Source organism: Hemicordylus capensis, chromosome 2, assembly GCF_027244095.1.
Source record: "Hemicordylus capensis ecotype Gifberg chromosome 2, rHemCap1.1.pri, whole genome shotgun sequence".
Lineage (NCBI taxonomy): Eukaryota > Metazoa > Chordata > Lepidosauria > Squamata > Cordylidae > Hemicordylus > Hemicordylus capensis.
In genome coordinates, this window is record NC_069658.1 from 403412403 (window position 1) to 403700760 (window position 288358).

The 288358-nt window shown below is 45.6% G+C and overlaps 1 protein-coding gene and 2 long non-coding RNA genes across 26 annotated transcripts; 1 reads left to right on the forward strand and 2 right to left on the reverse strand.

Moving 5' to 3' along the window:
* Positions 1-1384: 1384 nt before the first annotated feature.
* On the reverse strand, positions 1385-139195 carry BAHCC1 (BAH domain and coiled-coil containing 1). Of its 19 annotated transcripts, none has more exons than XM_053295477.1 (30): positions 138553-139195; positions 137691-138431; positions 116618-116982; positions 90854-90901; positions 50852-51031; positions 46089-46211; positions 43919-45601; positions 43086-43191; positions 42471-42679; positions 40321-40479; positions 39925-40139; positions 38196-38511; positions 36806-37501; positions 32739-32938; positions 29577-29713; positions 29154-29276; positions 20077-20191; positions 18750-19017; positions 15525-15710; positions 14816-15123; positions 14439-14540; positions 13832-13964; positions 12676-12790; positions 11851-11926; positions 10591-10699; positions 10308-10430; positions 7814-7987; positions 5087-6168; positions 3165-3401; positions 1385-2314 (listed from the first exon to the last, which is right to left on the reverse strand). In XM_053295477.1, the coding sequence occupies exons 3-30, from the start codon at positions 116781-116783 to the stop codon at positions 2108-2110; spliced, it is 7596 nt and encodes a 2531-aa protein (XP_053151452.1). In that variant the 5' UTR covers positions 116784-116982; positions 137691-138431; positions 138553-139195; the 3' UTR covers positions 1385-2107. The 19 variants fall into 19 exon arrangements, with proteins under 19 accessions (XP_053151452.1, XP_053151459.1, XP_053151451.1 ...); XM_053295484.1 differs by lacking the exons at positions 137691-138431; positions 138553-139195 and adding exons at positions 104558-104764; positions 108245-108369 and having other exon boundaries at positions 116618-116756; XM_053295476.1 differs by lacking the exon at positions 137691-138431.
* A 27270-nt stretch (positions 139196-166465) lies between these two features.
* On the reverse strand, positions 166466-224717 carry LOC128346810 (uncharacterized). 6 transcript variants are annotated; one of them, XR_008317217.1, is made up of 7 exons: positions 224606-224658; positions 194881-195019; positions 193110-193266; positions 182927-183069; positions 177457-177696; positions 176837-176956; positions 166466-167043 (listed from the first exon to the last, which is right to left on the reverse strand). It is a non-coding gene; the product is annotated as an uncharacterized LOC128346810 (long non-coding RNA). The 6 variants fall into 6 exon arrangements; XR_008317216.1 differs by lacking the exon at positions 182927-183069; XR_008317218.1 differs by lacking the exons at positions 193110-193266; positions 194881-195019 and having other exon boundaries at positions 224606-224717.
* On the forward strand, positions 215772-217893 carry LOC128346811 (uncharacterized). The gene is made up of 2 exons (XR_008317222.1): positions 215772-216183; positions 216307-217893. It is a non-coding gene; the product is annotated as an uncharacterized LOC128346811 (long non-coding RNA).
* Positions 224718-288358: the final 63641 nt, after the last annotated feature.

The window sequence follows — 288358 nt, forward strand, 5'->3', positions numbered from 1 at the left end:
TATCTTCTCCCCTTCAAGGGTTGCTCTAAAGCTCAAGGAAACATTTGGAGAGCCAGTCATGTCTCCCATGTCATGTTTCTTCCCCCATGAGCCCCTCTTTTGTTGCAGCCATTGCCTAGAGCCATGTCTTCCAGGAATCTTCTCAGATGCAAGTAACACAACTATAATTCTGTTCCTTCTGTTAAGAGTGACCATGTACAGCTGTGCAATACTAGTATTAAGGCTCTTCTGCAGTGCCTGCTATGGAAGCCTTCCAAAAGCTCTAGAAGGTTGGCCTTGATTGGGTCTTTCCAAGCCTGAGAATACCACTTGGGGAAAGGCTCAAAAATTTAAATTTTGAACTAAGTGTGTCAAGTCCTCCTCTGAATCCAGTAAAGTGGCTAGCATGCCATATGAGAGGCAAGTCAGACCCACGCAGCATGCAGTTGGAAAATGGTGAAGCTTCTGGCATAACCAGAACTATCCAAGTGGGAGTGGGGAGCACTCTTCTGTACTGCTTGAAAGGCAGAATAGTTCTTGAGATGGTTGGATAACTCCTTACCTTATCCCAAAATTCATTAAAATGGGTATGAAGAAGCCCTGCTCCAGCAAACCTCATAGGTACTCTCTGGTGTGAACTTTCTCTTTCATATGCAGGGTTTGTCCAAAGGCTCCAGGACTTGCTGAGGGCTGAATATGCAGCCCCTGTGAGGATGACGGCACGGACTGTTTGCAGAACTGAATACTTAAAGTGGAAATTGCAATGGCAACTGCATGCAAGGACTACTTCCTGCCGCTCACATTCTGCTTCCAGCAATTGCATGTTTAGGGATCTCTAAGGGAGGGATGTGGCCCAGCAAACTGAATGCAAGTCATCAGCTGTGTATGGTGGGCCCACCAGGAGCTCAATAAGCTTTCCTGGGGCAGCGTCATACATTTAGGAGGTCCCAGCACAAGGTTGCCTTCTCCTGGTGGATTGCATTCATCTTGGTGAATCACAAGTTCTGTCCAGCCTACGTCATGCTGCAAGCCCTCAAGCACATTTTTTCCCTACATAAACAGCTTTGTGTATCTTAATTGTGAAATTCATCTACTGTTCTGTTTCCCAGCTACCTTGGTTGGGGAAGTTATTGCAGATTCTTTGTGTCAGGTAAATGCTTTGTTGGTGCATAGTGAGCACAAGCCACTAGAAACATCTCCTGTAAAAGTTCCATAGCAATGGATTTAAATTTGCCCACAAGTGGATGGAAATGATCTTGCACATGTCTCCTTCAATCATTCCAACAGGACTTGCACAGAAAAAGCTCATATATGAAACTGCCTTGTATGACTGCTCAGGTACTTTCTGTCCATGGAGGTCAAAATGAAGGTTATTCCTGCCCACAAGGGAGACCAGAACACAAAATCCTGATTTTATAATAATATATATAATCTTCTCTTTAACAGGAGCATATTAACATCCGCAGACATTGTCAGAATAATTATCATTAGAATAACAACAATAATAATAATTAATAATAATAATAATAATAATAATTAATAATAATAATAAAAAAGGGTAGGAGGGGACGGGTGAGGCGAGTCTATAGTACACACAGTTTTGTGAGGAAGTCAGCGTAGCCTTTGGGAATCTGCGCTGCCACATTGTTCAAGTGCCCCCTTCTGTATTTACACGCTTGCCTGGCGTCTGCACCCCCAGCTAAGCTGGGGGGAAAACAGTGCATCGAACACAAAATAAAACCCATCAAATAACCCTACCCTCCCACCCCCTAAAACCTGCCTTTTTTGTTGTGTTTGCTTCTTCTCCATAAAACTTCCCATCAGAAATACATTATTTACACACGAAATAAATAGAGCGGTAACCTGATTTGTGTTTGGCCTGCGGCAAACAGTCAGAGGTACTAGGGAAAGTATGGCTTGGATTCAAATCTGTACAGAGCCGTGTGGGGAGCCGGGATCAGCCTGCAACCCCGGGCATGGCAAAGCCGGGCACCTTGCATATTTCAGGGCCTTACAACCAATTGCCAAGAAGCCAGGAAGAGGAGACTGGCCCCTTCCACTGTCCCTTGGCCCTCCTGCCTCCCCCAGCCACTTTCTGGCCCTGGAGCAGTGGTTGTGCCTTGCAGCCTCAGCACAGGATGGGCACGCCATCTGCAGTCACAAGTCGGCCTGTGGTGGGATCATAACTCCCTGCCAGGTAGTAGAGGTCTTGCCGGTCCTGGTATTTCTTGCTGCGAGTCAGCTGCTCATAGTGTTCACGTTCAACCACCTGGCATTTGTGCGAGATGGTCTGGACATCATTCTCGTCTTCGTGGCATGACTGGTACAGCGCATTCTGAAAGGAGGTAAGTGGTCAGAGTGGCAGCCTGGCATTGTGGCAAGGAGCAGAAGTGTCAAGATAATGCCTGGACTCCAGTACTAGAGGGGAAAACCTTTTGCATAGGCCGACACAAGCTTAAAAGTGTCCAGCATTGGAGAAGTTCACAACATTTTAGTTCAGAGCAACAAAGGGAGCTTGTTCAGACAATATTTCCCTCCCGCCCCCTACCAACCAGACCAAGCCATTAAAATAAAAATATGCAAGGAGCACAGATATCCTTATGTTCTCCTGGCATGTCCTGACATTTTCCTGGCACTTCCTAAATCGTGCAATGAGACTGTTTGTCCAAACCACTCCTCTATAGGTGCTACAAATACTAGTTTAAAGTAATATTTGTAGCACATACATTGGGGCACTTCATCCAAACTGTCCGCCATCCAATGCAGTTAAGGAATACACTAAAAGGATGTCAGGATGAACTGGAAAGATGCAAGGATGTAAACGCTCATAGCACATCCCTGTCTTAATTGCATGGCCACTTGACGGTGCAGGGCAGGTAGAATCTGATCTGACCCAGAGAGCAAGCCCTCCAGTCCTGGCTGACACATTTCCTTATGACACATGGCACAGCAGGTGGAGGAAATGGCAATGTAAGAAAGGGAGAGGCAGCACTGAAGGAATTCAGCAGCTTTTACATGGCTTCTGAGTCAGCTATTGAGGAAGACAGTGTTATCGGCTCATTCCCAGATCACAGACGGAGGGTACCATTATCTCCTATCACTCCACCCGTCTGCCTCACCCCTCACTCTCTTCCCCCTAACTCTAGCTTTGCTTGCCCCACCCACTTTCTGACCTCCTTGCTTACCTTGCCATCGCTATGTCGCTTGCCCAGCTTGGTCTCCTCAGGATGGTAGAACCATTTTACTTTGACGACCATGTTGCTGCCCCAGGATTCCCACATGCTCTCAATGCGGCCAATGTATGGCAGGTGGGGCCGCCCAGCTGACAGGAAGACTGCACAGTCACCGATGCGCAGGGTCTCCTTGCCCCGTACAATCGCCTTGTAGAACAATTTCCGAGCTTTCCCCTTCATGCCACGACGCTGTAGGGAGGGGACACAGCAGACTAAGGCACAGTGACAATGACCTGCATGAAGCACAGAATCCCCCTTCCTCCTTGGGAACTACCCAAAGGATTTGATGGTTGCCATGGAAACAAAGTGTCAACAGCAGAATAGGCACGCCCAAGCCTATAGCAACTGGGCTTAACCGGGGGCCACTCTGTAGCAAAAGCAAGCTCTGCTCCAGAGAGAATCCCTGGTGTTTTTGCTTGGGGTTACCAAATGCCTTTGCAAGGTATTCATGTCTACAAGGACTTATTGGCATGAACTAAAGTCTAGGAATAAGCCATACAGAATATTGTCCGGTACCTGGCTGGTAGTAAAAATGAAACAGACCGTGCCACAAAGTAGGTGCTGGTTCCACCATATCCATCAAAGCTAGCTATAGCCTCTGCCCTACTGCCCCCACCACAGGAACACAGTGGCTGGTTAGGGGAATCTGCTGGTTAGATCCTCACCTGCTAGGATCCCACAGTGTTTCCACGATCCTGCCACTGCTGCAGAATTCTTGTTTGAAATGTCTGGGCCAGCTGAATGCTACTGAGGATATCCTAGGCCCTGCTAGCCTGGAGGCATAGGCTTTTGGAAACATGGGCCTGATCCTACCAGGTGCCAAGGAGCTTGAGCAGTTAGGTAATGAGCTATAAGCAAAGGAGTGAGGTGTGGGGACTATCAAAGTTTGGACTGAAAGTTGCTGCCACTTAAGGGCTAAAGTAGGCGAGAGATTAAACATGTCAGTGGCTGACGGGATGAGGAAAATTACTCAGAGTAGTCCCAGATAAATTAAAAGGATGTTAGGCAATGCCTAACATATCCTTCTAATTTCAATGGAACTGGGACTACTTTGAGTAATCTTCTCCATCTGGTCATCCAGGGTCTCAGCTAATTGCTCTCAAAGGTGTCATTTTCTGCAACATCCCCCTTTGTGGCAAATATCTACTTTGGCAGGGGAGAATTTTGGTGGGAAAACAGCTCAGGCAAAAAGGTTAAAGCCCCCTCACCCGCACCATGGACCTGATCTGGATTCCTGCCTCCTTCTGCAGCTGCTGTTTTAAAGTGGAAAACCCACATGTGAGAGACAATGATGTGTTTAATGTCTCATCAACTTGGCCCTTAGGTGATCACTAGTGCATGGCAGACAACTTCAATTCAAACTTTGCAAGTCTCCGTGACTGTTTAGAAGCCTGATCATGAGCATGTTTACTTGGAAGTAAATGCCATTGCTTTCAGTGGAGCACACTTCTGAGCAAGGGTGCATAAAGTAGTGACATCAGCATCTAATTAGTTAACATGGAAATAGTGTGAAAACAGGAATTCGATGTTCTTTTGTCACAAACTAGCAAAAGGGAAATGTGGTCTTTCCGCACTGATCAGGGACAGGAAGGCAGTCTGAAGAGAGTAGGAAACTTCCCAACTTTAACCTGTCCTCCTGTCAAAAGTCACAGAGAGACAGGGATCAATAACCACACTCATGAATCACTTCCTTCCAGTTGCGTCACAATAAATAGCTCATGCCAAAAAACTTCCGAAGCTGCTCTCAGCACAAGGAAAATTTAAAAGGTCCCCTTAATTTGCATTATAAAATAGAAGCTTATCACATCATCTGAAAACTTCATTGAATTTAGAGTAGAATGCAAAAGGCTCTGGTGGACTTCCCTTTCTCATACCTGAGTGGGATTCCCAGACCACTTCCAGAGCTGACGTGCGGGCAGGAACGCAGAGATCTTTGGCCGGTTTTCCACCGAGGGCAGCCGCTGCCGGCGGGAGAACTCTTTGGCTTTAGAGAAGCTCAGGACCTCCTTGCGCCTGAGCTTGCCCTTGGCACCAGTGCCAAAGCACCTCTGCAGGGTGCTGCCCTTGGAACGCAGGGCTTCGGACTGAGCCAGCAGGGCTGGAACAGGATGCGTGAGACAGGTCTGCAGAAGCAACGTGGAGTCTTCGTCGTCAGAACTATAGGAGGAGTCCTCGTTGTCAGATGAGCAGAGGCTAGAAGTGGAGCCGGAGCCGGAGCTGGAGGAGGTGGACGATCCAGAAGAGGATGAAGAGACAGAAAGGCGCGTCAGGAAACGAGATGGGACGCTGCCCCTCAGATCATCCACCTCGTCTTCATCCATGTCTGAGTAGGAGCTGTGACAGTCACTGTCGCAGTGCAGTCCATACTCTGTTTGACCCGTGTACTTGCGTAATGCCAGTCCCATGGGCAATGCACTCTTCTTCTCCTTGATCCCCAGGGCAGGGTGGGCGTAGCCATGGCCAGACAAGGACCCAAAGTCCTTGTCGCTCATCAGCAATGCCTTGCAGTTTTTGTTCTTGGGCGACGTCACTCCCTCGTGATCCAGTTTGACTAGATACTCACCCCCCACTTTCCGGCGTCCTCCCTTGCCTAGCTCAGCATCCAACCGCTCAGCCTTCTTGGCACGCAAAAGCTTCTGGGCACCAGGCAGAACCAGGCCAGCACTTCCAAAAGCTGAGTAAGAGTTGGCAATGCGGCTGAATGAGTCTGAGCCAAAGCCGTTGCCAAAGATGGGGGTAGCCATGCTGTGTACGGGGAAGAGCACCTCTTTGGTCCGCAGCTTCTTGCTGCTGCCATTGAGCTGGAAAAGGTTCTGCCGCATAGCTGTGCTCTTGCTGGATGCCTTTCGCTTGGTCTGGGCCACAGCAGACCAACTCAACAAGGGGCTGGCACGACGGCCCAGGAAGTGATCTCCAGGCAGGGCTTTTGAACTTGAGTGCAGCAAGTCAGATTTACCTGTTGGAACAGAAGAGAGTCAGAGACATACTGGAGGGGACTGTCAGCAATGCCAAGGAACAGAATCTAATCTGCTGTGTCCTTTCTCATGCAACTATATTTTCATTGTTTGCAATCAGAAACATTTTTTTCTGTTTGAGTCCTGCACTTCTCCCAACTTTCCATCTCAGTTTTGAAGTTAAGGATGCTACATGTTTTAAGAAAAGATTGGGTGGAAGGTGCTTCAGTTGATTTACATATGCTAATCAACTCAAATATGTGCAGATTAGAAATTCTCTTATTGAGTGCCATCTCGGATATGCTAAAAATACAGCCACCCAGAATGGGGTGGGGGGTGGGAATGATAAAATTGCAGGCATAACAAAGGAGAAGAACAGGTATTAAAATTTGGTGGCATTCCTAATTAAGCAACCACTATGGATTCTGCAAGTCAAGACACTCAGACATTGTCAAAGAATTTCTGCAGAATTCTGCCAATAACACAGAATGACAAAGAAAGAGGAAGCAGCTGTCACTTGTTAAGACAGAGTACTGCTTACTTACATCTTGCCCAAGCTACTATGACAAAGCTCACCAGCATCCCAAGATTTGCAAACAATTCCTACCCTCAGGACATGGAAAAATATTTGCAAGCAATTCCTATTCTTATGACAATATAGCTAAGCAGAAAGGAAGGCTCCTGCTTGCTTATGAAAATCTTCATCAGAATCAAAAGAGACTCCTTCTTCTGGCAATTTTTCATGGATCATTGCAGAAGGGATATGGAAGTGTTTGTTTTATTAAAGTGATCCTTAATTGGCTAGGATTGCCCCTACAATCAGCCTAGGAAGCATAGTTTTCACTCTAAATAGGCTTCATTTATTCTTGATGACACTGGGAAGTTGCCAGATCTGATTGGTTACATAGTGTCATGACACCATCACATTCATTATGTGATCCTTGACTGCCTGGGATCACCTGAGAGGATTGAAAGAAAATAAAAAATAGCCACCAAAGCTGCAGCAAGAAGGAGGAAAGTAGCTATGAACAACAGCAAACAAGCATGAAGAAATATAGGACTAAGGGGTGCTTCAGAGAGTGGGGAATCCACCCCCAATCATTACTTTTGACCTGAAAAGTCAACCTGGAGAACATTTGGCTCAGTCCTACAATAAAATAAATTCTGCTTATATATTGCACTTGCAGTCTATGGAACATCTGGTGCAGAATTCACCAGAGCTTGTTTACAACCCCCCTCTATCTTAGACCCAAGTCTATAACCCTATTTTACTATTGCCTCTTAAGCCTGACCCAGGCCTCCTGTTGTTCTAACCCCAATGTCTATCCTCAAGGCTTTGTCAGTGCTCATGAATCATGGCCCACCTTCCATGTTTCTTTTCATCTTGAGGAGTTCAGCCCTGATGGCTTGTTAGCCCTGAACCAGAGGACACCTGAATTCAAAGTCTCATTAGCCATAAAGCTCACTGCTGGTCTTGGGTAAATCATACTTTCACAGCCTATGAATCTATCAGAGTTATTGTGAGGATAAAATGGGATGACCTTTGTGCACCTTCAGGTAGGTAGGTAGGTAGGGGTGTGTGTGTGTGTGTGTGTGTGTGGTGGGTTGTATTGTCTGTCTGCCTGTCTGTGGGCAAGGGAACCTTACCAGCTTTTTCTTTACTGGCAGCCTTCTTGCCAGTGCTTTTGGTTGGCTCTGGACCCTCCTGACCCTCAGCACACAGGGTTGGTGCTGATTCACTGGAATGGGGAACATCACTGGAAGACCTCTTGTTACGACGGCAGGAGGTAGAGACCAGGAGTGCAGGAGAAGGCTCTGTGCCTATAAGCAGCAGAGAGGAGTCAGGATGAGTTAGAAGTTCCAAGCTGTAAATCGCCCAGAGACGTAAGTTCTGGGTAGGGATGTGCAAAACATTTTGGATACAAAACACTGTGTACCCGAAAATGGCCGTTACGGGTGTTTTGTAGCTGAGATGAAACACCTGTTTTCAAAATCCGAAAGTTTTGTATACAAAACTTTGTCCCTCTCAGGTACAAAATGTTTTGTTGTTTCAGAACTCCATTTTGTGGCGATCTCTGAGAGTCAGTCTCCATTTGTCTTTGACGTCTATTTGAATTTCCCGCTTTTCCAGCAATTCCCTCCTTGTTCCCCATTGACTCTTTTGCCTCTTGCCACTCTTTCCTGACCCCACATTGGGCAGGACAAAGGTCGAAGAAGGGGCAAGGGGGGGGGGAGTTCAAGGAGGGGTTTTCAGTTTCAAGGGGCTGCTGTGGAAAAGGTAAGGCAGGGAAGTTTGCACGTATTACCTTCCTTCTGCCCATAAGAGCTCCGTCACAACCTAAAAGAATTTACAATACCCATGCTAGCTAAGGGGTAGCTAAAAAAAATCCCTTTCTCATGATAACATGAATGACTTTTCCTGCCCCTGGATCTGCACTGCAGAGATGACATAATAGGCAATCACACAATAGGCAGCAATTTCTGTGATGGTGATGTTGTTGATGTGTGATGTTGATGTTATTTGGGGCAGATTTGGGGCAAAAAGGGGGCTTCAGGGATGGAAGAGTGGGTCAGGTGGTAGTGCCCCAACCACCACCCAGATTCCAAAGGAATTGGGCAAAGGGCTGATTTTTTGTGAATTAATGAAGTTTACGCATCTTTGAGATTCCCCCCCATAGGGAATAATGGAGGTTTCAGCAAAAATATAGCTTCATGTCGGGGGGAAAGGGGTGGTAGTGCCCAATGGGGACAAGGAAGCTACCAGAATTATTTCAAAGGAAATGGGCATTAATGGAGTTTATGCATCTTTAAGATTTCCCCCCTTAGGGAATAATGGAGATTTCAGCAGCCCCATATCTCCACTTGGGGGGCACCGGGGTGGCCCAGAATGAGTGTTGGTGTAGTGCACATAGGGTGCCAACCACCTCCATGGGCTGCTAACCCATGAGGTGCTGGGTTCTGTTGTTTCTGAGGTGTTCTGAGTGTAATTTCTCTGGTAGCATATGAGAGTGGATTCTTGTTTTCCACTGAAAATCTCATATGCTGCCAGAGAATCTACACTGAACACCTCAGAAACAGCAAAACCCAGTACCCAACAGACTTGTGGGTATGGGGGTGGTTGGCACCCTATGTGCACTACACCACCACTCACTCTGGGCCACCCCAGTGCCCCCCAAGTGGAGTTATGGGGCTGCTGAAACCTCCATTATTCCCTATGGGAGAAATCTTAAAGGCGTGTAAACTCCATTAATTCACAAAAAATCAGCCTTTTCCCCAATTCCTTTGAAATAATTCTGATAGCTTCCTTGACCCCATTAGGCACTACACCCACCACACTCTGCTCTGGGCCACCCCTTTCCCCCCGACATGAAGCGATACATTTGTTGGAATTCCCATTATTCCCTATGGGAAATTTCTTAGAGGCATAAACTTCAGAAATTCACAAAAAAGCAGCCCTTTGCCCAATTCCTTTGAAATTTAGGTGGTAGCTTCCACCCATTGGGCACTACCCCCCACAACACTCTTTTTGCCCTGGGACCCTTTTTTATCCAAATCGATTCAGATTCGGATTTAGAAAATTCGGCTACAAAATGAAATGGGTGATTCAGATTCAGAAAATTCGATCTGAATCGAAACAAGAAAATTCCAAAATGCATGCCCCTAGTTTTGGGCAGTATAAAAATATGTTAAATAATAAAACAAACAAACAATAAATCCAGAATAATGCTTATTAAGGATTATCTGCTGAAACATAGTTTGGAGGTCCACCTGTCTGTTTTTAACATGCTTTCTCTTCTGCCAGTATGTGTGCCCCCACACACAGTCAATCAGATGCACAGGCCGGTGCAGTTCTCTCACACAGCAATACAGAAAACATGGCATTCTTTTGTGACAAAGGAATGGCCACCATTATCTGAGTGGCAGGGAATCTTACAAGAATTCCAGCACAAAGCCCCTTGCAGATGCACCTGAGATATGGATTGCCTCAAGATAATTGCTCCATAGCAGAGGCCCCAGCATGAATGAGGCTCCACATGACAATAAACAATACAATAGTAAATTTGGACTTGCCAAGCCAAAATGGAAAAGGACACACATCAGGTACAAATACTGCCACATTAATTCTAAGCAAGACACTTACACTGGATTTTGAAGTCTGGTGGCAACATGCGAATATTGGACACTGCAATGTGACCTGCGTCCCCATCATCGAATTCAACAAGCACGGAGTCTGTATCCTCCTCCTCCTCGTCACTCGAGGAACCTGTGGGGCAGAGGCTGCATTAACCTTGGGGACAAAGAGGAACATTTTAGGCCAGCTCCATTGTATTAGCATGGGAGAAATTCTGGCCTAGAGAGTCGGTGGCTTCATCCACGCTCGATTTCTCCCCATCTCAGGCTCACTCTGGGCCAGTTCCTCTCACCTCGAATGACATTCCCTGGGTAGAGGCAGCGGGACTTCTGGCTCCAATAAGCACAGACCCTGGTGCCAGGTGGGAGGCTGTGACTTGACTGGGGCCGAACATCCAGTACCTGGAAAGAAACAGAGGGCCCTGGTTGGCAGATGGCCCACCACGCTCTTAGCCATGCACAGGACACACTGCTGACAATATTACCTAGCCAAGGGTGAATTTTTATAAGTCACACGTAATACAAAGATAGTCAAAGTTAAGTATTAAAACAAGTACACAGAAAGAGGCCTCTAGGATTCAGAGAGCGGCATTATTGCACCTTGCATGGCTACCTGCCCTTCTCTCATGGTCTCAAGAGACATTCTTCTGCCCTTATGCCTAGACATTCACTGAATGGTCCCTTTTCCTCCAGCTACCAGGCTCCTTACCCCCAAACTGCAAAGTTTTGGTTTAGAATAAAGCAAAGTTGATACCAGCAATTTCACCTCAAAATCCACACCTCTGCATTTATCATACATTGTATTTATTTGATCTGTGCGATTTCTTCTGAGCAAAACGTTGATGCTTCCTTTGTGCAGGGACATCTGGCTCTCTGAACTTGTGTGCCATGGTGAATACATCTGACTTAAGCACTGACATTAGCTAAGGCTGCCACTCAAAGGTTTCGGCTGAATTTGGAAAGTGGAAGCACTCCACTGCCAAAATATACAGCAGTTGCCCACACACCAAAGTGGGCACTACAATGTACAGGTGGGCTTAGGGAAGTCTCTCTGGGAAAGGCAGGAGTCTTTTAGCTTTGGACACAGAAAGCAAAAAGCCAGCTAGAACTACAAACCCACCCAGGTCCCACTATGACTTCCATCCGCTGTGTGGAGGACCGGTGCTGAAGGCTGGATTGGCAATCAGATGCTCTGTGCAAGTGTGGTTGATCCCCCAAATGAACAAATGCTGGAGTACTGTTATCTGAATTTGCCTTGCCCCCTTTTGTCCAGGAGGCCTTCTATCCCAAACCTCTATGTCCACGAAGACACAGGCCTCCTTAGTGTATCTTGCTTGTCTCAGCAAAACAGGGAGGGGGAGCTTCTCTCCAGTGTCCTGTGCCAGCTTGTGATTACACATTTGCATAGCGGAGCTGCATTTCTTGCTGCCTGCCCCACAGGTAAGTCCCAAATACACCACTTGCTATTGTTTTTTATTGAAAGCCCAGCTTCTCCACCCCCAATTGCCTAAGCTGGCCTGATTAAGCCCAGGCCGTGATCCACAGGGACTCACCGCCTCCTGCAGAAGCTGCTCCTGGGAATAGATCCTCTGCCGGTTCCCTCTCTCTCCCTCAATGACGATGCTGTAGCTACAGGAGGGACAAATCAATAAGAGGATTTACACAGCTGAAGATGCAAAAGGCCAGTGGAGCACTCTGCTAGGCTCATTTGGACAGAAGTGAAACGGAACGTTCATCCCTTGATTTGGGGTAGAGGGAGCAGGACACGGGCCTTCTAGCCCAGCTCAGTGCAAGGCAAAGGTGTCAGGTGCTTCCTGCTTAGTCTGCCAACCCAGAGGAATATGGGGCCAAGAGCACCTGGTGCCCCATTTGGAGTAGAATGGATTTTCAGGGCTTGTCAGGGGCTGTAGAAAAGATGCTACCATGAGTCCTACTTCTCCTTTAGTGAGGGCTTCTGGTAAATATTTCAAAATGCTTTATTTTATTGCCAGGTGGCTTACGATTTCTCACATTTTACAGCTGGCTTGGTCAAGTCCATACAAGAAACTCAGGGTGGAAGGAGACGTTGGAAAGCACACAGAAAGTCTCAGACTCCATTCCTGCCATCCCCATGTAGGGCTGGGAACTCCCCTTTCTGAAACGCTGGAGAGCCATTGCCAGGCAGTAGGGGCAATACTGAGCTTGAGGTACCCAATGGTCTGACTCATATAAGGCACTTTTCTTGTTCAAAGGTAAGACCTGGTGTGCAGGGGAAATGAATTATCTACCATCCTAAACAATGAAGTTATCCTGGCAACAGCAGAGTTCCCATCTGAGCAACCTCCCTCATTCACTAACTCCCCTTGCCCATCTTTGTGCTTGGAAAACAAGGTCCTTACATGTCAGGTGGCTGTAGACTTTTCACACTTCCAGCATAGAGCAGGCTGTCCTCTTTGGGGATAAGCACACGAAGTCCATCCTGGAGATCCTCCTTGTGGATGGCGCATGACTGGGCTGCAAGTGCAAAGCAAGTCATAAACCCACAGTTCATTCTGTTCCCCACTTCTTTACTCTGGCACATTTCTCAAAAATATAATGAGGCTGTTCTCACGAGCAGCCAAGCCCAGCCTTTGGCAGAGCCAAAGCCTGGCTCTTAGCCAAGGTTAAGCATACAAACATGCCCTTAACCCGGCTCCCAGGATCGTGTGTCAATACAGGCTACTTGTAGCTACTTGACGCTGACACAGAAATGGGCATCTAGTGTGCCCGTCCCCTGGGGGAATCGCCCAGTGCAACGTGTTTGGTGCACAGCACACTGTGGGATACCTGGAGGCCGGGATAACAAGTCCCGGCCTCAGAGCAATCCGCCCTGCTCCACACTGCATGGAGCAGTGGGGATCATGTGGGAGTACAGAATGCACTCCCACCAAGCTCAGGAGCCTCATCTGTGGGGGAGGAAGGCAAGTTTTGCAAAGCCTTCCCCCGGCATGCCCGCCAGATTTTGTGAATGGCTCCATTGTTTGGAACTTGCCTCCAAATGTATGATACACGCTCATAAAGAGCATCATCTTTTGGCTTACAAGTCTAGACTTGCACCACCTTCAGTGACAGAATAAGGTATTGCTGGTTGGTTAACAGACTTCATTTTTGCTCTTTAGCACCTCAGGGGAAGGTTTCTTTAGCTTTATCCACATGTCGAGATTGGAGCCGATTCAGCCCAGGAATATGGGCTTTACTACACTGTGGCATCCCAAAATTGATCAGAACAATCCTTTTCACTCATCTGAGCTGTGCATTACATCATTCCTGTCCTGACCACCATCTAAGATTTAGCTTCAGTAGTACACATATCACTATGTTTTATTCACAAAGGAGAAGAATAATGGAACACAGTGGTACAACGTCTGCAACTACCATCCTCATTTCCCTTTGTGCCAACTGTCATTGCTCTTGACCACCATGCCCTGTGGTTAGTGGCACTATTTGTCTCCCTCAGCCTTACTAGCCTCAGCTCCCCCATTAAACACTCACCAGCGGGTGTGTGGCAAGACTCACCAGGGGTCATTTCTTGCTCCGTACCAGTGGATGGCATCTCTTCTTCTTCAGAGAAGCTGCTATTGTCATCAAACTCAAAGTGATCCTCCATGGCAAAGCTCTGCATCAGCCGGCTGACTGCTCGGCCTTTGCACTGCAGGGAGAAGAAAGGAAATGGTGCCTCCTGCTGCATATCAGGATGCCCCACAAGCACTCACCAAAGTGTGACCTAACCAAGGGGAAAAGGGATTGAACAAGGGTCTCTTGCATCCTGAATTCAACATGCAATCCATATCAACACACTGCCCCTTGCTGGATGGGGCCATAGCCCATAAAAGGGTCTCAACACAATCAAAGGAGCATGGCCTGGAATGAGCAGGCGGTGGGCTCATCTGCCTGACTCCTTTATTTCTGGAATCTCAGCAACTTCAGTCTGCAACCAGCAAAGCTGATACCCTGGCCATAGCAAAAGCCGATACCCTAGCCCTGGAGCTTTTGGTTCTTCCCAAATTTTCATTTTTAAAACCTCTTGCTGTTGAAGGTTCATATGCCTTTGCTTTTTTGAGGGTGGCATGTGGGCCTGACCTGCCCAAGCCCTGCATTGTAGGAAATAGTTCTAGTTTCCTACCTGCTTGCTAACCACCTTGTTCTTGACCTTGGCCAGCTTCTTGCCCTTGCTAAGGATTGCCTTGGCATTGCGGGGGGAAAGTGCCAGTGCCCCATTCTTTCTCTGCCAAGAGGGTAGAGGGAAAAGTCAGCCAATACAATTCACCCTGGAGAAAGGAGTAAGGTACTAGATAGCTCCTGGCCCTTACGGTGGGGTTGGCCCACCCCTTCCCAATGCTCAGCATCCAGAAGGGCCAAGCTGCTTGGCAGTAACACTGTTCTGCTGGAGCAGCCCTGCTCCGACACATCCCATCCCCCCTTCAGTCCAAGAAGGGTGCTCCTGATATCCCACCTCACTGAGGAGCAACCTCAGCTCTGACTCCTGCTGCCACTGCTTACCCTGAGGGCTGACTGCAGCACTTTGCTCTTGCGTGTGGCTTTCTTGAGGCGTTCACTGCTGAGCTTCCCTGCATCATCCCGGGCTGCAAATGACCGGGCCTGGCTGCCAGAGAAAAGCCCCTCGCTAGTTGTTGATGTCCCCAGGCCACATTGCAGCTCTTTGGCCTTGTTCTTCAACTTCTTCTTGCTGGAACCTTCACCAGATCCTGCTCGACACACTGGCACCTTCTCCAAGCTCCCCACACCTGGCTTCACTGGGCGCCGCTTGATTTTGACTTGGCCCTCGGGACTGGGGATTCGGCAGGGTCCTGTGCAGATACAGAAGAGTACATTGGTGAAGAAAGGAGCCACATGGCACTTTCAAACCATGTCATGGCCAGTGCCTCTCTCTGCCTGCACAAACTGGCTCTCAAACAGAATAGGAATACGCCTATGCAAATCTATATTTGGGGCAGCCCCTCACCCATTAGCAGGTTGTGAGCCTGTCTGATAGCCTCCCCTGTTTTGGGACTATGGCATAGTATGTCATAGTCACAGCTGAATCTTGCAGTTACCCCGTATCTTATAGATTGGGTCCTGATGGATCCTTTGCTGCCGCCTTGAACTTATCCTCAGAAGGAGCACCAGGTTACACCATTTCCCACCAGGCTTCAGTGTCCTGGCTCTCCACCAGCTGGGATGGATTCAGCATCTTTTTATTTGCCATTACCTAGCAATCCCTGCCTCTCCTTTTTCTTCTTTGCCTTCTGATTGGCTTCCATTTTCACCACCGAGGAAGGAGAGGGACCAATCACAGAAGGGTTTACAGTCACATGAAGGGTGGAACTGGTGTCACTGGTCAAGTCCTCACCACCACCATCATCATCACTTTCGTAGTCTCTGTGGCGATTGTCATCTGCAGATGGGGAGGAGAAATTCAACAGTGGAAGGCAAGGGCCATCCCAATATGGGAAAGGGAAGCAGGCATGCTTCCTGATCCGCAGCTGCCTGATGCCCAGGCTTCTTCTACCATCAAGGCACAGACAGGACAATCGCCACATCATTTCGGAGGACCATACCTCCACCAAGGCTGTAGGCAGAGGTTCACAAAACATGTTACTATGCTGTCCTAGCAATCTTTTGTGGGGGCATAAGCGGAACTGGTGTGGGGCAGGCAGGGCACGTGCCCTAGGCACCACTGAGGAGGGGGCACCATGCCAGTTCCTGCCACCCCACCCCACTGCCCACCTGCCCAGCCCCAGGGCTCCTCAGCCACTTGCCCCCAGCTCCGGCCTAGGATCGGCAACGAGGCCTAGGATGAAAGCGGCCTGCAAACTGCAGAGCTTTCTCTCCCGGCTTCTCTGCTGATCAGCGGGCGGGTAGGGCTTCCAGAGAGGCCTCCGAGTAGGCCTCCCTGAAGCCTGAACTCGGCAGGCCAAGCAAGCCAGAAAGGAGGAGCCAGGCAGAGTTCTGCAGCAGACCCTCTGCCCAGACCAGCCAGCACAGCTTTTGCCAGGTAGGCTGTGAACTCCTTTTTGTGGTTGCACTCCCCCACCATATATAGGGATCTGCTTGCCATAGGGCTTTGATATGGGTGGGGGGAGACTGAGAAGTCTCTGAATATTTAATTTAAAACAGACTGAAAAAATTGCTGTCTTTAAAAACAAAAACTATCTTAAAAGGCCTATAAGTGGCTTGTTTCATGGCAGAAAATTACAAAAACTTCTGGAACAAGTATATTTTATTTATTTATTTATTTATTTTCATTCATTCATTAATGCACTTATGTTCAAGTTGTTTTGAAACCCAGAAGGTATGAGTGAGAACTGTGAAGCATGTGTTGTGCTTTTATTTTATTTTATTCTATTTTTCTTGTGTGTGAACTGCTCTCCAATAACTTGCAGGGACTTCAGGGTGCATCTGGCCAACAAGTGAATGCAGCACCTCCATTCCAGAGGAGATGTGTGTTAAAGGGCTTTAAAAGCCTCTTGTGAAAAACCTCCCGGAATCAAACTTTACTGAATTTGTTCAGAATTCTGAAAAACCAAACATAGGCTCACCCTGCATGGTTGAAAGTCTCCTCTGCTAATCTGCAGCGAGGGGGCCATTTTAATAATTAGCGTTGCTACACTGTGTTCTAGGCATTAAAAGTAGCACAAATATATAGTACTCAATGTATATCACTATATACTGTAAAGTGTGTGTGTGTGTGTGTATTCAGTGAAATGTATTTCCAGGCAGCATACTTATTTTGAAATATCAGACATAAATCCTTGGGGGCCTGGGGTGTGTGGAGGCCCTGGACTTTTAGGGGTTGGGGGCCCATTTTAAAATCTCATCTTGGCCCATTCCAACCTTGCTATGCCCCTGGCGGTCACTACACATGGGTTTCTGCACAACACCTGCACAGAAGAAACTTCCATGTAGAAAATGTGTCTCTTGTAAATTGACCCTGAATTTTCCATCCATGACTGGGATATCTGAGAGTTAGAGTCAATAATAAAAGAACAGCACACTGCTTGTGACAGGAAGGGGCAAATTACGATTTCTTCGTCTGGCAGGGGCTGATTTTGGCCCTGGCAGAACTTGGCTGTCTGCTACTGTTGCAAATTCCTCTGTCTAGTGTGGCAAACTAATGTATCCTCCTCCCTCTTGGTGTCAAAGTAAGCACTAGTGTGTTGAATGCACATATACCCCATCATAAGCCAACAGTCATCATAAGACAAAGGCTGGCAGGAATCATTCACTGGTTTATAGACACACACACACACACCACCACCACCTTCTTCTTCCCCTATTTTGCTAGTGGCTATTTGGGCAGGTGATCCTCTAGGACAAAGTCATGTTTTTTAAGAAGAATGAGATGAGACAGAGAAAATGACACTTGGAATCCTCGCATCACTCCTGACTGTTGTTCTAAGTCTTTTACAGAGATGGCTCATGTTTTCAGGTTTTAATCAACAACCATGTCTAGATGGTACAGTGTTCCTTTTAACAAGGATTTCCAAATATTGTTGACTACAAGTCCCATTATTCCTGTCAGGACAGGGGCGCAATTTCAGTGCTTGCCCTAGGCGCTATTTTCCCTAGTTACGCCTCTGTGTGGGGGATCTTGGATCACATTACCTCTTTTCCATTCATTACTGACAGCATGACCTCTGACTAATGAACCACCTTTGGGGATCATCATCAGCGTTGTGTCTGCCGAATGAGTGCCTGCCAAAGCTACCCTAGTGATGGGTAGAAGACTGGTAAATGTGTTTAAATTAAAACAAAGTACTTGTAATCTGTCCTGGCTGAGAAGCTACCTTCTTCGGTCTCACTGAAGGGCTGGCTGAGCATCCCCCTTCCAACCTTAATTCCTACATCCTGGCTCTTGCCCCTTTGACAATGTGTCTTTGTTCTGTTGGCTTTGGGGAGTGGAAGCAGGATTCCTGTCTCAGTCTTGGCTTCCTGATAAGATGCCCCAGGAGCTTCAGGGGAAACCCATAAGATTGCAGTCAAAGGGGAGCGGACACTGGCCCCAGCAGAGGCTGTCACGTGCAGCTATTTTTACATTCTGCAGCTTCCTCTGCTTGCCAGCAGGAAACATGCAGTGCAGCAAGCGCCTAGCCAGAGCTGAAGAGAACAGTTTTGCTGGAGGGTAGACTTGCCCCTGAATGCTTTGGGAGAAACTAGTTGCACTTACCTTCCTCAGTGAACAGTAAGGTGAAAAGGAGGGAGTAAGGTGGGGAGGGAGTCAGTTATCATAAAAATAATCCTCATCCTCATGGGAGCCCAGCAAACAGCCCGTAGGAGACACACTCCCTCTCCACAGTGGAGGAGGTCAGCAATGGTCCCAGAGCTCAAGTATTCCCTTAGCAGCAACAGCAGAACAAGAGAACTGCTGCAACTACTAGCATATTCCCCCACCTGCTCACCTCTGCTTCCAAAGTCCCTTCCACCCAGACAGTACCTGCGTCAGCGTTCCCTGTACTTGGCTTGGCCTCCAAGGTAGCCAGGTCCTGCTGTGGATATTTGGCTGGAGGTGTCGCTTTGGAGGTCTTAGGCCGAGAGAGTTTCTTTTGGATCCGAGTGGCAGGGCTCGGCTCTTTTCGGCGGAATGGGACAATGCTTGTGGGCAAGCCTTTGCTCTTGACCTTCGGCTTGAGATGGGAGACTTTGTGTACCACGTTGGAAGCCAGTTTGCTTTGGGAGCTGCTCTTCTTGCAACGCACCTTTTCCTGCAGACCAGGCACAGGACAAAGCAAAACACATTAGTACTGGCAACCTTTGGTGTTTCCCTCTCCCTGCTGCTGAACTATGAGCCACATGTTAGAATCAGGAAGTGTGAAAAGACTGAAAAAATTTATCTTATCTGGCTTCACCACCACCAGTGCTGAGGCTGGATTCAATATATCCAAACCAACAACCAGATGCCAAATTTCCAAGGAAAGAGATTCTGCTAGGATGTCTCTTCCTCCACCCCACCCCCACCCCAGTGTCTTATCTATACATACTTTCTTGCCATTTAAATCTAGAAACTCCCATTTCTGTGCTATCCAATGCAACTATCCATTTTCTTGTACAGCAGTATTTTATACATGTGAAGATGATGGCCAAGAACACCCTGCTCCCTTAAGTGTCTTAAGAAGATTAAGTGTTATTTTTATTTATTGTTGGTATAACATTTGGGCTCCACATCCAGTGGTTCACATACTGTACAATGCTTCGTCTAGCAATGAAGTGTTTGTGTGGTTGTGCAAAACATTAGGATTGCGCAAACACAATAGCGGGTCATTATTTCCAATGGCCCCTCTACCATGCAACTATATTAGTGCAATGTGAGCATCTTGTACAAGAGTGCTCTTGAGCAACTGCTAGGCAGACAGGGTATTGTGCAGTATATGAACCTCTGTCTTTAAACAAAAATCATTAATATTCTGAACCAAGGGAACCCAAATGCAGTGATCTGTAAAAGCATTCAAATTATACAAATGTGCATGTATTTGCTCATTTTACATAACTTATTCTGTGAGTTACTGCAGTGGGGGGCGGCGGTTTATTCTGGGAGGCAGCAGATGTGAATCCCCATCTCCTATTTGCTGAAACTGCTCTCACTGATCCTGTTGGCTTTGTCCTTGGAGCCTGAAGCACCATGGCTGATGCACTGAATGCCACTCTCATATTGGCTCTCAGGTCCAGCTTGTCCACACCGCTGGTGGCTACCTCCTCTTCAATGGCAAAGGAGGGAAGAGGGAAAAGAGAGTGACAGGGCTGGACAAACTCTGTGTTTGACTCACCTGGGAGTTCTTGATAGCACTGTAAGTTGTCTCTGATATTTTCCTTTTCTTCTTCTTGGGCTCCCCCTCAGCCCGCAGTTCTGCACACAGCAGAGATAAACTGGCCTTTACTGATCTGTGAATGGGAAATAGGTGCTTACTTTGGAGAAAGCCCAGTGGCAAAGTATGCAGTTCACTGCTTCTTCTCTAAGGGAGTGGAGGCCACAGACTAATGAGATATAGGGCTGGACTCAGAACAGGGTTTCCTCTGAAACCCAGAAATTCTTACGTAAGGAAGCTCTTCTCACAATCGGTGAGAAGAGCTTCCTCGAGGTCTGCAGGGAGAGCGGGTTTGCCCGACCCTCCCTGCAGATGATCACTTACTCTTCCCTAGGCGGGTGCAGGGAAGCACCACAGTGTAGTGCCCTGCGCCCTGAGCCCCAATAATGCACTGCGCGAGTGCGTGGTATATTACTGGATCCACCTCTCGAGAGTGCCTGCCACGGCTGTTAGCAGCCATAGCAGACACATGATCAAGAAAATGAGGTCAAGGGAGCACTTGCTCCCTTAACCTCATTTAAGCAGGAGGCTACTTAGGCGGGTTTGCCATTGTATGGCCACCGGGATCACCTGTGATCCTGGCGGTTCGCATAAGCGTGCAAAACTGGGCTGGGCTCTTTTAGCCTGTTTTTGCATGCTTGTGTGAATAGGCTCAAATATTCAGCATAGACTAGAATATGTGTGCACATGTATTTGTGCATACACACACAGAATGTAGAATCAGTTCTCACTATTTTCTGCAATTCTATGCAGCATCATTTAGCACAAAGTGTCATTCACAAAACTGTGCCTAGACATCATGGCTATAGAAATGTATTTGAAAAGATGCTGGCCAGAAGGTTGGTTTTTCAGGGGTGGGAATTTTTGCCCTGCAGGCCTTCTGAGCCCAACTTGCTTTCTTCTATATTCAAATTCTCCAATGACTTCCCACTTCTCCAAAGCTCTCCCTTATTCCCCTATAATAAAGGTCCAAATACCTCTGGTCAGAACACATCCATTTTAAATGTATAATGTAAACCCATTTGCATGAACAATTTACTCTGAGCACAATATTTGTATATTTGTATTGCCTTGATGCCAGATCAGGGAGCAATGGCATCTGCAGGCATATTTTTTGGTGGGGGGCAAAGCCAGCAATCCTATACTCCCCCTCCCTGGGAATATGACCTATTGAATTCAATGCGAACTGGCTCAATCCAGGTGGGGGGCACTACACCCTCTTCCCCCCCAGCACACCCATGCCGAGGAGTTTGGTTTTGGATAAAGAGTGTGAACAGGCCTCATTACAACTACCCAGTTCTCTGCACCAGAGGTTGCAATATATAGATGGAAGGGGGTGGTGGAATGTTGCTTGTAAGTGATTGGTCTCTCTCCTGGTCTTGGATATTCACTAAGATTCTGGATATTCACTATGATTCCTAAGCAGCTCTTAAGTGCTGGATATTCACTACGATTCTTAAGTAGCTCTGAACATTCTCTCTGCCTTCAGACAGCAGAATCGGAGAGCTTCCCCTCCCATCTCTCCAGACTAGGGAGGGCATAGCAGGAACTAGGTGCCAAGACATCTGGGTTCTATTGAACTCCACTACTTCCTCAGGAAGCAGCTTGGACCAAGACTGAATTGTAGTAGCTGTGTAAAATAGGAGAGACCAAATTTCTCCTGACACACTTGCGGGCTAGTTATTATTACTAGAAAAATGCTGGTGACTATGACAAGCAGGGAAATGAAGAGTGGGTGGGGAGAGATCTTATATACCAAAATGTCCCCAGTGCATGCCTGTGTGTGAGAGATTCACACAGACACACACTTATGATCTGCTTGATCAAGATTCCACTCTTCTTAGCTTACACTCCCATTTTCGTGGAAAGTATTTTGTAAAACCAGAATACAACCTTTAAGACATAAGCAAAGTACAGAAACCAGATATTCAATGTTTTTGATACTGAATCAATGTTCTTTAAGTTTTCAAATACTTATGAAAGAGAAAAGCTTTACACCCCTTCCTAAGGGGCAAAGGGACTTGGTCTGAGGCAGCACTTTTAAATATTAGTTGCCTCAAGAGTCTTGAACTGAAAGGTGAGATAGAAGAAATGTGTTAATTAATTGCTAGAGATTGTGACTGAAAAGTCCCTGTTCTAGACCTGGACAAATCTCAACACTTTGAATTTGAAGCAAGGCCTCTTCTATAGACCCTTAAGGACATCAAGGCACATATGGGGAGTCCCATAGGGGAAGGAGGGCCTTCGGGGTTTAGCCAAACATGACATGGTGAAGCAGCTGCAGCGTCTTGTATGGAAGAGGCTGAGCTGACACCATAGATTTGGATGTGCACTCTTGTGGATTTGGGGGGGGGGCGGGGGGGAGGTGGCATACTGTGTCCCTCCCACGTGTCCTGCGGCTGCTCTAGGAAAGGGAGGAGACATTCCTGGACTTTTCATGCCTTCCAGCACATTCCGGAGCGGCTGCCACTTCTGCTGCAGCTCATTAATTCACCAGCTATGGTGGGGGCTTTGGGACAATTGCCTCTTTCAGTTGAGCTTGTCAGAAGGGTTTATGTGCAGGGAGATTGCCAGAAGAACTACAGTATAATGCTTGCCCAGACATATTAACTCCTTCAATTCCAGAAGGATGGCAACTGGGTGGCAACATGAGTTGTTCAAGCAGTGTCAGCACCAACTTTGTGGTATGCTCTGAGGGTATAGGATTTGATTAATCAAAAATTGTGGGTGGGTATTCCATTGGTCTTGAAGAAGCTAGGAGGGACATCATAAGCAAGACACACTTCTGATGTGCAGTGATAACAAAGTCTCATGTGCAGTGATAACATGGTCTGGAATGCTGGATTAAATTATCACCAAGTCCAAAGTGTTGAAACTCAAATTATGCTATGGATTATGCCATTTCAAGTTTCTTCTCTACTACTGAATGTTTTGTTTTCCTAAGGTAGAGAGAGGTAATTGCTGGGAAAGAATTGTAGGGAATCATAGAAAAATATGGGAAGCAGGAAAGGTTTTTAAATGAAGAAGAACAAGGACTGGGGACCATAAAGAATGCCTGAGAATGATACTGAGTTAAGTTGTATTACTCTTTTGATCAAAGGAAGTCCTGTCTTAGCCCTTTTCTAAAGGATGCAGTAGAACTCTCATAGAAATCATAACAGCTGATGTGTGATGTTCATGCAAGCTGCATGTGCATGTAACAAGAAGCTTGGATTGGCCACAGCTTCCCAGTACATATATACTAAGTATACATGCAGTGGCAAATCCAAATGTATGATTATCACATTAATTCCTACACAAGGTGCCTTCCATGTAGGACCTTGGTAAAGGATGATGTGGCTCTAGCAGAAACTGCCAGCATAGTTTTCGGCTCTCTCTCTATAACCAATATGGAGATAAAATTTGGCAAAAGACAAAAGAAGAAAAGTGAACTTTTCAGGGATTCTACCCAAGTCATGGGATTTCATGCTGGTGTCCATTCTGCTCTCTTCAGTACCATTGTAAGCTTAGTACTACAGGCAATAATTATGGTGTGTCTTGGTATAGTATTCTGTACGAAGAAAAATTTAAAAAAATTGTGCCCAGGCAACCCACATTTGGTGACCTGTATAATCTGGGGAAATTGAGCACATTTGTATGATTTTTTCATTTTTTGCATAATTTATTCTGGAATGTCTACTATTTCTAGTAGTCATGGGGAGGGGGCAGAAGATAGATGGGACACTAAAACTCCATCTCTGACTACTGGGAATCCTATTCAGCAAAACAATAATTCAGCAATTCTTCTGGCTTCTGAGACTTCAGCAGGCATTGGCCATGCACTTCCAAGCATATTTTCATAGCCATAAGGACTAGCCACTTGCTCTTTAAAAAAAAGAACAGAAAAGCTGATATTCTCAGAAACCTGGATTGTATGCCTAACATCATATCCTGCACTCCTGTGGAACTGCAGCGTACACAAAACCCTGTTCATAACAACATAAACTTAAACTGAGTCAGAGCATTGGTCCATCTAGCTCAGGATGGTCTACTACTACACTGACTGGCAGTGCTCTCCAGAGTTCCCGCAGGAGTCTTTCCCAGCCTGGCTTGGAGATGGCAGGGACTGGACCTGGGACTCCCCGCATGCAAAAGCAGGTGCCTTACCCATAAGCGACAAGGCCTCTGTCTTTTCCCTGAGAATCCCACTTAGCTTTGTCCAGAGATTCTCCATTCACTATCAAGCCTTTCTTCACAACTATTAGGGGTAAAAAATTGTTTTTAAAATAAAAAAAGGATGATCTTGGGCTGCAGAATTATGTGCCTGAAACTAAATTCTATGGCTGACATCCAAACTGAGTTACTCAGTAGTACTAATCGGGAGTTATTCTAAAAGACTACGTAATTCCAATAGAACTTCCACCAAGTAATCTAGTCTGCATGTCAGGCTTCCCCCACCCCACCATCTCCCTGTAGTTGTGCAGGGTCATAGAACAGGCTATAGCTCCTCCCCCATGGGCCCATAGGCTCCCACCCCTGCCCTTCCATGGGAAAGGCCATGCATTGCCCAGTAAAATCTGGAGGAGGAGGAGGAGAGTTCCACTGTTTCCTCTGCCAGCCTGCATGGACTGCTCCCCTCCAAACTCTTCCTGTCCCCTTAGGGCCAGTATGCAGCCAGCTTAGATTGGCATAGTAGAGAGGATGGGAGGAGAATTGATCCCTTCTGGCACATTAAGGGAGCAATGCAGGGAAGGGAAAGGAAAGAAGCGGCAAAGGCAGCATTGTACTATGTCTCAAGCAGCCCTAATCAAAAACAGTAAACAGGTTACACACACACACACACACACACACACACACACACACACACACACCCTGACAAAAACAACAACTGGGTCCAGCCTTATCTAGGGTGGGTTACCTTTTGATACACTGGCTCCGCTCTGGCAATGCTCTTATAGCTTGTACTCCTAGCATAGTAAATATGAAACGAATTAGCTCCCAGAAGGCTCAGTCCCATCCCCCACTTTTGGCTGGCTGCCCACTCTGATCTCCAGTGCTCATTAGTTCTAATTGCTCCACTCCAGCACCCAGGCTCCAAAGAAGCTGTCTCTGTTTGCTCCACCCTGGGAATCCAGCCCAGGGTTTGAGGCCGCACAAACCCCTTCTTCCCAAGACGGCTTCTGTTCACACTCCTCTCTGGAGCCCTGCCCCTGTACCTCAACCTTCTGACCCAGTGCCGACCCTGGCGCTGGTGCCAAATCCATGCTGGCGGCTGCGGCAGGAGAGGAAGGAGGGAATTCCCTGGCTATGTGGAGGGAGAGGAAGGGAGCAGAGCACCCTGAGGCAGGCAAAGGGCCATAGATGGAAGGAAGAAGGAACAGGCTGACTCAGGAACCGCGAGCAGCTCCAGCCTCCAGATAAGGCCGAGCCCCAACCTTTGCACCTCAACCTACTCAAGCGGGGAATTACCATGGCTCAAGGCCACAGCTCAGTTCCGGGGAGTGGCTGGAGGGAGGCAGGCAGGCTTGGCAGGAATCTCTGCTCAGCGTGGGAAGCTCAAGGAACAGGAATGTTCCCGATAGGAAGAAGGCCAAGGGGCTGGGCCTGCAGCTGCCATAGGAGCATGTGTTGCTTCAGTGAGGCCAAAAGCCTCTGCCTAATACACAGCGAAGGGATGCCACGATGGCTGGGAGCCTTGGCCTGGCACATAAGAAGGGAATCCTATGCCACGGTTGTTTGTTGGGGCAGGTTTACAAGGCAGGCGCATATGTGAGCATGCCAGTGAACAAAGCAGGGAGCAGCACACGCCACCATTCAGGTGCTTATTCAGGTTTCGGAGACGTGGAAGCCAATCTGCCTCTGGAAGACTGTACAGCCTGGAGCCTGGTCCTGACAGCTTGATCTGTGGGAAGCAAACATGCCTGGCTTTCCCCTGAATGCAGATTTGCATGCCAGTGACACAAGCACAGTATGTCTGCCTGAGCAAAAGCTGGTGGAGGCACATGGCAGCACATGTGGTTGGCCTTTGCTGTGTTGAGGGTGGTGTGGGCACAGCAGCACGCATACGGAGCCCATTTTGTGACTTCATAGACAAGCATCAGACACCACCAGCTCGGAGCCCATCCAATGAAGAGAGCAGCTTGCCATTCTCACCGCTACGATTTAACTTGCCGCTCATGAATGCCTTAATACTGTCATAAGTACATGGATTAGAAGTTGGGGGAGAAGAAGTAATGCCCCAAATACACACTCAAAACCCCTTACAGGTTACTAGGTCACGCAGGCAGTGTCATTAGCAGTGATATCACTGGTGGGATGGGCTGGCACTCTCAGGGTCAGCTCTAGGTTTCAGGGGGCCCTCAGCAAAATGCCGTCTATGGGCCCACTCAGGTTTGTGGTGGAACTGACTTTGGTGGATGGGGTGTGAGAGAAGATGGAACAACTCTCTTGGTTGGGAGACTCCCTCCCTCCTCCACCATGGCACAAAGGCTATGGACAAAGCACTCCTCTCAGGGATTGGCAGTTGGCCCTTCTGAGGGACCTAGGCCCTCAGCAGTTACCCAACGATGTTGACCCTGATGTCTGCTCTAGACACTAACCATTTTTGTTTGTTTATTTATATCTATGTAAACCGCTTTGGGAACTTTTGTGGAAAAGCGGTATATAAATATTCATCATATTTGTATTTGTACAGATGGCAGGCTTTTGGGAGACAGGCCTCTATGTTACACATATTTTGCAGGGTTTTATATTGCTGCAATAACCAGCAAAACCATAACAATGTCTATGTCATGGGCAATAATAGCTCTTATCATACACCTTTCAAGTCTTGGAAATACCAACACCTATAAATAGCCTAGGTGTACCACTGTAGTTGACAACTGTCATCATCATATATATTAATTTATCTCTCTAAGTGGAAGGGTGCTGTGTCCCAGTAGTGCTCCTTTCTAAACAAGAAAGATCCTTGAATGCCACTGAAGTAACAGAACGATCCTTGAATGCCATCTTGGAAGTCACGAAACCCGAAGGATGGAGACTTGCATTTGGGGCGGCAGACAAATATGTTAAATAAATACATAAACTAAACTAAAATAAAATAAACCCATAATTCAAAAGGAAAAGACGTAGCAGTGAATATTTGCTAGTGAGCACATACTGGTGAAGCAATTTCTGGGAGCATCTAAATGTAGTCTTCAAATGCAATGTGGGGGGGGAAGTCTGGCATTTGGGGTTCTATTTGCAGCTCCCATCTAAATTCCCTCCCACCGTTCTTCTGATGTCACAGGGTAGTTTAATGGTGCCAAAACATGCGCTCTCTTCCAAGTCAGTCAAGAAGAGGTTCCTGCTTGAATTTGGTTTTGCATTAACCCACACTACTCTGCCAGGGTTGAGGAGAGAACAGAAATTCTGCTTTCCTCTAGGATAAACTCACCTAAAGGGCTGGTGGAGGGTATGTGTAGAGAGGAACAGGAGAAGGCAAGCAAGTTTTCCAGTGAGCCCTGGAAGGTTTCCATGAGCCATATGGCGGAGCCATGTTGCAACCCAAAGCCAACACTAACTGCTTTTTTTCCCCCTGTAACCTTCACTACATTTGCTAATGTTTTGTGACATAAAACCTAGAGATTAATTTTTTTTCTTCTGTCTTAATTGAAGGAACCATTTAGTACAGATTTAACTATTATTACCAAATCATCAGGATTGATGCAGCGCACACACGCGTGCTCCAATCATGTTTGGACTAGCTCAGAGGATTTATGCAAATGGGCCTGCCGGGAGAGGCAATTTGTAGCAGAGAAGGACAATTATACAGGGCCCGTGAGTGCGGGAATGACTGTGCCGGGCGGCTAATGGATAATCATAAAGCGCCAGCAGCAATGAACACCACTGCAGCGTGACCAATGACTTTATACAGCACAGATAAAGAAGCTTTTATGCAACACTGCCTTCCTCTTCAAAGAGGGGCAATTCTTCCCCCAGAGCAGTGCAGGAAGCAAAGCAGAATGAGGTGGGGTAACCCAGAGAAACAGGCATCTCTCCAGCCCGCTTAATCTCCCTGATCCTGATGTCCACTACTACATGCAAAGGAGTCATTGCACTGAGGGCTAAAAGGCAAACACTGCTGGGGTGGAGGTAACAACCATGAACAACAGGAAGATATTTTGACCTCAAAATACTCAATGAACACCAACCACTACTCACATAAGCACACACACATTCACTTACTCACTCTGCTGTATAATAATTATACTGGAAAAACACAAGGATTGGGAGGGGCAGATAGGGTGCTTCTCTCGCTCTCTCTCTCATCCTTGGCAACTGGCTATTGCAGGATGGAAAGACACAATAGCACAAGAGAGAACAAGTATGTATGGCCCACTTGCTATATTCTTTTTGCTGTGGAAAATCATACTGCTTCCAGGACTAAACAAAAAGAAAAACCCTCATGTCTGAAATGCTGTTATGCTGACACACACACACATTCCCCCAAGATGCAATCATACACCCTCAGTGACACGTTAATGCAATCACAGATAAAAAGTTTCTCTCTTTCTCTATCGTTTGCACACACATATTTTGTTTCATTCACAACACCCACTCTAGGAACCATGAGCATGCTTTTTAAAGGCATGAACTACCCATGAAAGCAGCAAGCCCATGTCTCCAAACACAGATTGCTACCCAGCACTCGGAAAGCGGGTAGTGGGGCATTTACAAGCGGAAAATGCCGTGGGAAGGAAAGGTGTGCTGAGTCCTTCCTCCACTTCCTCTGCAACCCCTCCCACCCAACTTGTCTCTCTGCTGGCTCTCAGACGGGAAATAAACTCAGGTGGAAGAAAAACAACTCAGGGGAGGGGCTACATCTGAACACATGGGTGTGCTGGTGTCACATCTATAGTTCTGCCTAAGCACCGCTTGGACTCCCTGTAATACACATGCAGTTATGGGCACAAAGACATATGCATACGCTCCCTCACACTTCTGGAAGGATATGCCATGTTGCACACACGGTGCTAGGACGCCCTTTCCCACTCTACAAGTCACAGCCGATCACTCACTTGACCTTCCTGTCACTCTTGCTGATTGAGCCCTGTCTCAGAGAGCCGAGTGTGCTGGAGTGCTTGCGTTTTCTGGGTCGCCCTGGTCCCCGTCGAGCTGGACTCCGGGAGCTCTCGTCTCGCCTACAGGCAACAACCACAGTGAGCACAGAGCAAAAGGGCGAGAACTTCCCAGCTCCCAGATGGCGAGGTCTGTGCAGGCTTTCCTTGGGTGTAGGTGCAAGTTTCTCTCACAAAACGGAAAAGGCCTTTGAATGGTGGGTGCAAGTGAGCGGCTTGCTTGTTTGGCCTGCAGACGACGTAGACAGACCTACACAAAGACCTGTCACACCCTTGCCCTTCTCTTGCTCTCAGTGCCACGGGTCTTACAGGCCCCTCTTACTGGGAGCCTGCTCAGAAAGGCGGAGGGGTGGAGATACTCACTCGTGGTCATGCCGCCTTTGCAGCTTGGCCAACTCCCGCTGCTTCTCCTTGTAGCGGCGTTGCAAGTCTGCTAGCCGCATACGCATCTCTACCTCCTGGGTGTCCAAGTTCTCAATGGCGGCTTTCAGAGGGCAAACCTATGTGGAAAGGGAGGAGGCTTCTCAGTCAAGGTTGAAAGCTCAATGAGACAAGTTAGTCAGGACTAACTTCAATGGGATTTCTTCTTAGTCAGGACTAACTTTCTCTGGATACAAGCCACCATTCCCTGCTTTGCCCATTCTTTCATTCCTGGCTTTGGCATGGCCTCTCCTTTCCTTTCTGCAGCAGATCTAAGAACAAGGGGCACTTTTGATCTGAGCAAGTGGTACTGAAGGCAAACTGGCTCAACTTACATGCTAGAAAGCTGTCCACCAGGTGCCAACAAGCCAGGGTCTGCCCCATAAAAGTCAAGTTCCATTGCCTCAACTCACTTTCGTCCTGAAAAGCTATGGCCCCAAAATGAGGGGAAAGCAATCAACAACCTATTGTCACTGGATTCTGAGAAGGGTAAGGTCTCAGTTACTCACTCCTGCAGCAGGGAGGGATCCCATCAGATAGAAGCTTAAAGGAGCAGAGCTCGTGGTTCAGGTATGACTGGCACAAGAGATAGACCTGAAGGCCTGGATGGTGGAAGGCTCCTCTCTAGCAACTCTGGCTCACCAGCTCATTTAACGATACAGGGAAAACTCTGCTGAACCAGACCAAGGGTCCATCATATCCAGTATCCTGTGTCCCATAGTGGCCAACTAGATGTCTCAGGGAAGGCTACACACAGGTCACAAAGACATTAGATAGCCCTCTCCTGCAGTAGCACCCCTCACCACCTGCTCTTCAGTTATATACTGCCTCTGAATCTGGAGGTTCCATGATGACAAGAAGCCATTGACAGACTTGTTCTCTACAAATGTATCTAAGCTAGTGATCACAATCAAACCTTGTGACAGTGAATTCTATAAATTAATTATGCACTGTGTGAAGAAATGCTTTGTTTTGTCTGTTCTGCCACTCAGTTTCACTGGATGGATGACTCAATGTCTAGTATTCTTAGAGAAAGAAAAATGTTTTTCTATCCACTTTCCCCACACCAAGCATGATTTTACAAACCTCTATCATGTCCCTCTGCTGAGTTGCCTTTTTAAAATTAAAAAGCCCCAAGCTTTAGCCTTCCCTCATACAGAAGGTGGGGAAATGATTGACCTTTTCCTCTGTCTGGCCCCCTAATTTTTTTGTTTGTTTTTGTTTTTGTTTTCTCTCTTCTGCAATTTCCCCAGCTGCACTATATCTTTTTGGGATGAGGAAACCAGAACTTTACACACTATTCTAAGTATGGCCACACACTGCACCACAGATTGGTAGAAGGGCATTACAGTATATTACAGTATTTTCAGCCTCTTTCTTAATAACCCCTAGCATAGAATTCACCTTTTTTCCACAGCTGTCACATTGTGTTCACTGAGCTATCTACCACAACCTCAACATCTTTTTGCTAGTTAGTCACCAGTTCAGGTCCTATCAGTGTACATGTGGAGTTAATAGTGTTTTGCATCACTTTACACTTACTTTCACTGAGCCTCATTTGCCAGAGAGCCAGTGTGGTGTAAGAGTTAGAGTGCTGGCCTAAGACTGGGGAGACCTGAGTCAAAGTTGAGCCAGTCACTTCTCTCTCAGCCTAACCTACCTCACAGGGTTGTTGTGAGGAGAAACATAACCATGTACACTGCTCTGAGCTCCATGGAGGAAGAGTGGGATATAAATGTAATAAATAAATAAATTCTGTTGCCTATTGGAGAACTCCTTTTGGAGCTCTTCACAATCTGCTTAGGTTTTTACCATCCTAAATAATTTGGTGTTACCTGCAAATGTGGCCTCCTCACTGCTCATTCCTTGCTTCAGATCATTTATGAACCATTAAAAAAGAAGTAGTCCCAATACAGATCCTTGGCTGACCTGACTTCCCTTCATTGTGAGAACAGCTTTTTCCTACTCTCTGTGTCATGTACTTTAACCAGTTTCCAAATTCATAAGGGGACCCATCATCCTATTCAATCACTGCAAAGTTTATTCACAGGCCTTTGGGTAAGAGACTTTGTTAAACTTATTTTGAAAGACCAAACACTGTATGTATCATGGACCAAAACTGGATCCCCCTATCCTCATGCTTGTTCACACTCTCAAAGAACTGCAAAAGGTTAGTGAGGCAGGACTTCCCTTTGCAGAAGCCATGCTTGCTGCTGCTTCAGCAAGGCTTCTTATTCTTCTATATCCTTGATAATGTTATCTTTAATCATGCTTTCGACCAATTTACCTAGAACAGAGGTTAAGCTAAATGGCTTGTAACTTCCCTCCTTGATCCTTAAAAAAAAAATCAGTGGCGGACATGCCACATGGCATATTGTGGGCAGATCTGTGCCACCTGTGTTGCTATAGGTATATAAAACAAGACTGTGTTGTTGCATGAGACAATTCTTGTACTCTTATGTAAAATTGTGGAACTGCAGTTGTACAACACTATGGCCATTATTTCCAATGGCCATAGAGCCACGCTAGTATGACTGCACCATTTTTACATATTAGCACAAAAGCACTCTTGTGCACCAACATCGTCTGAGACACCCACAGCAGTGTGGATGGTGCAGAACTGACCTCAGAACCCTGAGCAGCATGTCGGCCAGTGTTATGTTGGCTATTTTCTAATCCTCTGATACGGAGGCTGATTTAAGGGGAAAGTTACATATTTTGCTGAATCTGCTGAAAGATCAGTAATTTCACATCTGTTCTTAGAGAGTTCTTAAAGAACTCTTAGGTCAGTGTCATCTGGACCTGGTGATTTGTTAATTTTAAATTTGTCGATAAGTCCTAAAATGCCATCTCATCTCTTCTACTTGACTCAATTCTTCAAATTCCTTCCCAGTCTGTGCAGGCACAGGGTACCTGTCCTATATTTTCTCCAGTGAAGACGGACACAAAGCTTCTTTGCAAGCTCCTATCTTCCTTAAGCAATGCTTGTACTCCCTTGTCAGCTCATGGTCTCACCACTTTTCTGGCCAGTTTCCCGCTTCTAATATATAGCTAAATAAATTGTTACTGCTGATAGGCGAAGTGCCATGGATACAAGGCACTTACAGGTTTGGTTTTGGGAGTCCAGATGTATGTGCGGCGGGAGACCCGCACGCGAGGGCGCAGGTCCATACATGGTGCAGCATCTGCCAAGTTGCGGAGGTCAGGTGGGCTACTCTCTAGGCCAGTAGCCTCAACAAGGGCCCAGGCTGCAGCAAGGGTGGCCAGATTTTGCAGATTGAATGCTGCCAGGTCTTCGTCCAGCACTGCAAAAAGCAGAAAGGTTAGTATTCAGAGAGGATTTGCCCACAGGGCAATGATACACATCCTAACACAACCATAAAGCCTTTCTCACAGGCCACTTCAGTACACTTAATTCTTGGTGGGTACACTCGAGCACAAAAGAGAGCTAGCCACACTCACAGTGCTGTGTGTTTTGAATTGTATAACCTCTTTGACTCAAGAGTAACCTCTGCGGGTGGGGAAGAGTAGGTTTGTGGCTTGGGCCTCTTTGTACTAGTGGCTGTGTCCTATAGACAGGCTTCTAAGAAAAGTCCACCTAGTATCTGCTCCTTTCCCAGCCACATCAGGCCTCCCTAGCCACTGAGAATGGTTGGAGATAGGGGTGTGTGAGCCAGTTCAGTTCAAGCTGGGCTCAACATCAAACTGGCCTAGTTCAACAGATTCAGGGTTGAACTGGACTGACCTCGGCCGGTGAGTTCTAACGAGCCAGCTCAGAGCTCTACTGGTAAAGGGGAATCCGGTGAGGATGCCACTTTAACAGTAAAGGGGCAGGGCAGGGGGGCTTCCCTAAACCTAGAAGAGGTGGGAGGGAAGTAATTTATTACTTACAATGCAAGCCATGGCTGCAGAGGTCCCCCCCCCCCCGCTGGTCTCTCTCAGAGTAGCCTGGACAGCTGGCGGCCCGGTTCAGGCCTCTGCATACATGCGGGGACCATTTTAGTGACCTCTGGTCCCCGCATGTGCACAGAGACCCGAAGGCTACTCTGGGGGACTCCGGTGGGGATGGGAGCCACTGCCGCCCTGCCGCCCCTGCAGCCACCATGGCTTGCACTGTAAGTAATAGATTACTTCCCTACCACCCCCTCCTGGTTTAGGGAAGCCCCCATCCTGCCCCTTTATCGGTAAAGGGGAATCCTCACTAGATTCCTCTTTACCAATACAGCTCCGAGCTGGTTTGTTTCTACTGGTGCCAAAACCGAGCCGGGCCAAGTCGAATCTGGCCTGGATTTGAACCGAACCGGCCTGGCAGGTTTTGTGTACATCCGTAGTTGGAAAGTGTGGGAGAAGTGGTTGGCCTGGACCCTCTCCTCATTAGAAGAGCAAGCCATAGAGCTAGATTGTTTGCAAGCAGGAACTTGTTCCACTTTGCTTCTACCCATCCTGATCTCCATGGATCACTGCTTGAGACCTCAGGCACATGGCCATATTTATCTCAGGCACATACCGCACATCGATCTGAGCTGAGAGGAAGTTATTGGGATGTCACATACCTCAGCAGTGGGGCAAAGGCCACTTAAGACAGCAACCAGGAGTCAGCATGGGCTGATCTTAAGGAAAAGAAGGGCCTCATAAGAAAGTATCAAAGTGGGGGGATTTAGGGAAAAGCCATACCCTGAGTGTGGGGAGTTAAGGGCAATGCTGTTGCCTAGCTATGAGTGGATCAAAGAGTTTCTGGAGATCATATGTAGATGGAGAAAGGGGAAGACACAAGCACATGTAACATTTTCTGTGTGCATCTCTCCTGAGTGTATAGTGGATCTGTGAGAGTATGTCTGTGTACAAGGATGTCAGTCTGTGAGTGTGTCTGCACACATGTGTGAGAAGGCATGCAGGGGAGTCCTTGTATGTGGTTTCCTTTCCACTGTGGGCAACAAACGGTTCCAGTGTGTGAGCAGTAACCGTTTGTGTACAGATGAAAAGCACAGACTTGGCTTAGCCACAGGGGGTGATAACCATCTGCACGTGTGGGTTGGTGTAGCCCCCTCCACAGGGCTGGCAGGAGATGGGAGGCTCAAAGAGGCAATGGGAAGGCGTAGGGGCTAAAAAGGAGGGTCGTTATCATTTTATTTTACTGAATCATTCATGTGACCTTAGGACATGCAAGCCGTGTGAAATATTTTCTTCTTCAGGGCGAAGAGATTCTGAAACAGGATACTTCATAATCATATTGGAAGCCTAGCCACCTTTTCTGAATGGAGGGTGTTCACATTTGTTAACCCTCCCTGGGTAACACACCTGAATACAACAAATATTTCCCAAGCCTGCAGGGCTACAAGACACTCTAACAACAGGCCCGTTCTGAATCTCTTTTCTGTCCCATTTCAGATCACAGATTCCCCCTCCACAGCTGAACACACACCTCATTGCTTTCCGCATACAGAACAGAAGAGCTGTCTCAAAGGTTCTTGTCTTCCAGAGACAGAAGGGTTGATCTCTTCCTAGAGCCAAGATTAAGGTTTATGCTGCTCCTGCCCAACAGCAGTGAGTGGGCAAGCCCCCTAAAGCATAGTATGACCCCCAATTTCACTTGCAATGATCCAGACTCTAGGTCTCGCTAAAGGAAAAGGGATTTTCACTGGATCTCCAGGGCTAGGAATAAGCAGCCTTATGGGTAGCTCTCTCTCCTTACTAGTGACAATTCTGAAAGGCAGAATTTTCCATGGCTAACACCAGGTTCTTGGAGAATGTACAGCTTACACAGTATAGGAAAGGGTCCAAACACCATAACATAGTCCATCTAGAGTAGGGGGTCTCAAACTGCGGCCCTGGTTACTGGCCATTGTGATGGGGGATGGGAGTTGTAGTCTGGAAGTCTGTAGTTTGAGACTGCTGACCTAGAGTAATGAAAGACCCAGGTGGGAAACCTAGCAACTCGGATGTCATTCTCCAAGAGATCATTTTCAACTTCCACATGCCCATAGCTACAGTATGGCTTGGGTAATTGCATTCCACCTTTCCCCACCTGACTCTGTGGCACATTACATCCACAAGTACATGGCATCATAAGAGTAAGGCCTGCAAGCAATGGACTTCAGAAACAAACAGGCTGCTTCTCCTACTGATGATCTGTGGGAGTGCAGACCTTGCTCTGTGAGCCCAGACAGGATCTTACTGTCAGAGTGGTCAGGCCTACAGGGTTGTTAGGAAAAGAGCATCTGAAGTTGAAGGGAAAGCAAGGGGTGGGGGTGGGGGGAGAGGCTCCTGACTTAAGAGATCCCAGCAGTTCTTTTCTCCTCCTATGCCATTCCAGTCAAGGGCATATCTGGATTTTCCAGGTGTGTGTTTTGGAGGTGAGGGTGGGGACTTCCAACAGATCAATCTGGACAGCAGGCAATCTCAGGTGTGGTTTTTATCAGCTGACAGAGGAGCAGCTGATGACAGAGCAGAATACCTCCAACCAGCTGTCTATCAGGTGAGGAAGCAGGGGCCAGCTGGGTGGGCTTGCTGGTGACCTGTGACCTTCAGTTGCCTTGTGGAGCTCTTTGGAGGCTGTGATTGTGGGCAGGGCTGTTTTGAGCAGTGACCTTGGCAGGGGCAAGGAAGTGTTACACCAGCCTTTGAGTCCCAGCTGCTCAATGGAACCATGAAAGCCTCCTGGAAGAGACAGTCAGCAAATACATCCATTGTGCCTCCTACCCCCAAAGCTACACATTTGACACACTTTCCTAAGAGATGTGGAAAAACGATTGCAGGACTTCTGGCTCCACTCCCACGACCATCTTCCCATTGGGGCCAACTTTCAGTCTCTACTTGATCACCACTTCTTTGTACCTCAGCCCCTGTGATACAGGCAGGAGCTGTGATCAACGTTTTGCTGGCCTGCCAGGAGGCAGGACTGGATACAGGAAAGAGGGCATTCTGCATTCCTCTGTTAACACTGGAAATTTGGCCCTGCCTAATTCAGATGAGAGGGGCAGCCCTCGACAGACTGCCCTCCGTGACTAAAGAAGTAAACAGGCCTTAGCAAACACTCAGCAACAAGATGTATGACACAGCACTTAAGAGACATTCCGAGTCACATGGTTCTCTCAACTTCTCTGCCTTTGCTATTTACTGCCTCAGTGCATGGGAAGGGACAAGACCGTGACAGTAGTCCTTAGCTTTCTTACCTTGGGTGGCCATGTCACAGGGCTGCCGCCGGAGTTCCAGTTCAGCCAGCTCACTGAGCAGGGCAATGCCAGGAATCCCTGAGCTGCACGGAGAGGGCAAGGGAAGGAGAGCAGCAGGAGATGACGGCTCCAAGGCTGGGAGTTCACCCAGGTTGATGCTGGCAGCAATGAGAGCATCCAGGCCACACGGTGCCACCTGCGCATCAGGATGTGTTGATGGGACATCTAGCGAGGCAGTGTCACTGTCCTCCTCCTGGCAGTCCTCTTCCAGTGCTGCCACTGGACTATCCTCCACAGCCATCACCTCTGGGGAAGGCCCTGGGATGGCAGCATCTGGCCTGGGCTCTTCCTGGCGTTCTTGGGGGGGAGAGTTCAAGTCACCTGGGCTGTCCCCAACCAGTAGAGGGCAGCACGGGGGAGATTCCTTGGCCAGCTCTGTGGAGCTTGGCCTTTGGGGATGCACGAGGAGATGGGGAGGGTGAGGATGGGGAAGTCCCACTTCAGTGTTCCCAGCCCCACTGGGAGGACTGGCTTCTGTCTCGCAGCGTGGCTCCTGCTCTGGTGGGAAGGTGCGTGACTGTTCAGGCTCCGCTGCCGTGGAAACAGTTTGCATAGTGTCAGGATCAGCTGGGTCCAGAGGTAAAGGTGATGCATAGCCCAGACCAGCCACAGGGTAGGAATAACCAGGAGGGAGGTCTAGAGAGAGAAGGAACAGCAGAATAAGCAGTCGCAGAAGAAGTCCCCAGACCACACAACCTATCAGGATAGTCTTGGACTCTCCAAACCATACAGAATATGTATTAAAGCTCAGAGGCAGGGTGACCTCCTGAACCTTCAGTCTTCCCTACAGACAATATGGGAATGTCTCAAAAACCTGTGTTCATAATAAAGTTAGGCAAATTCAAATAGATGTGCTCTCTTGCCAATTTGTTCTTGCAAACAATTTGTTGTTTGAGAATGATACGGAGTACTAGGGTAAAATGGCTAAGAGTGGAGGAAGTCGAAAGGGATCAAGAGATGCTCATGTTATCCTGAACAGCACAAGCCATATAGATACTCTAGAAGCTCTTTAGAAGACACTTCCCACGCACATTTTTTCTCTACTGCCATGAGGACTAGAAACCTGAACTGTTGTTTTCATAAACCATATTCTGTGCTATACAGCTAGGCTAAGCACTCCCTGGTGGCATCAAAACTTTGTAGATATTTTTAGACCCTTGCTTACCACAGGGCGCATATTACAACAGTTACTAGGAAGATGAAGTCTATGTCAGGTCCTATATTAATAGTGGATTGCCAACATAAGACCCACAGATTGAGTTCTTGCACAAAGACACTTTGCCTTAACCATCACCCCTCCCCTCATTCCTGGCCTGCCATGGGTCTCTACCTGGTTCTAGCGATTTGGGATAGTCCTGGGCTGGCCGCCCCTCAGGCTGCTTGTTCTCAGCCTCCGGACCAGTGGAGCTCTGCGAGGGCACTGGACTTACAGCTGGCGAGCGTGGCACCACAGCAGGGCAGACAGGTAAAGTGCAGGGGGCAGGGCATTTGGGCGGGTGGCAGCAGGGAGAGAGCTTGGCTGAGCAGGCGACTGCTGGCGACAGGCCCTTCGGAGGAACATTTAAGGCAACAGCTTTGTGGGATGGTTTCAACGGCTTCTCAGGGCCTGGCATCTCCAGCTCAGGGAGAGGCTCTTCTGGCTTCCGCTTCAAAGGGGAAAAAGATGGATGGTCAGTGAGTGCTTGAAGCCTAGACACCACTCTCACCAAAGGTTAATAAGCCCAGTGAAAATACTGACTGTCACTTAAGTGTGTCTCGCATTTCTGTGTACTGTGACGCCCTGCAGAAGGAGCTGATGGTTAATGTCTCTCTCTCTCTTCCACATCCTTCCCTTATCAGGGCCCCCGCCCACACATATCCCTGATTCTGGGCTCAGACAGAATCAGTGGACATTTACTTTAGTTGCATCCCTTTAAAAATCACATGGAAACACAAACCTCACTGGGTTCAAGTAACTGTTGAATGCACTAGAGACAAAGGATTGCCTGCTTTTCATATAACTGGGCTGCAAGTGCTGTCCTTAACTTTTTTTAAACAGAATTCCGAAACCAGGTAACCCAAGATCTGCACTAAGAAAAGCTGGATTCTGCAACCTCTGTACATTATACTGTTTTCTTTTGTGTCATATTTTCAGGTTCTGCTGGTCACAGGAAGGGCCAATTCGCTATGCAGAACTCAGACTCCATTGCCTCACAATGATCCAGACACCACCCCTCTGGCTTTGCTAGACATAATCATCACTTTTTCAAGCACATCTTTGCAGCCGTAAGGAACAGGAACCTGCCTTTTGGGGAAACTGAACTTCAACCTAATATAGTAACCTGTGCTTCCTTCTAAGCTTGCACAGAAACACAACACAGACACACAAAATCCCAACTGTGACCCTTTGGAGTCAGGAAGACTGTTCTCCTTCCACAGAGGATATCAGTTTCCTTCACTACCTTCATTTCTCCAGGATACTAAAACAACTAGAGGCAGGATGTTGACTACCAGAGACCTGAAGCCAATACAACTTCCTTTGAGATGACTCGGTAGCAAGCTTTTGCCCTCTCTCGGAGTCTGGCCAAACATCATACTTTGAGCCTGGAAAGCATTTCTCATCAGGTCAGATTGGCTAGGGAAACTATGGAAGAGCTTGGGGATGTTGGGTATTTTTGCTTTGCCTTCTCTTGCAGCATGTGGTTTGGCTTACTTGGGTGAGTCATCTGGAGCTGTGCAGTCACCTTTCTGCAATGCACTTGCTGAGTGAGTGAGTGAGTGAGTGAGAGTGAGTGAGAGAGAGAGAGAGAGAGAGAGAGTGAGTGAGAGAGAGAGAGAGAGAGAGAACACACGAACACCCTGTGGGTTGATTTGTGTTTGGGCAGCTGTAAGGCTCTCTAGTAAGGGGCAAGATTAGATTATAATTTGATCTCATCCACTCTGATTATCCATGCTCTCTAAAGAGACAAGATGGCTTTCCCAGCAAGATATTTTCCATTTTTCTGGTTCCCCCAACAAGGTAGCCTGGTGGATATTGTGAGGGGCTCGAAGGGTGATGATGCCATCTCTCTCACACTTACCTGGCTGTGTGTGTGCCTGTGCTGCACTTCGAGTGCCTGTGCTGCACGCTGTTGCTGCTGCTGCTGTTGCTGCTGCAGAGCATAGAGTTCTTGCTGACGCAGGAACTGGGAGCGGGAGTAGACAGGGAGTTGCCCCGTGTGCTGCAGGTGAGAGCCAGGCCCTCGGCTAGGATACATGGGTGGCCAAATAGATGCCTGGTCCATCACCTCAGCTGCTGAGAGACAGGAAGGTTAATCAGAGATGTGAACAAAATCAACAGATCTGAGGGAGCTTCCCTCATCCTTGGGAAAAAAGCACCACCTTTACCTCCTCATTGGAGACACTGCTGCCCCATCCTTGTCAGTATGCAACAGAGACAGGGAATTTCAGTCAGTCCCTTACTGGCTGCTACTTACCCAGGGTGTGGGGGGCACCATGGGCTGGAGGCTCAGAGGGCAGGATGACTAGCTGAGCAGGCGGCTCCTGTGACAGAGGGAAAACTGGTTGCATGGCACTGGGCATAGAGGCTGGGAAGCCAGGTGGCAGGTTCTGATGGAGAGCGGGGTGTCCGATGCCTGGAGCAGTGGGGAGCAAACACACTGGATGTAGAAAGAAAGCCCAGTCTACACACACACACACACACACACACACACACACACACACACACACACACAATTCTGGTAAGAACTAATCTACCGATTTTCCTTTCACTATCCCTGCAACTGGACTAAATTTGGTCCAAATCAGTTAGGCAGTTCATAAGTTAGCCCACTTGCGCCTCAGACATTAATGCACCCACCAAATTGGGGTGGATTACATCACAACAAACTACACCTTTTAGGTGTCCCTACAACTGTACCAAATTTTATCCAAATTGGTTCCCACTTGTGCCTCAAATGTTCATGGATCTGCCATATTGAATCAGGGTGGATGACATCATCACAAACCACATGCTTTAGCTGTCCCTATGTGTCCCTATGGTTGTAGCAAATTTGGTTCAAATCGGTTAGGCGGTTCATAAGTTAGCTCAGTTATGCCTTAAACGTTCAGGTGTCCGGCATCTTGAATTGGGGTGGATGACATCATCACAAAACTACGCCATTGAGGTGTCCCTATGTGTCCCTACAACTGTTACAAATTTGGTTCAAATCAGTTAAGTGGTTCATGTTAGCCCACTTGCGCCTCAAATGTTCATGCATCCGTCATCTTGAATTGGGGTGGATGACATCATCACAAACTACATAGTCCCTATGTGTCACTCACCACAACTGTACTCAGTTTGGTTCAGGCATTGCAAAGTTGATGAGACACACACACACACACACACACACACACACACACAATGCTGGGTGATCTCATAAACTTACTTTCCTTAAGGAAAATAGGCTAACAGTCCCATATTCTTCAAGAAATGGAGAAAGCATTACAGGGTGACATATTGCCTTTTCTGTTTACCTCCAGATAGGCTTGTAAGGTGCTCCTTCACTATCACCCAACTGTGGCTACCTATTACTTGTGGCTACCTGAGGCCAGACAGGTAGCCAACTGTGGCTACCTGAGGCCACCTTCAGCCTTAGGGGCAAGATGCCCCTAAATACCAGTCACAGGGGAGTAGCAGTAGGAGAGAGGGCATGCCCTCAGCAATTGCCTATGGGATTCCCAGAGGCATCTGGTAGGCCACTGTTTGAAACAGGATGCTGGACTAGATGGGCCTTGGGCCTGATCCAGTAGGGCTGTTCTTATGTACTTGTACATGTGGCAAAACAGAAAAGTGTGCATTCATCAAACAAAAATATATACATTTCATGTGTGCCCTTTAACTACACAGAGGCCATGCCCACATAGGAAAAATCATCACATGCAAAGTTGTCTGTAGAGATCAAGGAAGTGGTACTGAATGGGACCATCTATCCGTACCTGGCAATCAGTAGTGGCCCCAGAAGAACAGTCTGCAATGCCTGCGAGGACCAAACCATAGGGCATCCAAGAATCCAGTGATGCTGGGATTGAGGGTCCCTTCTCACTTTACAAAATTTCAGGATATAATGTGCATGTGTGGAAATTTTTGCCCCATTGGGAAGTGGTGACTGAAAAGATCCACATGTTGTTTTCACATTATCTTTTACAAGGAAGGCTTTCCATGCAGGAATGTTGTAGTATGTGAAGCGGCCCTGAGTGTCAGTCACTCGGGGTAGCAGGGTTGCTTCGGCCTTAACAACCCTTAAAGCTGGAGGTTAAGGTGAGCCTGGCATTTCTCATAATTCCCAATCTAAAGAATGTGCAGGATGCAGAAAGGCTGCAAAGTGAGACTGATGGAGCAACAACAGGTGAGGGCTAAAAATACATAGGTTGGATTGAGACAGCAAAGAAGAATGGAAGGAAACTAAAATTGCTGGGGGGATCAGGGCTAGAAAGCTGTAGATCATGTGTGACGTACACCAAGAGCAAAACAGGAGCAAAGAGAGCAGCTGCTTGTGGCCTGGACGCAGCCGAGGGTTCAGTTTTCGTTACAGGCTGTAAAGCACACTTTAATTCCAGTTGCACTTCCATTACAAATGCTACTGACCGTATGAGTGTCCACCCATCCAAAGTGAAGGGCTGCGAGTCCGGGGCAACCAGTGTGTATGGGCTGGATGCGTGTGAGCTGCTGGGTCTCCTCCCAGCTGGCTAGCCTGCAGCGAGGAACTCCCTGCAATCATCAGGTGTGGGGTAAGGTCTCCAGGGCAGCTGCTTGATGGGTGGATGCGGGCAAACTCCACTAGGTCCTTGTTATCTCTGTCAGACCAAAGATCAGATGAACAGAGACAGGTCAGATGGAACAGAGTGATCCTGCAGTGGCTGACAAAATAAATTACCACAACATGGGCCATCACAAGGGGATGATCTTGTGGCCTTCAGTCCTCACAATCAGGAAATGGCAATCAATCATGAAAGCTGGATCTCACAAGAAGAGGCCGTGCTGGGGCCAATGCTAGACCACTGGAGGAGGAACTTCTACCACTCCCTGAAGCCATTTGAAGAGGTGCAGCACTGAGGTAGCGAATGAAAATTGCCCTTCCATGGTACAGGCGGGCCTTGCTCAGGGCCTTATAGAGTCTTACCCCAACTAGCCATAATCTTCTATTACCAACCCATTTTCCTCTATACACCCCTCATCCCTGTGGCTGGGGTGTGCCCTTACTGGAGTAGGAGGTCTCTCCCTCCAAGTCCCAGACGTTCCTCACACAGCCGGCTTCGTTCCTCCTCCGCATCCAGGTCGATGACATGCACAGGCCGTGCCACACCAGCTGAGAGAAAGAAAACGGGAGAGGCAAAGTTAGGAAGACCCTCTGACAGCCACATACAGGAGAACTTCCCCAAGCACTGGCCTTCTTTCCTGGGGAGATGAGTGGGAGCAGAGAGCCAAGGAGATGGCATTAGAAAACCAATCACAGTAACAAAACTTTAATATACATCTCTCACTACATGCATCTAGGGGGCTGGCACCTAAAGAAGAGAAAGGGGCTTAGACAAATTCATAGAGGACAGATCTATCAATGGCTATTAGTCTTGATGGCCGTAGGCCACCTCCAGGCTCAGAGACAGGATGCCTCTGAATACCAGTTGCAGGAGAGCAATAGGAGGAGAGGAGGCACACACTTCATCGCCTGCTTGGAGGCTTCCCAGAGACATATAGTGGGCCACTGTGAGAAACAGGATGTTGGACTAGAGAAGCCTTGGTCCTGATCCAGCAGGGCTCTTCTTATGTTCTTCTAAGGGGCACTGGTCCTGCCTGAGAGGCTTTAGTTGAGTGAGGTTTAAGAGTGAGGTTGTGACTTGGGTGTCAAGGGTTGGAAGTCTGAAATAAGAGGTCCTTTGCATTTTGTGAGTAGGGTTTGGTTAGAAGACTGACAGTGGAGAAAGGGGCATCTGTGGACACAATTCTTAGAGGAGAAAGGAGAAAATGCTGGCTTGAGACCTTATGGGAGTATGGCCTTGCCACTGCCTACCACCCCACACCTTCTGGCTCATTACCTTTGAGGCCCATGGCAGCCCGGCCCTGCCGACTGGAGCTGGATCCATAGGCTGGTTCAGGCCGACTCAGTGTATCCTTCTGACGGGCCACGGCCACAGCAATGCCCACAGGAGGCTGACGCACCTCGCCATCCCCATGGCCCAGCTCATGGTCCCTACTGCGGGCACAGTCTGGACGTTCCAGCTCCTGTTGTCCCTTGGCCCCCAAGAACTTGCTCCCATCCTGGTGGGCACAGCTGCCCTTGAGGCTGCCCAGCCCCACAAAAGGAGCTTTCTGGCCCACAATAAGTGCTTGGTTACTGTACTTCAGCAGGTTTTTCATGGCTGACACTTCATCCGGAGGGGTCTGCATTTCCTGGGTCAGCACTGAACCCTGTGTCATGAGGGCCGCCTGCTGGAGACTGCTGCTGAAAGGGTCCAGGTAGGAGCCTTTCCTTTCCTCTGCTATTGACAAGGGGGGGCCTTGGCCCTGCACTGGCCACGGGGGCAAGTGTGGTCCATTATAGCCCAGAGAGCTGAGCTCCATGGACTTGCGCTTGGACTCTGCATGGGTGCCTGCCTGCTCCATCTCTGTCTGCAAGTGCTGCTGGTGGCGGATACGAGCCACTTTCTGGGTGCTAGGGGGAGGCGGCTCCTTAGGGGCCTTGTCTAAAGTGCAGCAGGACTGGCTGAGTTTACACAGTGTCTCCTGAGGGCTGGGCCGGGCACAGTCCTGGGGTGGCACCATCTCAAAGTGCCCACTCTTAGGTTGGTGAGGCAAACTGCCAAAATGGCTATCAGAGCCAGTGCTGTTCAGGTACTCCAGGCCTTTGAGGCGGGCATTGGAATTCTGTGGCCAATCTAGCCGCCGCTCAGCTTTGCCCTCCGCTTTGAGGTGAGAGAAAGGGTGGTTTCCATAGGTGGGTGGATGATCTGGGCCCACGTCATGGGGGCGCTCCTTGCCCTCACAGGGCTCAGATGGCACCTGGAAGGAGCGGCTCTTGTCAGTCAAGTGGCCTACAGAAGGCACAAAAGTGGCCCCACTGATCCGTAATTCCCGGCTGGCCTTATCCTGCAGAGGACACATCCCGTCTGGGCTGGAATGAAGCTGCAGGCAAGGGAAGCTGCCAGTTGTTGTGCTCAGAGCTGGAGGCCCAGTGGGCAGACTAGATGGGACAGTGTAGGAGACCGAGTGGTGTAGCATCTGTCGTCGCTCCAGGCACTCGCTGTAGGACTGCGGGGGCTCATGGTGGCTGAGTTCCTTGGCACAACGGCTCTGGGCACCAGCGTGGCGTGGCAGGATGCCACCACCACAGCTGGGAAGTACAGCTTTGCCCGAGTCGCCATTCAAGACCTTGGAGCTCAGCAGGCACGAGGGCAAGTGTTTGGGCCTGTTGTCACAAGAAGTCCGCTGGGGAGGCCCCTCCTTGCAGTTCCCCTCAGGTGTCATGGGCATCACCAGCTTGTGCCGCTCCTTGGCCTCGTCATCAATAGCTCGTTCCTTGCCCTCACCCTTGGCCCCCTTGTCCTTTGACAACACAAAGCGCTCGTAGTCCTTGTGGCACTTTTGTCCATGGCCAGCCTCTCGGTCCCGGCTGCAGGAGCCAATCGGGTGACCAGGAGCTGCCCGGGCAATGCTGGGGAAGTTGTGATTGGCTGATAGCAGGGTAGGCTGAGCCGGCAGGTTCCGCAGATAGAAATTATCTAGAGAAAGAGGCAAATAGTTAGAATGGGAGCTATTTTCTTTGAGACATAGGGCCCAGACAACATCCCATGCTGCCTCCCTGTTGCAGCTCAAATAGTATCTCATCTGATTTCTCTGTCCATATCCTGTGGCCAGAACAGTTTTGTCAGCAGACTCTCCTCTGCCCGAGTGCTACAACAGCCCACTTTATAGGACTGTACCACTTGGCAAGCAGAAGCTTTAATATGTCAGGGACCCACCTGGGACTGTCAGGGACCCACCTGGAGGATGTCATGGGAAGATAGAATTGGCATCAGGACAGATACTGAAGCATAAGCATACTTTAATCACAGAGAGATCAGTTATTTCTTTCCCTGCCCCCACTCAACCCCACAACTGCCCACTGAATGTATGCCCTTGATAAGATGCTGATTCCACAGTGCTCTTCCTAACCCTTGGGGGCACAGCTGCATACTCCCCACATTCTGATCAAGACCCAACACTTGCCTTTCTGGCTCTCATAGAAACGGTGCTGACCATACAGGACATTGCTGTTTCCATGGTGATCCAAGTGGCTCATGGGAAGAAAAGTGGATGCTAAGCTCCCAGAGAACCTCGGGTAACCTGGAGCTAAAACAAGAGGCAGTGAGGAATGAAATGCCAGTGTCACAACATAGTGGTCATGAAGCAAAGTCATTGGCTGGGCCCTGAGTCTGATCTGTCTCTATGCATATGTCGAAACAAGATTGTCAGGAAGGGATTCAGTAAGACATTTGCTGTGGCTCTACTCATAATCACCTAATGCCCACTGCAGGAGAATTACTGGCAGTTGGTTGCGGGGCAGGAAGATACAAAAATTTGAGTGCCATGGTTTTAAAAAGCTTATCTGATGCTAACTTGGTAGAAGGAACTTTCAGAGGGTACCTTGCAAAGGAAGATGGCAAGAGACAAAAGGCAAGGGGGGACATCGGGTGGAACAAAACATTCTATGGCATGAGCACAAGAGAATTCTGAAGTACACAGATCACTGGATTCTTCATGAAACAATATTCATAGATTTTGTATTCCCACACTGAATAGTTCCACCGTTTGATGATAAAAGTAAGATCTCTGCCTGCTAACTTAACAGGAACCTGCCCCCAAAAGAAATAGTAAGACTTAACAAGACTTGTGCCTAAATACATAAATAAAATGAATATCAATAAATTGGCATTCTGCACCCAAATTCTGCAGTCATAATCAAGCATATGCACATAATTTGTGTGCTTTGCAATATTTTTTTCTGCTTTAAAACTTATTTTGGCAAGGGCTGAGGGAATAGGTCCTGAGAAGAATAATTGGGAGTGGGGAGAGGAATGAAAAGTATCATGAAGAAAGGACAAGGAGCAGTAAAGGGAACTGAAGATCCGACTCTTGACCATTGCAAGTCTTTCTCTTAGCCCGACTCTGCTGTATGTTTTGGCAGGCATATAGGCTGGAAACCTGGCTTCTTTAAAATATTAACATGAAAGCTGAGATTCTGAATAACTTGGAGCTACCATATACCTGATTCCGTTTCTGTACAACACTACCACCTAGCCATGAAATATACACAGCCGCTGACTTGACAATCTTGACTGGGATTGTATCCTCCTGGCTTCCTGCCAGCAGCCTGTGTCTGGGTCAAGTGTCAAATGCCGCCACTAAGGGTTTTACTAGGAGAAAGGCAGGGGAGAGTCAAGCATTTTGATGGGGTGCCAAGGTGAGCATTACTGAAACTGCCAAATGTGGTCTCAAGTGCTAGCTCTGGGTTTGGGATGCAAAGGCTCTGGGGACCTGGGTCAAATTCCCAGCTCTTCCATAGACTTCCTGTGTGACTTCAAATAAATATCTCATCCATATGGGTGGCACTTGTGCAACCCAACCCCAGCTCCCACAGTTGTAAAATGAGATAAATTAGTGACCTTGCTAACAAAAAGATATAAAGCTTGTAAAGACTATAAAAGCAATATGTATTTTAAAAAAGGAAAGTAGAGCTGCAGATATGAAACTGCTTGTAAAGCCAGTTAAAAAACTGAAATCGCCTCTTATTGGAGCGTGAAGGAAGATATCAAGCCACAGGTCTTGGTATAATGGTATGATTATTGGCATTACATGAATATTTGGTATCAAATATAATTAAAACATGGGGGTGGGGGAGGAAGACAACAATACAGTTTCCCCAAGAAAACTATATTTGTTTTCTTAATTTTGGAAATAACATATACGTGCATTTAGAGAGAGTGGATAGTGGGGTTTTTTCCTTGGGTTTTTTTCCTCTTCAGGATTTGCAGCTATATTAGTACTTATATGCTGGCCTCCTAATAAAGTGCAAAACTTAAATATAGAAAAGGAAAATACTTGGCATAAGAAAAAACACACACCCAGATATCTATTGGTACTATATAGATGACTAATAATAGTTAGACATAGCCCCAATAATCCTGACAGACACTTGCTCAGACATAGTACATTGCTAAATCCACAGGGAAAGTTTTCCACAGACATATCATTTGTGACTCACAGCCTCCCAGATCAGAACCCCAGCGGAGGCAAGAAGCACAGCTTGTGTCACGGCAAGCTACTACACTTCTCCGCAGGCCTCTGAGTTGCCCCATTGTCCATCTGACTATGGTTCCTTGCAGGAGAAGGAAGCCAGCCCTCCTCCCTTGTCTGCCCAACTAATCTCCCCAGTCAGCTGCACACCAGCACTTTCAGCCTCACTGCCCCACCCCCACCGCCCGGACAGGCCGCCCGTCAGCATGATGCCGGCAGCATCGCCTGCACCCCGCCCCCAGCAGCCCCGGCATGCCGGAAGCCAGCTGGCAGCCGTTCAAACTAGCAGTCGGGCTGGTTGCCAGGGCACGGTGCCAGCAGCACCTTGCCACTCACACTTTAACTTTCTGCATCTCGCATGGAGGGGAGATGTCGGGGGAAGGGCACAGCAAGAGCCAGTCACAGAGAGAGCGCGCACACTAGAATCTCGTTGGAAGAGGAAATGCTGCACAGCCAGCAGCACAGCACAGCTGGGAAGGCCAGGAATGGAGAGCAGAGGGTCAGAAAGATCTCTAGGTCAGGAACCCACGGGCTGCGGGGGGCGAGGACAGGCTCTCTTGGGACGGTGGGTTATAGCTGAAACACATTGAGAATGATACGCTGACTGCATGGTGGGAGACGGAGGGACATCAGCTGAACTATGTGGGAGGGAAGTGCAGAGTCGGAAGGAGAACAGAAGGCTCAGGGATGAGCCTGAGGGGCAGTGACAGTCCTGTGAGGCACCCAGCCTTCTAGTATTGGTCTGAACGGTGGCAAGTTCAGCCCCCAAACACTTGACCAAGTTGATGGAAACCAGGGATTCTTTGGGACATCTATGAGGAATTCCTGAAGCTAACAGGAAGAGAAAGGATACCTCGATAGTGAGGAGACCATGCGAACAACTCCATTTGTCCTTTGTGCTTACAAATCGCCCCCTCTCTCAAACATCCTGCCAGCATGGATCTGAAAACACTCCCCACCGTGCACACACCTACCTACCTACCTCTAGGGATGTGCCCAGACCGGTCCGGAGGCCATTCTAAGGACCTGGGTGGTTCAGTTCGGGGGGTTGCTTTAAGAGCGGCGGGAGGGTTTACTTACCCCTCCCGCCGCTTTCCTGCTCTGGCGCCCGTAATTCTAGTAGTAATTGGGGCGGCAGGATACCTCCCTGCTGCCCCTTCCCCGCTTTCACTGTGAAAAGCTCTTAGGAGTCCTCTGCGCGCACGTCACAGAGACGTGAAGTGCGCGCACACTGTGCGCGCGCGCAGAGGACTCCTGGGAGCTTTTCATAGCGAAAGCGGGGAAGGGGTGGCAGGGAGGTATCCTGCCGCCCCAATTACTACTAGAATTACGGGCGCCAGAGCAGGAAAGCGGCGGGAGGGGTAAATAAACCCTCCCCCTGCTCTTAAAGCAACCCCCCACCCCAGTGCCGGACCGCAGTTTGGCGGTTCTGTGCATACCCCTACCTACTTCTGTGTTACATGAAGTAAAGGGTAACGTGTGCCTTCGAGTCAGTGTCGACTCCTGGTGACCACAGAGCCCTGTGGTTGTCTTTGGTGGACTATAAGATGGGTTTACCATTGCCATTTCCAGCACAGCATGAGATGATGCCTTTCAGTATCTTCCTATATCACTGCTGCCTGATATTGGTGTTGCCCATAGTCTGGGAAACATGCCAGCAGGGATTCAAACCGGCAACCTCTGGCTTGCTAGTCAAGTCATTTCCCTGCTGCGGCCTTAAGTGGCTGTTACATGAAGTAAATCAGTTTAAATAGAGCAACTTCATGTTTTGTGGTTACATAGTGATGATGGCAAAGGAACAGCCATCAGTGTCTAAATGATATGGGGGTAGGGAGGAAATTATTTTTACTTCTGTTCTGTGGTCTCTACCCCCATTCACTGGAATTACTCTCTTTGATCCCCATTGGGGGCAATCAGAGTTTTAAGCAACTGGGGCATTATATCTGTTCCCCTGTATGCTAGAATGTTCCTTTATGATATCTTGCTCCCCCTTTCCTGGGTGTGGGGGTGGAGTGATCTGAAACGAAGCTTGGAACACTAAGTTTTGTACGTTTTGTTTCACCTACAAGTACTGGGATCTTCTTAAAAAAGGATTATTTCTCTTCTGTAATTCTGCTTGTATATAATATTATATGGAACCACCTGGTACCTGTGTGGAATAATGGGGATTTCAGGTTATTTTTTAAAATGAGTTTTCTAGTCCTCACTGTTGTGATGATGAGTATGAAAAGGGTCAGGCAACATGTGCAAAAGGGCCCAAGAAGCGGAGCCTATGGATACATGCATGTATACTCATCCCTCTTCTTAATATCTTCCAATTATGCTCTCCCTACTCATAAGCCCCTACTGACCTTCATTATCTATACATCTCCTGCAATTATCACATTTGTATTTCTGCAAATTCCACACACTCACAAACGCTGATCAAATTTATGCAAATTAAACCCATCTGAATTTATTTCTTCATTTGCAGAATTCATTTTGATGTAGCAGAATATGTGTGGTGCAAGCACAGAATTTCAGGTCCTTTGGTGTATAATTTGGATTTATAATTTATTTTATTCTTTGGTGGTGAGAAGGTAGAAAAATATCAACAAACCCAATAAGTTCACAGTACATCTAGAGCACTGGACCCTCTTTCCAGGGATTATCCTGTATACCTGGCAGTCTGAATGCCTCCCACCATGTCTCTTTACCTTCATGGGAGTGTGAGAACCAGATCTGGGAGGTGCCGGAGTGGGGGCCACGGAAGGCCGGTTCTGATGGGGATGATGCAGGGCCAGTAGGATGTGGGGGTGCTGCTGAGCCCAAGCTGCTGCTTAGGAAGCTGCCCATAAAGGATGAGGCAGGTGAGTTTCCCATCAACCCGCTTCCTGCTGGTTGCACAAAAGAGAGAGAGAGAGAAAGAAATATAAGATTGTCAGCATATAGATGGACAGCACGAAGCACAGCACCCTCCACACAATGATGAAGATTTTATTCATTCATTCATTTATTTGCATTTATATACCCCTGCTAACTTAGCAAAGAGGCACTTTTTAACGTGGTGATTCTCTTTATTTAGCAGGGGTAGATTAACTGGCTCCATCCACCACCAGCACAGTACCTCCAGAGACTGTTGCTGGTGTCTATCTTATGTTTCTTTTTAGATTGCGAGTCCTTTGAGGACAGGGAGCCATCTTATTTATTTTTTATTTCTCTGTGTCAACCGCCCTGAGCCATTTTTGGAAGGGCGGTATAGAAATCGAATTAATAATAATAATAATATACTGCCTCATCCAAATGGCTCTGGGTGGTGCACAACAATAAAAATACAAATAAAATACAAATAAAACCCACAAATCAATCCTTTTTAAAAACAATCATTACAGAACAATCTAAAAACAGCATAAAACTATTAGCAATTAAAACATTTAAAACAGTTTGTTTGATTTTGTATTAGTGAGTTTTGTATATGATTTTGTATTAGTGAGTAGATTACTGAATTGCATCCATCCATATCTTATGATTTAGATTTGTCATTGCCCATAGGCTCAGGGTACATTGCACCACTTTGCAAATAACATATACTGTAATAAAAATTAATCAAGAAGCAATAGTTGTATTACCGCAACATTTACAATCACACACACACACACCTCGCTAATCCCCCTTTACTACAAAATCTACTTAATTGGAACGTTTGTCCCAGGCACCAGGCTTGCATAGAGAAGAAAGCACTTTTAGCAGATGTGTGGGCCCACATACGTTCATTTACACACAGTGTCTGAATGCATAAACACAGCTTCCCACTCAATCTGGCAGCCCTGATGGGCACATATTATCTCTCTGCTGTCTACATTGGAGAAGAAGTTGGTATTAATGTCAGCCCTACCGAAGATCTCTGAAAGTCACAAACTGGATGTGCAGCACTTACTTGCAAGCAAGGACTGGGAGTACCCTGTGCTACCAGTAATTGTGCATATACAGGCATATCAGAAAGCAAGTGACTGTGCATATATGAGTAACTAGGCCTTGACACCTAGGTGGTAGGGGATACATGCAGAACCCTTTTGTACATGTCTGCAATCTTGGCAGTAACTCAGGCATCAGCTCAATACCAGCAGCTTCAACACCCATGTACCAGTCCTGAAGGGTAAACAAATGAAAACAACCCACAACATATTAGACTACTGTATTTCCATTTCCAACATGTTTTCAATAGGAAAGACTTTATAGGAAAATAAATAGGATTAAAGTAAGTTTCGCGTAAAGAACACCCAGAAATTACAAGCACGGTGTAAATGTAAACAGAGTCACTATATTGCTCATAAGCATTTTTTAAAAATCAGTGGGTGCCCTCCTCTGATTTTGTATTAGTGAGTAGACTACTGAACTGCATCCCTCCATCTCTTATGATGCAGCTTCTTGCTTGGCTCACAGAGAACTGAACCGTCATATTCTTGGCAAGTAACCCCTGCCCGATTTGGCAGTACCATGTGTCTTCCTGTTGTAGCCACCTACACATCCTGAACGTATTTCTCCAGTGCAGCAAAACTTAATGCAGCTCCCGTGTTTAGATGTTGGAGAGTTGGTTCTGACATGAGAGTAGATGCTGATCTGTACACAAATACTGCTCATGTAAGTGGACTACTCATGGGAGCAGTGAACTCATGCGAGAATGCCTATGCCTTTCTGTGAAAAGAATGCAGTTCACAAAGGAAAACAGGTGATTTCATGTGCTCCCATGAAATACAGGTGTTCGTACAAGTAGACCACACACATGGACATTGTTTTTGGTCAAGTCAGACTATAAGTTATTGTTGGAACAGACTCTAAGTTAGTACGGAAGCCAGCATTAGAGGCCTGCTTTTGGATGGTGCTTTAGTTACTTTTAGTCCAGTCCTGGAGTAGAGGCGGGGCTAACAAATAACCAGCAGCAAGAGCACTTGCCTCTCTGTAAATAATATCTATTTCATTAAATCTATCTATTTCATTAAACCATTAATATTCCTAATTTTACTCCACTGCCTTGTCCTTGCATCCACAATTCTTGACTTTGGATTCTACACCTTTAACAACTGCATGACAGATATTCAACACTATCTCCATGTTGGGGGAAAGCTTTACTGGCTGAAGTTCTGCCTTTTACACAGTTGATCCAGGACTCTGTCAGGAAATAAGAGATGGCAATTCTATGTGTGAGTGAGAGCTGTGGCTGGGCCTGCAGATTGTGCTATGTGCTATCTATGGGCAATGGGCCTGGGCCTTTTAGTCATTACCCCTAGGTATTTGACGTGGGCGAGTGCCTGGTGAGGCATCCAGCCAAGAAGCAGGAAGTCGTCCTCACTTTAAGTCAGCCCACGCTCCCTGGCTAATCCCATTGGGATGCCTCAGCAATGAGTGTGGGGATGTGGTTACAAGGGCAGGGCCAAGACCTCTCCCTACAGCTGGAACGGGGGTGGAAGCTAGGGCACTAGCTAGGGAAGTCCCTTTCTGGACATTGTGAAGGAGCTAGGTCAGATCCAGAGGGAGACTATCCAGGCTGAGGCTCTGAGAACCCATCACCTCAGGCTCTCCCACAGGCTGAGCACAGACTAGTGAGGAGATCCCTGCGGAGTTGCTGAATCTCTTACCATAACCAGCTGCCAAGCAGGTCTACAGGCATCCTTCCTCAAGGGATGTCTACTGTGAGGCCTTTCTAATGCCCGGAAGGAAGCAATCCTAACTACCTCCTCCCTAGGACACTTGTTTCACTCATTCCCAGAATCCCTCACTTTCGTCAGAGCCCAGGCTACAAATTCCATTCCCCACCCTCTGACTGACATGCCAATAATAAATTGCTTTATATAGCCTTTTTTGTTTTTTCCCCTTTTTCTCAGTTAGTTATGTTACTGCTTTGTTATGTTACTGCTAGTTATGTTGCTTTGCTTGTTTCTATACCAGATAGATGGGGGGCAGGGGATCTATCATGCTCCTCAAAACGTCACAAACACATGTGTGCGTGAACAAAACACCCATGCTCACAAACATATGCACACACAGAGACAGTTTAGGCCAGGCCTGCTCAACTTAGGCCCCCCAGCTGTTTTTGGACTACAACTCCCATAATCCCCAGTCACAGTGGACAATAGCCAGGAATTATGGGAGTTGTAGGCCAACATCTGCAGGAGGGCCGAAGTTGAGCAGCCCTGGTTTAGGCCCTTCTAGATGCATTGCCTGCCCCTTCTTTTACAAAGTCATAAGGATTGGACTAGAAGACCTTCATTCCAGCTCTAAAATTCTATGATAAAGTCTTGCAAATGCTCCATGGGGTTTGACTTACGTGCAAACAGATTGTAATTAAGAAAACTGAGGCAAAAAACACACACACACACACAAAAGAATTGTAGACTTTAATCTGGCAATCTCTGGTTCAAGGCCTAGTGCTGCCATTTATTTCACTGAATAGGCTTGGGACAGTCCCTTAAAACTTCTCAAGCTGTAAAATGGGATAGTATAATTTGAACATATCTCCTGTCTTGTATCTATCACTTGGAGAGAAATAATTAAGTGACTGATATTTTTTTAAAGTATGACATTTCAAGTCTACCAACCACCCCCAAATAATGAAAAGTTGTACACGATCTACCTGGACCACCATTCCTCCCAGATATGAAGTTAAATGAACTTTTGTAGAGGGCCCTGCTGGGTGATATGATCAGTATGTGGGAAGGACCCCTTAAGGAAAGAAGATACTCACTGTCCAGCATGTGAGAAGACAGAAAGTTAGGAAAGAGGAACACTAGTGAGTGGTACTTCTTCTGACCTTGGGGAAGATACATGTGTTGCATCCTCATCAGGAGCACTCACCCTTCCCATTTCTACAGGTTTGACTTCAAATGTTCAGGCTTCAACTTCAAACTAGCCTGGGAAGAGGAATCACAACTCACTTGAGGTTCTTCCCCAATTATCTATCTATCTATCTATCTATCTAATTCTCTGGCATACCTCATGGCTAACCCCATGCATGGCAGCTCTCTGGAGAGTTTGCAAGCAGCAGCACTGTGGTGATTGGGCAGTGGAGATTCCATATGCAGACAGGGAGGAGGAGCCTGTGAGAGCAGAAGCACCACAGTGATTGGGCAGTGGGGATTCCATATGCAGATAGGGAGGGGGAGGAGCCTGTGATGGTTAAGGTGAGTTGGAATGCAACTGTTACTGGTTGGAAGATGTTCTTGATTGGAGAGGAAAGGAATCTCTCTCTCTCTCTCTCTCTCTCTCTCTCTCTCTAAAAGGATAGTGGGCAGGGGTCTGAGAAGAGAGGGTTCGTGAGGGAGGAAAGAGCCCCTTCAGGAGAAGGAGGCTGATGCTGTGTGAATTAGATGAGGAAACAAGATGAACAAGATCTGTTAACTCAGGAAAAGAGAGAGAGAGAGAGAGAAGGAGGAGGAGGGAGGAGAAGAAAGAGGGGAAGAGCGAGTGAAGGAGAGAGAAAGAGAGGAAAAGAAGGGAAGGGAAGAGAGAAAGAAAGAAGGAAGGGCAGGAGACGGGCCCGAGCCTGTCAGCTGCCTGAAGAGAATAAGCGGCCATGGCAGTGCCTGTTGGCAGCAAGAAAAGGCCTAGTCAACCACTGTGGCTGTTTGGAGGTACCAAGACCATTGGTGGAGGGAAGCAGGCAGGCAAGGGACGGGCCTGGGCCTGTCAGTGGCCTGAGGGGAATGAGTGGCCATGGAGGTGGCAGCAGCGAGGAAGGGCCCGGTCAACCACTGCTGCTGCTGCTCCTGTGGGGAGCAGCGGGGCTCGGGTGAGGGTGGGGAGGTCTCTGGGGATAGGGGGCTGCAGCTTGGCCAACAGGCACCATAATGCTGCAGCCGCGAACAAGAGGGGTGAGGTAACCTCTGCGCAGGTTAAGCTAGTTGTTATTAAAACACCTGAAACTGCTTAAACTCTGCTAGTCACTGTGCTGACGAAAAGACCCTCATACCTTGCCCTATCACAAGAACATAAGAACAGCCCTGCTGGATCAGGCTCAAGGCCCATCTAGTCCAGCAGCCTGTTTCCCACAGTGGCCCACCCACTGAAGCTCAGAGAAGCTCAGAGACCGGGAGTGAGGGCTTGCCCCCTCTCCTGCCGTTGCTCCCCTGCAACTGGTATTTAGCGACATCTTGCCTCTGAGGCTGGAGGTGGCATATAGCCGCCACAATAGTAGCCATTGATAGACCTGTCCTCCATGACTTTATCTAATCCCCTTTTAAAGCCATCCAAGCTGGTGGCTATCACCACATCCTGTGGCAGAGAGTTCCATAATTTAATTATGCACTGTGTGAATAAGTACTTCCTTTTGTCAGTCCTAAATTGCCTGACCTTCAATTTCATGGGATGACCCCCCTGGTTCTAGTGTTGTGACAGAAAAATCGATCTCTGTCCACTCTTTCTACTACCTGCATAATTTTATACATCTCTATCATGTCTCCCTGTAGTTGCCTGTTTTCCCAACATCCTTGTCTGCATTCAAAGGATATTATCTTCTAGTCATTGGAATAATCCAGTGCCAGCCGAACATTTTTTGCTACCCCAAATGAATTAAAATTTTGCTCTCCACCTTGTATCTTCTTACTGTATGCTCAGCAACATAACAATACCACATCAAAAAAGAAGAGGAGGAGGAGGAGGAATGGACCAGACTCATTTCTTATTTTAGTTTGTAATACCTACTGTTTCTTTACTCCTTCCCTTTTTATCTGGGTATAGATGCCACAGATAGTCAGTGAAGTTCTAAAAGTTATCATTAGCATGCCCTGAAATACATGGGAATATCAACCCAACCAATGAACTGATTTACATCATTGAAGGAATGCCCCTGGAATTTTGGCATCCAAGGTGGCTGACCAGTTTACCTCTATGGTTGGGCCAGCTGTAAAACAACCCATAAATAAAGTTATCAGTGCAGACTTACTTCTCTAAACCTTGGGGCTCACAGAATGGTCAGGGCCTAATGCCAGCAGGCACACGAACATATACAAACCTTCTTTGTATGGTTAGAAGAGCAACAGCCAAAGAGCTTGCATGTATAAGATCCTATATCTGACCCAGGTCCTCCTCCCTTGCTGTCCCATCTTGATACAACAAACAGTCAACCGCCAGGCACACATCACCCTGGCCCCAGTGTATAGTATTGCACTCCCCTCCCCACCCATCTGATTTCATTGTCTCAAGCTGCCCTATCTGCATTCACAATTTCAAATCAGGCAGCTGATAGCCATGAAGCTCTAGCAGCAACAGCCACTTGGCTCCACAGTCTTAGCCCACACACCACGCCATGTCCTGCAGCTCCCCATTTGACTGGCCAGTGCAGTTTCAGACAGCTGCGGCGGCTGCTACTTTTTCCTCCACTCCTTTCCGCCCCCAGTTCCAGCTGTTTGGTGGATTGGGCCTCAAGCAGCCCAGGTTGCTTTACAGAAAACAAATCTCCTCCTTGCCTCAGGCCCCACAAATCCTGATGCCATATCTGGGCAAAACAGTTGCCCTTTCAGGCTGAGCTCCAAGGAGACGGAATAAATGGGAAGGCGAGGAACAGTTGGGCCTGCCATAGGGGCAGTTGCTGCTGTTTCTAGACCAAGCCTGTTTGAGTAGCTGTGGTGCAGCCTCCTGGCTTGCATCTCCCTGAGAACAGAGCCCCCTGCCTCAGCTCTCACACGCTTGCCAGCATTTCCCAGCCTGTGAGTCACAAACTGCTGGCAGCTTCTGCTCCCCTGACTCTGCAGCTGATCAGCCCCTCGCCAGCTTCCCACCCGCTCCTCAAGCAGCATCCTCAGCCAAACCTCTCACTCTCTGCTTGGAGGAGCCCATGGCTCCCATGAACTGGAAATTCAGCTCAGAGCAGCTCCCAGCCCGCAATCAGTTTGAGCAACAACAAAATGTGTGCCCCCCCCCCGCTTTTTTGTTTCTATATTTAAAAAGAGCAAAACGGGACTTGTCTGTGAATGAGGGAGAAGACAACCCACAGCCCTGGATGTGAGAGAATGGGGATTGAATTGGGGAGCAAACAGAGAGACGGAGAGCATGCATGGGAGTCACCAGAAAGATGTAATAGTATAAATGGGAGGAAAGGGCTGGATGCAAATGGGTGTTGCCAACTGACTAGGAAAAGAATGGTGTGGCCATTTCCCCGCACTTTCAGGATGTGTTGTTGAGGGTCAAGAGAAGAGGAAAGCCAGTTTCCACGCACCCTGCTGATCCCCTCTCAGACCTTGTTTATTTTATATTTATTATTCCCTATTATAGCAATAGCAATAGCACTTACATTTATATACCGCTCTATAGTCGGAGCTCTCTAAGCGGTTTACAATGATTTAGCATATTGCCCCCAACATTCTGGGTACTCATTTTACCGACCTCGGAAGGATGGAAGGCTGAGTCAACCTTGAGCCCCTGGTCAGGATCGAACTTGTAACCTTCTGGTTACAGGGCAGCAGTTTTACCACTGCGCCACCAGGGGCTCCTCTGTGGGGGAGCATTATATGCTGTGGGGAGGCGGTTGCAGAGAAATTACTTATCCTCTATAATTAGTTGTACAGGTATCAAATTTAACTGAGAAAGAAGAGTTTGATATTTATTACTAACTTAAACATATTATTATTATTACATTTATATCCCGCTCTTTCTCCAAGGAGCCCAGAGTGGTGTACTACATACTGAGCATATATAAAGGATGTTGCCTTTTCCTTTGTGAAGGGAACCTGCTTCAGTTTTTAAAAAAACACCTAAGGACACAGTGCCTCTGCGTATATGCAGAATCTGTATGGACATGGGGGACAAATGCCTCTGCACAAAAGCATAGATTGCATGGTGTGGGAAAAGTGCCCCCAGCCATGGGCTGTGGGGGAAATGGAGAACTTAACCTTTTGTTTTTTGTTCTAGCCTTTTGTTTTTGTTCTAGCCAGGGGAGTAGCAAGGTTGGAATGGGCCCTGGGACAAAAAGTTGAGATGGGCCCTTGCTTCACCACTGCCTTCTTCAGAGGGGGCCAGCAAAAAGCAAGGTGTCACCCAGCTGGTGGCCCCCCCACCCTCAGGGGCCCAGGGACATGTATTCAGCTGTGGCCACACCCATCGTTCTAGCCCTCAAGGAGGATGGTCTAAAATGGAGACTCTAGCAATGTGCCCCAAAAGCTTAACATGTAAGAGAGAGAGAGAGAGAGAGAGAGAGAGAGAGAGAGAGAGAGAGAGAGAGAGAGAGATTAAATTCTTGTTTATTATTATTATTCTATGTTTATTATTTTCTCATTTATATCCCGCTCTTCCTCCAAGGCACCCAGAGCAGTATACTACATACTTGAGTTTCTCTTTCCCAACAACCCTGTGAAGTAGGCTAAGCTGAGAGAGAAGTGACTGGCCCAGAGTCACCCAGCTAGTTTCATGGCTGAATGGGGATTTGAACTCGGGTCTCCCGGTCCTAGTCCAGCACTCTAACCACCAGCGTGGTGTAGTAGTTAGAGTGCTGGACTAGGACCGGGGAGACCCGTGTTCAAACCCCCATTCAGCCATGAGACTAGCTGGGTGACTCTGGGCCAGTCACGTCTCTCTCAGCCTAACCTACTTCACAGGGTTGTTGTGAGGAGAAACTCAAGTATGTAATACACCACTCTGGGCTCCTAGGAGGAAAAGCGAGATATAAATGTAATAATAATAAGTAGTAGTAGTAGTAGTAGTAGTAATAATAATAATAATAATAATAATAATAATAATAATAATAGGCTAAGAAACAACAAAAAGACTAGCGGTCTCTTGTGCAAAGAGAGGGAGAACCTCTCAGTTTGAATTAAGGACAGCAAGTAGAGCAGACAAAATGTGACTCCATCCTCAAGCCAGTACATAGACACATTCAAAAAAAAGACAAGCATGCCCCATATAAAGAACTCAGACAATGTCCATGGAAAAATCCCAACAGAGGCTAGGCTCAGTAGAAGCTGCTTTATGCATTATAGGCTTCAAATTTTAGAACTGACTCATCAGTAAAGTAGGAAGGCCTCCTCTGATTTACATGCTAGCTGGCTCAATCCTGCCCACTAGTGGTGAGGAGAAGCCACAAGGAAAAGGTGGCAGCTTGGGTGGCAGGCAGTAACTGCCAGAGGTGCATCATTGCAGGCAGAGCATATAGGGAAACTTCAATGTTTCCCCATAATCCCTTCAGGCCAGGCCAGTTCAGTACCAGCCTGCCCACAAGACAGGCCCACTAATGCCAGTCTGAGGTGAGTTCCTACCAGCAGCCCAGAGCTCACCTGTCTGCTTGAGGCATCCACTCAGATGAAAGAAGTGTGGTGGGGAAAGCTATTCAGCCAGCAAGAGCTTGCAGTCAGTGGCAACTGCTCCAGGTCAGAGCTGGCAGGATGCTCCTCTATACAAAAAATCCCCTGCATGCAGAAAATAAGCACATCAGGGAAGAGGTTAGACTAGAACCATTTCCTGGGCTTACTAGTTTTCTGAGTGCAAGGATTTTTTTTGTATCTGTAAGAACACGCAGTCATATGGACCTCCACCCATGGTTTGAAGTGGCACTGCCTAGGCTTACCAGTAAGAACTAGGCCTAGGAGAGAGAGAGTATAAACATGAAAGCTGAGAGTTAGTGTCTATGTTCCCTGCATGCCTAATTTCTTGAGAAGAAAGTGTTTGTGTACTTCCTAAAGGTAAAGTGTGCCATTGAGTCGGTGTCGACTCCGGACAATCACAGAGCTGTGTGGTTGTCTTTGGTAGGAGGGGTTTACCATTGCCATCTCCCGTGCAGTATGAGATGATGCCTTTCAGCATCTTCCTATATTGCTGCTGCCTGATATAAGAGTTTCCCATAGTCTGGGGAACATACCAGCGGGGATTTGAACCGGCAACCTCTGGCTTGCTAGTCAAGTCATTTCCCCGCAGCACCATTAGGTGGCACTACATAATGTTTAATTTCTTAGCCAAATAATGTGTTCTGTGCCTTGATGAATAGAAGTTTGTGTCTTGGCTCACTTCCTTGAGTTAACTATTCTTCATGTGGGCTACTTTCTGCTCTGAGGTTGTGGCACAGATGCAGCTTGGACTGGGTGGTGACCTGGTTGTGGGTGAGGTGGGGGGTTTGTTCTGCTTGGTGGCAAGCTATTTGAATGTACATACAATAACATTATCGTTTTGTGGGGGCTCTGCCCCAGGGTGTATCAGCCCATACCCTGGACCATGTTAAGGTACCCAAAAAAGTGTGCTTTAAGAGTTGGCCACTATAATGCAGGAAAAGGAGAGCTGGACTGGTTAGGGATGTGCACTGAACTGCGGAGGCGCGGTCTGGCGCCGGGGGTGGTATCTCACTTTGAGGGGGAGGGGTTGTACTTACCCCTCCCGCCGCTTTCCCCCCTCCGGCGCTCCATTTTTGTGCAAAGTTTTGGGGGCGACAGCGTTCCTCCCTACCGCCCCTGCCCCTGTTGTTGGCTGGAAAAAGAGGAAGTAGCTGTCGTGCATGTGCCTGCCATGGACCGCTGGACCCCCAGACGCCGGACAGCCGGACCAGGCCACGTCCGAACTGGTTCGGAGGCCTCTATAATGGCCTCTGGACCAGTTCGTGCACATCACTAGGACTGGTAGACTAGAATGCTGAATAGTGGCTCGAATAGACCATTTCTAACTTAATGGGGGGGGGAGGATTATTTGCAAAAAAAGAGAGAGTAAAAGTAAAGCTGTGAATTATAGCTATACTCGCTGAGAAATCTGACATATAAGCATCTTTCAATGACTTCATCATACTTGACTCATTCAAACCAGTGATTTGCAATGGATGATGTATAGTTATTATGATAGGAAAAGCCACAACTGATAAATTTTTCCCCTTCTATGTGACTTTTAAAGGTATAGAAGCTCTCTCAAGTCTAGAGGAACATGGCAACACTAACATACAAAGGGTCTCCCCGGTTTTTTACTGGGCCTCCTGTTCCTGTACCTTTAATAACAGCTTACTCTGCAGATATTCACAAATTATAAAAGTTCATCTCCTTGCTGTAAAAACATTCACCTGCTGTTTCTGCAGATCGAGTTGCTGTTAAAGGCACAAGAGCAAGCCAGGTGGGTTTCTTCTTCTTCTGGTGAACTGGCAATCTTTATGGTAACACTATGTCGGGGAGGGAGGAGACCCTCTCCCAAGTCTTCATTACTGTGTTAGAGGTAGCTTGGTATTTCAGAGGTAGCTTGGTATTTCAAGGGTGTGTGTGTGGAATTTTGTTTAGTGGGTTTGATGAGCTTGAGGCCCAGATGTAGTTGTTCCCACATTTCCCTCACCCCTACACATACACCATTGATCAGGTCTGGTCCCCAAGTCTAAAATCGTGCTCTGGAATTCCATACTCTGACCAGAGGTGCAACTAGGCAATTATGGAGCATGGACCTAGTGGGTCACTAGGGCCCCACTTGCAAAATAAGCATCCTGTACACACACACGTACACACACCATGGGTGCAGGCAGGCAAGAACAGGAAGGTAGGCACAGACTGAGGCAGCAGATCACAGAGCGCTCAGCCAGCTCCTCCCACTCACTAAACAGCTGAAGAATCCACACACCTTCTTGATCATTCATCACAAACCCACAGATGTAGGCTAGAGTGCATTGAGGGTAGGAAAACTATGCAACCCCCCAAATAATCCACTCAGCTTCTTGATCATTCACCACAAATACACAATTCTGGGCCAGAGTACATTCATTAAAAAAGAGAACACAATCCCCAACAGATTCTTGACCATTCACAAACCAGCTGGGACACAACACCAGCAGGTAGTAGCTGCAGGGCAGAGCAGGACAGAGGGTGTGCACAGTGCTCTGGTGGGCAGCCAGCACTAGCCACTCTGCCTCCTGTCTTCACTGCTGCCTGCAGGCAGCCTGCCAGCCTGCACTGGCAGGGAGGGAGCTTCAGGGAGGCTGACAGAGGCCTCCGGAAGCCCCGCCTACCCACCAAACAGCTGAGAGTCAGGTGGTGGAAGCTGGGCAGCAAGTCTCTTGATCATAGCCAGCCCCATGCTGCCAGTGAGCAGGGTACAGAGGCGGCATCGCTGAGCCTGCACCAGCTGTAGGGCAAGCAGGCAGATACACTGGGGCCCTCCAAGAAAGAGTGGCTGCCAGAATGGACCAGCGCATCTGCCTCTGCCAACTGCACCCTCAGTTAACTGACAAAGTAGATCATTTCATATGCAGCAGTGGTTCTCAGGACCCAGGTTTGAGATAATGTTGGACTACAATTCCCATCATCCCCAATAACAACAGCCCTTTGGCCATTGTGGCTGGGGGTTATGGAAGTTGTAGCCCAACAGCCAATTCACACAACTGTAAATTCTTACCCAGCTTTGGGACATTCCCAATTTTTGGTTGTGTCACTAAAAACTTAGGTAGGAGGAGGGGAGAATCACCATCTGGAGCTGGGTAGGATGGTGCCATCCTACCCAGCATTTTATGGAGGGAGCACAAAAAGCCATCCTACACAGCTCCTGGCTTGCAGACCATCACTCTCTTCTCCGCATACCTAGGTTTTTGCTAATAGGCACAATCAAAAATTGGAAGTGCGCACAGCTCCCGAAGCTGGGTAGGACACTTGTCCTACCCAATTAACAATAATCTAAACTGACTGCTAGTCTTCAGTTGCAGTATCAAACAGAACTCCAAGCCCAATCCAAAAGGTTTATAAAATTCAGTTGCTTTACAAAACTTTCAAGATGTGGACAGGAGAGGTAGTAGGTTGTCTAAGAGAGAAACATGAAACTAATGACAGAATGAGAGCTGAGAACAACCATTTCCCACATTTTTCCATTGCTTCAAACTTTCTTGTGGTTTCAATAAACCAAAACTCTCTGGGTTCTCCGCCACAGGGAGTTTTACCCCTTTCTCTGGCTACTGGAAATCCCCCCCCCAACAAATAAATAATCTGAATCCTAATAAAATCTTCGCAGAACCAGACAGGATCCAAACATCTTAGCAAGCAAACTGTTAAGACTGGGAAGAATGCCATCCAATGTTGTCTGTGGAAAAACTGGGCTATGTTGTATTCCCGGTCATTCGGTGATGGCAGGGAATGGGACTTTCCACTTTAGGGAGAGAGAGAAAACTTTCCCCTTTTGCCACTGGGCAGGAGTTACCATAAATTCATTCATGATGTGGGAGCAAGAAGACGAAGGGGGAAGGGGGAGCTCGCGCCCTCCTCCCTAGACAGCATACATGTAGGCTGTCATGAGCACAGCAGAGTTCTTGGCCAATAGCCTCACAGAATGAAGGGCAACCTCTTTCTTTGCACTACCCTGGCTTGTAGCTTCTGTGTATCACTCCCAATATACAGCGTTTGGTTTTAGAAACCAAGAGTTGCTGATGCTCAAGCTGGATTGGAACCTATATTCCAGTCCCAGCAGGGTGCTTCTGGCTGCGGTTATTTAGTAATGAAGAAATCACTTTGCAAATTATTGTTATACAGATAAAGATATATATTGCATGTACTCTGCTATTTCATGGGGCTTCCGGTGGTCTCCCATCCAGACTGGGGATCAGGTTTACACCTGCACAGCTTCAGAAATGCAATAGTAGCTGTTGTTCCCAAACCACTGCATGGGCTCTATCAATGGCCTTCTCTTTTCTACTTCATTTGTTCTAGAGCTCACTGAAAGTAGGTAAAATACTAAACCGTGGTTCTGTCCCAGCCCAAATGAAAGCAGAAGGGAACTGGGCACAACAAAATGTGGGTTATCAAGGGCAACTATCAGCAATAATTTAGCCCAAAACCAATTTTCAGATAGCCAAAACTACTTGGATAACCGGCCATTCTGTATCTCCTTGCTCACATTTCTGACTGGGTGTTTCCTGAGTGGTAGTGGCAAGGCAGTGCTGTGAGGCCCTCAGAATACATAATGTGGGCAGGATGTGCTGCTGAACACTGGCTAAATGACAGTGGATGTGGCATTCCGACAGTGGATGTGGGAGGGAGGGGAAGTTCAACATTTGCTAGGAAAGCTCAGAAAAGGCTCAGTGCAGCTGCCTGATTTTGACATGCATATGGACATGTTTACTTGTGACTTGCAAGCATCAAACGGCCCTATATTTTTTGATATAGTTCTTAATTCCCATGTGGAATTAAGTTCACAGAACTGTGTTGGTGGTTTTGGCCCGAGGGCAGGCAATGCTTTACCAACCGCAGATTGTTGCAAAGCCTTTTGATCATGGAGGCTCTCTGCATTACTGTTGAAGAAAGTGTATTGCAGAGGAGGGGAAAGGTGTGTAGCCAATGGAGCAGCACCAAGTGCCAGCATCTGTCCACTGGCCAAGCTGTGAGCAACCCAGTGGAATTAGGCTGCCAACAACTGCCAGCTTGGAAGGTATTGGTTAGAAGCCGAGACCTGTCAATCTCATCCAAGTGAGGGAGCAACATTCTCTGTTACCTAAGCAGAAGATGTGAGAAGGTGCTTCAGGCAACCAGCCCTGCTCCATAGCTAGACCATGGAAGGAAGCTTCCCCTGAGCTAGGAATAGCATTTGGAAAAGCCTTGTTTGCAAGGTCCCACAAGGCCTATGCTAGGCCTGTTCAACTGGCTTGTAATGGATACATCACTCTAACTACACCTAAGACTCTCCTAATGTAGATCACTGAAGCCACCAGTGAATAATATTTAAGCCAAAGCCTCAAACTGGGCACTACTAGGATGTCAAGCCAAGGCTAGTGCCCTTTATTCCTAGTTTTGCAGATGTTCTTCAGTCTGACCCAGTCTTGGCCAGTCTTGGCCCTGGGCAGAGGTACACTTAGGTAATTTTGGAGCCTGGACCTAAAGGCTCTTGGAGGGCTCCCTCCCCCCACCCACTGGAGGCCCCCCTCCCACTACAAGTTAAGCATCATACACACACACACACACTGACAATCATAGTGTTTTTAACACATGGGGCATATTTATGCAAATATGCAGTAGCAGAAACACACTCAACTTAACATATTCCCATTGCACATATTTCTTTCCCCTCTCTCCCCTCTGTCTCTAAAGCACCTGGCACAGGTCATAATCACACTTGGCCGCCCGGCATAGTGCAGGTCAGCGGCGACCACACCACCCGGGACAGTCTAAAGAGGATTTGGAGGGTCCCAGGGGGTGTAGAGGCCCTGGACTTCAGCCCCAAAATCCAGGGGTAAGAGAGCCACTGGCCTTGGGTTCCTTCCCATAATTCACAGTTATGCTAATGCTCTTCAGCTTTGACCTCAAAGGTGGCTGCTGCTTCTAGCCCTGGATATCATCCCATTGTCACCTTCCACTTAAAGCCTTCCAGATGTCACTAGACCCCAACTTCAACAGCAGCTTCTGGCTGATAGCCTTTTCATGGCAGGGCCTCAACCCTTCTACCATATCCTGTTTTCTAAGTGAGAAAAATATGGGGGTTGGTGAGAGAAGATTACAAAATAGGTAGGAGGTTTCCATGACTTTGGTGTGAGGAAATAATGTTAGAACAGCCTGGCCTTGAGTTCTACCACACTGCTCCCAAAAGGGCTCTTCTTCCACATTGTGTATGAAAGGACAGAGGCCAAAATGTCTACCAAGGCTCAAATTTACAGAATTGGCCATAAGCGGTTGAGTCCTGTGTTTGCCAAGTGTCCCTTATTTCAGAGGCAATATTCCATAAATCATCCCCCACACAAATAAATAGATGTCCATAATTTCAAACATAATTGCTTCAGAGCAATCTTTTATTTTGAAACTCTGATCTGGCAGCCCTATTGTCAAAAAGGAAAGGGACACCACCATCACTGTGGCCAGATCATTAGTGAATGGAGGACTAAGCCCAGGTTGGCCTCATTTGTTCCAGGTTACCGAGGCAACTCTATCAAATCCAAGAAGCATCACTTCAAACAGCACATGACACACACATTCTCCATGGAGTTGGCCCTGGCTTAGATAGGCAGCTGCCTTTATTATCATTGTTGCAGCAACATCAGCTATTCAGTCCTGCCCCTGTTGCTGTGGTTATCAGCAAGGTATTGACTGGTGCTCCAGACCCATCAGTCTGGGCTCTTCTGCCTGCCAGCCCTCCTGTGACTCAGCCAGCCCACATCTGCCTTCTGTGGGTCTCCTTAGTTCAAGGTGCCTCTCTTTCATTGCTCTAAAAGGATGGAGAGAGAGAACCCTCTGCCCAGCCATGCTTAAGTATTTGGCATCTGTGACTCACACACTTGGTGTGCATATTTGGGGAGTGAGGAGAGAAGTAGGATTTTGAAGGAATTTATTAAAGAACAGCTTGATCCTGAACCAACCCCTCCCATCCCACCCCCCACCCCCAATAGGGAATTGGTCCTACAGTTTCAGGGTCTGAGCTGAAGGTTTCTGTCCCTACCGAGTCAGACTTTCGGTCTGATGCTAACCACGGTAGCAGAGGGTACACTGCTGCCCTGCACCAGTGATTTTTGGCACAGTGATGGCGGGGGAAACGTGGCAGTTGCTGGGTTAAGAGCACCCTCCCTCCAGCTTAAAGGTAAACTCCCCACCACCACAGCTGAACCGGCCATCTGCCGGTTTGTGCATATCCCTAGCCCAAGCTTCTGAGTCACAAGACAACAATTCTGGCAGAAGGAGGAATGAAAAAAAGGAAAGATTCTGCCTCTTAGGATGTACTGGGAGCAAAGAGGGTTATCAACAACATTTGAGTCACTTGAAATAGCAGCTCATCCACAAAGATGTTAAGTATTCACACCACTGTACAGAGCATACACACATGCAACTCATATTTATTTAGCATATTTTTCTACCACCTTTCAAACTAAACTTTCACATGGCAGCAAACAGAAAAAGAAAAGTGGTTAAAGTACAGGTGGTAATAAAAGTCACAATAAAAACAATAGACAAACAGAAAGATGTAGTAGGACAATAAAATAAACCAGCATTAAAATCCATGGGATTAAGATCCTCATAAAACAAATTAGTTTTAAGTGCTCTCTTAAGAGCAGGAAGAGGCCACCTAATGGCGCAGCTGGGAAATGACTTGCCTAGCAAGCATGAAGTTGCTGGTTCGAATCCCCGCTGGTACCTATATTGGGCAGCAGCGATATAGGAAGATGCTGAAAGGCATCATCTCATACTGCACGGGAGATGACAATGGTAAACCCCTCCTGTATTCTACCAAAGAAAAACCACAGGGCTCTGCGGTTGCCAGGAGTCGGCACCAACTCAACGGCACACTTTACCTTTATGAGCAGGAAGAGTGGAGGTTTAGACCATTTCCTGGGACAACAAATTCCACAACTGAGGTATCACCACTGAGAAGGCCTTGTCCCTGCTACTCACAAACAGAATCTGAATTGGTTGCAGGTCAGAGAGCAGGGGCCGAGAAGCACATCTTAGAGGCCCATATGGGCAAAGGAACCTTAAGGTGTTGTTGTATTTGAATAAATGTATACTCTCTTTTCATCATCAACAACAACATGCTTAAAATAATTTACATAGCAGAGGGAGTTAGAAGACGGTTCCCTGTCCCACAGGAGATCACAGTCTAAGAAGCAATACAAGGAGACACCAGTAACAGCCATAAAGAGGGACACTATGTTGTGCTGAACAGGAACTGCCAAAAAGCAGAGACCCATGACTTCAAAAGGTGCTTCTTTTGTCCAGTTAACATGGAACAACATGGTTCCAGACTGTTTAAAGCCCTGAAGGATCAGTAGTGGCACTTTAAGCTGAGCCTGAAGTTCTGAACACATGGTAACCAGTATCAAACAGGCATAATATGAGCCAACCAGCTGGTCCTGGACAGCATCCCCACGATCACATTTTGAACCATTTCTTGTTTCCAGACTGTCCAAAGGCAACTCATGTAGGGCACCTTGCAGTAGCCAACTTTGGATATAACCTGTGAATGCATGGCCGGAGCCAAATCTGCTTTCTCCAGGTAGGGGCTACTGCTGATAAAGCCGCTAAAGCTGGTCAACTCATATGTCTCAAACCCATTTTTTGCATAACTGGAAAATATGTGGTGTATACTTCTGTTGTCAAAGACAATACTTAGCATTTTACCACACTTTCAAGTATTCAAGGCGCTTCACATTAATCATCTTGTTATAATCCTTATCACAACCTTGTAAGGTAAGTAAATATTATTATCCTCATATTGCAGCTGGGGAGCTGATGTTGAAAGAAAGTGGTTTACTTCAGTCAGTTCATGGCAATACCATAGGCAAGACTCAAAGAGAGAAGCCCTAATTAATAACTCAGTATCTTAGCCGCTGTGCTACACCAGCTCTGGGTATAGGTGGTGGGAAGACCAGTAAATGCAAAAAAAGAACAGCAGGTAATAGCAGAGGTACCTGAGTTCCAGCAATATCTGAAAGTATTAACTAAGTACTAATGTTAATTATTGTTCAGCTTCATTTCAAAAAACCACTTGAGCTTACATGCAACAAGCAAGGAATCTACAGGTTGGCCTTGAGGGATATGACAACACTGTACGAGGCTTGGATAACAAATGGACCAACTCTCCAGGAATCTGCATCCATCTCCAGGTGACTACAGAAAGCAAATATTGGAGATTCTGATGGCTTGTTGCTGTGAAAAATATTGGTGGGGGGAGGGAACAGGGGAGAAAGAATCTCAAGGAATAGCTTTTGGTCGGAGTTAGAAACACTAGCCTGAAAAAGATCAGAGATGGGGGAAGTCAGCAGCAAGGTGGGTTGCATGTGAGGATTAAGATGTGAGTAGAACTGAGAACATGGAGAAGATGGGTACTATTAGAACTGGTGAAGTCCAAGTCTAAAATAATGGGTGTGTATGTCTAACGGGAAATGGGAGAGCTATGTTCCGCAGCTACCTGGGTTTTTCCTATTCCCATTCAGGTTCATGCTCCAGTACTGTGGAAGGAACAGGCTATTCTGGTGGTTGGAAAGTTGTAGCTGAGCCCAGGACACAGATCACAGGCTGAGCTCGACTTCCCCAGAACAGCCACGTGGGGGAGGCCCCACCCACCCTGTCCTCTGGGGGCCGTGCGGGAAATGAAGAAACATCTGTGCAGCTTCTAGTCAGGTCACAGTGGCTGGAAAAGGAAGCCAGTTTCTGTGGGAGAGGCCTGGCCCAAACCATCTTTGCTGGGAAAAGGTTCAGCAGCTAGAACTGGCTCAGAAACAACCCTCTGTTCTGGACTCCATTGCAACTGCAACATCCAGAGACTAAACTGGAGCTGTTGCAGTCTTCAGACATTTTCGAGTTAGACCCCAAGACTAGAGCTGCAACAGACTCACGGATATCTTTGTAAATAAAGCACAGACGGGAAACATTCACACCCTTTCCCCATACCTAAAAGAGATGATAGGCACTCTGCGCATGTCAGATGCACTATTCATATTTCCATGCTGAGCCTTGGCTTTGAAAATAGGTTCTGGGGCTAAATCTTAGCATATGCTGGTTCAAAATAACTTCTTCATCAACTGTTCAGCACACATATTTACTTTCTCAAAGAAGTGATGCCTCCATGCACATTTCCTGCTGTATATCCCCAACAGGCTACCAACCAACCCACCCACCCACTCACCCACTCCAAAAGCATGTCAGTGAACGCAAAACCGGCAGCACAGCCAGCTATAATCACACCTGTGCAACATTTATACTCAGCACTGGCGAGGAGTAAGCGAGACTACACTCAAATGCACACTTCAAAGCAACAACCAAGATGCAATGCGAAGTACCAAATATAGCCACACAGAAGTAGAACAAAACCAGAACAAAAATACACACACCACCAACTCCGGCCCATAGAGTCATGTTTAGGCACACGTAAGCATCCTCACAGATCCTGACCACAACTGTGTAAGCACAGTGCAATGATTCACTGGCTGTGTTAAATATTTTGCTGACCCATTTACACAAAGGAGGTGACTGAGAAACTGATCAACCCCCTACTATTACTTCTACTACTACCACCACTGGCCACCTAACCTCCAGCAGAAGAAGGAAATACCTCCATGTGGGAGTTTCTCCACTTTAGCGAGTATTTCTTTTCCACCTTGTAAAAGGAACAAAAAGGAGTCAGGCTCAGAACAAGGAAACGCCTGGCCCAAGGGAGCCTTTCCAAGTTGGTAGCAGAGGCAAGGCAGCTCAGTGACTGCTGGGCCTCTCTCAATGCCCAGTTCATTTAATCTGCTTGCCTCTCTCACAGAAACCTCTATGGTCCCTGAGATAGACCACAACATGAAACAGGGACTGGCTACAGCAAGCTCTGCCAGTGGGGGCATAAGGAAGGCAACATCCTGGCTCTAGGGGCAGAAGAGTGACTCAGCTATTTTGGTTTGGGAGATTTCTGAGAAGGAGAGAGGCCTGTGGGAATTCTTGGACCATCCTGGTACTAATCAGGATCTGGGGAAAGTTTGCAAAAAACCCTACAAGTCAACATATCCAAGGCACTGCATAGCCAAATGCCAGTGTTTTCTTATGGCATACAAGAGTGCAACACACATACCGGCTGGGGCTAGCCCAACCAGGGCCACTGGGAGATAACCCAGGGCCTCAGGTAAAACATAGTCTTGGGGCCCACTTCCTGCACGCACACATACACACACACACACACCCCACAACAAAACCTTTAGTAAATAACAACAGTAACAGTATGTTGAGGGCCATCGGTCTTTTGGGGCTCTGGAGCAGTTTCCCCCTTCCTCTGCATCCCTGATAATACTGCAGACTGGATGCATCTCTGAGCATATATAAAGGATGTTGCCTTTTCCTTTGTGAAGGGAACCTGCTTCAGTTTTTAAAAAAACACCTAAGGACACAGTGCCTCTGTGTATATGCAGAATCTGTATGGACATGGGGGACAGGATGAGACTAGAACACAAATACCTCTGCACAAAAGCATAGATTGCATGGTGTGGGAAAAGTGCCCCCAGCCATGGGCTGTGGGGGAAATGGAGAACTTAACCTTTTGTTTTTTGTTCTAGCCTTTTGTTTTTGTTCTAGCCAGGGGAGTAGCAAGGTTGGAATGGGCCCTGGGACAAAAAGTTGAGATGGGCCCTTGCTTCACCACTGCCTTCTTCAGAGGGGGCCAGCAAAAAGCAAGGTGTCACCCAGCTGGTGGGCCCCCCACCCTCAGGGGCCCAGGGACATGTATTCAGCTGTGGCCACACCCATCGTTCTAGCCCTCAAGGAGGATGGTCTAAAATGGAGACTCTAGCAATGTGCCCCAAAAGCTTAACATGTAAGAGAGAGAGAGAGAGAGAGAGATTAACTTCTTGTTTATTATTATTATTCTATGTTTATTATTTTCTCATTTATATCCCGCTCTTCCTCCAAGGCACCCAGAGCAGTATACTACATACTTGAGTTTCTCTTTCCCAACAACCCTGTGAAGTAGGCTAAGCGGAGAGAGAAGTGACTGGCCCAGAGTCACCCAGCTAGTCTCATGGCTGAATGGGGATTTGAACTCGGGTCTCCCCGGTCCTAGTCCAGCACTCTAACCACTACACCACACTGGCTTGTTTAAATCTCATCACTTTTAACCACTTGTGATTTTAGGTGCCTCACTTGTGAATCTTAATATTCTGGGGATAATTATCTGGATTGGCTGGGACCAAGGGACAACTTTCTTATACAGCCAAGCTACTCTCTCTATTTTCAGTATAGTGATTTATTTACTAATTTATTATATGTCACATTTATATGCCGCCCTATATCGAACCTCAGGGCAGTTTACAATCCAATTAAAACCTAAAAATCATATAAACAGATTAAAATTTCCATAAATAAAACTTTAAAACATCACAAACTAAAAGCTTGATAAAACAGGTGTGTTCTCAAAAGTTGTTTAAAAACAACCAGAGATGAGAAGACAAGTCCTTCAACTATCACATGACAAAGTGGGTGACCCCGAGACATTTGAGGCCTCATCTGTGGTTCCATAGATACAGTTCAAATATTCACAAATGGAGGGCCACAGATGGGTTGCTGGTGGCTTTATGGATACGTTGTCTAACTCACTGGGAGCTGGCTAGCGAATGCTAGTGACAATATGGCACCAAGAACTAAGAGTGGGTTATGTCTAGGCTAGGGTTAGGGTGGTATGAAGTGTACAGTGGTATGAAGTGTGGCATGCCCGATGGGCCTGGTCCACTTGTTAGCAGCTCACCTAGCAATGTATATTAGATACCTCTGGCAGAGTGCACAATGTTGCCAAAGCTTGCCACCCAGATGCACAACCAGCTGTGTCATGCCCAGCTCCAAATTATGCAGCCAGCCCCTTGTGTTCAAGGGCATGCAGGAAGTCTTCTAAATAAACAAGCCATAAAGATTCCCTGGGCACCATCCTGCCCTCTCAATTCAGACAGTTCCCACTAGGACCTCTGTGTGTGCATACATGTGTGGTGAAAGACTGCACCTGAATGCAATATAAACACACACTGTTCAATTATATCTGCTTTTCTTCTCCCACTTGGGGCTCTCCTCAGCACTGAAACTCCCATTCCCCACCTCCCCTGCCTGTGAATCCCATCAGAGAGAGCATCTAAGTGAGGTCCATAATCAATGCCCAGCCTTAATAGTGGCAAACATAGGAGAAAAATAGCCTCAAACTGGCCTGGATTACAGATAATTAACTGTAATCAGATACAAGGCCTCAGTGGTTCTTTTTAGACTGTACATAGGTTGGTACTGCGATGGTACATTGCAACATTCTTCTGGCCACATCAAGGGATGCGAAGGCAGCCTTAAAGCTCGATAGTGTGGCCTTCTGGGCCGGTCCCAGAAGCTCCTTCCTAACAGCAGGGATCTCCAGTCTTGCGCCAAATCAGAGGCAGCACTGGGATGTGCTTCTGTTCTGAGTGACTGGCATGGGGATATTGTTTGACAACATTGCTTCTCTCCTCCCCTTTGTCCCTACTCAAGAATTCATAGGAACATAGGAAGCTGCCATATACTGAGTCAGACCATTGGTCCCTTTCGCTCAGTATTGCCTACACAGACTGGCAGCGGCTTCTCCAAGGTTGCAGGCAGGAATCTCTCTCAGCCCTATCTTGGAGAAGCCAGGGAGGGAACTTGAACCCTTCTGCTCTTCCCAGAGCGGCTCCATCCCCTGAGGGGAATATCTTGCAGTGCTCACACTTCTAGTCTCCCATTCATATGCAACCAAGGCAGACCCTGCTTAGCTATGGGGACAAGTCATGCTTGCTACCACAAGACCAGCTCTCCTCTCCGAGAATTCATTCTAGCTATCTATTTTGTGCCCAGCCCAGGACAGAGTTCTACAGTAAGTCTACTACATTCTGCAGCCTGAGTAACCACAATGTTCGCTTTAATACTTGCTAGTCAATTATGTTCCAAAGTTAATGTTTCTAAAGAATATGGAATTAAAGCAAGAAATAGGGCGAGCAAAGGAAAGAAGGAAAGGATGTAGGGACCGGGGCCAGGTAGTCAGTGGGATCAGGGAGCAATAGTAACTTTGGGAATCCACCACGTGAAGCCACAAAACCCCTCCTCTTACATTCTTAAAATCCCTGCTCAGCAGTAGGGATGCGCACGAATCCTAGTTTGTGCACTGGTTTGAATACGAACTGGTTCGTAGTTCGAATACAAACCAGTTCAGTTAACCCACAAACTGGTTCAGCACTTTGAGTGCGGCACCAGGGGAGGGGGAGGAGATGGTGAGCAGCACCTTTAGTGCAGGTCCTTACCTGTGTGCCTGCTACTCCATGCAGCTTCCTGCTCCTGCTGCGCTCTCCCCAGCAACCTGCACACAGTACTGGCACACACATGGCCTCCACACATGCACAGAAGCCCTTTCCATGGTCATCAACACCATGCTGACCACTCAAATAGCTTCTGTGCATGTGCAGAGGCCATGTGCATGCCAATCCCGCCGCAGCAGGAAACTTCATGGAGCGGTGGACACACAGGTAAGGACCTGCACTGCTAATGTATAAAGGTGCTGCTCGCTGCTCCCCTCCGGTGCTGCACTCGAATCACCGAACCAGTTCATGGGTCAGCCGAACCAGAACATACCGGTTCACCGAACCACAAACCAGTTCCTATTCAAAACAGTGCACAAACTACGGTTTGTGCACATCCCTATTCAGCTGCTCCTTTGGTTTTTCTACTAGCAAGTCTCAGTAACAAGCCCCAGAATTTTATTTAAAAGAAATCTAAGGTTGCAATCCTGAACACCCTTTCCTGGTACATAGCATGTTGAACATAGCAGAACTTATTTCTGAGTCAATATGCATAGGACTGCACTGTGAGATTCTTAAGATGTCAAATACAATATTCCATATTAGGATAGCAGAGCCCTCCAGCACCCAAAATGCACACATACTGACTAGAAATCCTTTCTTTGTAGGAGGCAACAACCCTTCTGGAAACATTAGAAGGATCTTAGGATTGCCACATTCTTTTCTGGCTGGGCTCCTGTGCCTTTAATAGTTAGGTGGCAGGCAGAAATTCAGCAGGTGAAGCACTTCCTACCATGGAGACATCGTGATGATGGGAAAGTCACATGTTGAATTTCCAGTTGCTGCAATTCCCTAGAAGACATTTCCCCCAAAAGTAAACACCATTCTCTTCCTTCACACTTGGACAAGAAAGAGTTCAGCTCCATTTCTGAACTAGTTGGATAAGGAAGCCTGCAATCGAGGAGAATTGTGGAGTATGAGCTTTAGAGCACTGGATATCTCTGTCTGCCAGATGCAAGCACACACTTTCCCCAGTGAATCAATCAATATGCTTTAATGACTGTCCAAGGTAGATCTCCCTCAAGTACCATGAGCACCACATAGGGTTCCTTCCCACCTCTTTTCCTCAGAAGAGCGCCTGTGCCTTATAGTCATAGTCACACAAAAGGCAAAAAGCCATCAGCTGAACTCCACTCCCTCCCCCACACCCCTTGTATGAAGGTACAGCGATAGGAGGAAAACTTCACCTCCTGAACTTCTGCCTGTTAGTCAGATGTTGAAGGCACAGCATCTCTGCCAGGAAAAAAAATCTAGGCAAGCCTCGCACCAAAGCAGCTTCTTCCACAGGTCTGGAAAGTAGGCTGGGCCTTTCCCCCTTCCACCTTTCTGCCTCCCCTTCTAGCCACAGCAGACCGGCCTGACCTGTCCCAGGCTACAAACACATCCAAGCTCCTCTGCTTCCACTTCCTGGTCTAGCCAGCAGCTTCCCGTTTCTTTAATAGGTGTGAACTCCAGCCTTTCTCCGTCCTCAGAGAATGTTGGCACCAAGCACAAAAATGCACCTCTGTGGCAGCCTCCACCCTAATGCCACCCTGGCTGCTCCCCAATCTCCACTGACTGACTCCCATATTCAGGCAGCCAGAAAAGACTGCTCCCGGCCAGTCCAGTGATCCCTAGAGCAGGTTCCTCCCTCACAAACACTATGTTCCCTGGATGAGTAATTCTGTTCGGGGGGTGGGGGAATGGATGGGTAACAAACTGTGGGGGAGAGGTGACAAACTTGGGGGGAGAAAAGGCAGAAAGAACATTGTGCAAGCTCAGTACAAGGGTGGGGCAGGGGAGCAACTGCAGAAGACTGAGCCTTTGGCTGGGGTCTCTCTCCCTTTTTTCCAGATTTCATCATGGATGCAAGGCTGAAGCCAGCAACAAGATGCTTAGCTGGCTCACATGGGGAGTTGCTATCTGGGTAAAGGTTTGATGCATACAGTACAGATGTTCTGCTTTAGATACAACATTTCTGTAATTAAAAGCTTGATGTCTCTTGGCTTTGCCTATAGTGGGCTGAGCTGTGCTAGATACCTAACCATCTCACTTGGCAATGGTGGCGGAGGCAAGGATATGAGTAGCTTGCTGCAAAATAAATGATATTTGCAGAAATCTGAGACATGCTATAGGGGGCCAGTGCAGTTCATAGCCGTGGATAAAGAGGTGCCTGGGAGAAAATCCAGGTTCAAATCCCAGCTTGGCTATAAAGCTCATTATGCAATTTTGGGCAAGTCACTAACTTGGTTACCTTGAAGACGGAGGCTGTTTCACATGTTCTCATGTCAACACAGAAAGCACAGATCTTCCTTTGTATGCCTCCTAAAACCTTAAGGTCGGAAATGTATACACATCTTTCTCAAACTATGCATGCACTGCCAAACACTCCGCAGGAAGCTGCATATGGCTCCGACTCCTGCTGCTGTGGTGCGCATGAAGTTAAAAAAAGATGCGCATGCACTTCAAACATGATGGTTTTAGCAAGTACACAATGTGAGCCTCTAACACGTACCCGTTATAATTGCAGCATGTAAAGTAGCCCAACGCAAGATAAAATTTGCAGAGCATTTTGTGAAGTGAAAAGTATTATGGAAAGGACAGAAAATAACCTTGGATGCAATCCACTGGGAAATTCTCCTGCACATGTCTTGCAGAAATGAATGAGAGCTGTGCAAGGACATACTTGTGACCTTGCACAACTTGCATTCATTTCAATGGGACTTGTACAGGAATAACCTGTGACACAGAAGCCCCTTGAGTCACCTTTCTCTCTGCTCAGTGCATGGGACTACATGCAGTTTTGCAGGGAACACTTATCAGCAAAGAATTGTTTTATAAAAATAATAACGAAATGTATTTATAAAAAATAATAATGAAAATGTATGTACAACTCCACATTAAAAAAACCCAAACTAACATTATGCACCAAGAAAACCTGAATTCTGCAACCTGGGTATACATTATGCAAATAGAACAAAATAGTACAAATTCAATTTCTAAATAATTTATACTACAATTGCTGCTCATGTTTGCATTCTCTACTTTGATTTTATTATTAATGGAGGGGCAAGGGCAGCAGCTGACATACCACGCAAGGGTACATCAGCCCTGTAACACTGAGTGCATACAAGCTGTGCAATTTACACAAATTGTGCAAATGCAAAAATTGTGCAAATGATGTTACACAAGAAATAAGTTCCACATTGGAAATAAGCACACTTGTGTAGCCACTAAGGGTTAGAAACTTGCAGAGAGAGAGAGAGAGAGAGAGAGAGAGAGAGATATTCAAGAAACTTAATTCTGTACCCACCACCACTTACTCCATTTGTTCTGTGCTCCCACAGAATTGTACCATATGAATACTGTAGCTTCAGAATGTCAATATTATATGCTTTCTGCAGGCTCAAGCAGATGCTTAATATTGACAAGATTTTCTTTGTTACCACAGGAACCTGAGACTTTAAAAAAAAAAAGAAGATATGTACTTCAGTGCTTTCCCGGGATTCATGGACTTCTGGCCATTTCAGCTAGAGGCCAAGCAGCTGCATTTAAGAGACAGCTGCCATCAGAGGAAAGTGTCCTGATTTTTAATGTTTATTTTCCAGGTTGTTAAAAAGGTTAAGGATATTTTTCAATATTGTTTCACCCCCCTGCCTCCCTGGAAAGAACCACAGAAATCTCATTTCATGGAACCGCCTGGTTAAAATTTATCCAGAGAAGCATCAGGCTCCACCCTGAGAACATGAATATACACATACCTTCCAGGCTTTGGGCTACAATATATGGGGCAAAATGGCAGCAATTAATTCTATAGGAAACTCAAGAAGCTGCATAATCCCTACCCTTAGAGCAAGTGACTCTGGCCTACTGAAGTGGGAAGTCTGGGCCTGTGGACTCAGCTCACGTGATGAAATGCTCCTCCATACAGAATCCACACACATAGACTTCAGTCTAGTGCTTCACTGCAGCCACTCTACATATTAAGCCAGCCAATAAGAGGAAATGCCCACCATATTGGTTGGGAGAAGAATATTTGCTGTCTGCAACAACAAATGAAGTCCTCCTTGAGACTCTTAATACACCTTCATTTTTCCATCTTCTGTCTCTATATCTGTCTTGGTTATTTTTCTCCCAAGGTATGTAGTAGTACCATCCATATACACAGCATTTTACAAAGAATGAGAGGATAGGTCTCTGCTGTGAGGGACTTACAATCTAAATCTTGATAGAAGGGAGGCAACAGAGGAAGCAGGTGGGGGTGGAATTTTAATTGACTCTGCAGGGGTAAACAGGGGAAGAATATGTCATTGTTTCAGTCACACGTACTTCAGTACGTCAGTTCAGTTCCATGAGGACTAAGATGCTGTGCCAAAGGCGTCTCAGAAAAGGTGAGTTTTGAGGAGGGACCTGGAGGTACTAAGAAAAGAGGAATTACACACAGATGTTCTGGAAGGCAGTTCCAACCAGCAGGGGCAGCTGGCAAGGGAGAAAGGGTGGAGCCATTTGAGGGCATAGGAGAAGACCTTCAGATGGCTGAGGGCAATCGAGCTGGAGGAGTGAAGGTCACGGGCAGGAATGCATTTCATACAACACTTTCCTAGAATTTGCTTCATTTTGCTATAGCCAAGGCTATATATGCCTCCGAAGTGTGTGGGCCCTGGGGAAGGCTTTCTAAAATTTTCAAAGCTGGAAATGTTAGGCGTATATAAATAGAAGTAGTAGTAGTAATAATACGGTAGTAGGGAGAGAACAGAATTTCAGTGACCAGAGTAAGGCTTCATGTCCTACTAGTCTTTGTCCTACCCACCCAACACCTAGCACAGTGGCAGGCAACCAGCTGTTGTTGAACTACAACTCCCATCACCCCCTTCAGAAAACATTAAAGATGTGAATCTATGCGAATCTGCTTGATTTGCAAAGTCTAACTAAATTTGAGGGACACAGCCCTGAGCACAGCTGCTGAGTTTACTACAGCGGGAAATAGGCAATACATATTGAAACTGGCAAGTACAAAACAGCAAACCAAAGATCTATGTCACAGGTCAGTTATCTTCCATGTATTATACCCAGCTTGTTCAAAATCTGCATGGCAGAAATTATGCTTGGCAACACAACACCAGTTTGTCTGGTGTGGAACCCAAGTGGTGGATGCAGAATACTTCAGGACTTTTAAAAAAGTGAAAGGTTTCTTGTTCTCATGAATGAGAAGGAAGAAAAATGAAAGTGGGTCTACTAAATGTGCAGAAAGACACCCAGTGTTCATACAAGTCTGTGCATTCTATTTCTTCCCATAATCGCCCCTACACTAACCAAAACTTATATATTTCTCAACAGTGGCATGTGCATCTTTTCCTTTTCTATGCATCTCAGTTATTCACAAAGGACTCCAAAACTCCAGATTTTGCTACTGGACTAGAAAATATCTAAAAACAAGTGAAAATTTACAGTTTGGGTTAGTGTATTCTGATTGTATAGTGTTGGGAGGAATATTGCAGAATTTAACAACCCACTAGGCTACACCAGGCTATGATGGTTCAGAACTTTGAATGCTAGCTTGGGAATATAGAACTAGTTTAGCATCCACGCCCTCCTTCTTGCACAGGTTTTCTGTACGGCTTCAGGCAAGTCATTTAGGTCTGCATCTCATGACAATCTATAAATTTAATTCTCTTAGCAGGCATGCATGCCCAGGATTTGGTGGCGGAACTCCCGCGAGTGTTCCTGGCATTGGGCGAGAGTTCAGGGCAAAAAAAAAATGGCGGAAGATGGTGGTGGTGGGCTGCAAAAAAAGCCTGAGGAGGCGGCCTCAGCTGGCCAGGGGACAGCCAGTGAGACAAGAAAGTGGCGGGGAAGCAGCGGAGAGACTGGAAAGGGGGTGAGTGAGAAAGAGAGAGTGGGGCAAGAGAGTGGGGCAGGAGGGAGGGAGGGAGGGAGGGAGGGGAAGGGAAAGCAGGGTAGGAGGGAGGGGGGAACGCCAGCCTCAAATAGCACACAGATGCTCTGTGTGAGTAGGCTAGTGTAATATGAAATCTCCAAGCATCCCATATCTGGGAAAAGGCATACAAGTATCTTATCAAAATGGGTAAAATATGTGCCCGGCTCCCTATACCTTTGAATTGCCACATACCTTCCCAGAATTATGTCAAGATATTTGCACATCTCCTCAAAGACACGGAAGACTTCCATGTATTTAAACTGTAATGTGAGAAGTGACCCTCGTCTCTGTTCCTCAATTTCCCATCTGTAAAATCACATTAAATGTGCCCTAGGGATGTGCTTAGCTGAAAAGTAATTTCATTTCTCAGGCACACAAGCTCAAGGGATGGAGAGCTTGAGATCTATGGATACAACTGGCATTGTTTCACTCAGAGTGGGTTGTTGTACACAGATGGTGTTGTTGTTTTTAAGCATTTGTAGGTTCTGGGCAGGCAGTGGAGTTTCCTGGTCTCGGCTATCCTCATCACTGCCTTGTGACATTGGTCTCCATTATTCCAACTGTACAGACAGAAAAACGGAGACTTGCTCTAAGCCAACTGAGTCTGTCCACAACTCAAGCTGGATTTGAATCTAGAACTTCCCAGATCAAACTCTAAATTGTGTCAAATTATTAGTATTAGATTATGTTGACTCATCATTGATTAGTATTGAACTTGTTTCTGTTTATAGAATAGATGCTCACAAGCAGGGCCAGCTGGCCGGCCTGCTAGGTGAACCTAGGTGGCCACCTGAGGCGGAAGCCTGTGGGGAGCAGTGTTTTGGCCACCAGGTGCCTGCCACTGCACCCCCTGCCACCCCTGTGCCCACACACCCACCACCTCTTCCTCTTCTGTCTGCCAGCTGCTTCTGCTGCCAGAGAGGCTTCTAACTGTCACAGTGCATTGTAATAATGGGATCACAATGCACTGTAGGGATTCGAGGCTTTGCCAACTGTAGCAAAAGTGGCCAGCAGGCAGAAGAGGAGGCAGTGATGAGGGCAGGTGTAGTGGGTGTGGCAGGAGGGGCAGAGGTGGCAGTGGCCCGACCGCCGGTGGCAGGGGTGGGGCAAAGCCAGGCTTTGCCTGGAGTGCCAAATATCCTTGAGCCAGCCCTACACACAAGTCCTGTGCCCCCAGACTCCCAGATCACATAAGTCCTGTGTGTTGCTTTATGGTCATGGGGTGTGAAGGGTGTGTGTGTGTGTGTGTGTGTGTGTGTGTGTGTGTGTGTGTGTGTGATTGAGGGTGGGGGGGAACATACATAAGAAGTAAATGAATCTGCCAGTGACTCAATTTACTGTTAATACAAGTGATCTAATCCAGAGATATATCGCTGCAAATAAAATGGCGGGTAGATTACATTGGAAATAAAAAAAATTATACATAATTAACTGCTGTTTGGCTGAGGGGCGGGGGACCACCACCACAGCCCCAATGTTAGGGAAAGCAGCTCATTTCCACACCATTCAGAGACGATAACGTTATATTTTATTGAGACAATCTCTTTAAAGTTTTGGCCCTAAAAGTGTGAAATGGCCTGCGGCGGAACCAGCAATCTGGCAGCTCCCTTTGCAAACAGTTTAGCGGGTGCCGTAATAGGAAGGGAAAAGCCAACGGTTACAAATTAGCACCCAAGTAGCATTGCAAGACAAGCTAAGGATGCCTCCCTCTCTCCCTCCTTAGTTGGGTCTTCAAAAGTATTCCCCTACAAGCATTGCCTTCGCCCAATGTAATTTTAGCCTGTCTTGCTCATCAATCAATCTGCCCCATAAAGCCCTCTGACACACTGGAATATCAGAGAAACATCCACTCCATCAGTTTATGCAAATAGAACAAATCTCACCAGGCTTCTCCAAATATTGATTATGCTTCCTAATTTATAGCAAAATAATAATGATGATGATTACAATTATAATAAAAATAAAGTTGGGAGCAGTGGGGGGTGGCATGGGAGGAGCAAGGAGGATGTGTGTGTGAAAGAAAATGAGATTGGGAAAGCAGCTGGCAACTGAAAAATAAATTGCAACCAACATGGAAAATGTGGTGAATGTTTTGTGGTAAATGAGGGATGACAGGCTTGAGACAGGGAAGGATCAGAGAATGGGGGGTGGAATCTCTTACAAAGATCTTTAGTCATCCCCACCCAACCTGGCAAGACTGATGCCCTCTGGAAGAGGAAGGCTCCTCTCTTGATAGCAGGCTACCATGATAAAAGGCTGTTTTGCACATGACACTGCAACAGACCCAGGTTAGCAATCACATGTACACTTGACGGGGAGCTGCAGCCACTCAGATGCAAGCAAATAAATACATAAAGCTGCATTTGACCATCTATTTAGGTATGTATGATATTAGGATACCCCCTTTTCTTGTGGTAATGACCATGAATTGTCCCCTTTGCTAAGCAAGGTCCACTTTGGTTTGCATTTGGATGGGAGGCTACATTTGAGCACAGTCCGCTGTAAGATATTCCCCTTAAGGAATGGAGCCATTGCTCAGCGGAAGAGCATCTGAATGCTTGCACACAGAAGATCCCAGGTTCACTCCCTAGCATCTCCAGGTAGGGCTGGGAGAAACTCCTGCCTGTAATCTTGGAGAACTGCTGCCAGTCAATGTAGATAATACTGAGCTAGATGGACCAATAGTCTGACTTTGTAGAAGGCAGTTTCCTGTTTTCCTAAAGAAGAGTAGGAGTAGGGATGTTTATAGACAAGTGTACCTGTAAAGCGCATGTGTTTGTGACAGCCACATCTTACATGTTTAGGGTCTCTTTAAAAGTCTTTGATGTACACCTAAAAATACATCTCCATGTATGAAGAGTCAGAACTCGTAATAGTCAATCCCCATGGCTACACATGTTATTTATTTATTAGATTTATTTATTAGATTATTAGTTAGTATTAGATTTATTACATGTTGATGATAGGGTTGACAAATCTGTCTAAAGCTGTTCTTGGAGATGGTTTTCTTCCAGTATTTTTCACAATATCAAACCACTAAGATCTCCAGGATTGCTTTCTAATGTTACCTGGGTGTTTTTCACACAAGGCTTTTAGCTCGCATCTCCTCTGGAATGGAGGGTGTGCATTCACATATTGGCCAGATTTACCCTGAAGTCCCTGCGAGCTATGAGGGAGCACTTCACACATGATTCGGGTTTTTCATTGTGCATTAGAGTGCATCACAATGTGCACAGCTACATAAAATACCTCTGTCTGGGATATAGGGCTGTACTTGGGAACAGGAGTAGAAGACACTAACCCTCCCTGTTTATCCTGAAGTACCCTAACAATACCGTACCTTGCTCAGAATATAACCAGAGAACACTCTAGAGCTGCATCAAAGGCCAGTTTGGACAGTCTCTCCATTTTGCCCCAGCTGCCACCTGAGTTCCAGAGTGGACTGGCATGCTCATATCCTACCACAAGCTGAGTGACTGCCCATGTCAAGATGGTGGGAGTGACTACCAGAAGATTAGCTCCCATTGTGTCAGCATCGCAATGCCTCACTGAACTCACTAGTGACCCCACATGGCAGGGCAAAGAGTTGCATGGAGCTTGTCATTGGAAAGAAAGCAAGGTCAAAGCAAGGTCAAGAAAATCCCTGCTGCAAGGACCCAGAGCTGGCACTGCCAGGATGTTGCCAATCTTAAAACGTTGAGAGCAAGCACCAGACTTCCAAGCACCAGTCCTGCACAAGCACTAAACCTGAGTGACCAAGCAATTCCAATTCTGTATACTGCAGCTTGAGGAGCAACAACTACTCTGTGCTCTCGCTATGGAAAGATAGACTTTACTTGGAGTCAGATTCAGACCCTATGTCGGAAAGAAGGATATTCTCTTCAGTCTTGTGAAATGAGCCTGGAGTACAAGCTCTTGGATCTTTGGTTACAATATCTGGAGGCTTGTTAAAGCAACTCACTATAATTATTTATTAGTTAATTAAGTCATTGTAGAAGCTTTGTTAGATGAAACCAGTAGTACCTTAGTCCTACTCAGCAGTACCTCAGTCAGATGAAATCAGTAGTACCTCAGAGAAAAGGCAACCTTGGACTTAATCCTGAGTGGCACCCAGGACCTGGTGTGTGATGTCAGTGTCATCGACCCTTTAGGGAACAGTGACCATAATGCAATCAAATTCAGCATACATGCAGGGAGAGAATCACCAAGGAAGTCTAAAACAGACACTTTGAATTTCAGAAGAGGAAACTTCTCCAAAATGAGGAGTATGGTGAAAAGAAAACTGAAAGGGAAAATCAGGAGAGTCACTTCACTCCAGAGTGCATGGAATTTACTCAAAACCACAATACTAGAAGTCCAGTTAGAATGTATACCTAAAAGGAGGAAATGTATCACTAAGTCCAGGAGGATGCCAGCATGGCTAACAGGTAATGTCAAGGGAGCCATAAAGGAGAAGACTTCTTTGAGAAATTGGAAGGCCTGCCTAAATGAAGAGAACAGAAAAGAACACAAACTCTAGCAAAAGAAATGCAAGGAGACAACAAGGGAGGCGAAAAGAGAGTCTGAGGAACATTTAGCTAAAAGAATCAAGGGGAATAACAAAAACTTCTTTAAATACATCAGATGCAGGAAACCTGCCGGGGAGGTGGTTGGACAATTAGACAACGAGGGAGTAAAAGGGATGATTAAGGAGGATGTGGAGGTTGCAGAGAAGCTAAATGAGTTCTTTGCATCTGTCTTCACGGCAGAGGATACTGAGGATATCCCTGTTCCTGAACCATGCTTTTCGGGAATGGAGGCTAAAGAACTGAGTTAGATAGAAGTAACAAGATATGATGTTCTAAACAATCTGGAAAAATTAAAAACTAGCAAATTGCCAGGGCCAGACGGTATCCATCCAAGACTCCTTAAAGGACTCAAATGTGAAATTTCTGACCTCCTTGCAAAAATATAGAATTTATCCTTACAATCAGTCTCTGTACTAGAAGACTAGAAAGTAGCCAATGTAACACCCGTTTTCAAAAAGGGATCCAGGGGCGATCCAGGAAATTACAGGCCAGTTAGCTTAATGTCTGTTCCAGGCAAATTGATGGAAAGCATTCTCAAGTAGGATGTGCAAATCAATTCGGGTACAAATTGATTTGTACCCGCATCTAACTGATTTGGGAGATATGGAAACAGAATAAATCACTTCTGTGGTTCATCGGCTAGCTTCGGGTCCAAATCGAGTCATGTCAGATTTGATTTGAATTGCTTCAAGATTCAGAGTCCTCCTGTTATTTCCCCAGATTCTCAGCTTTCAAAAAAAAAAAAAAAAAAAAGCTAAGCTCTAGCCCTTGTAGAAGTGGAGCTATGGAGCAAAATGTGCACTATTTTTCAAGTGTTTGGATTCTTTGGTGTATAATAACTTTTCCTCAATGAATCCCTATGAGGATTCATTACACACCTTCATTTCTTCAATTCATTTTAACTGTCTTTGGACAGTGCCAACTGTCAACTGCCATGTGCCAACTATACCCCTCCTCCCACTCGCAAGGCAGTGGGGTACTACTCAGTTTATGTTCTAGGAATTTTTTTGTTTAGACTCTTCGGTGTCTAATAATCTTTCCTCATAATGAATCCCTATGAGGATTTATTACATACCAAAGAATCTAAACACCTAAAAAATTCCTAAAATATAAACCGAGTACCCAGTGGCTTGTGGATTGTGGGGTAGCTGGCATATGTAGATGCCACTAATTCCCCACTCCTACAGCAGTGGGGTCAAAATAAACAGAAGAAATGAAGGTGTGTAATGAAGAAACCAAAGAATCTAAACACTACAAAAATTCCTTTAAAAATAAACTGAATTCCCCAGTGTATGTGCATGGGGGGGGGGGGTGCGTATAGTTGACACATGGCAGTTGATAGTTGGCACTGTAAAATGAAAGTCAAAATGAACAGAAGAAATGAAGGTGTATAATGAATCTTCATAGGGATTCATTATGAGGAAAGGTTATTAGACACCAAAGAATCTAAACACTTCAATATTCCTAAAAAGTAAACTGATTACCCCATTGCCTTGTAGGTAAGTGGGGGTGTAGTTGGCACATGGTAGTTGACAGATGGCAATGTCCAGTCAAAATGAACAGAAGAAATGAAAGTGTGCAATTAAACCTTATAGGGATTCATAATGGAGGAAAAGTTATTATACACCAAAGAATCCAAACACTTGAAACATATGCTCTATAACTCCATTTCTACAAGAGCTAGAGCTAGAGCTAGAGCTTAGCTTTCTTTCTTTAATGAAAGCTGGGGATCCATGTTAGAGTTAGAATAGGGTGACTTCAAATCTCCATTATTTCCTATGGAAGAAATATTCAAAATAAGTAAAAACTAAAGAAAATCATTAAAAACCAATCAAGTGCTCCACTACCTTGAAATATGGGTGGTAGGTGGCACCAAATTTTGTGCCCCTAGGACCTTTATAAAGTGGTCTGAATCGATCTGAATCCAAATCAAATCTGGGTGATTTGGGGGGACAGATTGGGATACAAACCAAATCAGGGGTGATTCAATTTGGGCACAAATTGAATTAAACAAATTGTTTCGTGCACATCCCTATTCTCAAAGATAAAATTGTTAAGCACATAGAAGAACAGGCCCTGCTGGGGGAGAATCAGCATGGCTTCTGCAAAAGTAAATCTTGACCAGGAGAGCTGGTCTTGTGGTAGAAAGCATGACTTGTCCCCTTAGCTAAGCAGGGTCTGCCCTGGTTGCATGTGAATGGGAGACTAGAAGTGTGAGCACTGCAAGATATTCTCCTCAGGGGGTGGAGCTGCTCTGGGAAGAGCAGAAGGTTTCAAGTTCCCTCCCTGGCTTCTCCAAGATAGGGCTGAGAGAGATTCCTAACTGCAACCTTGGAGATGCGGCTGCCAGTCTTTGAACACAATACTGAGCTAGTTAGACCAATGGTCTGACTCAGTATATGGCAGCTTACTATGTTCCTATGTTCCTCATGAACCTTTTGGAGTTCTCTGAGAGTGTCAACAAGTGTGTGGATAAAGGTGATCCAGTTGACATAGTATACCTGGACTTCCAAAAAGCTTTTGACAAAGTTCCTCATCAAAGACCCTTGAAAAAACTTAGCAGTCATGGGATAAGGGGACAAGTACATGTGTGGATTGGTAACTGGTTGAAGGACAGGAAATAACGGGTAGGTATAAATGGAGAGTTTTCACAATGGAGGAAAGTAAGAAGTGGGGTCCCCCATGGATCTGTCCTCGGAATAGTGCTTTTTAATTTATTCATAAATTATCTAGAAGTTGGGATAAGCTGCGAGGTGGCCAGATTTGCAGACGATACCAAACTCTTTTGAGTAGTTAAATCCAAAACAGGTTGTGAGGAGCTCCAAAAGGATCTCTCCAAACTGGGTGAGTGGGCGACAAAATGAAAAATGCGATTCAGTGTTGGCAAGTGTAAAGTGATGCACATTGGGACAAAAAACCCTAACTTCACGTATACGCTGATGAGATCTGAGCTGTTGGTGAATGACCAGGAGGGATCTTGAGGTCATGGTGGACAGCTCATTGAAAGTGTCGACTCAATGTGCGGCAGCTGTGAAAAAGGCAATTTCCATGCTGGGGATCATTAGGAAGGGGACTGAAAATAAAACTGCTAATATTATAATGTCCTTATACAAAACTATGGTGTGGCCACACTTGGAGTACTGCATACAATTCTGGACACCACATCTTAAAATAGGACATTGTAGAACTGGAAAAGGTGCAGAAGAGGGCAACCAAGATGATCAGGGGCCTAGAGCACCTACCTTATGAGGCAAGGCTACAAAACCTGGGGCTTTTTAGTTTAGAGAAAAGACGACTGCGGGGAGACATGACAGAGGTCTATTAAATCATGCATGGTATGGAGAAAGTGGATAGGGAGAAATTATTCTCCCTCTCACATAACACTAGAATTAGGTGTTTGCCCATGAAATTGATTGATTGCCAAGAAATTAAGGACCAACAAACGGAGGTAGTTTTTCACACAACACATAATCAACTTGTGGAATTATCTGCCACAAGATGTGGTGACAGCCAACAACCTGGATGGCTTTAAGAGGGGCTTAGATAACTTCATGGAGGAGAGGTCTATCAATGGCTACTAGTCGGAGGGCTGTAGGCCACCTCCAGCCTCAAAGGCAGGATGCCTCTGAGTACCAGTTGCAAGGGAGTAACAGCAGGAGATCGGGCATGCCCTCAGCTTCTGCCTGTAGGCTTCCAGTGGCATCTGATGGGTCACTGTGTGAAACAGGATGCTGGACTAGACGGGCCATGGGCCTGATCCAGCAGGACTGTTCTTATGTTCTCCTAGGCCTGCATCACATTTCCAGCTGTGGCAACACTCCATACCTTCACGAAAGGTGGTAGACATACCACTAGGAGGCAGCCAAAGAATATATACCCCAGAGGAAGGTCTTTTACCAGTGTGTAGGTGATTTAATTCTCTAGGCCTTAGAATATTCTTGTTCTATCTTTTTTTTTTTTAGATCTCACTAGAAGTTGGGGCCTAGACCTTTATCCTGTGGCAGAGAGCTCTAAAGGCTAAAATGAGGAGGGGAGGGCCAAACCTTTCTCTTGATCATTCACAAAATTGCTGCTTTCCCGTTTCAATGAACATCTCCTTTGCCTTGTGCCAGGCCACAGTTCCTTCCCATTTTTCCTGAAGGAAATAGATCTGCTCTTCCACCTTCTGCACACCGTTAAGCCCTTCTTCCTCTTGCTCCCTCTCTTTATCCTTTCAGTTTCCCTGGAAATTTCTCTCCTTCCTTTGAAGGGAGGAAAGCCTGGGAGATGAGTTGGAAGAGGAAGGCAAGGATAGATTGGAGGAAACTGCAACTGTAGACATCCAGTTTCTGTACATTAACACAAACTTGTCTGGGGAAAGTATGCAAGTCATCCGAGGGAGAGCTCTTGAACAAATCCTGGCTTGATGAACAGAGTGCACTGCAGGATATACATTGCAAGGATTCACACCCACAGATAGCACATGAATACATGACTGACACCCTATGTGCCAGTTTCTAAACTGAGGTGTGCTGGGGCTCAAGGCTGTCTAGAAGGCATGGTCTCCATCATGCAAACCCTGATCCCTAATGCCTAATGTGTGGCTGCTGGCTGTGGTATTGCACACATGAGAAGAAACACTGCACACGCTCAAAGGCTCTCTCCTATTTCTTTGCATGTTCCACAGAGCCCTGGTACTGAAATGAACCCTAGACTGAGCCCTGGTTATGTTTAGGCCCTTACATGGCCTAGGTGTGGTCTGAAGCTCTGAAGGAAGGTTTAGCAAGAACACCCTTCCCCCCGCCACAAGAAAACTCCAAAATAGCAGCAGCTAGGAATGTTAGCAGTAAACAAAAGGCGAAGGGTAGAGCTCCTGAATAAAGCTACTTTTAACTTACAGAGCCGGCAGCCCATACAGGTAGCAACAGTACACAGAAATCCCTACTTGCCACAGGATGAAGAGAGGAAGCTTTTGGCTGGCCATGAAACCCAGCACTGCATTTTCAGTGCAGGGACCAATTTATCATGCCCGCCAGGGATATGTTTACAAAATTGTCCCCAACACAGCCGCATCTCCCTCAGAGGAACGCACTCACCGGCCCTTTAACACAAGGGCTGCTACAAGTAGGAGCGAATTGAGGTTGTGATTGTTCCAGCAACCCATTTGTAAGACACATGGCTAGCTCCCACTCCCACACCCCACGCTCCCAATCTTTCCCTGATTCCTGCCATTAAGAATATCAGGATTTGTTAAGACACTGAGACTACATATGGACTACAGCCTCCTCAAAGGACAGCTTCTGCCATTCCAGGCTCCGGAGAAGGCTGTAACCACTCCAGGTAGGGGGTGCTTGTGACCCTCTTTGCCGCAGCCTTTCTGCACTCTGCAGAGATTGGAAGATGTAGGCCCCTGAGACATGTTTGGAGTTTTACTATAATTACATGGGGTCCGCCTGGCTGCTTGCCAACAGAGTGTCCCCAACCAATGTGCCTCACTTCCTAAAATAAACTCCCAGAGAAGAATTGGGAGACAAGGAAATGCAGTTGCACTCACCCACACCCCTGCTCTCCTCTGGTGCCATGCTGCCAGTCCTTTGGAGCCCTAGGGGAAGAAAGCCAAAGAGAGAACACCAGCTTGTGTCACTGGTTGGGATATTTCCCTTCAGATATGTATTAATGCAAGAGACTATAAGATACCCAGAACATCCTTTCTCACCACGGCAAGGGTTCAAAGATCGCTATATTACATTTACATCCCATCCTTCCTCCAAGGAGTTTAGGAAAACAGACATCGTTCTTCTCCCCACTCCCTTCTATTCTCGCAAAAACTCTGTGAGGTAAGTTAGGCTGAGAGATAGTGGCTGGCCTAAGGTTGCCCAGTGAGCTTCCTCCAAATGGGGGCTTGAACCCAAGTCTCCCCAGTCTTCGACACTCTGACCACTGGTGCTGTTGGAACCAAGAAAAGCAAAGTGAAACTTTTCAAACCCTGAAGGCTCAGCAAATGAAATATCCTAGAAAACGTCTCTCTCAGCTTCTGGCCATAATGTCTTAAGTCGTTTTTGTTCAGAGAGCTGGCAAAGTCTTTAATTAAGACAACAAAGTACAGACTCCTAGAAAGACATCAAGGTACAGATTCCTAGAGAGGCATCTTCTCCAACCAGTGGCGCTCTTACCCCTGGACTTCAGGGCTAAAGTCCAGGGCCTCCACAGCCCCTGGGGCCCCCAAAATCCTCTTTAGTCTGTCCCAGGTGGTGTGGTCACCCAGCCAAGCATGACAATGCTTAATTTGCAGTGGCCAGGTGGGGGATGGGGTCCAAAGACCTTTAGGTCCAGACTCCACAATTACCTAGGTGCACCTCTGTCTCCAACCCTAAAGCAGCATTGTGGAGGCCAGATCCGTCTCAGCAGACAAATTACTTATTAGCAAGTGACACAATTAGGCTTTTGTTATACACAAGGGGTAGCTCCTTACATAAGAGATTGGCTTGTGGAACTCATTGCTACCAGATTTTACAAAAGCCAACAGCACAAGTAAAGGGGTGACAAACAAGCAAATTTGCATTGATTGGCACTAAACCTCTGACTGTTAAAGGATGAGAGCAATGAAACACAATGTATAAAGCTTGTCCATGCAAGCATTAACTGGGTAGGACAAGAGTCCTACCCAATTTTAGGAGCTGTGCATGATCCCGATTTGTTATAATCTATGAGGGGTATAACAAAAGTCCTACCCGGTTTTGGGAGTTGTGTGCACTCCCAATTTTTTAGCATTTGCAAAGGAAAAACAAGGTAGGAGGCACTAACAGTAATATTCAGCCAGCCTCCTGCTGAGTAGAAGGTATTTTCTTCCTATCTCATTCAGCAGCTGCTGGGGAGGGCGGAGCCATCCTACGCAGTGGGAGGCTAGCTGACTATCACTGTTTTTGCCTCCTACCTTGTTTTCCCCACACAAACTAAAAAGTTAGGAGTGTGCAAAGCTCCCAAAGCTGGGAAGGACTTTTGTGGTATCCAGTTAATGCTTGTGTGAACAAGCCAAATATCTTTGCAGCTTCTAGTACCTTGTTCTCTCTCACAACACTGGTCACACTTGGGGGGAAAAGATCCTGTACTATCTATACCACTAATCAAATACAACATGGCTATGTTGTAAACCACTTTGGTACCTTATTGGCTGAAAGGTGTTATAATTAATTAATTGGCGCCCTCAGCTTCAGCATAAATCATGAATATTATCTGTAATGCTTGGATAAATGGCGTATTTTAAAAACAGGATTATATATTTAGACGCTGAACACAGTGAACGATATTTTGACGATAACAAGATAAGTTGATTGACTGGGAGATTCAGCAGTACAGGCAAAATATGCAATTCTCAGGACCAGTTCACACTTTATTTTCAATCCACACAGGTCTGATAATCTTTGGGAATGTTGGAGCAATATAATGTGTGAACCTGATGATCATGGCTCTAGGTCCACAGCAATTCTTTGATTGTGACAGCTTTTTCCCAGCTGTGACAATCACAGGAATTGTTGTAGACCTTTATAGATGATTGCTTGGTTCATATATTAATTTTCTGTTTGTGTGTGTGTGTGTGTGTGTGTGTGTGTGTGTGTGTGTGTGTAGTTTGGCACACATACCATGTGTGTGCCAAACTACTTGCTCAGACAGAAAATTCACTGCATGAACCAGCCCTTAATTTCACTGTAAACTGAAACCTGCCATTGTACAATCTGGATAGCAGCCTGTCATTGCCTTGCTCTGTACTTGAAATTTTAAAAAGCAGCCCAAGAAAGCAAAAAGACATTAGGAAAACTTACAGTTATTTTATTTACTTTCTATTTCCTAATCAAAAGTTTTGCCTGTCTTGCAAGTTGCTCTCTCTTGCTCTTTGCAATTCCATCTGTGCTTTTACGTATTGGTTGGGAAAGGGTTTTTGTTTTCTGTCAGGACCCCCTTTTAAAATATTTGTCAAATGGGAAATGCATGTAACAGAACTCTCCCTTGTATTATAATTTAAGATTAATCCATATTGTTATGGTCCTAAATAAATGCTGTAATATTGAAATGCAGTTCAAATTAGCTTGACAGAGTGCCAGAAGCACAATTAAAATGTTATCCAATGGGTAATCACAACCTAGTCTCTACGTTATAAGTGCCACTTGCAATCTGTCGTCTTTTGACACAGAGAGAGAGAGAGAGAGAGAGAGAGAGAGAGAGAGAGAGAGAGAGAGAGAGAGAGAATGCAGAATAGATGTCCTGATCAATGCCAGTGGTTAAAAGCCCAAAGTAGATACTGAACTCCTCTGGCAACCAACCTATAAAACATTCTTGGGAGACTTTGGCGGGGCGGGGGGGATTAAAAGCAGGATGTACAGACTCTGGATATTGATGAGCTTTCTGCTAAGGCTGGAGTCAAATGATAGTACGTGGAGAGTCCTGAAGGAGCTATGAGGGAGCATCATTGCCCCATAGTATGTACCCTTAACCCACTATTGCCTCTGGTGATGGCAAACAGAGTTTAAAGCATTTTGGAATCCCATCTATCAAGAGGCTGCAGTGGGATAAAAGAAATGTGTATTCTGAGTAAAACTTTCATCTGCTTTCAGTCTAAGAGGCCTGATCTACTTGGTCCATTGTCTAGGAATCAAATTTAGTAGAACTCTTCCTGTCTTAATTCAGATTCGTGTACAAAGGGCTGGTTCTCATGATCCCTGCAATGGTGGGGAATTAGGAGATTTGCTTAGGGCAGATGCTCCCAATTACCAATCATAAGAACCTGGAAATGTTCAGAAATGTCAGGTTAGCACTGCATGAACCCAACATTTAATTGGGATCGGCAACTGTAGACCAAATCCTAGATTATAGTTCCCAGTTAGATGTTAGGCTGGCACAGTGCCAACCTGACATTGCTGAAAATGTCTGGGTTCTTACAATTGGAAATAGGGAGCACACACATTTTCCAGTTCCCGGTATGGCATACTTGAACTAACAATGTGAGATCTGAACCCACAACCTTTAGTTATGTAGTCAGGTATACCAAACAGTTGACTATTATACATTTTGCATGGATATTACCAATCCATCCCCAATGCGTGTGTGTGTGTGTGTGTGTGTAAATAAGTTAATTAAATCTTTCACATTTTCAAGAAGTTATCCATATGATTTATTTATTTATTTTTAAAATTTGATTTTTATACCACCCTTCCAAAATGGCTCAGGGTGGTTTACAATTAAAACAAAACCATTAAAACCAATAACAGTTAAAACAGAAATATAAACAATGTAAAACATCAATTAACAGTCAAAACATCATTAAAAACAATTAGACAATCAGAATAATTAAAACCCTGAAAACCAGGTTACAGCATTAAAACAATTAAAACTAATTAAAAACCCTGGAAGGCCAGGCCAAACAGATAGGTCTTAAGAGAACTACCTTCTCTTTACTAGTAGAAGGGAAGCCATAAAAGCCTGAATACCACCACCTCTGATAAGTCATTTCCCCATCATTAAACTGGATGTTTTCTTGATATACATGTTCACACGACTGCCAGTAGGGTAGGGCACAGGAGAGCCAGGCATGCTCCCAGTTTTCAGTCAAGTGCTTACGAACATTAAAGTAGGAGGCAAGGAAAATGATGGTATTGTGAGGAGGCAGCTGAGTAGGATGGCTTCTCCTCCTACCTTGGTAAAAAGCTGGGGACAGAATCTGGATAAGGTGTGCTTGCCCTACCTTAATCTTCACTAGCATGCAAATAAACATCAGGAGTGTGCCTGACAATCCTACCCAGACTGGGTGCTTCTCCTACCCTGCCAGTGGTGGTGTGAACACAACTACGTATTCCTTGCAATGTTTACATGGCATGGTTAAAGGAGCACAGGCCTTGTTTACAGCAGGTTTTTAGCAGTTGGTGCAATGAGAGGATATTGCCAAAGCCATAGAAAACCCCTTCTTTGTATTAAGTTTCATGCCCAGAGTTTGTATTGCTGAATGTGACTGAGTGGCATTTTGAGAGAATGAAAGTAAAACAAAGAAAACAGAAGTATGTTTCTTCTTCTGTTTATCTCCATCTGGTCTGATTAGAGGGGAGGATAGATAGCTTCGAATCCATACGGCTCATACCCCAGCAAAACAAGAAAGGCTGCTAGAAACTTTGTAACCTCCAAGAGTAGGGGGTTTAGGCTTGCTGTAGGCTAGTTGCAGAAGATGTGCAAAGAATTCTTATGCTGGTGGAGTGATATCTTACTGCCCCAGAGGCTTGTCAGAGTAAGAAAAACAGGATCCCATTCTTGTCTCAAACACCACCTCCATCTGAGAAGTCAAACTAATTGCCAAACTAATCATCTAAACATGTATTTAAGAGTGAAGACAACTGAGTGGAAAAGAAAGCATTCAAGAGATATTGCAAGTATGCAGATTTCAAAATGTTAAGCCTTAGGAGAGTCATATGCAAGGCCTACCAGGGGTTTTGCAAGGCCTTGGGCTATATTTCCAGCCTTCCTGTAGTTGATGTTCTCAAATGTGCCACAAAGAAATAAGGCTGGTGACTTCTTGATCAATGGCTGGCACTAAGAAGTGAATTTTCAACAAATACAGACATTCATTAGTGGCTCTCTGTGACAGAAAGCTTGGGAACTGCTGCTGTAGAAAGCCAGGGAATGCAGAGTTAAACTTGCATATGAAAAAGAACCTCAGTTTCCTCAATGCACTCTGAAAAATGCACTAGTTTGAAGTCAGAGATTTCCAGTCCAGGAGGGGGTTACTAAAACGTAATCTGGTCTCCTGAGTGGCAGAAGCCAACTGAGCAACTTCCAGTATTTAAACCCATTCAGTTTTGGTCCAGGTTTTTGAAAAAGCATCCACTCTTTATAAAAACAATGTGAGAAACAATTACTGTGTATAGCCTCATCCCTTGGTTAGTCACCATCACATCAGCTTTTGACATTCAGTTCTGTTTACTAGTGTTCTGCATCAGTCTGCTACATCTTGCTTTCTCACATGCAGCCAACACAACTTACATGGGATATGAATGTTTTGCACCCCACCTGTGGTCATTGGGCATATTCTGTGGCCTCACCTGCTAATGATCAGTTGAAGAGCCACTGCACTAGGCTAAAGATAACTAAATCATTCAGATTTTCTGGGCGCTCATAAACATCTTCACATACTATAGTCATCAACTATTTCACTGAAATGTAAAGCCCTGGCTCCCTAGAGGCTTCTCAGCAAGGCCTGTCTTCCAGACTTTAGATGAGTCTTGCCACACTGCTTCGTAATCACACACACTTTTATCCAACATTTTAATTTCCAAATGTAGATTCCAGCCAGAGATGTGGGTTTCCCCAAAAAAATTCAAATTGATTTTTTTCTGGAAAAAATTATCATGTGGTTTTTCACATAAAACATTTTGCATAAGATTTACATGTCTTTTATCCTCTGGCGAGAAAAAAATTCAAGCTTTCCTGATGCCCAAAATAAATTGTTATCTGACTGGGCATTTTATTTGACCTGTACATTTAGTTTTTAAAACCCACTTATTAATTTCCCACACCATTCCTCAAAGTTTTTCACGTAGCTAAACTGAAATATTTGATTGAGGGTTAAAAATCAATAGAGACACTGAATGTGGTTTAAATGTTATACTGAAACACATTCAAAGCTTTATGTGGAAAGAAACTATTTTTATTGGAATACTCAATAAATCAATAAAACATATATGTACTTCCTAGGCATAATCACCTGAAAATCATTAATTTCAACTTTGAAATTGCCAAGCTTTCCCAATATTGCTTTGGCAACCATTCATTGTTACTAACAAATATTGTCAAACTATGGATTTTTAGAAATGGAAAATTTCCCATACTTTCCCCATAAAGTATAGAAAAATTTTCCGCAGGATTCCAGGAGCAGTCCTATGTATGCCATGAACAGAGACTGTCCTCCAATCGTCCATAGGTAGTCTGTTTTTCTCAACTTAGGGTTACATTAGCCTTTTATGCCATTTAATATTATTAAGAATGGCAGTGCTGACATGAAACTAATTATCCTTAACTCTGCCTTGCAACAGATTTCCATACCTGATGGAATCAGGGGAAGAAGGGAAAAAAGAGAGTGTTCCTACTACATCTATGTAGTTCCTTATACCAGCATAGCTTGTGATAGTTCCCTCTTCACCCTGGGTGGTGTAATTCACACTCTAGAGTGTAAAATCACTGTTACTGTGATACTGGTAAGTTTCACACCTCCTTAGCAGCAGTATGAAAGTGAATAAAGGCCCAAGATCCAAAATCTTCATGTCCCTGTATCCCCATTCTCTTTGTGAGCCTCTTCAGGCAACAGCAGCAAGAAATGTCACGTGAGAATCAAGGAGTTATAACTTCACTTCAGAACTAGATATTAGGGCCTTGGTGCAGAGCAGTATCTGAGGACAGGGGTGCGAGGCTGTGTTGCCCCTTGGAGTGAAGGAGATAATGAAGACAATAAGGAGGGGTGGAGTTGGGGAGCCCTCAGGAGCTGGAGGGCTGGGTTCTTGGAACGTATTTGCTCAGTTTTAGCTATATCTCTGTCTGGGGAGGGGAAGAGCTCCTAACTCCTCCTGCACCTGCCAATTCTCCCCTAAAAAAACCCACAGCTTTCCCTACAGTCAGATGATTTATAGTTTTGCATCCTGGTTGGGGTGGGGGACCCCTTGGCAGGGGGAAAGTGATGGGCAGAAGAAGGGTTAAGCATCCTTCTTCCTTCTGATTCTTTCCTGAAAGTGCCTTTGGCCCTCATGATAACATTATGTGGGAAATATAAAGTTGTGGAGCCCGAGTTTTTCTTGTAAAGTCTATATTAACCATCAGTAAGAGGGGTGCACATGCTTGTCTGATGTCTTCTGTTATCCCTCAGTTACTGGATGAGTCCCTAACTCTAAACCTCTTGTCCTACCCAAGTACTTGATATAGAAGAAGTCCATAATGGGCCTCAGGTTTAAATCCAATGTCCTGTGATGTTTCTCATTAAATGCACTTGTATGAACTACATGATGAAAAATGGGGAGGCAGACAGACCTAAGAGACAGATTTACACAAAGGCCTGCATGGACCTTGTGAGTTAGTTGATTGACTGCAGGTTTGACTCAGGCTCTCTATCCCAAATTGGCTCTTAGCCCACACTGGACCCCTACTCATCTGCACTAGAGACTCAGGACAAGTGCAGGGCAAGTTTAGCAAGAGGAGTGTGAAAAAAGGACAAAAGCCATGTTTGCCCATATTTCTATGGGGAGGGCCCATGCAGACAGCCAGTATCAGACTAGGACTGGGGAGACCTGGACAAATGCCTCTCAGCCATGAACCTCACTGGAGGACCTTGGATCAGAAACTATCTTGCAACCTAACTTACCTCCCAGGAATTGTGAGAACAACATGGGAACAGGGACACATCGTGCACGATCTTGAGTTCCTTGGCAGAAGGGAAGTATAACAATGTAGTGGTTAGAGTGTTGGACTAGGACCAGGAACACCAAAGTTTAAATCCTCATTCCACCAGGAACCTCACCAAACGACTCTGGGCCGGTCAATTCTCTCTCTCAGCATAACCTACATCACAGGGTTGTTGAGAGGATAAACATAACCATGGACACTACTTTGGGCTCCTTGGAGGAAGAGCAGGATATAAATAATAAATTAACTATACCAAGACATTGTTGCTCTCTCATCTGCCATTAACAGGAATTCAGCTGGCTTGTTTCTAGAGACAAGACTGTTTTGGTGGCGGCACCACACCTAAGGAACTCCCTGCCAAGGGAGTTTCAACTAGCTTCCTCTCCATTTTTAAACAGGAACTGAAGATTTCTTTTCGAAATCAGAACTTGTGTTATACTGGTTCCCATCCATTCTGTTGCTGCTGATTTGCTTTTACTGTATTGTTAAATTGTTTTAACTGTGTGTTTTTTATAACCCCCTTTGCTATTTTTAAATGAAATGTGAGATATACATATATAGAAAATAAATTGTTACTGCTCTTACACCAGGCCTGCACAATTTGTGACTCATCAGGCCAAATGCAGCCTACCAGGCACTCAATAAAGCTACTGGTTTTGATACTTTCCTGGGATTGCAAAAATAAAAGCAACAATACTTGATTGATGGGTTCTGTTCAGTTTGGCGGGCCACTAGTTGTGCAAGGCAGTTCTAAAGGGATGAAATGTCTGTCCATGCTCTCTCCTCTAGTGCTAGAAGCCAAAGGAGAGTTGCAAGAATCCTTCTCTGCAGCTGTCAAGGAGACAGATCCAGAAAAATAGAGAGTACCAAGACAGGGAGAAGGGTTGAGTTCTATGAGAGGAAGCAGAGGAAGAGAGAAACAGATGCATACTCTCACAACCAAAGTGGAACTAATTACATCAGAATTATACCTGGGCTGTGGAATTTAGAATTCGAGACCATCAGCATTCATTCCTTTCTAGAAAAGCAAAGGCACAATCCAACATAGACTTGGGCACCCTTAATTCCAATAAAATCAATGGGCTTAAGTGTGCTGCCTTAACACAGTGTTGGACTGTGGCCCAAGATTCTAACCCTTCTATCTATGAAGAAAATCTTGAAAGGTCTGAGAAATGGCCTCATTAAACTAGAAATGCTGTGGGGCTGGGTAGAGGGCAGGGCCTCAAGGCTGATTTCTATGCCCTTCCCAACACTGGCAGAAACAGAATAAAGTATGCAAAGTATGCCAATCTCTATGCAAATTTTATACAAATTGTAGAAGTCAGTTTCCTATGCATTCCCCCCTCCCTGCCCCATTGAAGCACAGAGCTATGATCAAACCACTTAGGCACCTGCATCTTCTCACCTGATTGTAGTTGTCACCAGCCACCAGGGGTGTATCTAGGGTAGGGCAGGCAGGGCACGTGCTCTGGGCGCCACTTGAAGGGGGGCGCAAATTCTTAAAATTAAATTTTAAAAAAATGGCCACCAAAAACAAAATGGCCACTGGACATGCTCAAATGGCCTCTGTGAGGCCCTAGGCCATGCCAGGCCCCACAGAGGCCATTTGAGCATGCACGGTGGCCATTTTGTTTTCAGCAGCCATTTCTTTTAAAAATCACAATTATTTTTTAAAATGGCCACAGCACATGCTCAAATGGTCTCTGCGAGGCCCTAGAGGCCAGCGGTGGGAGGGGTAACCTTTGCAGATGCTCCCCTCCCACGGCCTATAGGAAGCGCCCCGAAGGGGCTACAGATTTTAAAAAAATATTTTAATATAATATAAGTCACTGTACACATATTCAGTTTGGCACTATGTACAGATAATCAGGGCTTGTGAATACAGAGCTGAAGCTCTGTAGGATTGTATTCATTTGCTCTTACTTTGCTTCTTGTGATAAGTGAGTTAAATGTGATGTCTTAATAATATGGCTATTGATGGAGAGTTTGTCTTTGAATCAGTGTGAAATCCTTAGTATTAAGGCCCACTGGGAGTTTCTTGCTCTCTTTCTCTCATTTTAACTGTCTTTCTGAAATATTAGAATATATTCCAAGCAGTGACACAGTTTACTCTGCATATCCTTTAATTATTTTCAGAGTATATGCGAAAAGTCAAGTTCTCCATTTATTTTTAAAACTTATGTAATAGTGATGCTACAATGCATAGTAGAGAATTAGATAGGCACTTCTGTTTAGTTTTCCAAGTACACTTCCACATAGTATTTGGGTATTTCATGAGCCCCAGCATACTGAAATTTGTAGTTTTCCAGCATTTTTTGGTCTGGCTACATCCACTGCTAAATAGTTTTTGAAATTTTAAAAGATTAGCGAGCTTGACTTGTATTTTTCAGCTGATATTATGGTAAAGTTATCTGAAAGATGGGTGTCAGATGCTTGGACAGGGGGCGCAATTTCAGTGCTTGCCCTAGGCGCTATTTTCCCTAGATACGCCTCTGCCAGCCACCCCTGGTTTATACCAATGGTGTAAACCAGGGTGGCCAACTGGTAACCTAAAATAAAAGTATTTGTGCTTTGTGACCCTATCAAATTAGAATCAAGGCATGATAAGCAGTTTCTTCACAACTTTATTGTGAAGCCTATAATCTGTAAGGCATTCAGCTTGTTACTGCCATGTAGCGTTTAGAGCAGGGAGAAACAACCTTGGCTCTCTAGCTGTTGTTGAACTACAACTCCCATCATCCCCAGCCACAAAACTGTGATTGGGGATGATGGGAGTTGTAGTTCAACAACAGGGGATAGCCAAGATTGCCTACCCTTTGTTTAGAGGGTCAAACTTGGGGAGACCTAGGTTCAAATCCCTACTCAGCCATGAAGCACACTGAGCTAGTCACGATCTCTAGCTTAACTAGTCCTCACAGGCCAGGGTTGTTGTGAGGATCAAATCAGTGGCAGGGTGGGTGGGGGAGAAACCCTAACCCAAAGATGATTGTCTGGAGAACAAAATAGCCTTCACAAATACAGAAGTTGGCTGAACGTTGGCCATTCGTGGTGTTCACGGAACCAGTGCCTGCCAGTTTGAAGGAAGAGGGGATAACCTTAAGGACTGGGGAGGGAGCACTTCCCCCCACCCCGTTTCCCCTGCCAGCACTCTCTTTAAAAATGGTCTGGCAGGGCAGTAGTGTACCTCCCTGCAGCCCAGTTGCCTTCTTGGACCAGAAGTGACCAGAAGTACCCGACGTGCATGCGCAAGTCACGCATGCAAGTGGGCGCAACAGGAGCATGCACACCGGGTACTTCCAGTCCGAGGAGGCAATGAGGTGGCAGGGAGGTACACAGCTGCCCTGCCAGACTGTTTTAAAGAGAGTACCGGCAATGGAAATGCGATGTGTGTGCCTGGAGGGGGGGTGAGTGTACCCTCCCCAGTTCTTAAAGTTACCCCCCCAAACCTTCAAACTGGCTAAACTGCTGGTCTTTCTGACCTGTTTGGAGGCCAGTAAAAGGGCCTCCGAACAGGTTCATGCACATCCCTATTGGCCATTCCTAGCATAGGCTATGATTACAGTGTATGCTCATTGTTATTGAATTGTGCACAGGACTACCAGAGAGAGTGTGTCAATGGCAAACTGCCATCATGATGTTTTTGTGATTTGTTTAGCTGCAGAAAAGAAAAAGAGAAAAGGGAAGGAAACCCTTAGGATTCTTATGTACATTCCTTGCTGATGACCAGACTTGGGATCACAATCCACATTCTGAGAAGCATGGGGCAAGGACTAAAAGTGTTCAGTCTCAGAGCATCCTGTATTTAAACAAGCTGCAAAACTTTTTAAGGGCTTAAGAAACACTTGGTTGAAGGCTTGCAACCTGCCTTTAACCCCTGCCCCCCATCCTGAAATAAATGAGGGCACCTGAAAGCCAGAATTACAGTTCTTCTGATGACTAAAATTTAACTTCTGTGAAAAGGTTTCAAATGAATAAAGCCCTGTAAAGAGCTACTTAAGCCTACCAGGGTATTTTTGGTGTGTGTGTGTGTGTGTGTGTGTGTGTGTGTGTGTGTGTGTGTGTGTGTTTTAAAATCATAGCTTCACATGAGGGGGAAAAGAGGAGGGCAAAAAGAAATTACCAAAACAGGCTGCATGCAATAAAGCAAAATTTATAGGTGTGTGCCTTCCAACCGCCAGTAAGATAAATATTGGTTTTATTCTGTGAATCCCACTTCAGCTTTAAGAGGAGGGCTTCTTCGTTGCTCTGTTATTTGATTACATCCAGGTAGATGAGTGAAAAGCAAAATATTATTGAATACGATGTCACTAGATTTGGAACCGTGTGGTTTAATTGGGAATGGATGCAGAGGCAAATGGCTCAGAAGTGAACACTGCTTATATAGAAAGCAGAGCCAATGAATAGGAAGCTAGGAGCTTCCATCTATGAGGCCATGTAACCCTGGACTTTAACCATTTTTCCACCCTGAATCATTCTGAAAAGGTACAAGACCATGTTAAAAAGTTAGAAACCTGATGCTGTTCCTCCTAAACATGCCTCAACCTTTCTTTAGATATCCTCCACATCTGGTGGAAATAACACTTCCCAGCCTAGCTAATTTTGTCAGTATGGACCAGCCTCTTGGGTTGAGTAAATTCAACCCTACTCAGATGCAGTGAGTTCCACACATTAACTGTTTTGCAAATAGGAAGTTTTTTGAGAGTATTTGTGATCTATTTAGACTTTGCTGCTTGAGCTAAGGAGCACAGCCATAACCTTTAGATTTTTTGTTGTTGTTAATGTGCCTTTGCATAGACAGTTGCCTTTGTGTTAGGGGCAGGACATTTCACAGTTTCCTCTGGAGCTATACACAAAGTAAATATTATATTTGAGAACTCCTCTGTTTCTTTAAAGAAGAGGTGTGCCTACAGGCAGGAAGGGGTGGTCTGAAGAGGACATGGTTAAAGGAGAAAGGGGTGGAGCCTCAAGCTGAGCAGTATAGTACCTGAGAGAGAGAGATTTGGAGAACTAGCCCTTTTGCTTTTCAAAGGCTCAGTACTGCTTCCAACCCTTCTCTTCATTACTCATGTCTTGAAGATACATTATAGGGAATGTAGTGGGCGGGGGGGCTTGTCTGTTCCTGACACACACATCCTGGTAATGTCCATGAGGTCTGAACAAATGTATCCTGTTGACCATGCACAGCTGCTTGGCAGGATGCAGGACTTCGACCCTGCACAGACCCTTTGGACATGCTACAGTATATGCCGGGGCAATTTCCTCTCACCCCTGCAATCTCTACATGCATCTTTAAGACACACATTTTAGAACAGCAATATTAGACAACAAGAATCCACATTATCTTTCTTCTAGAGAGAAAGAGGGAAAGGATTCTGAACAGAGGACATTGGCATTGTAACCTGTCGTGTTTTATTAGCTGGAAATTGGCTTGAGCCTGGTGCAGGTGGGATATAAATCTTTTAGAGTCAAAAAGAAAACAACTGCCCTTCAAAAGACAAGGACAACAGTTTGTTCCTTCTGGGCAAGACATGGGAAAATAATGCTGGTGTCCAGAATTCAACACATGAGCAACAAACCTACTAAGCTTGTAGCTCCGCATGGTGACTTGCCTGTCTCTTCTTATTTCCTTTTATTTCACAGAATGAACAAAAAGCAAGCAGCCAATCCTTAAAAGCCATCCTGCAATTGTCCACAAAAGTTACTAGCCAACCTATCAAGTACCAGGTAAAGTTATTGTTGATGCATCAACTTGGGGGTGGGGGCGTTGCACTTACTATTTAAATTTACAAAAAATGTCCATCTGCTTACTAAGATGCAATCCTTAACTCACCTCAGCAAGTGATTATTTACAAGCCTGCATTAAAATACTCCTGGGTGGGGGAAGATCCTGCAACTGTCTCTATTAAATCCGGCATAGCATCCTTCCAGTGGATATTGCTGGTATCTGTTGTGTTTCTTCTTGAGTCTGGGAGCCCCTTTGGGACAGGGAACCTCTTTCTCGTTCCTTTTGCTATGTAAACCGCTTGTGAACTTTTTGCTGAAAATAATAAAAATACTATTTAAATGTATTTACTTATTTGCTTACTTTCAAGAGGACAAAAATCTCTTTAGAAGTCACTTTAGATCTTGGAAATTAAGAGAGAGAGAGATGCAGCCACTACACATTTAAATCCTGCTGGCATTTCCTGCCATAATCACCAAATCTGCTGTAATTTATCACTGCTACTTTTTTACCAAGGCTGCTTAGCTTCCAGCACATTGTGTAGAAACGAAGTCCCAACATGAGTGGCAAACCATAGGGTTGACAGGCATCCTATGCCCTTAGTTCTATATTTAGGCAGAGTACATTTCAGTCACTGGATCTCAGTTTACCCATGTGTCTTAGCTATGGGAACATCCCCTCTTTTCACCCTTGTTACCCATTACTACAAGGGTGTAGAGATTAAGGAGTAAGAGGAGATATGCTTGCATGCATTCCTTTTGTGGAAGTTCTTGGATCTTTTCACTGGCTCCCCCAGCAGCACACAAGTAAAACATTCACAAACTTGAGCTGCAGCTAACAGCCAGCCATTCCCACTGCCTATTAGAGTCATTCTCAAACAGCGTGTTTTGCATGTGAATCTCTCATTCTCTGCTGTGCAGAAAGAGAGGCAGCTCATCCATCCAGAGACTCTGGCAGTATATTTCGGGGACCTGTTCTCCCCTTCCACCTCTCTCCTCTAAACAGAGGAAGGGATTGAGGGAGATCTGCTTGCCAAAGATGAATTCACCCCTTTCCGGGAGACAGCTGAGTCAGCCCTGACAGAGATGAGCTGTCATAAATATGCTTCTGAAAAGTACATTTAAAAAATGCTGTAATACCAGAGTGTTTTAATATTTAATTAGGCTACCACCACACTGCACATGGCTCTCTCCCCCCCCTTTCTGTCTCTCACACACAAGAGAAAAACATACAGTATTAACCCAAACCCTAGCAATACACTCCTGAAGTCTGCGTGAGGCTGTATGCAGACATTCCCAGCAAGTGTGCGGAACAGATGTTTCTCTGCCAGCGCCGCTGTCCATCCTAGGCCCCTCTGGATTTTGGAGTCCTGAGGCAGCCCTGCAGGAGTGAGTCTCCAATCCCCTACCCTCTTCTCTCTGCATCCAAGCACACCCCTGGGATGCTGTGCTTGTCAGGATGAAGGGATCATTTTCACAGAAAGCTTTTGTTACGGTGTGAGGAGCAGTGATAAATGACTTCTGGGAAAGAGTCTTCCTTTTACTAGTCCTGCCATTCACATGGCCAAGTCTGCAACCACTCAGGACCCAAGCATCACTAAGGAGCCACCTCCAAATCACAAGATTCGCTTAAGAATTCATGAGATGTCTTTCCAAGCTCTTGTATTCCTTTGAATATTACTTGACATCTGTGTCTTTTAAGACTGCAGTCCATTCCAATGGACCTGCTGTGGTATAAGTGGCTTATAAACTGTAGCTGGCCAATCCTGTTCATAAGATAAGAACTGCCTTGTTGGATTAGACCAAAGACTCATCTGGCCCAGCATCATGTTCCCAGCAATGGTCAGTTTGATGCTGCTGGGAAGCCCACAACAAGGCAACATGGAGAAAGCCATTCCCTGCTTGTCTCTATTACCCAATGCTCAGAGGTATACTGTCTCTGAAAGTGGAAGCTCCAATAACTGCTATCATGAACAGAAGCCATAAATCCCCAGAGTCTCTTCCTGAAACATTGCAGTGCCAGCAGACTGTGATTTGTGACTTTGTGCTTACTCAGCAGTTGATTAATTTCATCCTAAGCACTTAGGATTGAACCATCAGTCACATTTCCAAGTTTTCTAGTCTGGTCACACAGCTTCTGTTAATTTCTTTAGCCCCTGCAAAAAACAAAACAAAACCCCAACCACAACCATGCCTGTCCGCCCCACTTAAAGGAATGGAGTGTGCACAGCTGCAGTGACTAGTGGTCTGCACCCATAATCTTGAGTAGAGCTGAACAGCTGGCCCTCCCCTTCCAACCACCATAGAAGATTTAAGTGCTACCAGGCTATCTTCCTACATTGATAAATGAAGTCTATCTAACTGGGAAATAACTACTGTGAGAAAACAGGCTGGACAAATATGCAAATATTTACTAGTATTAACCGAACAGTCACTTACCATAAAACCCCCAAGTCCTAATCATGTGTTGCCTGTTCTACTTCAAACTCTCTCACCCACAGATCCACACTTTGCTTCACATCATATGCAACCGTTTGAGTTAACACCTCCAACTTTCACTGCAATGACTCACAATTTTACAAAACCTCATTACACCTAAGAGCTGTCTGTTGCTAAACCAGAGCCCCTGTACTGCCAATTATAATACTCAGCATTTGTGTAGTGCTTTTTGAGTGTCCAAAAGGCTGTATGTGCATTATCCGGATGCAATCCTTACAACAACCCTGTCAGGTAGTATTGTATCCCCACATTGCAGCCGAGGCAGAGAGGGAATGCCTTCCCTAAGCCCACCTAGAAAGTCCATGGCAGAGGTGAGATCAATCAGGTTTTCAGCTCAGCCTCTTAGCCACTATACCACACCTGCCTTGCTCTCTATTTTACAGCCAATTTGGGGAAGAAATTATGGTACATACAGAGCCCCATAGCATCCACAGATGTCTACCTTGCATGCCTCCCTCCAATGATGCCAACCCTAATCCACCAGTCTCTCCTGCAAGCAACTGCAACTTTGGGGAGAGCCAAATAACAAAACTTAAGAACAGATGAAACCACTCAGCTGTAATTCTGCAAGATTTTGGCTTCTCAGGATTCTGCTTTCTTTCTGCCTGACACATGTGTCTTTACCCCCCTCCACCCTCCCAACCCACTCCGTAATCTTCAGAAGGAGTGCCACTAATAAGGAGTAGACAAGTTAATCTCAAAATCTGTTTTAACTTTGACACACACTTTTATTTCTCTCTCTCTCTCTCTCTTTAAATACACAATTCATGTTCCAGGGAGACTGCTGAGGCAATGGGGAAAAGGGGAGGGGGAAGTAGAAGCAAGAGAAAGAATGGAAAGATACGACTGGTGGAAGGGGCTCTTCTCCTGCCAGGATGATAAATAGCTAAATGAAACTTGGGGAAATCTTCAAGCTTGCTCCATAAAAGATGATGGGTTATCATTTTGCACTGCAACTGGCTGACTGTAGCTGGGGGTGTGTGTGTATTCTCGACCCATGCTTCTCTAATGACTAAGATGAAATCTTAAAGTAATTAAAAAAAAGTTTCCAGATAGCTTGCCTCAAGATCTATTCACTCCCACCCGGGGCTGCTTTTGTTCCTCTTTGCCATGCTCAATGGACTTGCATTGGAGACACAGCTGCATATCAGTGTGTGAGGGAGATCAAGGGATCCTGCCTCTCTGAGCCACCAGCCTCCGGTGACGTGGGCTCGGCTGCTTTTCAAGGTCTTAGAAAATTAAAAGCAACAACTCCTCTTTCTTTTTCTTTTTAATTTGAAGCAATACACAGCCCCACCTGTTTAAGCCTCATCACTTTCCCAGTAAGGCCAATTTTTCTTTCTTTCTTTCTTTCTTTCTTTCTTTCTTTTTTAGAGAGAAACAGCTTCTGATCCCAGTTTGGAATTTAATCCATTGAGACAGCTGTAAGGAAGGAAGGAGAGACAATTGCAACTTTGGCATTGACTACAACCATCTGATAGGCAAAAGAAACAAACAATTCACCAGGAAAACTTAGCCCAAAGAGGGCTGACACTATCTCCTTCTCATTCAGCCATTTGCTTACCCCCAAGACACTGTCTGCACAGAGCTTCCACTGTTTCTTATGCAAACCCACATCCCAGCAAAGCAATTTGCTGCACCATCCAGAAGTGTTTAGTGTCCTGTGCTAAGCCTTGCTGCACACAGAGAATAACCATACCCGGTATGTGTGTGCACGCTATATACACTAGAACTTCATTTATCTGCATTGTCTGGAGGACGATATCCAAGTTGTATGGATAATCAACAACGTGGATAAATGGGTGTGCGCTATTTACATAGAAGGCTGTGCTAACATGGAGCTGCATGGAAGATCCACGGCAACTTCTGATTTCAAGAGATTCCACTTGCTTAGGTTTGGGGAAATGCAGTTTCTACTGTATTGCACTATTAAAAATATCCAAGAGGGAGAAAACCAATTCAGGCCCACTGTACGTTATTAAGTTTGCAGGACTCCTCAGTCTCAAGTGCTCCACCCTTGTCTTGTTCTCTTTACTTTTATGTATTTATTCAGAGTACTAAAAAGACATCCTCGAGTAAACATAAAGGGACAGACTACACTAGTAACAGGACCAGAGGAAATTTTTACTAATTCACCACGCCTAAAATTCAGCACCCCCAAGACTTTTCCCTTTATGATATCCTTACAGCTAGAAGGCTTTCTATTACAGCCCTTCTCGTCACTAGAGAGAACTGTAATTGTTTAAGGACTTTAGTACCATTTTATGTTATTAATTAGACATTCTAATGAGACTTTTCAGCTACTTCAGCAGTTTTAGGAGAAGGATCCTGACTTGGCCCTATAGGTGCAGATGCATAGTTTGTGCCTTTTTTGGCGCAAATTTCTAATGTTTGGGGGGGGGAGTTAAGCTTGGCGGGGGGAAGATAGATATATCAGTAATAAAGTTCTCAGGAGTACTGGTGCTATATCAAGGAAGCATGATTTCTCAGCATATTTAACATTCGAATACAAACATTTGAAGCAAGCCTTGAATTTCACATATTCCAAACTCTGCACATCTAAGGTGTGCAAAGAAATATTTTCCTCCCCTCAGTTTCTTATAAGAATGCAAGAATTATCCGATGTTTAATCCAGACTATCAGTGTTCAGCTTGATGAACCTTTTGTATCAACTGCATGTATTCTCTGGCACAGTCTGGCCTGAGCACACCAATATTAGTGGATATTATTTTCCCTGAAATTACACAAATCAGTAAACAGAAAATTATGAAGCCATCAGTTACCATTTTGTAAATTAAGCAATTATGAATCCTTTGATCCATTCAACTTCAGCAATTTTATTCAGAATTGCACACACTTTCCCTCTTATGTTCACAAGGCATTAAGAATACATGTGAACACTTATCTATAAGGGCACAACTATGTATTGAGTGTTTGTTTGTTACCAACCCTTGTTAACTTTATCACAGCTTTGATTAGAGAGTCAGAACACTGGACAGAAACAGGTTAAGTCTTGCATTCTTTCTTTTTCAAAACTTGGATAGAAAAAAATCATAATTACAATTCTGACGTCCAAATCCTGCACTTCTTATCCCAATGATGCCTTATATATTCATGTTTATTACTCTGGGACAAAACTCTATAGAGTTTGTGATCATCACCAAGCTATGCACAGTGAACTTTTAACAAAGCCAAAAGCAAAGGGGATTTTCTGCATTCTCCAAGTAGTTTGGGTGGCTTAGAGCTTTCTGTTCAAAATCAAAGCTACAGTAGGCCCCTGCTTGCGAGAGAGATGTGCAGTGGCAAGAAGAAAGGGAAGAAGGCAGACTTGTTTCAATAAAGACAAAAGTCTTAAGTATTTCTTTTCATGGACACTCCTGACCTAAAGACAAAAGCAGACCAATAGCCTCAATCTTGAAGTCAGAGAAATATTGTGGATTTATGCAGGCTTATCATGTCAAAGGACCAGGCCCAAGGCAGATGAGTTTCAGTATCCTCTCCCATAACCATCACTAAGTGATGTGTACACACCTTAACTAGCCTATGAATTACCACAAAAGTCCTTTCCATCCTTGTCCAATATTCACCCGTAAGTCAAAACCACCGGGTGTTTTTATTTTATTATTTATTGGGAATGACTGGTGTTAATTAGGTTGGTCTAATTAATTATTACATGCCATATTCTAGATGCCAGTTCCCCCCTACACATTACACATACCATACTCCTCCCCTCAGCTTTACACTCCATAGGCGAAAGAGTGAAAAGAATGCCATAGGGCTACAAGGTAAAACTGAAACTATGATAGAGATGATATGAAAGTAGATTTTGTAGCTAAAAGGGACTCTCTCCCTGTCTGTCTGTCTGTCTGTCTGTCTGTCTGTCTCTCTCACACACACACACACACACACACACACACACACACACACACACACGGAGCAGCAACTAGTTGTAGCAGCTCCGCATGTTCATTATTCTTAATATGTTTCTGTTATAAAAGCACTCAGCTAGAAAAGTCTGTCCTTAAGGAGGAGGAAGAGAGGGGAGCCAGAAAGATTGGGAATTTTGGCTCTGAAGACCCCTGGTTTAATGGGTAAAGGGCTCTTTTGTGAGTGGGTATCACATGGAGAATTGAAGGGGAGAGAGGAGCTGTGCTTTCACATTATTTATGCGTGCAGTCTGCACTAATGGCATATGCAAGTTGACAGCATACATCCTATCAACTTGCTGAAGTGTATCTTGATTGTTCAAACACACTCTTAAAGGTGCCCGATCATTTATCAAATTAAAATAACTGTGCTGTGTTTCAAAGGGCTCTGAATATCTAAATTGTGTTCTGGCATTCCTAATACCCCTTGCATTTCTACATCCCCTGAAGTCTCCTCCCACCTTTCTAAGCACTCAAGATGCCCCTGGGGCGGGAGTTAGGGGAGAAGAAGAGCCAACAGTGAAGGAGCAAATCAGTCCCCCCACTCCCCACTTCATGGCTCCATTGCCCAGAAATATGCTAGTTCATGATTCTGTCTTTTTTCCTTCTCTGCTGTGTCACAAACTCCAATACAAATCCACTAATCCAGCAGGAAATGATGGACTCCAGAAGCCTGACCAATTAAATTTAGACTCATGAAAAGCTTGGTGGCTAGTAAATTATAATTTTTATTAGCTTGAACAATGTTCCTGTTAAGAGAAAGTGGAGTCTCTCCCATGAATGGTTCTTGTATAATTTATTTAACTTCATAAGCCTTGCCAAAGCCTTGAATATTTTTAGATCTTTCTGTTCTAGGATTTGGCATTTTTCTCTCCTCCCCCCTTCTTTTTTTATAAAGAAAGTGTGAGTTTCTGAAAAGGATATTTTTAGGCTTCTGCCTGTTATTTTAAACAACCTTCTTTGCATTTGGACTCCCATATGTTGAACAGCCTCTGCTCCAGGGCTAGGCCTGGTTTGAAGAAGCAATGGTGTACATTTTGCACTGGGAAAGTTGCTCTGCACATGGAATTACTGACTTGCCTCCAAATTAGCATCATAGTCACATACACAGCCCAGTTGCTCCTGAGGAAAAAAAATCCACCTCTTATAGGAATAATTAAACATGATGGTGGAGCAATTCCCAGTGGGATAATGTACATTTCAAAATTGAACTTTAATTTCTGTGTGTGTGTGTGTGTGTTCGTGTACAACCACAACCGCCTTGCATAACCATGTGTGCCTTGCAGTTCTTGTGCAAAAGATCAGCGCTGGCAGTTCCTAGCTGTTATCTCTGCATTGCCTTTGATGTCTCATGCTACTTGTCATTTATAAGTAAAGATGGTTAGAGCCTTTAGAACATGCCTTTGAACAGTAACTCCTTTAGCACCTATTTAATGCTAGTAACTGTGTTGCAAAAACAGCCACTGGTGTCATATAGTTAATGAGGTATTTACTAAAATGTATTTTCTTTAAAGGGGGAGGGGACACCAAAGGAGGAGATGATGGTGGTGGGGATCCTGTACAGAGTTTCTCTCTCCAGGAATTTATTATTTCTCCCTCTCATTGGATTTAATGATAGTTAAATCTACATTAAACTCCATTACTACCAAGAAGATTTCAAGGCTAGGACTCTTGCAGTAATTTCCATTGATAAGAAATGCCTGTCCTTTGCTATTCCTAATGGAAGCCATTCCTGATAGCTTTCTTCTTCCTCCTTCTCCTTCCTCTTACTTATGCATTGTTTATAAACGTATATCTTTAAATGAGTTATTCCAAAGCAGTATTTTCACCCAACATTTAAAGGGGAGGAGGAGGAGGGAAACCCATGCAACTAGCTTGCCCAGGTGTGGGAGCAGGGATAGTATTGGGGTCTCCCTTCCACCATGCCTCATGCTAAGACTCTAGCTGGCATACTAAGTAAGAGTCAATAGCAATGTGAAAATCCAAACAGCTCCAGGCAGGAGTAATGATGAATAATGCGGCGAATATCCTTTTCCTTTCTTTCCTTTCTCCTCTTCTTCTTCTAAAATTTTCACAGTTTTGACTTTAGACCATCTGCATTAGCGATGTGCGTGCACACACGCACACACAAATCTAATGCTACACAAAAAATAATGAGACAAAACATTTTAATTGCACCTTATGTGGCAAGGTTACTACAACAGTGCTTTACCATAAAATTTCTACAGTGGGATTATAAAACTATCAGCACTCTTCTTTAAGGAAAGCAATTTGCTAAACGTTAAAAGCTAACTTCAAAAATTCAAGGTCTTGGTGGCCAGCTTTTTAAAAAGGAACTGTCTGAGAGGAGGAATAGGGAGGGTTCAGCGTATCTCCATGGGGGAAAGAATTCCAGGGAGGAGGGAGTGTTAGAATACATGCTTGATCAATGAATGTATGTCTTGTGGAATTTTGTCCGAGTGGACATAAAAATTAAGGCCTCTCTTGTAAAGCACTTCTTGTTCCAGTCTATTCCCGGTGGATTTGCTTTGCATCTGGCCTTTTGGAATTTAGCATTTAATTTTGGTTTGGACATTGGCTACCTATAGGATCCAAAGTGCTTGGGATGCAGGCTACACACTGAGCAAGACTTTCCTTGTTTTTTCCACTCTTTAAATTGGTTGGCTTCAAATCTTTTAATACACCAAGGATGTGGTGTACGACAACTTCTCTTGCGCATCTTCTTGAAATGAATGGGAGTTACACGAGAACATAAATGTCTTGCTTGTTCACAATTTATGGGTAGGAGAAGATGTTAGGCAGATTGGAGTAATTTAATTAATTAATTAATTAATTAATTAATTAAAGATCCACTACAGCCTAGACTGTACAGTCACATATTATGATCTCTGGTTCTGGTGAGGTCTTTCCCTGTATTATAATTGTGCATCAGTGTCAAGATGCCATCAATAATTTATTCTACAGGAATTGTCAGTTAGCTTCTTGAAAGGAGGCAAGGAAATCCACCATGCACACTACCAAAAATTTAACATACAACTCTTAAAGACTGTGGGAGCAGGATTCCTTCCCAATTAGTTCTCGAATAGCAAAAATCCCATTAAAAACATAAATGAGGAAAAGAAAAAAAGATCAACAGACAGATTTCATATGGCTCAGAATCAGGACAAGGAATACTGAATCCAGCCGATGGAAGAAAAGAGTAATGATTGACACAAATCAAACTCCTCATCCAATTTGCCTGGGTTTGCATTTTAAAATGTCTTCCCGGTGCTGCTGTAACAAAACTGTTTCTGAAGGATTTCACTCCAATGAAAATCTTCTGTTTGGAAGGAAGGAAGATAAACAAGTCTGGGGGAAAACCTGCACACCGTGATTCAATTATTTCAAATAAAGCACATTTAGAAGTAAATGTGTCGCTTGTTGCATTTGTTAGCACTTTTTAAAATCTCATCATGCTAAAAGCCCATTAGTAATTCTGCATTTGCGTATCTCTTTTTTAAAAAGAAATGTCTAATTGAACTCCAAATTGACAATTTTTTACACATTCTGGTCCACCTCATGCCATCCTTTTTAATCCATGTACTAATTGTAATTCCATTAAAGCAGATATAATTTTATTAGTATTCACAGTTCATCAAGCTAGCAATAATGGCTGTTATTGTTGAGTTTAGAGAAAAATAAAAACTGCAAAACAATGTGTTTACTCCGATGTTTAACACAACTTGTAAACAAAACTTCCATGGCTAAATGTGGGTTTGTAAATCTAAGATTAAATACATGCTTCCATCAATATGTATACACACCATACACAACATGAAGGTGCACACCACAGATTGAGAGACTACCACAGGATTTAAAAACCAACCATATAACATCATCCTTGAAGACAGAAATACATATCTCCATTTTGGGGTTAAATATATAGAGGCTATTTAGAATTCACCAAAAACAAATTCAAGCATTCACAGAGGAAATAAAATATTTCTAACTCAGAACCATATATTCCTTAGGACCGTTAAAAAAAATTCCCCATAAACATATATACAGCAAGCCTAGATCAATCTCTTTGGAACATAAGGCATCCATAACATTCAGAAACAAAGACAAAATATAAAAAGCCAGATCCCCTTACTCAGCATTTCTTGATTCCTTTCTCCGGCAAAATTCTCATCATTCCAACTGCTGTGGGGTTTGTTTGTGGGTTTTTTGGTCCCTTCCTCTCAACATGCAAAGATATTAACAAAAACTGCCCACACAGTCCTTACCTCCAGAAAGATCTTCAGTTTTGAAGCTGGGCTACTAGGAATCTTGAGTTGCTTGTCTATATAATGGGCAATGTTTAATGTTTGTGTGTTCCTTGGAGCATCCAGAAATCTAACTAGTTGATGCCTGAGACATTGTGCCCCCTCCCCCTCCCCAACAATTAACTGAGGAAAAAGTATGCCAGCAGAGACAATCTCCAAAGATCCTGGCATATAACCCCCTCCCCCATTTTTCTTGCCAAACTTGGTGTCTTTAGCAGGATACCACAGGCACTTGTTAAAGCTAACACATGCACTGCAACTCATTCTCACCCTGACACTTCAGGGCTTTATATAGAAACAGGATTTTCTAGTCTTACACCACCCGCTCTATTAACGCTAACCCTACACATACAACTACCCCTAATCTGAAAGAGCACAGCCGGCTCCTGGGTGCTCACCCTTCCCTGGCAAATAACAGCCTTTTTGTTCAGACAGAGAGTGCCTTCTTGTTCATGCAATAGAATTTCTTAAGGATGTTAATGCAGAAAAAGAGTTTCTCCCTCCCTCCCACTCCCTCTTCTGTGGGATTTATTTTCCTCCAGTTCCAGCAGCTGAGGGAGGTGGGATGGGGCGGGGGTGCGACAGCCCTGATTCCAACCACCTCTGCCCTGCCACTATAGATATAAAACAAATAAAGGTGCTACCATGAGGAATATTGGATGGAGGGGCAAGGCGTGTATGTCTTTGGCCACCTTCTCAATCTGGTACATCCAGATTTGTTGGAAAATATATGGCTTCTTCCTCTCCCATATACACAAAGCCAAGCTGCACGTGTGCCCACATCATTAGGAATTATTAGCCCAGAGCAAAAAGGCCCTCTCCCCCTCACTTTGGAGAACCCCATTCCACGGAGCCCACATAAAAGATGTTGCAAAAATTGTGCTTCCAACAACCCATTCGCTCCTATTGAATTATGATGATGATGATAATTTCGCTCGCTAACGCGCCTCTCTCTCTCTGGACTCCGTGCTGTGTGCTCCCCGCAACCGAAGGCGAGGGGAAGGTTATTGTTTCCCTCTCCTCTTTCTAAAACCGCATTACAAAGAATCAAACACCACAAAATTTCAAATCTTGATAGAGAGAGAAAATAAAAGAAAAAATTAAAAAGAGAGAGGGCGTGCATTTGCGAAGCTCAGTAGCCTTCCTTACAGTTAACCTATCACTTGCAATGTATCGTTTTTTGCAGCTCCTGAAGTCAGCTGTCGGATAATTCTGCACACGGTTGCAACCGAAGCAGGGATCAATCAGCCGCAAGATCACGTTGCGATGTAAAAATAAATAAATAAAGGGTCCTCGTGCAACTGTGAGCCCCCCCCCCCGCCCGCGGGCGATCACGACCCCTTCCTTGGCCTCCCTCGAGGAGAAGCCGTCCGAACCCCGAGCCCCACCTCTCCAAGCCCGATCCTCTCCTCTCCTCTCACCCCGAAGCCCCCCACTGACCTGTGTGCGTAGCCATGGAGATGGGCGAGGGGAAGTATTTCCCAGGCTGGAAGTGTCCTCCGTGCTGCACCGAGTTGTGCCCGGCGGAAGCGAGGCGGCTGGAGCTGCTGCGGTGGCCCCTCTCGGCCAGGAGGTGAGGCGGAGGCGCAAACTCCCGGCCATCCATACCGGGGCAGCGCTCCTGCAACCGAAGCCCCGGCAAGGAAGGGGGCCAGGAGCGGGGTGGGCTTGGAGGCGGCGAGGATCCCCCTCGGGGAGAGGCACCGGGCGTGGGGAGGAGGGAAGGGCTTCTCTCAGCACGAGGCTAGTAATCGTCCTCCAAGGCTCCTCCGCTTCTCTTGGCACCGGGGATCCAGCCTCATGCTCTGCAAGGGAGGGCGAGAGAAGGGGAAGGAAAGAGGGAGAGAGGCCGTGAGAAAGCGGTCGGGGCCTCCTAGGCTGGGTAAGCGCGAGGAAAGCCGCCGAGGAAGCGCGGACCAGCCGAGGACGCGGCAGAACCAGCAGCAGCCGCGTCCCAGAAAAGCCCCCTCGGTGTTTTTCTAAGCCGAAATCCGACGAAACCAGCCGCCCCCCACCCCCACCCCCACCCCCACCCCCTCCATTTCCGCCGCCTTCCCCTCCTACAATTAAGCAAGTCATTCTTATCGATTGCCAGGCGAGAGCCAGGTTTAAAACAAAAACAACATCAAACCCTTTTACATTTTATTTCGAAAAAGACAAGATCCATCGATTGGGCGCTTGTAGACCCTTTACAGCTTGGCCCGCCACGGTTTCCCGGGCAGGGAGACGGGTAAAAGGTGCGAGATCCGCAGGATGAATACTTTAAAAAGCAAAAACAACGCGCTCAACAACTGGGGGGTGGGGGGATGGGAAGAAAGCCAAAATAACGCCTCGACGTTTGAGAATTGCTACGCTTTCATTTGCCCTGTTTTTTAAACTTGCGAAGGGGGTTTCTCTATTGCTGGCCAGTCATATTCTCGCAACCTTTTCCCCGTTCTAATATATGGGCGAGACGAAACCTCTTTATTTTCAAGGTGGGGGGAGGGAGGCATTTCCAGGCCCCTGATTTATTAAGATTCGATTGCTTGCCTTTGAATTTATTTTGGGTAGGCTAGGAGAAAAGCGTGAGATTTTCTCCCCTCCCAGAATATGGACCTTGATTAGAAACGAGTTGCCTTGATGCGAGCCAAACGAAGCCTTCAGCAGACCCCAGCCTAGGGAAAGGAGCTTGCTGCGTTTCAATCACTCAAGCCCAGAAAGGAGTATGTCACTGTAGACACCTTAGAGGCAAAGTCCTGCCTTCCTTCTCCAAGGACGGGGGTTTAAATCCTACAACTGTATTCTCAGACAAAACAGTTATGTAAGGTCCTTCCTGTGCATTCATTCCATTTACACATAGGGGGGGCTTTGGCTTCGGCCCAGTGCCTGTAACATTAAGCCAAGAGGAAGAGAAGGGGGGGAGACATTCCTCCCCCTTTTTTCAGATTTACTCAGCAAGAATGGGTTGCACTTCTGACGACAAAAATATGCATTTCTCCTATAAACAAAATAACTGAAATATCGACGGGGAAAGCCCAATGATTCTGCAAGGAGAGAAAAACCTGCATTATTTATACCCTCGCTCTCAGCCCCCCAATATGTCCCAACAGTCAATTCTACACATCTAATCTTTTCTGGAACTCTGAATTTTCTGAAGGATTCATCTCACCTCCATACAAAGAAGATGAGCTAAGACTATACTGAATATATGTAATGATTACAGGAGATATAATTAAAGCAAAACAAGAACAAAAAACCTTAAGTGTGCCCAGATCCAAACAAAGCAATTAAGATTATTTTCTTTTATTAAAAACCACTTTAAATTGCTAAATTCAATGTTTCTAGTTGAACAGCGCTGGACCCTTTGGAGTTTGATTTAATCTATAACCGAAAACATAATGCATTGTGACTACATATTTGCACAGCTGATAAGAAATATATGTGTGTGTGTATATATATATATCTTTTACATTGTAAATAAATTGAATTGCATACAATGAAGTCTCTGACTTGCAACTACAAAAGGGCAGGGTTTCTCTCTCTGCTCCCCTCATTGAAGCTCATAATCTCTCCCGAGTCTAACGAATATTTTCTACAAACGAAGAGTTGTCTTCTACAATGAGGCCAGCACAATCAAAAAACATCTAAAAACCAACAGTTTATATACAGGAAAGGTCCCCTTTCAAAGAGTTAGAAGGAAAAATGGGTCGGGGGCTGGGGGCGTTTTGTCTCCCGGGCTTTGAAGCCCGGGAGACAATAGCTAATTTAGCAGCTTCAGCAAGTTTGAGGTTCGATACACTACCGTGAAAGGAAACGTCGTAAGTTGGGTGTCCCTTCTCCTCCCATGAAAAAGAGAAGTGGGGCACAGACAAGAAAAACTGATGTGCCATGCTCAAATACTGATGTGCCCAACTAACTGATTGGCAATCACGGTTGCAGGCCGATGGAAAGTTTCAGTATTAGTGTTCCAGGAAGGAGCTCTCACCACCACGTACCGCAGAGAGGTTTGATTCAAGATCGTGTCCATCTTGGCAAGCGAAGGAGTCGAAGGGAAAGGATGAAATCAAGCTTCCTCTATCCTGGTAAACAGGGTCTTATCTGCAACACGGGGGCCTCCGGATCCATTCATTTTTAAAAAATCAAAAAACTAAAGGGGGTGGGAGGCTTGCAGCACCTTTCGATCTTTCTGGGTTTTTCTGCCCCGTCGCCAAAATGGAGAAAATTCTTTAGAAGAATAAACTGACGATGGGACCCAGAGACTCGATCAGAGAATTAGGACGTTGAGAAGGGACAAAAGGATGTTGCAAATCTACATGGTTCGGTTCCAGTATAACGCCCCCTCCCTTATTTTTTAGATGGGGGAGGGAGAGAGATCAAGGGTGGAAATGAATGATCTAATTCTATGGAGTCTTCGGGTTTGGGGTATACTTTAGTAAAAACACCATTTTTTTCCAAATTATTATCGATTTTAGCAAAAATATGTCTTCCTCCCGGACAGTTCAATGCAGAAAGAACTGAAGATCTGGCGGATTTTCAGACTTGGACACATCTTTTACAGGCCTTGCCCGAACAAGAAGGGAAAAAGCCTCGGCGCTACTAACTGCTTCTACAAGCCGACGAAGAGGACTCTCTAGCGGCAGCGATCGAGAGGAGATCGATGCTGCGAATCTAGAAAGCTTCTGCCAACCAGATCGGCGCGCGAAGAAATCGGAGGGATTCTGTTGTTCCAGTCGGAATCCACCCCCACCCTCGCCCTCAGATATCTTCCTGTTTCGTTTATCTTCAAATCCTCATTTTGCTTTTTGCCAAAAAAGTCTTTAGCAAGAAAGGGGACAAAGGACGAGAGCCAGGCAGAAGAAGCGAGCTTCCTTCGCCGATCTATTTAACTTACCAACTCCAGCACCCAACGCCTTCGGTGTTTTTTAAAAATACAACTATTACTAATAAGATCCGAGACGGATATATGAGGAGACACTCCGAGAAAATCTAAGAGCGAGAACAACACAAAGCACATCTTCCAACCACTTCATTTCAATAAAAAGAGCTCCAGGTCCGCCTTTCCGCTTCCACGGAAGAGAACAAAGTAATCGTAGACTAAACCAAAAACAGTGAAGGAGAATCTTTATCTAAAATCCTAAGGCGTTTTTTCTTGCAATATTGTCCTCACCATTGCAAAAATTAAAGGCTTTATTGCAAGTAAAATCGGTATACATACACTTGAACGTAACACCGATTAAAACCCATCTTTTCGAAGTCTTTTAATTTTCTTTGGAATTCAAAAACCCTAATGAATGGAGCATTTTCGGTAATAGATTTTTCACGTTTACCAGAAACCCCTAAACCTCGCCTCAACCACCTATTGTGATTTAATTTTTAAACAGGGAGGCTGAAAATTTACATACATTCCTTCCTTTAAAAAAAAAAATCCTACAATGCCTGTTTGTTTTCCTTGCAAAGCACCCATTCACGACTCTATTTAAAAAAAAACACCCCAGAATTGCAGTAAAAAAAAATATGAACAATAGTGGGTTTTGTTAGTACTATCCGGAGAAGGGTACAAAATTTCCAGGGAACACTAACCATTTTTTAAAAAGAAAGAAACACACGTACCTATATCCACAAGTTTTTTTTTTTTTCGTCGCTAGAAATAATATGCACCTCCTTTCCCCCAAAGATGTCCTCTTTTTAAAAAAAAAATAAATAATCAATTTAATTGGGGAATGGAATAACATTGCAAGAAAGATACAATTCTTACAAATCTCAATCACGCAGGTTTTTGAATTGCCTTTAAAATGGAAAAAAAAAATCAAAACAATTTCTGCCAGTAATGATTTTTGCGACGCAAAAAGAAGAGTATATTTCAGTACTGTTCACCTTGAGGGAATACTTTATTTTGATTTTTCCTTTAAAAAAGAACAAATAATGCACTTTTTAAAAATACTAAAATAAATTGCTGTTACTTACTGGAGGGAGGGGTGTTCCTTTGCACACAGGGAATTCAATACAATTAAATCAATGAGTGGGACTTTGTTGTATTCCTATTGGTATTTGCACTGTGCTGACTGTTGCACTGTAAATGCACTGGCTGCTGCTCCTTGCAGAAAGGAAAAAAGACCCTGTCGCGGGCTCCAGCTTCCCCAACCTCGCAGCTCAGTCCTGCAAGCAACTCTCCCTGCATACTAATAAGCTCGTGCCACTCACTCAGGGTGAGCACGCTCGCTGATTGGACGCCTGGTCCTCTACGGTAATAAGCTCGTGCCACTCTCCCTGCGTAAACAGGCTTCCCAATAGGCTGGCGTGGGGCCAGGGAGCTGCCAATCAGAGAGCAGCAGGGCTACTACTCAGCCCAATGGCGCCTAATTCAAGTCCCTACAGTTGCGCAGCATCCCTGGCGCAACTTCCTTCGCTTTGCTGAATGGGGAATACGCAGCAATATTACGAGGGAGGGAGAGACGGGAGAAGCTTCGCGGGATGGGGAGGTAGAGTTTTGCCAGGGAGCTGCTCCAGCCCACACGCGCGCGCGCGTCAGCTGAGTAGTGAAAGGTTGTTGGTTTTTTTGTTTGTTTCTTTCGCTTTGCTAAACCGGACAGTGCATTGTAGTAGAGCAGAGTTATCGCAGCGGAGTAGTTGTATAGATCAGAGCGTGAACAGTAGTGTTTGCCTCATGCAGCTGTTTTCAGGCAAGGCAGGCCTTTACAAACTGGAGATTTATGGTCGCATCGGTCCCAAGCCCTGCCTTATACTTCACTGAGTCTTCAGCACTTGAAGGTGTCTCTTTTTAAAACTCAAGGAAACGACTTCTAGGGGTGGGAGTGTGGGGAGCGTCGCCTTGCGAGCACGTTAAACGTGTGCTCTGCCATTCAGGAAAGTCCCTTTTCTATGTTCTTTCTCACTAGCACTTCTGCACTAAGGCACGTGCAAAATCCCTGGTGGGTTAGCATAAATCGAGATCTATTTATTTATACAGTCATTCTTTCCCCTTCTCTTTCTCTCTCCCTCACAATGCATCACCATTAAACCCATCCTCCACCCAACTTCAAATAAAAGCTCCTTCCAACGCATATCTTTGCGGGGGTGGCGGTTGAGGGACGTTATCATGATTCTTCTTTAGATTATTCTTATAACAATATAAGCTTCTTTCGGTTGGTTGCCGTTCTACCGCTAAAAGGGCTACATAGTTTTATCCTACCTTTTCTGCTATGTAGTTTTCTCATACATTTCTTGAAATCTATTTTTAATAAGTAGATGGTGCGCGCGCAGGCATACACACACTCCACATACAGTCTCCAACTGATTTTGCGCTGGCATCGTAGAGGTTAACCGCATAGCCTTGAGTTTCTTCTCTATCTCCCCCCTTTCCTTTCACCCTCCCTTCCCCACTTCCAGGCCTCGCCTTGATTGGTTGGCAGCTCTCCAGCCCGCTGTCCATCACCCAGTGTAAACAAGGCGCTGATTGGCTGCTCGCCAGTCCGCACTGGGCTGCCTGAAAAAAGCAATTACTGGCCCCGCGGTTTGCAGGGGGCCCGGGGCTGGTTTGATGAAAGGAGATAAGCTGGGGACTGTTTCCAGCACACACCCCCAAATACACCCCCACCCCGGAGGCAGAGTCTACTGTCCCTTGAGCCAAAAGAAGGTCAAAGAGTGGAGAGGATCAAAAGGAGCAAAGAAAGGGGGAAACGGACTGAGTCACTATTAGCGATTCTGAAAGCAAAGCCACTCATTCAAGGCAGGTTTGGTGCATCGGGCACCAGGGAGCGGGGGCTGATGTTCAGCCTGTCCTCCGTATGCAGAATCGGGGACGAGGGATCCTGCGGCAGCCGAGTGTGTGGGAAACAGCCGGGAAATTTACAGCATTTAAAATTTGGGGGTGGGGGCGGAATGGGAACATACGGTGTTCCAACGCAAGGAGGTAAGAGAGACCGGGTGGGAAGAACAGAGGCGGAAGGAGCTCCTGGTGGCGCTGGAAGGGGCGTGATGCCCCAGGAAAGCGGGTCTAGTCTGCGAATGAAAGGGTTTGCAGGCAGGGTCTGGATTCTGCCTCGTTCGATTTGCAGCCTGCTTCACGATCTTCCCAGCTTTCAGGAAAGCGCATCACGTGCGTCCATCTTTAGTGTGCAAAACTGCGTGCCTCCGGATATTTCCGGGGAGAATGTCCCGCTTTGGCAAATACGGAATATGTATTGAAGCCAACCGGGAAGAATGTCTCCGCTTCGCTAGTGCGGCTCGAGTGAGGCTCGGAAAGAAGCGGGGCGCGCGCGTGCGTCTGTGTAGTGCGGTGGCCGCGGCGGCGATTGGGAGGCCCAGCGATCCTGTCCTCCAGATACAGCTGATTACAATACTTTAAAAAGACATTAAAAGGAACCTAATTGATTTGAAAATGCAGAATAAATCAAAATAACCCGTAAGAGATATTAGATTACAATGGAGCTATTCATTAACAGGAGGAACAAATTGAATTAAGAGAGCCAAGAAAGTACCGAGTGTAAGTGTGTGTGTGTGCGCGCACACACACACAAACATGCCCCCCACACACACTTGTGTGTGTGTGTTTGCCTTTATTAGTCTGGAGTGTCTTGAAGTCACCTCTCCATTCACACCCAGAGAACGGCACAATTTGAAAGAAATTTACCAGCCCAAGAGACGCTGGCAAGACGACAGTTTGGGTCTGTCCCTTCCAAGTTTTTGTTTCAGTTAGTAATGCTGTGTTTACATTAAAGTGTTAAAGGGTCAAATATTGCAAGGAAATGTAGACACAATACAGACACACACGCACACAAAATGAGAGAGAATCTCTAAGACTGGGAAGTTTTTAACCCACGAGGCCCTGATTACTTCCCGGGAGAAATGACACCTAAGGTTTTGCTGGTTATTTATTTATTTATTTATTTAATATGGCAGAGGATAAGAAAGACAGATCTACTGCGAATTTTAAAAACAAAAAACAAAGACAAGAAGAAACTATAAATGTTCTAGCAAGGAATAATAGCACAAGTTAGAGAGGGAATGAGATTCTGAAAATAAGCCTATTGTGGGCAAGAGGGAGAGAAGGAGAGCTTCCAAGAAACGCAAGTCAAAGCTCTTGAATTGCTTTTCTAAAAAATGGCAGGGAAGGAAGAACTGAAAGCAAATACACTTTCAGTTAGTCCCTTCACTTGAGAGACCAGGAGAATAGAAGACACGATCAGAAGACACAGATTTAAGCCGAGGGTGGTGCCATGGAAATGGGAAAGCCAGCAGATTCTCCACTACAAAACTACACGGGTAAACACTATACAGGCACGTATACAGATGTGGATATGTATGTAGCTGTGTGTTTGTGTGTGTCCCTTCTTTCTGCCCATCCATCACTCCAGGCCCATGGCCAGGAGGTGGAGAGGGAGCAGTCTGTGTCACAAGGGGTGCAATTGTACTTGCCTTCTAGTGTCTGCACTCTGAGACTGTATACAAAAAGACACCTTTTGAATTTTGTCCTATACATACATACATACTCTTACTCTTACTCTTACACTCTCTCTCTCTCTCTCTCTCTCTCTCTCTCTCTCTCTCTCTCTCACACACACACACACACACACACACACACACACACACACACACAATCACACATTTCATCTCAAGGTAGAAACTGATAAATATTTATTTCTCAACACTTTTAAATTAATCCTTCTGTAACATTTTACCCCCCAATTTATTAGAGGTAAATCTCTCTAATATAGATGGGACATCTTACCTAATACGTTTGGAGTCAGGGTAAGTACCTGTGCGGAAACTTGTCTATTAGGCTTTTCCCTACAAATGGACAAAGACAATGTCTGTCTGTCTGTCTATACTTTTTGGACCACCTGTTCTGAAATACAAAGGAAAGGGAGGCATCTCCAAGTTTTATCTCTCTGCCTCATTTTGGTCCCCTTTTCTTCCTTCTGCTCCGATCATTGGGATTGTAGTCCCAATGCATCTGAATTCTAGCTCAATGTAATGCGCCCCACCCCTATCTCTGTTGGCGTGAATGAGCAATTCAACAATAATTTACTACTGGGTCATCGCTATCCCAGCGGTAGGGTATATTGGGCACCCTTCGCCTTCCAGTGTTCGAGTCTTTGTCCGAAAAGTCCAAAGGAAAGCCTTCTCAACTCCGCTTCAATAAGAAGAGGAGAGACGGGAAATGCAGTCCCAAGACATGCTCTCTGTATTCTGTTATTGCCTCTTCAGATGTCAGTGGGTAGAGGAAAAGACCTCCGTCCAAACGTTACAGAGCTACCACTAAACCGTGTATACATTTAAATCCCGACCTTTCCTCGTAAACACATGTATTGGAAGTAAAGCTTCGCTGGAACTATTCTTCCGAGTTAAGCATATTTAGAATGGCAACCAGGCATCCCGATCCTAAATACGTTTACTTGAACATAGATTCGATTCACATCGGGAGAATCCCTTGCTAATTACCGTGTTTAGGAACGCAGAGGAACAGACACAGGTCCTTGGAGGTGAAATCTATATGGTTTATTTTCAAGCAGCGGCGATTCAGCTGGGGAGTGTTAATCGCGCAAAACTTTCAGACACCGCTGGATGGGCAGTCGGTGGGCTCCATGTTTCCTCGGGAGTAAATCCCACTTCTTTCCTGGTAGCTATGCATAGGATTCCGTTCTTACTGAAGGAACTTTTGGCGGGAAGCCTTAGCAAAGCTGATTGTCAGTGGGAACGAAAACAAAGACAAACAAAGTCCTTCCATGATTCGAAGGCTCTGGGGTTTTAGAAGGAGAAAATGGTTAACACTTCGAAGTGCGGGATGTGAAGTAGTTCTAAGGTCTCTTTTCCTTGCAGAAGTCTGGGAGGGGGGAGCTGGGGGGGTTACGGGGAGGAGGCGGGTTGCCATCCATTCTTTCAGGTGGTGTTTTCTAATGAATGCGCCAGGTCTCCGAGAAAGCAGCAGTTGCCCTGCAGTGGGGAATGGATGGAAGGGTAATTAATGCAAAGTGACTGATTGCTCTTGAAGAAGGCCAGTCCAGCAAAGGGGATTGTCCCTGGTCATTGAAGCGTCGCTTGATTGACACTTTCCTTTCCATCTCCAAGCTGAAGGCAACTGCCCGAGCGCTGCATTGTGTCGCCGGCTTAGGCCAAGGGTGGGAGGCAAAAATCGCAAACGAGCGCAGTGGTGATGCGGTGGCGGTGGTTGTTGTTTTAAAGGTGAACATCTTTCATGAACCCACAATATACAACGGATGACGCCTTTTTTTAAGGGTTTAATTTGGCGGGGGTGGGGGGAAGGAATGGAAGGGAAGGGGCAGATTTATCAAGCAGTACAGGGATGGCCTACAGAAACTTTCAGCGAAGCTGAAATCGAACTGACAAAATCCGTCCTGGTTTCTTTAAAATATTTGATTCCGAACCTTCTCGATGTATTTGTTACCCTTCTAACGATTCTAACTTCTCGATCAGGAGAATCTTCTTACTGTTTGCCCTTTTTGTTCTGCATTTAAACAAAACAGTTCTGCCTTCTCAATCGTTTGTTAACGTTTGTAAAAAATAGTAATGTAAAGGTGATGTTAAAAGTCCTTCTTTTTCTACTTCTCTGTCTGCAAAGCACATTTCGTTCCCCTTTACCCCTTCACCTCCTTTCCTCTTGTTCACTTCTTACATAGGGGTGGGATTTTATTTTTTCTTTTGGCCTTTATTGTTTCAAAACAGTTGTTACAGCAAATAACTTTAGACAGGACTGGTGTATAAACCAGAGGTCTGTTGGCAAATTACCAGTACACTCGTACACTGCCTGCTCACTTACACACTTTTGGGGTTGGGGGAGAAGAGAGGCTTTTTTTTTTTTTTTAAAAAAGGATCATTTTGTATTCTTCCTGAAGGGAATGGTGCTACCGGGAGTCTTGAGCAGTGGGGAGGAGAAGGAGGGGAGGGAAACTCCATCGAGCTTTTAGATGGGCCGCAGCACTCTGTCAACAGAAGTTACAGCTTCTCCCTATCCCCCCATTTTTAAAAGTCTGTACAGAGCTAACAAATGTTTCTAATTTAACAGGAAAGAGCATCGGTATCTCTCAGACTTCCTCTATACCAGAGAGAAGATAATGCACCTAGAAATAAATATTTAGAGTGGGCTTCAGAAAGATGGCCTCAGCCAACCCTGACCTCCTCTCTATATGTTTGCTAATGAGTGCAAAAGACCCTTTTAAAATTATGCTCACCTTGGGTTTTGCTCTATTTTTTTCCTAAAGGGGGTGCTTAGAATCGTTTTCCTTAGAAGGGGGTGCTTAGAAGGAGAATTTGAGTGGGGATGGTGTGCAGGGGCGAGAATAGATACATCCATCCTCGACAGGCAAGGATGGATCGATCTAGGTGCCTTGGAGATCATCACTGCACCCCCTTCCTCCGGAGGAAATAGAATTGGGCTAAGTGGGTGCTTACTCGTGAGTAAATCTCGTGGGGGCTTGAGCTGCAATTAAGCCATGTTTGGGACTCAGTTAATATAGCTAGTCTCTTGCAGAGAATTAAGCTCGTTTATCTCGGGACACATTAAGGAGATTTGGTTCATCTTGCACGGCCAGATTTAAAAGCCAAACTGCCCCCACCCCGCACTTTGAAGGCAGTTGCTAGAAACGTTTGGTCAGCAAATCCTGGACATTTTTTTTAAGCTCTCAAGGAATCGCGTTTAAAGCAAAACATGTTAAAAGCCTTGTGGGTCTTGGTGGAAAAGGTTATGCTTTTTTAGCCAATGCATGGTCTGAGTCTGGCGGTCAGCGAGGTCGACATCCTTCGAAATGTTAAAGCAGGTCTGGACAACGGTGCGTGGTGAAGCCGGCTTCCTTGAAAGAGAAATCAGCCGCATTTCCTCTCCTCACCCCCGCCAATGACCTGTTAGTAGTCGTAGTAGTAGTAGACTGTCGTACTAGGCACTAGGCATGCAGCCCAACTTGGTTTCAGTTCCGTTGAAATCAATGAGACGGACTTGCTTGCCAGTCAATATCTACGTTAGGGATCGGTGCACCAAGCACACTCCGATCCTTAACTAACAACTTGAGGGAAAACGAAGTCTGTTTTCGACTTCTGTTCCCACCTCTTTCGCGAAGCCTTTGGGTCTTTGATATACGACTTACCCCCACTCCCGAAATGAAAGCCTAAGTCGAAGAAATGCAATCATCTCCTGTGATCCTCCTTAGTCTGTTCCCTCCTTTGTTTTCTTCTCGCTGTGGAAATGTATATTGTAATCGCCTCGGGGCGGAAGACTGTCTCCGTTTGCTAATTTTACTTTCCAAGGCGCCAAGTAGAAATAATAATAATGCTAATAATGATGATAATAATAATTAATAATAATAATTAATAAATTCAAATCCTTCTACATATCTGATTTGTGCTGAGGTCATAGTATCCTTCCTAATTGTTGGTAGATATTTATCGTGCCGGGTCAGTTTGACTCACTTCGCTTTTATAAACGGCTGAGAAAGCAATCTTCACCTTAAATGCAGCACCTAAGCACGCTGGAGTCGGAGGAAAGGGTAGAAGTGGGGGAAATTCCCTTCCCCCTTTTGCTCAAGGTACCCAACATGAAAACATCTCCTTTTCATGTCCAAATGAATATGCAATCATTTTAAATTCTCAGACCTCAGCTAACCTTCACACTCTGGGGAAATGTGTTAAAATATTGCAATTTAATATCTCTCCATCTGGAAAAGAAAGAAGGAAGGACGGGGGACCCCCCAGTATGTTAAATAAAATTATGGATTAACCCAGCACGCTAAATAATTGCCTAATAAGGGCTGGGAGACGCAAATCTTTGCATTTGAGTAATTGTATGTTGGGTGCCTCGCCTAATGCAATTGTTTGGACCCGGCTCATTGTTCCATGTGCTGTTTGGTCAACGAGCAAATTAGAAACAATTTCTTGGCTAGGAAGAATTACGTTTAATTCTTCTAGCACAAAAAGGCTTATTGGAAATCAGGGAGAAGTGGCGTGGGGTGAGAAATGTGTCCAGTCAGTACATTTAACTTTAAGAAGTGTTTCCAGTTTGCCGGATTGCCTGGGGTGAGTGGGTTGGAAAGAGAGGCCCCGATCCTAGACTTACACACGGGTAAATCCAATGGAACGGAAAGAGATCTCTAGGTTGAAAAATGAAAAGTAAAACGGAGGAAGGGAGCCCAGTTATTCAGCTGGTCCCCGGGTCCAACAGCAAAAGTAAATCAGCCCCGTGGGCTCCAAGTCTTTATTTCTTCAAGCCCGCAACGCAGACCTTGTTAAAGCCACGAGCCACCTCGCGATCCCTCGCACGCCCCCCCCATCCTCCCCGAGATGGGGGAAGGGGACCCAGCACGTGCTGCGTCTTTGCTGCCAATAGTCCCGCGAACATGCCCTGTTTTATATTACTTGTTAAAAAACAGACTACTAGCGGATTAAGAAAGAAAGAAAGAAGGAAGGAAAAATAAACCACACGCGAAACCAGACCCTTTGGGGGACGAGACGCCCCGATTTTTCTAGTTCTTTGCCTTATGCGAGTGGGGGGAGTGAGAGAGAAAGCAGGGAAACCAATCATTTATCCGCTCGCCCTGTTTGTTGTACCTACAGATCTTCTGGGAGCCATAGCCAGGGCAAGGAAGCAGCTTTCTAGGCTCCTACAGTCCGACCCCCGAGTTGGTGGAGACGGAGTGGAAACGCCTGGAGTGCAACCGAGTTTAGTTCAAGGACTTCGCCTTATCGTGCTTGTGGATTAGTATTTGTGAGGGACGAGCCTCTGCGTGTTTACTCAGGCAGACCGATGGGGTTGACTCCCAGGAAAAACTCCATAGGATCGGGGCTGCAGGCTATGCTTTCTCTGACCAACGTTTGATGGCCCAGATTCTTTGCCAAGCTCCTGCCTTTTAGTCGAGTCCCTTGTCCCACTGAACTGATTATTTAAAACCTGGCCTCTTTCCTTATCTAACAAGGACAAAGGGGAGACGGGAGAATTCCAATTCATGGGGCATTGCTCTCTCTCTCTCAACCTAGTCTTTAGGATGGAGGCGGAGAGCAGTTAAAAAACAACCACACACACACACACACACCACAAACAAACCCTTTAGCTTTGTACACGAATCTCTTATTGACCCAGCTCAGGGAATTTATTTTCCTCTGGGTCTGCTAAGTGTAGGCCCATCACATCTTCTAGAGAAGAAGATGACCCCCGTGAGGCAAAAGGGCAATTCTGATTTTCGGTGAGTATTCGGACATGAGGCTTCCAGGGGATATATTCAGCTTTGCCTATGCATTGGAAAGCATTTGGGGAAAGAGCAGAGTTGCTAGCTTTTCTTTTGAAGGAATCCCCTCTCTTTGGAAGGTTGCTCCTTATTTCAACACAGCACACTTGACATGGAATATCTCGTGGTGGACATCTTGTATCTCCGCCATTTTACAAGCGGGTTTTTATCTATTAGCATTAATTAATTAATATCATCATCATCATCATCTACTATGCTGATGTGGTGGTGCACATCAGAAGAGTGGCCTCAATGAGAACTAGCATCAAGTTTCCTGCCTGTCCATTCTGCCGACCATAACCTCTAGCGGTAGAATCCTGAGTCATAAGGGAGGTGGTTCCATAGTTGGTCATGGGGTCTTTTGAAGCATCCTCCCTGACCCGGCTAAACCACCCTCATCCAGCTCCACTTTGTTCAAAAGGCTGGCTTGCAAAGGAGTGCTGCAATTTGTAGTCCACTCTCCACAGCCTTATTTTTTCAACGAGGAGGTTTTTCTTTCAAACCGACTACTTTGCCCAATGTGGGAAATCAACAGACTGGATGCTTTGGGCTGAGTCAATTTATCTAATTTCCCATCCCCCACCCCAGTACAACGACGAATTGTCCTCTCAGAGTGGACCAGCCAGGGGCCAGGAAAGGAGAGATATCAAACCAATTCTTCCCCGAAGAATTACTGTCTTCCAGGTTTTCTGAATCCAGCGGTGTAACACTGGAAACTTTGGAAGCTTTTAAAACTCCCCCACCACCCTGCAATCAAGCACAGTTACACACACACTTTTTAAAGTGGGGTGAGAGAGATAGCCTGGAGAATTTAGGTTGTTGCATTATTTATGGGGGCTGCTAAGAGTGCTCTTGTTGCCACTGAGAAAGAGGAGGGTGGAACAAAGGTGTATGTAGTGTGCGTGCGCGTGTGTATGTGATAAAGACCGAAGCAAAATCTACATGGATGCGAGCAGAAGTACCACCAGTGATCTGAACGGTCCAAACAGCTGTGAGATAAAAGAAATCTGGGATCCGGGTAAATATTAACGTTGGATTTTAATGGAGATTTAATTGGCCAAATTCTTCTGCCCGCCCCTCCCCTCAAAAAAGCAGATCTGTATTATTTCTCTCTGCGGAAATTCCCAGGCAAAAGGGAAGATGTTTTCTGCACCAGGCAAGGAACCTCGCCGGTTCTTTATGCATATACAAAGGGAAACTGACAAATTTGTTAATCAAATAAATCTATGTAGATAAAGTTTATAGTGGCAGACAGGCCGATATTGCACGGAGCTTACAACACATTTTTAATCTCAAAAGAGACGTCTCTGCTGCTTCCAAGGAACTTTTTTTTTTTTTTGCGCACAGCAAGGAGTGATTTCTAACAAATAAGGGGTCGTTCTTTGCTCAGAGGTAATGAGCATTTATAACCCACCGAGAATTTTAGTGCACATGTATTACCCATACGATATTTACACACACCCAGACTATACCAGGAGATAACTTCATCCCTGCCTCCCTCTGAAATAGACACCAACTACAGAAATGTATAAACGCAAAAATAAATATAAATTAAAAACAACAGAAACAAAAAACAAAAACGATGTTGCTGGTGGTGAGATCGAATTGATCGACCGTGTGGATTCATCTGCCTCCTCACTTTTTACATGAATAGCAAAGTCAGGATTTTTTTTTTTTAAAGTGATCAGAGTTTCCTTCTCTGTCCCCAAATCTATACTTAATGCCCTGTTAAATGCAGAGTTGCAATTTGTAGCTAAATATATCCAAGTGTGTTCACACACTGAAAGTATAATTCAATGTGTTTGTTGTGTGAGGTTATCAAGGAACCAGCCCATCTGGGTTAAATTACAGCGAGTTTAATAAACGATACCAGGCATAGCCAAATCTCTCTTTCCTTTCTGTAGACAGACAGACAGACAGACAGATAGATAAAGACAGACAAAAATGTAATCTAAAACAGAGGAAAGGATAGAATGTTCTTTGGAGATTGCAAGAAGACCAAATTTGGGGCAAACATTTTCAGGGGTGATGTGGGTAGATGACTTATCCTAACTACTAAAATAAATAGCCACAGAAGATGCGACCTTCCTGCCTGCTCTCTAGAGCAGTTGAGAGTCCATGCACTTTGGCACTCGATCAGGAGCACACACACCCTATCCCCACTTGCAGATATAGAAATGATATTGCAGAGATCAGGCCTGTCATCCACCGTCCCTCTTTATGGCCAAGACAACATAATCCAAGCAAGATTTGGGAAAGGGTATGGGGGGGGAGGGGTGCGAGTTGGAGGGGGGGGAGAGACCATTTTCCCGCAAACATGTTGTGACATGTCAAAAGGGTGCCTGTTTTGATAAACACATAATTAGTGCCAGGATGTGTGTGCAGCTGGGTAGAAAGGCATAACTTAGATAATAGCCACTGCGGCACACACCCAATCGGAGCGGATTTGCAAAACGGAACTTTTAAAGCGATCATTAAGGGCCCCTTTGGTTGAATGGGGGCGAGTCGGCTGGGTGGGCGAGTGGGAGCATTGAGGGAGATGAGCCGGGACACACACACACACACACACACACACACACACACACACACGGAGAGGTGGTGGAAATGCTCACCCCCCAGCCCCAGCGAGGGAGAGGGAGATCCTTACTTCCTAAGGTAGTGTTGGCCGGCAGAGAAGATGCACTGCCGGGAGGAGAAAACAGCCTTTTCTCTCTCTGCCTTCTACCCTTTGGGGTTAAATGGGGAGGAGAGGGGAGAATGTGGCTGCTGACGCTTAACTACTTTTATTGTTGTGTAAAGTTAAGGCCCTAAGGGGTGCGTGTGGGAAGGGGAGGCGGGAGGGGAGAGATCTTCACTTTTTTCATCCACACCTTAAAGCAGACTTGTAAAGATCCGGCAGACCCCTTCAAATCTTATTTAGAGCATCGAGAAACCCCTTCAGAAGGAGTCCCTAAGGGAGGGGTTGTTGTCTCCATTTGTTTAGCTGCCCACTCCAGCCAAGAATTGCCTTCTGTAACCAAGCTTTTTTCCACCTCAAAGAAAAGAGTCAGATCAGATTGAGGGGTGGGGGGTGGGATTCCGGCGAAGCCCCCCCCCATCCCACCCGAGACCGAGATCGATTCAACCTTCTACCTCTTATGCTACTCTGCACTGTAGGCTCGTCAAGAATCGATGCAAACTAACTGGACCCTCATCCAACTGGGTGATGATGAATTTCAACCGCGGGGGGAGGGGCGAGGGGCAACAGAGCCTTTCTCCCTCCTCTACCCTCCCCAGTCCAGCTTCAAACTCTCTTGGAGCCGAAGCCCTAACGCTCTTTTACCTGGAAATAAACTTCCCCTCGCATTGATCCCAGTAGGACTTACTTCCAAGCAAACGTGGTAGGATGGGGCTGGGCAACCCATAAGGGGGGAATTGGGAACACGATGCCCGGAGTAAGTAGAAGGAAGCCAGCCAAGAGCTCGAACCAAGACTGCTGACATCACATCCCTGTTTGTATTCCCCAGTCTTGTTTTGTTTCTCCCCCCCTCCACCACCACACCCCGCTCTCCACCCCAAGCAACTTTTAACACTCTTAACTTCATGGCTCTCTAATAAAAAACAGCGGCCAGGGTTTGCACCGGATTGCTGGTGAAAGACTAAAAGCCACTGGAACACCGTGTGTGTATACGCTCGTCCCTGTGCGCGCGCCCTGTCACAGACACGCACGTAACAGAGCTGCCAAAGCTCTGTGCATTCTTAGTATGATTTCTTTTAAAGATCAATACATGCTAACAGGAAAAAAGCAGGACGTTTTTAAAATGTTCTTTTTCGCTTTGATTGTGTCTCTCATTTCAATGAGCTCCCATTCCGCATCTGCGGATGAAACGTTTGACCAGCCCTCCCACCCGCAATGAATACAACCATTGTTATGATGTTGTTAAACTGTATAACGCAAATCTCAGTTGGGGGGATTTTATATTTTATATTTCATGTTTCTTCTGTTTCAAAGTTGGAGGCATTCTGTTAAAACCTAACTCTTGTATCTGCAGATGGCTTCTCTCCTTCTATAACGTTCCCTCTCTTTCCACCACCGCCCCAAAGGGAGGGAAAGGGGTGGCCATAATCTTGGTCCCCCCTTTAGACACCCAGGTAATCAATGAATGAAATATGTCTTGCAATCATGCCAGTGGAACTAGATTCTATTCAGTATTCCGGTCAGAGAATTACTAAAAAGAAAAAAAGAAAAGAAGTCTATCCTCAATCCAGGACATAAAACAGTTAGTTTACAGACACCCCTTTAAAAAATTTTCTGCTTTTAAGCGGGAGGAAGAGGTAATACTGGTCACCGGAGGCACAAAATTGGGTGGAAAAGTGCTCTCTAAGCCACAGCAAGATTTTTTTTTAATCAGGGAGGGGCTATAGGGGAACAATACGATTCCTCCTTAAGGGATCGAGGGTGCCCCCCTTTTAATTTCTCAATTTGCCCGAACGTCCTCCCCTTGGTCCCCAAATGGAGCTTCCAGTTTCCTGTTGCAAAGAGGAGGAAAGGGGAGAGAGGGGAGGGAAAGGGGGGGGGAAACAGAGAGAGTCCTCCATTCGCCTAACCTAGAAGCCGGAGAGAGAAAAGGCAGAGAGACTCGTCAGCTCCCGGCTGGCTTTTGTGCTCCCTCCGAGTCCAGCAAGCTAAACCACGTCCTGCCACCCCATCTCCGTCGCCGTCTTTTCTGGACTGGCAAGAGCCAGAGTGACGAAAAGATGGCGAAGGCAGCTGCCCACCGGCCTCAGACTTCTGCTCCTCCAAAGGTGAGAAGGAACCGGAGAAATCGCGCCGCCGGCCCCAGCGAAGAGCTGAGAGCGGGGACTCGGCCCGGAGCTCTCCGGGACTTCACGTCAGCCCTAAGCTAAGCCTCCCTTTTTTTCGACAGCCCTCGCGAGGGACCACATCCTTGCATCCGGCGGCAAGGCGGGAAATCCACCGACTCGAGCGCCAAGCGGCCGCAAGAGGACTAAGTTCCGCTGAGCCGGAACAGCCGTGCTTACCGCGGCAGATGGAGCCGCGTGTGGCCGGCTTGGAGCGCGCTCTCCGCCGGCCATCTTCCCTGCCTCCTTCCCGCGCTGACCCACGCCCTCCTTTATCCTGCTAATCCTCGGGTTGTTTGGGGAGGGGAAGCCGCCTTCTGTTCGGTTTCCTGGGCTCTGTTCACGCACGGAGCAGGAGATCTGGCTCTAGGTTGGGGAGGAAGGAGAGTCAGGAGTGGGGAGGCCTTTCCAACCGCCCTCGCTCCCCCCGGCGCCCCAGAATGCGGACCGTCGGTGAGATGTGTGCACCCAAACACAACATTCCCCTTCCTGGCCCGCAAAGAAGCCCCTTCTGAGCACCGCTTCTCCCCTGCCCCGAAATATGCTTGGGGAAGGGATGGTTCTCAATCAACTGAAGGAAGAAGAAGGGAAAACCCGACACACAAACACAACACCCCCCCCCCCACGCCCATGCTTCCTCTACAGGTTCCTACGTGTGTGTGTAGGGAGCTGAAAGGGAGAGGGGAGGCCGTCGGGTCGCTTGGTCTCCGACTGAAACCAGAGAAGCCAACCCTCTCGAATCTCGCTACGTTTCCCGCGGCAGCGGAGGAGTTCCCTCGACCAAGGCAAACGTGGGGGTCTGCATGCGGCGCGCGCCAGAGACAGAGAGCAAAGAAAAGCACCTTTAATGTCAGACAAAAGCCACGGCGGCGGCGCACCAAACCCAAGGCTCTAGGAGCACGGCGGAGGCCTGAGCGGTGCCCCCCATCTTGGGGACGCGAAGGCGGGCTTGAGTGAGCCTTTGCAAGGAACTGCCTGGCGAGGCCTGCAGCAGCACCTCGAGCTCCGCTCTTGCCAGCCCGTCCTTTCACTACCTCTTTTGTTAACAGAAAAGTCAATCCCTTTAATTAAAAATCGTTAAATAAATCTATCTCTTTACTAGCACAAATATACTTTCTATACGGAATTTGCAAAGACATCGATAGAAACTGGAGCGTCAGGGTCCTGAGATAATTTGATTTCAAAGAAGAAAAATGATAAGAAACAAAAGAGACTTTTAAATATAAATACATGCATACTACGGCTCTAAAGGAGAATATTAATATTTGAAACGCACACACAAACATTTTTTAAATTAATTTTGTCAGATGGATAGATCTTTTACATCTATTTTTAATCACTTTCCAGAGTAGCGAGGTCTAAACAAAGCAGATCGGGGGAGCCGAGTTTTGAAACAAACTTGAAAAGAATAGTCGTTCTCAGATTGTAGCGACTGGGAAGCAGTGTTTGAAGAAAAGTAGACTTGCAGGCAGCTTTAAGAGATGGGGATTTTGATAGTGCAGAGAAAGAGGCGACGGTGGACGATTTGCGTTTCAATTCAAAGGCAATCTTTAAATACCATCTTTTGTGCGAGTCGTGGCAAACCCCCCTTAACTTGGACGGCTATTCTACTCTTATTTCTTCAGATAACATGGAGGCACCGGTCATTCTCTTCTGGGCATTTATTGTTTAGAGTGATACTATTGGAAGTGTGAAGGCAAACGATTTAAATCTTTAATGGGCAAGTCTAAAATAATATTTCTATGTAGGACAATACATTTTTTTTTAAAAAATTAACAGCTAGGAAAACACACACACGAGAAAAATGTATTTTGAACGCAGCCTGCAAAATCGTGTGGGCGAGCCCACAGCAGCCCGAGTTCAAATATATTTAGAGATAAACGAGGTGATATCGCAGTGGGGAACCAGTTTGGCTTTTTGAAAACAGGATCTGTGAGGCCCCATTTCTTCTCCCTTTTTAAGGGGGGGGGACGTTTAAACCGAGAGCCTTCTCTTCGTCCTATCTAAGCACAGTATGTAACTTGGAGTAAATAAATTGACTCTTCCTCAGTGAATAAAGTTCCCGTCGTGTACCGTTAAAATAGAGCAAATATATTGCGTTACGCGGGGTGGGGTAGGGGAATTACAGGATTTTTAATTTTTTTAAAAAACCAGACCTTTATTATTTCCATTGGGAGAGAGGGGTTTGCCTGGGGGTGGGGGTTTCAGTGAGAATTTGCAAGAAGCTTCTTGAGTTACAAGATGGGGAGAGAGATGTAAAAGTGGCCTGGGGATGGGCGAAATGGAATGCTATGTTGAATGGTTATGGGGTAGAAAGAGAAGACTACATTTTCTCGCCTTAGAATTAAATCTCCATTATTGTGGCAATTAATGGGAAGGGATAAAGGAGACAATGCATTTAAAAAAGAGAGAGAGATTTCACAAATACAAACAATGAGGCAAATCGAGACAAAACAATTACTTACAGATCGCTGCTTTCCCGGGTCAAAGTTCTGTTTAACAAACCACAGAAACAAAAAAACCCACTTGCGGGGCGGGGGGAAGTGGGCCAGTGGAAACAGCCAAATCCAGGTCGAGGGATGGAAAACGCCTACATTGGAATACAGGTGAGCTTCTCCCCCCCCCCAAGTCTCTCTCTCTCTCTCTTTCCCTGGAGCTCTCTTTCTTTCTCTCTAGAAAGCGGAAACGGGAGATGGTTTTTGCATGTGCGCGGTTAAGATCCCATATATGTGTTTTTTCCACCGCTGCTGCGTTTGAGGATTCGTTTTTACGACGACGACGACACAGTCCTTGTTGCTGTTATTATGAATTTAGTATTTAGTCGGTAGTATTTTGCTCCAGCTCCAAGGTCCCCCTACCTGCCCGTGTGGAGTAAATCCATTCAATTAGGGCACCAAGACGGAACTGGAGGCTCTATAATCTCAAATTTATGGCCGGATGACGTGCCTCTCTCTCCCACAATGGAGAGCAGTGACATTAAACAGAAAATTGATGAGAGAGAAGCGAAATCTAATCTCTTTTTCCCCCCTTCTTCCACGCCATTGCTGCTGCTCGCTTGCCTTTTTCCCCGTGGTTTGTGGAGAGAAGGTGGGGGTCGGCGAGAAAGGTTTTTCTTGTTGCGATGGGTGCGAGAAGGGGAGCTCTTCGATTTAGTCTCCTGAGGCAAATATGATCCGAACCATTTATTCATTACCTTCTCGCGATCCCTGTGCAATTGAGGCATGTGTTAGGGGAGCGGGGGGGGGGTGTTACCCTAGTTTTTATCTTCGTCTCCCCACCCCCACTCCGCCCCTCTCCGAATCTGTGCCTTGGGCTTTAGTGGCTTACCTGATTGGGCTTGTGCTTTTTAGTGCAGAGTTGCATTTTCTTCTCGGCCCAAGAGATACAGTCGGAACCGCCTGGTTTCGTAAAGCGCAAAGCAATGGCTCCACAGCTGCACCACGCTTTGGAAAAGAAAATCTTCATGTGCAAAATGAGAAGTTTGAGTTCTGCATTTTCCAGCCGGCTACATTCCGCTCTGTTAGAAGATAGAAGCGATCTCATGCCACACACACACACCACGGCGGGGTGGGGGGGAGATGAAGCGGGGGAAGGGAAAAAAGCCCTCGCAGGATCTATTCTATTGGAATAAAGACAAAGTAACGTCCCTGTATGCAGCTGCAAACGCCAGCACGGGGGAGGGGGGAGGGGGAGAAAGCAGAGGAAATCCCAGCATCGCAACGTTCCAAACAAGAAGAGGAAGCGGAGATTTGCAGCTTTCTGGCTACTTCTGCAAAGTGTGTGTGTGTGTTGTGTGTGTGTGTGTGCCCTGGTCCGTCTGTCTCCTACACGGTCTTCCAACACAGAGAATCTGACATTGACCATCCAGGCCGCAAGCTCCTCTCAATTAAATCCCCGCCCCGCGCAATTTAAACACGCTGCAAGAGTGGGGAGGCGCTCGCGGGGGGTGGGGGAGTTGTACATTGTCCAGAGCTTCACAGTTTACTTTCAAGTTTTTCTTTCTTTCTTTCTCTCCCTCCCTCCCTCATTCCCGCCCCCAGCCCTCCTTTTCTGAGATGAGGGTACAAGCGGGCTGCTGTTACTGTGCCTCAGACATAACAGTGACCTGATGGATCTGGATCCTGCCTTCTAGCCGAATTCCCACTTTCTCCAAGGGGCACCGGGAGCTCCTTCATGCCTCCCGGGTCTCTTTTGTCTGTTTACGCCTGGAAGGTCACTGACATCACAAGGGCCGGTGAAGCAACCGCCACAGGAGCCAGCCCAGTCTCACAAGCCCCCTCGTACTTGAAATAAGACCGCCTTCCATCTCCCCGCTCCCCCCCCCCATGCAGAGGAAACATTTCTGTTTTGTTGGAAGGAGAACCGCCACTAGAGCATATTTTGCTCTAGTTCTAGTTTTTTATGACACAGAGGCAGATGGTTCGTTCTCTACTGCTAGGCCGTCGGTGACAATAACGTAGATGCTGCCCTAGATGGAACTTCCCAAGGGGGCGGGGCTTTGGAGGAGGCATATGTGGGGGCCCACGCCACGAGCCCTCCCTCCCGGGCACTGCTTCTACAAAGAGACAGTCACGGAGTGAGAGATGCACAGGGGCCACACAAAATGCAGGGTCATTCTGTGCCATTTCTCCACGAATGACCACAGAGCCCCTTCTCGGCTGTGAGGAAGACAACACCACACCCATTATGTTGCAAGTAAACGGGTTCAACATGGAGAACAGGATATGCACACTCCCAACACAGAGGCACCTCCCACAACATTCCTCTGCATTTGGAGCTCCAGTTGGGTGAAGATTTTGCTCTTCCATATTGGTAAAAACCAGCATGTCTCGGTTATGATCCACAGGCCCAGTCTGGCTGCTAACCCACCAAACATGCTACCCCAATCACATGCTTAAAATCAGGCCTAATTTGACTCTTAGATTATGTGAGAATGCCTGAGTCCTTCTCTCCTCCACCACACCATTCATCAGCAGCAAACAATACTCCGGCTGCTACCAAAAAGCAGATGTTGAAGAAAGAATGGAAATATGCACCCAGACAGATCTATCCTAATCAGGCTTGGAAGTTTTGTGGCCCAAATCTGGCAGGTTAAAAGCCAAAATCAGAGGTGCACCTAGGTTATTTTGGAGCCTGGACCTAAAGGCCTTTGGAGGCTGCCCCCCCCCCAGTATTTTTAACATGACCACACCACCCAGGACAGACTAAAAAGGATTTGGAGGCCCCCAGGGGTATGGAGGCCCTGGACTTTGGCCCAGAACTCCAGGGGTAAGAGCGCCTCTGGCCACAATAACTTAGGCTATCAATGTAATTCTCCAGTCACCTTTTTGAGTGGATAAATATATTGAAATTATTCTTGGCAACAACCCAATCTTGTGGCAAGGAGTACCACTGGAAGCTGCCATATACCGAGTCAGACCATTGATCTATCTAGCTCCGTATTGTCTTCACAGACTGGCAGCAGCTTCTCCAAGGTTGCAGGAAGGAATCTCTCTCAGCCCTATCTTGGCGAAGCCAGGGAGGGAACTTGGAACATTCTGCTCTTCCCAGAGGGGCTCAATCTCTGAGGGGAATATCTTACAGTGCTCACACTTCTAGTCTCCCATTCATATGCAACCAGGGTGGACCCTGCTTACCTAATGGGACACAACATGCTTGCTACCACAAGACCAGCTCTCCTCTCCCAGTCCAGCTCTCCTCTCCTCTCCTCTCCTAGGAGAGGCAACAGACAAACATCTAGTAAGGGGGGGGGGATTTTTATTTGCTTGGTTTTAAATTTGCCACTTTTTAATGAAAATGGACTAATGGTCTAGTACTGAGCTGAAATTCTATAAAAGTCAACCCATAATGCCCAGAATTTCAAGTCTGCTTGCCTTGAAATAGTGCTGCCAAATTCCAGTCAAACTGCTCTGGAATAAGTGAGTTTTCAAGACTGCAGGCAGCTGGTTGCTGGAGAAGGAAATAATTTAGAACCAATTGTCAAGGGTGTGTGTGTGTGTGTGTGTGTGTGTGTGTGTGTGTGTGTGTGAAAGAAAGAGAGAGAGAGAGAGAGAGAGAGAGAGAGAGAGAGAGAATGAATGTAAATGTAGAGATCCTCAGCATCAAGATAATCCCCTGCAGTGTATGACTTGTTACTATGGAGTATAACCTAGTCTTATGACTGTGCAAAAAATAAAATAAAACTATTTTAAAAAGGGGGGGGATTGCCAGACCCAGCCTCTAAATACTTCCTGTGAATAATGTCTATGCAAATGACTCTTCAGTTTGGCATCAGCCTTCTCTCTTCTTTGTACTCGTGCAGAGCAATCCTAAGCATGTTTACTCAGAACTGTCCCACTGAGTTCAATGGGACTTATTCCCTAGTGCATAGGATTGCAGCCCAATAGTCTGATGTTTTTGTCTTTCTGGCAGTGCCTTTTGCTTCCTGCTCCTTGCTTTACCCATGTAACCCTATGCCTACCCTGAGACAATCCAGTTCTTCTACTTATGCCTATTCTATACCAGAGCTGCAAGAACTAAGATGGCATTTCTGGATGACTCATGACCTGTACTTTAACAGCTTGAATTCCTCTGTGACTTGGATGAGACTAGGCTATATCAGTACCTGCTCATGCAGGGACTCTGTCTCATGCTGTCTTGGAGCTTGTCACCTGAGCAGAACTGACAGTGTGACTACACTGCCCACTGGGCAGCATGGGTCTTCACATACAGGAGGGGCTTCACACAGGCCTTGAGAGGAGCTGGGATCAAGCCTGGCTAGAACTCACTTTCCATGACCTGGAATTCCTCCCCGATACTGAACTCACCTATATCAGACAGCAGTGATATAGGAAGATGCTGAAAGGCATCATCATACTGAACACCAGGAGTTGACACCAACTCAGTGGCACAACTTTACCTGTACTGAAGTCACTCATTTGGACTGTAGGATAGTTTCCATATGGACAGAAGCACCCTCTCCATATATTCCCAGGCTTCATATATTCCCATGGCATTTCAACTAGGTTCTGAATCGGGGGCCTAGAGAACCATGACTGACTCTGTATCTGGGTCTTTCACTGGTCTGTAAAATCTATCACCCACCAGTAGGCTGAAGACATCACCAAACTTGAGATTCAAGAGACAGGGCCCGGTGACCTCACATCACATGTGTATTTATTTAATAGATTTTATACCATCCCATCTAAGTAGCTCTAGGCAATTAACAATACATTAATCAATAACATGTTGCCAGCTATTGCTTGACCAGGGGCGTAGCTATAATTGAGCGAAAGAATTCAAAGAACACAGGCCCCCAGCTCCTGAGGGCCCTCTAGCTCCACTCCTCCCTATTTTCTCTATTATCTCTCTCACTCTGGGGGGGGGCACCAGAGAGAGGGATGAATACGGGCCCCCTCTCCCCTAGCTATGCCCCTGTGCTTGACCATGAGAAACTCATGGTCAACTCATTCCAGGTCAACTGGAGGTAGCAGAAGAGCACACCAGCAGTATGCCTTTTGAATAAAGAGGCAGCAGAAAATGGAGAGTGAAGAGAGGCCTCTGACCTGGAGGGCCAATGCAACTCAGGCCAAAAGCCATCGATCTAGCAAGCAACCCTACCCACCATGATGGCCCACCACATGCCTTTGTTGCCTTTCTGGAGGTGGTTGTTCTTTTGTGGAGACAGCCAGAGATAACTGGCCAGTGATGAGACACAGACAAAGGATGACTTTCAGCCTGACAGATCACAAGTCAAGCAGACTTGACAGAAGCAGAGCCAAATTCTATGATTTTTCTAAAATGTTTTTTAAAAACAAGACCCCACCCTTGCACCAGTAAAATGTCTGTCTGTGGTATATTTATTAGTTTTCCCTTTCCTGCTGTGATGCCAAAGCACCTTGCAAGTCCCCTCTTCAGGGAGAGCTGGAATGTGCAGATCAGATGAGTAGCTGGGGCCCAGAGAGGCTGTCCTCCAAATACTGCAGAGTACTCCACTGAGGGAAAGGGAAATGCCCCAGAGTACACTACTTGGGATCTGCAACTTGGATATCATATCCACTTAAAGAAGAATGTGGGCATTTAATTGGATTCAGGATGCCCCTTTGAACTATGGTTAGTAACCTGCGGCAAGGAAGGTGAAAAGGGTGGGGGTAATATTCTCTTGCCTGGCTTCGTATGGATTATGCCAGTATGCTTTTTTGTTCTGCAAATGCTACTTTCCTTTGGAACCTGTTTGCATTAGGTAGGGCAAGGGGTGATTGCAAATATTTCTTAAATGTCTCATTGCCCAGGACATCTGCTTTGCCTACTCCCTCTCTCCCTCTCCCTCCCTCCCTCCCACCCCATGCGCTCTCTCTCTCTCTCTCTCTCTCTCTCTCTCTCTCTCTCTCTCTCTCTCTCTCTCTCTCTCACACACACACACACACACACACACACACACACACACACACACACACACACCCTTTTCTAAATGCTTAAGACTCACATGCCCTCCAGATGCTTCTGGGCAGTTTGATTTGACCTCTTTGGATTGCTCTTTTTGAAGGTCCATTTTAGACCCTGGATGGCCCACACCCTTTGAACCTCAAGTGTAAGGGTTTCCATCTTCAGTTTAAGCAAGACCAAGCTCCCGCTGTACAACTGCCAAGTTACTTGTACAACTTTTCAACCTCCCACTTATTTTATTTTATTGCTTTAATCTAGGCATGCCCTAAAATTACTAGCCTAAGGTTGCTTCAGGAACCTCCCAGAATAAATCAATGAACCTGGGTCAGCCATCTGAAGTCACAGGAAGCCACCTTTGTTTGCGAGTTTATTTTTGGCATAGTTTTACAGCAAAACATCTGAGAAGATAGATTGACCTAGGAGTATTAGAAGAACTCAAGAAGTGTGGGATGGGGTGGGTGTAGAGAAGCTAGAAACTTTATAAATAGTTTGTGGATTGTCTGTCTGTCTGCCTAGCATTTAGCTATAAAAGCTGTGGACCATGGCCCGTTGCTTCCAATGTTTCTGATGCTCATCCAGTGTGGTGCAGTGTTTAGTGTGTTGGACTTCGTCCAGGGGGAGCCAGGTTCCAATATGTAGCCAGCTACCATGTTTACCAGGTGACTCTGGGCCAGTCATTCTCTCCTAATCTGTCCCACGGGGTTGTGGAACTAAAGGCAAGGGGTAACCTGCCCCTTGCTAATTGGGCAAAGAAGCACCTTTCCAAATGGTGACTCTCTTTGTATTTAGAGGAGGAGAGTAACTTTCTCTATTCAACCCCAGCACAGCATCCCTCCAGTGACTGTTCTTGGTGTCTACCTTGTGTTTCTTTTTAGATTGTGAGTCCTTTTGAGGACAGCGAAACATTTCTTATTCTTTTTCTATACAAACCACTGAGAATGTTTTCATTGAAAAGTGGTATATAAACAGCCACCACTATCACCATCACCACCACCACCACCATCATCACCACCACCACCACCACCATCACCACCATGCTCTGGACTCTTGGGAAGATGGGTGAATAAAAATAAAATAAAATTCTGGAGTAACTTTTCAAATTGTTCCTGAATATATCCAAAGATCCTATGCATCCCAACACAATAATTCTACAGGTCACCCTACACTTATACAAAAAACTTGGAATGGTTATGTCACAGGGATATCTACTGCCATTGGGTCTGGGACCAGGAAAGAATCCCAACATCCCCTTTCTCTTGTCTTATTTTAACTAGGCTTGCCACTTACCCCAGGTTCCTGTACTTTTGGAGAATGACAGGGAACCCTATATGTATTTAGGACACATACTACTGATGGCCGGCAGCTCGATCGAATCCATCTGGTTTGTCAGTCAGAAGAAAAAAACAACAACTTTGGATGCTTTTAAGCCTTTCCCACAAACATGGCTAGAAACTTGAATTGGAATCAATAGTCATATTATGAAACATATGTCACATGTAGATTAATTTTTAAGGCCAGCTTTTGTGCTGGACAAAAGTCATTGTTAAGAAAGGGAATACATTTAAAGAAATTAACATGTGCAAATGTACCCTGTCTCTTCCCTTTCTAAAGCAGGTGCCAACACTAAGAATGCAAGGAACTGGAGCTTTTAGGAAACTCGGCTTTTAAAATAGATTGTTGTGTTGGATTTGTGTGTATGTTGAGGGTGGTGGTTTCTGGGCTCATTATGGGCCTATTTTTGAAATAATTAGTTGAAATGGGACCCCAAATAAGGTCCCAAAGTGTACAAATGGTACTAGAGGCTTCTAGACTTCAAGCATGCCAATGCTATGTCTGAGTGCCTTCATGCCTACTGCATCCCTCCTGGTATGTTCATGTCCCCCTTTCCAGATCAGGTGAGCGCTTGGACATCAAGGCTTTCATGCCCAGTGTGCATGCCCAGTGTGCATCACTCTTCACATAAGTTGTGGACAGTTGGAGTGGCATGAGTGGGTGTCTGATTAATGCTGCAAGAAACACCGCAGCCTTGGAGCCCTCTAAGCCCTGGTATGTGCTGAATGACAGCTTTAGGGATGTACTGGGGTCTAAAGCTATGTGATCCAGGTTAATTTTCAAGAATCCAGGTAATGCATTTGGTTTTCCTGGGTTTATTCTAGAATAGATTGAGAGGAACTCTCCCATCCCTGCAAAGAACCAAGGTGAAAGGATTTGTCACTGCAAGTTTGGAGTATTCTCATCTGTGTCTGATTTACAGAGCAGATGAGATGCCTAAGTCAGACTCATGCTCTTTAGTGCAAACCATTCAGAAGTCCCCCTATGAGTTGCAGGTTTCCAGAGAGGTGACCATGATGTAAGTCTTGAAGAGTTTTTCTTCCTATTGGAATTGTACCTTTCCTTTGGTTAGCTGGGCAAAGGAAAACCCTACTCAGTCTATTGTACATAGGAGATCTTTGTAGTCTGGCAATCTTTTGGATTTCAATCAATGACTGATGAATGAATAGCTTCTTTATAGGGTAGTTTAAGTATTTTGAAGATGGCAGCAACTAGCTGAGTGCAATTGTGTCTGTGTCAGGACTTGTGGGTTTTGAACTGAGGACCTGATCAAAGAAGAGAACTGCAGGGAGATGAGTCACAGCATCCAAGGAAGCCTTCTTGCACCAAAAGAGTGCTTCAGCTGACCTTTATTTATTTACTTAATTATTTAATACAAATGTTTGTATCCCACTCTGTGATCTAGAGTCTTCTGGAACCATTTGCAGTTTAAAAGCATAAATAACATAACTGGTAATTTTAAAAACAGAAACAGCACATGATCAATAAAGCAAAGCTCCTGACAAAACAGTTTCAAAAATGTACATTAAAGGGCCTGAGCAAATAAAAAGGCCTTCATCTGATGCTGAAAAGACATCAGAGTTGGTACCAGATGAGCCTCCTTGGAAAGAGCATTCTATAACTGGGGTGCCACACCCACAACAGGCCACTTTCTCCTCTAAGTTATGTCTCTTTTGTTTGAGTCAGTTCTTTGTGCACTGGACAGCTCCTTGAGCCCTGGACTGAAAGTCATGTAGAATCAGCTTCATCTTTCCTGTGTAAGGCAAGCTGAATGGAGAAGTCAACAGAAGTCAACAGGAGACTAACAGTAGTAGATAACTGGCACTGAAGGAGACTTGATATAGTCGAAACATGTCTGGCGTTCCGATCTGGCATTTCCATCACACGAGTGATCAGATGCTGGAAGATCATGATATAATGCTTCATCTTTCAACTAAATCACAGTACTGGAAACATTCATCCACACATCTCCCATTTAACTGGTGGTTTTTAAATGAACTATTGGACTTAATATGGAGAGTATCTCGATGACCATTTTGTATTAGTTTTATTGAGATTTATAGTTATATTTTTACTCATCCAGTTTTATAATTTCTTGTATAGTTGGACAGTGTTTTTAAACCATACAGTTTCATTACTGTTATATTAAAATATAATTACCCCTGCTAATATAGTTACCCCTGCTAACTTGGCAAAGAGGCACCTTTTAATGTGGTGATTCTCTTTATTTAGCGGGGGAGAATAACTGGCCCTATCCACCCCCAGCACAGTACCTCCAGTGACTGTTGCTGGTATTTATCTTATGTTTCTTTTTAGATTGTGAGCCCTTTGAGGATAGGGATCCATCTTATTTATTTGTTATATCTTTGTGTAAACCGCCCTGAGCCATTTTTGGAAGGGCAGTATAGAAATCAAACAAACAAACAAACTCATATATAATATTTGATTCCTTTTTTGATGCTTGGAACTTCTTACAGTATCAAATGTAGGGGTTGTTGCATAGATTGTTTTATTTAATTAATTTCTAGACAGCCTTCAAATAAAATGTATCAGGACATTTTAAATGTAACATAAAACCATATACAATTTAAAAATCCCCAAAAACTATCAACGATCAAGAGCAGAATAAAAGCAGCAGTAAAAGTATTACACCTTATCAGAGGTCGAAAACCTAGGAAGATTTTTTTTAAAAAAGTACTTCACCTAGAGTGCCTGAAATACATTGGGTTGGATCCAACGTTTTCCCCTCTGTGAATGGAGAGCCAGTGTGGTGTAGTGGTTAGAGTGCTGGACTAGGACCGGGGAGATCCGAGTTCAAATCCCCATTCAGCCATGATACTTGCTGGGTGACTCTAGGCCAATCACTTCTCTCTCAGCCTAACCTACTTCATAAGGTTGTTGTGAGGAGAAACCTAAGTATGTAGTATACTGCTCTGGGCTCCTTGGAGGAAGAGCGGGATGTAAAATGTAAAAAACCCCACAAAAAACCTTCTTTCACGGAAGAGCCCTTCTATGAATGGAATTCTCTCTCTGTTCATGGAGCAAAAACTTTGGATCCAACCCATTTAACAAAGGTAGCAGGCAAGCTTCACAGTTCCATAAACAGGATCAAGACCAACATAAAGTGATTTCTGTCAGAAAAGTAACTGGGAGGCCAAACAAACAAACAGACAAACAGGGAAGTGTTGATGGACTAGGAGCAGGGTAGGCATGAGGTGTGCAGAGCTGTGAAAGGGCTGACAAAACAAAGTTTTGTTTTGTCAGTTGGAGAAAACCCTTGAGGTTGAGGAGGAAGAGGAGGAGATGATGGGCATGGTGATGGCATCCACAGCAGCAGTAAGCCATGGCTGTATCTCTCCCTTCAGTCTTTCAAAACCTGAGCTATGGAAGTAGAGCAGCACTTCAAAGGATGCCAGTATATTTAAATATGCTTCATTTGCATAGTGCATTCTGGTAACAACATTTGAATTCCTCTGTGGAGGTCCTCTTTACCCCACCCCCCTTTCCTTTTTTGTGGGTGCCAATAGCATGCAGTCACGCCCTTACTTTTTGCTTCTCAGCAATAGCAGTCTCGTGGATCCCTTGGCACGGATATGTGGGTACAACTTGTCTGTGAATGAAGACAACACCCTCTCTTCCTCACACAACCCAGACTTTGCCTGTGCAATGTCATACAACACAGTCTTCCGATCGTATTCAGGGTAGGAATCTATCCTGCAGTTATGGTGTACAGACGGTAAGGCTGACAAGGATGAACACCAGAGGAGTTTAAGCAATGGTATTTTGAAACCTAGGTTGTACGGATCCTCCTTCTTCATTTTTTATACAAGCTTTTGATCTTTCATGGTTGCATATATTCCTCTCATCCACATTCATGTAACTGGAAATCTGATATCTGACAAGGAATTTGATTTCATAAAATAAAGTTGGAATATGTGCAGGAAGTTGCTGGAGGCAGGACTGTGATGCCCTGGTAGCTCCCCACTTCCACAATGCTCCGGGTCCCCCTGCTCCCGTTCTCCTCCCTATCTATTCCGTGTCTCCCTCCTCCTCATTCACTTTTGATGATCTGAGCCATGTCAAAATATTGGAATTCTGCAAAGATGCAAACATGGCAATTCGATGGAACTTTATTTGGGAGGCCTTAGCAAGTGACACATTCATTGTTTCAGGTCCCCATCTATAAAATGGGGAAAATGTCTACTCAAAAAGGATTTTTTGGGGGGGTGGGGGTGGGGGTGGGGGAGTATATGAATGACTGAAAAACATTGACACATGCTAGCAGTGCAATCATTTGTGTTTTTATTTATAAGTATGTACCACTGTGTGCAATGAGATTTACTTTCATGTAAGTGTGCATGGGATTGCATTTCAAAACACAGTGGGACTGACTTATTTAATCTTATTTATTTATTTATTTATTTATTTATTTACTTATTTACTTATTTATTTATTTATCTATCTATTTATCTGTTTGTTTGTTTGTTTGTTTGTTTGTTTGTTTGTCTAATACACTTCTATACCGCCCAAAACACAAGTTCTCTGGGCGGTTTACAAAACAATAAAAACAGCCAATAAAGGATTAAAACATTTCAACAATTAAAATTAAAAAGTTAAAACTATTAAAACACAATTAAAACACAATTAAAACAGTATCTAATTAAAAGCCTGGGTGAACAAATGCATTTTGACTGCCCTTTTAAAAGTTGGAAGAGATGGGAAGGCTCTTATTGCAGCAGGAAGTGTGTTCCAAAGCCTCGGGGTAGCAATAGAGAGGGAACGTCTCTGAGTAGCCACCAGACGAGCCGGTGGCAACTGCAGACGAACCTCTCGAGATGATCTCAATGGGCATTGTGGTTCATAGCAAAGAAGATGTTCTCTTAAATAACCAGGGCCCAAGCTGTTTAGGGCTTTATAGGTTATAACCAAAACCTTTTACTCTGCCCGGAAACTTACCAGCAGCCAGTGCAGATGTTTTAAGATAGGAGTGATATGGTCTCTCCGAGATGACCCAGAGAGGACTAACTGCAGTTTCCGGACTACATACAAAGGCAGCCCCACATAGAGCGCATTGCAGTAGTCAAGTCTGGAGGTGACCAGCAGATGTACTACTGTTCTGAGGTCATTTATCTCAAGAAATGGATGCAGCTGGAGTATCAGCCAAAGCTGATAAAATGCACCTCTGGCCACTGCCTCAACCTGGGACACCAGGGAGAGTTTTGTGTCCAGAAGCACCCCGAGAATGTGTACCTGTTCCTTCTGGGGAAGTATGACACCATCCAGAACAGGCAGATCAAAATCATCTCCCGAGTTCCGACCCCGCATAATAAGTACCTCCATCTTATCTGGATTCAGTCTCAGCTTGTTACCTCTCATCCAGCCCATCACTGCCTCCAGGCAGGCATTTAAGGAGGTTATGCCTTCTCCTGATGACGTTGACATGGAGAAATAGATTTGGGTGTCATCAGCATACTCATAACATTCTGCACCAAATCTCCTGATGATTTCTCCCAGCGGTTTCATGTAGATGTTAAACAACACTGGAGACAATATGGAGCCCTCAGGGACACCATACCAAAGTTCTGTTTTTGAAGAACAACAGTCCCCGAGAGACACCTTCTGGAATCTGCCCGAGAGATAAGCTTGGAACCACCACAAAGCAGTGCCTCCCACCCCCAACCCCCTCAGACACTCCAGAAGGATACTATGGCCGATAGTATCGAAAGCTGCTGAGAGGTCCAAAAGGACCAACAGAGTCACACTTCCTCTGTCAATTCCCAATTGGAGATCATCCATCAGGCTGACCAAGGCAGTCTCCACCCCATAGCCCACCCGAAAGCCGGTCTGAAACGGGTTTAGAAACAGGTCTAGACTTATGAAGAAGCAAGCAAGACGATAGCTCTGGATGGCTGCAGTCCTAAGCATGTCCATAAGGCAGGCAGACAGGCAGGCAGGCTATGATTTTAAACATTTTTAGATGAAAGTACATTCCACTGACCTCAAAGGGACTTACTTCGAAGTTCACATGTTTAGGATGCTGTGAAAGTGTTACAGAAATTATTCATAAAATGATAACCATGGCAATGGCTGCAATCCTACACACAGAGGCTGTTCTCACACACAGCTTAACCCAAGATAGGGCTAGGTCTGGTTTAGGCTGTGTGTGAGAACCACTGGGCCTGATCCCAGCAGGGTAGTGCTACCTAGCCTCACTTCTTAGCCCAGGGATTAGCTGAGGTTAAGGGAGCAAGCACTCCCTTAACCCGGGCTAAGGGTTTGTGTGCAAACTGGGCTAATACGACCCTGGCCACACTCAGAGATGGGTGCCTAGAGCATCTGTCTCTTGGGGGAATCCCCCAATGCATTGCATGTGTCACGCGATGCATGGTGGAATTCATGGAGGCCGGGCTCTGTTTACCAGTGCTGCCAGGCGCTGTGTGCAGATTCATCAGCACTGCCCTTGGCAGCACTGGCCATGTGGTTGCCTGGCTTGCGTGCCACCCAGGCTGTGAGCGGTCATCTGGGGGAAGGTAGGTTGAACCCTGCCTCTGCGCCCCCATTCACCCGACCACACACGCACAGTTGTGTGAACAGTGCCCCAGGCTACACAAGTCCCACTTAAGTTTGTAGGACTGTTTTTGAGTTTGAAAACTGGGTAGGACAAGTGCTTTGGGAACTGTGTGCACTCCCTATTTTCCATTGCGTGTGAGCAGAGTGGCCCCATCCCTTCAGGGGAATATATCTTACAGTACTCACACATGTAGTCTCCCATTCAAATGCAATCAGGGTGGACCCTACTTAGCAAAGGCCACAAGTCATACTTGCTACCACAAGCACAGATCTCCTCCCTCCAGTTCCTCTCTTACATATGACCACTCCCCCCACCCCTCCTACCCAGTGGTTTGCTTGCACATGATTGGAAACCGGGAGTGTGCACAGCTCCCGAAGCTGGGTAGAACACTCTTCTACCCTGTTTGTTCAGTCATATGAACAGCCCTAATGGGGATTAACCCAGCCCAGCATGGATCAAAGTCAATATGCATATCTCAGTCCGAATGTAGCATCTGGATGTTTTTAATCACACTGTTTTCATTTCAGTGTTGTCAGTAGGTTCAGCATTTTCTTCAACAATAAAATGTCTCTTTGTCATAATATGTAAGCAGAGAAGAGCTCGCCCCCATTTTGCAGATGGAAAGTGGAGGCCTGCTTTATATTGCCCAGAGTAACAGTCTGCAGCAAAGTGAGGATGGGCAGTCCACGCTTTTGCATATGTATCCCAAGCCACCGTCTATCTTTTGGCTGACTACCCTGCTTAAGTGTTTCCCACTGACACATGCAGAGATTTTGGCAGTGTCTGTGATTTTTGTTTTGGAACAAGGGCTGTGGCTCTGTGTGGGGGGAAGAAAAGGAACCAACTTAACTCCTATTAGCCACTGCCATTGTATCAGATGTGTTAATAATCGGGTTTGCTAATGCAATTGCTACCACGATGCGAAAATCCGACTGGAAAATGTATTAGAGCAATTATCCCTCTTACTACCTCAGCCTGGTGTAGCATTAATATTCAATTTTGATGTGGAAGTCCTATTATGTTAATGACTTTTGTGACAAAAGTCGTTAATGTAAGACTTTTTTTTTAACGGCACCGCATTAGCCGGGTTGAATACCAACGTGACGTTGGGTAAGTCTAACAAGATAAAACAGAAACTTGCCATCGTTGCACCGTGCAGTTCTTTAACATATTCCAAGTGTGTTAGCGAGAGCTGCCATTACCTCACTACAATGGGGAATGATATACACTACAAAGTCAATAATTCGACAAGACCGAGCCTTGTCTAGCGAGAGCTCTAGTTCCTCAAAACCACAGCCTGTTATTAGAATCTCAAATAAAAGCCTGTGGCAAAGACAGTTTGTTGCAGCTCTATGATTATAGAAATAGCCTGTCCAGCTGTACTAGATGGCTGTTTAATTCACTGTCCCTTGGAGCAAATCCTGAAAACTGTCCCTCATTACAAGGCACATCACGCCAGGTTTTTTGAAACCAAATTTCCGAGTGTCCTGCATAAGTGTGCCGTGTGGTGCTCTTAATTACACATGTTCAAAAAGTCGAATCAGGAGAGGGAGATGTAGATCGGAAACTTGGGAGGCGGCTCTGAGTGTGAGCAGCATTGCAGTGGCCTGGCGCATGGGCAAGCAGCTACAATGAACAAGGTGCACTGAGGATCAAATCCCTCCCATGGAGCCTTGGCCCTGTTGTTGGTGAATGAGTGGTTCTCACCCATTTTGGATTGTTGTGGGTAGGATTGGGATAGGATTGGGGTCTCCCCACCTCAAACAGGCTAGAACGAGCTCCTGCAGGAGAAGCAGGAGGTTTTCTATGCAATTTAAACAACGCTATCCAATTGTGACGTGAGCTGCCCTAGACCCTTTCAGGGTGGACAAGTGACAGCCCAGGTTCTCTGTGCATCTGAGGCAGGGCGCCAAATACTTTCCCCCTTTTCAAGAGGCAATTCTGTGCGTGCGCTTGTGGCAGCAATAGTCACCACCATGCAAAAGATAGCACTTGCAGCCTCCTCTGTCTCTTACCTCATTTGCCACTGGCCTGATAATGAGAAGGGGGAGGAAATGGAAGAAGAAATGAGGAAAGGGCAAAGTATCTTCAGTACCTTAATGCACTTCCCCCATTTCCTCTTCCTCTTGCTTCCCCTTTTCATTATCAGGCCAGCAGCAAAGGAGGCAGCCAGGGGCATAGCTAGGGGAGAAGGGGCCTGTGTTCACCCCTCTCCCAGTGGCCCCTTGGAAATAATGAATGAAATAGGGAGGAGTGTAGCTGGGAGGCCTTCAGGAGCTGGGGGGGGGGGAGGTTCTTTGAACCCATCTGCTCAATTATAGCTACACCCCTGGAGGCAGTGATAGTAAAGAGGAAGAGGAAGAGGTAAAGAGCTGCTCCAATGGCAGGGGTAGCAGAGAGAGGTGGTGAAGTGGCAGGGGCATCTTGCTACCCCACAGGTGGTCCACTAATTCACCTCTTGAGGTTATCTCTTCACCTTGTCTCATAGAAGAACCACTCCTGGTAGTGGACCTAGAAGCAGTCTACAGTTTCTACTTCCCAAATTAGTTCAATAAAATATAGGGCGAAGTCCTTGTGTTGATATTTAATATGGGTGGGGACCAATGATACAATTCTTCGTTAGCTTCTGTGTCTTGGGGACACATCTAGGTCATGTTCACTTTTTGACCTCCTTACTCCCAGGTTAAAATCCCTTCAGTAATTGACATGAAGTGCAATCCTAAGCATGTTTACTCAAAAGTAAGTGCCACTGAGTTCAATGGGTCTTACTCCCTCATAAAAGGGCTTAAGATTGCAGTCTTAATGACTTGAGAAATTCACAGCCACTAAGAGCCTAAGGCTTGCCCCATCATGGAGTAGAACAAGTTTTGAATGGACCAAAAACGATGACAACAACAACAACAACAACAACAACACCTGTTCCCTTTACCTGCTGCCTTGGGTGGTAGTCTCTGAGGGATTTGTGGCAAAGGGATGAGGAAAGAAACCAGGGTTTCATTTGGGAGCAACAATGCTAAATCCAAGGTTCTGGTTTTACTTGCGCATGTAACGGAAATAGGGAACAAATGAATCTGATGTTGCCCTCCATCTTCCCGCACTGCCTGGTTATCTTGTTGCTTGTAGTATCTCCACACTGTGCATCTTTGCCAGACATTTTAAAGGTCAGTGTCACCCATGCAGGTCTGGGAAAGTTGCGAGCTGCGTGGCAGAGCGAGGATAATGTCCCCAATTCATTATTCTGACTCAGGCCCTTTTCATCTCAACACCAAATCACCTCCCCATCTTTCCCCCCTCTGCATAAGCCCCCTCCCTGCTTCCTCTTCTTCTCTATTTTTCCCAAGCAACAAAACAGATACGTAAGGTTGGTAAGATGAAGTGTTCTCAGCTAATGTCTGCCTGAGATTCAGCCCAAAGGGCTTAGCAAAGCTACTGCATGGAAGATGCTCAGAAGCAAAAGAACACAAATGAGTTTAGGAGACACCTTGATTTATTTCTGGAGTGGAGGCATAGGGTGGGCTGGGAATGGGAACTCAGGCACCTGGTGGGAGGTTGTATTGGGGGAGGCATTTAAAAGAACCAGGATGTGCAGATGGTGGCATTTTTCTTCTTCCCCAGAAATGTTTTCTTCAAGATGCAGCAATAATGATGATAACAATGAAAACCACAATAACAACATCATCCATGAGCCTCCCTTGACCTATTTGAGCTTCTAGCTTGTCTTTTTGCTTGCCTGTCTGGATTTTCACAAATTATCTCAATATATCCATCCAGATGGGCCAATCAGTTCTGCGGGCTACTCCCTGCTTTTAGCTGCTGCTGGGATTTCCTTCCGCTCTGGCTGCAAAAAAAGGTCAGCCAGTAAATAGGCAACAGGGGACCTGAAGCAGAGGAGAAAGCGTGTCATCACGAAGCGGACTCTCTTTGGACAAAGGACATACCATACAAAGCCAATTGTCAGATCCCATTTCCACATGGTGGCTTCTGCACAAGGACCTTGGGTTTTCAGGGACTGTGTGTCATCATGGAAGAGGTGTCGGAGCAGCAGGACCATTTAGGGAGGGCAGAGGGGCCATGCCCTCCTCCATGTTTCAGATATCCTGTGATGATTGCTCTCAGGAACACCTATTTTTCTGGTGAAATCATTGGTTTTACACACACTGAACCGCTATGGGTGCTAACAATTTGGTGGATCTATGCATGCTGAAGGAACAAATCGTTTTGCTTTTTTAAAAGGCCCATGCTGATAACATTGCTATAGCTGTTATGAGGGATTTAAAAACAAAACAAAAAACTCAAATTAATGCTCTTAGAATATATGGCTTACGCTAGTGGTTCCCAAACTGGGAGCCTCCAGGTGTTGCTGAACTACAAATCCCATCAGCCCCAGCTACAGTTTATTGTGGATGGGGATGATGGGAGCTGTAATTCAGCAACATCTGGGGACTCTCAGTTTGGGAACCACTGATTAACGCACTATTTCATCTTGAAAATGAAACAGACCTTCTAATCTGGCTGACAATTTGTCCCTTTACAGAAAACTCTCCCCCATCCCCACCCCCAAATCCTGGGGTGGGGGCAGATGGAAATCTGTGTCAAAGCCAAACTGTGTGGCTTACTGGCAGCTCCTCACCAGGGCACTTTCCAGATTAAACCCTATAACAGGGTCACTACGGATCTGCTAAGTGTGCTTCTTGAGCTGATAGCAAGGTGCCATTCACATTTCCGATGCCTTCTTTTGGGTTTTATCTTTGCATTGCAGTGCTATAATGTTGCAAGTCCATTGCAGAAAAATAGCTGTATTTTCCCGTTGGAGGAGTTTGAGATTCCAGGGATTGTTTTCAATACGATCCTGCCAAGCCGAAACATTTTACCGTGTTGCAGCATGTCATCTGGAAAGCGCCCTGCTTGCTGCTCTGGAATGGGCCTCGTTCAGGCACAAGAACAGAGATATAATGAATGCTAGCTGTAGAAAACAAAATCACTGGGCCCTTCTGGATGGAAAACAACAACGGGTCTTTTGCAAAACCTGTCCCTACTCATTGTTCCCACTCCCCCAGCCACCCACTTCCGGACCTTAACAGGATTTGACATATTGATGATTCTGTCTCTTCATGCAGGCTTTGGCAACACTTTTGTGGCCTATTATGCCAGTGGAGTCTCAGTATACCAGTCTGACTTATGGAAGGAAAATGGTAGGCAGGCACTGGCTTTTCTTTGGATCCTTTTCTCCTGCATCTTGGACAAAAGGAAATTGATAGAGGTGTGGGCTACAGGACTAAGGGGCTATAATTTTGACATGTGATTGAATTGTAGCTGTAATTGAGTCATAAGCCTCAACAGGACAGCTTCTTACATGACCTCAGCAAACAAGCAAGGGAGGAGGAAAGCCTTTCCATATGATTTTTTTTAGTGTGCTGTTTCCCCCCCTGTTGTTTGCAAACACTTACCAGTGGACAAATGAACATCAACAAAAGATAATAAATCGTGCAAATGAGGTGTCTACATAGACACAACGGCAAGAGATTCTTTTTAAAAATGAAACTATCAGTAAAACAGGTGGAATCAGACTAACACATATACAAAGAGGTTATACCTGTCTGATCATTTGGAAGATTCCCACTGTCCCTGTTTTCTTTCATTCATATATATGAATGAAAGAAAACAGGGACAGGGGGAATCTTCCAAATGATCAGACAGGTATAACCTCTTTGTATATGTGTTAGTCTGATTCCACCTGTTTTACTGATAGTTTCATTTTTAAAAAGAATTCACACACACACATAATATTAATGCATGTGCTGACTGCCTCCCCAGAAAAAAAGAGAAAAGAGAGCCACTGACACTTAAATTTTTTACAACAAAGCAATGCATCCCTTTTTGTGAGGTTCATGCAATCCACAAAAAGTAACATCATTTAGTGATGTATATTTGCATAAGCAGAGGATAACATACAATGATTAAAAACAAAATAATGTGTGAGAGAGCATTGTTCTTTAGCAGATGAAATATTGACATATTAAGAACATGGCTATTGCAAAACAATAGTCATACATTTGGCTATTGTGTTGCATAATAAAACTCAAAGATCTTATGTTAACAGGCTTGGAGAGTTTTACCTTTCTGCCACTGGGTTGGCAGAAGCTTTCATAGCCCCAGATTTTTCCCAAAATGCTTGGGAAAAAATAAATGTCCAGGAAAAGGAGCCTATGATAAAGGCTCTTCCAGACAGCAACAGAATGTGGGATCTGAAAAGCTTTCCTGCAAGTTCCAAGCATGATCTTACTCATCCTACAAATGCTCCTGCAGGCTTCTGTGTTCCTTCCCAATGTGATTGTACAATCTGTACACACACCAAGTAGGAACTTTGAGCAATGTTCACACTGCCACTACTGGCCAGTTCCAAGAAGAAGAATCCCACTTAGGAAAGGGACGAGTTCTTCTCAGATGGAAAGAGCTCTGCCAGCAGGGGAGCTGCAAAAACCACTCAAGAGCTCTGCTCAACGAGTGTATAGAGGGTAAGATTGCACTGGGAAAGAGCATGGAAGCCTGCAGGAGTGTCTGTCTGTATGATGAATGTGCTTGGAACTTCTGTGGAAGATTTGGAGATCCCACATTTTATTGCAGTCTGGAAGAGCCCTCTCACTAACATTGTTGATGCCATTTGGTATGTCTCCTCTCCTCTCCTTTCTTGGGTTCCACCTGTGTTAGGGAAAATTTTGTTTGGTATCTGCTCTTGATCAATCATTGTTCCTACTTTATCTGTATGTTTGCCGTTTGTGGATGCTTTATTCAGTATGGTGCAGTGGTTAGAGTGTTGGACCAGGAACTAGTGTTGGACTAGGACCAGGAAGACCAGAGTTCAAATCCCCATTCAGCCATGAAGTTCACTGGGTGACTCTGGGCCAGTCACATATCTCTCAGCCTAACCTACCTCACAGGGTTCTTGTGGAGATAAACATAACCATGTACTCCTTGGAGGAAGAGCAGCATATAAATGTATAAATAGAATACATAAATTCAACTTTTGTTAGGGTAAGCTGCTAGCTTACAAAGACTGAAGGTGGGCTCCTGCCCTCCCCCCGTCTTCTTCAGAGAGGTGTGAGGGGGAGAGCAAAGAGCAAGCGGTCATCCTGTCACTGCCCCCCTCCCTCGGGGGCCCAGAGACATTTGCCCGCCTCCATTCAGTTATAGCTATGCTCCTCTAAGAACATACATAAAGAAAAGCCCTGCTGGATCAGGCCCAAGGATGTCCATCTAGTCCAGCATCCTGTTTCACACAGTGGCCCACCAGATGCCTCTGGGGAGCCCACAGGTAAGGAGTATGTGCATGCCGTCTCTCCTGCTGTGGTTCCCCTGCAACTGGTATTGAGAGGCCTCTTGCCTCTGAGGCTGGAGGTGGCCCACAGCCATCAGACTAGTAGTCATGGATAGACCTGTCCTCCATGAATTTGTCTAAGCCCCTTTTAAAGCCATCCAAGCTGGTGCCATCACCACATTTCATGCCAAAGAATTCCATAGATTTATGATGTGTCATGTGAAAAAGTACTCAGGGGATGGAGTCGCTCTGGGAAGAGCAGAAGGTTTCAAGTTCCCTCCCTGGCTTCTCCAAGATAGAGCTGAGAGAGATTCCTGCCTGCAACTTTGGAGAAGCCGCTGCCAGTCTGTGAAGACAATACTGAGCTAGATAGACCAATGGTCTGACTCAGTGTATGGCAATTTCCTATGTTCCTATGTTCCTATTTCAGCTTGTCGGTCCCAGAACCCTTGGTTCTAGTGTTGTGAGAGAGGGAGAAAAATTTCTCTCTGTCTACCCTCTCCACTCCATGCATAATTTTATACACTTCGATCATGTCTCCCTTTAGCCGCCTCTTTTCCAAGGCAAAGAGCCCCAGATGCTGTAGCCTAGCCTCATAAGGAAGGTGCTCCAGCCCCCTGATCATTTTGGTTGCCCTCTTCTGCACCTTTCCCAGTTCTACAATATCTTTCTTAAGTTATGGTGACCAAAGCTGTACGCAGTACTGATAGGGATATAACAAGCATAGTCCTATTTTCTTCTGTGAAATGTTGCAGAGCATGTACTTCTTCCAGCTTATTTCTGCTCCCTCCCCACAGTAGACTCCCCCTAGTGTAGGTAAGAGACTGCCGCTTTACTCAGTAGCAGAGCATATGTTCTTAATGCAGATGATCCCTGGCATCTTCAGGTAGGGCTGGGGAATGCCCACATCTGAAACCCTGGAGAGCCGCCCACTGCCAGTCAATTGGACAATATTACACTAGGTGGACTAACGGTCTGACTCCCTGAGCCTCTTCTCACGAACAGTGAGAAGGGCTCCAGAGCAGGCTGCAGGGAAGGTGGGTTAGACGGACCTTACCCACAGATGAGCAGCTCTTCCTCACCAGCTCCTGCCAGTAGCTCTGAGGGTCAGGGTGCTGGGATGCACTGCCCCATGTCACTCTGCCCCCCTGGAGTGCCAATAATGCACCATGCAAGTGTGTGGTACATTATTGGGACCCTCCTCCCCACCCCATGGCTGCAAGCAACGACAGCTGACACATGATCGGAAAAACAGGGTTAGGAGATGGAGAGCCCTAACGCTCCTCACCCTGTTTTGAGGGAAGGTTCTACAAGTAGGTTTGCCACTGTGGTGGTGCCACCCGGACTGGACACAATCCCAGTGGTTCACGCACGCGCACACACACACACACACACACATGCAAAACTGGGCTGGGCTTCCTTAGCCCAGTTTTGCACATGTGTGTGAATAGCCTCAGGACAAGGCAGCTTCAGGTGTTTGTTCATGTCAACTGTTTTCCTAGAAGAACTCACCTGGGCTTGTCTCTGTAGTCCAGTGATTCTCAAACTTGGGTCCTCAGGTGTTATTGGACTTCAACTCCCATAATCCCCAACCAAAGGCCACTGAGGCTGGGGATTATGGGAGTTGAAGTCCAATAACACCTGAGGACCCAAGTTTGAGAATCCCTGCTGTAGTCTGAGCAATTTGTCCTCAGGAGAAAGAGCTAAGCAGACATGGCTTCCAGCCCTCCCGCCTTGCTGCCTGCTCTAGAATCTGAACACTAGCCTCTCCTTGATCACATCATATGCCTATAGCCCTCAGAACAGCCTGCTCTACCTTTGAAAACACCCTTGTTTTATCCTATCTGGTAATCTTTTATGTTTTGTTATTTTAGAAGTTTGTCCCGGGGGGGGGGGGCGGGGGGATCCTGTAGAGAAAGTGTGTGGGTGGAGTCAGAAATAAAAGGGAGGGAAAGGAGAAGGAGAAAACGGAGTTGTGTATGAATAAAGTCTTAGAGACCAACATACGAATACTTGACTACTTCATGTTTACAAGGGAAGCAGCTATAAAACCCTCCACCTCTGGCTCTTTGAATCCCCATCTGTCCATATTGGACCTCCCCCATTCCTCTGGCCTCTTTGACAATGGTCTTTGCTTCAGACCCTGCTGCGCACTGACACAGTCACAGTGAAGCTGACAGATCTCAAATGTAACTGCTATGGTATGGTAAGATACAAGTCATTAACAAGTGAGAATGGAATGGAGTGAGATGTGTGTATTGATTGGTTGATACAATCACAAAGGCTATATCTGCACTACAAATTTAAACCAGTTTCAAGGCTGTTTATCCGTCACATCCAAAGAACAGTCATTCAGTTCGAAGAATCAGGAAGGAATTCTCAGCATCCTCACAACGCGACAATTCCCGCCATGTGGCTGGAGGAAGCCATGATAAATCCATCCATCTCTCACTGCTTAAAACGTGCAGTGTAGATGTGTTCAGAGTCGGGCCACGTAACATCCACCCCCACCCCCTATTCACTCAAGAACAATTAGAGATAAACAAAGCAAGATTAATTTTTTAAAACTGCTCAAGGAAGACTTTTTTTAGCCCTTTTATGTTGTCTGAGAGGCTCACTTTGCAAACAGAATGCTTTTGAAAAATGGTGGTAAACTCCTTGACTCAGGGCTGTTTGCTTGAATTCCCATTGCTTTGTATCACATGCAACCATTCACATCTGCCTCAGACAGTGCTCATAAAATAATGTTCTGTAAAGAAACACAGCTGCATCATTGTGGTTCATTGCATGAGGCTAAATGACAAATGCATCACAAGGGATGGGATAGAATCAACATCCTTATTTCTTAATCAGTCTAAGAAAATCCTGGCCAAGAAGATAACCCAGCTTTGCTGGTTTAATGTGTAGTTTTGCCCTAAGATGGACACCAAAACAAGTAAACTTTGGAAAACATGTGTATCATAAAGGTGCACAAGTCAGAGAACTATGGCTCACTGTGGAACCCTATTAACAATACATTTGGTAGCAAGTCTGTGAAAGTTGCTATGTAACAGCATGATTTGTTGCATGATCAGAACCATCAAACGTAGTATCCTGCTGGGAGATCTGGTGGGGATGGGACTTGAAAGTATTGTTTAATGGTGATTCCAGTCCTACCTCCTGGAATGATCCCCAAAGGTTCTCTATTCCACATCATTAGCTTGTGGGGTGCTACGGGATTTCATCTTGTTCTCCATGCTCTTTAACATCTACATGAAACTACTGAGGGAAGTCATCTGGAGGTTTGGGCTGAATTGTCAGAACACTGATGGCACTTAGCTCTGCCTCTCTTTTCCAACTTCTAGGCCCAGGGAAGCAGTAGAAACCCACACCTGGTGTCCAGAGGCAGTTCTGGTTTGGTTGAGGGCAAGTAAGTAAACAAGTAAACAAGCAAGCAAGCAAGCAAACAAGCAAAGAAGCAAACAAACAAAATCCAGGCAAGATGGAAAAGCTCTTAGTGGGAAATCCATCTCTTCTGGGTGGTGATGTCTATCTGACATTCGATAGGGTCGTACTTCTCCTGAAAAATCAACTACGTAGTCTGGGGTTGCTGCTGCTGGACTAAGATGTGTCCACAGGTGGCTGCTGTGGGCAGGGCTACTTTCTACCAGCTTTGGCTGCTTTGCTGGCTGCAATCTTATCTGGAAAGAGAGTTCCTGGCTTAAGTTACCCATGCATTTGCTACATTAAACTAGATTACCATCATGCACTTCAGGTAGGGCTGACTTTAAAGACAGACAGTTCAGAAGCTTCAGTGGGTACAGAACGCAGTCACCAGCATACTGATGAGAGTATGCCACTTGCTGTATACTGCACCTATTTTACTCCCATTCCACACATTCCCTATATGCTTCCAGGCCCAATTTAAGGTGCTGGTTTTAGCCTTTAAGGCCTAAATGTCCTGGAACTGAGTTACCTTAAGGATCGCTCACTCCCATCATATGAATCTGCCCAGGTCTTGTTCATTGGTTCACTGCTGGTGGAAATGTGCTTAGTGGCCATCAGGGACAGGGTCTTTTCAGCAGCAGCACCATTCCTATGGAATGTCCTCTCTAGGAGCATTAGACTGGTTTCCTGTCTTCAGGAAATGCACTTTTTATTTGTGACAGCTTTGAGTTCTGGTCAGACCTATTTTTGTCTTGATTTTAATCACCTCTCTGCTCCTGTGAAACGTTACTGTTGTGTGTATATTTTAAATTGCTTTACCTGTTTTTTATGATCATTGTTAAATGCAACATTTTAATGAAAAGCAGTATATAATTAAAAAATAAAATTATATAGGAAATATAAATAAGAGTGCATAAAATAAATAGAAATAATAATTTATGAAATAATCCTAACAAATATGCATTTGTTGTGCAATAAGTTGAACATGCAGAAAGGTCCTAAGTATACCCCTATGTACCTTAAAACTGTTGATGTTCTATCCACAGTGGATGTGAGGGGACAGACGCTTCCTGCTTCTTTCTAGGTACCTTGAAAATATTTGAAAATTATCCGCATCCTCCACCCTCAAGCCTTAATCTCTGTCTCTCCCTAGGTTAAGCATAGCCAGTTCTTCTTTCTGACCTTTCTCATATGAACCATCTATCTAGACCCTTTGTCATCTTTGTAGCTATCCTCTGAAGCCCTTCCAACTTGTCAACGCCCTTCTTGATTTTAGGATTCCCAAGAGGCTAATTCAGGGGCTCTTTATTTGAAACTAAGGACACGTCCACAGAACCCTTTCAAGGAGCTGTGCTCATGTGTCAGCTGAACATCCCTAAGTATGAGGCTGTTAAGGGTCAAACTAGATGTACACAGCAGTGCGTGCTAAGTGCATTTATGTGCATTATTTAGGTGTGCTTAAAACTGGAGGCACCTCTTCTTTCTAAAAAGAACATAAACAAGTGCAGAAGAGCCCAGTCCTAATCAGGACCATGGTGTGCGGGGAGGTTAACTTTGTCACCTTTTGCCATTTTTTTGGCTGAAAGGCCATCCTGAATCAGCAATTCCCCCCATTGTGGCTATTTGTAGCAAATGGTATGTAATTACTTTTTTAAAAAAAACAGACATTGCAAGCAACATTAGAGAGGAGAGCTGGTCTTGTGGTAGCAAGCATGACTTGTCCCCTTAGCTAAGCAGGGTCCACCCTGGTTGCATATGAATGGGAGACTTGATGTGTGAGCACTGCAAGATATTCCCCTCAAGGGATGGAGCTGCTCTGGGAATAGCATCTAGGTTCCAAGTTCCCTCTCCTGCATGTCCAAGATAAGACTGAGAGAGATTCCTGCCTGCAATCTTGGAGATCAGGCTTGGTTCACAACACCAGTCTTTGAACACAATACTGAGCTAGATGGACCTATGGTCTGACTCAGTATATGGCAGCTTCCTATGTTCCCATTTTGCCATTACTTTCAGAAACACTGGCTGACATGATGAAGAGAACAACTCAAAGTAATTCCACTGAAATTAAAAGCACAAGTTAGGCAATGCCTAGCTTTTCCTTTTAATTCCAATGGAACTACTTTGAGTAACTTTCCTCATCATGTGGGGCACTGAAGCAGAGTGGCTTGGGATCTTGGCCACAGTCCTTCCAAGGGTTTATTATCAAGGAATCTTGTGTGCGTGTGTTTGACTGTGTGTGCGCGCTCGCGCGTGCACAAACTAAAGAGTCTTGTGCAGGCAGAATCATTTGGCTAAATAATAGACCCCCCCATCTATTTGCATTTGGCCTTTCATTCTTGGGCAGGAACTTGAAAGTGAGGGCAAGAATTGACTTACAAGGCACAAGTGCTAGATCCTTAGGAGGCAGCCTACACTGACCAATTTACAGAGGAAAGATTAGTAGCTTGAGACAGTGCTTTTTAGGGGGACCCACCTTGCAGTTTGAGAGGGGAGAAAGGATCAAATAAGAGCATAAGACTGAAGAGAGGGAAACACACGAAGCCTTCCACTGGGAGGGAGGAATGTGCAAAAATCCAAAGGCTGCTGGGAAATAGTAGATTAAGAGCTCTGGGAAAAGAAAGTTTTTCTCTGCTCTCCAAAATGGTTCTTCATTTGCCAGTGGGTGGCAAATACTGTTTAACTGTGCTGATTGGGGAAGTTAGTAAGAGGGTGTTCTGGAAGGCCAGAGCAAAAATAGACAAGAGAAAAAACGGTCAGGCTGTGGTTAGCAAGCCTGGATTGCTATGATTAGCGTAGGAAAGGCAGCAGCTTAGGCACTTGACTGGCTACACCTCTCCCAGAGGGGAAAAAGGGACTATTGCATATTTGCATATGTGATTCTTTTCAGGGCCTGCAGACTGAACACTCTCCATTGAGAAACACTGAAGCTGATTTTTAAAAAATCTGTTTCACAGGCAGAGCAAAACAGCAGGCCAATTAAAGGTTGGCCACCTGACAATTTAAATTTTAGTGTCAACATTGCTTTGTTTTATGACTTTGGCCAAGATTCTCCTCTCTGTGTTGCTTGTGAAATAACTGAGGGCAGGAGTTACTGTATACAGCATTGGAGGCTTCCTTATGCTGAGGCAGATCATTGGTACATCCAGTTCAGTATCATCTACACTGACTGGCAGCAACTCACTAAGATCTCATACAAGTCTTTCCCTGCTGTGCCTGGAGATGCCAGGGACTGGACCTGGGACCCTCTGCATACAAAGCAGGTCTCCATCCCTGAGTTATGGTCTACTGCAAAGGGGTGTGTGTGTGTGTGTGTATTGGGGGTGGAGGGAGACAGAAAGAGTGCAGGTCAGCATTATGTTTCCTGATGTTTCTGAGGGTAAATTACAAGACTTGCAGAGTGACCTTGGGTAACTCACTGACCCTCAACATCTATTCTCCATCTATAAAATGGGAATAGCAATTGTTTGCATCATGGCATTGTAGTGAAGATGCAAAATTCAAAAAAACAAGCAAAAGCCCAAAAGGAAAGCACTGTGCTCAAGTCTAGAATGTGTTCACACAACTGAAAATGATGGCACGGGGTGTGGGGAGGGCTGGCAGTGGGACAGGCTCCCACTTGCCTCCTGGCCCATGGTCAGATTTAGGAGGAAGGCTCTGCTGCTCACAGTGAGTGGCAGAACAGGCAGCCAGAGGAGGGAGTCTTCCAGCATCTTTCCAGGCGCCGTGCCAGGAGGGATGGCGTGTGTTCTGGGGCTGGCAGCACCCCCAGCGCACACACACCACTGGGTAGAAGGGTGCCCTTGTGCCCTGGTGGGGCAGCTTCAGGCTCAGCCTCAGTCCAGTTGGGTTGTGCAAGACCAGGTAGGGCGGCTGGTGTGAATAGCCTTTATGTGTATTCCACAACCCCACTGACCAAGCACAGAAGTAGTGAATATGGGATACAGGATTCGGCACCCTGAGAATCTTAGATTTCTTTCTTTTTTTAAAAAAGTAAGCTTCTAGCCCTTAAGACTAGTCAATGAAGACAAGCTTCATTGTGTTAGGAAGACTTAGTGGAATCTTAGAAGTCTGAGAGGTGACAAGGCAATGAGCAAGATATCCAGAAGTCAGAAGTTAGGGTGCTGGAATCCTAGAATAGTATTTTGCCCATTCCTATAATAAGAAGCAGAATAAATTATACAAATTTATTTATTTATTTATTACATTTATAGACCACCCCATCCAAAGGCTCTGGGTGGTGCACAACAAATTTAAAAAGACATAAAACAAACACCATCTAAACACACTAATAATATAAAAACAATTTTAAAACAATTCAAAACCATTTAAAACCAATTAAAATACCCCAAAACAATTTAAATAACAAATATAAACCAATCTGTGTAAGTTATATAGGTTGCGGAGCTTAGTTTTTCCTGGTGCAGAATTGGGGTTCTCTAGTACCCCCCCTTTTTTGGCAGAGTATATTCAGTCCTGATTAAAAGTTCAATGTATATCATATTAATTTTCTTTTTGTGGTTCAGCTGGAACTTTCTTAACTGGTGGAAAGAGCCTCTCAAATTGGGTCCACCATTAAACTTCGATCTTTGAGTATACATATTGCCATCAGATTGTTAAACTCTTGCTTATAATCATGAAGGCTAAAAAAGTCCCAACAAAACTTTGGGATGGATTGTCATGATTACATTATGTTAAAGGTGCCTTTTCCCAGTTGCACTTGTTTCTTCAGCCCCACTTGGTGATAGATTGTCTGCAAAGGAAATGTACAGTGACTAAGCCAAAGAAGACCAGTCTAATAACAAGTACATGAAATCAATTTCCTTATGAAAGATCAGATGGAGGAGGTGTGTGTCATAGTTATGGACTATTTTATTCCCAAACACAGGGGGCATAAGAAGGTGGAGAGCGTAAGAGCCAAGCAGAAAAATTGTGTTACAAGAGAATCCTTCATTTGAAAGGTGGGGTCGCTTTGCAGGCCAAGTTGATGGAGGGAGGGAGGGAGGGAGGGAAGGAGGGGGCAGATAGAAGAATGCAGGCTGAGTGGTTGCTCCAGTGGGTGGGATCAGCCTTGGGGGATTAGCTGCCGGACTCCTGATACTGCTGTCTACCTCCCCATCTGCCTTCATTATCATCTCAGACATTTGTGACATTAATTATCTTCTCCAACATCAAAAGCTTCCCCACTTGTTGAGCGACTAAACAGAAGGTCTTTTCTTCCCATTGCCATGGGGTAATTCCCCCCCCTTCCAGTCTCAAGGGCAGTTTTTGCCCCCCAGTGAAATGCAAGTGCTGACACAAGGGCTTTGTTTCTTCTCCTCCTTTCAAATGGCCCACACTATCTTTTATTTCCACTGATCGAAGGCTTCCCCCTCCCTACAGAATACCCTGTTCTGCAGAGCCTACTGAAATAGGCAGGCAGCTCACTGTCTGTTCCTAGGGTTGAGCTGCCTGCAAGATATTATTTAGGTAGAATGACACACTCCCTGTGTAGGAGTCCTTTGCATCTGACTGGAGGAGTAAATAAAGCACTGCAGTCAGAGTATTAAAGGGCCCAAGACACAGGAAATGCCCTGTCCCCTACAGACCTTGTCTTCTGTTTTTGGTTCTGAGCCAGCTTGGCTCCCACAACTCCCACACTGTAACATTTGGAAATGCCTTTGTCAAGAGAAATAACAGTTACTGTGTTTCATGGTACAAGGGGTTGTGAAAATCCTGCCTACTTCCTAAGTGTAGAGGAGAGAAGTGTTATGGGAGAGTCTGCCAAACTTTGGGCAGGATCTGGGTGGGTTTTCAGGGAGGGAGATCTTAATTGCATTGATGTGTGAACATAAAGTGATGTTGAGTTGCCACATTATGCACTCCTGGCACTATAAACACTATCACTTAATAGCACTGTTTATGATATATAAGGGTAAATACAAAAGGAAAGGTTATCACCAACTACCACAGCTTAGAGGCTATGTCCCTGTCAGCGAGGAGGACCACCAAAGGTACACCTAGTTAATTTTGGAGTCTGGACCTAAAGGACTTTGGAGGTTGCCCCCCACCCCGTGGCAGGTTAAGCATCACCCCCCCACACACACACACACCCGTGACACACACAGTATTTTCAACCCATGGGTTACTGAGGGCACAAACAGCAACTGAACTCACAAGCATGTAAGAATATAAAACAGGTATATTTATGCAGATATGCAGTAGCAGAAACAGTTCAACATGCAACTTAACATATTCCCATTGCACATATTTCTTTTCCCACTCCCCCCTCTGTCTCTAAAACAGAGGTCACATTTAGCGCAGGTCACAGTCATGTTCGGCCGCTGGTGGCATGGCGACCCCACCACCCAGGACAGGCTAAAGAGGATTTGAGGGCCCCCAGGGAGTGTGGGGGCTCTGGACTTCAGCCCGAAAGTCCAGGGGTAAGAGACCCTCTGAGGACCAATCTGAAGAGGGAGTGGGGATTGTTGGAGCAAGCCTCTGCCTCCCTCCCTCTAATGTGTCCTGCTAGCAAGTCCTCTGTCATCATTATCCCTACATCTTCCACTCTGGGGCTGATAACTGAGAGAACAGCAGGAACAGTAGCACCCTTCAGAGAGGCAAATTTGGCCTAGGAAGGAATCACCAGTTGCTGACCCCTTGATTGTGCTGCAGTTAACATGAATTTCCTCTGCACTATTTTCCTGTATAACCAGAGGCGTAACTATAGGGGGGGCGGGGGGGCACGTGCTCCGGGCGCCATCTTTTCTGGTCACGTGGGGGGCGCCGCCATGACCAAATTTTTTTTAAATTTTTTTAAAAAATTTTGTTAATACAAATGTTTCCTGCTCAGTGCAGCAGCGCTGCAGCAGTCAAGGGATCACGTCGGTGCCTCCTTCCCCACGAGCGGTCCCTTCCACGCCGCCTGCGCCCCCCCCCCCATTGCTTTGCTGGCGCCTGGCGGCCAGTCAGTGGCCTGGCTTGGCGGCGGCGGCGGCGGGCACTTGTGAGGAAAAACCTAAGTATAATGTAGTATGTTGGGGGGCTGGCGGGGGGGGGCACGGTGGGGGGGCGCCATTTCAGTGCTTGCCCCGGGCGCCATTTTCCCTAGTTACGCCTCTGTGTATAACCCTTCAACATTTAGCTCTTCTTTCCTCCTCTGTCTCTAAATATGATACTGGGGGTGGGGACAAAGTTATGCCTGACTACCGATGTGCTTGCAGTGTAAAGATGCTCAGACGAGGGCAGAGGGTGGGGCTATATATAGCCCTGCCCCACCCTATGCTGGCCTTCTTTCATCAAGGTTTGGCACCTCCCCATTTGCCCATTGGTTAGTGTGGGAAAGCCAGTCACTGTTGGGGCAAATAGAGTGTTTTGATTTCCACCATGATTTGTGTGCAGTAAGGATTTTTCTCACTTACTTCACATTGATGTGGTTTCATGAGCAACAGCAACTGAGGTGTGTGACTGATAGGTTTATTGGCTAGAGTATTCCCTGGTCACAACAGCAGGCAAATGTGGGTACAAGGGGATTCCCCACGGTGATAGCGCTGGTGAGCAACAAGAGGCATTGTTCCAATGAAGAGGTCCCCTGCTGCCCTCAGAACAGCTTCTCAGGCTTTGGGGCCAGGGGCTGTCTGGCAGTGGACTGCCCTTTGTGGATCTGCTTGCCTTGTTACCCCCTCAGAGTTATGAAGTTATGAGGCTCGGGGTGGGGGTTGATGTCCCTGAGGACAGCCAAACTGCATAGCTCGGAGAGTTGGCAACCGATAGGTGACTACTGCTGTTCTCAGAGCCAGTTTGCTGGCCCCTGAAATCAGGTGGCAATAATCATAGGCTGGAGTGGCCAACCTGAGGCACTCCAGCTGTTGTTGGACTTCAGCTCCCTCCCATCACCCCCAGCCACAATTAATTGTGCCTAGGGGTGATGGGAACTGTAGTCCAATGACAGCTGAAAAGCTACAGGTCAGCCATAGTCAGAGGTGCACCTAGGTAATTTTGAAGCCTGGACCTAAAGGCCTTTGGAGCCCCCCCCCCCCCCCGGGTAAGTTAAGCATCATTTTTTAACACATAGTTTCTTGAGGGCACAAACCATACCACCTAGGACAGACTAAAGAGGATTTGGGGGCCCGCATGGCATGTGGAGGCCCTGGACTTTGGCCACGAAGTCCAGGGGTAAGCAGAGGTGCTCTTACCCCTGGACTTCAGGGCCAAAGTCCAGGTCCTCCACACCCCCTGGGGCCCCCACATCGTCTTTAGTCTGTCCTGGGTGGTGTGGTTTGTGTTCTCAAGAATCTATGTGTTAAAAAATGATGCTTAACTTGCAGAGGGTGGGTAGGGGTGGGGGTGGGACTCCAAAGGCCTTTAGGTCCAGTCTCCAAAATTACCTAGGTGCACCTCTGAGGGTAAGAGTACCTTTGGCCATAGTATTGTACCCACACTATACAACAACTTATGCTGTAGTTCCATATGTAAAGTGTGATTGCTAAAGTTGTGACCTGCTTTTGAATCCATACAGCCCTGTCTCCTCTCTTATTCAGGGATGCAGGTGCAGCAAGTAGTAAGATTTAGAATGTTAGGAAAGTGTGGCAGTTCACTGCATTCTCTTCTTATGTACTTAATCAAAGGATGGGGGGGCAATATTTTCTGGGTTTTGTTGCACAACATATGTTACCACGTACTGTAAAATGGCAACAAAGGGGGAGGTTGTTGCCTCAAGTGCAAGCATGAGGAGGAGGAGGAGGAGGAGGAGGAGGAGGAGGAGGAGGAGGAGGAGGAGGAGGAAAGTCACCCCCCACACTGCTACCATGGGTGCCACCTGTTGCCACTGCCCTTCCTCACCCCATGTGGCCCTGCAGTTTATTTTCCCTCCCCACTGGGCTGAGGTGTGCCTCTTGGTTCCCTTCTTCTTCCCAGACACAGGCTAGGGACAAGCCTGGCTTGGTGGCATAGTCTGAGAGTGCTTGTGTGCCATTGCCCCCGCTGCCATGGCAGCATGGCCCGAGCATGCTGAGTCCCAGCCTGCTGACGGCAAGGGGCATCTCTTGTTGTCCTTTGCCTCAGGCAGCAGATGTTTTGGACCACAACTGATGATTGTACATAAGAATCAAAATTATACCTGGTTCCTCCTCCGCCTCCTCCTCCTTGAGTTCAGAAAATATGCTCTCCTGACTCACCAGCAAGGCTCAGAAGCAAGCTTTTTTTTTTTTTTTTTTTGAGGTAGGAATATTTGCTAGAAGGAACAGGTTGCCATCACAATTTTTCAACACAATGCATGCATGTCTGTATTCAATACATTTGAATGCTGCCCTTCAGGAAAAGCTCTCAGAGTGGCATCCACAATAAAAGGAAGAAATATAATAGAATTAAAAAAAAATTAAGACAACCGCATTGTATGAATGGGGGCACACAACATCTTTGCTCATTGTGGGGCATTGTGTCTCCTCTTCTTGCCTACTTGGGAATAGGCCTTGAATTTGGCATTGTTTGTACCACAGGCGATCCTGAGGTATCTTTCCTCTGCGTTTGGCACTCTCTATACAAGGTCAGAGCAAGCTAATTCATTCTGCTACAAATGGAGCTTGTAGTATTTTCAGCCTGTCAACCACCCCAGCTCCCCCAAATAGGTATACCTGGCAAACGGATCATATGAATAAGCAGAGCACAAACTGTCAGTGTGTGCACCATGCCAGTGGCCGACATTCAGACTAAATTACTTGTGAGTAGTCCTACTGAAATCAAGGGACATGTTAGCCATGATGAACTTGCTCCATTAATCTGAACAGGATTACTCATGAGTAATTTAGTCTGTAAGTAAGCCAGTGTAAAAATGGAATAAAACTGGTTCGTGTGAATCAGTTCTTGGTGTGCTGAATCTGAGCTTCAAGTTATTAAGGGCTGCTACCGTATTTTCAGTGAACTCATTAGGACAGTCCTGGCTTGCTGCCGTTCTCTGCTTGAGGGCAATGATAACAAGTTGTTCCACCCCCTCTCCAATTCTGCCCCCTGATCTGCAGCTGGCACTGACACCATCTTGCCTCTCACTGGCCCTGATGCCAGCCTGCCCCCCACATCCTTTGCTGACCCAGATGCCATCCTCCTCCAGTGCTGGATGCACACTACCTGTTGCCTCATGGCATGCAAGCAGCAGCAACTTGCCCCATTCAGTGGCAAGGGGGAAGAGGGTGGATTTATAGCTGCGTCCCTTGTAAACAGGAAGCAATCTTATGTTTGTTTAACTAAGCTTTATTCAGAAATAATGGGGGGTGGGGGCAGCACAGAGGAGGTGAAGTGATGGCAGCAGGCAGGTGGGGTGGTGCCCATGGTTGGGGGATGGGCAAGGTGCCTGCACTTGCTACTACACTGCGGCTCACTCCCTGCCTGAGACTGTGGCCACCTGTCAAGACAGAGGTGCCCAGCCTTAGGAGCAGAAGGGGTCAACAGAAGAGGTCCTCACCCATTTAATTAATTAACTAAAACATTGCATTCTACTGTTATTGAAGATTTAAACCAAACTGGGTTGCCTCAAAACCGTAAAACAATAAAACCATAAGTAGCAAAAATCCAAAAGAAATAAAAACAAGCCACCAGTAAAGTAGCTCAAACTGAAGTTCAAATTACAATTCGACAGGAGAAAAAGGACAAAGAAAACAAAGCAAGAGGTTGAAATCACCACACAAAAAGCACAGCAACCACATCAGACCAGGGCAAGGGCCTCCTTGAAGAGGTAGGTTTATTGCCCAAAGGGCCACAGCTGGAGCAGAGCTGTTCTGCTTCCTGTCTGACAGATAGACATACTCCATGTTGAAAGACCCCCCTCAGAATCTTGCAACTCTGTAAGGGTATTAACATGTGCAGCCTGCCTAACCCAGGCTAAAGCAGCGCAGCCTAGGCTAGGCTACAGGTGTGAAGCGCTGGGATTGAGCCTATGGTTCACTTAACTTCGGCTGGCAATCGTCTCGGCAACTGCCTCCAAATTAAATGTCTTCACCCTGGCCTGCTGTCATTTCCAGCAGTGAGCCAGGGGGAAGGAACAGGGCGTGCCCTGGGGGCACCCTGGGATGCAGGAGTGGGGGAAGTCCTCCCGCTCCTCCCAGCAACTTCCTCTGCTGCACTGCCATTTATGTGGGTGTGCAGGGCAGCAGAAGGGAGGATGGCAGCTGCAAATCTGTCGGGGAAGTGCTGCTGAGCTCCTGCCATCTCCCCAGCCCACCCGCACTCCCCAGTGAGGTCGTGACAATGGTCCTTTGGCACTTGCTTGCCACATTCAGTGCTTGCTTTGGTTTCCTAGCTAGCTACAATTAGGAACATAGGAAGCTGCCCTATACTGAGTCAGACCATTGGTCTATCTAGCTCAGTACTGTCTTCACAGACTGGCAGCAGCTTCTTCAAGGTTGCAAGCAGGAGCCCCTCTCAGCCCTATCTTGGAGATGCCAGAGGGGGAACTTGGAACCTTCTGCTCTTCCCAGAGCAGCTCCACCCCCTGAGGGGAATATCTTACAGTGCTCAGACTTCTAGTCACGCTTTCATATGCAACCAGGGCGGACCCTGCTTAGCTAAGGGGACAAGTCATGCTTGCTACCACAAGACCAGCTCTCCTCAATTCTGGTAGCATGCACAAATACTCCTGGGACAGGAATCTATTTTTGCCCTGGACTCTCAACATTGAAATAAGGTCACCTTGCATGGTGGGGTTGTGCCACGTGGTAGAGCTTGGATAATCTTATGTAATGACAACAGCCGTGGACTCTGCATGTCCATTTACACACAAACACTTGCTAAGCAGTGATTGTGTCACAATATGAAGCACAGAATATAGTTTGCCTGCATATGAAAAGTGGTTATTGTCTGCTCCCCATCACCATTGGTTATGCCCACTTCATAACCTTTAATGTTTAGGATAACGTGTGTGTGTGTGTGTGTGTGTGTGTGTGTGTGCATGCACGCATGCATACACACACGTACGCACACACGGCCACCTTCTCTAATGTGCAGATATGGAACTAAGAACAAGATGTACAAATCTTTTGTACATTTAGCAGAATCAAGAGAGAAAACTATTTCTAGACTGCACCACTTGAGGCTGCATGTGGGAGTTTAGTGTTTGAATGAATGCATGAATGCTACCCCATGATAAAATCTCCATGTATATAAGAAATCAGATGTCAGGGATAAAGATTCTACCTCCCTGACACAGTAATTTATATGTGCATAGGAGTGTTTTTTGATGGGGGAGCATTCAAATATAATTCTCCAACTTCAGTCTAAATTAGTATAGACTAGGGGGAAAAATACTGCTTGCTTACGCCAAAAGTATATAAACCAATCCTCAGTTCCAAGTAAACTTTGGGGTTTACTTGGAAAGCTGGGTTTTCTAAAAATGGAAAGCAAGCATATGTGTGCGTACACATGAGCCCCCCTGCACACACAGCCTTATGGAATCCCAAGGGATATAGGGAAAGATGAATGTTAGTGGTTGATGTGATGGTTCCTGACTATACAAGAGTTAAGGTTTTATATTTTATTGAGCCATTGCCTGCTGGTAAGGGAGTATGCAAGCTTCCAAGCGGCACAGAATTCTTTAATGCTATTGATAAGGAATTATGTGTAAACTAGTATGCTTGTAAAAGCTTCTGTATTTTTTTAGACCAGAAACTGATCTACTGAAAACAGTATCGCAGTCTATAAGAGATCTCTTTCAGTAGAAATAAAGACATTTAGAAAAATAACCTTGCTGATTTTATATTTCATAGGCAAAGGAGATAGAATATAGAGGAGTGACCTTTTGGGAATGCTTAATGACAGTGTGAAGGAACTGATGAACTGCAATCTGCTATAAGGGCCACCATACTTTACATAATTTTGTTGTATGCTTAAGTGGGTTTCTTACAGGCCAACACTGCAATGTGTGAAAGTGGCAAGCACAAAACATGTCGATCATAGGTGAAGGAAGACAACTAGTTCCTTGCTGTGTATACTCTTGATGGCAAACCTAGGTTTGCTGCTGTGTAATAAGCCACCTAATGGCACAGTGGGGAAATGACTTGACTAGCAAGCCAGAGGTGGCCACTTTGAATCCCTGCTGGTTTGTTTCCCAGACTATGGGAGACACCTATATCGGGCAGCAGCAATATAGGAAGTTGCTGAAAGGCATCATCTCACACTGTGCAGGAGATGGCAATGGGAAAGCCCTCCTGCATTCTCCCAAAGACAACCACAGGGCTCTGGAGTCGCCAGGAGTCGACACTGACTCGAAGGCACACTTTACCTTTAATGTGTGAAATGCTCCTCAAAGACACATGCAGAGTGGTTGAATCTGTGCTAGCTCATAAAAGATGTTTTAAAAACCAACCACCTGCCTGTCATGGGCATAGCCTTAGGGGAAAACTAAGGCAGGAAAGCCACTTGTCATTCTCTTTGGAGCTGTCTGGAAGCTCCTCTGGGTCCAGCTTAAAGGAAGTGACCCTTCCATGGATCAGGAAGCCCTATCCCACTGGAAGCCAATTTCCATATATGACTGGGAGTTGGCAGAGTGAGGTTGAGCTCTCCGTTTGACAAACAGACCATTCTAGAGCTCTGAAGGGGATTTGAAAAGTCAAACACAGGAGTCAGACTTTGCCTGTAATGGCAAAAATTACATTGCCCTTCACCTTTTTAGCAAAGGGCTCATTTCAAACAGCAGTAACTTACAGGCTCTATTCTACAGAGAATTATTTCCTATATTAGCTTTGCTTTAGACACGCTACAGTGATAGGCAGCTGCACCAAGTGCGGAGCGACCTGAGGGATTTTGCTCATGTTGTAGCATTTGGGCTGAAGTACCTTTAGCCAACAGGAAGTCTCTGCAAGGAAAGCCATGGAAAGAAATGCACAGACCCAGCAGTGGCAAAAACGGAGGCATTTAAAAAAAAACAAAAAACGTTCTTAGTATGGGGTAAGAGAAAGACTATACTGGAGAACACAGTTCTACTGTGGCCAGTGCATGATTGATAGCCCTGCAAATTTTGAGATATTTCATGCTTTAAAAGTCACAGTATGAAGATATGATTCCTATTTAAACAACTTCAGAGCCCTGTGCTGAATTCCATCACCTCCAGTTAGAAATTTTAGATAGGGTTGGTTGCCATCTTTTTTTTCTGTCCCCGCTCCCATGCTCTTACAATAGCCTCACATGAAGAAATTAAGCAGGTGAAGGTTTTCCTGGCACCTGCTTAATTCCATCTTAGAAGATTGATTTTAAAGGAAGATGAGCAAGGTCAGGAAAAAAAAAGATGGCAGCTCTGCCCTTTGCTAGCAGAACTGGAAAGGATTCTATGCCATTCTAAGTCAGGAACTGCTAGATGACTAGATGGACCACTTGTCTGATTCAGCAGAAGACAGCTCCTTATATCCTTAATGGTTATGAGATGAAGGTTGACATCCTAAGTATATGTGCATGGAAATATGCCCCCCCTGAAATCTATGGGACTTACCTTTGAGTAAATATGGCTAGCATACAGGCAGCTTGTGTGGCAATGCAATTGGTGTACATTTCCTACAGACTCAGAAGAGAAAACAAGTGAAACATACCTATAAACTTGGTGGGGGGAGGGTCGGTGCTATTGGGAGTTATCTTGTTGATGTCCTCTTCTTGTCCCTTATCTGAGTCAGGAGCTTGGGACAGCTGCATTTCCAAGGAAAGGACATCTCCTGGTAAATAGTAAATCCAATGGTGAAAGGAACAGAAGCGGTTATCTGGAAGATGAGGAAACAATGGCCGCCTCTCTGCCTAATTCAACTTCAGAATCATTGGATCTGTCTGGAGCCAAAGTCACTGCCGTCATGATTTCCTACTCATTTGCTTTCTAACTGCTAACTCTTGCTTCCACCTGCCCTATATTATTGAAGGCCAAACTGATTTGACCAAGTCTAACTGCAGGAGGAAACTGTGGTCCCCCTTGCTTCTAGAAATCCAGCCTCTCTCTTCTGTTGAGTCCAGGCTGCTCTAGCAGCAGGAGGAGGACTTTTACAGGGGCCAATAAATATTTCTGAGCTATAGTTTGTTTCAGTATTATTGCCTGCAAAGGGATAAACTGAAAGTTCCATTCTTCCTCCATGGAGTTCAGAGAAGGGATGTGCATGAACCGCAGTTCGAGCACATTTTGGGAAATTTGAAGGGAAACTTAAGAAAAAGGAGAGCAGATCCTTACCCACTCTCTGCTGCTCCATTCATTTTCCTGCTGGGGTGGCACACATCCCACCAGTGTTCCCTCTAACAGGGATTCCCAGATGTTGCTGACTACAGCTCCCAGAATTCCCAGCTGTAATGGCTTTTGATTGGGGATTATGGGAGTTGTAGTCAACAACATCTGGGAATCCTTTTTAGGGGGAACACTGCATCCCACCACGCTGGCTTCAGTGCTGGAAATGCTGCGTCTAGTCCACAAGACCTAAAAAGGGTAGTGGAAAAGGTAAACACAAAAGAACAGGAGTAAGTACACTCCGATGAATATAATTGGTCCCAAAGCATGTATTAAACTGTAGCATATCTTGGTTACAACAAAAGAAGTCACCCACCCAAAAGTGGTAAGAAATTTTAACAAAATACCAAAATGATACATTCTAGTGCAAATGATTTTTGAAACAACTGAGCATAGAAATATGAAGGAAGCATAAGCTTGGGATCAAGATTCTAAAGCAATCCATTTAGGACTTCTATAGTTATTGGATTTTGTTATCTGTCCCCTCCTCCCCACCCCCCAAATATTCAAGTTTTGAAATTGTCACCATGTCTGGATAGGTTTAAAAGATACAAAACCAAAGATGGTTAAAAAAACAACCACCTTGATTTAGAACCTATTCCTGCACTTAATGGTCCAGTTACTGACTGTGGCCAAATTGCAAATAGCAAAGGTATGGAATTACATCAGTATCCCAAAGATCAGATAATGATCTGAACAAATATGAGATGTGCTCACTATGGATATAAACTTCTTAGTTTAAGGGCATGGCAAATCTGTCTCATAAAGATCTATTCCAGAGGCGGGCAGGCGGGGTGGGGCGGGGCAATGGTTTCCTTTCTTGTAATTCATAGGCTCCTCTAAAGCATTATGAAGAAGACCAGCAAGATTGAGTCCTATATTAGACACTCATTTCTTTGCGGGGAGGGAATTGAAATAATTTACACCACTCTTTGTAGAGTGTTTCTATATATTGTCCATTTCCTTTTCCATCTTTAATTGCAGTGGAAAAAATATATTTGATACTCTTTTATTTTTAAATAGCCTTTTGCCCTTTTGTCTCTTCCCTAGTTTTCTCCAATTATATTAATTTTGTTCTTGTATTCTGTAAATTGTTGTAGTATTTGGGCTGAAGTACCTTTTGCCAACAGGGGCCAATTGTTGCCAACAAAAATGCAAATAAATTTTGAAAACAAAAAGCTTCCATTTAAAAAGTGCAGATACCTCATGGATGATTTCCAGGCATGCAAAAATAATTTAATCTCTAGCCATTATACAAATTCAACTGCAGAAATAGTGTATTGGCTCTTTAACAAGATGCCTCAAGACAGATTATGAACTGAGGTCTTCTTGGAGCAACTTGGAATCCAGAAGATCATATGCAAAGAAGCAGCAACAGAGGCTGGAAAGGGCCAGAAATTACAACAATGACCATGCTCAGACAGTCGTAATAATGAGTGAAGTGAAAACTTGCTTCTACTAGAACTTCACACCCAGTTGAAACAGTGTTATCCAATGGATAGCATCAAGCTTCAAATGGATAGCATCAAACTAGGAGAGCTTAGCTGCCAAGGACTAACAGGACTTGGTCATTATGGTGACCTTGCCAAAGGATGGCTTGCCTCTGACCAGGTAAGCAGCTAGTTGCCAGCTGCTAAATCGTCTAGAATGGATTAAATGGATCTCTTGCTCCAAACAAAGTGTTGTCTTCCTTTGGATGCTGCCTGCCAATCCCTCACTTAGGTCTATTTGTGGCTACAATAGTACCTGAAGTGCACGTTCACACACATGTGCACCTTCCCGCCCAATATTTATATACTGCTTTTCAACAAATGTCCCCATAGGGTTCACAATCTGAAAAAGAAACGTGTTAGACACCAGCAACAGCCACTGGAGAGATGCTGTGCTGGGGATGGATAGGGCCAGTTGCTCCCCCCCTGCTCAATAAGGAGAATCACCACTTTAAAAAGATGCCTCTTGGCTCAGTGAGCAGGGGTAGCAGCCTTGAGTCCTCCTTGCAGGCCCAGAAATGCCATCATGGTGGTGGCATTGCTGCTGTGTTTACTCCACAGTCTGCACTGGTGGGCAAACAATTGCTAGCTGACGCCATGGCCGGAGGGCTGCAATATTTCCTTAATGACACCTTGCGAGAGCCTGTCGATACAGGAAGGGAAAGATATGTTTTTAATGAGATGCAACCTCATGCTGGGTCACAGGTCGCCTCCTTTGGGGTTGACCCAGCAAGGCTGCCTTTCATTGTCAAACATGTCAGAGGAGTGTCACGGACTTAACCTCCCAAGACAAGGGGTCAGGCTTGGAGGCTTGCCATTGGGCCACCTTCCCTTCTGGCCAGTAACAGAGCCTGCCCCATTGTCAGTTGGTTGGGCTAGCCGAGGAAGGAACGTTCGCTTGTAGCATTAGGTTTTCCCTCTTTCATGTAGGCTCATTTGTGTTCTTTATGGAGTGCTTACCACAAGAAGAACCTACCTCTCCCTGTGCCCCCCGCCCCCTGCCCCCTGCCCCCCACCCAGCTTTCCAACCCTGCCTTGAGACTGAGGCTGACGTACACTCCGGTTTTTATTAGGGAGTCGTCTCTCTCACAGCCGAACATCTTGAGAGTTGCAGTTCTGAGACTGTAATGGAGAGAGTGTCTGAAAGGTGCTCAGTGGAATTAGGGACTGAGAAAGACATCCCCGCTCTAAGAGGCTAACAACAGCGAATAAGATGCAGCTACCTTGCTGGAGCTAAGCAGGTCCAAGCACCATCCCATGCCTGGATCTTGGGAGATGGCTGGGTGGGAGCCCAGCCTACGTGGCCTTGAGTTCCCTGACGGAAGGCGGGTAAACGTTATATATGAAGCAAAGGTTCTGCTGAGGGCCCTGCAAAGAGGGGGACTTGATCGCATGCTTGCTGTTTGTCTAAGGCAGAGCTGCACAAGTTTGGTCCTCCTGCAGATGTTGGATTACAACTCCCATCATCCCTGACTATAAGCCAGTGGTGTAAGCACCACTGGACAAAGATGGACAAATGTTGCTGGGCCTCCAGGGTCTGGGGACCATCACACTGCTCCCTCATCCTTCCAGGGGGCAACCCCTCACCCCTCCTACACTCAGCCAGTGAACAAAGCTCTCCTGGCTGCGAGGCAGGGCCCTCACCTACATCCACCCGACGCTTCACTCACTCACTGGGTACTTGCGTTCCCTCCCTCCCTCGCCACAAGCAACGGAGAGAAAGACAGCACCCAGCCAGTGAACGAAGTGCTGACTGCGAGTGGGTAAGGGGCTGTGCATCCTCGATGCCCAGTGCTGGCCATGCTTCGGTGTCACATGCACAGCAACACAGGAGGTATGGCCAGTGCTAGAAAGGAGGTGGATGCATGGCCCTGAGGTCCTTCCCAGCCAGCACTTCATTTGCTGGCTGGTTGCTTTCTTTCTCTTCTCCTCTCTAACCAAGGGATAGGAACATAGGAAGCTGCCTAATACAGAGTCAGGCCATTGGTCCATCTAGCTCGGTATTGTCTACACAGACTGGCAGCAGCTTCTCCAAAGTTGCAGGCAGGAATCTCTCTCAACCCTATCTTGGAGATGCTGCCAGGGAGGGAGCCTCAGATGCTCTTCCCAGAGTGGCCCCATCCCCTCAGGGGAATATCTTACAGTCCTCACACGTGTGTCCCATTCAAATGGAAACCAGGGCAGACCCTGCTTAGCAAAGGGGGCAATTCTTGCTTGCGACCACAAGACCAGCTCTCCTCCCTATGAATGAGCGAAGTGCTGGCTGTGGGCGGGCGAGAGGCCACACATTCACTCTTCCCAGTGCTGGCCACGGCCTCTGTGGCAACATGCATCTAACACCGGTACAGGGGGCATTGCTAGCACAGGCAAGGGGCAGTCTATCTTTGGGATGCCACAAAGCTCATTAAACCCCTGCCATTGGCCACTGTGACTGGAGATGATGGGAGTTGTAGTCCAACAACAGCTGGAGGGCCAAAGTTGTGCAGCTCTGATCTAAGGGAAGGTGCATGCTGGGCAGCTTCCTGAGGCTCTTTCCTTCCAGTTCCTTGATCCTCTCCTTCCATGCCTCTGATGGTGTCTGGATGTCAGCATCTCTCTGGGCTCAGCCATGGTTCTAAAGCAGGGCTGCTCAACTTCGGCCCTCCTGCAGATGTTTGCCTACAATTCCCATAACCCCTGGCTATTGACTGCTGTGGCTGAGGATTATGGGAATGGTCATCCAAAAGCAGCTGGGGGGGCCAAAGTTGAGCAGGCCTGTTCTAAAGCTTGGAGCTGTCTGAGAGCTGCCTTGGAAGGCATCTGGAAGGCAACTTGAGCTCAGAGCATTGTCTCAAGAACCTCCCCCGCTTGTTGCAGTACATGAAACATTCTGCTAGGCTGATTCAAATAAGTTCCTAGAGAAAACTCATTTGGGTACTCACTGAGAAAGTCTTTCCAGCCCATGTGTTTCACACACAACAATTTCACAGTGGTAACACAGTTGTTACATGGATCAAAATGATATTTCCTCCAAGAAACACTTCTGCAAACAAGCTGCATTTAACCTAGCAGTCAAATGCAACACTTAAGAGCTGGGGAAATGCAGTCCTTGCTCCCCCCACATTGTAGCTTACAAGTTACAGTAGCCGCTGCTGCGTGGAGTGTGGTTGCTTGCATGTGGCTCCAACAAGCAACACAGCTCCCCCTGTCATGCCCACACTTTTTTGTGAATGTTTTAAAACCGTTTTTGTGGTGTTATTTTTCAAATCCTTATAAGCTGAGGGCCTCCCACTGTATCCCTCAGCCATGGCAGTTATCGTCAGTGGCAGCTCAGTTCCTCTGTGCACCCCACCCCCTGTGCATACCCTCCTTCCCCGTTTCCCCTCTAACAGGGATTCTCGGATGTTGTTGTCGACGACAATTCCCATAATCTCCAAAGGCCATTGCAGCTGGGGATGCTGGGAGTCGTAGTGAATAACATCTGGAAATCCCTGTTAGAAGGAAGAGTGCTCCTTCCCCCTATCTCTTTTTTAAAAGTGGGGCCAGGAAGGCATCTTTCCACTTGCTGGCACCCTGCAAAGCTGCTGCTTGAGGTGACTGCCTCCCCTTGCCTCATGGAAGGGGTGCTCCTGGTGATCATGAATCCTTTAAAAACATGGGTTCTATTGCATGTGACCAGCAAGGCTATCCGTTTTGGCTGTGGCAAAGCCCTGCCATTTTGTGACTCTTTCCTTTCCTTTTTATCAGATGTTGTCTGCTACCCCTCTTTATTACTGCAGTACACATCTTCTTTTCCTTTCCTAATATGGCATCAAATACTGCTCTCCTCTGCAACAATATCCCCCGACTGCATGGGCGATTACCCTCCCCATCCCTGGGAGAATGCACTACTGGCACCTGGAAGATGTTAGAGTGAATGTTATACTAAGAATAAAACTCTACACACTTACATAATAACTGAACAAAGTGGGACTTGCTTCTGAGTACACATGTACAGGATCAGGCACATCATGATGTAATTTTTCATCACCTGAATGGACCCAGCAACTGTGGAATGTTTCTAGTTCCTTGATCAAGACCACAATGACCTTGGCTGGAACAGAAATGAACGGATAACTCATATGTTGGTTGTCAGTGCTTCTGGGGATCAAGGAGAGTCAGGTTTTTCTCTGGCTCCTTAGAAAATGTTATGGACAGTGTGACCTATATTTCCTTTTCTACTGATCTACGTGCCCTTAATCCCATTTATTTATTTGTCACATTTGTACTTTGTCTTTCCTCCAAAGAGCTCAAAGCACAACAACCCTGCAAGATAGGTTAGGCTGATAGTGGCATGCTCAGGCTGCTTGGGGGCTTCATAGTGAAACAGGGATTTGAATGTAAACCCAACACTTTTGTCATTACATTGTGCAGAATTGTGCTCTTCTGGTCACAGAAATTAAGTATTACATAGGTCTCAAGACTGAAGAATAAAGCCTAGGATAAGAGTGTATATTTCTTGTAAGCTGAATTATATGTCTGCTCATCTTGATGCATGGCTGAGGGAAGTTTGATGTGTTTACTTGGAGAGGCCAACTATAACAAAGTTTGAGGTTCCCTGTTTAATGCATATCCACTCCACCAATAACTAGTGTGCCCTTATGATTGATCATAGGTTCAGAGATTAATTTGATCCAGGACTAACCAAGTTTAAACATATCAGAGATCAGTAATTGAACAAGTGAAATAATAATTAAGAGTGCCACTGAGCATGAGGAGAGTATATTTCTGTCCCCACTGAGTAACTGCAGCAAGTTCCATTCATGAGGGTCAGGCAGGATAACTTTCAAACAGATCCAAGTCCTTCTTATTTGTATAGATCAGGGTCTGAACAAGAAATGTGCAATAAAACTAGATAAAACTAGGACCGGGGAGACCTGGGTTCAAACCCCCATCCAGCCATGAGACATGCTGGGTGACTCTGGGCCAGTCACTTCTCTCTCAGTCTAAGCTACTTAGGAACATAGGAACATAGGAAACTGCCATATACTGAGTCAGACCATTGGCCTATCTAGCTCAGTATTGTCTTCACAGACTGGCAGCGGCTTCTCCAAGGTTGCAGGCAGGAATCTCTCTCAGCCCTATCTTGGAGAAGCCAGGGAGGGAACTTGGAACCTTCTGCTCTTCCCTAGAGCAGCTTCACCCCCTGAGGGGAATATCTTGCAGTGCTCACACATCAAGTCTCCCATTCATATGCAACCAGGGCAGACCCTGCTTAGCTATGGGGACAAGTCATGCTTGCTACCACAAGACCAGCTCTCCTCTCCTAACTTCTTCTACTTCACAGGGTTGTTGTGAGGAGAAACGTAAGTATGTAGTACACTGCTCTGGGCTCCTTGCAGGAAGAACGGGATATAAAATGTACAATAAATAAATAAATAAATAAAATATATACGGCTGTCTACCAATTAAATAATTTTGGTGAACCACCTTCCTTTTAACAATTTGATCAATTAAGTCCACAATCCTATGTAAATTTATCTGTGAGCAAGTTTCATTAAACAAAATGGGTTTTTCTTCCAAGTAAACATGGATAGGACTAGGCTACATATCCAAATAAGTGTACATATTAACCAAAATCTCAATATAGGTACTTCACTGTCTGAGACATGCATCTTAAATATGCAAGTTACCAAAACTTCCGTATCTGAGATACAGAAGGGAGTGTAAGATTACTTACAATTTAACAAATCTAGTACTCACTGCTAGAAGCTAAGGCATCTGTTAATATCTTCCTTTCCATTCCCTACCATAGTAACATATCAGAGCCAAAGCCGCCTCAGAAAAATAATGTGCCTTTAACTCAGAGCCTCAGTGATTAAAATTAGCCCCTACTGATTAATCAACTAAAGCTTTAGTTGCACAGTCTACCAATTAAACCAATTAAAGCTTGCATCTCAGCCCAAAGAATATAATTTTCTAAAAACCAAGATTTTCAGTTGGTCTAAGCACTTGGATTATGATTTATGAGTGTTTTTGGTGCTTTTTTTTTTTTAAGCATTTGAAGCTGGCAACTTTGGATTCTCTCTCCTTTCAGCCTCCAAGATTAAAAATCCATTCCATTTCTTTTTCTTTCTATCTTTTTTTGGTGAATAATATTCTTTTTGATGAATGAATCCCAGCTAGACTCTTCCTCCTCCTGAAACATGCTACTGTTCTTGTCTGTGTGGAAGCAATAGGTTTCTGCAGTGTGCGGTGTGGTTGGTTGTGAAAGTCACAGGGAGACGCAGCAGCAAGTAGCACTGTTATAGCAGGTGGCATGTTGCCATGGCTGGAGGCGGTGTGGATGTCACAGCAATTGTGGTGGCTGCTGAGGGGCGTGGTGGATTGTGGGGCTTGTGATGTGGTATTGGCACTAGGGCTGGGCTGCTGCAAAGGGCTGGGGCTTGATGCTGCTGCTGCTGCGGTTGGCTGCTGCTAACGTCTTGTCTCTCAGTGGAATATTGAAGAATCCTTCCTTACTGCCAATGGGAACAAGCCACTCATTCCATTTTCAGAGTGTCATTGTCCTGGGAGGATCGATGGGAACACTGTGTTACAAGTGGAGTGGAAGGGACCGGTTGTAAATCTCTGCTCCACTTGCACAGATCATTTGCTAGGAAGAATGGCACTCAGCATGCAGCGTGGAGAACGGATGCAGCCAAACAAGACGTCAGCACACCTAGGTATTTGGCAGGGTTTCTTTCTTGGGTACCCTTTGAAAATGACCAATCTGCTAATATTCATTTCAGAATATTCTCTTGCCCTGATTTGCTCTACTTGCTTTAAACATAGGCTGTCACTGCAGGGAATAATACCACACCAGATCACCTTTGTGTTGAACGGACTGGGCAGGGATTCAAAGATCAGCTGAACCATCGATTCACTGGATAGCAATGTCATCACATAATTTTTAACTGATGGAAGTTCAGGGCATCCTTGACAAACAAGGGTCCTTTGGAGAAGAGAACATGGGCTCTTATGATGCCTTTGCAACAATCTGTTTATTTACAAATGTGCAGGTGGAGCAGATATTAGCAAATTAGTAACAAACACTTAAGCAGGCAATGTTAATGCCAAAGCAACTTCAGCACCTTTGGAATTGCCTTCCCAAATATTCTTCCTTTGAGAATGCTTAGCAGCTCTGCTAGACTAGGCAAAACTGGTTCCAGATGGATGTAAAAAGATACATTCCAAGGTGACTTTAGACAAGAGCAGCCAAATTGCCCATTAGTTCCATTGTCCCCCATCAATGACCTGGTCATGTCAAACCTATGGAGAGAGACATTTCTAAATTTCCCACAATGTAACAGCATAGTTCACAAAAAAACAACTTCTGTTTCAGTTAGCCACCTGTACGAATGGGACTGTGAATGGGACACTCTGAAAATGGTGGCAGAGGCTGGCTGTTGGGGCTCTGGTGCACTGATTTAGTGTTTCTAGAAAGGAAATGGCTGCTATATGAGTCCATGTGCTGACTGAGGCACAGTAGTACAACAAACCAGCACACGTGGGGAAATGTCATACCAAGTGGGGAAATGCTGTATAAAATCCTATTCAACATGATACCTCTCTTTTTGGGGTGTTGGGAGATTCTCCTTCCTACATTTACGTTTTAATAGTAAAACATCATAGTATAAGATGCTCGTTGCTTAATCACCTTCCTCACCATGCTGAGGATGAAAGAGATTACGACCATAAAGGACAATGCTTACTAGAAGTCCTTTCTTTAAATGGCTGAGTAGTCTGATACTAGGGCAAGTGAAGAGTGCCAAAATCCAGCCACAGACTGGATGTGAGATGTCACGTTCATACAGAGCCCATTATTGACTGTAGTACCTAAAGGCTGGCTTTATCAAGACATATGACAACATGGTGGCACCATCTACTTCCCTGACTTCTGCTTCTGAGGACTCACTGGGTTGTGAAAATCTAGCATCTTTGCAGAAGCCTTATTGCATGGTCATGGTGTTGGGCTGCTAGCTGTGGGATATGGCATGAGCATGACATCTTGTCAGTGACTGAAACTGATGGGGAGATAGTGCTGAAGCATTAAGAGGATTGAGCTTGCTACCAATACTCTTAATCAGAAGAGTTCCGTTCCTTTTTAAAATCTTGCAACATTGTTGGCCTCAGTTATGTCCATTGTCTGAGTGTTCCACGTGCTAATGATCCCTACATGAGAAAAGGCCTTTTCTTTGTGAGGACTTTGCCATCTTACAGTTTTAATAATGCTCTGGAACAGCAAAATAAGGAAAGCAATAGCTCCTCATCTGCCTACTTGATACCATCCATTATTTTACAGACCTTTTGCCTTGCTACTTTTAATTGTCTCATCTTTAAAGTAAACAATCCAGATCTCTCAGATCTCTCTCTTCACAGGAGAGCTTCTCCCAGTCCTTAATAATTTTTCCAGCTCTCCTTTGAAAACTCTCCAATCTGACAATATCCTTTCAGAGATGAGCCGTCTAAGTACACTCAGTATTTCAGATGAGGAAGAACTCTCTGTTTGGATAATAGCATATAAAACACTTCCATCTGACAGGGTAAAGTCTTATTGCATATCACAGCCTCCTAATGTTAGCTTAAGCTCTGTTGCACTGTTGCAATTTGTCCCTCAAATTTAAGATAGTCAAGACTGGGAGACTGAGGCCCGTCCAAAGGGGAGGAACGGGGAGCAATTACACCCAGGCCTTCAGATACATTGTATTTATTCAGTAAAAGTAATTTTTGGCTACTCTATCTATAGACAGAGATATAGACATAGATATTTTTTTAAAAGAAGAAGGTGAAATATCCATCTCTCTGGGGAATATTTTACCAGTACTCTCAAGTATTCATAGTTCTGATGGATGTTTATAACAACATTTTATAAAAATGTGGACTTAATGCCCTAGCAACAACAAAACAATGTTTTAGAGTGTTCAAATCACTTCATATAGATTATCAGTAATCTTTACTATGAAAATAGCCCTGTAAGGTAGATCACTATTTTTATCTCCATAGTGCAGATGGGGTAGGGGCTGAGAATGACAACAAATGCACATGTGTTATGAGGACTAAGAAAAAGAGGCAGTTCACACAAGCAGCCCTATCTGGGTAGGACTGCTCCTGTGAAGAACTGGGACCGAGGCCAGTCCCAGCGTGGCCTCCCTGGGTAGCCTGGGAATTTAACCTGACCTTTTACCCAGGTACGTGGTCCTGTGTATTCTTGGGCTGCACGCAGCCTGAGCAGACACTGAGCCAGGCTCCTAGAGCATCTGACTCATGGGGGAATCCCTCAATGCACCATGCTTGTCACGTGGTGCACCGTGGGATATCTGGAGGCCAGCACACATTTTCCAAGCCTCTAGAATATGGTGTGACTCGCTAAGTCTAAATATGTGTAACTGAAATGAGTGCAGATTCACCTCCAGTTTACCCCATCTTTACTTCCTGATTCTTTCCTCTGTTGTTTCTCTGTGTTCAATTGTTCTATACACACTGGTAGTGCTATATAAAGAACAAGTGGTACTATTACTACTACAACATTTATTTTGAGGGAAAGTTTAAATATTTTATTTTGGATAAAAATATCTTTTCTCTCTCTCTCTCTCTAAAAAAACAAAAACAAAAAAACAAAAAAACCCCAACCAACCAAACAAACAAACAAAACAAAAAACACCTCAGGAGCCACGTTATGTTCATTTTGAGAAGGTTAAGCGATGTGGTAATATTTCAGAAAATAAATGGAAAATGGAAAAGAAATATTATCCCCAGAAATTCTTCAGTTTTAGAGGGGGGAAACGGGTTATTTGGGTAGGGAAAGGTCCAAATGGAAAAATTACAACAAGGCTTTCCCCCTTTTGAGTCACTAGCACACCCTTCCCAAATGAAACAGTTATGCCATCTCTGTGACAGTGAGTCAATTTTAGAAAGCAGGACTGGGTATTTTATAGAGAATCACATAAAGTATCCAGACTGAGCAGTGTGCTAAGCAGTTGTGTATTTTACATATTAAGGCTGCTATCTTGAGTGATGCATCAAAAGGGACATTTTTTCTAAGGTAAATAGCAGATGGATTTGGCTTCTTGTGAGTTGGGACCATGGAAGGAGAAGAGGTTTGAATCCCCTCTAACCCCACCATAGTCCTGATCTCCAAGAAACCTGGCCGGATTCATCTGCTACTGAATAAAGAAAAACAAAGGCATCAGGGCTAGCAATACTTTAAAATGTCAGCCCTTAGTAGTGGTGCCTCTGGGCACCCAAGGCAGGTGCCAAACCCTCTTGCACAGACCCTCCTTCCCCTCTTTCCCTTTTTTAAAAGTGGGGGCAGAAGGGCATCTTGCTGCCTCTCTGGCATTCCAGTGATCTGCTGCTTGAAGCAAATGCCTCCCCTCGCCTCAAGGAAGGGCCACCACTGGCCCTTAGGCATGCTTATACTCATTTATCTCAATATTTTCAGGTGGGCAAAACTCTTTATAGGATCAGATTGTTAATCTGGCTCTGGTCTTTCAAGAAAACAACAACAACTGTTCTTTGTTCATATGGACAGAGTTAATCTGGCTAAAAGAGTTGAGCACAGCAGCGATGGGCGCGCGCGCCGCGACAGCACATGCGTCCTGGTATTTTAAACAAAACTTCACCTTTAACTGCAGCGCCGGAGGGGGAAGAGTGGCGGGAGGGGTAAGTACTACCCCCCGACCTTAAAGCTAGACCCCCCCCCAGTGCTGGACCGCGCCTACGTGGTTCCGTGCACACCACTAGGCAAAACTTTCAACACTTATAAGGGATGAAAACTTGGAATGCTTCAAAGGAGATTGAGAACCTTTCTTGCTTTACTAAAAGAACTATTTTTCTAACATGGACCTTTCAGCAGGGTTTGAAATTTAGTAATTACAGCAGGCTGGGTAGGGTAAAATTGAATTGTAAGATGGAGTATATATGTTTTGTATTATTATAGCAATGGCTTATATGTATAGTTAACAAGAACCGCGCAGACTGGTAAGCGGGAAGTCAATATTTACTTAATTAAGTGTAACTTGATTGTTAAGGTATTGTTAAAATCAATAAAATTTTAAAATGCAAAAAATTCTCTCCCACATTTTAACTGTTTATGAACATTCCATGACATCACAACAGATCCATTTCATGATGTCACAGCATCAGTGGCGTATCTAGGGAAAATAACACCTAGGGCAAGCACTGAAATTGCACCCCCTGTCCAAACATCTGACACCCATCTTTCAGATAACTTTACCATAATATCAGCTGAAAAATACAAGTCAAGTTAATATTTTAACATTTCAAAAACTATTTAGCAGTGGATGTAGCCAGACCAAAAAATGCTGGAAAACTACAAATTTCAGTATGCTGAGGCTCATGAAATACCCAAATACTATGTGGAGGTGTACTTGGAAAACTAAGCAGAAGTGCCTGTCTAATTCTCTACTATGCATTGCAGCATCACTATTATATACGTTTTAAAAATAAATGGAGAATTTGACTTTTCCCAGATATTCTGAAAATAATTAAAGGACATACAGAGTAAACTGTGTCACTGCTTGGAATATATTCTAGTATTTCAGAAAGACAGTTAAAATGAGAGAAAGAGAGCAAGAAACTCCCAGTGGCCCATAATACTAAGGATTTCACACTGATTCAAAGACAAACTCACCATTAATAGCCATATTATTAAGACATAACATTTAACTCACTTATCACAAGAAGCAAAGTAAGAGCAAATGAATACAATCCTAGCTCATAAGCTTCAGCTCAGTATTCATTAGCCCTGATTCTCTGTACATAGTGCCAAACTGAATATGTGTACAGTGACTTATATTATTATTATTTTTTAAATTTTTTTTACCTGTAGCCCCTTTGGGGGGTTTCCAAAAGGCTGGAGGGGGGTCTGCAAAGGTTCCCCCTCCCCCACCGGCCTCTTAATTCACCGCCACAGCCGGTCCCAGGCTGATTTTCGAGCCTGTTTGGGCCTGCAAAGATCGATGTGGTGTCCATTTTGGAGGCTGCCATACATGCTCAAATGGCCTCTGCGAGGCCTGGCAAGGCCTAGGGCCTCGCAGGGACCATATGAGCATGTGCAGTGGCCATTTTTAAAAATAAATGGTTTTTTTTTAATGGCTGCTGGAAAAAAAAATGGCTGCTGTGCATGCTCAAATGGCCTCTGTGAGGTCTGGCATGACCTAGGGCCTTGCAGAGGCCATTTGAGCATGTGTGGCAGCCATTTTGTTTTTGGCAGCCATTTTTTTAAAAAAAATCATTTTAAAAAATGGCACCCCCTTCAAGTGGTGCCCAGGGCACGTGCCCTACCTGCCCTACCCTAGTTACACCCCTGCGCAGCATTTACTGTTGAGTATGGGAGGCATCACAGCAATCCAGCCAAAGTAGACATGACCTTAATCACAACACTGGCCCGCACGTGATTATGTTTTCCTATAAAAATAGTATGTTGGGGAGGGATCTGGGTTTGGACTGTAGCAGACAAAGGGGGGCTTTAAGCCAATTCCTTCATCTCTATCCAGATCACCCCTTTTGTGTGTGCTATTTGCCAAGGGGAAAAACATCTTCCATTTACTCCAAACACAGATGGGTAACAGACAGTTTTTGTGCCTGTAAGATTTGAGATATTTGGAACCTGGTCTATGGCGCTCTGTGGGGACGATATCTTTTGAAATAAGAGCCAAGGTCACCTACAGGGAGCTATTATGTTCTGGATAATGGGGTATTCTGTTCAAATAATGGACTCTGAAATGAAGAGATGGCTGGTAACCAACAATTTGGTGGAGCCTGCCTCCAGGCGTTGAAGTACCTGTGTTCTGTCAGAAAGCAGAAAGGCTGCAAGAACGGACACCCTACAAATCATCCCCACACCCAGAGGCGCTCTTCCCCATGGACTTGCGGCCTGAGTTACAGGGCCTCCACACCCTCTGGGGCCCCCTCAATCTTCTTTAGTCTGTCCCAGATGGTGTGGTTGCTGCACCACACTGTGCCACACTGCCAGTCCGCACTGGGCCAGGCGATGGAGCATGACTGTGACCTAGGCTGGGTGGCTGAGTAGGACTTCTGCGTTAGAGATGGAGCGGGGAGTGGGGAAAGACATATGTGGGAGTGGGATGGGAATATGTTAAGTTGCATGTTGAAAAGTTTCTGCTAATGCATATCTGCATAAATATACCTGTTTTATATTCTTACATGCTTGTGAGTTCAATGGTTGGTTGTGCCCTCACCACCTGTTAAAAGTATTGCATGTGTCACAGTTTGTCTGCCTGTGTGTGTGTGTACGTAGGGGGATGATGCTCAACTTGCAGTGTGTGTGTGTGTGTGTGCGCGTAGGGGGTGAGTGCCTCCAAAGGCTTTTAGGTTCAGGCTCCAAAACTACCTAGGTGCACCACTGTCCACACCTTGATTCAATCAGGACTGGTTGTGCTGTGCAGTCAAGTGTTGACGCCTAGCGATCACATTCCATGTGATTTTCTTGGTAGAATACAGGAGTGGTTTACCAGTGCCTCCTCCCGTGCAGTGTGAGATTATGCTTTTCAGCACCTTCCTATATCGCTGCTGCCCGATACAGGTAACATGTGTTTACTAGGCACAGTCTGGGAAGCACACCGGCAGAGATTTGAACTAACAGCCTCTTTGCACTCTAGGCAAGCTACTTCCCCGCTGCGCCAGCAGCACCATCGTAGCTGATCACTCAGCCAAAGCTCCCCACAAAACAAAGATCTGTCCCCCACACAAGGCTTCCCTTTTGGTCTGACATGGGCGGCCTGTATCGCCCCCCTCCCCTCCCTCTCCTCCCCATAGGAAAGGCTGACCGGGAAACACATTGGTCTTGGGCTGGAGAAGAAAGGGTGCCTAGAGCGAGGGCTGAGGACGGAGGTTTCCCTTCGCATCACGTTCTCCCGCTCTCTCCCGCACACAATGCATGCGCCTCGTTAGCCGGCTCTCCTACTGGCTGCGACTTCTCAAATATTTACCCCCGCTGCTGCTGCCGCCGCCGAGGACACGCCACGCCCCGACTGCTCGGGGAAGGCGCTCCTGCTGCAGCCAAGAAGAAGGCGGACGGCCGCGGCGCGGGCTGGAAATCAAAGTCTCTCTCAATAAAGCTGCCTCTACCTGGAAGAGCGTCTGAAATCCCTGGGAGTGTATTCAGCCGTCGTCAGGAATCCACGACGGGGAGGGAGCGAGGGAGGCCTGCCGCCTTGGCTGCCAAGGAGTGCTGCTGACGGACACTCTCTCGGTGAACTCGCCTGCGGTTATGTTGGCAACTGGGCTGGAACAGGAAGTTAGCATTGTAAACCGGGGGCCCTTTCAAGTCCTGACAAATTCCGCAAACAAACGGAGCTCTGTACACACACGTGCGCCGGCGAGAGGCTCGCTGCGGCTGGCTTGGCCGGCCTTTGTCGGATTCCCAGCCACATTAATGCGTCTGCTGAGATGCAGGCGCCCGTGAAGTGCAAAGCAGCCACCGCCGACCCACAGGTGTGAAAGGTGTGAAGACGTCCCAAGCTCCCCCAGCTCGCCCCGACCCCCCGGGTTGCCTCGGACCGGGGCCAACTACGGGACGGGCTGTGGCGGCTGCTGCTGCTGCTGCTGCTGTATCACTTGGCCAAACAAGAGAACAGGCGGCAGGCCCCACTACGCCAGATGCGCGTCCAAAATGTGAGGCAACGTTTCCTCCAGCAACAGATGGGCAGCCGTCCGTTCCCCCACCTCCCAGCCCCAGGAAGCTTAGCAGCCGTAAACAAACAGTGTCAGACTGTGCATGTACACACAGGGGCGGTGGGAAGGGGTGGGCAAGCACCCCCACAACATGTCGTTTGCCTCCCCACTCACCCCCACCCCCTTTATGGATTTATTTCAGTGAAAATATGTTCAGGATGAGAGTGTCACTCCGAAATATAATATTATTTCTGTTTCGACAATTTAATGTGCGAGGCACCTCTTGCCCACCCAGAAATGTACTTCTGCACCACTTCTGTGCCTCCCTCTATTTCCATCCTCCCCCGCTTGCCGCCACTGTACTGTCACAACAGGCAGACAGTTGCAAGCCTAGCCTGTATTGTAGCACTTACACATTAGCCACGTGCTGTACAATCCTTACTGAAGGTGCTGCGTTCTGTTGTCCTTTTACATTGAGGCTGAGAAACCGTTCTGTTGGCCTTCAACCTTGAGGCTGAGAAACCGTGGCTTGCCCAATGCCACATACTGAGCTTGGGGCAGAGGTGGGATCTGAAAATCTGATCATAAGAATGAGTTTTAGGGAAGGAGACCTCTTGTACTGTACCCAGGTGGTAGTGAAGTGCAGGCGGGAGAGATCCTTTCAGACATCCTTGTTCCTCTACAGGAAGTATCTTCCTGTTTTTCTGAGAAACTTGCTTAGAACCTCCTTCTGTAAACTACCTACTTGCAAACAGCTAATGGGAAGCAGAGCAGCTGGACCACATATGTTGGTCTGCTTCTGCCTCTATAACCCTTTCCTCTTCCAACTGCTTCCAGCTGTTCACCTACAGCAGCTGCATCCAGACATTTTTGAACCTGGCTTGTTCTCCCCCCCCCCAAATTAACATATGCAGAGTGTGGTGCTGCCCCACATTCTTTTGTGCTGAGGATGGTCTAGAAGACAACCCAAGAAGACAGGAGGGAGATCTCCCATAAGTCTGCTATTTGGGGTGGACCCAAAAGGGGGGGGGGGTCAGATGCTGAAATCCTCTGCTGTATGGAAGTGCTTGCAATGTATGGAAGCGACAGTATGGAAGTGACTGTACCCTTTTTTTAAATGAAGAACTGAGACCTGGATATACTTGCCCAAAACTCCTAACAAATTGAGCTAAAGTTGGAAATTGAAACCAGATGTGCAGATTTCTATTTTGTAACCACCACCTACTTGGTGAAGAGAGAAGAAGAGAGGAGAGGCCAGTCCATGACTCCTCAGGACTCTTAAGATCTTGCCATGATGAATCAGTGCAGACTCCTCACTGGCAAGCACATCTGTCTAGGTCACATGAAGACATCTGGGAGCCAAGCTAAAATGTCAAAGGAACCAAACAGCTGAACAAGTCAGATGGATGAAAAGGCATCTGAAGGAAATTCAAACAACCAAAATGACATCACATTGAGGCTAGAAGACAATTCTAGCAGATAAATTGGTAAGAGGTGCAAAACTTGACCTAATGTGGACAGCTAGAATATTACCTTGGGTATGCTGGAATGCTATTGGCCCTCAGCACGGCTGAGAGAGCACAGAGGTTTGGGTGGCCATTGGAACAAGAGTACTGTATTCTAGACAACCCAGCTCCAAACCCCCTGGAGTGTCCATGTATCCATAGATCTTTCCTGTAGGGTAGTAACAGGGACTTGACATCATTACAGATTCCCAGGGGGAGACAGGGCATTTTCTGATTCCTTTTTCTAGTCTTTTAGTTCCAGCCCATGTTCCATCCCCAAGTGCAGAAGCGAAGGATTGTTTCCTCATGGGTTCAGTGGTGCTAATCCTGACAAGGGTCTCATTAAAGGCCAATTCAGCTAGACCCAGCGGGCTCACCCTCTCAAGCCTAGTGCTTGGAAGCTTAGCGATGGGGGTTATTTGTCAGAGAACAGGAACCAAAATACAGCAGACAGAAGAAAGACTTTCATGGAGAAACTGAGATCAGTGTTCTTTGATTCTGTCCCTCTCCCCCCTCCTTCTGGCCCCCATTTCTGTTTGACTGATCAAAGGGTCTGATTGTATGTGAAGGCAATGAGAGAACAGCCTCATCTTACAGCTTGCTTGGGATGGTGGGGTGGAGGAGGGGTGCTAGGATGAGGGCAGGAAATGGGACAACACAGAAAGGCCTGTGCAACAGCTGATCTCATACAAGGAAGCAAAGGAGGATAATTAAAGGAAGTGTACATAATTGCTGATTATCAATGCCGTGCCATTTCAGTCAGTCTGTCTATCTATCTATCTAGCCACCTAATGGCACAGCGGGGAAATAACTTCCCTAGCAAGCAAGAGGTTGCTGCTGATTCGAATCCTCGCTGGTATGTTTCCCAGACTATGGGAAACACTATGTTGGGCAGCAGCGATATAGGAAGATGCTGAAAGGCATCATCTCATACTGTGTGGGAGATGGCAATGGTAAACCCTTCCTGTATTCTACCAAAGACAACCACACGGCTCTGTGGTCACCAGGAATCGACACCGACTCGAAGGCACAACTTTACTTTATCTATCTATCTGTCTGTGCCTGCTGCCTTACAGTTAATACCTGTCCTCAGGTATTGTCTAAGACAGTGGTTCCCAATCTTGGGTCACTAGATGTTGTTTGACTACAATTCCCATCTTCCTCGACCACAATGGCCTGGCCTGGGTATGATGAGAGCTGTAGTCCAACAACTTATGTGGAGTCAAGGCTGGGAACTCCCGGTCTAAGTTAAGAGCCCCTGGTGGCGCAGTGGTAAAACTGCTGCCCTGTAACCAGAAGGTTGCAAGATCAATCCTGACCAAGGGGCTCAAGGTTGACTCAGCCTTCCATCCTTCCAAGGTCGGTAAAATGAGTACCCAGAATGTTGGGGGGCAATATGCTAAATCACTGTAAACTGCTTAGAGAGCTTCCAGCTATAGAGCGGTATATAAATGTAAGTGCTATTGCTATTGCTATTGCTAAGTGACTCAAAGCAAATATCATTACTTCCACGTTACAGATAGGCAAGTGAGGCAGAGAGATGGGGAGGGGTAGTAACTTAAAGGGCAAGTGGGTTTTTGATCAAGCAGAAGATTTGACTGCAAAACACTTGAATTCCTCTGTTCCACTTGATACTAGATCAAGCATCGACTGATGCATTGCAGCTTTAAAAGAGACCATGCCAAATTGGAGAGAGCGCAAAAGGTGTGGGATGGAAGAACAGTTGTGGATTTGGAACGTTTGGTTTGAAGAAGAAAAGTTTGAGGTGGAATAATTTAAATGTGTGTGCCTTCCCAAATTATTTTTAGAACAATAATTGCATAGCTATTATTCAGTTGTTGTCAAGGTCCCAGATGTCTTTCTCCAAGGAAGAGCTTCTATTGTCCTAGCACTCATTTTCCTAGCACTCAAAATACAATATTTGTTGCTGGGAAATTGAGCATTTTCCCCAAGCTAATGCATCTATACAGTGATCGTGATGAACACTTTGAGGAATGTGGTAGCATGAAAGGAGGGGAGAGCTGGTCTTGTGGTAGCAAGCATGACCTGTCCCCATAGCTAAGCAGGGTCTGCCCTGGTTGCATATGAATGGGAGGCTTGATGTGTGAGCACTGCAAGATATTCCCCTCAGGGGATGAAGCCGCTCTGGGAAGAGCAGAAGGGTTCAAGTTCCCTCTCCAAGATAGGACAAGATTTTTTTATTGAACCAACAAACTACCAAAGCATACAGTACATTGCCAAGATAGGGCTGAGAGAGATTCCTGCCTGCAACCTTGGAGAAGCCGCTGCCAGTCTGTGAAGACAATACTGAGCTAGATAGACCAATGGTCTGACTCAGTATATGGCAGCTTCCGATGTTCCTATGTTCCTATGACAGGCACCTCCTGGCCAGTGCCCGTAACATGACGGGTGAAGGGTGACACAGTTCTATCACCACAATACCTTTGACCTTTAATGAACTTTTTTTTTAATTTTAAGCAATCTTAAAGGTTAAGTTATCAGTCACTGTATCATTCATTGTGCCTCTGAATATCAGATGGAGGGAAGAAACAGCTGAAGAGAGTGGTTACCTTCGTGATCTGCTTGTAAGTTCCCAGAGGCATCATCAAAATAGGATGCTGGACCAGGTGATTCAGTAGGACTCTTCTTATGTTCATTCAAGTGTAGGAATGCCTTATTCTCCTGCACTTGCCTTATTCTCCCCACATTTTGCTTCTATCTTTTAAAAAAGTTTGATTAAAAAAAAAAAGCTGTGTCCCATTTTTGCAGTGTATGTCTCCCTGGCTGCTTAAAACAAATGAAGAACATGAATCTCTGCATAGCAAAGTTGTTTCCTGCCTCCCTCTATGCTAAGAAAAAAGGCTTTCTCCCCCTATTGTATGAATAGTCATATGTTGTTGATCTCATACAGTTACAGCAGGAATTGCCAATTTCTTCCTTTCTTCACTTGACAGATAGCAGAGGTGAGTATCAGAAGCTACAGAAAAGCAAAAAGAGATTATCATTACCTTTGTGAAACTTGTGAGCTTCCAGAAACATCAGGCTGACCACTGTTGGAAACAGAACATGGGCTAAATGAACCTTCTGTCTGATTCAGAAGGGCCATTCTTCTCTTAAATCTTAAGGAAGAATCTCTTCAGGGGTGTAGCTATAATTGAGCGGATGGGTTCAAAGGACCTGCCCCCCCAGCTTCTTAGGGGTCCCCAGCTTCACCCCTCCCTATTTTCTTCATTATCTTCCTAACTCTGAGTGGCCTCTGGGGAGAGGGGTGAACATGGGCCCCCTCTCCCCTAGCTACTCCCTTGTCTCTCTTGTTGTTTCATTAGGGTTTATGCAACATGAAAAAGGAACTGGGTAAGCAGAAAGGAAATGTGCTGTCTGCCTTCACTCATGTATGCAGTTTGCAACTATCTTTGTCTCAGAAACAGGTTATCTGTATAAATTAAATGAGTCTCATGTTGAGTATTCTGAAGAACTGTCTCTGTATTCTGCTCTCTGCTTGGAATCTGACCCAAGACTGCACTGTCTCTCAGCACAGGAACATTGCTCCTGCTAAAAATTAAATATGGGTGCCAGAAATCAGGGAGAAAGTATTAAGCATCTTCCATTGCCATTAGCTTTTTTTTTTTTTTTTTTTTGCTCTTCAGTGCTGTGTGGGAACAAATAGTATAAGAGACGCTGAACAGTATTCTCTATTGGCACATAGAAGAGAGAGATGCCAAAGCTGGTATTGTGCTGTGTAGCCACTTGCCAGTGCCTCAAGCATGGCCAGTGATAGAAAAAATAACTGTGTGCATGCGTGTGTGTGTGCGTGCGCACACACAGACACTTTAGGCCTCAATAAAGGGAAGAATAATATGGCAATGTCAGCAAAAGGCAAGTCTTATCTTTCATTCTCATAGATTGCTTAGGGTTTAACTGAATGAACTTAAGAACATAACATAAGAACAGCCCTGCTGGATCAGACCCAAGTCCCATCTAGTCCAGCATCCTGTTTCCCACAGTGGCCCACCAGATGCCTCTGGGAAGCCCACAAGCAGGAGATGAAGGTCAGGTGTGTTCCTCGGTCCCTCTCTTGCTGTTGCTGCCTGCAAATGGCATTCAGAGGCATAATCACTGAACCTGGAGGTAGCGCACCACCATCAAGACTAGTAGCCATTGAGTAAAAATTTACAAAGTAGTTTACAATGAATGAATAAATAATAAGAGGGTTTTTAAGTCATCATAGCTGGTGGTCATTACCAAATCCTGTGGCAGAGAATTCCACAGATTAATTATGTGCTGTCTGAAGAAGTACTTCCTTTTACTTGTTCTAAATTTCCTGCCAATCACTTTCAGGGAATGACCTGATCCTAGCATGGGATTCACCTTTTTTCACAGCTGCCACATGCATTGAACTGTCCAGTATGCCAGTGGTTCCTCTTAATTTTTTCATCTGTATGCAGGATGAATTTTGTCCTGGGCGGCAGTATCAATGCAGTGTGTGTGCATGTGCATTCAGGATGAGGCCCTCCTGATTCAGCCAGATCAGAATCTAAAATTCACTGAGCAAATATCAAAATTGTTGTGTGCGCACGTACATGTGTACACACACCTTAGAAGAAACACTGACTATGACCCCAAGATCCCTTTTAATATTTGTTATACACAACAACCAGAAACTTGCACAGTTATGTGAGAGGGACTTGCTTTCTCTCCTGAGATAAATGTACATTCCTCTCTTTGGTGCAGAAGTTGTATAGCATTCTAGCAATGGAATGGAGACACCTACACCACACCCAAATTGTCCTTACATGTTCAAAAAAATGCATAACTTCTTTTAAAAAAGGAAAGTAGTTCTGAGTAATGAAAATCATAGTCTTATATGTCCACCCCCCACCTACTGAAAAGCTTTTAGTGTTTGGAGAATTTATTTAGTAAGAATGTCCCTCCTTCTCCCTTTTCCCTCTGGCAAGTCAAACAGTTTCCATTTAAATCTTTTGGTTTCCAGAAATGTAAAACATTTCTAGGACATTTGCAAAAATTTGGGGTTTTTGGTAGTTATTTTTATTTTTAAATATTGGATATGGCCCCTCCTTGACAATAAACAAACCCACATCGGATAGAAGCCCAGATTCCTTCTCCTTCCTTCCAGCTGGCAATTTTAGAGACAAAAGAGGCTTTTGTAGAACAGAAATGGCAGCCAAAGCCTTCCAAGCACCCCTCTGGTGCTGAAAGAGTTAATCTGGCACCCACCCCAGCTCTCTACCAGGGAGTAGCTCAGCTAATTGGGCAGGCCTCTCTTGTGCGATCCATCACCGAAGGGGAAACACAGGATGGACGGGGGTAATAACAACAAAGTCTTTGCTAATTTGGGAAAATTGCTCTGATTTGGGAAAATTGCAGTGTTTTCTCCCAGGTGATTGACGAGCTTTGGAAAAGGGAGGCTTTTGGGCCCCGTGCCTGTTCGTGTGGCATTCACCGCTGGCTTCGCTCGGCTGCCTCTCAGTGCTCTGAGTTGGCAGGGGCAAAACAGGGCCACTCGGAAGCCAAGGAGACTTTGACATCATATTTGGAAAGGTCCCACTCCAAGCGCTAGGCCTGGTCTCCACCCCTGGTTAGGCATCATATCCCTGTTCTTGGACCTGCTCTGAAAACCTAAAATCCTTTCCTTCTCTGAGGTGTCAGAAGCTTGCTATTTGGAGCTACTGGAAGAGAACCAGGCCTGTTTAGTCTAAGGCAACTGTTCCCAGCCCACTGATCCACAGCCAAGTCTTCCCCTCTGGCATCCTGACTGGGTTTGGAATGGCTCCCTCAGCTGCAGCCTCATGTGCATGCACACTCTCTCCCCTACCCTCTCTACAGACCCTTCCATAACTATAACCGCCTCTTTTCTTCAATGGAAAGAGACGTGGAAGCTGGCAGTAGTAGGCTCCTTGTTAATGGGGTCACCATTCCAGATTTCATTCAGACGGATGTTTATTTTGCGTTCATCAAGGTAGGTTGAGGGGTCATTTCTAGGCTACAGTCAAAGTTAAACTATGAATAAGCAGTCTATTTCAGGAGAATTTTGGAGTGATTATTTTTCTGCCTTTCTCCCCACCTCATCTCAGTTAGGTAGGAAGGATAGGAATTCTATTTGAACTGGGCACATTTGTTGTTCTAATCAGAGTGTGAATATGTAAATGGGTAACCCCATCCATGTATACCACCCTGAAGAGGAAGAGGAGTAGAAAGAAGAAGAAAAGGAAGAAATAGGACTTCACAGTAGGTTCCATGTATACTTTTCTGACTGTCATTTGTGCCTTCTTTTGAGCTTGAACAGTGGGAGATCAGAATTGGTGTAGGATGGTGACCATGAGTATAAACAGAGAAATCCAAATTTCACCTCATCTGGGAGTTTACTAGGTAACCTTTGACAAGTCTCTTAGCCTCAGCCCTGCATCTGCAACATAGAGATAGTAATATTGGCTTTTTTATAGGGCTGTTTAAAGATTACTGATATCATGGAGGTGATTACCTATAGCACTGAATTACTGAGGTGATGTAGATGAAGTGTGCTACATAAATTAGTAGTAGCATGAACAATATTAATACTGATAGTAATACCAGTACTACTGATAGTAGTAATGCTCTCTTCAGAAGCAAATCTGAGGCCTAGTTCATACAAACAGCAGAAGAGGTGATAAACTGCCCCTAGTCTGTACAACTTAATATTTCTCCACTGGGGGAAAATTGCTGCATGTTCAAAACCAGCATAACAGGGAGAAGTCTAGGCTTAAGCTATACTCCCTGACATACCTTTCTGGGTTTCTAAATAACATTTACAGGGGGCTATTTTTTTTTTATATATATATATAAAAATTAAATAAATTAAATAAATTAAATTAAATTAAATTAAATTAAATTAAATTAAATTAAATATGGAGAAAGAATAAATCATGCAGTTCTCCAGCTTCAGTCTAAAAAGTGACACAGTCCCAGGAACAGTTTCACCATCACATCTGCTGTTCAGGTGAACTAGAGTGTAGTTCTGAGAGCTGGTGTAGCGTAGTGGCTAAGAGACTGGGCTACCAATCCAGACTTCCTTGGTCCAAATCTTACCTCTGCCATTAACTGACTTAGGCACTGCTGCTTAGTCTCAGCCTTGCCAGATGCAATATAAAAAAAAACACTTACCATACAACATCCTTGTAAGGATAACACACATGAAGCATTTTGAACATTCAAAGGTGCTGATACAAATGATGGTTACTTCCAAGGTGAAGAACAAACTGGGGTGTTGAAATGCTGACTGGGGGGGGATTGGTTGGAACAGAGCATGCGTAAACTGTAGCAGGAGTGTTCCCTCTAAGGAATGTGCATGTGTGTGTGCCCACAAGTTTTTTAAAATGCCCATTCAGTTAATTTTAGATCCCACTCAGGTTGACTCAGGAAGGCCACACTCTGAATGCACACATGCACAGGCTGGCTTGATATAACGGCCCAGGACAAAACCCATTCCTCCAGGGGTGTAGGGAGCTTGGCGGGGGCCAGGAGACAAAGTCCAGCTGGTGGCTCCCTCGCCCCTGGGTGTTCCTTCACGTGCACCCCAAGCCATGCCCCCTGCATCTGCCATCCAGGGAAAGGAGCTCCCGTTCAGTGATTCCACCAACTGCTGACAGGGGAAACGAAACTCTGCCAGGGCTGCCCCAGCCCCGTTCTCAGCACTGCCCCTGCCCCCCTTGCATCTGACATCAGATGCAGGGGAGGGGCCAATCCCTGGGGTGGGGTGGGGTGGGGTGGGGTGGGGTGAGGAGTCCATCCCTACCCAGTCAGTGTGAAATACTGGAGAGAGAGGAGAGGGGGGCATGCCTCATGCTCCCAGCTGGTGAGTGCTTTGCTTGCCAGCTGCATGTGGGAGGGGGCAAGGGGGAGCCCTGGCCAAGGGGGAGCCTTGGGGGGGGCAGACCCTTGGGGCCTAGGGACAATTGCCCCCCCTTGCTCAATGGACACTACGCCCTTGCATTCCACACAGAGATGAAACAAATGAGAGGGAACACTGAGCTGCGGGACCCAGCCTCAGTCCAGGAGTAGAAGGGCTAAGCCAAGCCTTGAAGATCTCCAAGGAGAGACTCCCACCCTGACCTGGAATCATGGCAAATGAGCTTTACTTACTGAAAGCAATTCTGTGCTACTTTTCGAAGGCTCAAGGAGGCTTACAAAAATAAACAGGTAAATCCTAATATAAAATCAAGACCAAAAAAAGAAAAAAGAAAAAAGCCCAGTGCTTCTCTGAAAAGACAGCAAGACAAAATGCAAAAGAAATTTTCTTGCAGCTCCTCTTGGAGCCAGCAAGGAAAGGGAACTATGCACCAGCTCTCTTGGTGGTGGTGCGGGAGGCCATTCCACAGCTTTGGAGTCGCTGATGTAAAGGCTCTGATTCTAGCAGTTCTCCTCAAGCTCAAAGGAGACACAGAGTCATATTAGATGACTGAAATTGGAATGGGGAGAGGCACAGTCTCTGAGATATTTGGGGCCCAGGCAGTGGAGGACTTCAAAGGTTAACACCACCATCTTGAACACCCAGAAGCTAACTAGCAGTCATCACAATTGATGTAATATAGGCTATGTATTCCCATGGCTCCTGATTTTCATAAAGAAACAAACAGCCACAAATCTTTAAGGGCAGCCCCATGTAAACAAACCTGGATGTTACAAAAGCATGGATCACCTTTGCCAATATCCGATAGTGTCCCAGAAGCACTGGAGAAGGAGGCAAGCCAGCACCGGGAGCCATCCCCCTTCCCATTCACCTCTTGCTTCTTACCTTGAAAGGAGTCTCTTCCCTGTTGTCGTCCCCCCCACAATATTGCCTCCCTTTCCCCCCCCTTCTTCTCCCACCTGACCTTTTGTGCTCTTGCTCCAGTATTATTATTTCATTTTTATTTTCATTTTATATCTCACTCTTCCTCCAGGAGCCCAGAGCAGCATACTACATACTTGAGTTTCTCCTCACAACAACCCTGTGAAGTAGTTTAGGCTGAGAGAGACGTGACTGGCCCAGAGTCACCCAGAGAGTTTCATGACTGAATGGGGAGTTGAACTCGGGTCTCCATGGTCCTAGTCCAGCACTCTAACCACTACACCACGCTGGCACCAAGCCTACACCAGTAGGCTTTGAGATTGTTCCTGCCCTACCCATCAACTTGGCTGGGGAAAGTCCAGAAACCAACGTTGAAGGGTCTGGCAGGACATGTACCCTTTGCTGTCCTAAAAGCCCCAAGGGTAACCTTATTTCCTTATGGCAGGGGTGCCTCAAACTTCCATTAAGGTGCTGGAAATGGCACAGGGGATCAGATAAAATCAGGGTTGGAGTCAGATGCCTCAGCAAGCTGCCAGTTGGCTATCCCCGACCAGGGGCGTAACAAGGCTGGACTGGGCCCAGAGACAAAATTTTAAAATGGGCCCCTCTCTGATACACACACACTCACTTCACATGTGACTTGCCTCTGGGGGGCCCCTCGAGGCGTGGGGGCCCCCAGGCAGCCGCCTCCCCTTGCCTAATGGTAGTTACGCCCCTGTGCCCGACAAAATCTAATGGGCAGACCAATGCCTCTGCAAAGAAGTAGCATGCCAGAATATGGGTTGGGGGCGGGGGCAGAAGCAGCTCTCTCCAATGCTAAACAGTCAGGTCAGTTAAGTTTGGCTGATAGCCAGCCATCAACCAAGCCGCAAAGTCTGTGTTGGGGAAGGAACTCTTCCTTCTCTGCCTCCCTAGGGAAGGCAGCAGAACAGCAGCTGATAAGAAAGAAAGTGAAAGAGGTAGAAAGATCTGAGCATGTTTTAAGTATGACAGACTGTGTTTTCATCTATTCTGCTTTATCTTCTCTGTATCCAGGTATCTTCATTCATCTACAGATCTTTCTCTGTTTCCATTTGTCCATCTGTCAGGAACTAATTGGGCCTGCATTTCCTCACTCAGACCAGATCCTGCGTGGCTTTCCTCTCACACTTCTCATAGCTTTCCAAAGGATTTATGCTCTCAACATGGTGCCTTCTCTGACTCTACAAAAAAAAACCGCTTCCAACATTCTGGTTCCAGCACATTGGCTGTCTGTAATCACATGAGCCTTCAAATGAGAGGATATGAAGCCGGTTCTCTGACTTTCCCAAGGAAACCAGCATTGATGTGTTTTAAATTCAATTAATATTAGTAGCATGCTAGGGGTTTTTTCATGCCAGAGTCATAGTTCACTTTTACTTCACCATGGGGTCCGGACTTGTTAACCTGCCTTCCATGTCATGGGTTTAACCCTATTTATTAATTATTATTTTATTTAACACATTTTTATACCGCCCCAAACTTGCTTCTCTGGGTGGTTTACAACAGCAACAAAACCCAGAAAAGTTAAAACATTAGTTAAAAACAAATAAATGACAACAAAAATTAAAACATTGGTTAAAATAAATGACAGCAAAAAGTTAAAACATTACAACAATTTAAAAATTCAAAACAATATTAGAACTATTAAAACAGTTGCCTGCGATTGAATTCAACTCCTTAAAACTAATCTGGGTGCTGGGGATGATAGAGAAGTCATTGAAACTGATTAACCCCATCTTTTCACGAACTCTTGGAGCACTCAAACTTTATGTTACATATGGGAGCTAAAACAGCGGCTAGAGGTGATATAGGCTGTGCTGCACTGAACCTTTTCAGACTGCAGATGTGGATAAAATGTGTGAAGGCTCACCCACATAAAATACTACTAGTACATACAAAATTAGGACCGTAGGATAAAGGCTAGCATAGAACCAGCTCCCTGGTATGTTAATTTCGAATGCATTTACCAGGAATATTTGCTGAGGGGGGCAGTATTCAGATATTCAAGCTCCCACTTGAACTCTGAAATGGTAAAGGCCAGCAACAGGTACACAGGGTCTCTGCTTATTTGTTTTAGCCCTTCATGTTTTGAGAAAGGACTGGGAGACTGGCTGTTTAGTAGTGAAAATGGAGCTCTTCAGAAAACATTGGTTCTGAAACAAGAGAAGTACCACAGCACTCAATCCTCCTTGAAAGCCACATTCTCTGATCTGTTGTGAGGATTATCTATAATTCCACAATGAACTGCATTCTGTACATGGTTTCAAATGTGCAGTTAATGTATCCATTTTAGGAATCTAGATGTTGCTGGTTTATTTAATTGGTGTATTCAGATTTCTAGGACACCTCATTTCAGTTGCTTGGGGCAGGTAATATTGAAGCAAAAAACTACACTTTTGACATTATATGCTATTTGAATATGAAAGGGAGAACTTCTTACTGAAAGTGTCAGTCAGGAAATCTCTTCAGATATCAGCAACTTTTGCTCTCCTCAGACAAAAACATTACTGTATCTGTTGCACTGATGAAGGACCCTGAACAGGAAGTATCTCCACTGAACAGGAAGTATGTCAAAGAAGATATTGTTACTGGAGCCATGGACGACCTCCCCGAAGCCAAACCTTCAACTTTTGTTCTTCAGCTCAGGGATAAATGCAGTTTGGAGCTGGAGCCCAGCAGGCAGGAGACCAGATAAGGGCAGAAGGTGGGTCAGGCTCCTAATATTTGCACTTAGCCTGGCCAAGGCAGAGGCCAATCACAGGGTTGGGGTTAGAATGTTACATATTCTCCTCTATGCTTTAAAAGAGCTCTGAAGCTTGGGCACTTACCGTGTGGGTTAGAGTAGTTCAGGAGATTATATCCTAGCCTCAGACAATGCTTGTTAAACAACCAATCGACCAACCAATTATATTTATACCTTGTTTTCAAGCTGGGACAGACTTCCAAAGAGGCTTACCATGAAAATCATAACAAAGAGGCACAATATGGGCCAGTCTGGATCATTCTCTTCATGTAATAAAGACATTAGTGTGCTGTCAGCATGCACGTCTCCCCCGCAACACACCATTCTTTAACTGCACAGGGTGTAGTTCATCCAAACCATCCCTCTACACATGGTCCAAGTACTGCCGTAAAGTTTCAGTTTGGTTACTTTTAGCCAGTCAGAAAGTGACCATCCAAAGGTCAAAAAGATGCTGGGACACAACAACCTTCTCCAGTTAATGAGGTCAGGCCTGGCTCAAGACCCGCCCCCCAGAGCACCCCCAGAGTTGGCATGGTGAGCCACTGCCCCACCCCAGCAGTATACAGGGCATGCTGTGCATTGATCTCCCCCAAACACACCTGATCTTCCACTCCCATATCTGAGATTCCACCCTGTGCCATGCCATGCAGAACACGTTGTGCCCTGATTCCCCCTGGTAGTGATAGCCCCCACACATCCCTATTTTCCTTACTTGTCAGTGGCTGGCTGCCCCTCCTCCTCCTCTTCCTCCTCCATCATCCCTGCTTTTTCAAAGGGCAAGGAATAGAGCTAAATTGCCATCTCCCTGCCATTCTATTCCCCACTCTATGGCTTTTGAAAAAGCAGGACAGAAAAAACTGAGAAGCGGGAGTGCCACTGCCATTGCTGCCACCACCACTGCCAGACAGGGTAGGGGTGGAGAAGGGCCAGTGAGGTGATGTAGTGATGAGGCAGAGGTGGGCCACCTCACTGTACTACATCAGTGGGCCGGCCCTTCATGAAGCCGGCCAGGCTTCCAAAGTGCCAGGCTTTTTTTTTTTTTTAAGTGATGCTTTACTTATTCTGAAAATGAATGGATGACATCAGTGTCAAAGGGGTGTCAGTCAGTCATAAAAATGCATTTACCTATAAATAAGCCCCATAAAACCCACGGCAGTTCAGAGAAAAAGGCTAGCAAGACTGAAGAGGAGGTAAGGAGACACTGGGTGCCTCTTTATTGCACTTCAGTCTTAAGGTATGCTACATAATTCAGCCACAAAATTTAACAAGCCTGGGCTGGAAGGATAACTGAGTTCAAAAAGGATGAGGAAAATCCACAGAGGACAGGAATAACAATATTATCTAAGAGGCAGGGACAGCTCTACCATACAGGGAGACTAGGCAGGCACCTGGGGATGCACAGTTCAAGGGGTGTCCGCAGTACTGGAAGCAATGCAAGAACCTGAACTCTCTGCCCTGGATCCAAAGGAGAGTGAGTGGAAGAAGACCGTTCGTGTTGTTCTGTGACCTCTTGCACATGAGCTAGAGGAAGACTTCTCACAATACAGAGCCACAAAGTATCAAGGAGGAGAAACATGGTGAACAAGGAAGATACAGGCTATGTGGTATTGAAAGCTCTGGTGAACCATTACAAGTTTCGAAAAATGTTTCTTCCAAGAGAAGAGGTGTTTGATTAGCAAAAGGGCATCTTTGGATCCAAGCTACTGTGTGAACAGAGACTGTGCCTCGAAATTATCCCCAGTGAAGCAAGGGAGTTATAGGGCGTACCCTTTGTTCTGGTAGAGGTGTCTACTCCACATAGTACAGAAAACCTTGATCCAGTCCTGTTAAGAGGGTCAGGGCAATATGCAATCCTGTGTTTAGATGTCCCAAAATCATAACATGATGAAAGTTCAGGTGTCCACTTTTTAAAAAAATGCAAAACTACGCTTGGATGTTTGTTAACCTGAGAAAATGCAATGTTATTTTTAGACATGACACTAAAAGAACACTTGACTCTTTCTCTCCCTTGTGTTAATTTTATTTATGAGGAATAGAAAGTGGAAGAGAGTCATTTTAAGTGCACTCTAGCCAACATAGGTTTTATATTTGCATTGCAGATGTGGGAAACATTACAAAAACAACAACCTGCTTTTAGGGTTATATATGAAAATGCCCAATGAGGGAATTGCAAGATCAATGTAATTGGCTAGAGGCAACTTCCGTGATATAAAGGGCACATTTCCCAACCTGTAGATTATGAAAGTTGCTATAACCAGTAATGGCAGTTACATAGACTATGAGATTACAGAAGTTGATACAGCCAGTAATACTAAGTTCCCAGTCACATGCTCCTTGTGCAATTTCACATTTAGAGGTGACTGAGAGCACTCACACAAGTGAAAAAAAGTATCATCTCAAACAGTGGCGAGCGTGAACAATACATAGATTACTCATAGAGCACCCTACCCGGTTATACACCTTCCTCCACAGGCATCTGGATCTCGCCACAGTTGGAGATGCAATACTGTCTGGGGTTGGTGGACTATTGGGCTGGCTCAGGGCAGCTGTTCTTATCTTCTTAACAACCCCCCAATAGAAACAACACATAAAGGTGAGGGTGGGGTTTGCCAAACAGGATCTGAACAGAGAGGTTGAATTGCTTTTACAACTCATTTCAATGCAAATAGTTTGGGTTGGGTTGGACCTAAATAGTACCTGCCCAACCCAATGATTGCAACATTATCTTCCTTGTGTATGGAAATACAGAAAGGGGGGAAAGTGAGAAATTGAGATGAAACTGGTTACTCTGTTGGAACTGTATCCTATTAAAGCACAAGTGGGGTACACACACCCCCCTTAAAAAAACAACATAAAGGCTGGGAAGGAAATTATCAGACGTAGTGTTCATTTTCAATCACCCAAGACAATATTAGTAGTTCCGACAAAGTGTTTGCTTTGTTTTAAATAAGCAGCTAACCCATTTAAAATATGCTCATATTGGAAATGTTTTTATCTACTTGTAAAATTGGAACTGACAGTATTTAAAAGGAAAAAAATGTCTGTGGTGTTTCAGTTTGTTGACTTTGGTAACTTTTTCTGAAGGGCCCATCAACACAATCCTGAAAATATGGTGCTGGTAAAACTTTTGTTGAGATTAAGAGGCCTTGTACCAAGGGAGATGTTGAAGGCTCCTATCCACAGTACCAGGTTAAGCCTGAAGTATGCTAAGATCTTATGTGACCTGCCTACTATCTTTAAACCACAGTGTGCTGCAGTAGGTAAGTATCATTAACAGTTTTACAGCCGTCCACTACATTCTGGATCTGGGGGCAAGACCTAGATAGGATCTGCCTAAACTCTATCATTTTCCAACAGCACATATTTTAATGCAGTGATACAAATACTTTTCAGAGCTGGGGAAATATTTCAAATGGCAAAGAGTGAATATCCAGTGTTTAGGGTCTAGCCCTCAAAAAACTGTGAGAAAAGATTTCAATTCTTAGGCTCCACCAACCAAGAGTTATAAGCCTGGATGACCTGGAGTTGTTTCCCCAATCCTAGTGCTTCCAGTGCTTAATTTCTAAGATGAGAGATGCAGCGTGGATTTTATATGGAACAATCAGTGATATGTAATAGGTATCTAGAATATTTTGGGGGCATTCATATGACCTACCAGGTTGGCATGTTGGTAGGCAGCTTCCCAAACCTTGCCCCCCCTCCAGATTATCATTCTTTGTTTGGTGGGAGCATGGAGCACGCTCCCACATGATCAGCCCTGCTCCATGGAGCAGAATGGATCACTCTGAGGCCAGGACTCATGAAATGTGCTGAGCGCGCTGCAGGGCACTGGGGGATTCCCTCAGAGTACAGACACTCTAGGCACCCATCTCTGTGTCAGCATGTGCTGAGCGTAGGGCACTGGGGGATTCCCCAGGGGAGGATGGGCACTCTAGGCACCCATCTCTGTGTCAGCATGTGCTGAGCGTAGGGCACTGGGGGATTCCCCAGGGGAGGATGGGCACTCTAGGCACCCATCTCTGTGTCAGCATGAGCTGCAAGCTACTCTTGCTGACACATGATCCCAGAGCCACGCCCTTAACCTTGGATACAAGCTGGGCTGTGATGCTGGGTTTAGCGCAGCAGCACTGCTGGGATTCATGTAAACAGGACCGTCCTTAGAGTGGGGCAACTGGGACAATTGCCCCAAGGCCTCATGCTGGCACAGGCCCCGCTCTGGGCACACTGCAGTGCAGCCTACCCTCCACTCTCTCCGAGTCCCAGCCATTTATCTTTCCCTGCAGCCCAGCCATAGCCGAACAGCTGTGTAGCCAAATGGCTGTGTCTGTATGCAGCTTGAAAGGCTCCCAGGTAAAGTGCTAGAGCTCCATTTCTCTCACCTCTCAGTTGTTCAGCAGGTGGGCAGGGCTTCCAGAGAGACCTCCATGCAGGCCTCCCTGAAGCCTGAAGCTCAGGAAAGAAGCAGGCAGGTAGGCAGAGAGTATCCAGCACCAGAGCTCTCTGCAGACCCTCTGCCCAGCCCAGCCTTAGTAATGGAGGTATGATGTGATTTCCTTTTTCTGGTTATTCCCTGCCCCCCAAATATTTAGGGGTTGGCTTGCCATAGAGCTTTGGTATTGAGCAGAGATGTAGGGCAGGGTTGGAGGATTATGTATCTTTAAATTGAAGTGGATTGGACAAATTGTTGGTTTTAAATTTTTTTTCTTTAATTAAAAAAAAAAAACCCATCCAAAAAGTCCTATAAGTGGCTTACTTCATGGCAGAAAATTACAAAAATGTCTGGAACTGAAGCCCCCGCTTAGACCATAATTCCGTCTCCATGTGGAAGAATCTGCCCTTTGCCTTCATAAAAATGGGTAAAACACCCTCCTTTCAGCCCCAGCCTTTAGATCACCTCGAATGACTTGGCATGGGGCTTTGGCACTGAGCAGAGATGTAGGGCAGGGTGGAAAGGTTATGTATATTTATATTGAAGTGGATTGGACAAATTGTTGGTTAAAAAAAAACACAACCCCATCCAAAAAATCTTATAAGCAGTTTGTTTCATGGCAGAAAATTACAAAGACTTCTGGAACAAACAATATATAATATTTATTTATTTATGAATGCACTATGCTCAAGTTGATTTGCAACCCAGAAGGTCTGAGAACTGTGAAGCATGTGTTGTGCTTTTTATTTTTATTTCTTTAGAAATGCATTATATGTCCAAGCCGGTTGGACATGTCTAAAAACCTCACTCACACTATTTACACTGTATGCCACTAATCAGTATGATTCTGTAATGATATGAAATGTTAAGGAGGCCCCACACATGCTGATTCGCCCCCAGCCCTGCACCCTAGGGACGGCTCTGTGCGTGGATCCTGGTGGTTCTCATGGGCAGACAAGCCCAGGCTTGGCTGCTCATGAGAACAGCCTCATAGACAGTAGTGAGATGCTCTGTGGCAGATATTAAGCAGTGGCAGCCATATTTTGATTCCTGTGGCAGAAAATCCACACCTCCCTGGATGGTAAAAATATTAAGAAATTTAATAACTATTTGTTGTCTTTTAATGGTATCCCAAAAGATGCTGTTGAAAATCACTGTAGTATAGTAAGACTGGCCCTGGGTACAGCTACTCTAGACTGCGTGAATGCACTGTGTGAACTTTCAGTTTTCTCAGTATTGCTCTGGAGTAACTGATCAAGAGTAACAGTGCCACCACAGCCCAATTTCCTCTCCCTGTAAAGGATTGAAATAAATGTTCTTTGAAAACTATACTTGACATCCACAGACGATGACCCATATTTGTTTCCAGGGTGAATTCCAAAGTGTTTACTCAGGGGAAAGTCTGAATCAGGTATCACCATCCCTAGGGATTTTATCCAGAGGCAAAAATAACCTTCATTTGAATAGATTTTTAACTATTCAACTATTCAGGGATGACAGTACTTAGCCAATTTCACCCTGTCAACAACATCAGACTTTGTTCTCTCTACCATTCTGAAGATATGCATACAGGAAGTAGGTCTTTGCATGGCTGGGAGTACTGCTTCAGGTCTTCTGGGGGTAATTAAAGAGCAAAACCAAGGCTGATTAACTGTGGATTGCTTGGAATGTTTCAATATACTCTAGTTCCTTCTTGCACCCCCCCCCTCCACTTTTGATTGTGAAAAAAATAAATTCTGCATCTGCATAACCACAAAAGGGGACGGTGGGTGGCTCCTGTTTCCCTAACCATGTTCAATATATCTTGTTGTTGTTGTTGCTATCTGATCTCTAAAACTAACATTTCAATTTCAAGAAAAATCAGGAGAAAAATCTCTACTCACATGTTTTGCCGGGATATTTATTTATAGGTACCAAAACACTTTTCTTTTGCTTGGATATTGCTATACTACCACAAAATTAAATTCTGAAAGTATTTTTGAAATCTGCTGCCTAATTTTTAAAAAATGATATGTTTAAATTTTTGCTTTTAATTTTTTTTTGAAGTTATTGATTCAGCTCTAGTCTAGGCAGTGCAAACTTTGCAAATGATTATACTACTAGTATATGGCCTTTGATTGATTGATTAAGTGCTGTCGTTGGCTCTTAGCAACCCCATAGATAGATTATCTCCAGGATGATCTGTCTTCAACTTGGCCTTTAAGGTCTCTCAGTGGTACATTCATTGTGTTGTAATTGAGTCCATTTGTTTGTTTTCCTGGCTGTCCATTGTATCCTCAAAAGTCTTCTCCAGCACCAAAGTTCAAAAGCGTCAATACTTTTTCTATCTTGCTTCTTCAAAGTCCAGCTTCTGCATCCATAGAGCGTCATGGGAAAAACCATTGTCCAAATGACTCTAATCTTTGTCGGTATAGAAATGTCACAACATCGAAATATCCTTTCCAAGTGCAACCCTACCAAGTGCTAGTCTGTGGCATATTTCATGACTGCTGGATCCTTTGCTGTTGATGGTTGATCCTAAAGGGCAGAAGCTATCCACCACTTCAATGTCTTCATTATCAATTCTGAGGCTGGTTGTTGTACCTGTTGTCATTAGTTTAGTCTTCTTTACATTTAGTTTAGTCCCATTTTTTCACTGTGCTCCTTGACTTTCATTACTAGAGCTTGCAGATCATCCGCATTCTCAGCTATTAGAGTGGTGTCATCAGTGTAGTGCAGATTATTGATGTTTCTTCCTCCAACTTTAAAACCACACTCTTCTTCTTCCAGTCCAGTTTCTCTCAGTATATGTTTATCATATAACTTGAATAAATAAGGAGAAAGTACACAGACTTGTCTTACTCCTTTGCCGATCTAGAACTAGTCTGTTTCACCATGTTCTGTCTGGGCTGTGGCTTCCTGTCCTGTGTATAGGTTTCTCATGAGAACAATGAGATGCCCATTTTCCTAAGGATATTTCACAACTTGACATGGTCAACACAATCAAAGGCTTTTCTGTAGTCAATAAAGCACATATTGACTTCTTTTTGGTATTCTTTGGCTTTCTCAATTCTCAGTGCATTGGCAATGATGTCTCTTGTTCTTTGGCTTTTTCTGAAACTATATATTATGGATATTAAAATGTAGTCTTCTTGTCATAGAAGCAAGAGAAAATCAAATCTCTTGGAGGCTTGTATCCCAAGCTCACTTACTATGGTATCTCATTAGAACTCTGTGGGACTGACTTCAGAATTAACTATATGCCCTTAGATTAACAATGCAATCCTATGCATTGGGAGGCACTCAGAAGGCAGTTCCACTTGGTTCAGTGTGACTTACTCCTTAGTATGTAAATGTGTTTAGGATTGCACTGTAAATTCTCTTGAAATAGCAGCATTGCCTTAACACTCTTCCAAGATGAATCCTGTGTATGCTAGAATTTTGTCCTGTGTGAACATGTCATTTCATGAGAGCAATTTAAAATAAATATATGTGAAAAGAATAAAAGTGGTAGTTGGGTTCGGGGGTGGGGAGGCTTGTAGGCCTCCTAGTCTAACCCTTGGCTTGATGCAGAAAATCCAGGGTTAGAGCAAGAGATGAATGTTTAGTCCCTACTTGAAGACCTTCAGTGAGGGAGAGTCCATAAGCATCCTAAGTAATGAGTTGACCTTATTAATTCATTAGTCAAAAGAAAATAAAAAATTTAAAGCTATCCCTCATGGAAAGGTGTTAAGAATAAATCCATCATGGAAAGGTATTAAGAATAAATCATGCTTCAAATGGTTTCCCCTAAAGCACATGATTTAGTTTTTTTGTAAAACAACACACTTTTATATTGAAATAAAATATAAGAATGTCATGTATATATAGATATAATATTTGTTTACACCAATTAAGTAATCCATTCATTGGTTAAAAGCAAGGCAGCCGATAGACTAGAACTATTACCTGGTTTGATTGCTCATAACTAAAATATTCTCCCAGAACAGACGGATAGGTTAAATCAGTAATGTTAACAACTCTCTTAACTTCAAGAAAATGGGATTGATTTTGAGCTGACATCACCCTTCAAAAGAGAGAGGAGGAGAGAGCCAGCCAGCTAGTGTGCTCTTGGTTCCAACCCGGGGTTCAGCCGAGGGCCGGAAGGTCACAGTAGGGAGTGCAGCTATAAAGGAGACCCGAGTTCAGTCCGTATTACTTTTGTAACCCGACGGTGTGGCCTCTTTTAAAAGACATATTTGAAATATCAATCATATGCCTTTCCTTGAAATGTTCCTTGTTTAAACGGTCACAGATTGGAAGGCCTGTTCAAACATTATTGCCCTAGACAGACAGACAGCCTAATAGCTCCTTGGATGAGTTGAGTTTGAAAGGCCAGTATAAATAAGCAGGGAGCGGGAGATTTCAGTCCCGCACAGAAGGGCATCCCCAGTGCAGACAGGAATTCTGAGCAAGCACACCCAGGCAGGCCTGTCCGCCCATTGGCTCAGATGCCTCCAACAGCTGGGCCTCCCCCTTTATCAGATTGGAGAGATCCTCCCACCGCAAACAAAGAACAAGAGTCATTCAAGCGAGACGAGGCGTCTTGTTGATTGGCCGAGAGCTGGTATGTGTGAGAAAGAGGGTTGCAGGGATTTAAGGTGGACGTGGACTTCTGAGCTTGGAGGGAGACGGAGGAATCTACGGGGGTCGGTTTTGATGATGTTGAGAAAGAACCGGGTGAGATCTTGAGCGGGCTTTTGCCGTACAAGAAAGAGGAGTGTTTAACGCGTAAGCATCTCGAGTTGCTAGCTCCTAGCTCGCGTCTGATGGCTAATAGTAAAAATCCGTACCTCCTTAAAAGAAGCACGGCGGAGGTGTTCCCATTGATTAAAGCTGTAAGAATGGGGGAAGGGAGGGTTCAGGAGACTCTTTCCAGCGGAGGAGTCACCCCTCCTCCTCCTTATTCTCCCTCCTTCCTCCCGCCCGCCTCGGGCGCTCCTTCCCCCAGCTCCGTGGCTGCTTCTCTCGTTTCGTTCTCCCTGGGGGTAAGACCTGAAGCAGAGCCGGGCAGCGAAGACTCTCGGGCAGCCTCCAATGCAGATCATTATTTATTATGATCTATTATATGCACATACGTCTAGATATAATTCTTCTCTCTTGCCCTGAAGTAGCAAACATGGATCCGGAACTCTGCCGTGCAATGCAACTGCCAAGGATGGCTGTAAGAGACAAGGGGGGGGGGGGTCCAGAGCAGGAGGAAGACCGAATTCTGCAAAGAAGAAAGAACTGGAGCGGATGAGATGGGGAGGTGTTGTATGGCAGAGCTGGGAGACGGAGGCCGCTGGCAGGCGGAGGAAGCGCTCGCAGGAGCCCGCTGCTCGAAATAACTTTAATTTTTGCTGAAGACAGCAGCAATGGATCGCCAGGCAAGTTGCTCTTATGTTTTGGAGAGGCGGAGACAACTCGTCCCCTCTCCGATCTCTGAACTGGGGGAGGCGGCCTTTCCTAAAGGCACCAGGAGTGCTTGCTTTGATTATCTCGTCTTCGGCTTGTTGTTTTCGGAAGTCTGCAGTCCCCTCCCCTCGAAACCTAGGGAAATCTGCGTGCGTGATGCTTTGAAGCTTGGGAAGGAGCAATGCGTTCGCGAGGAATCAAAACGACATGTAGCGGCAGCATATAAGGCAAGGTAAAGCAGCTCTCTGGCACTCGCCCTCCCTGCTGCCAGCAACGAACTGAAAAGCCACGGGAAATGTAGGCATGGCGAGCCAGAGACCCGGATGTACGAAGACCGGGGACTGCAGAAACACGTGGTGGTGGGAATGGAGAAGGATCGCATATAATTATATGCTGCTTCCTACTCTGTTCTCCCCACCTCCCAGCAGAGGTTGTAAAATATTTGGCCAGAGGCAATATCCCAACGAGGAAGCGAGTCTACCCTTCTTGAGGGTTGCAGAGAAAATCAGCACTGCATTTTCATGTTTTGTTGGGGGAAGGGGTGTGTGTGTGTGTGGAGAAAATGGGTAGGCGAAATAAACGAAACACGCCGGACAGGTTCTTCCCCCCACCCCCGCCCCGTCTCCCCATTCGCTCTCTGTGTTAATAACTCTTTGGGGGAAAGGGCCTGGCTTTCTGGATTTGCAGGTATGTTGCTTTTTCCATTTCTCCCCCCACCCCGATTTTGTCATCGGTCCCCCACCGCGATTATTTTATTTGAACTAGAACGAAATCGTACAGAGACAAAACAATCAACTAAACTTGATTGTTGGTATGGTTTGAAAAGCGGCGGCGGAACAAAATACAATGCTGGGAGTTGATACCGCCTTTTGCCCAAGTGGATATAGGCTACATATACAGCAAAAATACAATTAAATAAAACTATTCCAGAACAACTCTAAACGAAGATGTACACTTAAGTGTATATGTCGCCTAATCCATAGTAAGAAAGTCTAATAGTTCTTTTTGTTATAGTTTTAAGCGGGGGTTGGGGGTGTTGAAGGAAAATTAGGTATGTTAGACTTATTTTTTACTAGGTAAGTGTAGCCTCATGACAGACTTAAATGTTTGCTTTCTGAGTATTAGAAAATATTAAATTTACTTACATAAGAAAGAAAAAACAGTCCCTAAGTCCAGATTTAGTCAATACTAACTGGCACTTGGCTGAATTTCCTCAACATAATACCAGTAACGTTACTACGAATTATATTGTGTTAATGAGGTATAAATAAACTGTAAACTTGAACCCGTGTGGGCCCTAATTTCCTAGTTTGATTTGATCTTTTACTCTTTCAAGTGATTTAAAAAATAATTCTCAGGCAATTCGCCTCGCAACTTTCAAATACTGTGGATGGAATTTTAATATAGATCTGCAGAAGTGGGAGGTGGGAACACTTATCTAAGTAGGGGAAGGGCATTATTAATATAAAAGGGAAATGCGTTGTATTAAATAGAAATGGAGACAGATTTCTCGTTTACCTTAAAATGTACCAGTTTCAAGTTTTCCTGAATAAAAATATTAATGGTCTACCGAACAATGGTTGCCTCATATACAAATACCACCGCCGGTCTGACCATTGTCCTATTTGGGCGTTTTAAAGGGACTTGCTTTCCCACAGGCGTGGGAAATTCCGTTGAAGTCTGAAATTAACACATTATTTTATTTTAACTTCAGAGTCCTCGTTGTGTGTGTGTGTGTGTGTGTGTGTGAGGGAGGGTTGTGGTGAGTTAGTCATTAAGTATTAAAAGACTGAAACGGCATAATCTTTTAGAACGCTATACGAAAATAAATATTAAAAGGTCCCCATAAGATTTTACTTTAAAATACCATTTTAGATAGCAGAGTTGTCGAAGATCCTCTTCCTTCTAAAACAAGCCATTAAAAATAGATTTCACTAAAATTAAATCCCATCCCCAATCATGTAACTATTTCTATTTTTGTTCATGAGTGTAGACTTTTCTACTTTCCCCCAGAGTTTAAAAGTATCTCAATATTTTTTTTTTAAAAACCCTTACAATTCCATTTCAGTCCCTGCACCACGTGCCTTGTGTGGTGGTGGTATCGTTTGAGAAACCTACTTTCTTGGAAGTAAGTCCCATTGAAATCCATGTGGTTTGCTTCCGAGTTAAAACGAATAGAATCGGCTTTAAAAAAACAACAACAACAAAACCCAGCATATTCAGGTTTTCTCTGGGCGAAAAATATAAAGGGAATGGAACATTTTTTGTTCAAATAAGTATCCATCTTTTCTCCCCTGTACAGGTTCTATTTTTACCCCTACAAGCCTTCAAATGTAGACAAAATAAATATCAAGCCATGTTTTCATTCGAATATTGTTGCCTTATGGTCGCCATTATTCTGAGTTATACTATAGGAACACGAATGACGTTAACGTGCCTGGCAAACGTTTTGATGTAAACGTAAAAGGTTCAATGTAATTATACACACACACCAGTTCTGAATTTTTTAAAAAGTATTTTAAATCTCATTTTAGGAAATGAAATCTGGCACTAGCTAGTGGGCTCCCCTCCGCCGCATATTTTTCTTATACTGAGATTAATACCTTGCACTAATGGTTCTTAGCTTCTTCGACCCCAACTCATCCCTTCCCTTCTCCAGTTAAGAAGATATTTTTGACTTTGTTCTTCCTTTTTTGGCTTGTGTGTTGGACTGGTTGGTGCTGGGATTGGGACGTTCAGGTTTTCAGCGCTGCAAAACACACTGGAGATCTTTCAAGAATTCGAATTTAAGGGTCCCCCCTCCCTCTTTCTCTCCCCTCGCTCCCCCCACCCCGCTCTTTTCAGGCGCTGAGTTGGAAGTGGCAGGAAAAAAAATAATTAGATGGAAATAAAAGATTAGACTAGGAAATCGGGCAGGGCTTTAGGAGGATATAACACTGGGGACATTAGCCACACATTAATAAATCTTTCTCCCAAGATCTGACAAAGCTGCATCCCACAGAACAGCCCCCCTTCCACCCACCGATCCCCCCTGATAGCTAAACTTTAGTAGATATGCTTTATAATTATTTTTGTCCTCATGCCTCGGCCTGGAGCTAGCAGGCACTTGGGGGCTATTTTCCTCGGTTTTTAAAAATTATTATTTCTTTTGAAAGGTAAAGTGTAATCAGCTAATCTGTGATGCGTTGATTCCCCCCCTTTCTTTTTTGGGGGGATTTCTTTGAATTGAATAAAGCCAGACGCCAGATCCGTATTCTCGCCCTTCCGATATTCAAAGTCAGACACGACTATCTTCCTTCATCACAAATTTTCTTATATATTTCTCTCTGTGTGTGTTAAAATTTAAAGGAGGTTTTCCCTTTCTTAAACAAAAAAAAATTCCCTTATTTAAAACGGTGCCAGGTCAGTCTCCAGAGTAGAAAATTCATTTAAGAATTGCTTCTCTTTTGCCTATTCCATTTCGTTCTATGATCAGATCTTTAGCTCCACGTGTGTCCATAAGGCGAGCTAGCCAAACTTCCAGTTCCGCAGAGTTACGGTCTGACTACTTATGCCTTTGTTGTTGGGTTAGAAAAAAATATATGTACATACAATATGATTTTTGGTTTTTTGGGGTTCGAATTAATCACAGAACCTCAGTTGCAAAGGGCTGGAATAATTTTGTGTGTCTTATTCTTTCCTGTGTTGTTGTTGCCAGTTTATGACCTTTTCATGCTGTTAAAAGGGACGTCTTGCCACATTTAATTTTGGTTCCAATGAGATATGGAAAAAGGGGAGACCGGCGTTTTGAAGTAATTTGATAAGCCATCAAGTAGCAAATCCGAATGGGGAGGGGGGAGGAGGGGGGAAATTGTGGGGGGAAACTTGACTGCTCCAGGTAGAGTTTTCTTTATAACCTGAATTTACAATGAAAGCATTCTCCTTTATGGATATAATAGATTAGATTTCACAACTTAATTCAGCGGAATGGTAGCGTTTAAGGATCTCCGACTGATTTTATTACACTGAGCCAAATTGGATGTTTGTGCTTTCAAAAGGAAAACGGTTGTGACATGAAGATATATAATTTTTAAAGTAAGAAAAGAAGACGGGGGTGGGGGCAGAAAAATCGAGTGGCCTGAGAGAGGGCGCAAGCAAATCAAGGGTAGCTTTATACAGGCGAGGAGCGGGAACAGGCGAAGCGATTTTGCAACAAACCCCGCAAGTGGCTGGATGAAACCGACGAAGCCCCTTAAAAGGCGAGCGCGACACTGGCCAGCACTTTGTCCTCATTGCAAGCAGACACAGCCTGGGCGATCTGCTCGCCTTCCTTTTGGCTTGAATACCTCTGGCTCTTAAGAGGGCGATGCATTTCACAATATTTTTAAACCAAACGTTGAGGGACTCTTGTTTTTATTTTTTATTTCCCCACAAGTAGTTTATTTAATTTTAAGAAAACAGAGGCATTTTTTTTCTTAGATAGGAACGAAATTTTGCGGAAGCCTTAACGGTTCCATATATAATTATTATTTTTTGTAACAGCTTAAATAAATTAAGTACGGCAGCAAGTTTAATGCTGTTTCACTACCTCCCTTTTCTGTTTAGTATCGGACGGGGACGCGGCAGCAAGTGGAGGTTTGAAAAGATAGAACTAGTGCTAGAACAGAGGAAGGTTAGGGAAAGTGTGTGTGTTGGTGGGGGGAGGCGTTTCTTACCGGCCCCTGTCCAGATAAAGATGGGAGGAGAGCTTTAAGGAACGCTGGGGAGTCTTTAAAAACAGAAAGGCCCCCGTCTCCTTGAAACCCATGCCCTACATAGAGAACGTAATAGGCATACTTCCAAAAAATAGATGTTGAACACCTTCCTCTCGATGGACACGCATGTAAGTGGCTAAATTTGCTCTTCAGGTCCAAATTATTTCCTTGCTATTAGCTTTATAATCACCATTTATCCTCCCCTCCGCCAGCAAAATGCTCGCAAAGAATTTCGAATCTTTCTGGTATGTATGTATGTGTGTATGTAGATATAATGTCTATATAGAGAGCGTTCTCTTTTCTTCCTCCCCCCGCCCCGCTCCTTCCTTTGTAAACAAAGGCTTGGCATCTGAGAAGGGTAATTGATGAATTTGAGCCGGCTCCCCCTTCCGTCTGAATGGCTGCTCGTTCCAAAGACTGAGAAGGTGGCGGCGGCGGCGGCGGTTCGGTTGGTGTGGAGGCAAAGAACAAAACCAACAGGACACGATCGGAGGGGAAGAACTCAGCGCAGGGCGGGGCGGGCAGAGCTTGCCCAGCGTTTATGAGAAGACCCCTGGTGGATCGGACTAAAGGTCCATTTCGCCAGCACCCTGATTCCAACAGCGGCTGTCCAGATGCTCCCGTTTACGCGCAAGGCAGTCCTTCGCGGAGGCGGCAGTCCTGGAGGCGCCGGCTTGGTTCAGCTGCCCTCCCAGGAGGGGCGTGCGCATCTCTTCCCCACGTGGCGCTCGGGGGCTCTTCCTTCTGCCACCTCCGATCGGGCCTGGAAAGTTGTTCCGATCCGAGGAGTGCGCTTGAGCTCTGCCGCGATTTAGGGCCTAAATTTTAGGCAAAGCAGCGCGGAACGCTGCCTAATTAAACGCCAAATGTGTGCTGCGTGCTCAGTAGAGGGATGCCAGCCAAGCCCCGAATCTGTATCTCATGGGCACGGACAGGGTTCGTGTCGCCGTTGTGCGCGCGCGCGCGCACACACACGCGTTGACAAAGTGAAGCCTGAACCGCTGGGAGTTTAGCCTTTGGTTACGGTCAGAATCCAGATCGCACCCTCCCTTCCCACTCTCCCAAATGTGTTTGTGTGAGCGTGGGGAGAAGAACCTTACATTCTTACCAAATAAAGAGGAAGCAATGTCCTCTCTGAATATTTACGACGAGCAGAGACACGCGTGTGAATTCGCACACTTTGGTACCTACACGTCTACATTATATGAGTCATGCAGAAGACCTTTTAACACAGGCTGAGCGGCATCCAGTCAAAGTTAAGCCCTTTTAAGTCCCCTGAATTTAAATGGGAGAATGTTCCTTCCATTCTAGTTTGATAATTGGATGAGAGAAGATAAGCCTCACTCTCTTCAGTTGAAACCAATAGGACATAAACATCACTAAGTTGACCTGACTGATGCCCATACGTAAGTGGGATCCCAATGCTTAGACGCGGGTCCCACCATTTTCAATGGGCCTGCCTTAAAACGAATTGTATTTTACAGCTGAAGTTTCCATCCCGTGGTGTCTACTTGCGTGTGTGTATATACCCCCCTTTAATCGATCACAGATCGTCTATGTTCTTTACTATGAGATCCAGTTCTCACCCATAAGGGTGTCTGGCAAAAGGACTGCATGGCTGAAGATTGCGTAGATGTGGGAGTAGCGTCAAGGGCATTGTAGTATACGTGTGGTTTTATGCACACACATACGCAGGTACATATTGTGTGTGCACACTGTCGTTCTCATCCACAGAGAGAGATACACGCAGGAGGACATTCAGCCACACCGCAACCGTCCGGGTTGTCCTCAAGAGTGCGTTTAATGAGGCTGGTGTTTGTTGGGTTTTTTTTTTTTGGACGAAGTCATTATGTTAAAGCATGAATGGCGATTTGATATCTGGTTTGATCCTGTTCAAAGAAAGCCCGTTCCAGAAAGGACCCCACCACACCACACACCCATTGCATTGCAGATTAACTGATTTCATATTACTTTTCAAAAGATTTTTGTTTCACGTTCCGCGACTAGATAACTCCCATGCACCTGGATTCTTCTTTTTTTTTTAATCGTCCACTCTCGCTATCCTTTCATTCACATGCATGCACAGTTGGAATTGCAGATGTTCAGTGTGCATGTACAGATATGCTGGCTTTTAAAATTTGAATTTCTTTTTCCGCAATGTGCTGCACGTAGATAGTGGGCTGGGTGTGAGGCTGGGGTGCGGAGAGCGAGAGAGCTTAGGGGCGTGTGTGCGTTCCAGCGCAGAGAGATGCAGCTTGGCCTCACCAGGGAATCCCTCGGCTGGGTTTCGCCTCCCTGCCCCGCAGCCCTTCGCTGTGCCGAGGCCAAAGTCGAGAGGAGGAATGCGGCGTGCTCTCTCTCCAGGCTCACTCCAGTCTGCTGCGTGGGCTGCCTGTCCTCCGGAACCCCGCTGGACCCTTGAGAGCGAGCCGAGTCGCCCTTTCGCACCCGCCCTTCGGAGAAATCCACGTTGCCGACGACGACGACGGTCTTCCTCGGGGCCTCCAGCCGCTCCCCGTCCCCAGTCCCCAGCAATGGGCCTTGGCTCCCTTCCCCGCCCCCTCGCACGCACGCACGCCCCGCCGCCGCCGCCGCCGCCGCCCCAACGCAGTCAACCTGGCTTGTCTCTCGCTCGACTGCATCTCCCGCGCCAGCCCGCCCGGCCGCATCACTTCCCCGCCAAAGTTCCATTTTGCTCCGGGGCCTCATCACTGCAGCCTCCTCGCGAGGACTGCTGCTTGCTCCTCCCTCCCCCCTCCTGCTGCTGACATACATACAGTATTTGGCTAGCCCGGGCAGGAGGAGGAGGGAACAGGGAAGGCAGGAGGAGGATGCCGCCCAGGACGTGGGCCACTCGTGGTGGTGTGTGCCGCCGCCGCCGCCGCCGGAGGAGCGGCAGGGAAAGAGGCGGCGGCTCCGTTGACCAGGGCAGCAGCCTGCCTCGCTCAGATTGGCGCCTTTTCTCGGGAGAACGGACGAGTCGAACCCCAAAGCCCTCCGAGGGTCAGATGCAGAGCGGAACGCGCACAAAGAACCCACAAGCTCCCCACTACCTTCTTCTAGAGAAATCCCCCCGCGGTCTGCTCCTTCCCAAGGCCATGGTGATATCTCTGTGCTTTAAAAATCACTTTTCTTCCCCTGTCTGGCTCCTAAGCTTCTGAAACTTTCTCTCCTGGGAGAGAAGCAAAGGAGTCCCTTCAGCAGCTAAAGGGACTCCTTTGCTGCTTCTTTCCAACAAAGTAAGAAGGGGAGAGACAGCAATACAATGAATGAAATCTACCTTTTGTCATGGAAGCTTGTTGGCGCGACCCTCCTCTACCTCCTTGCCCCACGTCTCACGCAGGCTGAAACGATCTGTCTCGTTCCCAGGATGCTGTATTAGTCCATTGGTGGCGGCGGCGGTGGCTGCTGCTGCTATTATTGCTGTTGCTGTTATTAATAACCGTTATTAAACGGAACCAGTAAAACAGGACTTGAGAGGCCTCACTGACTCCTAGCTCTCTTGAAAACCATGCAGGGGGTTAGGTCATCTTTGAAGATACAATGTGTATACATGGTTCCTGAATGTGCACATCAGTCCACCTTCTCGGTCTCCAAGGCATAAATCACCTTACAATGTATTTTACATTCCCCGCCCCCACCTTGAAAATGGATGCAAGTGTTAGCCAGGTGTTCAAACTTCAAACACAGAATTCTATCAATAAATGTACATATCGTGTTTCATTGTGTCACCAAATCACTTATTGCATTGCCTTGTGTTCTACATCTTTCCTGGCCCCCTGGAAACCAAGGCTCAAGCTGGAGTTTGTACTTTAACTCTAGAATGTTGCCCTGAACATGCACACCAATTATTCATTTGTGGGTCTCAGTGTTCAAGAGAGAGTTTTGCACTGAGTAGTACTTTGGATTTTTCTACCTCTTAAAACAGGTATATGTGCACCAGACAGGGGTGTCGAGCTACACAACAAAGCAACCGTAGAATTGTATCCTGAATGTGTGTACCAAATTTCATTATTATATTTCCATGTTCAATGGAATCATAATATAAACAACCAGGCACACAAATAAACTTACACACAGAGTGCTGGACAATCGAGTGAAACCAAAGGCCTTATTTGGCTTGGTTAATTGCCTCATGTTTCATTGATTCATTTAGGGGCATCCCTACAGCATTAGCTTTCCTAGCATACAGAGTCACCAGTCTTCAGACTGGTCTTCAGACCATGTCTTCAGACCATGTATGCTTATACCAAAATATAATGGTATCATTTTATTATGCTTCTCCAAACAAGCTTCTCCAAACAAGCATACTTTCCCAGAGTGGCTTGGGAATAAGCATTTTGAGTATGGCAGCTGTGAACATACCAGTTTAGAACAATGAAGGGTGCCCTTGGTCTGGTCTGGTCAAGTCTTGGTCTGGAGACCTTGGTTCAAATTCTGACATCTATGGATGTCATTGGATGCTCCTGGACAAGTAGTTATTTCTCAGTTTCCCACCTATAAAATGGAGTGTTTTTTTTAGCCCTGTAGGGTTGGGATGCACAACCGCTCCCCCATCACCACAGTAGCCAATATTTATTCATTATTTTTCAAATTCTTATACCACCCCAAACTTCCATCTCTGGGTGGTCAGGTACGATGGGAGTTGTAGTCCAACACCAGCTAGTGGGCCAAAGTTGTGCTGCCCTGCTGTAGAGTTATGATGAGGATGAATAAAATATATCAGAGCCAGCGTGGTGTAGTGGTTAGAGTGCTGGACTAGGACCGAGGAGACCTGAGTTCAAATCCTTATTCAGCCATGATACTAGCTGGGTGACTGTGGGCCAGTCACTTTTCTCTCAGCTTAACCTACTTCATAGGGTTGTTATGAGGAGAAACTTAAGTATGTAGTACACCGCTCTGGGCTCCTTGGAGGAAGAGTGGGATATAAAATGTTAATAATAATAATAATTATAATAAAAAACCCTTGCTAACTGGGCAAAGAGGCACCTTTTACCGTGGTGATTCTCTTTATTTAGCAGGGGGAGAGTAACTGGCCCTATCCACCCCCAGCACAGTACTTCCAGTGACTGTTGCTGGTGCGTGTCTTATGTTTCTTTTTAGAATGTGAGCCCTTTGGGGACAGGGAGCTATCTTATTTATTTGTTATTTCTCTTTGTAAACCGCCCTGAGCCATTTTTGGAAGGGCCGTATAGAAATTGCATTTATTATTATTATTATTATTATTATTATCATTATTAAATAATTAAATAAATATTAAGGATCAGATTCCAAGAAGTCTATACTGTAGTCATACAAGCACACATACTAGGAAGGAAGGCAGGCTTTGAAACAGGGCTCTTAGATTTCCTTCCAAATAAATGTGTTTAGGATGAGTGTTTTTAAAATGTGAATACAAACTTCATCAAAAACACCAGAGGGTGGGGACTGCATCCTCTGCAAGGTAAGGCACCACCACAACAAACAAGAGGAACACACAAATAGCATAAACATACAATACAATTAAATTTTATTTGCTCAAGCACATTGCATTTATGTATAATTTGTATGTTTATAATATAAACTTCACAGCAAAAGCCTTGTTATCTTTTTTTTCTTTTTGGCTCAGTGATCCTTCAATTTAAGCTGGAGACAGACAATAGTTATGGAGAAAGTGGAAGTGGTTTGAGAGAGGCATCATGCTTCCTATGGTGTGTATACACATATTTATTTTATCCCACTGTCGCCTCTGGTCAATCAGGTTTGGCAGGTTTTGGAAACAATATAAAACTTTTTTTTTAAACTGCCAAACATTTTTCTAGAGGCAAAAGTGGGTTAAACATATGCATCACAAGCAGTGATCTTTCTATCAACACTCTTACAAACCCCCACTATTGTCTGTCTCTAGCCATAGTTCTTTCTGCCTGATAAAAAGTTCTGTGTAACACAAAATCTTCCATATGCCAGCACTAACAAAATGCCTCCATTGATTTCAACGGGACTATACCAGAAAAGTAACTTAATGAATGCAGTTTTAGGCTCCAGTCCTGATCCACTCAGACCAGTGGACAGAACTGGCTACAGTGTACCTTGATTACCCTTCTGTAATTTCTGTCTGTATTTTTTGCACAGGCTTAGAAGTCAGCCAGTTGAATCTATGCTGGTTTGTTTCTGCAGATTAAATGGGTCAATAAAAGTTTAATTTCTAGGGGAGGAAAAGTGATCCCAAACATACTTTCAAAGTTTAAACTGGAACAAGATGCATGTCTCCAGACCAGATGAAATGAATGAATTTATTTGTTTGTTTTAATAAAAAGCTCCCCTTTTCTTCACAAGGCTGAGATTTATTTCTCCAAGAAAAACTGATGATGGAGAAGACAGTTTGATCAGCAACATGCTAGAAAATGGGAGTTTTATTCTGAAGTTGCTCATTTTGGGAGTGACTCCCAGGACTGGCTGAAGCCCTTTTGACTCCTGAAGTGGAAAATCCAAATCCTATCCTCAGAGAGAGAGAGAAATTAGACAATACATTAAAGTAAAGTAAAGTGTGCCGTCGAGTCAGTGTCAACTCTTGGCGACCACAGAGCGCTGTGATTGTCTTTAGTAGAATACAGGAGGGGTTTACCATTGCCTCCTCTCATGCAGTATGAGATGGTGCCTTTCAGCATCTTCCTATATCGCTGCTGCCCAATATAGGTGTTTCCCATAGTCTGGGAAACATACCAGCGGGGATTCAAACTTGCAATCTCTGGCTTGGTAGTCAAATCATTTCCTTGCTGAGCCATTTAGGTAAACAGCTGTTAATTTGCCACCCTCAAATGGCGCTTACTTCTGCTGCTTAAAGTGGCTGCCTCACTCTGCTTGATGACCGTGCTAACCCTGGTAGCTCTTCTTCTTTTAGACTTCCAGGACTGAATCTTGGGGAGAAATTGATGTTGATATGCAGTGAAGTTGTATTGCCTCTCATTCCAGGGGGGGTCTACATCGAAGCCCTGCAGGAGTGACTGGAGGCTCTACCTGGTGGGCTGTTCCTGTTTCAGCAGGTGAGCACTCAGCTCAGGTACAGCTTCTCTGAATATGCACCTGTTTGCTGGGCTCTTACTAAGTTGCCTAGATGCCATTTTTAACTGATTAATGTAATGGATTAAAGTATTGATTATAATTCATTTCCTTTAAAAATGTCTATCCCTTTTGTGAGGGGATAACTTTGACAGTGTCCACTCTGATTCTGCATTCTAGGATTTCTTCGGGATATGCCTCCCTCTTTCCTCTTTCCTTCAAGGAGCAGGTTTCACTTTGCAGAAACTGGATCTGAATTTAATATGGGAAATTAGATGCCTCGATTGCTGGGTGGGTGCAAAAAAACCCGGGGCTTAGGGGGAAAGCAGCTTAAAGCCATGCTGCCCTTTACTTAATCCACAGACGACATGATTCTGGGGCAGTGCTGACAATGAGACACCTTGAGATGGAAGCAACTCCAATTGTGGGGTTGCCCTACCTGGGGTGAAATGTTCCAGCCATTTGTACAAAACTGGTATTGCTAAGCAACACGTTCCTGGGGTTCCTGGTGCCCTTTCTGCTCTAGCTTGTGAGCAGTGATTGGGCAGTTGGGAAGCCATTCTTAATTCCTCCCCACTCCAACTTTTTTGCTTTAAGTTCAGAGGTAGCTCAAAACATGTTGATGCCTGAAGAAAAAAAATGTAGATGGAGTGCCTGCCTCCCCCATAGTGGCAAAAATGTAATAATGAATACACTGACAGTTTCCTGCTTCTTAATAATACCTCAGAATCTGCTTACTGATGTGGTCACCCTGTGTAATGGCAGGACTGGCTCACTGCCCCCTGCCTGTGTGTGTGTGTGTGTGTGTGTGTGTGTGTGTGTGTGTGTGTGTACAATGGCCACTAGCATTTGTAGGGAGCAGCAATTAACTCCTGGGCTGCTTTCCTCAAGCCATTTGTTACAAAGCGGGTAGCACCACTGATTTTGATGGGGTTTCGGCAAGGAATTTAAGAATACAAGAAGAACCCTGCCAGATGCAACCCTAGCCCCACCTTTCCCAGCATCCTGCTTCCTACATTGGCCAGGCCAATCAGAAGCCTGTGGGAAGCTCACAAAGAGGGCAGGGAAGCAACAGCCCTTTATGGCTGCAGTATTCCAGCAACTGGTATACTGCTTCTGAACATGGAGGTTCATACGACCATTAGGCATTGAAAGACTTGCCCACCATGAATTTGTCTAATCCCTTTTTAAAGCTGTCCAAGTTAGCAAATTTCCAATGTGAATTATGAATTGCGTGGAGATATTTTGAACGTAGTGCCAGTCAGTTCTAGAATTATGAGAATGGAAGACTTGGGGCATATCTCCTTGGCACAAACCACCAGAATGTTTCCTAGCACATTTCAGTGGGGCACATGTAGGACAACTTACCAGTAAATGGTGCCCCAAGTGAGAACACAAGTTCAATAGGGGAGAGCAACATTCAGCCACTGCTTTATAGAAGGAGTGACTAGGCCAGAGGCCTCTGAAAGTCTGATCACACCTGGACTGAAACGTAATGGTTTCAGTCCCTGCCCTATATAAAGGGAACCCCTGTTGGTTAGCATGATTCACACGGCAGAAGCTCTCCATTTAAATATTACAGAGAACAGCAGACAGATGTGCACAGTTGATAGACAGATCATCACAGAGGAGAAAGAGTATCTGGAAAGAACCAAATCAGCAGTTCCAAAACTTCACCTTAGTACAGAGCCTTCTTTGGAAGTAACAAAAAAACCCCACAACCCATACACATAATTTGCTTTGCTCCTCCCCAAGGACATGTCCATACAGCAGCTGCCTTTGCTACCAGCTAGGAGCAGCAATGTAACACCAGGTGTGAGGTGTCTCCCTAGAAGAGGTGGAGGTACCTTTCCCCCTGGGATACTCTGGTACTGACATCAGGAAGGTGGACACGCTGATGCACCATCTGCTCTGGCCCCAGATTCAACCTTGCTTGTTACAGGACCTGCAGGGGCCTAACATGGAATGCAATGCAAGCTCCTGCTGCATAGGAGGGTTGTATGGACTAAATATGCTCATGCATTCCGAGGGATACGTTCTGTGTGGGCACAGATCTGGAGAAAACATTGGTGGTGGTGGTGAAACAGGGCTAGATCTATCATTAGGTGGAGTTAGGTGGTTGTCTCAGGGGGAAGATTTTGGGCAACCTTAGAAGACAATCTGTTAGCTAGCTATTTAATGTTATGGTATATTGTGCAAAGGGAAGGGCACCATTTGGATTTTCCAACCCAAAGGTCATTCACATGACTGAAAATGATGGGGCGGGGTGGGGGGAGAGGGCTGGCGGGGAGGCAGGCCCCTCTCTGCCTCCCTGCACATGATCAGATTGAGTTCTAAGGCTCTGCCGCTTGCGTGGCACACGAGCTGCACCACAGTGAGCGGCAGAGCAGGGAGCTGGAGGAGGAAGTCCTCCACCATCCCTCAGTGCACTGTGCCCGGAGCGTGCGCTGCATTGAGGGATTCCCCCGCAGCTGGGGGCTCTTGCTGCCTGGCTCTGTGTGTGCCCGGGCTGCCTGCAGCCCCCTCCCCCACACTCAGGTACCTGGGCAGAAGGGCACACTCACACTGTTCTATCTAAATAATAGCCCAAGGTAAAATCTCAAGCTACCCAGCAGGGCAGCATCAGGACTGGCCTTGATCCCAGTGCCTCACCCTGGTAGGGCTGTGCATGCCAGGGTAGGGCTGCTCATGTGAATAGCCTTGATATGTGTGTGGGTTTTTTAAAACACAAGTTTTTGTCCTATAGAAGTTTTTCATCAACAAAAATAATGGCAATTCTTAGCATCAATATGGTAGTTTTAGAATGTTCAAACACTTTATGGACATTATGTCCGGAGGACTCCTTGCAAGGACTCGACAAAATGAGTCAGACTTATTCTCCCCCTACTGCAGTGGTCTGGAGGGCTGCAAAAGAGGGGCTTGCTGGAGGCTAATTCGTAAGCTCATGACTGGGATGAGATTTGAGCCAGGGATTTCCCAGCTCAAAAGCAGCCACTATGTGACACCAGCTCTTAGACAACCAGAGTAAACTGAAGAGGAGGTGTGATATTCAGCAGAGAGATCCCCATTCCCTTTGGTCACTGAAAGGTCAGTATGAATCACTGGATAACATGTGGACTTCTGGGACTCAAGTTCATGGTCTGTTTCAGTCATTTGGTTACTGGATGACTTCAGGCAAATCATTATGGATGTGATCCACCCAACATGAAGTGTTTTAGGTTCAAATGAAAGAGTTAAGCATGTGTTTAATGCTCTTCAATGGAAATCTGTGGGACATAAGCACTTTGCATTTTACTAAATCACACCGTATGATTCATAACCCTCTCAGCCTCCATTACACATCTGTATAATGGCAACAATTCCTTTAGAGAGCTGCTGTGAGGACACCTATATTAAACCTTAGGTATGAGGCGACAGAGACTATGAAGTGAAAGTGGAAACGTATATCTTATTTTTCTTCAACATCTTATTCATATATGCATGTGTTAATTAAAAGTGCATGAAAATAAGATATGCCCATTGTCTAAGAAACTGATTAGGCACATTTAAAATTAGCCACATAACAGTCCAAAGGACTGATCTAACACACATGTTGTAGGTGAAGCTGGGAAAAGAAACTTCCTCTGCCAGTGTAGTTAAAGATCTCTGCTTCTAAAACGGGAGATTCTCCCTTCCTCTAGAAATATCATTAGGCTGGCTCATGCCATTATTCGAAGTGCCACTTCTACATTCTCATCTTATATAAAATGCAACATGAAAACACTGTGTTGTTATTTTAACACTTTAAAATAAGTAGTTCTCCAATTGCTTTAAGGTAATGATCTGATTATGATCTGAATGCCACTGTGAAACCAACATTATAATTAGTATTCTTCCCATTTCACAGAAGTGAGATGGACAAGTGTGCCTGTCACTCCTGGGTCTCAGACATGAAGACCTAGTGGTAGATCAGGTTGCTGTTTGTTTATGTGGGCAGGGCTTTAATTACCATCAAAGAAATGCAGAGGGCATATCAGCTATTTAGGGCAATGCCAGCAGAGCGAGGCAAAGGGCTTTTTTCAGACTATCTAAGTCCGTGATCTTCACTATTTTCCAGGTGGAGGCCACTCTGGCAAAACATCTTCAATGTGAGCCATTTCCCACGCAGGCTCCATGAGCTCCATGAGCATCCCCTGAGCGCCATGCAGGGCTACACTTTCCCTAGTGCAGGAGTGGGGCTTTAAGAGAAATGGAGCACAGTCAAGCCCTGGTGCCATCTTGGAGAGTGCTCGTGCAGCACACTTCCTTGCACTTTCCCAACAGGGAAAACACTTGGAAGGACAACACTTAGTTTCCAGCACTCTGTGAGCACCTTCCACGACGGCTCTGGGGGGCTTGAGAGGGCTCCGTCTCCCTTAAAGGAGCCCCACTGGCAATGGGCAAAGTACAGCACTGGGAACAGTCACCTTCACACGGTGCAAGGGGGGCAGTGCAGAATATCCAGCTGAAGCTTTGCATGGGTCTGCTAAATGATTAGGGAGCTGCTCTTAGGGTTGATAGGCAATGCTACTGGCTGCCAGACCTTGCCATGAAACTATACTTGCACTATACCAATAATGTACTATGTTCCATATAATGGACAGAGGAACATATATACATAGGAAGCTGCCATATACTGAGTCGGACCATTGGTCTATCTAGCTCAATATTGTATACACAGACTGGCAGCAGCTTCTCCAAGGCTGCAGGCAGGAATCTCTCTCAGCCTTATCTTGGAGAAGCCAGAGAGGGAACTTGAAACCTTCTGCTCTTCCCAGAGTGGCTCCATCCCTTGAGGGGAATATCTTGCAGTGCTCACACTTCTAGTCTCCCATTCATATGCAACCAAGGCAGACCCTGCTTAGCTAAGGGAACAAGTCATGCTTGCTACCACAAGACCAGCTCTCCTCTCCTGGAGGAGGCGGGCCTGCTTGCTCCTATCTATCTATCTATCTATCTATCTATCTATCTATCTGAAAGATTTATACCCTGCCCCTCCAGTAGACTACTACTTGGAGTGGTTCACACAAAAGATGTGTCTTTAATTGTTTTTTTAAAACCCTGAGGGAGGGATCATGGTGAAGCTCTTCCAGGAGGGCTTTCCCAAACTGAGGGGCCGCAACTGAAAAGGCCCTCTCCCTAGTCCTCTCCAACTGGATTTCTGTTAGTGGCAGGATCATGAGCAGGGTCTGAGGTGCTGAGCCCTAGCAGGTTCATATGGGCGAATGCTGACTGGCAGGTATCCCGACTCCGTGCCGTGTAGGGCTTTAAAGGTTAAGACCAGCACCTTGAATCTAGCCCAGAAGTGGACTGGTAACCAGAGAAGTTGCTGCAGGATGGGTATAACATTCATGAATTGACTTGCACCCATGAGCATCCTTGCAGGAGCGTTCTGGACCAACTGAAGCTTCTGAAGTGTCTTAGGCTAGTCCCACATAGAACACATTGCAGTAGTCCAATCTGGACGTTACCAAAGCATGAGGTCAAAATGCTCTTTGCATTTTTTAAAACAATAACTGGGGAGATGTGCACTCAGGGAAAGGAGCTGCAGCAACATTAATCACCAATGATGTCACAACAAGCACTATGCCATGGAGGCCCATGGCATTCACATTCCCAATAGTAATGGACTTATTAGCTGTGTATGCATGTGTGGAGAGGATTTGAAAATTCTCTCAGTGACAATTAAAAAAACCTTAGTATATTCTGAGTGCTGAGAAATATCTCTGCAACAAAACTGCTGTCTTGGGGTTAGAATCTGGATCTCTTGCCAGGTGTGCATAACAGTACATTAATTGAGTACATCAAAGCCCTCCCTTGATTCCTCCAACCCGGACAACTATAGACCGGTCTCTAACCTGCCCTTTTTGGGCAAGGTGATAGAGCGTGTGGTGGCGTGCCAGCTGCAGAGGGTCTTGGATGATACTGATTATCTGGACCCTTTTCAATCTGGCTTCCGCCCTGGATATGGGGCTGAGACTGCCTTGGTTGCTCTAGTGCAGGGGTGGGGAACCTTGGCACTCCAGCTGTTTTTGGACTACAACTCCCATAATCCCCAGCCACAGAGGCCAATAGCTAGGGATTATGGGGATTGTAGGCCAACATCTGCAGGAGTGCCAAGGTTCCCCATCCCTGCTCTAGTGGATGACCTATGCTGCGAACTAGACAGGAGGAGTGTGTCCCTGTTGGTTCTGCTGGACCTCTCGGCGGCGTTCGATACCATCGACCATGGTATCCTTCTGGGCCACTTCTCGAGTATGGGAATTGGAGGCACTACGTTGCAGTGGTTCTGGTCCTTTCTTGGGGGGAGGGTCCAGAAGGTGGTGCTGGGGGACTACTGCTTGCCATTGGCCTGTGGGGTCCCGCAGGGTTCGGTCTTATCCCCCATGCTGTTTAACATCTACATGAAACGGCTGGGAGAGGTCATCCGGGGACTTGGACTGAGTTGTCAGCAATATGCGGATGACACTCAGCTCTATCTCTCCTTGTCACCTGATCCTAGGGAGGCAGCAGATGTCCTGAATCGGGGGCTGGAGGCCGTGATGGGTTGGATGTGGGCTAATAAACTGAAATTGAATCCGGACAAGACGGAGGTAATGGTGGTCAGTAGGAGAGCCAATCGGGATGAGGAGATTTTACTGGTTCTGGATGGTGTTGCACTCCCCTTGAAGGAACAAGAATGCAGCTTGGGGGTATTAATGGACCCAGCTCTGCTTTTGGAAGCTCAGGTGGAGGTGGTGGCCAGGCGTGCTTTTGCACGGCTTCGGCTAGTGCGCTAGCTGCGTCCCTTTCTTGAGAAGGAAGATCTGGCCACAGTTACTCATGCCTTAGTCATGTCATGGCTGGATTACTATAACATGCTCTACGTGGGGCTGCCCTTGAAGAAAATCCGGAAACTGCAGCTAGTGCAAAATGCGGCAGCTAGGGTTTTATCTGGAGCTGCCCAGTGGGAGCACATCACACCCATTTTGAAAGAGCTGCACTGTCTACCAGTTTGTTTCCGGGTTCAATTCAAGGTGCTGGTTTTGACCTTTAAAACCCTTAACGGTTTGGGCCCAGGATACCTGAGGGACCGCCTGCTCCCAAGGGTTACTGCCCACTTGATGAGGTCATCTGAGGGGGCTCTGCTCTGGGTGCTGACAATTAGGGAGGCTTGGTTGTCATGCACGTGGGACAGGGCCTTTTCTGTTGCTGCCCCCAGACTCTGGAATGCTCTCCCAGTGGCTATTCACTCCTCAGTCTCCATCACAGCTTTTAGAAAGAGTGTAAAATCATGGCCTTTTTGCCCAGGCATTTATTTGATTCTCTGCTGCTGCTCTTTGTACTCTGCATTGTTTTTATGCTTTTGTTTTAAATTTTTAATCAGATTTGTTTAATATTTTTCACTTAATATTTTAATTGTGTCTTTTTTACCATCTTGTTTTTAAATTTTGCTGTAAACCGCCTTGGGACTGTTTTAATCAGGCATCCCCAAACTGCGGCCCTCCAGATGTTGCTGAACTACAACTTCCAGCATACCCAGCCACAAAAAATTGTGTCTAGGGATGCTGGGAGTTGTAGTTCAGCAACATCTGGAGGGCCGCAGTTTGGGGATGCCTGGTTTTAATGAATGGCGGTATATAAATCTAACAATCAATCAATCAATCAATCAATAACTTGCACAAATCTCCTTGCTTGTCTGGAAAGTCCTAAAGAAGGGGGCATAGGTAAGCACCAAACCCACCTTTTACCAGTTGGATCTCTAAAGAAAGGAGATTTTATTTGAGCAGGGTGTCAATCTGTCATTGTTCACCTGAATTTGCAAGCCTAACTCAACCCAGCCTCAATAAAAAAGCAGCCTGGCTTGAATCCTTAACACAAGCTTGCAGTGTATTTTGAGCAATTACGGTGAAACTCTACATGCAACAAGGGAAATATTGGAGGACTGGATAGTGGACCACTGAGGGGTACACTTTGTGTGCACGACAACTTCTGTGGGATTCCTGTCACAGAGGATTGGGCTATTAAGGGTTAAAGGGGAGAGATTTGCTCTCAGTACATCAGCACCCCCCAAACTGGGCAAGTTCTCATGAACAGAATCCGGGGCGTAGCAAGGTTGGAGTGGGCCCAGAGACGAGATTTTAAAATGGGGGCCCCCCACTCAAAGTCCAGGGCCTCCGCACACCCCAGGCCCCCAAGGATTTAAGTCTGATATTCCAAAATAAGTATGCTGCCTGCAAATACATTTCACTGAATACACACACGCACACGTCACAATATATAGTGATATACATTGAGTACTATATATTTGTGCTACTTTTAATGCCTAGAACACACTAGAAAGATGAATGTTTAAAATGGCCCCCTCGCTGCAGATTAGCCAAGGAGACTTTCAACCATGCAGGGTGAGCCTATGTTTGTTTTCTCAGAATTCTGAACAAATTCAGTCAAGTTTGATTCCAGGAGGTTTTTCACAGGAGGCTTTTAAAGCCCTTTAACACACATCTCCTCTGGAATGGAGGTGCTGTATTCACATGTTGGCCAGATTTACCCTGAAGTCCCTGCAAGTTATTGGGGAGCAGTTCACACACAAGAAAAATAAAATAAAATAAAAGCACCACACATGCTTCACAGTTCTCACTCAGACCTTCTGGGTTGCAAGACAACTTGAACGTAAGTGCATTTATAAATGAATGAATGAATGAATAAAATTAATAAAATACTGTTCCAGAAGTTTTTGCAATTTTCTGCCATGAAACAAGCCACTTATAGGACTTTTTAGATAGTTTTTTTAAAGCCAACAAATTTTCCAAGCTGTTTAAAAATAAATATTCAGAGACTTCTCAGTCCCTCCCCCCCCCATATCCAAGCCCTATGGCAAGCAGATCCCTATATATGGCGGGGGGGGGGGGCGGGAAAGGTAACCACAAAAAGCAGTTCACACTCTACCTGGCAGCAAGGGGTCTTCTGCTTCAGAGAACAGTGGTGGCCACTCTGGCTGCCTCCTCCTTCCTGGCTGGCTTGGGCCCTACTCGAGTTCAGGCTTCACAGAGGCCTACACGGAGGCCTCCCTGGAAGCCCCGCCCACCCGCCGATCAGCTGAGAGGCGGCAGAAAAGGAGCTCTTTGCAGCTTGTCTGCTGCTCAATTGCCGGCCAGGAGAACAAGCTGGAGAGACGGTGAACAGGGCAAGTGGCTGAGGAGCCTTGGGGCTGGGCAGGGGGCAATGGGGAGTCATGTGAGGTGCCTCTGGGGGGCCCCCCAAGGCAGTGGGGCCCCCAGACAACTGTCTCCCCCTGCCCTATCGTTGTTACGCGCCTGAACAGAATCATCTCCCATAAATGTGACATCCTAGATTAGCAGGGTGCAAGTGCTCCTCCTGATTTCTGGATGTGAGAATCCAGAATTTTCTGATGATGTGGAGGTTGGCCCACGCCAACCCAGGGTTTACCCAACAGTTAGTCTAGGACTTGATCTATATGGCTATCTCTATCAGGTAAATGCCAGACTGGTGCCTTGCCACTCCGCACCGCCAGAAATTTCTGGGTTCTCATGACCAGAAACGGATAGTGTGCATGCCACACTATTCTGGGATTTAACATTTACCAGAGATGCTTCTGATTGTGAGAACTTGCCCACTGAGTGCTTTACTTTTCTCTGCAGCAGTGAATGGCACCTATTCACTTACATGAAAATAAATAATGGGGTGCCACTGGGGAGGGGGGTGTTGGAGGCTAACGTGTGCCCTGCCTCTGCTGAAAAACCCCTTCCTTACTGAAGCCAATTGAACTCTCTCTGATATAAAGCGAGTTTAGGGCTTACCTACTGAGAATCAAATCTTCTCCCATCTGTTTCTTACTCATGCTAGAGTATGACAGAATGTTTGGAGAGTGCCATAGAATGCTGGGAGCAGGCTTTTCTGCGTAAGTGTATTCCAGGAACAATATGCTCAGTCTGTGTATTTTGCTTTTCCCTCCCTCCCTCCCCCTCCCTTCTTTTCCCCAGAAGAAAAAGAAGATCAGGGTAAAAAGGAGTACATTTCCCCTCCTTTTACCTCCCTCTCCATCTTCCACCCATGCTTCCTCTCTCAAGGGTGGCAGCTTTCCATGTGGTACTGCATGCTGGATCAGAAAGTGCTGGCCTAAATTAAGTGTGCACCTGAATGCAGGTGTAGTCTATTCACACTGTATTGCTTTCAACAGGATGCACCTTTATGTCTGGATCTGTTTAGGACAATTATAAGTGCCCTTCAATACAATGATTCTCAAGGCGGGGAACAACAAATAAAAGGAAATATAATCTGAAAAAACAATAAAACCACCAAAAGAGAACAGTGAGCAAAGGGACTATACTTCAGCCAATAAAACTAAATACAATCATACAGACATGCAACACCAGGGTTAGATACATATTAGACAGGAATTCAAAGCTTATTGAAAAGGGCCAACATCCTCAGCTTGGTGATCACCACTTGCATGCATTTCCAAATGTGAACATCCCTGATGGATATGAGTATTTGGGTGCACATCTGAGTTCACATTCGATTGAAATCAAATGCACTGTGGTTCTTTAAACTGTCCCTTAATGCTTCAAAGGATCTGGGGTGAGGGGGCAGTGGAACTGGGCTCAGGCACATGTTTTGCAAGCACAATTCCTTCTTCTTTAGGTTCCAGGCTGAGGAAAAGCAGACAGCAAGTTGGATTTTCCTGCATAGTTTGGGATTTCTCCCACTTGTAGGGACCTCTTCCATGACTCTTCTCCACTTGGGCACCCAGCCCATATGTGGGATAACCACTTAACTCATGTGGGAGCGTTATATTGGGCTAAAGGCGCTTCAGGAGTGGAAGGATGGAAAGTTCCAGTCCTTTCCACAAGTTCATTTTCCTGCTTCTCCTCCCCTCTGCCCTTTCCCTATCTTCTCTCCATTATTGAGACCACTGGCACAGCAAGGGTCAAGTCTAAGCCAGGCCTGCATTTCTCAACCTGGTCCCTGTTCTGCCCAACCCAGCCCAACCCAGTAAGGGTTACTACCTGCTCTAAAACACTTAAGAGGCTGTATTTGCTCTGCATTGCCTTCTTGGAGAGAGGAGCATAATGGCGGCATCAGTGTGGGGGCTCATATGTCTCCTCTCCAATCCAGCCCCTGGCTCAAAGCCCCATTCTGGGTTCTGTACTTCTGTTTCTGCATCACACTAGAATGCAATATAATGTTGGAAACTGGTATTTATACATAAACAGAAATTCACTTTTGATTTTACAACAAGTAACATCCCTAAATTCCAGTAGAATAAAATCAACTTGTTACAACTTAGAATAGTAGCAAAAATCAGGGACGCCATTTAATGTGTAAGAGGGGAAGAGTCCCAGCAAGGGTTAAAGGCCATATCTTAGGTGTGCTTCATAACAACAACACATGTTGTTGCTCTATCCAGCAAGGAAGAGCTACTCAAAGGAGATCCCACAAGGGTGATCTATAATGCAGTCGCACATGCACATCTAGCTGTATATTCGTACCAGCACTGCAGTATTCACCTAGGCCCCTCTGAACTAGCTGGGTGTATTTTTGGATGAGCATGGGGTGTGCATTCCCATTCAGGGCCATCACCAGTTGTCACACATGATGAATTATCCGCTGCTAGAGCTGGATCAGGGTGTGTGTATTTGAACATCATTTGTTGTGGTTACATTTTTATACGGAGCAATGTTATCAGCACATGTCAAACAATCACCTTTTTTTAAAGCAGAGATTTATGCCTTTGGTATTACTACCTCCTCCCATCTAATTGTATGTAACAACAGTGTGCAGAATCAGAGAGTCAGTCAGGTATGGAGGTGCTCCTGAGGAATAACCACATGTGGCCTCCGACACTGTGGGAAGGTGGGTGGGACAGTTCCCCTGAGCCCTGCCCTCCTGAACAGTAAAGAACACAAGGCAGCACTAGCCAAACTCCACCGAAAAACACCTGGTGTTATGAGGCCTTCTGGCTTCTTTATATTTTGTCAGGCTGAAGTTGCTGCCATGTTATTTCTTCTAAACTTACCTGAAGAGGGATTTTTTTTTTTTAACCATCTAGTTGTTTTGCTTCAAGAGCCAACTCAGGCAGTGGGCAGTTCTCAGCAGCAATACATTTCAGCAAATGAATATCTCCACATCAGTAAGAATTTAGGTCTTTCTTTGTTATTATTTTTGTTTTTAAAAGGAAGCTACTCTAGAAACTAGCGTAGTAGGGCCTACCCTTCTAAGAACATTCATAAAATACATTATTTCCTAAAGTGGCTCAGCCTTTCTATCTTTCTCTTGCGATAGACAAACATGGCTCCTCTTCTGGAATGTCTTCATTTCCCATTTGAAGAAATAAAAGAAACTGTTGTTTTAAAAGGCAAAGAGGAGCACAACATCAAGAGTCTTAAGATTACTTTCCATTCTGGGGAGGGAGTTTTAAATTCTTGTCTGTTGGTTTTTTTTATCCCCCTTTCCAAACAGCAATCAGAACTTCGTTAAAAATTAAACAAGCCAACCAGCCTTGCTGAGACTGGTATTCTATGGAGAGCAGAGATAACAGGGCTGTATAGTTACCATTTCAGCAGCTCGGCTCCTTTAGCAGAGAAGGGCCTCTTTGTTTTGATGTTAAACATTACAGGACTTACCCCCCTTGTGGGAGAATCTCTGCAGAGAGACAGGGTCTCTGGCTTCCCTTCATGTTGACATTTCTAAGCACAGAGGGCAGGAGGGTGTCAGTCCTTCCAGGGAAAAATAAGGGAGGACTCTCTCTCTCTCTCTCTCTCAGGGTTATTCACCCCACCTACCTCTGCCACAAATATATTTAAAAAATAAATAAATCAGTATTTGGGTCCTTTTGAAATTCCTGAGCTTTGTGTCAAAATGACACATAGTCTTTAAGGAAATGACAAATGAGTTGTTTAATTTGGCTATTGTTCCCTAGAATTGTGGTGCAGTTACATGCCCGGACTTTTCATCATAGGAGACTTGGGTGTTGAGTAAGGTAAAGCAGGATTTTTCTTGTGATTCTTCCTCAAGTTTTATGATACTGGGCTCTAGGAAACCCACAAAACCGTAAGGCGGCAAGTGTTGATCATATGAGGTCAGTTGCACTAAGGCACAATACTTTCCCTTAAAAGCTGTTGTCGAATTACAGATAGAGATCAATGGTTCTTAGAACAGGAGATTGGTTTCCGCAGGAAGCAACACAAAGTTATCAGTGGCATTGTGAGCTCTACTCTGATCCCTCCAATTGGGCATCTTGACTGGGCCAGAAGAAAAAGCCCCAGTTCATCCCAGCCTCAATGCTTTCAGGGAAATATAAGACACGGAGTGCATTGCAACTCATTGTCTAGATTTTCTGTGTTGGTATATGTGTATGTGTGGGAAGGGAATAGTATAACTTTGCAAGAACAGTACTGTGAGATCCCATCATTCATGAGTGCTACTGCCTGATTGTGTGAGCACCCAGAAGATGTGGTAACACTACCTAAGGAATGCTTTCCATATGCTTCATTAGACAGACCCTATCGGAAGGACATCTTGTATAACATTGCATGTAAAGTATTGCATTGAATGTAATCTATCAAATGATTTATGTTGAATGTATTGGACATAATGTACTGGACATGAAGCTGAACACAATCAAGTTTAAGATGGAATGGGTACAACTCTGTATTGTGGGGTATAAAGCACTTCTTGCATTTTGTTCTGAGGATTAGGCCTGCCATTTTGCAAGCCTGATTTAATACATGTATAAATAGTACAGACAGCCTCTATATGAGCCAGAAGTTGTCATGGAGCAGAAACTGGTGCAAACAATCCAATCTGAGAGCAGGCTGGTTCCACTGGCTTCTTTTGTACGTATGTTTGGTATCTTGTGCCGGCACAGTAGGCAATGAGCACTACTGACCAACAAGCAAGAGTGGGACCAGGAAAAGGCAACCTGGTTTGATACTGCAGGGTGGCTCCTCCTGGTATGACTGGAATGTAGGTTAGAAGGAGAGTTCACACACTGCCTTTCCTGTCCCAGGCTGAATGGCTAATGTAAGCCTAGCCTCGCCTTCAGGCAATAAAGGGCTGGTCAAGAGATTTTGCTGCTCCAAGCAGCTGCACCACTGCACAATCCATATGATCTGTTTGGGGGGCGGGGGGAGACTAAGTATGGCATGGAGAGGTAGCGCTCCCACACGCACCCTCTCTCTCTCACACACACTTACTCACAACAGGACTTTGCATTCTTCTGACCAAGAGATGCATCCCAGGCCCTTTGCAATATCACAGAGGATGCTGAAGTACAACTCTCAGATATCACCTAGCTGCTGAGCACAATCTGAGAATTATACCAAACGTTGTAGGGGATTCTGGCACACACCTCTCAGGTTATATGCTGCTTAAAGCAGGTGCCCCTAGAAAAAGTGACACTGCTGGACCTTTTCAGAACCATTTCTCCTGGCTGAATACCTCAGATGCTTAGGAGAGGTTGGCAAGTGGGAGCTGAACTGGTAAAAAAACACTTGTGTTCCTACCCCGCTGTCCTAAAGCACCATCTACATTTTCCACAAGGGTGTCAATTCCTTAAGATGGAGTTCCATTAAGGCAGCCAGTCTTAAGTTTGGCCATTATTAATTTATTAGATTTATATACTGCCCTTCCTAAAGTGGCCCGGGGCAGTTTACACTAAAATCAGATATACTTACTCTTAAAAAGAAATTAAAAACAGATTAACATTAAAATTCAAACTAAATATGAAAAGCCAGGTTGAAATGATGGGTCTTTAAGGCTCTCCTGAAGGCCTCCGAGGAAGATAATCCCCTCATATTCATGGGGAGTGTGTTCCACAACCTAGAGGTGACAACTGAGAAGGTCCTATCCCAGGTGGCCACCAGATGAACTGGTGGCACCCAAAGACAGACCCCCTCAATGAGTGGTGGGGATCTGTGCTCTCTCAGGTAATCCGGACCTAAGCCATTCAGGGCTTTAAAGGTAATAACCAGCACTTTGTACTCTGACCGGAAATATTGGCAGCCAGTACAACTGTTTAAGAACACACATAATGCTGATCTCTGGGGTACCCCGGAGAGACCAATCTGACTGCCGCATTTTGAACTAACTGAAGTTTCCGAATGACATACAAAGGCAGCCCTACATAGAACACATTGCAGTAGAGCGCATTTTCAAGTAGGCTATTGACAATGTATCAGGATATTATAAAAGTTCTACTGGTTTTCTTCTAGGAGTTTTTATTCCTGTGCTGTTTTAATCACCCTTTATTTAAATAGATGGGATAAATACAGCCCCTTCTCTCCCATTTTCCTAATAGTGACCATAAATTTATTTACATTTCTAATATGCCAGGTACGTGACCAATGACACATTGCATCTTTCCAGTGTGCACTGAAGATATGAATTGAACTTTAGTCTCTGAGCAATTAAGGCCTCCTGAAACTGCACTTCATTAATGGTTGTTATGCAATAAAAACTATAAAACTGCCTTTATTTGTGATATAAAATTGCAATTTGTTTTAATTTATGTTAGAAAATCCACACTGAGTTTCTTCACTAGGTCCTGCCAGGCATCTGTCTGACACCAGGAGGGTTTTGCATACAGAGAAAGGAGACAAGCAGAGAGAGATTACAACAGCCTTGTGCTGGAGCCGGTGCTTCTTTGATGTGTCCTCTTCAGCATGTTTGATGAAGACAAAGAGCTACTGGGGAGTTGGGGAAGGAACAACCCCCACAGTCTCACTCCAACTCTGCTACAATTCAAATAGCAAAACAAGCAGTGCTTGAGAGATTTCTGAAACTCAGAGTCATGATAGAAGTCCCAAGATGGTGGAGGACTTTCCCCCACAACCAAATATTTAGTTTTGCCATCGTTCTGGCTAGAATGGAAAATGAGGCGCTGCTTAGGCTTATGCAAGGAGCTCTTGATAGTCCAGAGGAATTTTTGACTTATTTTCTTTGAAAAGCTGATGCTCATATCACCAAAAAAACAAAAAATAAAAATTGAAATGTCTCTCAGTTGCACAAACAGGTTGCCATGTGGCATGGGAGACCACAGTGTGTGTCTGGGAAACTAATTCAAAAATCCCTCTTGAGGTCTAATGGAGCTAGTTTCATGAGTCTTTGGAGACTGGCCATAGAATTTCTTTTAGACTTCAAACTGTATCTAGAAACCATGGTGATCTATGTTAATACAGGTGCTAGATAAGAATTCAAAATAGCATAGGAAGTTGCCTAATAAGGAGTCAGTCCACCTAGGCCAGTCATGTCTACGCTGGTTGCCCGCATCTCTCTAGGGTTTCAGACAGGGGTCTCCTCCACTAGGGATTCAACTGGTGATCTTCTGTATGGAAAATATGAGTGATGCCACTGAGCTAAAGCCCCTCCCTAAGGATAATCTGGGAAATACAGCATGTTCTGGAATGCTTTCTCTTCATGTGATTGGCTGGCTATGTGCTCAGGGTCAACCCAGCCTGACTGACAGACTTGGCAGCAAGGGAAGTGCTGGCTGATGCTCAGTATTGGCATTGCCCCTGCTGCTGAACCTGCCAGTCAGGCTGAAGGAGGGGTGGGCTGAAGCACCTAACCAGCCAGACACATGGAGAGGAGGAGGGAGAGGAGGGGTCAGGTTGGGGTTATGCTGTGGAGCCCCAGTCATGGAGCTCCAGAGGATGAGAGAAGCCACAGAGCAGAGTTAGAGGTTTGGCAGATTCACTTAGCTTGTATTTTATTTCCCACCAATTTTGACAAGATTGACTTCCAGAGATCAAAATTCTTGGCTGCTTTAATGGGGTACCTGAATTGGAGCTTTCCATCTTTGAGTTAGAAAGGATACACTGGTTTAAAACGGTTGAAAATTCCTATCCTACCTCATCCCACTATTTTGTGTCCACACCAGGGGCAGAGCATTGCAGGTTAGAGTCTCTCCCCTGTCCTTCTTACTGAAGGGTTTTTGTTTTTGTTTTTAATTTAATTTTTACTTTTTGTTGTAATGCACTTCCAATATAGTGCACTTCCAGCTTGCTGAACTTTTGCAGCATTTCTCACTCCCTCTACTTCTGCTGAGACTCCTGTGGAGTTTGGAATGGAAGAAACCATGTTAGAATGTGGTTTTCAGTGTCTTCTTGTTCTCTTAATAAATCACTTCCTGAAAATCCCACTTAATAAATCACTTTTTGAAATTGTGTGGAATTGTTTCTCTTTCCTCCTGCCACATCATCCAAAATGATTTGGCAGTAATTCTATGCACACTTTCCTGGGAGTAAGTCCCATTGCACTAAGTAAACATGTATCTATTCTACTGCTGCCGATACGTACGTGTGTGTGTGTGTTTTAAAGGGGAAGCACAATAGGGGAGTAGAAGGTGGATCACTTAGGTGTTGACCCTGAGTAGGAAGGCAGACTGCTGCTACTACACTCAGCTGTCCTTGTCTTTTTTCCTGATGCTTCAGCAATAGGCTATAATGGGAAATCACTAAAATGCTTATAATGGGTGTGTTATGTTAGAATGAGATGAAAACAACACGCTTGGTACCCTTGTGAGGCCATTATATCATATAAATTTCATGCACTTACATCCTGGGGCTTGTCTGCAGGCAGACTTTAAATTTTTGAAGCTTGTCTTACCATTTAAAGTCCACATGCAATCACAGCAAGAAGAAAACAGTGAAACAATTCCTAATGCCCCGTTGATGTGGCATTACCAAGTCTCAATGTTGCATCCACGTCCCCGGGTTGCAACACTGAATCAAGAGCAGCAACAATCATTTGGAGGGACAGAAAGGAAAAGGAAGAGGAAGGTGAGGCAGTGGGGAGTGGGAGGAGAGAAGGGCTCTTTCCCTAAAGACTAAAAAAATACTAAAGAGCCAGTGTGGTGTAGTGGTTAGAATGTTGGAGTAGAACCGGGGAGACCCAAGTTCAAATCCCCACTCAGCCACTGTGTGGCTCTGGGCCAGTCACATATCTCTCAGCCTAACCTACCTCACAGGGTTATTGTGAGGATAAACATAACCATGTACACCACTCTGGGCTCCTTGGAGGAAGAGCGGGATATAAATGCAAAAAAGAAAGATGATAAGTTTTTAAAAAAAACCTCCACCAAAAACCTAAGAAAGAGTGCAGTTGCAAAAAAATGTCAATACAAATTTAAAGGGGAGTGGCTGAAAGACTGTAATATTGATCAAACTAGCCTCAGTTTTTTTTTTAAAAAAAAGACTGTACAAGGTGAGAAGAAAAGCATGCTCAACTGTAGTGAGGGGGCAAGTAGAGCCAAATGTCCCATCTTTTACCACCTGCACAGGTAACCATTTCTTTGATCTATCCACCCCTTCTCACACAAGTTTGTCCCCTTCTTTGATCAAATGAGAATAAATATAGGAATGAAAATACACTGGTGTTTCATAGGTTGGCAGGCGGATTACTCAAAGAAGTTACAAGATGTGCGAAACATCATCTGGACCACCCCCAAATCTCCCTTAAGAATCAAGGGTCCTATTGGAACAAACTATCATCTGGTAAAGACTTCTGGGAAGTGTTAGAGCAGAGCATGAAGAATACAGACATTCCTTGCTGTTCATTTCCAGTAGAGATGTGCATGGCACTGGTGCTTCCACTGGTCCAGCGCCGGGGGCGGTGGTGGTGGCTCTTTAAGGGCAGGGGAGGGTGCACTTACCCCTCCTGCCACTTTCCCCCTGCTGGCACTCCATTATTTTCCAAAATCCATGGGGTGGCAGCGTACTTCCCTGCCGCCCCTTCCCCGGTTGTTGGCTGGAAATGCAGAAGTATAGTATGTGCGTGTGCCCACTGTCACACGCGAGCGCCAACCACACATGTCACACATTGTGCTGGTGGGGGGAAAGCGGCGGGAGTGCACCCTCCCCCACTCTTAAAGAGCCACCCCTCCAGCATTGGACCTCAGCTCTGCGGTTCCATGCACACCACTAATTTCCAGCATTTGGTTATCAGATGTATACTGCTTTTGGACATAGGAGTATCAGTGTCCTTAGCCGTTATTACAAACATCTATTTGTCAATATTTTTGTGTGTCAATCTCAAAATTGTTTGTGTGTGTGTGCGCCAATTCCAACATTTCTGATGGAAATTAAATGTTAAATAATTAGGGCTGTTGACCAATTAAACCATTTTTCTTGATTAAATCATTTGCCTTTTAACCAAATAAACTAACATATTAAACTAACATATTATCAACAAAGCCTCTGCATATGTATCTTTTTGAGAAATGGAAGGAAGTGTAAGATACACTTTGTTAAATGGCAAGTTATCAGTAATCTATGAAAAGGAAGGCTGATTTGTTTCTGGTCGCAAAGCAAAGATCACCTTTAAAGCCTTACAGGACTTGGAACCTGACTATTGAAGGACAGTCTTCTTCCACATGATCATTGAAGGACAGTCTTCTTCCACATGATCATTACAATCTTCAGAGATCTCCTCTGGGTCCCTCTGCCTTCCAAGGTGAGGTGACTAGTGACTAGAGATAAACTTTTGTAGCAGCGACTGCCCATATATGGAATGCTCTTCCCAGAGAAGCTCACCTAGGCTGACCACTGATGCCTCCTCCTCCTCCACAAAAAGTTATCAATGAGCAGTTTACATAGAAAAAAACAAGAAGATGGTTCCCTCTCCCCAAAGGGCTCACAATATAATAGAAACACATGCAACAGCCATTGGGCCAGTTGCTTCCCCTCCCCACTAAATACAAAGAACTTCACCACTTTGAAAGGTGCCCCTTTAACCAGTTAGTAAAGGTTAACTTGCCTTGGTGACAGGTGGGTGTGGTTCTGTTGCTTCATGTATTGTTGCCTGATACTCTCCTCCCCAACAATCCCTGTCCCTTATTCCCCTCTCTCCTTTTAAAAATCAGGTGGGTGAGTAGTTGCATGTCCTCCTCTTTCTCCTCCTTGCCTGCTCAGCCTTTAAAAGAGGAAGGGGCTGTGGACTAGAGGAGGGCACTCTGGGATAGTGGCTGCGTTGGCAGCTAGGAAGAGAAAGGGGCTTCTCCTCCTCCTTGGGAGGGTGGGTGGCAGGTGCAGATGTTGCTGTGCTCAGCCAGGACAGCCATGGGTGGGCCTTGCACAGATGCCCATCACTGCTTCTGGGCCAATGTAGAAGTCACGGCGGCCATCACAGCCAGACACAGCAGTGCATGACTGTGCCTGCAGACCACCTGAGGGTAAAGAGAGGAAGACAGGGATGGCCCTTCCATGAGGCGAAGTGAGGCAGTCACCTCAGGCAGCAGATGAATGGGGTGGCAGCAAGGTGGTAAGATGCCCTCCTGTCCCCACTTTGAAAACAGGGAAAGAGAGGGAGGAGGTTGCACAGATGGGCAGGGACAGTAGTGGGCAGCCTGAGGTATCAGACACACAGAGGTCTTGAGCCACCACTGAAGGAGAGGGCCCATAAAAGTAGGTAGGCGGATGGTGGCCCTCCGAGGCCACTGTGCCAAGGGTCCTCCCAAACCTGGAGTAGGTCCTGAGCCCACCAATTAAAATTTGCCCTCTACTGGTTAGAGCCAATTAATAAGAATAGCAGTGGCTTGAAAAGCAGGCCTTCACAAATCTCAGGGCAACAAATATGCAAGAGCACAGTCACAGACAAAAGATTCATGGTAAATGGAAAGGGATCTGAAGGCCACCTGATCCAGCAGGCGGAACTGAAATAGGATGCTCTCTATCTCAACACACCCTACAGGCTAGATTTAGCACACAACAGCCAAAACACGGTTTGCCATTGAAGAGGACAAAATCCATCAAGGAAACTTGGTGACTGTAGGGTGAGAAAGATATTGAGGACAATTTAAAACAATGAACCCATGGGCTATGCTTTTGGCTAGAGAAACAACCAGAAAAGAGATATGGACCGAATTTCTTTCAGACCAGTAAGGTGACCAGTGAGACCCCATGTGTGTTACCAATTGTGTGTGACCAAGACCCAAAAGTATGTGTGACCTTAACTGACTCCTACCCTCTTCATACAAGGCAATTCCATTCAGCATCCAATCTGCAGGCATCGCCAGTTCCCAGATTATAGAGTCAGGGTCATTGTAGTGAGTCTACCAGTGCTGTGTTTTCTCTGCTATATTGGCCTCAACAAATGAAAAGAGAGTAGAGCCAGTTCTCCACAGCATCTCATAAGAACGTAAGAACAGCCCTGCTGGATCAGGCACAAGGCCCATCTAGTCCAGCATCCTGTTTCACACAGTGGCCCACCAAATGCGTCTGGGGAGCCCACAGGCAAGAGGTGTGTGCATACCCTCTCTCCTGCTGTTGCTCCCCTGCAACTGGTATTGAGAGGCATTGTGCCTCTGAGGCTGGAGGTGGCCCGCAGCCACCAGACTAGTAGCCATTGATAGACCTGTCCTCCATGAATCTGTCTAAGCCCCTTTTAAAGCCATCCAAACTGGTGGCCATCACCACATCCCATGGCAAATAATTCCAATTCTCACCCCTGATTGAAGTCACACAGGGGTGCAAATGCTCTTGTAACAAAAATGGCAATCAATACAAGGGGCAGGCATTATACAAGATATCGTATCAAGTGGGAGGGTGTGGCTTAGCACCACATTTCCTGACTCTCTCATTTGCGTTCCCTGGCAATTGTCCATATTTCCCGAGGGAAGCCTGCCTAATACTTTCAGAATCATTGCCCTAGAGAGCCAAGGGAAACGGCACAGAACATTCTTCTTGACCTCTGCAGGCAACTTGATTGAAGTGCTAGATTACAAAAGGAGCCTCCCTCCCACACACTAGTGGCCCAGCCCCTTAAGCGATGCCACCCATAAATCCATCACACTCTATCTTAAAAACTAATCCCATGACTTTTCTATCTGACAGCCTGGCACAGAACCATCACCACCTGGAGAGGATGGGGAAATCACAAACAGAACTTCTCCGAAGCAGCACTGGGGAGTCTTGTGAGATGGAAGATGACAACACAGCATCCTGAAACATGACATCCCCAGACTGACAAGATCAGGGGCGAAACAGCCACAGCAAACATAAATAAGCAAACCTGTCTCTTAGAATTTGAATTTGTCCTGCAGTGACTTGTACAATTTCCACAGCTCCCCAAGAGAGAGGGCCATTCTAGGGTGGAAATGGATGGGTGGATGTCTGCTCTGCTACCATTGCAACTGTAGTCACTAGTCCTCCTCATCTTGCCATTGTGAAGGCTACTCATTGCTTCTCTTTTGGGAAGGAGGTGTTAAGATGAGTGAAAGCAGTTCTTGTGAAGACAAGGCTCAGACCAGGGAAGGGAGCAAACTTTTGTTTTCTTTCCTAAAGAAGATAGCAAGCAAGCAAGCAAATAAATGAACAACAAGCAAACAAAGGGGAAAGGACAAGGTAAGTTTGGTCTTTTCTAGGGTTTGATTTCTGGCTGGCTAGGGGCTTGTTTTTGACAGGCCTCAGGTCCGTCCTTAGGGTGATTGCCCAAGGGGTGTAACAAGGCTGGAGTGGGCCCAGGGACAAAATTTTTAAATGGGCCCCTCGCTGATACACACACACACACACACACACACACACACACACACACACACATGACTTGCCTCTGGGGGGGCCCTTGAGGCGTGGGGGCCCCCAGGCAACCGCCTCCCCTTGCCTAATAGTAGTTACGCCCCTGGATTGCCCTGCAAAAATTGAACTTCCTCCCCTCCCCCAGCTCAGCTGACCTGTAGAACTGCAGCCTGCAGGAGCTGCACGCAGGCCTGCCTGCTATTCAAAGGCTCTCTGCAGGAGAGGAGATAGTGCTACAGTTTCCTTTCTCCAACTCTCAGCTGTTCAGTGGGTGGGCGGGGCTTCCAAGGGCTTCTCTTCCAGAGCAGGCCTCTCTGAAAGGAGGCAGCGTGGCCAGGGGCGTATCTAGGGGTAGGGCAGGCAGGGCACGTGCCCCGGGCGCCACTTGAAGGGGGTGCCATTTTGTAAAATTATTTTTTTTAAAAAAAATTGCTGCCAAAAACAAAATGGCCACCATGCATGCTCATATGGCCTCTGTGAGGCTCTAGGTCTTGCCAGGCTTTGCAGAGGCCATTTGAGCATGCGCGGTGGCCATTTTGTTTTCAGTGGCCTTTAAAAAAAAAAAAAAGATTATTTTTAAAAACGGCCACTGCACATGCTCAAATGGTCCCTGCGAGGCCCTAGAGGCCAGCGGGGTGAGGGGGAATCTTTGCCAAAAAAAACCAAACAAACCAGCCTTTAAGAAGCCCCCCAAAGGGGCTATGGGTAAAAATAATAATAATAAAAATATAATATAAGACACTGTACACATATTCAGATTGGCACTATGTACAGAGAATCAGGGCTTGTGAATACTGAGCTGACGCTTAAGAGCTAGGATTGTATTCATTTGCTCTTATTTTGCTTCTTGTGATAAGTGAGTTAAATGTGATGTCTTGCTAATATGGCTATTAATGGTGAATTTGTCTTTGAATCAGTGTGAAGCCCTTAATATTAAGGCCCACTGGGAGTTTCTTGCTCTCTTTCTCTCATTTTAACTGTCTTTCTGAAAGACTAGAATATATTCCAAGCAGTGACACAGTTTACTCTGCATATCCTTTAATTATTTACAGAGTATCTGGGAAAAGTCAAATTCTCCATTGATTTTTAAAACGTATGTAATGGTGATGCTACAATGCATAGTAGAGAATTAGACAGGCACTTCTGTTTAGTTTTCCAAGTACATCTCCAGATAGTATTTGGGTATTTCATGAGTCCCCACATACTGAAATTTGTAGTTTTCCAGCATTTTTTGGTCTGGCTAAGTCCACTGCTAAATAGTTTTTGAAATATTAAAAGATTAACGAGCTTGACTTGTATTTTTCAGCTGATATTATGGTAAAGCTATCTCAAAGATGGGTGTCAGATGCTTGGACAGGGGGCGCAATTTCAGTGTTTGCCCTAGGCGCTATTTTCCCTAGATACGCCTCTGAGCGTGGCCAGTGCTGGCTGCCCACCAGAGCACTCTGCACACCCTCTGCCCTCCTTGCCCTGCAGACCAGGGCTGTGCTGAGAGCTTGTGCTTTCCTTCTCAGAGCCAGGAATGGAAGGTTTGGGATTTCCCTTTCTTCATAATCCCCTCTCCCTTGTATATTTATGGAATGGCTTCCTATCGGGCTTTGAGATCAGGCACAGATATAGGACAAGGTGGGAGGGCTTTGAATATTGAAATTGAAATGGATTGGGCAAATTGTTTGTTTTTAATATTTTTTAAATTGTTTTCTAAAAATATCGGAAAAGTCCTATAAGTGGTTTGTTTCATGGCAGAAAATTACAAAAACCTCTGGAACTAAAGGCCCCCCTTGGACCATCATTCCACCCCCATGTGAAGGAATCTGCCCTTTGCCTTCATTAAAAAAAGGGTAAAAGCACCCCCACTTTTTGCCCTACCCTTTAGATCACCTGGAATGACTTGGCATAGGGCTTTGATATTGAGCAGAGTAATAGGGTAGAGTGGGAGGGTTCTGAATATTGAAATGGGAATTGATTGGTCAGCCTGTTGACTTTGAATATTCTTTTTTGTTCTCTCTGTCTGTAGAGGACTTCACAACTAAAGAAAGTAGAGCTAACTATAAACAGCTGAATAAACTTTATTTATTAATTTTATTTGTACATGCAGAATGCTCAAGTTGGTTTGCAATCCAGAATGTCTGAGTGAGAACTATGAAGCAAGGGACATGTACTGTGCTTTTAACTTCCCCTCCTTACAAATGCACTATATGTCCAAGCTGGTTGGACATATCCAAAAACCTCATTCACTCACTCACTCACACTATACTCATTATGTCGTCAGTGTGTTTTTGTAATCATATGAAATGTTAAGGCGGCCCTGCACATGCTGATTATCCTCCAGCCCTGCAATCCCCTAAGGACAGCCCTGCAAGGCAGTTTCATTTTCATTTTCAGTTGTGCCTAGAGAGTCAGTGGATGGGGATTAGCTGCAGGTGAGGCATGGGGCCACATTCCTGAGGTGAATCAGTTTGAAAGCTCTTGAGAAGACAAGGCTCAAATCAGAGGAACTTTGCTACCCGGACCTTTGTGAACAGGAGTTTACTAACAGATATCCAAGGAGTTTTGTGTGGGATTTATCAGGGAAGTGTGCCGGGAGAAACATAAGTGATCCCCCTCAGGGGCATAGCAAGGTTGTAGTGGGCCCAGAGACAAGATTGTAAAATGCCCCCCCTCACTGAAGCTCAGCTCATGAAGTAAAGAAATCTTAAATGAGACTGAATAGTGGTAACAAAAAGCATATATATATATATATATATATATATATATATATATATATATACACATACATACATACATACATACAGTGGTCCCTCGACTTACGAACTACTCGACATAAGTATTTTTCGAGTTACAAACGGCAGTTTTAGATCCGGTTTTAGATGCGGTTTTTTCGACTTACAAATTTTTAGATGGGGTTTCCTCGACTTACAAATTTTACATGCGGTTTCCTTGACTTGCCTGCCTGTTTACTGCCTGTTTATTCTTGAAAAGAAATGTTCCTGTGCAGTTTGCAAGCCTTACTGGGGGTCTGGGTCTTTTTTCTAGGCTCCGGAACGCATTAATCCGTTCCCAATGCATTCCTATGGGAAACCGCTTTTCGACTTACGAACTTTTCGACTTACAAATGTGAATTCGGAATGGATTAATTTCGTAAGTAGAGGGACCACTGTATGTGTGTGTGTATATATATATATATATATATATATATATATATATATATATATATATATGGCACAATAGAACATCATCCTAAATTATTTTTTAAAGGTTTTGAAAATTGTAGACGATGCAAGTCATTTAATGGTATTAGAGAAAGACATGCTGTTCTGGTAGCTCCACGTCTTAACACTCACATCAGTTTCAGAGGATGAATACAACTGAAGGAAGCCCAAGTGGGTGCGTGGCTGGGGGAGCCAGTCATGTGTCTTGCCTCTGCCCCCCCCCAAGGCAGTGGGCTCCCAGACAACTGTCTCCCCTTGCCCTATTATAGTTACATCCCTGATCCCCCTGTCACAAACCCAGAATGAGGAGATGGTGAATACTATCCCACTTCCGTAACTTTCTTGGAGGACAGAGCTTAAAACCTTGAAATAGCTGACAACTGCAGCTAAGACCTAGCTTTCAAGTAAACAAGCTCTATATATTCTAAATAGCCATTTTTTAAAAAAGTTATGAAGCTAAAAATGCTAGCAGAGGAGCAGGTGCTTCCTAGCATATTGCATGGAGTGTTGCATGTATTACTATCTGCCTGAAGGGCAGAAGTCACGGGTGTGCACTCAGTGCAAAGAGCTCTTGGCTCTTTGAGGGGGGTAGCAGTAGGAGAGAGGGCATCCCCTCAGCTCTTTCCTGTGGGCTCCCCAGAGGCATCTGGTGGGCCACTATGTGAAACAGGATGCTGGACTAGGTAGGCCTTGGGCCTGATCCAGCATGGATGTTATGCTCTTATGAGTGGCAGTGTCAGCTAAGTTGATGTAAAACAGGGGTAGGCAACCTTGGCTCTCCAGCTGTTGTTGAACTACAACTCCCATCATCCCCAGCCACAAAGAATTGGGAGTTGTAGTTCAACAACAGGTGGGGAGTCAAGGTTGCCTACCCCTGATGTAAAACATGGTCTTGCATGTAGGACTATGAGGTTGGCCATGCTTAATGAAGGCAAAGCCTGAGAGGTTGGGGTGTGTATGTGTGTGTCAGTTGGCTTGCTCTCTCTCTCTTTCTTCCTCCCTCACTCATGGTGATTCATTTTCCCACTTCACATCTTTCTTCTGAATGTCAAACATGCAGGATCCAAACAATGTTTTCACTTTTCTAACTTTTATCACAACTGCATACGTTGGGATACATCCAGAGACTGTTCACTCACAAGATGGTCCATTGTGAAGTCCATACAGAATTGGAAAGCAACCTGTCCCTTGGTTCCATCTCTCCCCCAAAGCTCCCTGGTTCTTTTTTCTTTGAACATAAGAACAGCCCTGCTGGATCAGGCCCAAGGCCCATCTAGTCCAGCATCCTGTTTCGCACAGTGACCCACCAGATGCCACTGGAAGCCTACAGGCAGGAGCTGAGGGCATGCCCTCTCTCCTGCTGTTACTCCCCTGCAACTGGCATTCAGAGGCATCCTGCTTGGATGTTTATATGGATGTAAGATAATTTTAATAAAACATTAAGTTTTTGAAAAAAGAGGTTGAATGAATAGGAGGCTCCCTGGAGGATGTTGGTAGAAAATTGATTTATGTGGATGTGTATTAATGGTTGGGGATGATACCACATGGCATGACTGGCACAGTGTGGTTGAAGAAGGGTTGCTTGTCCCAAGACATGTGCCAGTGAAGGAGCCATTTTAACATCTCACCTAGTGTACTGAAATATGACTTCTCTGCCATATAGAAATTGCCTTGATTTCAGTGGAACTGACTTCCATGTAAATACACTTAGCATCACAGCTTCAGAGAGTTTCAGAAGCACTGAAAATTGCTAGGTTGAAACCCCCTGAAATGAGGTTTGAAGCTTGTTCCCATGAAACAAGGACCCTAGGATTAATTATAGGAGGGGAAATTAGCCTTGTGGCTATCTGTCTCATGGAAAGAAACTATCTAACTGTTGTGAAAGTGTTGGTTGGATGGATGGATGGACTCATATGTTGGGTTAACCGGCGTTAAACAAATATGGATGCTTTTATGGAGGCAGAATAGTGGCAATGTACACATATGTTAGCTGATGGAGATGAATGCAATAATGCTTTTAGCCCTGAACGGTGTTGGCCAAAATATAATCAATATAAGGAAGTCTACAAGCTGGACAAAGGCACTGCATATGGCTCTTTGTGAGTATGGTTTGCCAGGGGCCCACAGAACTGAAGAGATGTTGTGGAGAACCACACCATCACTTTTTGCCCATGCTGTGCAGGAGCCCATGTGAGCAAGTCAGTGGAAGTCACACACAGCCTACTTCACCTGTGCCACCTCTACACAAGTGAATTGTTTTGCTTCAACCACTTTGTATGAGCATCCCAAAGATACACTCATTCATACAGCTCATCTGATAGGCAATGTGCTATTTTCTTTGCATGTTGCCACTGCTTTTCTCTCCTCACATAGGCTTGTACAAGGGATAAGGTACAAGGAGCATGAATGGTTCAAACTGGAGATTGCCATACAAAATTGGCTCTGCAATGGCCCAATACAAGTAGACTCTGGATCTTATTCTGTGATGTGTACATGCAGCAAGCACACTTCGCAATTATACCTATTCAGTAACCACAGTGCCTGTTTTTCCACAAAAGCTACCTAAATTTGATGTGGATGGATGTTGTATCTGACTAACTGAGCCACCTTCACATGTGACGTTCAGTGCACATATAATCTGCGTACAGTGCATGCACATACAGATCTGTACGCACATAAAGTTATTGTATGAATACTGTTAACCATACTTCTGTTTCTGCCAGCACCAGCACCCCGAGGACGTCCCTGCCTTGGCTGTACAACACACACACACACACACACACACACACACACACACACACACACACACATAGCCCCATTTACTTCATCCTCTCCTATTTTTGTAGTTGGCATTTGTTTTCTTGTGGTAGGCAGACAGAACTCTCTATTTTCCCTTAGAATAAGAAGAATAGCTTCTCCTTCCCTATCTTGTGCTGATGGACAAGGTTGCAAAATCCAGACCCGGAGAACTGCTGCTTTAGCAACTCTGGAGCAGCAAGAGAAAATGAAGCTGGGGAATCTCCCTCCCTGATGCTTGAATGGTCCATTGGGCCATCTTTCTTTCCTGGTACAACCAGAGTCCTGCCTGCTAGTGCACCAGGAAGAGAAGAGCAGGCAACTCCAGCAGTGGGTGTCGGCCTTCAGCTCTGGTCCTGGCAGTCCTAACACTGGAGCAATGGCTGGTTGGAGCTGTGGAGACATTTTATAGAGCTTTGTGCGAGGAGAAGAGTAGAAATGTTCTCCACATTCCCAGACAGTGAGGCCACAGCTGGAGTCTCCATTTGCTTGGCCTTCTGCTAAACGCACCCCCCCCCAACAGCCTTTGCTGGATTGGACCAAGAGCCTCTCTAGTCCAGGTCCAGCACTCTCTCCCTCTAGATGCTCAGCCAGGTGGGCAGCCAGATGCACTGGAAAAGCTCACAAGCAGAACCTGATGAAGACAGCCATCCTCCAATGCACCCAGTAACCAGTTCATCTATCATTAATTATTGATGGTTTATTTAGCATCATGGCTCATCCAGTCCTGGTAGAAGCCCACAGGACAAGCAGCCCACAGTTCCACATAGCACCCTAGAACTTCCAAGCAGACGCCTGCCTAATCTAGCTCCTTAGGGCTGTCTCTAAAATCCCACGGCTCTAATGTTCTTTGCTCTTAGAGTGCTGTTTGAGCAAGCATCGTCTTTCCTTCATGCTGCTGAAACTGGGCTGACCCTGCATCCAGCAGGGGAGGAGGGGAGGAGCGAAGAGGAGCAACATCTGTTGTTGTCGTCACATGGGATTGCCCCCTCCTTTCCCTTCCCAGGAGCCCCAGCCTGTTCTAATTTGTGGAATGCCTTTGGGCTTGGCGTGCCTCACCCCACCCTAACCCTGGGTTCATCACTCCATTCCTCTTCTTCCTCCTTCCCTTTGGCTCACTGATGCCTTGTGTGTTTCAAAAGCATCTTCACCAAAAGTTAATTGCTGAACTTTCCCAGAAGGAAACTTGAGTGATTGCGATCGAGAGCATGGTAGACTCTCTTCTCATTACTAATCAGGCCCAACGGGGCAGGCTGGGGGTTAGCGGAGAGTCAGAGAGAGAGGCTAAAAAGCCATTAGCATTGGAGGCAAAGCAGAGCAGCTGGAAGGCTGGGCAGACAGCCTGGGCTCACCACCAGCAATTTTGCAGCGCTTAAGGCGCAAGACCTCAAACATAGCATACGTGATTTCTAGGAGGCAGCAGCAAGATGTGCTGTATTTTTAATGTATTACACAATCAGCCCAACATGAAGGCTCCCAGAGTCAATTTTATGACATGTAAAAATGGATATATCTACATGGCACAAGATGAAAGGGAATCCAGAACTAAGGAGTGGCCATCCCTATGGGGTATGGCAGATTCTTTGCATGCAAGGGTTCAATCCCTGGCATTTCAAGGTAGGGCTGGAAAGGACCCCTGTCTGAACCTTGGAGAGCTGCTGCCAGTCAGAGCTGACAATACTGATCCAGATGGACCAATGGTCTGACTCAGTATCAGGTAGCTCCATATGTCTGTAAGTGAGCCAGTGGCTGAATTTGTACCTGTGTCCTCCATACCAAATGCAGCTTTCCACACCCCTCTTGATTCCACTTTGTTCTGTTTATTTATATCCTCGGGATATAATTTGAACCAGGTCTAAAGACCCATTCTGAATGTCAGGGCTCCTTGTGAGAAGATATGAAATGATAATATGTGCCTCTGATTCTATGCAGAGTGCTTTGCATGTAGTCACTGAGTAACTATGGGCCAGCCTCTGCCCATCTGGAATGAACCCAGCAGGGCTTCAGAGGATATGGATTGCTAAGAGGTTTGAGAGCGGGCACTTTTGCTTTTAGAAACTGAGCACTGGATATACATCTCACCAAATCAGCCCATTAAAGGAGCTGATCAGGAGCTTATGTGATAACATGTGGAAGGACCCTAATGCAGTGCTTGCATCAGTTTCGTATCTGCAGGTTGGTTTAAACTTTCTGCGCTACCAAACCATTGGACCTCAATATCAGACCACCTTGGCTGCCAATATGATTGCAGTTCTGGTGCTGGCATTACTTCAGGAGCTGCATCAGCCACGGGCCACATCTGAACACAGCATCACAGACCTTAAAAGGTACATGTGGTTTGCTTATCCTGCTGCCTGCTGTGTCAGTGCTGTGGCTAGCAGTGGAGCAGAGGCGGCCTTACAGATACGTTTGCTGTGTGGCAATTTTTCAATTGGAAGCCCATTCTGTCTCTGTTCATGAATGAAGTTAAGACATGATTTATCTATTTTAGGAATGTGTTTCATAGGATGTACCGAAATATTATGGCTAAAAGTTAAACAGGGTTGCAGATCCTCCCTGCCATGCATTTGAAGAGTCCCCCCCAATTTTACTGAACTCCCCTCAAAAATATAATAATCCATATATTCAGCCCGCAAAACATATTTTCTTCCCCTGCAAATGTGTCTTTTCTCTCCTGCCCAAAACATGAAGTGAGACGTTGCTCCTCAAGCTTTTTCCTGTTTGCACTCCTGGGGGTTAAAGTAGCTTGTGGCATACTGCAAGTTCCAGACTAATCGACATTTACTGTGCTTATGGCAATGAAACCTCCAGCACTGACTGGCTAAGCTGGTGAGTCTAAACATTCCAATTACTAGGGTACAAAGCTATCAGAGTGCTTGCTGTCCAAATTCTGTGAGAGAAGGGAAAGATGACAGCTTGGCTGGTGTGTAGGGTGTGTTACTGCTCTGTAGGGACGGCTTGAATACTGGAAGAGACTGTGGGAAGTAAGGAATAAAAGGGGAAATGACAGCAGAGGCAAAGTAGATGATGGAAGGAAGGATGTAGGATAGGCAGTGGGCTACGAAATAAGAACTTGTGGGAAAGGTAGGTGAAGGAAGTTTAAAGGAAAGGACGGAGGAGAGAAGGAACGGAGGCAAGGAAGAGCAAATGTGGGCATTTTTACTCCCCTTCTCTTAATAAGTTAATTTTAATAAGTTTACAACAAAATTAATTTTGTTGTAAACTGCTCAGAGACTTGCATTTTGGGCGCTACACAAATGTGTTAAATAAATACATAATAACTAGGACTTGGAGTAACCCAGCAAAATTGATTGGTAACAGATTCAGGGCAGACCAAAGAAATAATTCTTCATGGAACACATACATTTATAGAATTCATTGCCACAAGACGTGATGATGGCTGCTGAATTAGAAAGCTTTGAGGGCAGATTAGACAAATTAATGGAGAATATGTCTATCAGTGGCTATTGACCATGATGGCTAAATGGAACCTATACCAGTTGCTGTGGGGCATTTTTTTTTTAATCAGTTACTGCCCAGTTAAAGCTGATGTGGTGGCAATCTGCCTAAAAAATTGTTTTAGAAAGCCAGATGCAAGGGTAGCTCCAGGTGGAGGGGGAAATGTACCACTGACAAGTAGTTGCCACCCACCTGTTGTCCCCCATTTCTGTTTTAGAAATTGAGTACACAGCTCACCTACCCATAAATTACCTGCCCATAAATTCTCTGCCACTTCTATGCCCCCCCCCATTTTTTTCTCGTGCCACCTGCCCAAATGCCACACAACATGATCGCAGCCATCAAGGTGTCTGAATACCCTGACTGTAAGGGGGAGGTGCTTGCTCACACCCCTTGAAGTGACTGCTAGAAAATGGCTCCTCTTTAGCAGCAAACAGGCACATTCCAGCAGTAACATGGAAAAGTGGGGCCTTATTCTCGTGTTCCAGCTTGAAATGTCTTAGTAGGTCGAGAACTTTCTTACTCGTTTCCACCCCACCTCCCGCAAAGCAGCTTTTTACCTACTTGATAGGATTCACAAGGCTGCCCAAAGGGAAGGCAGAAGTGTGTTACATTTTCCCTCCCCACCTCCGACCTTTTCCCATCAGAAACCAACCTCATCAAAAGCCCTACCCCACCCCTTATTTCCAGCTGGGATGCTTAAATCCTCCTGAAAGTCTCCATGGCTGCTGACCTCAGCAAAGCTTCTCAAGGAGAGTCTCACCACATTGAAAAACCTCTAAAATCTGAGTTTGGGGGAGGGAGGGCTCACTAGCTATTGGACATCCACCTGCCAACAAGATGAATGCCTAGAGTGAAAAATATCAGCCGTGGGAATGAAATCAATTGTTGCCTGGAAGGGCCGGTCTGGACATGAATCCCAAACTTCAGCAATTGGGCTCCACCAGGCCAAACACAAATCAAGTTGTTTTCCCCAGGAACAGTGTTACAAATTAAAATTCCAAATCCACCTCTATTTCCTAAGCTGTCATGCCCTTTTATATCGCCTTTTTAAATACACATGTGGGCGCATGCACAAAAACCCTATTAAGCCATTTAAGACAAAAGCACAGTTGTCGGGAGGAAGATTTGTAATCAGTTCACATTTATTAAGTGCTAGACCTCCTGGTGGGTTTCCCCCCCTCTTCCTCCCCCCACCCTCTTGCATTTTCATAAAATAGACTGAGACCCAGGGACTCTCCTAGGCCACCTTTTCTAATTAAAATAATTACAACCTCCCAGCATCACTTTGGGGCATATTTATTCACTTTAGCTCTCGAAAGCCAGCTAAAGAGAATCTGGAATTTCAGGCAGAACTGGAACAGTTGCTTCTCTGCTAAGCAGGGCTGAATTTTTGTTCTGCCCCCACCCCATTATTGAATCAGAAATGACCCTTATTCTTGCTTCCGCCCCGCCCCCCCCCCAAGCATTTATCTAGTTTGAAAGATGAACAGAGAACAGCTCTATGGGATTTATTTTTCAATACTTGCATAAATGGGGTGATGAAGTCAGGGTTTCATCTGAATCAGAGGTTGCCAGAGCTGAGCCCCAGAACATGTGATGCAGTCATAAAGAAAAGTGTACCTTTGAGGACATGAGGAGTGCCTTTCCCTTAGGGCAGATTCATTTTTTAAAATGTTTGCTAATATGGCTACATTTTAGAATAATAATAAATTATCATTTGCACTATTTCATTATAGTGAAATTGCAGTAATTAAAACTGAACTGAACTTAAATTTTTTAAAAATAAGGAAGTTGCAAGCAATTAAGGATGGGGCAAGAGGAAACACTATTGTGCAACTGGGCAAGTAAAAAAAAATGGTGCAGAGATACACACAGATGTTCTTGTTGCTCCTTCACATGCCCAACGTTTGGGATGGGAGAAATCAGAAGGGACAATGTAACTAATTAAAAGGTAAAGTATCCCATCGAGTCAGTGTCAACTCCTGGTGAGACAGAGCCCTGTGGTTTTTCTTTGGTAGAATACAGGAGTGGTTTACCATTGCCTCCTCCCACGTAGTATAAGATGATGCCTTTCAGCATCTTCCTATATCACTGCTGCCCAGTAGGTGTTTTCCATAGTCTGGGAAACATACCAGCGAGGATTCAAACCGGCAACCTGTGGCTTGCTAATCCAGTCATTTCCCTGCTGCGCCATTAAATTACTGCCCATTAAACTATGTTATGTTACACCCACTAATGTGGACATACAATAGCAAGATGTATCCATACAAAAACTTGCTATCAGGCCTTTCCTAAGCTCTCCCACCCCCCACCCCACCCACAACCAACACACATACTGAAGTGGCCTGGTAAGCTACTGCCACCACCTCCACTGATTCCCCTCCCCAACCAATCTCCTTTCTGCTCTCAACCAATCTCTCACCACGATCTTCCCCCACCCTGCCTAATCTCCCCTGCAATACGTCTGTCTCTGCTCCCCAGTTCTCTCCTCATCTCCACTTTCCTTGTAGAGTCATTTCGTAGAGTCCACTTATCTTGTGGAGTCAGAGGTGAAAACTCATCCTACTGCACTTCATCCCAATCTACTTTTTCAAAAGGCAGAAGACTGGGAACAGAGCAACTGGAAGTGATCCAGGTACATTTCCTGTCACCCTCTATTGCCCCTGCATTTTGAAAAAGCAGGGCAGGACAAGCGGGAGGCAGAAGAAAGTGAGGGCAGTGGTGATGGCTGGAACACGCCACCAATGGATGAGGTTTGAGGGAGGTGGTGGGCCCACTGAAGTAGTGGAGGCAGCAGCCATCATAAGTGGCCGGCAGGCAATCCACCCTGCTTCAGCTGCCTCATTAGTGGGCTGGCCATGCTCACTAGAACCACCAAAGTGCGGAAAGTCAGTTGTCACTTGCATGTAGCTTAGAATGGATGGTAGGCCACCTAATGGTGCAGTGGGAAATGACTTGACTAGCAAGTCAGAGGTTGCCGGTTCAAATCCCAGCTGGTATGTTTTCCAGACTGTAGGAAACACCTATATCGGGCAGCAGCGATATAGGAAGATGCTGAAAGGCATCATTTCATACTGCGCGGGAGATGGCAATGGTAAACCCCTCTTGAATTCTGCCAAAGAAAACCATTTGAAAAACCATTTGAAGTGATGTCGGACATTCTGAACATTCTGCATATGTGATCTGTGATGGAATTTTCACTCAAGCCAGTTATTATTACTTGACATTGTACAATCACTAGTAACCTTGTTAAGAACATAAGAACAGCCCTGCTGGATCAGGCTCAAGGCCCATCTAGTCCAGCATCCTGTTTCATACAGTGGCCCACCAGATGCCACCTGAAGCCTACAGGCAGGAGTTGAGGGCATGCCCTCTCTCCTGCTATTACTCCCCTTCCACTGGTACTCAGAGGCATCCTGCTTTTAAGGCTGGAGGTGGCCCTCCGACTAGTAGTCATTGATAGACCTCTCCATGAAGTTATCCAAACCCCTCTTAAAGCCATCCAGGCTATTGGCTGTCGCCACATCTTGTGGCAGAGAATTCCACAAGTTGATTATGCGATGTGTGAAAAAGTACTTCCATTGGTTGGTCCTAAATTTCCTGGCAATCAATTTCATGGGATGACCCCTGGTTCGAGTGTAATGTGAAAGGGAGAAGAATTTCTCTCTATCCACTTTCTCCACGCCATGCATGATTCTATAGACCTCTATCATGTCTCCCCACAGTCATCTTTTTTCTAAACTAAATAGCCCCAGGTGTTGTAACCTAGCCTCATAAGAAAGGTGCTCTAGGCCCCTGATCATCTTGGTTGCCCTCTTCTGCACCTTTTCCAGTTCTACAGTGTCTTTTTTTAGATGTGGTGACCAGAATTGTACACAGTACTCCAGATGTGGCCACACCATAGTTTTGCATAAAAGGATTATAATATTAGCCATTTTATTTTCAATCCCCTTCCTAATGATACCTAGCATGGAATTGACCTTTTTCACAGCTGCTGCACATTGAGTCGACACTTTCAACAAGCTGTCCACCATGACCCCAAGATCCTTCTCCTGGTCAGTCACTGACAGCTCAGATCCCATCAACATATACTTGAAGTTGGGGGTTTTCGTCCCAATGTGCATCACTTTACACTTGTCAACAGTGAACCACATTTGCTATTTTGTCGCCCACTCCTCCAGTTTGGAGAGATCCTTTTGGAGCTCCTCACCATCAATTTTGGACTTCACTACCCAAAAGAGTTTGGTATCATCTGCAAATTTGGCCACCTCACTGCTTACCCCTGATTCTAGATCATTTATGAATAAATTAAAAAGCACCGGTTCCAGTACAGATCCCTGGGGGACCCCACTTCTTACTGCCCTCCATTGTGAACACTGTTAATTTATACATACTCTCTGTTCCCTGTCCTTCAACCAGTTAGCAATCCATACATGTTCAGTTATGACCAAGGTGTGGAGGCTGTACTTCAGTATGTTCACTCCATGAGAGGCTGTGCACTCCATGTGAGTATGATGGCAGGCACACATACACACACACACACACACGCCAATGTGCTCATTAACCCCACTTCTACTTTACCCAAGCATAACATTTGTTCAGGACCAAATGTACAAAAGCTGGCTGGTTCATAGAGGCAGAGCATCATGGTATAAGACACAGACAAGGAATTCTGAAGAAGAACCCTACTAGCTTTGTCTACCAGCAACCCATTTCCCATTTCTTTCAGGAGGGTCTGGCGGAAGACCAAAGCCAAATATTCCCAGAGCTAAGCCTCATTCCAGGGGCAACAGTCAGTTCAGTCTCATTTATGTTAATGGCAGGGTGGGGGTGGGGAGGTGTCATTCCAAATAACTGATAATTCAAGTGGAACATAGGAATATGGGAAGCTGCTTTATGCCAAAGTCCGGCCATTGGTTCATGTAGTTCAGTATTGTCTTGCACAAAGTCACCAATTCAAATGCAAAGTGCCTTTTACTAGATTTACTTTAGGTATTGGGCTTGAATGGAAATGTAACTCATTGTGAGGGTTATCCATCCTGCATTCTTTTTTCATGTTTAAAGGTGTCCTCTTCTTTTTCATTGGTTTTTATTTAAAGCTTCCTCATCTCTAGAAAGCAGGAGAGATTTTTCTAAACATCAGAAACAATGGAAGATATTACAGAGATATGCATAGGTAATGTAGCCAAGTCAGCAGGGGCTAAAGTTTTAAGCAGTCATTTAAACAGATAGGTGGTTAAAGGTAAAATGTGACATCAAATCAATTTCGACTCCTGGTGCCCACAGAGCCCTGTGGTTTCCTTTGGTAGAATACAGGAGGGATTTACCATTGCCTCCTCCCATGCAATATGAGATTATGCCTTTCAGCATCTTCCTATATCACTGCTGCCCGATATAGTACCAGTGGGGATTTGAACTGGCTAGAGTGCTGGACTAGGACCGGGGAGACCTGAGTTTAAATCCCCATTCAGCCATGATACTAGCTGGGAGACTTTGGGCCAGTCACTTCTCTCTCAGCCTAACCTACTTCACAGGGTTGTTGTGAGGAGAAACTCAAGTATGTAGTACACCGCTCTGGGCTCCTTGGAGGAAGAGTGGGATATAAATGTAATAATAATAATAATAATAATAATAAAGACCTTGAAGAGCACCTCAACACCATAGGGGCCACAGAAATCACCATCAGCCAATTACAAAAAGCAGCTTTACTGGGAACAGCCTATATTCTGCGACGATATCTATAACAATTGACAATAAAATTCAGCCATCCCAGGTCCTTGGGAAGGACTCGATGTCTGGATAAAACAAACCAGTCAATAACACCTGTCTGACTGTGTAAACAAGAAATAATAATATTTGCTACATAATAACAGTAGCAAAAACAAATTTAGTCAAACAATGTTAAAGGACTCCTTGCTGCAATGGAGGGGTCACTCAGGCGACATGAATTCCTTTCACTCATCAGCAGGTCCCAAAATGAGAAAAGGTTTCCCCTCTCCACCCAATATTTATGATGGAGCTGTTCTGGTTATAGGTGATAAAATGTACTAAAAGTTATCAATAGGTAATTAAAGGTGATCCCAGTTTATCTTTGATCATTAGAAAGCCTGCACAGATAAAAATGCCATTTCATTGCAAGCAGAATTTGAACCGTGGATGTTCCGATATATTCACTTGAGAGCTTCTCCTTCCTCAGACCTAAGGAGGTTGACTTCAGATATCTCTATTAGATACCTCTCAAAGTGTCGCACATAATCCTGAAGTTATGAAGCAGTGGAGTATTATGAACCACCTTTGCCCCTTTCAGATCTTTCTAACTACTTCATCTTGAGGTCATTGGCCAGGAAGCAGCAGAAGGGTAAGGATTTCTAAGGCACATCTTCATAAAATCCATTTGGGGGCAAGTGGTGGTAATGCAGCTCCAGGCACTTTGGGATGAAACAGATGATCTAATCAGTCTGGTTTCAGGTTTGGCTTTGGAACAGAAACAGCCTTGGTAACCCCGATGGACGGTCTTTGTTAGAAGGTAGGTAGGGGAAAGTGTTATCCTGTTGATTCTTCTCAGCCTCTCTGCAGCTTTCAGTGGCATTCTTCTGAGATACCTGATTGGAGATGCAGTGCATAGCATTCCCGTAATTCTGCTGCTACCTGTCAGGAAGATCTCAGAAGGTGGTGCTAGCACCATCTTAGGACTGATCACAGGGACTTCCCTGGGTTCCATGTTGTCCCCCCTGCTTTTCTACATTAAACGACTGGGAGAGGCTGTCCAAAGACTTGAGTGAGAGGTCATCAGCATGTGGCTAACCAGTCACTCTGTATTTTCCTTGTTATTGGACTCAAGTGAGGCGGTAGAAGTCCTGAACTAGTGTCTGAAGGCAGTGATGGATTGGAAGACGGTGAATAATCTGGAGCTCAGTCCAGACAAAAGCAGAGGTGCTAATAGTATATGTATGTATGTGGGAGGATTTGTCTGGGAGCTGATGGCTTCTTTGTTCTGGTCAAGGTCACACTCTTCTGGAAGAATCTGGTACACAATTTGGGGGTGTTCTTGGATTCACAGTTCTGCTCCTGTATTCCCAGGTGGAAGCCAAGGCCTGGGCATCTTTTACCAGCATATGCTGGTTCATCAGTTATGGCTGCTTCTCAAAACAGACAGCCTAGCCTCAGTAATACATACTGTATCTTGGTATCCTCCCTTCTGGGCTATTCTGGACACTGTTGGTGGGGCTGCTTTCAAAGATCAGAAACTTCCATTGGTTCAAAAATGCAGCTGCCTGTATAATTCCAGGAGCGGGCTGAAGGGAGCACATTATACCAGTTTTAAAGCAGCTCCACTGACTCTCATTTTGTTTTCAAGCACAATTAAAGTGCTAGTTTTAACCTTCAAAGCCCTGTACAGTACAGCAGTTTACCTAAGGTAATGTCTTCTTGCGTACAAGTCACCGCCCTATACACTAGGATCCTCAGAGGAGGCCTTGACCAGTGTTCCCTGGTTGGTTGGTTGGCTGATTGACTGATGGAGAGAAAGACCCAGGCATTTTTTGTAGTAGTCCCCTCTCTCTCTGGAATCCTCTCCCCAGAGAAGTCAGCCAGGCTGGCTTTATCTTCACCTTCCAGAAATCAGTTGAGACCTTTCTGTTGCAGCAGGCACTGGAACACCACCTCCAACAGTTAGTTGTAACCTGCCTTGAAGGGCTTTTTATGGGCACTTTGGTGATAGACTGGAACATGTTTCTTAACCATGCTCTACTCTGCTATTTCGCTTACCTCTAATTGGGGTAGCTAACAGTTTGTCACTGAATTGGGGTAACTGGCTGTTGGTGACAGGCAACTCCCCTGTTGCTCAGAGGATCTATCTATCTATCTTATCTCTCTCTCTCTCTCTCTATTTATTTTATTTTATTTTATTTTATTTTATTTATATCCTGCTCTTCCTCCAAGGAGCCCAGAGCGATGTACTACATACTTAAGTTTCTCCTCACAACAACCCTGTGAAGTAGGTTAGGCTGAGAGAGAAGTGACTGGCCCAGAGTCACCCAGCAAGTCTCATGACTGAAAGGGGATTTGAACTCGGGTCTCCCTGGTCCTAGTCCAGCACTCTAACCACTACACCACGCTGGCTCTAGTCCACCACGCTGGCTCTAGTTCTCTTCCGTCCCTCCACTTTCAGAGATGCCCTCTTAATTTACTTTATTCTTACATGGAATCAAAAGGACAGTCATTACTGTATCCAGAGCCATGGAGTTCCATGGCTATGGAATCTCTTCCATTTGCAGACATGTTACTAATATATGATTTTTTAGATATGAAAGGAGATCCTTTTAAATTTTTGGGCGGAATCACAGATTCGACCCAGCTCTCTGCAATTCCTCTAACTGCTGATATGCTTTTGGCTGAGGAGTGAGCAATTGGTGCAAAACTGAACAAATTTTCATTACTGAAAATGCCTCTAGAATCTAATGCAAGTTATTTGAGGACCATGGCTGGATGCTGTGAGAATGCAGTTCTCCAGCATGGTATTGCTGGTATATTCGCTTAGCAGCTCATGTGTATAATGCTGTGGATAATGTCACCATACACCGTATAAAAATCCCCCTGTAGCAACTGATCGTGGATGCTGCACCTGTTGAATTTTTGCCTAGACATTTGCTACTATATTTGACATTGTGGGTAAGTACTATGTAGAGATAACCAAGCAGAAATGCATTGGGTATATCCTGGAGAAGCTACTTGAATTCCTGCCTGGATACATCCCTGCCCCAGCCCACTGTAGAACCTAATTTGTGAAGCTAGCATAAAATGCAAGACTGTACGTCTTTAATGCTTACATGGCACAGAAGATAAGATGACCATCTTAACTTGCAATTTCCATACTTTTAACAGCATGAATGAAAACTGTAAGCACCTTAATTCTCATCTTAAATTAAATGGCTTTAAAAAATATTTTAATTTCCTTTTTTAAAAACAAGTAAGATTACTGAATTCAGGGCAGAGCCACCATTGAGCAAACGGGTTCGAAGAACCCAGGTCGCTGCCAGTTGGGGGGCCGTGCCTGATGCCTCAGTCATACCCCCTGCATCTGATGTCAGGGAGAACTGCTCACTCTGCCTGCACTGTGAATGCGGCGCTGGCCAGAAATTTTGCTTGCAAATGGGTCCATGCGGACCAGTTTGCAAGCAAAGCTACACTCCCTACGTCTGACGTCTGATGCAGGGGACATTGCTGGGGTGAGAGGCATGGCCCCTGAGGGATGGCAGCCCAGGTTCTTGGAACACATTCGCTCAATGGTGGCTCCGCCCCTGCTGCTCAACCTCCTGCAGATGATGGCCTACAACTCAGATAATTCCTGGCTATGGGCCACTGTGGCTGGGGATTATGGTAGTTCAAAAACAGCTGGGGGGCCTAAATTGAGCAGGCCTGCCATAACACCACCATTGCAAGAGACTACTGAAATTAAAAAACTGAACTAAGTGGGCCAACTCCACCAATCCACTAGAATGCACTAATACTTTACAGAAATTCACTGAACATCTATCTATATATTTATTTCTCCTAGGCGTACCTGTCGCTAATACTATTCGTGGCAGCTCCCGCGAGAGTTCATGAGCAGCTGCCAGACTAGCAATGGGGAGGGGGAGACAATGTCCGGCGGAGTGAGGAGGTGGTGGCGGGCCACTGGCAGGGTAAGGAGGGGCTGGGCCGGCTTGAAAGCTGGCCAGAAACCATGGCCAGGTGGGGTGGGGGGGGGGAGAAGTGGGCCAGGCAGGCTGGCAGAGGCACAGATACTCTGTGCCCAGCCCAGCTAGTATATCTTATAACAGTTTAACCATGAAAGGGGAAAATGTAACCTCCATCTTCAGAGAGAGCATATCTCTCAATACCAGTTTCTGAGGAGAAACAATTTAGAAAATGTTATAGTAGGCCTGCAATGTACTCAACTCTTTCATCACAGCTTTGCAGCTAAGGACTCAGACTAACTAAAACTCACACAGATTCATCGCGTAAGAGCAGAACACTTTCATCAACATTATTATAACAGATGTAATTTACTCTTCTCAGCTTTTGCAATTTTGCAAATAGGGGCTCAGATAAACTTAGCAGTGAAAAACAAGTTAGTTTGCTTCTAAGAGCTAAGCTTTGACTGGACTGTATTGTCTTCATTCATTTTTGTCCAGTTTCTTCAAGGTCAGTTTTCAAATGGCTGTATCTTAATAATTTCTCAATACATTTGCACCAAATTTGAGGAGATGGTGATGCTTAACTCCTGATCACACCTTCCCAGATTTCAGGCAGATTGGATGGATGATGTTAATTTTATTACCAAAAGTATGCTCAGTTCAGGCTGTCTCCTCTGCATTCAGCTGGGCAGGTGGCTGCCATTAGTTTTGTGGGCAAACATTCTGTCCCATTTCTGTCATGCAGATCTGTTACTGAGACTTGATTGCATGTTAATGGGAACTTCAAAGCTAATGTCAATAAATACACAATTTCCCCCCTCAGAACATCAAAATCACATATCCATGTATTGCTTCATTTAAACAACAACAACAAAAAGACATTTAAAGGGAAAATGGAAAAAAAGAAAGGTAAGTTACTCTCAGCTGAAAATGGCCCATGGATCACTTACATGTGAAACAGAACAGCTTCTTAGAGATCAATTTTCAAGCTGTTGTACCTTAATCATTTCTCAACAGATCTGTACCATATTTGGAGATATGGTGCAGCTTGTCACCTAGTTACTATGTGCCAGATTTCAAACAGTTTAGATCACTGGTTTGTATTTCAGGAGCGATAAAATGTTCAAAAATTATAATGGTGGGATGCAGTTTTTACACATTACCTTTAACTATGTAAGCTCTACCATGCTTGTAGAACTCTTCTTTTTATATTGTCAGATTTCTTTTGCATTTCTGGTATGCTTAATTGTATTCCATACATTGGCTGCAATTTGGGGTCTACACATAAGCAAAGTTTCTTTTTCAATGAAGTTTTATGAGGCCAATGAAGTTTCATGGAGCCTTTGAAGAAAGGACAAGGTGAAACCAAACCTGGGCTGAAGGTCAATGGGCAATCTAACGCAAGTGCAAGCGTAATTTGAGCCAGGACTGAGCACTGCTTCACACTTCAAGCAACAATTGTGATTACACTGGCTATAGCATTAGCGATGTGCCTCCTTAAACACAAATTAGACATGTGCCAGGGGCTACAGTTGTAAGCATGGCCAACACTATTGCTACACAAAAGGCTCTTTTGCATGACTTGAAACAGAGTTGGAAGAGCTGCTGGCCAGGGTAGGAGAGCCTTGTGCGCTCCCAATCTGTGATTGTGTGGATTCCAAAAGCAAGAAGGAAGGAGAAGTGGGGAGTGATTGTGTGGGAGATGGGAGCAGCCAACGCAAACTCCGTCCTCAGCATTTTAACGAAGGCAAAAGGAAAGCTGCCCTACCCAGCTCCCAGCTTCCACACAATCGCTCTCCCCTCCTCCTACCTTGCTTTGGACTTCACACAATTACAGATCGGGAGCGTGCACGGCTCTCCTACCCTGGCTGGTGGCTGACATCCAGCCCTGTTTCAGGGCATGTGAACAAGCCTAGTGTGTGACCAAGTAAACCCTGAAGTTATTCTTGCGACCCCTAACTGCACGAGGGTACTTTCCCAAACTAATATTTTATTTCTGAATATGGTCTACTCTGTATTCAGCAGAATGAGGTAGAAATGAGGTGGTTGATTCCTGGGGTGGTAGAATGGATTGTACCATCTCAGACTTCAGAGGGCAGATCTTTTTAAAAAATGTTCCCCTACATTATGCTGAAAGGCATCATCTCATAATGCACGGGAGATGGCAATGGTAAACCCCTCCTGTAGTCTACCAAAGACAACCACAGGGCTCTGTGGTTACCAACTTGATACCAACCCAACAGCACACTTTACTAACATAAGAACAGCCCTGCTGGATCAGGCCCATCTAGTCCAGCATCCTGTTTCACACAGTGGCCCACCAGATGCCGCTGGAAGCCTACAGGCAGGAGTTGAGGGCATACCCTCTCTCCTGCTGTTACTCCCCCTAAAAGAACATAAAGGAACCTCCCTGCAAGTAGAAAGCTAGCACAACAAGAAGCAGGATTTACCTGAACTGCCCTGCCGCCCTCTGTAATGCTCTTTTTAAATTTGCAGGTAGTGTTTTTTTTTTAAAAATATGAGGAAGTGTTTAAAAATGTTATTCCCCTTACACTGAAGAGGCATAGTCCATTCTACCATCTCGGGTATGCAGAAGACTTTCTGGCTTGGCTAGGCTTAATTTCATTTGATTGTAACTTCTTTTAAAAATCATTTCTAGCTCTTCTCCCCGGACTTCTGAATTGCTCCATTGGTCCATTCTGTCCCAGTAGATGTGGACAGCCCTCTCTCTTGAACCCTTGGGGTTGTTCTTGGCAAAGAGGCCTATTCCCATCCAAGACTGAGTTGGGAATAGTGTATTGGCAACGCCTGATCCTGCCCAGTGTGCTGACCTGGTTGTCTGAGAGATATTAGAACTACAGGCAAAACGCTCAGAGACATTAGTTTTGTGCGGTATCAAAATATGTTATGTTAAATTAATTAAATAAATAAGACCCTTTATTAGACCAAGTTGCATTGGTATAGGTGTCTGTAAGGTTTTGAATTATACAAGACACTCCATCCTGTAGAACAGAAATGTGGATGAGTGTCAGATCAGGTATTAAGACTTCAAGGAGGGGTTACAAATGTAGTTGCTCTAATTACTTCAGAAAGTGGCCTATTACTTGCATTTGCAGCATAGCATTATTAGCCTACTTTCCAACAGCCTTATGAGATCACTCAGCATTCTTTGTGTGCGCCCGTGTGTCTGTCCGTGTGCCCCCCACCCTATCAACTTTGCAATGTCTGGACCAATATGAGCCAAATTGGGTAGAGTTGTAGGGACACATAAGGACACCGCAATGGCGTAGTCTGTGATGATGTCATCCACCCCGATCCAAGATGGCGGATGTGTAAACTTTTGAGGCACATGTGGGCTAACTTGTGAACTTGTGGCTAACTTGTGGGCTAACTTTTGAGGCACAAGCGGGCTAATTTGTGGACTGCCTAACCTATTTGAACCATTTTGGGTACATTTGCAATGAGTGACACACATGGACACCTCAGTGGCATAGCTTGTGATGATGTCATCCACATCGATTCAAGATGGTGGATGCATCAACTTTTGAGGGGCAAGTGGGCTAACTTGTGAACTGCTTAACCAATTTGAACCAAATTTGCTGTAGCTGTAGGGACACAAAGGGATACCTCAATGGCATAGTTTGTGATGTCATCTACCCCAGTCCAAGATGGTGGATGTGTGAATGTTTGAGGCACAAGTGGGCTAACTTGTGTACTGTCTAACTGATTGTCTAATGTATAGTTGTAGTGAGTGACACACAGGGACACTTCAGTGGTGTAGTTTGTGATGATGTCATCCACCCTGACTCAAGATGGCGGAAACATAAACCTTTGATGCGCAAGTGAGCTAACCTGTGAACAGCTTAACCAATTTGAACCAAATATGCTACAGCTGTAGAAACACAGGGATGCCCAAATGGTGTGGTGTGTGATGATGTCATCCACTCCAATTCAAGATGGTGGCCGTGTGAACTTCTGAGGTACAAGTGGGCTAATTTGTAGACTGTCTAACCAATTTAAATCAAATTAGGTACCGTTGCAGTGAGTGACACATAGGGACACCTCAATGGCATAGTTTGTCATGATGTCACCCACCCGAATCCAAGATGGCAGATGTATAAACTTTTGAGGTACAAGTACACTAACTTGAGGACTGTCTAACTGATTTGAACCAAATTTGGAACAGCTATAGTGAGTGACACACAGGGACACCTCAATGGTGCAGTTTGTAATGATGACATCCACCCCAGTCCAAGACGGCGGGCACATAACCATTTGAGATCTAACTTGTGGACCTCAGTTTGCACCATATTTAGTCCAGATGAAGAGACAGTGTAAGGAAAGTAGGCTGATTAGTTCTTACTAGAACAACTTGTTTTATTGATCTCATTTTCTTACACCAAAATAGCAGCAATGGCTTATGCACCATGATAATGCTGATAATTAGACTAAGCCTGGCTGCCAATGCTTTTCATATACAACAACTTACAGTCATGAGCAACTTACCACACTTGCTCACACATGTACACTACCCATGTGTATATCTATCCTTTTATGACAAACTGGGGAATTAGCTTGAAAACCAAATTGCAGGTGTGAATAACAAATGGAGCATAGTCTAGACTCTAGACACAAGCAAATGCCAATGTTAGTGTGCCCCAGAGGAGTAACAGACTCAGAGACAAGGCTTATGAAATACAATTTATTGATAAAGCAGAGGCACAAGGCAAATGGTGGTATTTGGCAGCCTTGATACTGTCACAGTTGCACAGGGAGTGAAGGCAGTTTCCAAGGACTAGATAAAGCAGGTGGAGGTAGGTAGGGACTGAAGGCTGTAATAGTCTGGTGGTTGGCAGATGTTGAAATGTGGGCAGAAAGAGGAGAGGGGGAAGAGAAAGGAGGATGAAGGAGAAAAAGCAGCTTATCAGCTGTCTGTATCTACTGTTTCATGTACAATGTCACAATAGAAGAAGTCCCACCAGGAAAAGACTTGGGGTTCCTTGAAAAGGTTTTGCCAAAGTGAAGCCAAGGAATGGCAACAGAGCATCAGCATGGCACCAACGTCTATGACATTATAAGGCAGGCCTGCTCAACTTTGTACTCCTTGCTATTTTTGGACTACAACTCCCACAATCCCAAGCCACAGGGCCAATAGCCAGGGATTATGGGAGTTGTAGGCCAACATCTGCAGGAGGGCTGAAGTTGAGCAGCTGTGTTATAAGTTCATTCTCACAACTGAATGGCGGGGGGGGGTTAGCAAGGAGGTAGGCTCTGACCTGCCTCCTCACACATGAGCAACCCTTCCATTAGGCTCTGCAGTGCCGCTCATATGGCACATAATCGGCACCGCAAAGAGCTGCAGAGCCAGAGAAGGAAGTCCTCCGGCATCCCACAATGCACTATGCCAGGAGCACAGTGCATTGGGAGATTCCTCCATTACCAGGCGCTCTCGCCACCCAGCTTTGTGAATGCTCAGGCTGCTTGGGTAGAAGAGCACGATTGCACCCTTTTACCTCAGTAAAAGCCTAGGATACAGGGGTGGGGGGACTCAGGTTACCCAGTGGGGTAGTGCCAGGATCAGGCCTAATCCTGGTGCTCCACACAGCCCAGGTAGGGCTGCTCATCTGCATGCCCTCTATGTGCGCTCACACCTAGCAAAGGGGAACACTGGAGTTCACACCTAGCCGTCAGGTGCAGCGGTTAGTCCACAGGAGGCCCATGCAGGGAATGACCCAGGCTCCAAGTCTCCGTAAGGTTCCGCTCGGGAGTCGAGGGCTCTCAGGCAGTCAGGCACAGGGATAATCCCATGGCAAGTCCCCCCAGAGAGTGACCCAAGGAGTCTGTTTTCCAAGGCTGTCCAGGGCAGGTCTCCCTGAAGCCGTCCCAAGCAAAGAGCACTCAAGCCAAGGGATTTTAGCTCTGTGGTCCAGTGTTCCAACTTAGGATTCAGCAGCCCAATGATCCAACTTAGAAAGGGCGAGTTTGAGCACATGGCAGGAACTCAGCCAGGTAGGTTCTTGAAGCAGTCATCCAAGCATAGGTCAGTTCCTTCTTGGGCAGCAAGTGCCATTCTGTGCTCTGATTTCCTTGCTTTCTATAGAAAGGAAGCCAGAATTCCCCCAAGGGCGGGGGGCGGGGGGGGGAGAGGCTGTCTCTGTTAAGAAATCCAGTCCTCTCTTGCCCCCAGACAGGGCCAGATTAAGGGCAACTGATGCCCTAAGCCCAGCCCAACAATGGTGCCCCCTGCGGCCCCCTCCATTGCTTAACTGACAAGACATTAAGACTTAAGCAAATTATTTACTTATACCTTAATATTTATTTAAATTTCAAAAAGTTTTCTTCTAGATTTTTTAAGATAAAACAAAACAGTTCCACTGCCTATAATTTGTTATAAATAGCCGCAACAGAAGGAAAGATTGAGAAAAATATTTCATCTTCAAGGTCAGACATCATAACATATGACCATCTTTTACGTGAAGTTTTATCAATATTTTGTACTGCTCTTTACAGTAATCTTTCACAGATCAATGACTTTTTACTTCAGATACATAGTTTAGTAGATTCTTGAAACTTTAGTTGCTCACCAAGCCAAAGAAAACTTTTTTTAAAAACAATGCAGAGTAAAGTCGAACACGGCAGATAAAAACAATTACAAAAAATCGACTAAAGTTGAGTGTGGCAGTGAGATGCAAGGTGGCGAAAGAAATGCAGGGTGACAATCAAGGAGGCAAAAAGAGACTTTGAGGAACATTTAGCTAGAAGTATCAAGGGGAATAATAAAAACTTCTTTAAATACATTAGAAGCAGGAAACCTGCCAGGGAGGCTGTTGGACCATTAGACAATGAGGGAACGAAAGGGGTTATTAAGGAGGATATGGAGGTTGCAGAGAAATTAAATGAGTTCTTTGTGTCCATCTTCATGGCAGAGGATACAGAGCATATACCTGTTTCTGAACCAGACTTTTCAGGGATGGAGGCTAAAGTACGGAGTCAGATAGAAGTGACAAGAGATGATGTTCTAAACTGTCTGGAAAAAATGAAAACTAACAAATCACCAGGGCATCCACCCAAGAGTCCTCAAATAACTCAAACGTGAAATTTCTGACCTCCTTGCCAAAATATAGAACTTATCCTTGCAATCAGCCTCTGTACTGGCGGACTGGAATGTAACACCGATTTTCAAAAAGGGATCCAAAGGTGATCTGGGAAATTACAGGCCGGTTTGCTTAACGTCCGTTCCAGGCAAATTGATGGAAAGCATCCTCAAGATAAAAATTGTAAAGCACATAGAAGAACAGGCCCTGCTGGGGGAGAACCAGCATGGCTTCTGCAAAGGTAAATCTTGCCTCACAAACCTTTTGGAGTTTTTTGATAGTGTCAACAAGTGTGTGGATCAAGGTGATCCAGTTGACATAGTATACCTGGACTTCCAAAAAGCTTTCAACAAAGTTCCTCATCAAAGTCTCCTGAGGAAACTTAGCAGTCATGGGATAAGGGGACAAGTACATGTGTGGATTGCTAACTGATTGAAAGACAGGAAACAGAAGGTAGGTATAAATGGAGAGTTTTCAAAATGGAGGGAAGTAAGAAGTGGGGTCCCTCAGGGATCTGTACTGGGACTGGTGCTTTTTAATTTATTCATAAATGATCTAGAAGTAGAGGTAAGCAGTGAGGTGGCCAAATTTGCAGATGATACCAAACTCTTTCGGGTAGTGAAATCCAAAACTGATTGTGAGGAGCTACAGAAGGATCTCTCCAAACTGGAGGAGTGGGCGACAAAATGGCAAATGCGCTTCAATGTTGACAAGTGTAAAGTGATGCACATTGGGACAAAAAAAACCCAACCTCAAGTATATGCTGATGGGATCTGAGCTGTTAGTGACTGACCAGGAGAGGGATCTTGGGGTCGTGGTGGGCAGCTCATTGAAAGTGTCGACTCAATGTGCGGCAGCTGTCAAAAAGGCCAATTCTACACTAGGGATAATTAGGAAAGGGATTAAAAATAAAACTCCTAATATTATAATGCCCTTATACAAAACTATGATGCGGCCACACCTGGAGTACTGCATATAATTCTGGTCACCACATCTAAAAAGGACATTGTAGAACTGGAAAAGGTGCAGAAGAGGGCAACCAAGATGATCAGAGGCCTAGAGCACCTTTCTTATCAGGCAAGGCTACAACACCTGGGGCAATTTAGTTTAGAAAAAAGATGACTGTGGGGAGACATGATAGAGGTCTATAGAATCATGCATGGCGTGGAGAAAGTGGATAGAGAGAAATTCTTCTCCCTTTCACTTTACACTCAAACCAGGGGTCATCCCATGAAATTGATTGTCAAGAAATCTAGGACCAATCAACGGAAATACTTTCTCATACAACACAAAATCAACTTGTGGAATTCTCTGCCACAAGATGTGGTGACAGTCAACAAACTGGATGGCTTTACGAAGGGTTTGGATAACTTCATGGAGGAGAGGTCTGTCATTGGCTTCTAGTCGGAGGGCTATAGGCTACCTCCAGCCTCAAAGGCAGGATGCCTCTGAGTACCTGTGGAAGGGGAGTAACAGCAGGAGAGGGGGCATGCCATCAACTCCTGCCTGTGGCTTCCAGCAGAAGCACATGCTTATTTTGCCTTATGGTTAATCCAGGGCTGCCCCCAGACACCTCACTTGGGCCTCTTCTTGCTGTCTAGGTGAACCTTTGCCCCCTTTTGCATTGGGATGGTACAGAGTGGAGGCTTCTAAGAATATAGGGTGTCAAAAACTAAGTAGGCTCTGAAAAGGAACAACATACTTGTGTGTGAACATCCAGATTTGAGCCTTACAAGCCTCCTCAAACATGCCACTTTTCTCTGCCTTCCCATGAAGGAGCAGAGAGACCAAGAGTCGTCTTTCTCTCATGGCCCTCTCACACAAGCGATCAGTGCAAACCTATCACCGTATCCAGTAGAAAAATACCCCCTCCCCCTACTTCCCAAACTGCTGTCCAGCCTTTAATTTAAGGGCTTGTAAATCAAGGGCAAGTTTCACGCTGGTGACATGGTAACAGAGAGAGACAGACATCTGGGAACAATCCTCTGTTATCGGAGAAATCTGGGCGCCTCTGTGGGTAGCAGACTGGACAAGACGAGGCAAGTAACTGTGAAGATCTGGCTGCTAATAAGAATCGTCAGGGAGGCAGCCCATCCTCCCCCACTTCCCTTCTCTCCGCCACTTTTTTGTCTGTGTCAAATGCAGGCTGTCTCTTGCTCAGGTGTTCAAGCAAACCTGTAGAGGGGAGGTAAACTCAGAAGGGGAGGAGGGAGCAAAGCATGAATCACTACAATCAGCCCCCTCCCTCCATAAATTGTCTCCAAAACGATGCATTTCGCCAGCTGTCTGAAACCCAGATGATGTATGGGAAGCACCTGTCATCTGGGACGCTCAAAAGAACAATTGAATAACGTCTGCTCTTTAGACAGGTAAAACAGAGTCAAGTGGGAAGCCTTGGGGTGAGAGAGTGGAGGGAGAACGGAGGCATAGACCCCAATCTGCAATGGGTGGAAAAAAGAATTTCCAAGGTCTTAAGGCCGTAATCATCACATGACCACAACATTTTCCAATGGGCAAAGCACTGGAAGCAGTAGTCAGATACATAATTCCATCTTTGAAAGGATGCCAGGGAGAGTAGATGGTACAACCCCAGTAATGTCTAAAGGTCTACACTAGGACATATTCAAAATGTAAGAGGGGGAAAGCAGTTTTACTTTTAAAGAGTTGATACCTTTATAACACATAATAACTGGAGGAGGCCTGCACAACAGAAGGCCCAGGAGCCAGATTCGGCCCACAGGGATTATTTTACTGGCCCCCAGGTAGCCTGCAGCAACACAGGAGCTGGAAATTGCTTTATAGTGCCATCCTGTGCATGCTTTCTCAGAATTATGCTCCATGGTGTGCCCAGTGAGGCTTACTCCCATGTAAGCATGCCTAGCATTGCAGCCTGAAAGCGACAACAACTCTAAGGAGAGGATTTGGCATTTGTTTGAGGCTGGCATGCACTCCAAGGGCCCCACTGGTTGAGCAGGGACAAGACCTATTCTCTGGCCACTATCCTTGGTTGAAACTATGGGTCCATTGGCAGGGGGAATAGATCCACAAGTAACTAATGATATATTTTAATTTTAATGTAATAATGTGCTAAAAATTGACCTCAGCCCCTGCACACCAGGTTGTGGATGGTTCTGGCCCACCAGGGCATTTCTGTTATGCAGCCCTGAACTGGAGCAAAGACATCCCTGGGATAGTGAAACCTCTCTTGTTTTCAAGAAAAGGGATTTGTACCTTTGACATGCACACTTAGTATATAAGCCCATTCAAGAGCAAGCATTGCACAGAACAAGCACAATGGCCACATCTCTCGGTGGCTTTCAATACCATCGTCCATGGTGTCCTTCTGGGTTGCCTGAGGGAGGTGGGATTAGGTGGCACTGTTTAATAGTGGTTCCCTTCCTACCTCTCAGGTAGATTCCAGATGGTGTCATTTGGAGACTGTTGCTCTGCAAAGCAAGAGTTACTGTATGGAGTTCCACAAGGCTCCACATAGTCTCCAATGCTCTTTAACATCTACATGAAAACTGCTGGGAGAGATCATCAGGAGGTTTGGTGCAGGGTGTTATCAATATGCTGATGACACCACAATCTATTTCTCCCTATCAGCTTAATCAGAAAATGGCAGAACTTCTCAAAATTCCTGCCTGGAGGTAGCCATGGGCTGGATGAGGGATAACAAACTGAGGTTAAATCCAAATAAGATGGAGGTACTGATTCTGGGGGGTCAAGACCCAAGATATGGCTTAGATCTGCCTGTTCTGGACAGGGTTACACTCCTCCTGAAAGATCAGGTACGCAGTTTGGGAGTGTTCCTGGATCCAAAACTCTCTCTGGTTTCTCAGGTTGAGGCAATGGTTAGGAGCACTTTTTATCAGCTTTGGCTGATACGTCAGCTATGCTAATTTCTGGAGGTAACTGACCTTAAAACAGAGGCGCATATGCTGGTAACCTCCAGGCCTGACTACTGTAATGCACTCTACATGTGGTTGCCTTTGTAGTCCATAAATTACAACTGGTACAGAATGCAGCAACCAGGTTGGTCTCTGCCAATATGTTTCTGAGTGAAATACAAAGTGCTGGTCATTACCTACAAAGCCCTGAATGGCTTAGGTCCAGGGTGCTTGAGAGACCACTTTCTTTGTCATGAACTGGACCCTGCCACTTATTAAGATCATCTGGTGGAGGCCCAGTTACAGTTTCTGCTGGCTCTTCTAATGGTGACTGGGGGCTGGGCCTTCTCTGTGGCTGCCCCAGGGCTTTGGAATGCGCTCCCTGTCAAAATAAGAGCTTCTCCATCTCTGATTGCTTGTAAAAAGACCCGCAAGAAACACCTGTTTTCTCAAGCTTTTGATTAAAACTAATTTTAAACTGTTTAATTGTTTTACTCTGTGAAATTATTTCAGTTGTATCGCTCTGTGGACTGTTTTGTTTTTATTCTGTGAAACTGTTTCAATTGCTTATTTTATTTTTACAGTATATTGTAACTTGGATTATGGACACCCCCTAGAGAGGGGGCGCAGGGATGGGGGTGAGCCAAGCAGGCCTCCCTCCACCCTGTGGTGGCAGTGGCAGCAGCAGCAGGAGGAACAGCCGCTGGGCCTGCCCATCTGGCCCAGCGGCCCTTGAAAACTGCGAGGCGCTTCAGCACCCCTGCACAGGGGAGCACCACACAGTTTCCAAGGGCTGCTGGACCGGACGGGCAGGCCCAGTGGCGGCTCCACTCCACTCACCGAGTTGTGAGCTCACAAGAGCCAGAGAGTCTCAGGTTGGCCACCCCCACCTTATACTTACCAAGGTACACCAAGGGATGGACAGCTTCAGCCCTCCTGTTGCTGGATGACAAATCCCAGCATCCCTGACTCTTCTGTACCTGCCCACATGTCCCAATTTTCCCATTCAGGTGAATGGGAAAATGGGAATGTGTTGGCAGGCGTGCTACTGGCTATTGTGGCTGGGACTGATGGAAGTTGTCCTCCAACAAAAGCTGGAGCCCTGCTATGCACATTTACTTTGGGGCAAGCCCATTGAACTCAGTGGGATTTACTTCTGTGGAAGCACGCACAGAATCAGGTTGCACATTTCATGCCTCCATTGGATCCATGGCTCCACCGCAAGTTCCATGCCTCCACCAAACCTTTCCCTCTCTTCTGGATTGGACTGTTAACACCAGGTAGAAAATAAAAGAAGGCAGAGGGAATCCTCTACCAGGAACAGAGGAAGGGGAAGTACTGTGAGGGAAGAGGTTTCTCCTTGCCTTGCATTCAGGCTCTCTGCTTTTCAAGGGGAAAGAGAGAAAGCACTGCATGAGGTGGGGAGGGCAACCAGGGAGGTTTTCCTCTGGAGGCTCGTATCTGGAGGTGTTTGCATGAGATATATGAGCTGAGTTCTACAACAGGAAGGGAGAAGAGTGCACTTTCTTGAAAAAGGATCTTGTTTTGCAGAGAAAGGGAGTGCTCCGACCAGAAGGAATGTGGCTTAGGAGAAAGCAAGCAAACAAGCAAGCAGGGTGTCTTGCTTGCCCATTTCTGCTCACCAGAAGCCAGAGGAAGAGGAAAAGGAAGGGAAAGAGACCCCACCTGGTCTCCTCCTATCAGGCAACATGGAGTTGCATCTGTATGGTGGCAGATATCTGCATTTCTTTAGAGCCAAGTGACCTGGGAAGAAACCATGTGGTGGAATCCTGGGCGGTGTGTGTGTGTGTGTGTGTGTGTGTGTGGCGGGGGGGAGTCTTAAGGCCACAGTCAGAGTTCAGTCTCAGGCTCAAGCTGATTCATTGATCATTTCTTTCCAAGCTGATATTTCAGGCTGTCTCTGCAGACTCAGGAAAATAGCAAGCATCCATTACCATGTCTGCCTTCAGACATAACAGCAAACCGCAGGTCCAACAGACTGGCAGTTTGCCTCCCTCCCCCCCCCCCGCCCTGGCACACTCCCAGACGATCCCAATCCCAATCTGGGAGCCAGCATTAGGGGCAGGACTGGCTGCTTGGGATTCCTCCAACCCTGGAAGGACAACTTGCACCAGCCATAGAGTTGCAGCCCACGGGAGGAGCTTCCTCCCTTAACTCTGGTTAAGGGAGTAATCTCAATCTGGAGGGCATGGCACAGTCAACAGACCCTCGGTCTGGTGAGTGAAACTCACTACATACCAAGGGTTCATTCCAAGGTTTGGGGGCAAGATCAGAACCGCGGTTGAGTCCGGGAACTATGGTTCTGATCATTTGGACAACACTGGGGGTGGGGGTGGTAACCTGAGGTGAGTTTGCCTCAGGTTCCCTGTTATGTCTGAAGGCGGCCATTATCTATGCCTCACGCAACCAGATATGAACATGCATAGCACTGGCATACTGGATGCAACTAAATTACATGATTGGCAAATCCCTACAGCAGAGGCCAGGCAGGCAGCCTAATATTCCTTCCTGTTTCCCTCCCTGATTCCCAGAAGATGATTGCTGCAAGGACAACTGACTTGCCATCTTGCAGATGGGGCAGGAAGTTGGCATTAAGGCTTCTATTGAGGCTAATGGCTTGCCCAGCAGGCAGAAATGGGCTTTCCCAATGGCTATCATTTGCATGATTTGCCTGATGTCGGGAAGGAACTAAGAAGAGCAGGATATAAAGTTGAAAGGCCAGGCTGCACATTCAAAGGAAACAAAGAGAGAAAACCACCTCAGCATTCCCTCTGTAAGTTATATATGAGGCAGAGTGTAACCTGTAGCAGTGATAAGATTAAAAACAGGAATATACAAATCAGTAGGGACAAACAGATCCACTGGGATTGCTCCAGAACAAGTGCACTGGCTTCACAACAGCAAAAAGGGCAGCAGATTCAGTCAGAGGAAGGATGAAAATGAGGAGGGCCAGTCCTTTCAGAGAGGCGTGGTGGTTAATGAGGGATGACTGTACAGACTGACTTTTATTAAAGAATGTTTAACATATGGTTTACAAGAGCAATAGTGAATAGAATTTCCCGATAAAACAAGGCTGCGTACTAACAAATGTGACTAAACCGCATTATTGGCAACGAGGATAAACAAGATAAAAATTGAAAGAGCTCAGCTGCTAGATTAAACAAGATCTCCTTGCAAGAGCTCAGCTGCTCTGTAGGTGATTTAACTGAACATAATTAACACCATGAAAAAAAGTTTCACAATCTATTAGAACTCACAGAGCAGAACTAGCAAATATTTCATTTTAGTGTGCTTTTTATCCTTCAAGTGAGATAATGTTAAAAAGAGTGTTTAAATTTTATTGCTTTTAACACACTGAACCAAAATAGCAACAACTTTTACTGAGATTTTTTGGTTTTACTTTCATCGGTGGATGGGTGTTTTTGGATCAGGGAGAGGAACATATATTTCTTCCTTTTGTTGTTTCAAATGTCAGCAGGTATACCAAGGCCATATTTAAAAAGTAAGACATATTATGCATCTGAATTCTCAGTCAGGCAGAGTCTGCCTTATGGAGTTCTATGGAACTATTATGATTTGAAAGCAAGTGAAGTAATGTTTAAATCCAATAAGAGCCTCCCCACCTCTGGCAAATTTTAGAAAGTCACTAAAGACACATTTATTCGACCAAACATTTAAACTAGACTTGTGGTTTTAAATTGTTTTAAGGTTAATTTGTTTTATGTTGCTGTAAACTGCCCAGAGACAGAAGTTTCGGATGGTGTACAAACATCAGTAACCTGCACTACGCTGATGACACCACTCTCATAGCTGAGAATGAGGATGATCTGCAAGCTCTAGTAATGAAAGTCAAGGAGCACAGTGAAAAAAATGGGACTACGACTACATGTCAAGAAGACTAAACTAATGACAACAGGTACCACAACCAGCCTCAGAATTGACAATGAAGACATTGAAGTGGTGGATAGTTTCTGCCTTTTAGGATCAACCATCAACAGATCCAGCAGTCAAGAAATACGCCACAGACTAGCACTTGGCAGAGTTACAATGAAGGCCTTGGAAAGGATATTTAGATGTCAATACCTACAAAGATCAGAGTCATTCGGACAATGGCTTTTCCCATGATACTCTATGGATGTGAAAGCTGGACTTTGAAGAAGCAAGATAGAAAAAGTATTGATGCCTTTGAACTTTGGTTCTGGAGAAGATTTTTAAGGATACCATGGACAGCCAGAAAAACAAACAAATGGATCATAGAACAAATCAATCCAGAATTTTCACTCAAGGCACAAATGACCAGGCTCAAACTATCATACTTCAAATACATTATGAAAAGACCCAGCTCCCTTGAGAAGTCCATAATGCTGAGAAAAGTTGAAGGAAAGAGAAAAAGAGGACAACCAGCAGCAAGGTGGATGGACTCGATTATGACAGCAATGAATGCACCACTGAGAGACCTTAAAGGCCAAGTTGAAGACAGATCATCCTGGAGAGAATCTATGTGGTCGCTAAGAGTTGACATTGACTTGACAGCACTCACTCACTCACTCACTCACTCAATCAATCAATCAATCACAAATATGATAAATAAATAAGAATCGTTAACCACAGCATCACGGCATGCAGACCAAAGCTTTCTAATATTGCACATCATATAAATACAGACAACATATATCTCCTGCCTCTAAAGGACAGCTCTCATACACAACACGTTTCCATCATGGGTGTGTGTGGGAACACTCACTGTGTGCAGATCACCTATATGTTTATTTGTCCATGTGCACAAATCTTGGGAAATCACTATTGGCATGGCAATGGATCTACAGTGCCTTACATGTGGTCACAACGGATGAGTGCATCTCACCAAACTTTTTTCCCCTACACCCATGTAGAAAAGGTGCCATTTGAGAAGCAGCATTGGGCAGAAACCAGGGAACAACAGGCACACAACAGACAGCTATAGATAAAACCAAAAAAGAAATATTGGGTTGCGTTAGCAGTGCACTGATATCTTAAGAAGGAAACTAGTTAAACATCTTGATAATAAAGCAAAGAGCTTACATTCTCTGTTGCTTAACAGTGCCTCTTGCTGTGTTCATTTTTACTTGCATCTCCTGGTCTTCTTGTTGCCTGAATGTCTATGAGTGAGGCTTCATGAAGTCTATAGAAAAGGAACCTTTCTACCTCTTGGATCACTCATGCTATTTTATTATTATTAGTGGCCAACATGATGCACAATGCAATGCCGGCATTGCCCATCAGTACGTGCCAGACGTTGCACAAGTGAGCAGTTGCACAACAACTGATAACTGTGCACCTACCATTATAAAGCACTACTACTTCCATGATTTCCTGTGGAAGTCATGGGCATTCAGTGCTGTGCAACTGCCTGTTTGTGCTACACCATCAGGGTCTGCCAGGCACATGTCTAGCAGCACTGGCTAATGGGCAACACTGGCATTGCATTGTGCATCATGTTGGCTGCCATCATCAATCATCATCATCATCATCTCCCACTTTTCTGTTTAAAAAGTGGCTTACAAATATCACAAAATACAATGGGTTGGAGCCAAAGTTTTGCTCTGCTCACAGAAGGAACTTTGGTTCATGGAAGGAGAGCTGTACTCATGAAGAACCCCCATCCATGGATTACAAATCCAAAGTGTTAAGGTCTTTAAAAGGCACCTAAAACCACTTGTGGGGAGGGGGCTCAGCAGATCCCCCTGAGAAGCATGTTCCATAATCATGGCATGCACCATCACCAAAAGGCCTTGTCTCTTATTCCTGCCCATTTGATCTCCTGCAATAGCAGAACAGAGAACAGAGCCTCTGTGGCTGACCTTAAGTGGTCATGTAGGAGCAGGTAGCTCCTGGGCCAGCCAGGTCCCAACCCATTTAAGATTTTAAAGGCTTATGCCAGAAGTTTAAATTGAGACCAGAAATGAATAGGAACCAATGAAGATGAGACAAGATTGGAGTTTATATGCTCTGATATTTAGGCTGGTGCTAAGTCTGGCAGCTCCATTTTGGACTAACTAAAGCTTCTGAACTGTTTTTAAAGGCAACCCCGTATAGAGAGCATAGCAGCAGTTCAAGCTGGAAGTAACTAGGGCCTGGGTAACTGGTGCTATAAGTGTAGCAAAATTGTGATGAACTGTGGTCTGTGCCTGCCAGCTAACTCTCATCAAGCTTGTTTTAGGCATCACCAAGGCCATCTTTTCTACTAAATGATTCCAGGCAACTATGTAGGTAGCACCTCTTTGGAAGGAGGGAAGCACTCATTAAGGGCAGAAGGAAAGGGAGTTACCATTCCTTTTCCTTGGTTTCAGGGATAGCATAGGATGAAAAAGGAAGGATTCAGGGGCTGATGCTGTAAGGATGGGCCAGGCAACAGACAAGAGATGCAAGTAATAGGAGCAGTCCTCAAGGACATGAGATTGGGATATGTTGCAACTCACCCTGAATCTTTAGGACTGGGTGGCAGAAACAAAATCTAAAACAAAACAAAACAAAAGGCACAGAGTTATGTCATGATGAGACCTGTTCCTAGAGCCAACAGACAGCGGAGAGGACCAGTAGCTCTTCGGCATTCTGGCAATGACTTCTGCCTAGGGATCCTCTAAAGGACCTTCTTCCATGGGAGTGGGATGGGGAGTGGCTGTCCAAGGAAAAGGGCCCCCTGCCCCATATTTGGCTCTTCCAAGACTTCAAGGGTCTTAGCATGCCCTCTGGTGGATATTCAGTAGATTCATCCAGAATAGGCTTTGTTGGAGCAGGAGTGTCCAATTCAAATGACTCTGAGGGCCAGTTTGACACTTTTCATAATTCTAGACAGACACATCTCTATGTCCATCACAGGGAGAAAAAAATGTTGTTACAATCTCAGTCTCGGTTACTGCCCCCTTTCACTCTGTGCCGCATCTTATATGACCTCTTCTCTACAGTAGCCCTCCCTCCTTTTCTCTCTCCACTTCAACACACAGACACAGACACACTCTGCACCCTACAGCACACACTATTTTCTCCCTCCCTCCCTCCCTCTCATTCTCTTTCTACCAAGTCAGCATCCCTTTCTTCTCTGTTACTTTTTCTGTTTTCCCACCCAATCATCTTTGGTACCCCCATCTCTTGCACTTTTCAGCTGCTTCATTCACTCATTCATTCATCCTTTCGATTTATATACCGCCCTTCCAAAATGGCTCAGGGCGGTTTCAATCATGCTCTCTCTCATTCTCTCTCTCTCTCTCCCCCTTCTCCCCCCTGCCCCCGCATCACTAGCTGAGTCCAGCAGCAGCAACAAAGCAGAAGGAT

Excerpts from the sequence above, each read along its gene's own strand:
- BAHCC1 (XM_053295476.1), bottom strand. The coding sequence starts at position 116,783 with ATGGATGGCCGGGAGTTTGCGCCTCCGCCTCACCTCCTGGCCGAGAGG. Across the intron at positions 42,680-43,085 it reads GGGAGAGACCTCCTACTCCA|AGATAACAAGGACCTAGTGG; the intron begins GTAAGGGCACAC and ends TTGGTCTGACAG. Across the intron at positions 15,124-15,524 it reads GGAGAGGCAGGGATTGCTAG|GACCCTGCCGAATCCCCAGT; the intron begins GTAATGGCAAAT and ends GTATCTGCACAG.